Source organism: Argopecten irradians, chromosome 12 (assembly GCF_041381155.1).
Source record: "Argopecten irradians isolate NY chromosome 12, Ai_NY, whole genome shotgun sequence".
Taxonomy (NCBI): Eukaryota; Metazoa; Mollusca; class Bivalvia; order Pectinida; family Pectinidae; genus Argopecten; species Argopecten irradians.
In genome coordinates this window covers 18,452,502-18,691,115 of record NC_091145.1, presented here as the reverse complement: position 1 = coordinate 18,691,115, position 238,614 = coordinate 18,452,502, and the positions used below count along the sequence as shown (strand labels likewise).

Genomic DNA, 238,614 nt, shown 5'->3' with positions numbered 1-238,614 from the left:
CAACTTTGTCACAATTATTTAAAGATGCTCCACCGCTGACAAATGGTATTTTTTCACTATCAAAAACAGGAGCAGACGATTTAGTATTTTTATTCAGTTACAAAAGTTACTTACTTTACACCATTACCACCACCATTGGAAAGTTTAAGCTTCTAATTTTACTTCAAGTTAAAATTACAAAAAATAATTAATTGCATCCCGAAAAAATTCCGTGGCACTATATCCTATATGGAATGAAGTACTGATTTGGCATGCACCAAAGGCAAAATAAATTATTTTATGTAATTTTTTGTGTTAATTAGACATACACTTACACGATTAAACACCAATTATTGTTCAAGTGATGAATATCATTTATGCTCTGTCGGCGGTGGAGCATCTTTAAGTGCCCTGGACACTTATTATGGCCAATACGGTATATATTCTTTACCACTAGGTTAGCATTGAGATTTATCAAAATGTTTAGGCTGCATCGATCTTAGACTGAAAGTATTTCCAAATTGTTGCCCACCAGAGGGAAAAAATCACATAAACCAATATGAAAGGCACATTTTTGCTTCAATGGCCACTTTGTCATTCCCAGGCATATGGAATCAAAAGCTACATGTAGCTAAGTAAAATCCATTGTGAATATCTAATGTATATAATTTAAAAAAAAAATGCCCTCATCAATGTCACCATGAAAGGACAAATTTAAGACAAGACAAATGTTTTGTCTAGTTTATATGAAAATTCTACATGTATGAAAGCCACTTCAGCATATTTTGGCAAATTCGTAATTTTATGACTTGTCAAACATTTCTCTCCTTATAGTATTCTTTTATTATAAGCACTGCCAGTTAGTCCTTAGGATCATTATTTATTGTTGTTAATTTTTCTCACAAATATTATATTATTATTGTTTGTTATTTTCTTATTTATTCATTTTTTTTTAAATCCTAGACTAGAAGTCCATTTATTGTTATTTTCATAATTCATAATTATTCTTATATCATGCATTACATCATTACACACCAAATGTAGATGTATATATATAAAATACAATACATATAAAGATAAGCAGATGTAATTGTTATGTATTACATGGTAGTACACATCCACTCAGATGATTTTATGTTTTGTTTATTTACTCATTCACCCACGAAAACATATTTTAAAGCTCTTCCACCTCAATGGTTGGAACACTTTCTTATCAACATATGAGAAGGTTTTTTTTCCCATTATAACAACATAATAATCACAGGTATCCTGCCATTTTGATTTTTGTTTCGGTTATAAGAAAACCGCGACTGCAAATCAATTTTCCAAACATGAAAATTGTGAGATATTTTCACATAAACCCCACTGTTTCTATCCTTAGTAATACTAGTCTGGTCTCTCAAACAGCATTTTGTTGACACCATGTAATACAGCCCCAGCAATGAGTGTATTGTATGAAATAAACCAGTATTACACCGATAGATATTAAAGAAATGAGTGTATTGAAATGTTTTAAAAAATTTACAACACATGCCAAGATCTGTTTGAACTTGATGAGATAGATCTATTTTAATGTAAACTTGCTAATTATTGTGTTTGACTAATTTTCATGTTTTCTATATCAGATGCACTTTAAGTACTTTCACTGTGAAATAGTTCATTCCAAATGCAAAATTATACAGTGATACTTGTAAAAGATATGTTCTATGTAAATTTTAAAGTTTAATCATGGTAGAAAATCATATTACTTAAGCGATAAATAAGCGATAAAAGTGCCATGAAAAGAATTTTGTATACAGTAAATAATAAAAAGATGCCAGCATTTTATATTGATCAATGAAAATAATGTAGTTTTCTTTTTTTATTTAAAAAAATGATATGTATTGTTTGATGGACATGTTTTGGAACATGTTGCATGCTTGCTTAGAGGTTAATGGTATAAGTTTGAAACTGTGAAGTTGAAAAGGTTTTGTTACTTAGTAAAATTTCAGGGAAAAAATAATTTCAATAATTATATTAATTTTTGCAGTAAAGAAGCTAGTGCACTTGTTTTACAGTACAAGCATTGATGGTACAATATACAATGTATTACTGGTATGTTTCCAATGTACTTTCTGATCTATCAAACATACTTCCCTTCATTTCTATCTGTCAGTACTAACGGACAATCGCAACACCTCGCCCACTTCTGCGAACATAGAAAATGACGAGATGAACCAATTTTGTAACAACGGAGTGAAACAAAGGGAAGTAACCCTGATAGATGAGAATACTGATGTTTTGAGAGTCCTCTTATCTGTAGATTTACTACTCAACCTATGTTAGCGGTATTCCATATTTGCGTATTACAGAATTATCTGTCCTTGTGAGTAAGTATTATGACGTCATGTGTTTGCGAGAATTATGTCAAACTTTTCATAGAAAACGGTGTGAAATTTGCTCACAAAATTATGACGTCACAATGGATATCTACCCGCAAGGGAAGTAACTCTGTAATATGACGGAATAGCATGACAACGCTTTTTATCATTACATTGTGTCAATATTGCCCATCAGAAGTTTCCCAATATTGACATCTAATATTATTGGATAATATGTTTACCAGTATTAAGATTTTTGTCTATTTTTGCTTATTGTGACAATGTAGAGGTTGATAAAGATATGGTATATTGTATACATTTTGTCCAAAGCTGTGTAATATAGCAGAAATCATATTAACAATGTATAAGATTTAAAATGATATACAAAAGATATATTCATTAAAATTAACATGTTAAAAAGCTATTGTTTATAATAATTCAGATTTGGAATAAGAAAAAATGTTGTTTTGTTACACCTGTACCAGTACATTTAATTATAATATGATTCCTCCCATGGAAGTTTATCCATTTTAATACAGTTCCTATATATGCTTGAAGTCTGTTCTTTATTAGTGTTGATATTAAGCATCACTATGTAGATATATGTCACTATATAAAGCAGATATTTTTTGTATCTATGTTTACTGGCAAGTAAATATCAAAGTCTATTCCGTTAACTTCAAAACAGTATATAAAACAGAATATAAAGCTTTGAAATTTCCACTATTAAATAAATATTTTATGTATTTGTTACAAGTGATGATTAAAAACAACTTCAATATGATGTTCGAGGTTTGCGTCTTTTTGGAGTAATAGCAGATTGGTCCATCTGGTACTTCTAGTTAGGGGAGTTAACTCACTGTGAGAGCAGTGAAAAGTAAGTAACATACTGTAAATGTGGATATGTAAGTATCACAAATAACAAATCTGATAAGAACACAAATCAATTTGGCCTCTGGAAATCCTACCATTATCTTTTATCTTATAGTCCAGAGTTATGTCCCTTCCTTCACACTCTTCTCTAAATATGAAATGATTTGAGCAAACGTTTTCATCCTTTAAGTCCAGAGTTATTTCCCTTCCTTCACACTCTTCTCTAAATATGAAATTGTTTGAGCAAACTCTTTTATCCTTTAATTAACTACTGCAAAGATCTTTAATTTACCAACATTCACTGATTTGTCACCAGTTTTAGCCATGAGGGATTTCTTTGTCAACTCCTAGGGTATGACAGACTGTGTGTGGTAACCTTTTGAATCTGAAGACGATAACGTGACTTTATGACTTCATGCGGTGTAACCATGGCATGCATTGTCGATGATGTCATCCATATTGATGTGCAGTCGACAGAACAATTTCGCCGTGAAAATACTTCTTTAAGCCATTACCTCGTCTCCTTTGTCTGTAGGAGATAAAGAATCATTCCCTACCTATGAGCATGTGACAACAAAATCACAACCCTCTGGCCAATTCATGAATGTCCAAGCCTCGGGTTGGAAGTTCATGAATTACCCCTTAGGTCGTGATTTCGTTGTCATACCCTCTCGGTAGGGAAATATTCTGTTAATTAAGACACTGAACTCCTGAATAACAACAGAACGCATGTCACTATAAGTGTACTTTGTCTTTATTCCAGAATAGGGTAACAAAACCATCACCACTTACAACTGAACATTCCATATAGCCATTGACTAGACTGAAGAAAGCCCAGGTACAAACAACAAAAATATCACATTTAGTACTTCATTAAATAGGGTTTGGTATCTCATTACATCAAATAGGGCTTACATATCAGTCTGTCAAATACAAAACTGAGGAGAAACAAATTAAAATCATGCAGTTTAATGGTAACTTCTACTCAAAAGTCAGTTTTCAATTAAATTTTGAAGAATTCTTCTACTCAAAGTCTTGATCAGTTTGAATTAAATTTTGAAAAATTCTTCACGTTTCATTATCTGTCACGGCTACTCATAACATGTACAGTATACATTGTAATCTGTCTTGGTTTTAATTATCACATCAGGATTGAGTACTTTTATATGAAATAATGTAAACTGTTTACACATTCACTTTTCTCTATAGAACTTTCAGAAGAAACACTCAAAATGTCTCGGCTTAAATTAAGTAAAGATTTATATCTCTCACAAATCAGTCATGGTCACGGTCCATATAGACACAACTGCTGAATCTTTTCCACAGATATCCAATAAAGGAAACTGAATTTTGACCTCTGTATTGAGATTTGTTTTTAATAAAGCACATTGTTTTCTTCAGTTATTAAAACATTTTGTAGCTTAAAGAAAAAAGCTATTGTCAAAATCTAAAAAAAAACAACAACACCTATTTGAAACAAGTAGCCTATAAAACTAACCCTACAAAACTTTGTTAATATAGTCTACTCATACAAAAAGATATCGTACAAAAAACAGGGATTGCTATTTAAGAAATCTAGCAAAATATCTACCATTAAAAATCTCTCTTCACTAGTTTGTATCGTGACAACCAATAACACATTTGTCTTATCCAGACTAATTTAACATAAATTTTGATTTTAAAGAAAATATGCATGAAAATCTCAACAAAATTAAATTATCAAAACAAACTGCTAATAATAGTTAATAATATGCAAATAGTCTAAACAACTTCTTATTTTTAGTTTACCATATGTAAATTCTGTGCAAAGGTCAGAACTTTGGGTGACTGAGAATAGTTCTTTTACCATACACTCGCACTGACAAACATCACATACTCAGTAGCATACATGTATATATTTAGTATAAATATGTACATTTTTACCTAGTTCCATTTAATATTATGCACTTGACTTAACAAGCATAAATGATTTTAATCCATATATATATATGTATATTAAGTACAATCATATAAATATTGATGAATAAAAAAATCTTCAGACAATTGTAAAATAAGTATCACAATATACTAATTGCACATATTTACAAAGTGAAATTTTTTTGGACATTTAACATAACTAAAATAATGCTAATGAACGAACTAAACAACTTAGTTCAGGACAATTAGCCTTCAAGATATTAATTTAATTAATTCAAAAATTAACCTCAATGCATTTGCTTTACCACAATCCGTTTTTAAAGTAAAATTGAAAAAAAAATTACATATATATATATATTAGTCAGAAAAAAATCCATAGTGTGATCTGAAGACTTTGAAAAAACAAAATGCAAGATTAAAAAATATTGGTACGGTAAACATTTCTAATACATTGACTTAATTCAGGCATTCTTGTACTAGCTGACTTGAACCTCTGGCACAGACAAAAGGCTAAAATGTTAGGAAAACTCCAACAACTAAGGTCGACATATGGATATGGGAATGTAAGTTACACTCGAGTCACCTCTGGTACATCTAGTACCACTGATAAATTAACAGTTACCACCGCAAAACAAAAATTGATAAAATATTAAACCACAAATCAAGCTTCTTGATGTTTTTTTTTTATAACGACATCACAACGATTATCAAAGGAACTACGTAACATTAACATGTAATGCTCTTATTTTCATGAGCAGTGTGTCTTCGGTAATAAAAGTATGGCACACATCTAATTGAACACTCTTAATGACAGATCTAAATAATGATTGTACATGTCTGATGACAAGCTTCGTAACAACTTAAACAAAATATAAAAAAAAAAATTTGACATGTTTTTAAACATTTTGTCATTCTGACTTGCAGTTCTGAATTCTCTTGCATAAATATTACTTCAAAAGTATAGAAAATTATTTGCTCCATCATTTAATATTTTTTTGTTGTATATATATATATTGCTTAAAAACCTTCAAATCTGGTATTAAAACTTGCATACCATATTTGACTCAGTAAATGTTCCGAGTGCTTTCAAATTACTAATCGTGAAAATTAAGGGACACCATGTACCATGTGAGACCAAAATGAAATCTTTTACAAGATAATTGAACAGATATATATGCCACAAATCAATTTGCATGAAAATTAAAGCGAAGAAATTCTATTGTATTCATATTTTCAGTCTGTATCTAGAAAAGATTTAAATTCACACTTAAGCAAATTTCAGGTCTTGAAAACTTGGTACTTGCTGATTAGGTTAATTACAGTAACTTTTCTTACACTGTCTACCAACCTCAATCATATTGATATTTATATTTCAGTAACATCAAAGAAAGGATAAATATTTTCATCAGCTTACGTATATCTAAATATGTGTCATTTGATAAGTTAAAGCTATGGAAAAATTAATGTAAAAGCATCAAGACATTGAAACATGACTTGTTGAATTATCTTATTTATATTTTATAAGAGTTTGATAAATTAAATCTTGCAATGTTTTGGTCAGAGATACTGGCCTCCTGTAGTAAAAGCCTCATTCAAATAGCAAATAACAAAAACAAATTGTTACTTGGTGTTGTAAAAAAGGTCAATAAAATTTTGTAGAAATGAATAAAGCTCATTTTTCATATTGAGAATGGAACACATACATTTTGAGCATGCTAGAAAAAAAGCATTACATTTTACAAGAGATTCATAACATAATTGGTTATATTCCCTTTCATATTATGCTAGTATTCAAACTCTCGAATAAAAAATGGTGATGATCAATGTTTTAAAGCTATGTTGAAAAATACAAAATATCTAATTGTTTAAAAATAGTTACAAATTTTGCTTTGAAAGAATAGAAAAATAGGACTGAAATAGTCATTCGTTCTTAATGCTTTCAAAAAAAAATTATAGAAAAAGTTCCTACTGTATTTTTCTGTCATATCAACCAGATGAAAATGAGTATATATTCTTTCAACTATAAGTATGTAAAATAAAGCAGACTTTTCTAACTGTATGGAATATGATTGTTAATCGCAAAATCAAATTCCGTTAACAGTTTTTAAGTCACTAGCAAAACCAAGGAACAGGATATATCACAATGACATAAAATTGAGATTAATTTCAAAAGTGAAGAAAAAAGGACAGGAAATGAAAATAAATCTAAATAGCACCAAAACCAAATGTTAAATTTAGGATGAATCATTTGTTTTAAGTGTTTTAACTAGTGGTAAAAAAATTAATGAAATAGATGAAAGAATGTCAACACTAGTTGTTTATTCATAAATGTACACCATTTCCGAAACTGATTATAACATTATTGTGTACAATATGATCGCATCATACAGATGTGTTGGTTAATATGACTGGTATATTAGGTGTTTGGGTAACTTTGGTCCTTGTAAAATTGATCAAATAAAATTAGTTAAAAAATTAGGGGGAAGGGGGATGATGATTGTTGAAATTAAAAAAAGCTACACAGAAATAATGTTATCATGTTCCACTGCTAATTTTACAATGATCCTCTTCTCCATTGTGGAATCTAAAATATGCCAAACATGCAAGAATAATTCAAAAACTTATAATGTAGAATATAAAAAGTCTTTGGACAAAAATCTAAAGAGATCTAAAGCTTGCTGATTTGAAAATAATAATCAACATTGTAAATTTCCAAACATTCTGCAAAAGTACTTCATTTTATATTTATTTTATTCAATAAAAGTTGTTTACTTTATTCTTCATATTTGGGAATCACTGGGAATATACAGCAAAACAAAATCAATTATCTCACATTCAACCCTTAGATTCGTGCATATATATGTATTCATACAATTTACAAATAATCCGGAGAACAACTTTCGGTAATTTGTGGATAGTAGATAAATATGGCTTAATATATTAATTTAAAAAATAATTACAACAACCATGAGAAAAAATGGCAACTTCATTCTTTACAGTAACAAGAGATCCCAGAGGGATCTTGGCGCCCACCAAAGAATGATCTATGTCTGACAATGGAAAGAGGGATCTTTTCTCTGCTTTTCAAACTTTTGCAAACATACTACATATAAAATTTGAGACAGATCGCTTCAGTACTTTCTGAGAAATAGCAGTAACAAACTTCAACTATCAAAATCCAAGATGGCTCCTTGGCGGCCATCTTGTAAATCGATCGGTCCCAAATCGAAATATGCACAACTAGGGCCATAGAGGAACCTATATATGAAATTTGAGACAGATTCATTCAATACTTTCTGAGAAATAGTGATAACAAACTTTAACTATCAAATTCCAAGATGGCAGCCTGGCGGCCATTTTGTTGACCGATCGATCCAAAAACGCATTATGCACAACAAGAGCCCTAGGGAAACCTACATATGAAATATGAGAAAGATCCCTTCAGTACTTTGTGAGAAATAGCGATAACAAACTTTAACTATCAAATTCCAAGATGGCAGCCTGGCGGCCATTTTGTTGACCGATCGATCCAAAAACGCATTATGCACAACAAGAGCCCTAGGGAAACCTACATATGAAATATGAGAAAGATCCCTTCAGTACTTTGTGAAAAATAGCGATATTAATCTTTAACTATCAAAATCCAAGATGGCTGCCTGGTGGCCATTTTGTTGACCGATCGATCCAAAAACGCATTATGCACAACTAGGGCCCTAGGGGAACCTACATATGAAATTTGAGAAAGATCCCTTCAGTACTTTCTGAGAAATAGCGATAACAAACTTTAAGTATTAAAATCCAAGATGGCTGCCTGGCGGCCATCTTGTTAACCGATTGGTCCCAAAATGCAATATGCACAACTAGGGCCCTAGGGGAACCTACATATGAAATTTGAGAAAGATCCCTTTAGTACTTTCTGAGAAATAGCGATAACAAACTTTAAGTATTAAAATCCAAGATGGCTGCCTGGCGGCCATCTTGTTAACCGATTGGTCCCAAAATGCAATATGCACAACTAGGGCCCTAGGGGAACCTACATATGAAATTTGAGAAAGATCCCTTCAGTACTTTCTGAGAAATAGCGATAACAAACTTTAAGTATCAAAATCCAAGATGGCTGCCTGGCGGCCATCTTGTTAACCGATTGGTCCCAAAATGCAATATGCACAACTAGGGCCCTAGGGGAACCTACATATGAAATTTGAGAAAGATCTCTTCAGTACTTTCTGAGAAATAGCGATAACAAACTTTAAGTATCAAAATCCAAGATGGCTGCCTGGCGGCCATCTTGTTAACCGATTGGTCCCAAAATGCAATATGCACAACTAGGGCCCTAGGGGAACCTACATATGAAATTTGAGAAAGATCCCTTCAGTGCTTTCTGAGAAATAGCGATAACAAGAATTGTTAACGGACGGACGGACGGAAGGACGGACGGAAGGACGGACGGACCACGGACAAAAAGCGATTTGAATAGCCCACCATCTGATGATGGTGGGCTAAAAAACAACTTTCACTCAATTACACACATACAGAAATATTTTCAATAACATTTCAAACCAAAAGTATCGCAGCAACACCGTTAACTCATTCAAAACAACAAAATAGTCGTCAACATTTCATAAAATATTATTTGAAAATAAACACCTTCCATTCACTTCTCACTTGCAAATTTCCAAACACAAACAGTTATATTAGCACACTTATGCAACAGCATGTTACAACGGTCATTACTTTTCTTTTTCAACAATGTAGTTTTTGGGGTATGAAAAATGATTATATATACATGCACACATGAAATTCCATTTTTGGTAATTGCTTTCTTTTAGCGGTGAAGCTTGTGAAAGTAAAAAATAAAAAATAAAACAGTTTTGCATCGTTCATGTTTAACCTTCCTACAACAAAGTATTACATACATTGAACTTCACACAGGATTGTCTCCCCTTGGTCACGGAATCCAGACATCTCATGCATTGTCATTTCGGTGTAGCACTAATTAACATTTATTTTCTCCAGTAAATTAGATTTCATGATGCTAACCTACTGTATGATCAAAAATTTGTTCAAGAACAACTACTAAAAGTGCTATTTAGCACGTTTGGCTCTGCTTTCCGGAAATTGGATTATGATGGTTTTGTTCTTGGAATGATGTATTAAAATAATACATGGGAGTATGGCAAGAATAACTTGAATCCCATACACTGTCTTTGGCTTACAGGAACTTGTACGAGGTTCACTGGAATGATAGGAACTCAACTCTTTTAATCCTACAGATGCCACCACACAAACACACCTCACATAAAACACTTACTCCTTATATAAACTTAAGGTTCTTGTCTCTTCTACATGAACTTTGACGTCGACTTACACAAATGTTGTATCTGGCATAAAATGGATTCTATCTAGAAACCATAGACTTCTTGAGTATCATCTTCATGCATTCATGTACAGGTGCACTATTTCCTCTGGAGAGATCCACCACCGCCTTGCTGTATATATACGATCTCCTAGACACCTAGGAACCACGACACAAGTGGTACATATTATGTAAACATGAAATGCTTAACACAAAAAAATGTCGGTAAATTGTTCACATGTCGATGTTGGTCTCTTGGTCTGAATTCATGGACAGGAAATTACTATGATATGCTACATGAAGTAGCTAGGACGCCATCGTTCAGACTCCGTGAGGAAAGCGTAACTATTCATCATACACTGTAACTAGTACAATGTCACTCTTGATAGCTACATATCCATCTTATTGTCTTTTTGAAATAGCGTTTGGAGTCCTTGATTAGATTACAACATTACACCAGCTTCTACAGGCATTATCTGTCTGTCAACATTAATGCGGACACCAGTGATGCGATGGTTGCTATGACGATGACGAAGGTCGACACGGGGCTGGTGTGAGGTCCACCACATTTAGATGTATCCTCCTGTACAATAGAAAAGCAGGTCAATAGATGTATAAGGACACGTTGGAGATAAGTTTAAATAGTTTATGTGAAGAGAACAATAAGGTTTGATTAGTTAATGTCCTATTTATATATTTATAGACGTGCCAGGTTTGCAAGGTGGAAGAAAGTAGCGGAGAAGTACCTGGCAACTGCATTACGTGAGATTCTAACCTAAAACTTAAAGCGATGGACGGCTTGCGGTAGTAACATCTTAACCACTCTGTCCTCATGTAAGAGAACAAAATTGATCTATACAACTGTAATTTCTGCTGTAAGTTATGAAGCAATGCATATATATTGTAGTTTTAATTGAATACTTGTGTTGTAAATCATTTGAATTTTGTATGCAATTTAGCTTCTTATTAATTTGTCAAATAAGAGTATTCCCATCATCATATCTTTAATACATACAATACAATTACATATCATGTAAGTATTAATCAATATTGGTGATATTTGAATTGTCCATTAAAAGAATGAGCATGTGCTAAGTGACAAACCTTTTCATCATAGTCGTAACATTTCTCGGGGTTGTTCCTGTATCGTGGTGTTAGATTACAGTAGTCAGGGCCTTCATCTGAGCAAAATGAACAAAAAATTTAGCCACATCCTAACTTTGATGAAATAAACACCAATGATAGAAATAAAAAATAAAATCATTTTTATTTCTATTAATGCTTCAAATTTCTAGACATATTTCAATTATCAATCTGAAAGTCTCTTATATAAGATCATGAATAAGCCAAGATTTGATTTGACATAATTCATGTCATGGAAAAATACGCTTCCTTTCTGGGAGTACCTGGTCCACTTACCATACAATGTTTTTTTATCTAAAATGGATTTTATTCTTGTAATTACGTTAATCAAAGAATATGACATTGTGATGATATTCCAGTATATAAATGTAACTGATGTTTTTAATATTTATTTTTTCAATTTGTCAAAAGGCTGAAAAACAGTTGCCGAGTCAATAATAACATCAAATCATATTACCCTTCTGTGGCTCTTGTATCAGTTTTTCACTCTCGGCTGACAATACACAGTCCGGACACTCAGGAGTGGCCACCAATAACAACAGGTTAGTATTCTTAAAACGTACCGCGTAGAAGTCCCTACAAAAAACAAACAACACTAAATTGTACAATGAGATTTCAAAATATCAGCAAATTTGTCATGAATTTCTTTCAGCAGACATTTTATAGAAGGTCCTAATAGCTATTTTATAAAAAAAATTTTGAAGATATTGTTCGCCCATTGTCAATTTCTTGCAGGAGATATTGCTCACCCATTGTCAATTTCATGCAGAAGATATTATTTGCCCATTGTCAATTTCTTGCAGGAGATATTGTTCGCCCATTGTCAATTTCTTGCAGGAGATATTATTTGCCCATTGTCAATTTCTTGCAGGAGATATTATTTGCCAATTGCCAATTTCTTGCAGGAGATATTGCTGAACCATTGTCAATTTCTTGCAGGAGATATTGCTCACCCATTGTCAATTTCTTGCAGGAGATATTTTTCGCCCATTGTCAATATTATTTGCCCATTGTCAATTTCTAGCAGGAGAAATTATTTGCCCATTGTCAATTTCTTGCAGGAGATATTATTTGCCCATTGTCAATTTCTTGCAGGAGATATTATTTGCCAATTGCCAATTTCTTGCAGGAGATATTGCTGAACCATTGTCAATTTCTTGCAGGAGATATTGCTCACCAATTGTCAATTTCTTGCAGAAGATATTGTTCGCCCATTGTCAATTTCTTGCAGGAGAGATTATTTGCCCATTGTCAATTTCTAGCAGGAGAAATTATTTGCCCATTGTCAATTTCTTGCAGGAGATATTATTTGCCCATTGTCAATTTCTTGCAGGAGATATTGCTCACCCATTGTCAATTTCTTGCAGGAGATATTATTTGCCCATTGTCAATTTCTTGCAGGAGATATTATTTGCCCATTGCCAATTTGTAACAGAAAGAGATATTATTTGTCAATTGCCAATTTGTAACAGAAGGAGATATTATTTGCCCATTGCCAATTTGTAACAGAAGGAGATATTATTTGTCAATTGCCAATTTGTAACAGAAGGAGATATTATTTGCCCATTGCCAATTTGTAACAGAAGTCATACAGATCATCTTTCTTGTTATTCATTCTATTTGATTCACAGATATATAAGTACACAAAAATACCTTTGATCACAAATGAAGCGATATTTATCCCCAGCCAATAAAATCATCAATTAACAGTACATACCTAGTGCAGTTCTTGTCACAGGGATAGATGGTCTCTTTAAAGGCACCTGTTCCAAGTTTGTCACTAAAATAGTATTGAGCCTGTTTCTTAATACAGTGATCCGTCTCATCCGAGCTCTCCATCATCTCCTCTGGGATTTCAACATAAGCTGTATACCAATAAGTAACAATGTAAGCACTAGCAGGCATAAATCCAAGTGGGGACCCACTTAATGAAATCAGATACTAATAGATATACAGATTGATTTGAAATAGATTATAGTGCCAAGAAACGATCACGTGGCGGCACGTAAAACTCTTCAATTCAAATAGATTATAACGCCTTTACCATGGAATCGGCTGATGATTGCAAGTAATCAGCGGTATTCCAACAGCATATTCCACCCTTGGGAATAAGTATTGATTGTCACGTCATGTACGAATGTTATGTCATATTTTTCAAGAGAAAATGACCTGAATTTCACTCACAAGATATTTACATTACAATTGATACCTCTCAGAAAGGGAGACAACTCTAATATGCAAAAACAGAATAGGTACAATTAATACAGAAAAAATATATAGAGAAGATTAATTATGACAACGATAAAGAAAATGGTCTTACCAGCATTAGTCTCTGGTGTCAGCCAACTGTGGAATAAAATCAATAGATAAAATACGATTTATGTATTCAAGCTATTCAAGTATTACATGTACAGTCTAGTACATTAACAGCATTTTTTTTACTCATAGTTATAATCTCAAGCTAAATTTGAGAATATATTTCCAATATGGTTGTGTAACAAACTTTGCCTTGTATCTTGACTACAACTTTATTTTGCATGAGCTAAAATATTAAATAACTCCTATCTTAAATTCTTTCTCAAAGATGCAAAGATCTAACAGATATAGGATATTTTGAAATAATTTGTAAATAAGTTTTAAAATAAAGTATTTTTACAGTTGTTGTGCATCATCTCGTCCATACTAACCTGAACAGATTGAAGTTGAAGGCAGTCCTGAAAAGTAACAAAACATACAATGGTTAAATGTAATGCAAATTTGTCTAGGTGTTCATTGACTTCAAATATTTTCTTTTACTTCATTTAGAAATAAGATGCTCCACCGCCGACAAATGGTATTGTTTCACTATCAAAAACATTTTTATTTAGTATTTTTCTTCAGTTACAAAAGTTACTTACTTTACACTATTACCACCATTGAAAAGTTTGAGCTTCTAATTTTACTTAAAGTTAAATATACGAAAAATAATTAATTGCATCCCGAAAAAATTCCGTGGCACTATATCTTATATGGAATGAAGTAATGATTGCGCATGCACCAAAGGCGAAATAAATTATTTTATGTTATTTTTTGTGTTAATTAGACATATAAATACACGATTAAACACCAATTATTGTTCAAGTGATGAATATCATTTATGCTCTGTCGGCGGTGGAGCATCTTTAACTTCTTTTAAAAATAACATTATTTACACTCATTTCATTACATCATAAGTTATATTATTTATAGTGTACATGAACTTTTCTAAACCAGCTGAGGCAAATGATGACAAAGTCTCGTTCAACAGAAATCAACAGCCTTTCTTGTAGCTTTCATACTCTAACAATAGTATACATACCATGTCCAAAAGCTACTGAACCAGTTGACAGTCAGAAGGTCAAACAACAAGTTAATGGACGGCTGGAAAATATAGAAATATCAACTCTTATAGATACAAAAGTACTGCATTTCTTCATCTGACATAGTCAACAGAAACAAAAGTCAGTTGTTGTTTTCATAATTTAAATGACTAGTTATAACTCAGGCATCTTGTATTATAAATTGTACATGTATTAATTTATATAAATAGATGTCATTCACAATATGTAAATTTCAAGTACAGGAGAGATATTGAAGAATCTAACGTCACAAATCAAATTACACATACTAATTCTACACTCACAATTCTAAAGGATAAAGACCCAGCACTGTTACTGTCGTCTTCACTCTTGGAACAGGTGGCTTGGTAGTCATACTGCTCTAGTCTGAAACAAGCATCACAAATCTCTATAAGTGGAAACAGTACATTAAATAGCAAACAGTACACCAAATTAACTCATATTATTTTGCATTTCCATGCCAAACATTTTCACATGGATTTAATTTTGCAATTTACAGGTAAAACATTCCACTCTACAGTACTTGTAAAAAGAAATATCTACAATGTACTGACAATTTACAACTTTCCAACTCCCTTTGATACAAGTTTTCTATATTCAAACCCAAACCAGATAATCATTTTCTCTTTTCGTTCTTTTCATACTGAAACAAACCAACTTTCTTTCATGGCAACTAAGTTTCAAGATTTCTGTTTCAAAATATTTTAGCAGAGATTAATTTTTGAGGATTAAAAATTGAATTGAAATACCTCTGTATTAAGATAAATCTTTGAATTCAGTTTTGCAAGAATGGTCAAAGATATTATTTGGTGGAGAATAACTTTCACGAATTTGCCTTGATCTTGTAATTCGCAAAAGACGCGGTAGAAAGTTGCTTTATAGTATAGTATTACTAGATATATTTGAACTATTGTATTCTACAATTCTCAATGAACGATACTGACCTTTGGTATGTAGTGTTGTATAGAGCACTCATCAAGCCAGCATCCACATGTCCAAAGAATCGACCAATCTGTAAGACAATGGCAGATACAAGGTATTCAGGGCAAGGCTTATTATGACAGACCATAGTCAAACCAGTCTATTCCGAATTTGCATATTACTGCACTAGCGAGTAGGTATACATTGTGACGTCATGTGTTTGCGAGCGTAACGTCATACGTTTCGAAAAACAACGTAAATTGTGCTAACAAAATAATGACGAAACAACTGATACCTACCCGCAAGGGAGCTAACTCTGTAATATGCAAAGACGGAATAAAGACTACCCAATGGGCAAAGGAAAAGAGGTCTCTAAATCTGAGTGGTCTTTATACACAGGTCAAATTGTGTTATAAATGGTCATTTGGGACCTTATGAAAGTGGTCGTCATAAGCAGGTGGTCTTTATACAGGGGCAGTAGCTAAGGCTGCTTTTACTGTATTTTGTCTTGCTGGGCCCGGGGATAGACTACTTTTTTTTCTTCTTGTAGGGGATTGAACTAAAAATGTGAATGCTTTTTGATAATGCCATCATCTCATCTTCCGGAAATGTAAATTAAACATGCCGTATAAAATAACGCTATAATTGTGCTTTCACTAATACCTCTTGTAAGACAGAATCTTTTTCGTATCTCTTTCAAAGAGTTAGGATCTTCAAGTGCGGTATGTAAAAAAAGCATTGGTTTCGTTAGATTAGTTTAACATCCTATTAACAGCCAGTTACTTACGGACATTCCAGGTTTATAAATGGAGGAAAGCCAGAGTATCTAGTGAAAAACCATAGACCAGTACCTATAAGTCTTTAAAAAATAATATAAGCTAGTGTAGAAGCCACTCTCACCTCTGTAAGTTTATCATCCTGGTTTGTTGCGATAAGGAACGCCCCATCGTCCAGAAGATAACATAACATTTCAGCGTTGTTGCCACAGTTGAGAGTACCGGCGTCAGTGTGTTTATTTATAGTCTTTATCATCACTTCCATCAAAGTGTCATGGGCGATGAACATGCCAGCAACTAAAACAGTCAAAAACATTAAATTCAAAGTCAACAGCTAGCACTTCATGTTAAATCTGCCTCTGTCCAGTTGGCATTCATATTGACTATAAATGCCAACTGAAAAACATTTAATGCTTATATACATTTAGTAATAATTTAATGATGAAATCCCAACCAAGAGATTTTGCATCTATAATGAGTAAGAAATTCATTATCTCCAAAGACAAATAATTCTTTGAACAGCCATCTTCAGTGATCACTGGCATGGCAATGGCGTCAATTCAATAATGACATCATAATAAGCGAATGGCAGCTCATAGACTGATGAATGCCAACTGCGCTTGCTAAAATAGGGCTAGCTCATGTACATAAATGTATGTTCTTCAAAGTCATTTTTATCTAAAAGAGTAATAAAATTAACTTGGTCAAGTCTTTGACCAGAATTTGACCTGAAATTAATTAACAAAATATTTACATGTCTATTTCAGGAGAAATTATCCTAAAGTTTATACCAAGTTTCATACATACAATGACGCAAAACTTAAATCTGATGAATCATTTTCAAGCATATGTTTGATCAACTTTATGTGAATTTCAGGTTAATTTAACATGAATTTTAAGTCAATTTCACAAGAATTTTATCTGAATTTCAGACCAATTTCACATAAATATGAGGTCAAATTCATGTGAATATCGGGTCAATTTCACACAAATTTCAAGTCCATTTCAAACAAACAAGTCCATTCAAAGTCAAGTCAAATTCATGTGAATTTCTCGTGAATTTCAGATCCATTTCAAGTGAAATTCAGATCAAATTTACCTAGAGACATTGCATGTTACAGTATCACACCTGCTTATCCCAATAAAACAATGAGAGTACTTACCTGCTGGTTTGTACTTGTCACCAGATATATCCATAGTGATTGACTTGGTGATACGGATATGGGGCACACTATCGTTGACACTCCTCTTGGCTGACAAGAAAAAGTTTTTAAATCTTCAAAATACCAAGCAATAAAACCTGATGAATTTCATAGATCCATGAACACAAATACAATTTACAATTATAAAGGTAATATTACTCAAAGTCATAATTATCACATCACATTTGTCCAGGGATTGTATAATATTTACCTAGAGTATAGTCTACACTGAACATGTATTTGTCAGTGTCCAGAGCACGTCTGTAGTAGATAGCTTTCCAGGTGTCTCTGTCATTCTCCAGTAATCCAGCCTCGCTGTCAGTAGAAAGTACATCAGTTGGTAAACATGGACATTATACTACAAGTTGTTCTTTTTAAGTGTTTTTCATAATTTACCCCACTTGTTGTACAAAATAACAGTATTCCAAGGGTTTCTTGATTTTGTGTGATTTGGAATGAAAATCAGTTGCCACAAGGGAATATATTACATAGAATGAAATCTTCAAATTCAATAAAAGAATTAATATAATTCATTATATTAAACTGCAATGAAAGATAAATCCTTGTCTATGCAGCACTTTATAACATAAAATGATCATTGTGTAGAAACGATCATTGTGTCCATGGTTACCATTAAACCATGAATACAGAAACTTTATATTTTGTGTCTATATTAATGTCAATATTGCTCCATCAGCTAATTACCTTGAAGATATCTATCATTGAAATCATATCAAATCTCCAAAGTAAACATGAATATTTCATGTAATACTGTATTCCTCCTTTTCATATTACAGAGTTATCTGCCCTTATGGGTAGTCTGGAAGTATATTTTGGTTTTGGCATACAAAAATGACGTTGATAAAGTACAATTAACCGTCAATTACCCCGTGTTAGTCCTACCTTCTGTTGATTTGTGACATTACAATTGTTGGAAGGCCTAGGTGGGACAAATGGTACATCATTAACTCAAATAGGAAATGTAACTGCAAGCTTTTCTCAGATAGGCAAATATTTCAGTTCGGAAATGTGGTTCTCTTACCTTTTGGGAGAGACGGTGGTGATACCACTTGCTGTTCCCATGAAATGTGCTACCACTCTGTAGTATTAGAATTATATCAATATCAGAATTATAACTCGGGAATCATAGACAATGCACAATCATAAGAATATACTTGTTAATCATAGCAAAAATCAAAGTTCTTTTTATATGTATATATTCTGAAACTTGTTTATAATATCTACTCAAGATTTTTATTACTTTCATAGTTTTAAGAACAAATATTTCAAAATTGAATTATAATTGTATAACTAAAGGATAAAATATGTGCTAATACAGTTGTACTTAAATGGTACACAAAAGAATTATCAAATAAAGCTTAAACAAAAATAGATTAACACATAACTTTATCTTATCTAACATGAAATCTTTTCTCGGTTAAAATTATTAATAATGTTAATTAAATTGGTACATAAAATGAAAAAATGTTGTTTTTTTTTTAATAATATATAAACATGCATCCTACAGTATAAAACAATGCATTTACTGTAGTTATAAAGCTAACAAGTTAACAGCCTCTAGTAGCTAGGCTTTACAAGTTGAAAACTGCTTCTCCCAAGCCAATAAGGAAAACCTTTATTTCTGAATCATGCAATAAAGAACTAATTAATCCTTAATAAAAGGAAGAATATCGGAAAGAAAAAAAAAAGTCCCAAAAACATCCTTTGGGTTAAAATTTCTGTTGAGATAATTTGTAAATTTGGATTAAGAGATGAAATAGTTTTATTAAGATGCAGGCAGAATCATTTACCATAAAATGCATGCAGAAGTATTCTACCAATAATCATATATCAGTGATCATGTGGTCATATTGCGGCAGTGTCAGCTACGTGTCTTAGACATCAGATTCCATTCTGTGCAATCTGCACTGAAATCTTATCTTATACTTAAACCACATGCTTTAAGCCGCAACCAGGATGAAATGTTCAGTTAAAAGTTCACCTTTTATTCACAAGTTACTTTTTAGGATGATGAACAAATGTCCCCATAAACGATTTTCAAACAGAGGACTTTCATTTATTTCTGAGGTTTAACAACAGATAATGACCTGAGATTTATCCTTTCTTCAGCCAGGGTCATATACAAGAATAGAAACTGAATCCTTTTTCTGAGCCAGGGAACACTGACAGGACAAAAAGCCACTATGAGCAGACGTTAAATCATGGGAGGGATCAAAGGCAACTCAGAACCATAGGTAGCAGGTGGAAGGATATCAACCATTTTGACAATTGTTACCTGTGTAAATTACACTGGTGTAAGCTTTATAAGGTTTTTACTGCACATCAAAAGCTACTCCAGTTATGATCACAACAAGACTAAAAGCCAAATTCAGTTTTTATCATATGAAAATATTTATGTCTTAAGGCCTTTAGAAAAAGATTTTTGGCACAAATTGTACAGCATATTTTGTCTTTGCATATTCAGAGATGAAAATGGAAAGTCTTAAAAAAGACTGAAATTAGCTTTTTTGTATGGAATTACATGTACTAGTAGCTATTTTCTGAAAGCCAAAAAGGCTGATATCAGCCAATCGACTGAGGGTTTTCATCTCTCGAGGCTGAAATCAGCCAATGGACTGAGGGTTTTCATCTCTGATATAGAGTTACCTCCCTTGCGGACAGCTTTCAATTGTGACATCAATTCTTTCCATTTTATATTGATTCGCTCGCAAACTCATAAAGTCACAATTTATACATATCTCGCAAAGGCAGATAACTCTGTAGTAAGCAAATACAGAATTGAGCTCGCAGGTACATCCAGCCAGACACTGATATACCAAACGAAATTAGGCCTATCAACTTAAAATATATTTTTTTTTTCCAATTGAAAAAGGATTTGGGTTAAAAGCCAGCACATAGAGAACAGAGAAAGGGATCTTTTGATTAAGCAGGAATTGAGGAAAGCATTATGACCCTGCAGATAGGGATTTGGGAATAATTTAAGCCTTTTTTAACATGATCAGGGGATAAATCAAAAGCCACATTTTACAAGGGAATAAACGGAAAATATAGGCAATTAAAAGTAGGGTTAATTATTTATAGTTAATTACAGCAAGCAACCTTATATCAGAACCAGTTTGATAAAAAGAAATGTTAGTTGAGCTATCTGCGAAGTAATGTTAGTAATGGATTTTTCCTCATCTGTCCTCTGGCTCATCTTAGTATCATCATCAGGTGTTCAGATTTTTTAAATACAATATATTGATTAAATAGATGCACAAATTTCTTTTAAAATATAATGACATCCATCAATTTTTTTCAGCATCTATGTTTTCAAACTGTTACAATATTGCATCCATCTATTCAAATTGTCACAACAATGACGTATCAACCATGCATATTTTTTCTACGAATATCTTCAATTGTTATGAAGTTCTCTGTCTCTACGTGTCTGATCTCCATACTATAATGAGTTGTCACGGCGACGGCCGTATGTAACACTGGTCACCTTACAATAGTGATACCACCAAATACACTACAGAGGGGTAAACAACATTCCTGTTTACTGTTTGGGCATGCTCAGGTTAACGCCAAGTATTGAAACGTAAAAAAATTGGTCAGTATATTTACTCGATATCTCTGCAAGCGTCCAGAATATTTAGAAAACAAGGGAAAAACAATCACTAACACATCATCTTAACTACACTTAACCTCTTAACTTTAGCTAATTCACCCCCGGAGACATATATGAACTGTTCTATTTCAAAGGCTGGAACAGTTCATTATGAATTTACAGGGGTGAATGGATTTACATAATAGTACATTTACCCTTTTTATAGGTTCTCTCTCTGACCTTGTTCTTACTTAAAACACCAATTTAAGAAGTTCTCTAAACTCTCTCATATTTCGAGAACTGATCAAGCTTAGCTCACAGTTCAGGAAGGTTTGCTACATTTCAGAAACAATTCTAACATGTGAACTGAAATGACATAAATCCCATTAAAGTCTACAGGATCCTATACAATTTTATAACTGACAATGAAAGTCAAGGTCATGGAATTTTTGAGAATATGACAGACCTCCACCTCTGCATGCTATTTCTTCAGCTAATAATAAAAGTAGATAGACAGTATTAATGTAGGAAATAAGATTTGAAGGCAAATTAAAACATTCCCAGAAGAGCACAATCAAAATACAATACACTTTCCCAGTAGCAATTCAGAGGGTCTGACTGACAAAATATATATATGCCAGAGTATTAGAAATTAGTATCCATGGCTCGTGTTAAAGTCTTATCATGATAATTAACATATCAAGATATCCCCTGGGCCTGCACCGCTCATCATTATATTTATCATTCACTTATTTGTATACAAGTAGATAATCATTTCCAGGATATTAAAGTCATTTGGAAAATCTATTTTTAATGTATTTATTTGAAAATTGTAACCTTTTGGGATTTTCAAGGTCATTATAATATTGCAAATATAAGAGAGAACTCCAAAAATAAGCTTAAAGGCCCATTACCTTTCCGAGCAAAATATAAAGGTTTCTTAAAAAACATTAATAACATCAGAAAATGCATGCCAATGACCTAAAATAAGGTAACAACACCAAACATATGCAAGATTTCCTGCGTAATATATGAAAACAGTGGAGAATATTCGCTGTTTTGCCGTCTGGCGCAGTGATAGTCAACTATCCGCGTATTTACGACGACGGCGGGAAACATAGACGACCACGTATGAAAATAAACTTTATTTATTTATCAAACGTCAGAAGGATGATAAATGTAGTATTAACGGTAAGTTAATAAGTTTTAAGACTCTACAAAATTATCGATCTTGTTTTACATTCCCATTTTAAAAATTAAAAGCCATTTCGGAAAGGTAGTGGGCCTTTAAGGATAAGATAATATTTTTAAACAAAATTGAATTGATTATTTCAGCAATCAATATTATCAAAAGGAATAGCTATAATAGTAGTTCTCAGGCTTCAAAATCGGTATATGATAGTCTTTTTATTACATACTTAGCCCTGAATGACCTTAAAATGGGTATCAAACTTATTTTTTATTAATCATCATCCGATGATATCTTTAACTCTACCATAGAGATAGACAACGGACAATTGTACCATTGTTACATTAGTATTAGGCTAATAGGTAAGTTAATCAAGCATAACTCCAAAACCAGTTTTAATTAGTCAAGCATAACTCCATAAACCAGTCTTGTTACTATACTAACTCCACATTGGTAGCGTTAACGGATGTGTCATTACTGTCTGAGCTGGAAACGAAACAAATCGGGAAGTTCAAGGAAACAGTATTTACCGAAAGTCTAGGAATAATATATGTTTGTATGCTATAGAAACAAAGAGAAACACCTTTCTAAAAGTTTTCAGCCATCTAAAAACAGAGATATTAATCTCAATTTGATAAATATGTGTGTGTACTTCATGTTGTGGAAATAAAGAAATACTTAACTATACACAGCTATGTGTAAGACTAAATATCTCAAAACAAAAAGGACACGAACATGAAAACATGACTAAATTCAACATCAACTGCATCATTTATGTTTTTTTAAGATTAAATACAATTATAGTAAACACAATTTATTTCTCTCCACACAATGGAATATTCTGGCAGCAAATTAACATTATCAAGATATCAATAAATTTGATGCAGAAAACAGTAAGTATATATATATAAATCATGTCAATGGCCTTTTTTAAAATAAAGTTTAACAAATACTTAATTAGTTTTTTTTTCACAGAAACAGCAATTATGATAAAATATTCACAATAAATAAATAGGAAATAACCTAGTAATTTACGGATTTGGAATGGTGTATCCCTAATAACAAAATATCATCTACAACCAACCTATTCAGCCTAAACAGAGTTACCTCCCTTGTGGATACAGAGTTACCTCCCTTGTGGATACAGAGTTACCTCCCTTGTGGATACAGAGTTACCTCCCTTGTGGATACAGAGTTACCTCCCTTGTGTATACAGAGTTACCTCCCCTGTGGATACAGAGTTACCTCCCTTGTGGATAGGTGTCCATTGTAAAGACTGTATTTTGGGAGTGAAATTTGTGTTATTTTCTCTATAAAGTATGACATCATGCTCACAAACACATGACATCACAATCAACACCTACCCATAAGGGGAGATAATTCTGTAATATGTAAACACAGAATAACTACCTAACATATCTCCAACCTCTAACAGCTTCAATAAATAGGGACTGAATCCAGAAATAAATGAACAAAAATTATAACACTTAACACTTTTAGTTGTCACCTGGTATATTCACGATGATATTATTCTATAATATTGGGCAATGCAGTAATCCAAACCATGTAGACAAATCATTCCTCTATAATTACAGATACACAAAGGCGGATGTAAGAAAGATGTTGTTGGATCTTCCTCCAACTCTCTGTCTACAGCTCAGATAGCTATAGTCAAATACACCTGGGCCCGGTGTCATCAACATTCCTCAACTTAAACAAATTCCTTAATTCTACAATTCTCCATAGGAAAGCATAACAGAAGTTAAAGAAAAGCTAAGAGCTTTCCTTATTAAACTTCTGCAATGTTTTCCTTAAGAGAATTTAATTCAGGGAATTCCTTTGAATTGTTGATGAAACTGATGAGCCTTGTAACCAACATCACATTCTTGTTCTCAAACAGAAAACTAGGATAGGAATCTTAAATCCTGGTACAACCACTAGGACAAATCATCAATATTCATTTATATATAACTGACCTAGAACCTTGTGACCTTGAAACTAATTACCTTTAACGAATATATAGTTTTAAAGACATAATTAGCTAACAGACTAAGGATATTGAACAATGGGGTGCAACACGTTACTGTATATAAATGTAGTGTGCATGTTTCATTCCTGCTCACGGTGTCGACCACATCAGGGTAGCCATTTTGTGTATACCTTTCATTCATGAGGTGGGGAAATGTGGCCATATCCGTCCAGTAGTTGTCGAACAGTTTGGCCATTTGCATGTCCCAGTGTAGGTGCTTCACCTTATCTATGTCGACGACCAATCCAGGAGCAACTGTTGAGGGAAATGATACATAACATGTAAATTATAATGTCAAACCTGTCTATAGAGACTACCTATAGGACCAAGAGATTTGGTCTTTAAATATATGTGGATTCTATACAGAGGTCACAAGGCGAACAAATAGAAAATTTTCACAAGGAGAAATCCTCAAGAACCAACATCATGCTAATTTCATATTATGTGAGTTGTGGTTTATCTTCTAGGTCTACAGGAGGATCCTGGTGGATAGAGAGCCATGTTAAAACATCAAAATAAGAAGGGAAGTAACTAGTCTGATACAGCTGGTTAACAACAGGCCCTATCAAGGCACAGCTTACATGGTATCACGAGGCGTAAAACTTGTAAATTGACTGGCATTACATAACTTACATTGAAGGCTTTCACATGATTTTTTGAGGTTGAGGACATTGTGAAGATCAGCTAGTAAACCGGTGAGATTAGCATTGCTCTGTCCCTCATAGTAATCCCTGTAAAATAAACACATATTCAGTTATCTCAGCTTGCTATTTCACATTCCATCAACAGTTCATCCTCAATAATCTCCTCATTATATCCACCCCTTGAATATATCATAGCAAAACTGAAGACAATAATTCAGAATAGAAAATTAAAAACGGAATCCTGAACTTTTACAGATCTACATTGAATGCAAAAGTAAATCCCACAACATTTTTGTGTAAGGAAGTTAGTTTACATTAACTAGTATAAACTATATTGGAAAACAGAAATTTCACTCACCATGGTGCAACAAGGACTTCAGATTTTGTGAAGTTCATGTCAGCTACAACAAGAATAGTACAGGGATATTATCAGTTACATGACAGAAATAATTGCTACATAACTGATGGAAGCTAAATGATAATTGTAACAAAAATTATTTTGTTGGCTTTATCAATTAGTACTTATATTTGCATGTCCACATCAACATATCAAGACCTATCGAACATACTGGTAAATATTGCCTAGGTACAAAAAGGATAATTAGTAAAAATGGCAAAAAATAATCTCCCTTCAAGACTTAATGTTGTTTTATCTATACAGACACAGAGTTATCTCCCATAAAAGGACTGAGAGTTATCTCTTCTACAAAGACATAGTATCATCTCCCATAAAAATATAGTCTCACATTCCCAAGATCTAGCCACTGAATGAGACCAGTCGAAAAAGAGCCTGGTCTGGATAGTGTTTGAATATTGCAACCAGTAGAGGGTGAGCTAAAATGGTAAATAAACATGGACGGCAGCACATAAAAAGCAAAATACATTTTCTTTGTGCTTAACAACATCCTGAAGAATGGTTATTTTGTAATTTTTTAACTGAAAATCTATTATTCTTTGTTCAGGTGTGGCTGACAGCGCTTTTTCAAAATTGGTTCCATCATATTTGTGGGTGTGTATCTATCAGCCATTGAAAATCTTTACTGATATTTTGGTAAGCCTTAATTTGAAATCAGAAAACTGAAATACGAACCAGACTCTCAATCAGTGGCAAAGGTATGGGGTATACGGGACTAATAGAGTTATCTCCCCTAAAAAGACCAGGAGTTTTGTCCCTTAGATATTACATTACACAGTACTCACTTATATAACAGGCATTTCCAGCTATCTGTGGATATCTCTTCTGGTACAGCGGCAAGCTTACTCCCAAACTGTAAACACCATTAACAACTTTTGTTATGGAGATATAACACAAGAGTCTGAGTGTTCTCTAAATAAACTTTGAAACAGTTTGTGATGAGAGTCCAGCCTTGCATATTAAGTTATACACTGTTTTGTCTAAAACATCACTGTATTTTTCTTATTTCTTATGTCTATAGTTAACTGTATGCAGACTTCCCACGTCATTAAACAAACCTGAAGTTGGTGCCATTGATGACTGTGTAGGAATAGTTCCTCTTCTCCACATCTAAATGACGCTGTTAAATAAAATCAAAATTACTTAAGGAATTTGAATTAGATTTTTGCTAAAGTTAGTCATTAAAACAATCAAAGTTATTTGGTTCAACTGTGGTTCAGAGAAGAAATCATGATTTTGAACATAGTGCATACTTGGGGTGTGGTTTCTAAACCAAACATTAACAATCTGATAGGTTTATTTCATTTTAACTTCAAGCTATCATGTTGCAGATTCTAACTTCAGAATCATTAACTGATAACAATGGAAATTAATTACAAGACATATCAATCAATATCATTTAACATGATTAACGTTAAGTTGTCTTACCTCATCCGGAGATTTTACATAAGTCTCAATCGTCATGGAATCAACTTTGTGGTCAATCATGTCCTTACGCAACTAAAAATAGATTAAAGAATTTGAAAACCATTTAAATTCAAAGAACATGATATTAAGGCCTCGAACAGGAGGATGGGGCACCGTAACGACAAATGGGACACAAATAGGGATGATTTTGGAGGAATACGGTACTTACCACGACGGTCATGTCGTCCTCCACCTCTAAGTCTAAGAAATCCATATTTGGAGGATCTTTCAGGTAATGCTAAAAATACAAACACATGCTTATGAAACAAAAATTTTAAAAGTAATCCGTTCATCGCTAAATACTTGAAGTCAATAGAAGATTTTAAGCCTTTTGGAGTAGTATGTCATACTTACATTGATTTTGAGGAGGGGGTGAAATATCACGTAGCCGTTGGTGTTGATGGCAAAGGTATAGCCGTTTGGACCAAGCTAAAACACAAACAAAAATATTATAAATTACTACAAACCCAAAGCCATATTAATTAAATATTCAATTATAAGATAAGGCAAGCTATTTACCAACCAGTTAGAAATATTACATAAGGAGAAACACCTACATTCCAAACATTTGTGGGTTAAAAGGGGAGTACTATATTCAAGACTGTTTAGAAAAAGATTAAAGATACTCCACTGCCGACAGAGCATAAACGATACTCATTGTTTGAACAATAATATGTGTTCAAAAGTGTATATGTATATATATATGTGTGTCTCTAACTATACTATTTTTGCTTTTGGTACATGCACAATCAGTATTTCATTTCATATGGTACATAGTGCCATGGAATTTTTTCGAGATGCGATTAATTATTTTGATATTTTGATCTTGAAGTAAAATTATAAGTTTAAACTTTTCAATTTTGTTATAGGTGTAATGTAAGCAACATTTATAAGTAAGAAAATTGCTAATTTATCTGATCCTATTTTTGATAGAACAAAAATACCATTTTTCAGCAGTGTAGCATTTTTTAATTATAGCTAAGGGGAGATAATTATGTTATTTTCATTCGTTAAGGGGAGATAGCTACCTTCCAAACAGGGGAAAATTGCTCCATTTGTGCTGTAGTGACGTCGATTCCCATTACTCCAAGTATTGTCTGGTTAGACTGAAAGATTAAAAACAAAAATTAATTACAGTGCATGCGAGTACACTTCCATTCTTTAAATAAAGATTATTTTTTCCATCTCGTAAATTGATTTTTATTTTAAAAATAAAACTAGAACAAATTTGAAATTTAATTCAACCAAACCTGCATAGAAAGGACACTGTAGTGTGTGTAATGGATAGGTGTTATATAAAGGTGTCCGCTATGTAAGGTTTGATAGTATAAGTCACTACCAAGATGTGTCATAACGTATTTAACGTCTTTAATATATGGCATGCTTGCTTCTTTGTTATTCTCTTTTATATAGAGAGAATATCTGACAAAATGAATAGTTCATTTTATTCTCAATATGTGTCACTCGCAAATGATCAACATCCTCTTATAAATTACCAAGATAAATCTTATCTTCAAATTTTCAGTGACCTGAAATTCAACTTACCGATCCGACAGTACGATTATATACAGGCAGTGTGACGGTGGTCATCATACCAAGTCCCTACAATTGTCACATATTCAGGGTCAAATACCTTCACAGGAGCTTGTATCACATATATACAGGATATAGTACAAAATTCTTTATGGCAGTTTAAAAATTTTCATAAGCTTTTGTTTTATTTTATCATTCAAAATAATAACATATCAATGTATCATAGTTTATAGGCATGTAATTTCATGTAAAATAATTTACATATAAAGAAAATAAGATTACTTCTTAGATAAAGAAATTAGAGTATACACAGTATTTCCAAAAACATCAATTAACATGACATTTAAACCCAACTTGTTAATTATTACATTATATACACTTTCAAAAGAATTTAATTATCATTTTAAGATGTTTAAATGGTAAATAATATCACCAATCTACAACATTTATAATCTGTGTACTGGGTTCATCCTTTCAGTTCAATGACTGCAATTTCAGCTATAAATCATTTAAACATTTAAAATGATCATGAAATATCATCCTTTTTAATTAAACACAATGTTATCAATTCATTCTTCAAGTCGAAGAAAATAATAAAATCCACTTTTGAATGATAAGATAGTTATCTTTTATCTTTACAATTACAAATATTGCCTCTGATTGAAATTTTATCAACAAAAAATCCATGCGGAAACGTAAAATTACAACACTAATGATAAATGCATGCAAAGTGAAAGTTGTAAATATTTTGTTAAATTAACTGCAGTTATTTGAAACATTAGTGGAATATAATATTATATCAGTGTATTACATATATTGTACTACAGGCAATATCACATCAATATTGTGTTTATCATAATAAATGATGTTTTTATTACAAATGCTATGATATATACATGATAACGTAGCGAAATGAGGGAAATATTAACCTGCAACTATAATTACGGTACAAGGAATTTTAGACAGATCAAATTCTCAGAACAGAGTAAGAGTTATAGATTACCGTTATATTCTTCATTTTTTTCTGAAATTTCAGAGCTATACCATAATAACGTAGACTGACATACAAAGTCATCGTCGTTGAAAGCAAATCGGGAGGAGGATGGGAAACAGGAAGATATAAATAAACTCAACAGAACATATTGAACAGAACTATCATCAAATCATAGGCCATGAAAACAAAGCGGGAATAGTCTTTTATATGGAAGTGGAACTGAAGTTTGTCTTTAAACGGAAAAGAAATATGTAATATATATGGAGCGTCGACATCAATATTACTGATGACAAAACGATACTGACAGACTGGAGACGACAACAATTTGAGCACTACTATAGATTAACTAATTTGGCACACCTTACAAACATCAAGGTAGACAGACACTTAGATTCAGTGTTTTCTGCAGTTTTTTCTTTTATAAATTGTGGGGGAAAGGATTTCTAATGTAGGCGGTATCTATTTCATTTACCTTAATTTAAGACAAGTGATATATAGTTATTAACAAATGGTGGGTGAGAGATTTCTGATGTAGGCGGTATCTATTTCATTTAACTTAATTTAAGACAAGTGATATATAGTTATTCACAAATGGTGGGTGAGAGATTTCTGATGTAGGCGGTATCTATTTCATTTAACTTAATTTAAGACAAGTGATATATAGTTATTAACAAATGGTGGGTGAGAGATTTCTGATGTAGGCGGTATCTATTTCATTTACCTTAATTTAAGACAAGTGATATATAGTTATTAACAAATGGTGGGTGAGAGATTTCTGATGTAGGCTGTATCTATTTCATTAACCTTAATCTAAGATGAGCGATATATAGTTTTACATCTGTCTACATCCAATTTGTGCAGAGTTTATTTGAGTGTATTTTGCTTTATGAACATCTTATTAACACCTTATGTCATTTAATTATGAGGATATGCCAGGTTTAAGAGACGGATGAAACCCCTAACAGCTGCAGAAACCCCAATGACCTAAGATAGGTACCTCAGCCTGGTAAAACTGTCCCATTTTTAGGTTTGAACCATCCGGCCACTGTAGCCCCAATTGGTTCCTAATGTCTCATATTGACATAGGTTTTTTACATCAGCAACATATCATACAGGAAGGAGAAATGACTAACTAGTATAAGGTAACATATCAACTACATAATTCTTAAGTTCTTAAATATCAAAAAAAAAAGGAGGAATTTCTTTTAATAGACATTGTAGTTACGTATATATATATTAAACATTTGTATCTTAGTCTATAAATCTAACCATTGTGGGGATCTCTGAACTAATGGGAGAGGGTTTTTGTTGATGTCATGACTTGCTTTTTCCTAACCTATATTACGGTAGGTAAAACAAGAGAGAGCTAATAGTTCTTTTAAGAAATCTTGATTTAAATTTAAATGTCTAATTAACACTACTGTAAAATACAAAGGGAGACAACTACTGTACCATCCTTTATTTACATGTAGGAACATTATTACAGAATTCAAGTAGTCATGATACTACAGCAAAAGACTTATATGCTTGATCAGCATCAATTTTAGGTTTGTTCTATATAGCGTTTCTTGTGTCTTGTCAAAAACATTTATCTGACCATAATTAAAGGATAATGATCAACATCAATTTGATGTTTGTTCTCTATAGCTTATTAAATATGTATTGTCAAAAACATTTATCTGATCACTAATTAAAGGATAATTATCAGCATCACTTTGATGTTTGACATCTACACAGATCCTTATATAACAACATAATCATCTATCTGGAGGTAAATCAATATCATGATCTGTGTCATTATGACCCTTTACTATATTAATTATAGCTATATCTCCTTATCAAAATCTATCTGTATACAAATTAATTACACATGACTGGCTTAATAGGGAAATGAACTGACTCTGTAGAAAACACTGGTGGACGAAGAAGGGACAACTAAGGGGACTATAAAAGGCCCATAAAATCCCTCATGTCCCCCTGAAGAAAACACTGTACACAGATGGTACGCTCACTCGACTATATTAACTATACCAGTCTGTCTTGATAGATATTTCCAAATTTGAAGAGTTTTTTGTTCTGCAAAGCTTGTGGGCGACTCAGAACCGGCACATACTCCTTTAAACAAAGTTAGTAACGAAAAAATAAAACAAAAATGTAAGTAATAATGTATACTTGTTCAAGGTAAAAACTAGGAGTTGTCGTGTCAGTGATCCAGTATCATGCTGTGAAGAAAATAAACAAAACAATCTAAAAATTAGCAATCTGTGTTATTGGAAAAATGAAACTCAAAAAATAACTGTATGTACATTCAGAAGCTCAGGAACAAGAATTCGCAGTGAAGTTAATAATGTGAACAAGAGGGCTCTAAAATAATCAACGGTAATGAAGAAGGTCAGCCAATAACAAGATTCAAATATTGAAATTATGAAGAGCAACAGGGGTCTCCAATATTGATGAGCAAAATGGCCTCAGTATAAATGAAGATTATTGATGTTTCCAATATATGAAAAACAAAATGGGTCTCAAATACTTGATGATGAATAGAACGGGCCTCTGATATTTGTAATATCCATGAGCAATTTAAGGGTCTCCAATCTATATGAGGAACTACAGATGCCTCAATATAGGAAAAACATCCGGTATAAGATGTGTACTACATAAGGAACAACAGCTGCCTACAACATTTAAGAGCAAGACCTCAAATATATACAAGGAAAAAAAGGGGTCTCTAACAGGGGCTAGCTCCAATAGTTATGATGAAGATAACAGGGGTTTCTAATATCTAAAAGGAGCAAAAGTAATAAACATGAGGAACAACAGGGGTTTCCAAAATTTAAGAAAAGCAATATAGGCCTCAAGGATTTTTAAGTAGTAGCATGGCATCCAATCCATACAAAGTACACCAGGGGTCTCCAATATTGATCTTAAACAACAGGATCTTATAAGGAGAAGTATTAGAAATAATCAATATAAGTGAGGAGCAACAGAGATCTCAAATATTTACAAGGAACAACAGAAGCATACTAGGAACAGGGGTCTCCAGAATTTAAGAAGAGTAACATGAACATAAGGGGTCTCAAATATTCATCAGAAGCAATAGATCTCTTACCTCTAGATCACAGTGCCAATCAATTCAAACTGGGGCTCTGATATCAAACATTAAATGAACAGTAATGAACAGGAAACTTAAAATACCATAGAATAACTCTTTTATAACTTCCACAAATCAATAAAACCATGTTTAAGGAAACTGAATAAATCAGTAAAGGGAATTAGCAGGCATATTCTACTCTTGTAAGAAACATTCAGGTGTTAAAGCAACACAATTCTAATCTTAGTCTCAACTTTTTCAAAATTTAGTTTATTGTTATGAGCCATCATCTCAACTGGAAATTGAAATTTTTTTTTTTTTTTTTTTTTTTTTAAATTTTTTTTTGGGCTGAGGAGTGAAGTGCATATCAACAGAGTGTAGGATATGGAAAATGTGCATTCAGAACTCATCCATGTTAAACCCTAAGGAAACTTCTAAACTGATCAAAAAGACTTTCTCAGTGAGAGGAGTTATGTTTCAAAAAGTCAAATAATTAATGCAGAAATATTGTTTCTAATTTTTATGAAAAAATATCTAAAAGTCAAGATATCATTGCATCGTGTATACAATCATATTGCTTAATTAACCTTATTTTTATCAATGCATGCACATGTATCTAAAAAATATTATATAAATTAACGAATAATTATCATAAATAAACTCTAACGAGAAGAACAAAGGTTGATTTATTTCAAAATTGAATATGTATGGATCCTGCATGTGAAAAATCAAATTTCAATGAACGAAAAAATTATTAAATTATTTCTTAATGCTATGTTTGGTCCTAACATAAAGCAATTAAACATCTACACTATACAAAAATTAATCTAATTAACCAAGTCTATTAGTATTAATCGTTAATGGGCACTTCAACTGGGTCATTCCAATTACTAAGGGGGATCTCTCCCAACACTAAACACACACAAATGAGGGGGGAGCCAGGATTTACCCTTGGATCAGGGTTCAAACGCCACTGTGTGTCCGAAACATTATAACCTCCCTTTGTCTGTACAAGCAGTGGCATATAGTCCTGTGAAAATAGTGCACAACTTCCTTCAACAAATCAAATCACTCGAGGAATGAAAACATTCTATTTTTAAAACAGTACAAATAGAAACAATAGTATGAAAACATTGTGAGATTAAGCACAGAAGCGAAAACAAGAAATAGGTGAAATAAAAGCGAAAGTAAAAAAGTTCAGCAAATCTGTCGTGATTTTCAAAATGTGTACACTATTGTGTTTGCATTCAAAATGTGTAAGGCTATCAGGATGCATTGGTGTCGAAATCCTCAGTCTGTAAATAAGATACTGTGAAAAAACACTCATGCCTCTGTGCATACCATCCATCACCTCTTTCCCATCACCTCTCCATCAATGCACTAAATTATAAACTAAAAACATTTTGCTATCAAGCTACAAACCCACATAAAGCAGAAAAAATGTCCTCTGCATTTGTGGTCAAGTCACAGCGATATTTAATAATAAATAAGTCAGTAATAGCAAATTCCTAACCAAACACTGGAATCTAATAAAGAATAAATCAATCACAAAGTTGTACATTGTCAGAAATATACCTTAGCCTACAATAAAATACTGAAAATAAATCACCAATCAAAAAAAAAAGCAATTGGCAAAGGATTTATTTTCTTCTCTTTTCCAAATTCAATAACTTTGATAATCCTTACTAAACGCAAACAAATGTCACGACCTATAATTAAAGCGGATCCTAAAAGTCAAGCAAGACATCTGACCTTATCAAAGATTTCCAAACACAAGGTGAGACACATGATGCCATGGCAAGATGGTCTCGTAAATGAATAATAAAAAAGGACTTTTTATGGTTCAATTTGACAAAAAAATAAAATAAAATAAATAAATAAATGCAATGTGACCTTTGACCTTCAGTTTTTAACTGAAAGTATGTGCTAAATCAGGAGCTAACGAATCATGGAGAGATGTTTATTTTGTTTGTTGTTTAATTGAACATTCAGGGTCATTTAAGGAAAGCCAGAGTATCCAGCGAAAAAAAATTTGACCTAAAGTCATTACCTAACAACTGCTCCATTTGCATTCTAGCGGTAGAACTATAGTGAATGGTAATTATTTGGCACACCTTCACTACTATGCCATCGCAGCCCATATAACGAAGAGCATTGTGTGAATTTAAGCAAAATCATTTATGGAGTTAATGAAATATCTTTAGCACAAATTTACCAGTGACTCTTGACCTTTAACCTTGACCATTGATCACAATTACCAGTGACTCTTGACCTTTAACTTTGACCATTGACCACAAACATCTTATAAAGAAGATAGACAGTATGTTTTATGGGGTAATTTAACTGACCAATTTATTAGTCATAAGAGGAAAGCAAATATCAGCTACCTTGTTCACAATAAAAATGAACATGAACACCGAGCTGTATATCAGACAAAGTCATAATACATGTATTCTATCTTTTATCCTCAATGAGACTGGACTGTAATTACAATCCCTGCAATGAGCAATAGAACTAGATTCAAAACAGGTTCCTAAAGTACAATATCTAATGTGCTGTGTAACATTCCTACACCTGCCGGACAGAAGAGAGGATCAATCGGGCCGTAGTGGTGGCCATTCTACAAATCTACGCCGTCACCAGTACGACATCTATATTTTATACCATGTAGTCTGTGTAGGTACTTGTCCACTTAGCCGTTGACGAATTGTATGTCCCAGCGAGTACGCTTGTGTAAACCTAAATTTTAGAAAGTCCACCAACAACTTAATGAATGATTCTGAGCTACAATGGTTACTTCAGTGACAAAGGATAAATAGTTAAGTATATCACAGCTGGATACTGTCAAAGTAATGTCCAAAACAGTCGAACCAATCCACAGATCATAACCCTCAAACACCATTACAATCACTCACATTATACCTTCATTCCTACTCCCAACTAAGGCATATCACTTATCCTTTCTCTCTCTCTCTTGATTTGCTTCTTGAACTCTAACTAACACTTTTGCCCTCATTTCCATCTCTCCTGAGGCTTCCTCTCTTCACCAACAACTTAATGAATTATTAATGAGAGATCTAACACTTTTGATCACCCTCGATCATCTCGCCTCTCCTGACCTCTCTCTTCATCTCTATACTCTTTCATCTTCATTTCCACCTCTTCAATCACTTTCTCTCTATTTTTCTCTTTCATACAGTACACAAAACTTAAATATAGAATGCATGGTCCTGAAAATGAAATGAAAAATTGAATTAGTTCAAAATGAAGTGGGATGTGATGATATTCCTGAACACAGCGGAGAGTGGTGACTGAAAAGAAAGTAACAACCTCAGTTGGAATTATAATATAACAAGGTGGATGCAAGAGTTGAAAGGGAGAAAAGAAACGTGTGAAACCAAACCATGCAAAAGCTTTGAAGAAATTTAAACAAGGCAAACAAAATAAAAAAATTGGTATCCAACCACCTTTTTCTTTCCCATTTAAGTCTTAATTTGAGTAAATAACCTGTTCCTTTCTCTTGATTTGTGTTAAGGCCAATATGAACAAAACTAAGCAGAGACAATGTAGTTGAGGGTTATGGAGTTAAGTTAGCAGGTTTTCATTAACAAAATATCGGTTGTCTGGAAAGCGCCTCGTGGTATTTAACCATTGACCTTTAATCTTCTTCAACTTTGGAACTATAACATAAAGTATGAAGTATGCCTGAGAACCATTATTATATTTACCTATTTTTGGAATGTTTATATCTAATATTTATAAAGAATTGCACTTTGAATTTATGAATGAAAAAAAAAAAAAAAAAAAAAAAATAGGTAGGACTTGGGGTTTTATTTATATTTAATGAATGCAAGTCTGCTCACCTGTTGAATGGGTACCTGTGGAACCCTAGGGGTCCCAAACGTTGGGGGTCTCGATTTTACAAAAGCAACAGCTCACGCTTCTAACGAAGATAACTGTAAGGACAGGAATCATGCCACAACAGTCACACAAATAAAAGAATTCAACTAAAAATGCTGTAACAAAAGGCAAAACTAGGTGATAACAAAAAGTAACAAGATCTACAAAGGCAAACGTAGGTGATAAAAACAGACACATGATATAACTGGGTGAAAGGAAAGCATGCTAAGTATATAAAAACATTGGCCGTGAGAATTAGGGGAGGTTTTCTTAAAATAAACTTGATTCTATATTTGATGGTCAACTATTAAAATGCCTATAACAATATTGAGATTTGATATACAATAATCAACTTATTATCAGGTCAATGCACAAGTTTAATAACCTAATAACACAAAATATTGGCCTATCTGGAAGTGTGACAATTAATTTTTTTATTTTAGGAAAAGTCACTTTAATTTCAAACTTATCTTTTGGCAATGATAGCTAACGTACTGCTTATAGAACGTTTATAGTTACAGGTGCTTGTTGATACAGCATGCATAATATAATCAAAAGGACTGTGAACATTTTCTAAACTTTGAAGTAAACAAGTAAACAATATCTGGTGAAGCAGATTTAAAATTACTTGAGCAAAACCAATTCTATCACTAATTGAAACCTTTTACTTTTTTGTAAAAGGAGAGATGGAATTGACCTATATATTGACCTGTGTATAGTTTAAAAATGTTCTACGCTGTTAGTATGTTATATTAATACACAGTAGTGGTATACTCTGTCTAATGAGGGCCCCAACACCACAGGAGATAATTATATTGATTAGTTAATATTTTTAATCCCATCCACATAGGCCCCATATCATAATTTGATCAGATAAATATCTGAGATGGCCTTTCATTTTTCTTAAAAGCAAACGACTGAATCACTTGACTTGTGAGAATAGTACAGCCAATGGAATGAATTAATCTATTAGATTCAATGCACATACCATTACATGTTTCATTCAAACATTTTGATTGAAGAGAAATTAATATATTTTCAGGTAATTTGCAAAATTCAAGTACTTTAGCAAGTTATGAATTTCAACAGCTTCATCCTTTTTTACCTGTTCAAAATATTTCAACTCAAACAGTAATTACTGACCGTGTAAAACAGATCAAGACTTGTAAATGTGCCCAAACACAAGCTGAATCAAACAGTGATAACAATAACTGTACCTGATGCAAAATCATAACTAGATGCAATTCGCAGCGCAAAAATGTTCAAATCAAAATCAATCATAAAAATGATCATAAAGAAGCTTAAAAAAAACATGTCAAAATCATAGAATGTTGTATACCCTGATATAGATCTGACCAAACAAATGATAAAATAGAACAGCTTTGCTGGCGAATGATTTCAAACATTCTCGGATTTATTGCAATATATTTCATTGGCGAGCATAGCTGTTATAAGGACAGTGATTAAGATGTGCTCGGCTATAGAGTAGAATCAATCACCATGGATCTATACATTCCCATGTAACTACTCGTCCATTTTTCCAGTTCTATATGTTTGAGAGCAAGAGGTCGGGCAATCACATCCACATACTCCTGCAAGGTTATATACAAGTATAGATCTTTACACACTGTCACTACATCAACTGTACAAGGGCAAAAGATGAAATTCTCATAAAAAAAACACCTGTAGATCGAGTTTTACAAATTAATACATATTCTAAAAAAGAAACAATCCGCTTCTTCTAATCAAATACATTTTCAAAGCTTCCAGCATCTTTGCTGACTTCTAATGTACTAAATCCCTATGTTATAAATTTCATTTTTTGACTGTTTAAAAGCTTTTTTCCACAATTCATCTGTATAGACTACTAATCAAATTGATACAAAGTTGACCCACCCTTTCAAATCTATTACAGTTCGTTAATTAATGGATATCTATGATTTAATTCCAAAATCAACAGGAACACTGCAAGCTGATGCGAACACTGCATATATACATGTATATAATATGCAAACAAACAAACAAACAAGCAGATGTGGGACCTGTTTACAGGGATAGGAGAGCTCACATAAGGGGAGGTAAGTAACAATATTATTATACACACTTCTTGGGTGGAGATAAGTAATTATTAGTATTACTTTTCCACACAGGGTTCATATATATATATATATATCCACACTGGGGTCAGTTATTTTAATAGTATACATGCTTAACCCAACAGATAATGTATGAGCAAAATGACATGGCTTCCCATTTTTGTTTGAATGACAGTCATGCATTCTCATTTTTATTTGAATGACATGTATTCCCATTTTTATTAGAATTTTATGGAATCCCATTTTTGTTTGAATGTTATGGATTCCTATTTTTGTTCAAATTACATAGATTCCCATTTTTGTTTGAATGTCATGTATTCACATTTTTGCTTGAATGACATGGATTCCCATTTTTGTTTGAATTACCTGAACTCCCATTTTTGTTCAAATTACATGGATTCCAATTTTTGTTCAAATTACATGGATTCCCATTTTTGTTAGAATGACATGGATTCCCACTTTTTACCAATTCTGTACCTTTTTTGGGAACATCAGAGAAATCACTTACAAGGTATTTATGGTAAATATCTGATTTCCATCTATGAACATTTTTGCTGAACATACAAGAATCCCATTTGGCCTGTATCATCCACCTGTTCTATTGTCCAATGTGTAATTTGTCTAAAACATTACGATCTTGTGTTTGAATTCTGGCCTTTTCAGACTTTTTTCATTAAATATTTGTACAAAACCTCTGACCAAAACTCAAGGTTAATAATTTCCTTTTCATGAAATTTAGTAGTCTTAAAACCCAGTATGCTAGTGTTCATATTTCGAAGTCAAGGTCATTCTTTTCAAAATATCTGTTAAAATCTTAAATCTAATCATACCAGGAAAGGCTAGCAATAATAAAACTATTTTGTGGTGCTTACTTCTAAATTTACTGCACAACAAAAATTTTGCCAGCTAGACGATGGTCACCGGTCCACAACATTATAGATACTGAGGTGTACAGTATGGTAGTGTTTATGATAGGGGTGTACAATACCAGGGATATACAGTGTAAAGTATCAAGAGTATTTATTGTAATATTCACAGCAGGCTTTACACATACAACATACAGAGGACCGAGACCAAAAGTATTGGCCTCAAATATATTTGATACATTTAGCAACATCTGCAAAAGTGGATGATGAGCAATTGTTTTATATCCTTTACACTGTAAAAAATTGGTCAATAATGAAAATCATAGAATTGAATACAAAATAAAACATCAATTGTATGTTATCACCCTCTATATACTGTAATACCTGATAAATCAAGATATAAAGAGGCTAAATATCATTAATACATTATAATAATTACGCTCCGACGAAATCACAATAGACCATATGATGAAACAAAACAGCATTAATCAGAGTGATGTAAGAATTCTCTGTAACAATTAATCTCGTAATAATTATAAATCATCATTAAGTATCAGACATCTAATGATAGTTATCAAACAGAATATCTCTCATCCATCGTGAACTTACCTGTACTTTGGCTCTGATAGCGCCCATGGCAGGGATCTCGGAGAAACGACCTGTAATTACAAACGGTGATGAATTACCTGGCCTAGTTGTAATGGTACATGAAGATATACACCAGCTAAATGTTTCCAAAGTACCGCAAAATAGTCAATTACATAAAGTTATTTCCCTTGCCAATTCCATGGTACACCCACTCGCTCTGCAGATACTTTCTCACACCGTTTACAATTTGAATTTCCATATCAAAACTTTAAAATGGAAAAGATATAGCCAAGGCTTCATACATGATATCACTCATCTGCGTCTTGAAATTTATGTCGAAATAATTTTTTTTAATAATAATTAAATAATCATAATTTAATTAATTTTTTATAATAATTGAATAATTATAATTTAACAAAAAAAATTTTCATTTTCATGTGCCTGGGATCCCTAACTTTCCCACTATGGTATTTTCATTCTTAATTTATGGTAATTAAAACCTGTATATTCTAGAAACTTGGCTATACCGACAAAATATGCTGGTTCCTGAGACATGCCGTTTCGACAATTTACACAGTACACAAAAAATTTAATAACATGTTAGTTATACACATGGGAAACAGTTACAAATATTGCTGAAACAGACCTCGGTTTGCACAGGACATCCATTTAATTTCTTTAACAGAGTTGGCAGTTTGTCCTACAGCGTATGTGAAAACTCGAATCTGAAACAGAAAATCACAAATTTAAAGGCCCACTACCTTTCCGAAACGGCTTATAATTTTTAGAATGGGAATGTAAAAGGAGATTGATAATTTTGTAGAGTCGCAAAAGTTATTAGCTACCTGTTATTATTACACTCATCATCATCTTCTGAACAATTTAATTGAAATAATTAAAATGTTAATTTTCATAACCCGGGTCATCTTATACTTCCCGCTGTCGTCCTAAAACTGCCAGGTAGTTGACTATCACTGCGCCAGACGGCAAAACCGCGAAATGAATCTCCACAGTTATCATACATTATACAGGAAATCGTTTATATGTTTGGTGTTGTTACCTCATCTTATGCCATTGATATGTATTTTGTTATGTTATTAATGTTTTTAAGAAGCCTTTAAATTTTGCTCAGGAGAGGTAGTGGGCCTTTAATGATAACATCATTCACCTAATATATAAATCTATGAATCAGGATAAGATATCCTTGTCCACATAACAGACCCATGTATAATTAATTCTATAAGTCAAGTTAAGGTATTTGTGCGACTCGGTCTGGACAAAACAGACGAATAGGGCAAGGACAGTACCAAAGGGAACACAGCTAGCTAGGCCAATGACCCCTAATCTTATGTAATACCTGGTACATAGCTACTGCTGTGAAAAGGAGTAAAAACCATGTATAATTAAAAAGTTCTAGCAATAAGACATGTACATGTCTGAACAAGAAAAGCCAGTTAGGGAAAAGTTTGAATGGATTAAAGGACCAATGCAAAAATAATGAAGTCACCATCGTATCGCAGCCGCAACAATTAGCTTTAAACACTGACCATACTGTCACAGAACAAAACCCAGCTCCCTTAAATCATGTACCATGTGGTCTCAGTCCTGGTGCCTTATTTACTCATACTCAGTACTCGCACAGTTGCAGCCCCAGTCCAGACTTACACATACCTAATATGGTCAAAGCCCCAGCCCCCCTTTATACACATACCATGTGGTTTTGGTCCCAGCTCCCTATTGACACATACCAAACGTTTGCGGCATCAGCCCTCTCTAAACACATACCATGCAGTTGTGGCCACAACCCTTTCTTAACACATACGATGCAGTCACAGCTCCAGCCCCCTATTTACACATACCATGCAATCGCAACCAAAGTCCCCTTATTTACACCTACCATGTGGTCGTGGCCTCAGCCCCTATTTACACATACCATGCGGTCATGGTCTCAGTCCCTATTTACACCTACCATGTGGTCGCAGCCCCAGTCCCTATTTACACATTCCAAGCAGTTGAAGCTCCAGCCCCCTATATACACATACCATGCAGTCGCGGCCCCAGCCCCTATTTACACCTACCATGTGGTCGCAGCCCCAGCCCCTATTTACACCTACCATGTGGTCACAACCCCAGCCCCTATTTACACATTCCAAGGGGTTGAAGCTCCAGCCCCCTATATACACATACCATGCGGTAGCAACCCAAGCCCCTTATTTACACCTACCATGTGGTCGTGGCCTCAGTCCTCTATTTACACCTACCTTGCGGTCGCGGCCCCAGCCCTCTATTTACACCTACCATGTGGTCACATACCATGTGGTCGCAGCCCCAGCCCCTATTTACACCTACCATGTGGTCACAACCCCAGTCCCTATTTACACATTCCAAGGGGTTGAAGCTCCAGCCCCCTATATACACATACCATGCGGTAGCAACCCAAGCCCCTTATTTACACCTACCATGTGGTCGTGGCCTCAGTCCTCTATTTACACCTACCTTGCGGTCGCGGCCCCAGCCCCTATTTACACCTACCATGTGGTCGCAGCCCCATCCCCTATTTACACCTACCATGTGGTCACAACCCCAGTCCCTATTTACACATTCCAAGCAGTTGAAGCTCCAGCCCCCTATATACACATACCATGCGGTTGCAACCCAAGCCCCTTATTTACACCTACCATGTGGTCGTGGCCCCAGTCCTCTATTTACACATTCCAAGCGGTTGAAGCTCCAGCCCCCTATATACCCATACCATGCAGTCGTGGCCCCAGCCCCTATTTACACCTACCATGTGGTCACAACCCCAGTCCCTATTTACACATTCCAAGCGGTTGAAGCTCCAGCCCCCTATATACACATACAATGCGGTTGCAACCCAAGCCCCTTATTTACACCTACCATGTGGTCGTGGCCTCAGTCCTCTATTTACACCTACCTTGCGGTCGCGGCCCCAGACCTCTATTTTAACCTACCATGCGGTCGCGGCCCCAGCCCTCTATTTACACCTACCATGCAGTCGCGGCCCCAGACCTCTATTTTAACCTACCATGCGGTTGTGCCCCCAGCCCCTTATTTACACCTATCATGCGACTGTGGCCCCAGCCTTCTATTTATATTTGCCATGTGGTCGCAGCCCCAGCCCTCTATTTACACCTACGATGTGATCCCAGCCCCATCCCCCTATTTACACCTACCATGCGGTCGCGGCCCCACCCTCTATCTTAACCTACCATGCGGTCGCGGCCCTAGCTCCCTATATACACTTACCATGCGGTCGCAGCCCAAGCCCTCTTTTTAGACCTATGATGTGATCCCAGCCCCATCCCCCTATATACACCTACCATGCGGTCGCGGCCCCACCCTCTATCTTAACCTACCATGCGGTCGCGGCCCTAGCTCCCTATATACACTTACCGTGCGGTCGCAGCCCAAGCCCTCTTTTTAGACCTATGATGTGGTCCCAGCCCCATCCCCCTATATACATATACCATGTGGTTGCGTCCCCACCCTGTATATACACCTACCATGTGGTCGTGGCCCTAGCTCCCTATATACACCTACCATGCGGTCGTGGCCCTAGCCCCCTATATACACCTACCATGCGGTCGTGGCCCTAGCCCCATATATACACCTACCATGCGGTCGCGGCCCCAGTTGCGTTCCTTGAACACCTCCTCAGCCATGTCACTTCCTCCATCTGTCAGCAGCATGATCATCTTGTTACAGTCGGCACCTTCTCCAGCCGCAGAAGACCGGTTCTGACCCTGGAACTTGGCCTCAAACTGAAAGTCAAGGTCACACAAACTGTACAACAAAAATATTACATGTTTCATAAAACATTGATTAGACATTTCCACTTAATATTCCCTACTATCAAACCACATTCAATAAATTACTTAGATGTTTGAGTACAAATGTTCCACCCCATTGTAGGTCAGGCTTAAAAACCATGCCACATCACTTTAATTTTGGACAAACTCATTGAAGAAAATACACTTCCTCTTTAAATCTTAAAAGTAAGTCGGGCAGAAAAACTATGCCACATCTCTTTCCTCGGAGATAAATTCATTGAAGAAAACACTTCCTCTTTACATGTTGAAATGTAGGTCAGGCTGAAAAGTTTAATTCCCTACGGATTTACAAAGAGAAGCTGGTGATTACTACAAGATCTATGAAGAAGCCCACCAGACCTGTACAGCCCTGTACAAATTGCCTGCATCCCTCCAGTTAATGTGTGAAATCTTTAAGCTAACACATGAACTTTTAGTCTTCCGAAACCCTGAGTTTCCTTGCTTCGTCAAGATGAATCTTAATTACAGAGTGTTAATTATAGATTAAAGCTGGTAAACTGACATCATTTTATTACACGAGCAGCAGGGCGATAATGTGCTAATCGTTCTCTAGTTAATTACGGGATTGGTAACCACACATAACGACACACTTTTGTCCTTCTGCTAGTTGTTGGCATGATTCCAGAACAAATTAATTCCTGCGTTTTTGTCATTGCTCACCACCATTTGAGTCTGGAAACAAGTTACAATTGACTTTTTGTGTCGTTGCCTTCCTCTGTATAGAGGTCTTATTCCCAACAGGATAACACACAATTCCTACACAATTCTATAAGTGTGTTTGTGTTGTTTAAATCCTTATCAAGGTCTACTTAAACAGTATTTTTATTCAACATTGAATCCCTTTGAAATACCTTGTTTATTTATACTTGCTAATCATACATCTTAATCCCATTCTTATAATTTTTGTTACAGAGGTTTCATTTCAATAAAGATTCTCCCAATGTCTTTTGAATATCATGTAACTTTAAAAACCTCTGCTTTCCATACCTCACCTTATGTACAGTCAAGCATCAACTGAGGCACTTTTTATTATTATTTGTGTCTAAAAGCTTTTACCAATTACAACAGCACAGGCCTATATATATTGTATCCCCTGCTAAGCAATTTAGCCTGTATTGTCAAATAATCCCTGTTTTTATAGACACGTAAATATTGGTTTTTAAGTATTCAGGTGTTGTTAAAGATGCTCCGCCGCTGACAAATAGTAGTTTTTCACTATCAAAAACAACAGCAGACGATTTAGTATTTTTCTTCAGTTATAAAAGTTACTTACTTTACACCCTTACCACCATTAAAAAGTTTGAGGGTCTAATTTTACTTGCAGTTAAAAATATAACAAATAATTAATTGCATCCCGAAAAAAATCTGTGGCACTATATCCTATATGGAATGAAGTACTGATTGCGCATGCACCAAAGGCAAAATAAATTGTTTTATATTATCTTTTGTGTTAATTAGACATAAATATACACGATTAAACACCAACTATTGTTCAAATGATGAATATCATTTACTCTCTGTCGGCGGTGGAGCATCTTTAAGATACAGGGAATAATCAAAGTACTGTAAGTACTGAACTGAAAAAGCATTGATGTAACAAAATTTTAGTTCAAAGAAGACAAATATGTCATTAGTAACATTTTAGGGTGTGTATTTTCTTGCAAGTCCCATGTCATTATCAAGTTGGGTTATTTATCTTCCAAGTATTCATTTAATTAATTTTGGATAAATTATAGAGATTGCAGACAACCATCCCTCCTCATATCAAAAGATGAATCTAAAAATTATGAGAAGATTTTAAGAAAATGCTAGAAAATTTCCTTTAGATTTGAACTTTGAACCTATCTTGAATTCAACAAATATTTACAGTCAGTGTCATGTGACAGACCTACAGCTAATAACAATCTGCAGTAAAATGACAACAAGGGAAACATTAAGACTCCATTAAGAAGAAAGTATAATCTGACACATGGATATCCCTTGATGGCATTTTTACAAAGTTCATGGCTTATGCTGCAAATGTTGTTTACAGACCTCATTTATAAGGAACTATGTGCAATGCATATAATATACAAGTATTTTTTTCCGATGAACTATGTGGTACAGATCTATTACAGGAGGAAAGGGCAAAAGGCAATTAATTAGATAATTTTCAAGAGAAGAAATGAAATGACAAAAACTAAGGTTCAAATATTCATTTAAATAATTGGTTACTGCATCAAAATCAAAACTGAATTGTTTTGAATTATGTTTATTCAAAAATACTTTAATACAAACATGAAATAACATCACAATACATTATTTTTTCTAGTTCTCTTCTGTGATACACACAATGTATTCAGGCATAGTAGTAAGTAAAGAGCAGTTCTTGATACTTTGCTGCAATATTGAAGAAAAGTCATATCAAAGTTAGATTCAGTATGATACTGTCTCTATATAATGCATAAAATGGACACTGAGAATTCTTAACAGCATATTAAAACAACCATTCTCAAAATCAGTGTGTTATTTGTATACATTGACATGTACATTGGACCCTCGATAATCTGGACACCTTCGTTCCCAGCCTAAACCGCCCAGATTACAAATTTTCCGGACTGCCGAATTTCGTGTACCCTAGTCAATTTTGAAATTGTCATGTACAAGTTACTCCCCTTGACCTTGTAAATCAATGATCGGTTTTTATGTTTATGTACTAAAATAAATACTTTTTTTTGTTATGTTTTAAAGGTTTTTTCCCATTTAATTATGTTAAGAATATGAAATTAACGTACATGTAATCACACATTATTTGCAACTTGTTGTTAATGTCACATTACTTACAACTGTTTATACATGTATTGGTAACAAGATCAGAAACAGTTGTAAAAACATTTGATAGAGGCATCAACTAATGGGAACAACCAATGGGCTATGTCACCAGAAGCGTTAAAATTTGTGTCATTTTGGTGAACACACTGCACAAAGTCAACAAGTAAAACTGTTTAATACGTTTCTGTTGTAGCAAATAAATGAATGTCATTCCATATACAATGTACTTATATGGCCGTGTCACAGATGTGAATCATTGAAATATACATTGTAGTAATGATAATTCAGGCGTGATGATGGGTAAATAAATTATCAGTTTATATTATAAATGTAGGATATAATCTATATATATCTAAATGCAAAGTTACTCGACACTCGCTAATTGTCATCACTTGATGTTTTGCAACATTACAGTCAATGGGACAGAATTGTAGTTCTGATAATGACCGTCTGTCAGAACATATATAGTGTGTTTCATTCAAGCCAAGAAAACTCTTTTTGTTTGTATGAATTTTACAACAAAACAGAAAGACTAACATGTGAGTCAGTCTGTGAAGTTAAAAGTTTAAACACCTTCTATCTCTCCACAGATTGATAACAATCGGCAGTATGTCAAATGGTGACAACTCTTTGCAAAAGTTGCAAATATACTGGATTTACTTTTTTGTATTTTTGTGTTTTAATTGGCATTACGAAACAATGCGAATGAGAAGCGCCAATCCATATGCTTGTTGTCCAGAGCTACATGTATGTTGTCGCAGCTAGTTTAATATATGCCTGGTAGTCATCCTTAGAATCATTTCACTGCTTCCAAAGTAATCCTGATAATCTCCAGTCTTCAACAATTATGAATCTGCTTCAGATGACTAGCCAATGAGTCCTGTAATTATAAAATTTAACATATATATCAATATTCTTAATTTGTAATAAAAAAGTTACAGAAATCATCTTACAATGACAAAAGGAAGAAATTGGACTCGTGTACACAAGTACTTTGAGTTAAAGATGCTCCACCGCCGACAGAGTATAAATGATATTCATCATTTGAACAATAATTAGTGTTTAATCGTGTATGCATAAGTCTAATTAACACAAAAAATAATATAAAATAATTAATTTTGCCTTTGGGTCAAGCGCAATCAGTACTTCATTCCATATAGGATATAGTGCTACAGAATTTTTTCGGGATGCAATTAATTATTTTATTTATATTTTTAACTTTAAGTGAAATTGGAGCTCAAACGTTTCAACGGCGGTAATGGTGTAAAGTAAGTAACTTTTGTAACTGAAGAAAACTACTAAATTGTCTGCTGCCGTTTTTGATAGTGAAAAAATACCATTTGTCAGCGGTGAAGCATCTTTAATATATTAGCATCATAATTAATTTGTCTCCTATACCTGATACACATTGATAAAATACAATGTTTTTTTCTGCTAGCAAAACTTACTTTAAACCAAATACTGTAATATTGAGCAAGTGTAAATTTACCATGTATGATATATTACAGTGCACAGGTTATTGTTTATTTTGGTAAGTGTTATTATAAATTCTCTGAATCCATGAAGTTATATATGTAGTGACTGTTTTAATCGATGTTTTAAGTTCATACCGCCAATTTCGAAATCCCAGATATTAATTGTCTTAAATAAATCTAGCATTACTATTCTTCTATTTATCTAAATAAATTCTGTATTCACATGTGTATTACACACATATGTACGTATTGTGTATGGATCTATATCATGCATTGTTTTGCCTACAAATAAACACATGCTTTGTGATGTTTATAGACATATTGACAATCTGGTAAATTGACTCTATGCATTAATATTAAATTTGATGTCATCGCATTAGAAAATAATACCAAAAATGAATCTGGTCAACTGCTAATTATATACTGTAACAACAAACTACTTCAAATAAAGTGATATTCAATTTTGTTGCGTAGTAATAAAGTAAAACGTCGATTATATGGATGTTAGCAGGAATTCACACATACTCATGATGTTGTAAGTTCACTTCATGTGCCGATGTCTGTCAAATAGTTCATATAATAATATACCGACCCATTATAAGGCATGATAGGCAAAGAAGCAAAACGAAATGAAACTTACGATTTTCACTGCTTCTGTCTCCAAATACGAAAAGAATTCCGTAGTTTACTAGCAAAGTGGCTTGCAACATGCATTGCAACATGCAGTGTTCAAATATTCTTCGGTGTTTTTCAGATATGAGAATGCACTTATTACGCTCGATAATTAAATGGAAAATATTTCTTGACTTGCAAGTTTACATCACAGGTCCGCTTTGCGTGATGACGTCTTTGCTTACATTCGGCCGTTTACACTATTGCTGAGTGTCACGATATTTCATTGTATCTGTATCCGTGTATTAAATATTCCCTCGTTAATGAAAGGATGCGTTAGTTGACAATCCGTGCGAAATGATAAGGAACCAGCGTAACTCAGAATTTATCGTGTTTGTTAGCTTCTGCATAGATCACCCAGACGCTTGACGCGTACGTAGTTAACAAGCGTCTGTTTGAGTGAGACTTGGTTAAATTCAGTGGGCCATCGTAATGACATGATCACAATACGAACGTACCTGTTCTCCAAAATGACTATCAATATAATACATGTAAAAACAAACAACTTTTGTATCTTTCTTACGTCGGGATGAATTAAAAAATTGTCATTATATAATAGATTATGAATGTACACATCAAACTACAATTAGATACTTACATACCAAAATCCTGACAATTCCTTTATTTAGTGTTACCCAAACCGGATGTTTACATAAATATATGCAAATGCTGGCGAGAATTAGGCCACCGATCGCTACCACTGATGCAAATTATCCTTACTATTTTTCAATTATAGACGTTCATGCTATAGTTTTTGTAGACATGTTTGAAACTATTCTATTTAATGAAATACCATAGAAGTTGTTTAACTGCACTATGGCAGCATATTTGTTCTAGAAAGAGGAAAATAGAAAAAATCGCATGCAAATGAGAGGTCAATCGCATTTAAATTAGTGGGTCATCCGGGCCGTAGCAATACTGGAAAAGCAAGCTTTTTCAGTAAAAAATGCATAAAAAATTATGTAAAATACCAAGGCTTCATACCTGGCAGATGTTATAACATATGATTATGATATTTTTGTGTTCATTTTTATAAGACAATGGCTGAGAGGCTGTCTGGTCATATCATCATAAGACCTCCCTCTTTTGGTCACAAGTTTGAATCCCATGTGGGTCAGTTGCCAGGTACTGACCAGTGGTCAATGGTTTTTCTGTGGGTACTCCAGCTTTTTCCTCCACCTTCTAAACCCGGTACATCCTTAAATGGCTGTTAATAGGACGTTAAACTTATCAAACCAAACCAATAATTACAACACATTTTGATAATACAAAATATCAAATTGAAAAAAATGTTTATTACCTTTTCAAACTGCTCAAATGCAAAGTTAAGGCCCACTTTGAAATTAGCCATGCCCCGGGCAGTGAGATCATCCACAGCTTTTCCCAGGAGCTAGAAACAAGATGAGATAGCGTTACAATCAAGACAAGAAAAATACCATCCTCTTATATAACCTTAAGAGAGCCACATAATCAAATGAACCATGGAAGATGAAATCTCCTTGTATTAATTTGATGCCTATCATATGCAAATGAGTTAAGGTAATTAAACTTTCCCTTATTAAATGATACTTTAAACGCTTATCCATTTTCATTTTTTTCTAAAGATTCAACAAGTTGGAGACAAGCCCATTTTTCTGGAGACATTTGAACTTGCTACCACCATTTTACTGCTATGCTCGACAATAAAATCTTGATCATTAAATTAACGAGGATAAATTAATTGTCTAATGATGATTCACCTTCTTGTTCCTATAATTAGCTTGTACAAATGTCTTAAAACAGCTCACATAGTCAGCTTCCGTGGAAAACTGCAAAACATCAGCATTTAAATTAAATAAACTAAAAGCATTTTTTAATCTTGCTTTTTTTAAAACAAAATTATTAGTTCGTGATTGTGGTTTTAAAATGTCTTTATCACTTGCAAAACAGATAAAACATTTCCATGCACTTGAAGAATATTTCACATTCAAACAATTTAAGCTTACAATGCTTGTACACAACCTATAAAACAGTGACAGTTAATAATCAGTAAAATTAAGCTAATTAAGTACATGCCATATGTCCTATTGGAACAATAAAAAAAATGCAACAATTACTAAACATTACTTAAACTCATTCATCCCTGAAGATACATTTAGACTCTTCTAAATCAAAGATTAAACCAGTCCATCATAAAATTTCTGGGGCAAATAAATTATTTTCTTGACAAGAGTATATTAGCAATGTGTGTTGATTTTCAGAGATTATTTCATATTGGTGTGAGAGACTCAAACACACAATGTAAGATTTGTGACCGAATTTCACCCCTGAAGCCACCTTTATATTTGTCTAAAACAAAGGCTAGACCAGTCCATTATGAAATTTCAGGGGTGAATGTGATGTAATATGTAGGTAGAAGCATAACAAACCATAATGATCTGAACAAAGTCATTCTCTCCGAGAGTATCCAGAATTGATTTGACAGCAACCTTCACCAGCTGAAGTGTTTTACCATGGACACTTCCACTCCTAAAATTATATGTTATACATTATATTCGAATTATCTTAAGATGTTTTTATTTTTGGCGTGAAGTTAAATCAAAATCTTTACGCAAGATTCATGAAATCTCAAATTTAAAATCAGCACAAATTTAAAGTATACATTTTATCAGATCACTCCAAAAATCTACATTTAAAGTATTCTTAAGCCACATCCAGTGTACTTTAACATAAACCATGAAATGAGACATTGGTAAATTGTTATAAATTAAAAGATAATAGGGAGACAAATAACAGTTGAAATTAATCAAAGATGCAGGATTTATATGGTTTCAAAATTATAATCTTTTTACATTTTTTCAGGGCCACTGTGGCCAAATGGTTAAGACATTCCAACACTAACTCTCCACTTCTGGGTGCCATTTTTAAACATATGTGGGGCAATTTCCAAATATGGACCCAAGGTCTGTGGTTTTCTCTGAGGCACTCTGGCTTTCTTTCACCTATTACACCTGGCACATTTTGAAATTACCCTGACTGTCAATGGATATTTATAATAACTCCACAACCCGTAACCCATTTTTCTGTAAGTGAGAGAGAACCAACCTGTCAATAAGGATAAGCATGTCCTTGGGAGAACTAGACCCTTGGGTATACCTGTGGATACGAATCATACACATTTTACAGAAACCATAACAATTCATCTGTAAAATCAAAACATCTGATTAGATATGGGACTTATTAATGTACCATGTGATAACCGATAACATTTCAACGGTTTATGTGGGACTAGTATCTCCAGTGGTGAAAGAACATAACTTCTTGTAATCTTCCCAGTGAAATGACGTTAGCGCGTTCGGGATATTCTCTTTTAGCGTCATTCCATCTCCAATAGAAACAATAGTCCCACACAAACCTTCTCAGGTGGTACATGAATAAGCCCCATTGGTGAAATATTGGACCCATTTAAGGTCATAAAAAATGAAGGATAAGCAATGATAAAACAGTAAGTCAAAATCTCTTGGAATTGTCTGTTAGGCATGAAGATGCAAGATGCGATGGGACACAACAGACATAGGTGACACAATACAAGGAACATAAAATTTTGTACAGAATCCTTGGTTTTGATGCTTCATCCCATTTCCAGTCACATAGGTGACACTATACAAGGAACAGTTAACTTTTTTAAGAAATAACATTTGAAGAGTTGTTACAGAGAATTAGTCACACAATAAACGTACCAGGGTCTGCGGCGGACATCATATAGGTCTACTTGATCATCGGGAGTTGTCCATAGACTTCCTAGAAACAGATAAAGATATAGATAACTAATTTTCACCTGACTATATGAAGTAACAATTAGTTGATAAAGTTCATATTCAGGTAATCTTTGACTTGTAGTTGAATACTATCTCCTAATTTTTCCAAGTTTTATCAAGTTTGATTTGAAACAGTTAATGTTGGTTGCTGAAAGGTAGATTATATCTATTGTTCGGCTTGTAAACACAATTCACAATCTGTCTCCTCATAGTTATACCGACTATGGTACTCAGTCTGATAAGAATAATGATCCTTATTCTCACTTAATATCATCATAGGGGAGCTGACAGCATCCCATTAGGGGTCAGGTTCGGATGACCTTTCAGATTGGCCATCAAACTGATATTACCGGTAACTGGAAAACCAGTGTACCCTTTAAGATTTCGAAATATGGTCACATGTGTAAAGGCAATGTTGCCTGTGTATCTGCTCAAACTAATGGTAATGCTTCGAAGTTTTAACTATACAGTAATTTTTAATATACCATTAATTTTGTGTATTATCAGTCATTATTCTAAATCAAATATTGTAATTATCCAATATCCTTCTCTGAAATCAATAGCCTGTAAAATAGTGTGAAGAAAATAAAAACAAATTTTAAGTTTCTATATTTATTTAAGCCTGGCACAGCATTGATTCAGCGTTGTGGAGACGTTAAAAAGTCTGAATTATGGATGGGTTATATGTTTGGAGCTAGCAGACAGGATTTTCTCTCTATATATGTATAATTAAGGGTACAGGCCACAGCCATTTTAGTACCATACATCTTATGGCAGGTGAATTATTCAGAACCCTTTTATCACCATGGTTACCAGAAAAGCAGCACTGCTGTGTGGGACAGTAAAGCAGATCTCCGCACTACAAGAAATTGCACTTATTGAAATAGTTCATACAGTGTGTTGTGTAAATGAATTTAACACCTTCATTCACCCCTGAAATTTTCTAATGAACTGATCCATATTCTGTGAATTGGAAGAGTTCAAATGTGTATTCAGGGGTGAATGAGATAAGTTAACACATTCACCCCTGAAATTTCAAAATGAACCGTTCCAATCTAGAGTTTTAGAAGAGTTCAAATGTGTCTTTAGGGGTGTATGGGTTAAATACAGCTATCCATTCCTATATGAATTACTAGGTTAATTGGGTGCACTTAACAATAGTGAATAATTTGTTTGCATTCCAAGAACACAAAATATTACGAGATAACAACTTTACCTGGGAATGTCCTCATGAAACCTGTTTGACTGCCAAAGTACTGCCATAGGATGTCGTCATCTCGCAGGTAGTTCTCCTCAAACACAGTGTCCAGTTGATCAGACCACATCAAGCCATTGAGGATGTGAATATCTGACAGAAAAAATGTCATTCAATTTACTCTACTTTTCAAATATTGCAATCAAAGTTAAAATCACTAAAGAAATTATTTCTACCACATAACAAATTGAGCGATCGCCAAATGTCAATCAAACTCTCCAGACACTGCATGTGACTATGTGTTTTCTAATTGTGTATGCAACAACATTTGCTACAACATTCAATAGGTACACATGCGTTTGAGGGGACGAGTCATGGCTACGTATTACTTGGCAATCGGTCAATTAATTTTTATAAATCAACAAGAAACGTGAGGTGAAAAATAACATACAGATACCAACACTGGAATCACTTTTACAAAGACGCTTGAATATTTGACAAATGACATTCTGACCTCTGACTTTTGTTCTAATTATGGACATGCATTAAACACCATACTATATTATATTCTAAGCTGGTGGCATGTATGCTTCACTACTGTCTTCTCTATCTCTAAAAAGTCTTGAATAGTTTCAAAGTTGTCTCAGACAAGGGTATGTTTTTTCACAATAATGAATAGCTGAAGATTGTTTTAATAATTACTTAATATACCAATGACAACACTGACCTCCCTCGTATATTTCTACAGGAATATGGACACTGGAGCGAGTGGCGTTGATCTTCTGTTTGAACCTTTCGCTGTATTCCAAGTGATCCAACAGCTGTCCAGGCTCCTTGGAGTTCCAATAGTCCACATTACCCAGCTACAGACACAGAAATAAATCTTAACGAGTTACAGAAACAGTCTTACCTGAGTTGCCTGAGTTTTTATCTTAAAGAATTAAACAAACAAGTCCGATTTTATCTCTTTAATAACAGCAATGATGCCCACCATTAAGTTCCAGTGGCTATCGGGATTTGTTTTCGATTTTTAGATTATTTGCCCCGTACTGGTAATTAATCAATTTGTCCCCATGTCGTTGGCCTGTCAGTCTGCTTTACTTTGTATGTAGCAGTTTCTTTTTTTTTGACGGATTTTCATCATAAAAACACATTTGTAAAGGAACTAAAATGTCTGTCATACTTCACACGGGCATCCCGCATGTTTGCTAAGGAAATGATTGCTCTTTTAATGGAGAAAGGAAATGACAGCTCATCAAATTTTGACACTTACTTAACACCTTCCTGTTCGGGTGTTTTTGATCTGCTAAATAGGTGAGATTAGCACTTTTTTGTATATCTTATATTCCAAACGTTGGCTGCATAGAACCATAAAGTGTTATACATCATTGATTAGTATATCACCTGGATTTCATTTTCCTACATATAGTTTTCACCTTTGACCTTTATGGTAGTAAAGGTCAAAGGTCAAAGATCACCAAAATCACCTTTTTATTGAAAAAAAATCACCATTTTGCTTTTCTGGATCATTTAACGGGCGGAACAACAAAACAAACTGTAAATTTGAAGATTCAATGTAAACTACAGATAATTCTGAAGATAATCCTATGAGATAGCCCATTAATTACGATCAACAAAATTTTGGCAAAGAGATTATCTGTGTGACCTTTGAAGAAAATAGCAGCTAAAATGACAATTTCGGGAGCAAAATCATGTGTTGATTAAGTAAGTAGTTACACATAACTTAGTAAAACATTGAATTGATAAAGATATGAGTTACCTACGATAATTGAAAAATCAAAGTAGTATAAAGATTTAAATACATGTATATAATATTAATATTATATATATATGTACATCGGCAAGACACAAGGGAGGTAATTCATATTCTTACACACTACTCATTGTTTTGGAGGAAACGTTTGCATTTACTCCCAATTTGACTTGAACTCGGAACATGAAAGATGGTGTAACATCTTCGTCTTAAGACTTTGTTTCCATTCATATTACAGAGATGGCATGTTTATTTTTACAAATCGATATAAAATGTATACAGTATGTACATGTATATATTAAAACGGGAGATTACTTTTGGTATTAATTGAGAAGAAGAAGCAATAAAAGTTTTGTTGTTAGAACATTTTAATCCCATGGGAACGTTGGAGATCTATGGTTACGATCAATTGTTATGTATATGTTTGCATGAGTATACACTTCAACATATATCACAAATAAGCATTGTCAAAGCATTGCTGAATAGTATGTAGGCTTAACTCATACATGCTACTAGAGTGGATCCAGGAATTACGGTATTTACTGGTTTTTTTAGCCCACATCTGATGATATTGAAATCGCCTTTCGTCCGTGGTCCGCCCGTCCTTCCTTCCGTCCGTCCGTCAGTTAACAATTCTTGTTACCGCTATTTCTCAGAAAGATCTAAGGGATCTTCTTTTCAAATTTCATATGTAGGTTCCCCTAGGACCCTAGCTGTGCATATTGCATTTTGGGACCGAACGGTCAACAAGATGGCCGACCGGCCGCCATCTTGGATTTTGATATTGAAAAGCAGCGAAAAGATCCCTCTAAGATCTCTTGTTTCTTTGTGGGAAAGGAAAACACGTGATTAATCAGTACCAACATTCTGATAACCAGTACCTACATATGTATATCGTTAGTTGACATCTTTGTGACCGACAGGTTTCTTATTATTGTGGTAAGAGCGAGATAATGCACGACCAGAACGGTTTCAAACCCGGGACCATCCGAACTCTTGCCGGATGCTCTACCAATTGCTTGGTTGTCGGCTATCGATCCGATCCAGAACCGTTACATTAGTATTATCCCCTTACCTTTCACTCATCGCCCCTCAAAGATTCAACACACTAACCGGGTTTTTTTATATTCGCCTTTTTAGATTCCGAGACACTCCAAACACTATCCTGATGCTCTACCAATTCAATTGAGCTATATATATATATATATATATATTTCAAACAGATGAGCCAAACTGCAGGATAATAGAAACCCGGAGCAAAAGAGGGAAAAAAATTACTCTTGTGTGTTATAGATTAAGAGGGAAACATTCTTTTTTATGCCATAATATATATATGATAAGCAACTACATGTAAGTCAGGTTCTGATTTCCTGTACATGTATGAATTTGACTCAAATTCAATTCAAATCACTACATTTACGAATTAATATCAATCAAGTGTTGTATTTATCTAGATCCTAGAGAAAACCGTATGTTTTAGAAAATAGCCGCTGCCGTTTGGCCAGTTCCTTAGACCTGTGTAACCATTTATAATTACATGTACACATTAAACATTAAATCGTTTTATTTACTGTTAACCGTTTTCATAAGGATGTTGTCTATCAATTGTGAGGATTGTTGTAAATTATATTTATAAATATAAACCAAATTCTTGATATGTTTCATTACAGGCTGTTATTACAAAAATGATTTGTAATCTGTTTTCTTTTTTTAAAAAAAGACTATGTAGCAGAGTCATCCATGATATCTCTTCCTCCGACATCCCTTCAGTTTTCATTTGGTTGTGTAAAATAGTGGAAATGACAGATCTGACTTGTAATCAGTATGACTTAATTATATGTTTATGGAGTTATGAACCACAAGACTTCAAGTATATAATCTATATTTTACATATGAACCACAAGACCACAGGGACCTGGCACGAACATTTTTAACCAACAGTATACATATATATATTATAGATACTATAATATGTATGTACTGTTGGTTAAACATTTTCGTGCCAGGTCCCTGTGCACAAGACTACTAGTATATATAATCTATATAACTACATTTTTTTCAAATCCAATAACTTTCAATTTTCCAATAATATTACAATATAAATAATATCTAATTTATCTCGAAAACAGTTTATATGTCATAATGGGATTATAGGCTCTGATTCTGATACTAGAGTCAACATTTTAATGCAAACAAATTAAGAGAGCATTATAAGGTATATGTAATGTACAATGTATATACACATAATTATAATGCACCGGTCGTCACTCACAAAAAAAGGCGATTTGATTTTACCGACCAAAACGTGTATTACAAATAGTTCGTATGTCAATCTATTACGAATAGTTCTATAATCTATATTCATCCTATCCTAAGTCTATTTCAAAACGGATCCAGAGCCCCTGTTAATTTGTGCACGAGATCTACATGTACATGTACATGTACACGTACGTACAATAGAACTATGCCTATCACTATGCCTACTTACACGTATTACCTACGTGTGCTGCACATGTACCTGCTACTAGTCCCGCTATTTCACACATTTAAGTAAACAAGTTAAAATTTATCCGTTTCATAAAATGTTTGATGATTGAACTGGTTTCAACGACGTCTAAACCTAACATTAATTGCTAATGCTTCAAAAATTGATGAGAGTTTATAATGCATCGTTTCTATGGACGCTCAAGGGACAATACTCTATATTAATTTTTTCTATACATGTACAAAATTTGAAGTACTTTCACAGATGCTTTAGCTTAAGGATTTTTTTCAGTGGTAATAATTACCTATGATTCCATCAAAGAGGAGTTTCCGAGGCCGCAACGTTGATCGTCCGAGGTCAGAATCACCGTAATCTCGCATTTAGCATCCCATAATATGAAGGCGATGATATTTTCAGATCACACACTAGCAAATTACATAGAGTATTTTGAGTAGTTTCGTTAAATTCTATATCTGTAATCTTCAGCAGCTTTATATATATATTTATTTGATTTAAATAAACAATCACCCAATGTGCTTCTCCAGGATCATGATCATAACGTAACGATAAACGTAAATGAAACGAAGCGTCATAATGTTACACATTTGTAAGTAACGTCGCGAATTTTCGTTTGAGTAGGGTAAAGTAAAATCGCGATAATTTTGTTTTAAGAAAACCAATTTTCAAATCTAAAGCAGATTTGTAAAGGATTTTATCTGTGGCATTAACACACTGTATTTTCATTAAGTTATAATCTTAACTGATATATATTTTCCAGCTCTGAATACATAAAAACGCTAATTTTTAACGAAAAACATCGCATATGTTTTTCATTTGAGAAAATTTTCTTTAAAATATTAAAATAAAGACATATGAATAACACATTTTTCTTGCTTGCAATCTAAGCTTTTCAGTTATATATGTCATTTCAACACTGCAATATTTCATATTTACTTTCCGAGCGGTTTATTCACGAATAACGTTGGCAAATTTAACGGCATTTTCGGCACTTTTTAACGGACGTTTTTTTGACGGAAACTTACAACGGACTCATTCATTCTAGCAAACCAACTTGTGAAATTTATATGAACAAAAAATAGAGAAATCACTGATTCCGTTGATATAAACATTTCGTTTCTACGAGGAATATAAAGGTTAATCTGACGCCTTCGAACTTGGTAGATGACGTTATCAAAGTCATATCGGTACAAATGTACCGATGCGAACGGGAAGGTGTTAAGGATCTGTGACTGTTGTTTGTTGAAAATTCTACTAATTCAACATTGATAGTTTACTTGGGGTTTTTTTCCAGTATGTGACTGTCATCTCTCTTAAAATATTTTGGCTGGTAAACACTCTGCAAACCTCATGCTGCCTGACAAAATCTGTCACTTAATGGGTAGAGATATCCTTATCTTCTTGAATGACCCGGGCGAGATTCTATTTTTGATCAGAAAATACTTTGGCGGAAGATTTCAATCTATTTTTCATATCGTATATATAGATTTGTTTATGTGTTGTCGTACATGACCGAAGTAAATCCAAGTTCATGGACATGCAATGTTGTTTACATTTAATTTACACCGTATATGCTGTGATAGCAGTTTTACAACCATACAAGCACTGATGACATACTGTGCTCCAAGTGACGGTCACACGATCATGCAGGCATAACCTCCACCAGGGCCTTAAAAAGTCATCTCGCCAGGACACTTTGTGACGTAGCAGAGATTTTAGATTTGGTGTGAGCGGGTTGATAGTGAATGTGATTTGTGTTTTATGTAAATACAGAAGGCCGATGGGCCTCAACGGTCACCTGATATTTGATACAAATTTGTTATGTCATTTACTAGCCAACTGATGTCTTTTGTTCATTTTGACAAAAATTTATGAAATAGGCTATCGAAAGATTATCGCAATAGGTCACCGTGACCTATGGTTTGGTGACCTAAAAAGGTCATTGTTTGTAGATTCATATAACATTTAACTACTCAACACTCATCCCATGTAACACTACTTATGGATTAATTAATTAATTAATACAACCTAATCATCAAATTTATTATTTAATTTTTTTCATAATCAATTTTTGGAGAAGTATTATCAAATAAAAGTAATGCATTCTATCATACGAGGCACTAGATTCAACACTGCTAATTAATCTACAAGAATTTTCAATTATGCAATTTGCTAAACTATCATGATCACTGCTCAAATTAAAATATATCTGTAGTAATTTTTCGTTTGGTGATATTATGATGACAAATTATGCTTATTGCTATGTATTCATTTTGCTATGAAAGAGAAATTCCAAGCTTTAGTCTTCTATCAGCTATCAATAACATGCTTCGAAATTTCCTTTTCTTTTTATTGAATTTATATGCATATAATTCTTAAGAAAACTTTAAAATGAGTAATAGTTTTTCATTTGAAATTAATTTCAATATTCTGAGACTTTTTGGCTGTCTAGCTAGGTATTATCACTGTTCAGCCCAATACTTTAAAAGATGATTTGCTTTCAAATCAAATTGATGTCTTCAATGCTCTCCAGAAAGAACTTCTTTATCTCAACCAATATATATGACATGTATACTTAATGAGCTTTGGTGGTATTGATTTTGAAAAACAATTCAACGCCCGAATCTAAAATCAAATCCCTACGAGATAGAACAGATTGGAGATATAAGAGTACAAAGAGTATACGTAACAAACGTTGAGAGTAAAGTACAAAAAAGTACACTAAAAAAAGCATGCTTTTTTTGACTCAATTTGGAACCGAACTTACCTCCCGGTTCCAAAATGAGTCAAAAAAAGTACAAAAAGTACTAAAACAGGCTCATAAAAGCATGCTTTTAGTACACTCTATTGTTTTACACCATACAGAAAAAGTACAAAAAAAGTACTCTGTGGGGGGAAAAAAGTACAAAAAAAGCACACATGACCGTGGCATGTGTACTTTTTTTGTACTTTTTTTCATCCAGAAAAAGTACTATAAAAGTACAGTACTTTAATAGTACTTTTGAAGGTAGGCCAAAAAGTACTAAAATAGTACAAAAAGTACAAAAAAAGCACACTGTGTACTTTTTTTGACCTTTTTTTCATCTAGAAAAAGTACTAAAAAAGTACAGTACTTTTTTTGACCTTTTTTATCCAGAAAAAGTACTAAAAAAGTACAGTACTTTTATAGTACTTTTATAGGTAGGCCAAAAAGTACTAAAACAGTACAAAAAGTACAAAAAAAGCACACAGTGTACTTTTTTTGACCTTTTCTTTTGTCTAGAAAAAGTACAAAAAAAGTACAGTACTTTTTTTAGTACTTTTCTATGTAGACCAAAAAGTACTAAAACAGTACAAAAAAAGTACAGTACTTTTTTAGTACTTTTTAACAAGCTCAAAACAAATTATAAACTGTATGAAAAATTTACTACTGATGTTGGTGGAAAAGTACCAAAATAATTAAGAATACAATATGAAAACCCAGGTGTACTCTTTCACTAATTTCAAATACTATGATAGAAATCTTATTTATTGATGGTTATAGGTGCCTCAGCTCACCTAGATGGACCTATTAGTATCTCTTATAACATAGAAAAAGATTAGCAATGTTTTTCTTAAATAAAGATGCAATTCAAGGTTGTTTTTTTTGTTCAAATAGACTTGTCTTAGTTATTGCAGTGTTTTTTATGTGACACACAATCCAACCAAGATGGACCCACACATCAAGTTTAAAGATAGTACCTGGACATGGTAATGCCACAGAAGAAACAAATAAATTAAAGGCCACACTCTGTTCAATATTTACAACACAGCATTGTATTCAGAGATAAAACATGTGTAAATTGTTGAACATTGGCATCAGGTTTTGTCACAATGTTGTCTACAATATAAATTTCAATATGTCAATGCAATGAAATCCTGTCCAAATCTTTTCCCCTTGATCACTGTCCAGTGCAAGTCCATTACATGCTGTTTTTCATTCCATTTTCCTGGCAGTGAAAGCCTGAAAAAAGACAAAGACTTGTGCCGGAACAATAATGTTTGTGGATATATTAAAATGTCTTATTTTTTTGTTTGGCTCAAATAAATCTTTGCTTTAATTTTATACCATGCCATGTGTATGTATGTAACAACGTAAATTCCTCCATTTATTTTTCGAAGCACCCGCCTATATGAACGTACAATGAAGCCAGATACACTCCACACAGGATTACTGAGTTTTAGTGTCTAAAATGGCATCCATATTTTTACATAATTGCTAGTAATAGCAATCTGAAACCAGGATAGATTGAAATATTTACCTGCAAAAGTGGCTTGATGACAGCTGTGGATTTTCAGTCTCTTTGATGAGGTGCATTCATTTTCAGTCATCAGCTATTCATTTGTTTTTGTTGACTGTTTCTTCTTCATAATTACTGTATTCTGAAAAGAAAGAAAAAAAATAGGATGTGCAATATGGATACAGTGTGAATGCATATGGTACAATAGTATACTCATAAAAAGTTCACACATGGCTAGATTAATTAATCAAAAATAAATTTACAGAACTAAATTATTTTAGTGTTTTTATGTACGCATGGCGCACGCCGTGCCCTTTTTACCTGACGCCATGCCTCGATCTATAACCCAGCCCTGTTTGTCCCCAGTACAGTTTTACTAAACTACCAAAATACCAGGCAGTCGCTTGATAATTATGTAAACAAAAGAGGTGTGACCACTCCCTGACCCCTGATCAACACCCCAGTGACCCTACTGCCATTCTGATAAATGACATTTTTCTCAGAGTGTTAATTCAAGTCTCAATGAAATATTACTTAACAAAAAAGGAATGCAAAGGTTATGTTTAGATGGTAAAATAACTCTTTTTATAATGTTCATACATTGTGTATATCAGTCATCTTAAAATATTTAAATATTCACATGTTACCACCATCCTTTTATTAATATTTACCTGTTTAAATTATATTAATGTTATGTCTTTAACCAGTCTGCCCTCGATCATTATCACACACTGATCTGCAATTTGCCTGAAAGGAAAAATATGAGGTTATATATACATGACCTGATTGTATGGAAACACATGTATGAATGTGTATACACATTTAGATTTAATTGCAGGACTTAATTGACTGATGGACAGCAAAATGTAAATATGATAGGATTACATCATTGAAACATCATACCTTCTTGTCAAAAATGTCGTGAAAACAACGATATAATTGAATATGAGCATCCAAATCACACTCACATATTTAAGTTAATAATGTTATTTCATTACCCATGTTTTCAAGAAAACAAATATTATTTCCCAATCTAATTAATCACGATGAATAAAGTAAAGTTTAAAAAAAAAAACATAAAATAAATTATGTACCACAAAACGAAATTGTGGGCGATAATGAAGTGAAAATGATATGGAAAGTTCCATAGTTTTTTTAATAAAACTTGTGTCCAGATACAATTTGTTGGATGTTGAATTGATTTATAACATTTAAACCCCCCTGCCGTGTAAATTTTCTTGTGATTTGAAATTGGAAATGATGTTGAAATTTACAACTGAACGGCAATGAAATAATTGCCAAGCCCATTCAAAAAGAAAGCACAGCTATGTAAACAAAAAATGATGTCTAACTTATTTCATAAACTGGGTGTTTTAATTGCATCCAAATGCTTTCAGAACGAAGTAAACAAGTAAGAGAAATGAACTTACCGTAACTCCATCCTCCATCGGTACTGTGTTCACCAGCTAGAGTTTGAGGAGATCGATGGTATTGTAACAATAAACAAAAAATAAATAACCTCGTGTCTCTGTGCAAACATCCTACCTTCTTTAGATGTTGGCCCAGCAGCCAGTTATATTTGTTTGTTTACATTCTGCAATCAGCTGACAGACGTAAACAAATATGGCCGCCAGCCAGCTGTTTCACATTCTGTGTTTCCCGCTCAAATAATCACGTGACAAACACATGTGGGCCGCTTACGTCTTTCACAAAGGAATGCTGTACTATAATATTTCTAAACAAAATCTCTCAATTCCTCACGTTTTATTATTAACTTAGGACAAGGAATAAAAAACGCAAACAAATGAACTGGTGTGGTGATAAATCCACATTTAGTTGCTGTTTGCAAACAGACACCTGTAGGCCTCTTACGTGATTCAAAAGAATGTTGTACGATCCTATCGTCTAAACCAAACCTCTTAACTCCTAAATTTTTGTTGAGAGTTTGTGATAATATATCAAAACAGAAAATATACGAACTATTATATTAATAAATCCACCTTTTGACGCGAGGTGTGTAAACCAATTTATAATCACGACAACAGAGTATTTGTAATAAGAACCATTTCCGGCATGTCGTGAAAAGATCGAGATTTTTATATAAAAAAAGATAAACAAAACCCTTGTTTTGGCATGGTTTGGAGGAACTTTTTAAAGTATCAATTTCATCGTTGTGATGCTGGAAAGATTATATAGTCACAAGCTATTTATCATCGTATAAGACCATGTGTCTGACCAGAAACATCCAGGCCTACGTAAACATGAGCCGTGAGTGTTTTGTTGGTTAGCCTACTATGATGTCCGAGTCGGTGTAAACAAATGAGTTGATAAAATTCCATTGACAAATTCATCTATGATAGCTTGTATTTCCTTTTACATATAAATCAGACCGATAGCATATTTACGTCAACAGTGTGTGCAACGGAGTATCCCCGGCATGTCTATTTGTTTTGGTTAGTTTGTTGAGATTTTATACTGAAACCATTTAATCATTATATGAGGATGGAAATACTTTCACAAACTATTTATTATCGTATGGGACCATGAGTCTGACCCAGGGGAGAGTTTTGTTAGGTCCGTGCAGAACGACTAATGTACATGTGTTGGCTTGTTTACCTGGTTGTAAATCGTTATTGTGTGTGAAACCACTGGTCAGAGACAGGCGATTTGTGTGTCAGTGTGCACGTGACTGTCGATAATTAAGACTCTAATTATGCTGATCACATAGGCATTGGTTTTATGTAACATATATGTACATGGGCCTAGTGTATACTACTACATTTTAACTCATTTAGAGAGAAAGGGAATTGGAAACACATTTCAATAATATTTTAAGGTGAACACTTATATAAACACATTTCAACAATATTTTAAGGTGAACACTTAAGTGATTAGAAATAATTTAAACATTTATGGTAAAGAAATGAAAATAAAAACTTAGCATTAAGAATGTAAAATTATTCAAAACATCATCTGCAACATTCACTTATTAAATAAACATCTTAATTACCGGTAGTTGAATTATATTTCTTTCTAATGTTCAGTTGTAAACAATTTTTAATTAAATATATAATTTTGTTAAAAAAACTCCCCCTAAAAAAAATTGGAGTAGAAAAAAAAAATCAAAATAAAAGTACACTGAAATGGTGATGCCTTATGAAAAATTCTAAGTCCCAAAAAAGTACAAAAAAAGTACACAACATTTTTCATACTCTGTGAAAAATTCTAAGTCCAAAAAAAGTACAAAAAAAGTACTCTGAACATTTCCCATTCATCCTGTGAAAAATTCTAAGTCCAAAAAAAGTACAAAAAAAGTACTCTGAACATTTCTCATACCATGTGAATAATTCTAAGTCCAAGAAAAGTACAAAAAAAGTACTCTGCAAAATGACTAAGTCCCAGAAAAGTACAAAAAAAGTACTCTGCAAAATGACTAAGTCCCAGAAAAGTACAAAAAAAGTACTCTGCAGAATGTTTAAGTCCAGAAAAGTACAAAAAAAGTACTCTGCAAAATTTCAGAGTCCAAAAAAAGTACAAAAAAAGTACTCTGCAAAATTTCAGAGTCCAAAAAAAGTACAAAAAAAGTACTCTGCCCTGATGGTGTGTCCGGAAAAAGTACTAAAAGAGCATGCTTTTTTTGTACTTTTTAGAAAAAGTACTAAAATATGTCACTAAAAGCATCATAAAAGCATGCTTTATACGTAACAAACGTTGAGAGTAGGAGAACAGATCGGGGGGACATGTAAATACTGTATTGGCAGTAAGTAGAGTTTTGGGGGTATATATCAATACTGTATATACCCTAATTAGAGTTAAACGTATTTAAATAATTGTAACAAACAGGGTGTATATATAAATATTGGGGAACCAAAATGTAAGTTGAAGATGAAAAATATCATCATATTTAAACTCTTTCCATACTCATGGCACATTAATCTGTCACAGTAAACATACATAATATATACTTTTTCCTTGGAAACATATTATTACGTTGTGATTCGCATGTTACAATAACATGAATTTCACATGATACAGAACACAATACCAATATTATATATACATCACACAATTGTAACACACTGTTTATAATCCATGGCATTGGGGCATTTCATAACTTCAATTCCTTCTCCAGTAGAGGGGAAAGGCACTTACAGGGGTGCTAATTACGGCGTATACAGTAAGCCTATGAATGCAATACACACCTTGAGGGTAGAATCCCATGTATGGTTTGCTGCAGCTTTCTCGGCCAACACCACAGATCTCTGAAAAGATAAAAGGTTCAATAAGTTACCCAACTAATTAAAGAAATTTATAGGAGCCAAGATAATGCTGACAGAAAAGAAATATAAATTTTCTCCTTTAGATCGTTTCTATCGATCAATGCATAATGTAACCATCAACAAGCTCGGGGCTCCAAAGATGTAAACCATCAGTAATTGTCTAAAAACATGTACTACAATACAGTATTTTTATTGCATGGAATGAAACTTTTTTTTTTCTGTACAAAAATTAACCATTGTACTTGCAGACAAATTACAGTTATTATCAGATCATCTGCCTATATTAATATTCAAATCATTATCCCTCATAATATTTTGGCATACATGTCTTGTGTATACGCTCAATGACATTGGATAATTATATAATCAAGCAATGCTGCAGCAAAACCCATAAAAATACTAATTTTTCAACAGATTTCTTTGTTTGAAGTGTCAAACAGAAGACATGAATCAAAGCTTCAAAAATAGCACAAAGCCCGCTGATATAAGCATGTTTGTAGTATTATAACAAGAAGAGTGAAAAATAATACATGGATAAATTGTACATGTATTCTTGTTGACTTAACAAGCCATCACCGTCCACAACCTATTGTTTGTTATCCCGACAAGTGCCTGTTTGAAACCGATATCCAAGATTCTCAGGAGCACTAATTATGAAAAATATGGCATGTTAAGTACAATCATGTGAACGATTACTGCAGACAGAAGCCAAAAAAGCACAAAATTGACATCTACAAATCTCATTTACGCTGAATACATAAAGTCTGCTCTCTCCGATTCCCTGGTGCATTCTGGGTCGAGCTTGAAGAAGTCGTTTTTAATGTGTGTAACGTGATTTACCGCTTGTCTTGGGAATCACACAGACATCACATATGATAGTAGACAAAATGACAAACGAGGAAATGGGAAATGATTATATTACTTATTTCTAGCTGGACACTGTACGGCTTTGGATATGTCTTGTAGATGTCCAAGGAGGATAACCATTATAGATTATAAACTAAATCCTATTCATACAGAGAGAATTATTGGTTGTTTAATTCTGAATATGAATAGCTATAACATATTTGATCCAATAAGCGCCCCATCCTTATAAGTCGCCCCTTCCTCCTCCTCCCCCCTTCCACAATTTAACTGACCTTGAATTAAAAGCATGCAGACTAAAAATATTTGATTTCTTTTTGCAAATTGATTTATGGCTTTGTGCAATAATCTTATGAAAGGTTAGTGTAAAGGTTCTATTAGGCATCTCTTTTTTTTTTTTTATTTCTTAAGCGCAAAGGGTGCTTATTTGGTCAAATACGGTATCTGGCGTGTGTTTAAAATGACAAATTCATCTCAAAAGTATGAAATGAAGAAGATAAAATATTGTCTGTATAAGCCCGACCCAATTCAAACCTAAAAAACCATTTTGGCTATATACACTGTAGCATTTATTTCAAATTAGTTTATATTAGTTTGTCATATTATAAGTGAACATAATTACCCAAATCTGACACTTTTTAAAAAAAAAAATAATTTTTACCTTTTGTGAAAATTACACATGCAGACTGTATAAAATTCAAAGCGCTATCCAACCTTTTGGACGAGCTTGAAACCACAAAGTAGATTCAGTTCCTACACATATCTTCTATAATACTATATTTTAAATCTTTCTATATGCATGGTACATTAATCTGTTACAATAAACATACATATGCCTTTTATCGTTTAAGACACTTCACTATTTTGTGATTAACATGTAAAGAATTCGCAAATATATGTATTATGCTGTATTGATGTTAGAGGCATCACAAAAACCTATGGAATTGGGGCATTTATACAACTTCAACTTTCCTCCAAAAAAGGGGAGGGGGGCTTAAGGGGGGAGGGACGCTTATTATGGCGAATATGGTATAGGTGTGCAAACAAATATTTCGTAAATTGGTACCTAAATGAATGATTATTCAAATCACTTGGAGTCAGACCCCTCTTCCTCCCATGATCACTCCTCTGGGAGCGAGAGGTGAAAATGGAACCTCATTTCACTTGTATACATCAATACATTGCTGATAAAGGTAAGACGTAACAGAGCCTTCAGAACAAAGTGAAGCTTTCCTAATAGGTTTTACATCAATCATTCATTATGGAGCAGAAATATATTCACACATTTGTTTCATGAAGGATTTTTTGCAATGTGAACAAATAATTAAATTCCAAAATGTAAATTTGGAATTTATAAAAGAAAAAAAGAACATAGAACAAATTCAAATAAACTAATGTTGACATCATCCATTTTTGTGTATTGTCTGCCGTCGTAAAACCACCATTAACAAGTTGTATGAGGGCTGATCTTAAATGTGGAAAAATTTGCATGGTAAATAGTTATTTCACAAGCACATGATTTGAAAAGAAAATGAACATGTTCAGATGAAATAGAAGATGATCATGAGGAAAGACATTAAATAGCTAACAGGGTTTTACTGATGAGATTGAGAAACGTCCATCATGGTTTACTAGTGTGAAATTGTGCTGTTGTGATTATAAGCATTGTGAAGAGTGATGTTCATGGCTTTTCTACGAGGCAATGATCTCTGGCATACCAACTGTTCCCATCCCAGTAGCAGACGGTCGGCGCTTTGACAATGACTATGTCTCCTATAACTGCCGTTGTTCTAGTGTGAAAATGTTGAAACACATTATTTACGGAAATGCTTCTTTGAAATGTCTGAAATCGACAGTAATAACCAATGCCAATACTAAAGTCATTGAAAAATGATCACAGGCTTTAAAATCGCCTCACACAATGACAAAAACAAATTCAGATGGCCGAAACAACAGACTTTCATAGAAAGCTGACTGAGAAAAGGAGAGCTTTCCCTGACAAATTCTACTTTTAGTTTCAATATTCCGATACTGGTATGAGAAAATAAGAAATATACGACTCAATCTGACCATCATTACCATCCTGGAACATTTCTATAATACATACAAGACTTGCCTATTGCATGACCCAAATTGGTTTTCAGAGATTCATATCCATCTTTTCGACTCAACAATGTACAGCAATCATGTGCCAAAAGCCCCCCGGGGCCCACGGGAATTGGTAACGATGAATATTGCCCATGATTGGTTCATGGCTGGGTAGAACTGGACGGGGAGCGCCCCGAAGACTGAAGAGTTCGTGACCACACTAACAGACTCGGGACATCAATTTCCTATCATAATTTGGCTGGTCGGTGCCATTTTTAGGAGGAAATTAAAGCCACCCTTTATCACCAGTATATTGCCTTATTTATCAAATCTGGTAATACATATGTATCATCATTCCTACCAGCCCCAATTTTATGTCACAATACATTTTACTTTCATACAGTTCTACTTTTATTATCATTTTGTGTGTCTTTTTCATATCACTCATAACTTTCCATCCCATATCTCTTCTGGCAAACATTTGCATGTGTAAAGGTGCCGCTTTTAGGCACAGTGAATGTTGCAACATTGAAGAAATTATTCCTCATCCCCTCAAATAATCTTTTATTGTACTGATAGAACTATTGACTATTGTAACCTTATATTGTATGAGAGAATATGTATGTTAACCCTCACCACTCTTATTTCCCCTGTGTGTGCATTTTATTGACAGGTAATAATCAAAGAATGTGTCGTTAGACTTACATATTACTGTGGTGGAATAACAGAATCTTACATCGATCTGTCAGGTGGACAGCGCTACCTCAACTAGATTAAGAAATTATGGCTAGTCAACCCCAAGTTTGCCGAACGATATCTCTGAGCAGAATGGGAGAAATATTATTGTTGGGCTATGTTAAAATGTCAGACACTTCAACTAACGCTGCTGTCCCTCTTTGACAAAATAACACCGATAGAAATTGTCACTTCTGTTGTTAAGGTGGGAGAAGGGAGGTTACATGTGTTTACATCTGAAACCAGATTCTGTGCCAAATCTGGATATCAATCAATGATCTTACTATTATGGTATTATTGGAAACTTGGCAACACTTATTGCTATCTTTTTGACAATTCATTTTGACACATAAGTTCAGTAGGAGGTTCATCCCAAGTTTTGAAATAATGGATGAAGCATTCCCTCTAACTGTCTACAGACAACTCATTCAAAACAATATCCCCAGCTTGTACCAGGGTTGCTCAAGTAGCACTTGTATAAAACTATGTGCTTCAGATGGCCATTAATTCATTTATTCATTTACCTCAACCTTCAACATTTTTTTCTAACTTCGTGTTTTTTCGTCACCATGAAGGACATAAGAAAAATGCCCTCCACTTCATGGTCTATGACTAAAGCAAAATAAAATCTACTGATAATTGATCGTAAACATCTTCAAAAGCGATTATTTGCTCATCAACAGATGATTGGTGACTCTTTATCTATAAATAAAGGAGTATATTTATCTTCAGTGGCCACGACAGATGAGTGGTTAAGATGCACATCCCAACACATTACCACAACCCCCTTCACCTCTGGGTGGCGAGTTTGAATCCCATGTGAGGCAGTTGCCCGGTACTGACCCCTGGTCAGTAGTTTTTCTCCCTTTTCTCCAGTTTTCCTCCACCATAAAACTGGCACTTCCTTAGATGACCCTAACTGTTAATAGGATGTAAAGCTAAACAAACCAAATATTCAAGTTGACAAAGTGAACCTACCTATACACAAAACTCAGAAACAGACAGAATAACACTTAGTATTCTGTTATTTTGAGATGCTTTCATTATTGTTCAGCTAAGAAATCATACATTATTGTCAAGCTTAATTGATATCATAACTTATACAATATAAATGAGGCTACATTTTGGTGTTATAAGTACTCCGTAGTCTCATAAATGTCCCATGTATTTATGTGGACTAAGCTGACCCATTTACATTAAGATGTGGTTTATTTTATAACCCAAATAAATGTTGTATACCCTTAAATGTTCTGTTAAATGTGCTGCCTACAGAGAAATGACATCAATCTATATATAATCACAAAAGTATAACATTGACCTGAAAAAGACAAATGTAGCCTATAAATACTCATGGCTTGATCTGGATTACGTCCATCTGAATAACCCATGACACTAAAATTCAATTAACTGATTATGGGATAAGCCAGGGTTCTATTCCAAAAACTTCCAACATGACTAGCCCTATTCTACACATCATCACTAGTGGTTACAGCAGGCCCCGAATTCAATCAGGCTTGATTTGAAATCTAATATTTGTGAATTTGATTATTCACAGCCTTATGATTACAGTACAGGGACTATAAATTCACCAGGGTAATAATACAATTAGATCCACAACACCAAATCCATAAAGTTTCCTGAGCTACCAAATCTACCTATCACCCTCTTTCTCTTCATTAATTATTGACAACACCATGTACCATTTTCCACCTTACCAGAAAATAAAGCCACTAATATGATGATGAGGGGAGCAGGCATGGAAATATGAAGTGAATTAACGGTAATATGCTATATATAGGAGATTTCAGAAAAGATGGCGTGACGTCACAGAAAGTTTACATCCGGGTCCTCAAAGGTACAAACACAATATGGCGACTTATAAAAACAATAACAGATACGTACATCACTGCTACAAAATCGATACTGTGACAAAAGTATACACTTTCATACTTGCAAATTCTGGCATTAAAATAGTTTCTTATTGTTTCAGAGGTTACAGACATTTATATTTACAATTTCTTATTGCTAAATATATTTGTGTAGATTTATATATAGTGTTGAGGCCAGCTTGCGAAGCGGTGCCGGGCCGTCACATGTACCCGCTTTTTGTTCACACGTAGAAATCCATGTTGTGAAAAAGTTATGAATAAATAATTGATTTCAATGTATCATATTTCTGTAATACACGGAAAATCTGTTCATAACACTATTTAATATAAATATAACGAAATGTGAACCACCTGGTCAGACTACGGCCGCTCGTGCATGGCTTCGCCGGTAGATCACCTCGGTCGACAGCCAATAGTTGGGAAATTAATAATATTTATACGTAATTACCAACGTATATCTCAACAAGTACTTGTAAAAGATATATATTTCGTTATTTCCTATGTATATCTGGTTTTAAATAAATGGTATAAACCACTGTTACACATAAAAGAAGATGTATGTGTACGTACACGTACAGTATTGCTGCCGATATCTCGAAAAATAAAATAGTGAAATCGTTCAATTTCATGAGTTTATTTTTTAATTTTTAGTCACCCTTATTCCATGTGCCGTTATGTGAAATGCCAAATTGAGGTGATATTACTTTTAAGTAATTTGAATGCATGTTAGATAGACTTCATTTAGATTTATGAATTACAACATAGCTAGATCGTAATACTATAAATGCCGACCAGGACACATTGCGCACGGCTTCGAGAATCCTAAAATACTCGAAGTTTTGTTTTAAAATATGATAAAAAGAAACTATAAAATGACTCATTTGAATGTCATAAACTAAATTCCAAAATTTCTGACGAAAAAGTTAACCAGAATATATAATTTTGTGACTCTTAAAAATGACGAAATTCGGGATCTCGGCAGTACTGTACGTAATGGCTGCCGTGCGCTTGGGGTAATCTACGAAGGCAAATTTTAATTTGGTCATAATCACACATCGTAAGATGTTTTACCAAGTTAAACTTAGAAAACAGTAGTCGCTTATTAAAATGTCATTATATTATTTGGGGAAACTTGGAATTTAATATGTAGTTTCTGTTAATTTTGTAACTTCTGTCAATGTTTATACGTATGTCTAATGTCGACCGTGTTTTTACTCGTGGCGGTCGAAAATGGAGTATAAACAGAGTAAAATATATGAATACCAGATGTTTATATCTAAATATTTTTGTTAAATATATTTATTTACCCTTTTTATAATTAAAATAACGCAATAGTTCTCGGATTGTCGCACTATTTATTACAATAAAATGTAAACAAACATCGCAAGCGGCTGTGTTCCCACTATGTTTATGTGTAGATATACAGAGTTGTACCTTTGAGCGCCCGGATGTACCTTTGTGTGACGTCATCGCCATCTTTTCTGAAATCTCCTATATATGTACTCTTCAGAAATCAATCGTTATGTAATGCTGGTATTTATGATAACCGATGATGATCCTTGATCAGCTGATAAAGTCGTCTGCCGATACGTACATACCCAGTAAAACATATTTCATACATTTTTTTTTATTTCCAATGTGATAATCATAATGAACAAATGTTATATAATTATTAGCAAATTTGTCTGCCTTCTTCGGGGATTTCTGCATAAAAAAATCGAAATGATTTTTCAATTGTAATTTAACATTATGGTGTCAATTTCAAGAATCTGATACTCCATCTGCAAGGAATTCCAAAATCATGCAGGTATTTTCATTTTTTTATATTTCAGAGACATGCATGCTCTGATCATGATCGAGATGAGAACAATATAGCACAAACATGACACACAAGGGCCTAGAAAAGATTGCCAATCTATACCGAGGCCTTGAACACTTTAATTTACACATCATGCCACATGTAATGCTAATCGTCATACTTCTTCTCATCTAGGGCTTTTGAACAAATTAAAGCATATTGAAACACTAAACCACCAAAGTTTACATCCTCTTTCTGAGTTTCAAACCTAATAAAAAACCTTCTTTCTGAGTAAATCAATTATTTACTTTCAAATGCAATGCAGGAAATATGAAATGGTTTTTTTTCTTCTAAATTTCAAATTTCAATTCTCTAATATTTCGAGGGAAATACCGGTATGTTGCAGATACAAATGTCTGTCAATTTTCTTACGACACCGTTTTAATTTTGTAATAATTGCAATAAACAAATCAATAGGTTTTCTAATTACACAAATGCATCGATTCAGTATATCAAAATTGAATAAATGGAAATTTATCAAACCAAAATATCAAATTACTGGTATCTTTCTAGTGTTTAACTGCTCTGAACGTATTTGTTGAATTGACTGTATGAAGTAATAAGACATGCATCCTCAATAGTCCAGGGATTACTATCACTGTCATAATATGCACATGGAACCACATACCCAGACTATATGGGCAAAACTGAAGGCTCTGTGTGTGGCAACAGATAAGCAGATATAGTTTGGTCCTTTGATGTACATTTAAAGAACCGCTCTCTACATAATCTTAATAGAAAGATTTTACTGGCCTGTGAATTGGTCATTTTTTATTCTCCTGAATTGCCTACAATTCATAATTGTCTTCAGTTTTGCTATAACATATTCCAGGGATAGATATAACGACAGTGATAGTAACACCTGGAATATCTAGGATGTAAGATAGGATGTGGAAACAGTCTGAGGTTATTTATATATTATAAGCTAACATGTTCTGAAGTTGTGAATCGGTATTGACACAGACGGACTGCAATGCATGCTGGGCTTGAAGGTCACGACCCCAGTCCAGTCCTATCACCTAAGATCTGAAAAATTTAAACTGGAAGTATCAGCCACATCCAGTTTTTAAAAGGAAGGTAAAAGTCAATTGAGGAAGACCAAATCTGTGTTTCAAGGTTAGCATCTGAGGTGGGGTCCGTCTGTTAAAATTAATATCATGTAGGCAACTCAGATATAAGCATCAATCTTTTATTTGTACATTTTTTAACTCATACACCCCTCAAGGCACATTGGAACTCTTTCTAAAACTAAAGCTGGAACAGTTCAATATAGAAATTTTGGAAAAAATTAGTGAAAGAGCAGTATTTTTACTACTCAGAATTATTAGTACACACCTAATCATCATTGTAAAAAACTTAGTGAGAACCCTGATTTATCATTATTTAGTTTTGCAATATTATGTAATTCATACATAAAGACAACAGTCATGTTATTTTTACATGAATTTTTCTCCATATACGTGGTAAGGTTGTAATTGGTTCAATACAGGTTGATATGCCTTAGTATTGCTTGGCTGATCTGTCTATGACAGTTGTTGTCGGCAACTTAAGTGAAGATCATTATCAACTCATTTGGAACTATGAATCTCGAAATTCACCTCTGTTTCTTAAGATAAATCCTTATTATTAGGGGTTCAGAAAAACAATGGGGACATTTATAAACAGCCTCCCATGTATCTGATGTGTTTACACTTGTATGACACTTAATATATATGTAATTCAAAATTGTCACTATATATCAGCAAATTAAAAAGACTTAATCTGCATGAAGTAGAAAAATAACAATATGTTTTTCTCCAACTATATAACATATTGCTTAATACAATGGTGGCCATGACCACACATTCGTTATGTGCATAAAAGCCAAAATGAATGTTTCACACAAGCATATCCATGATAGTTGAGATACAATTTGATGCTGGGAGTTACACATAAAACATCTAATTCAGATAATATAAGTATTCCAGCATTGTAACATCTATGTATAATACATGGAATGTTTTAACCCAAAGTATGCTAATTATCTGAGCATTCTTCAATATCAACTCTGAATATTGTTTTTATCTTGAATTTTCTGAATATATATTCATCCATTGAACAATATAATCTTTCCGAACAATTCCGAGATACAATTGGAATTCCAGTGGTTTGGTATAAATTTTTGTACAAGATGCTTGTCTCCAGTTAAAGTGCATGATCATTAATTTATCTGTGCAATACCTTGTACAATTTCCTGTTCTTGATGTAAAAAAATCAGAGTTGTAACTTCAATACAGAGGAATTCGTTTTTTAAAACTCCAACATTGTGCAATAGGTGAAAACAAATCTAGAATCAGCAAATGGAAAAACAAACCAAAACATGAAACAAATACACCTTGATTAAAGCAAGAAAATGTTGTAGAAAGCAATTCTTAACTCAATATACACAGGACAACAGAATATTTAAATATACACCATACAATTCAACCATTGATTCACTTAATTTCCATTTGCAGACTGTACATGTCTGTTAGCTGCTTCCCTGGGAAAAGTTAATCTTATAAAAGACTAGTAGTGAATTGTCTGTAGGCCTCCTTTTAGGAGATCTAGAATTTAATTTCAGATAAAACATATTTAATTGATGGTTGGCAGAAACCAATAAACTTAAAATCATCAACATACATATTGGTTATAACTAATTAGGTTTAATTTCATAATGATTTGTTTTAGCATTGCAATACAGGAACTTATATAATTAGTTGTGCACATGTCTATAAGACGTATAAATCTACATCACATTTCACGACATGCAAAGTTATGCCAAGAAATATAGATTATAACCATGATGTTCCTAATTGTTTACGGTAACTAAGTTTTATGGGATGATATCCCCTACCAGGGGCCATTAGCCTGAGGAACAAAAGCTTATACGACACGCATAGCCCCTTTAAATGACTAATTAAATTTGTTATTTGTTTTGAAAAGGCATGTGCACAGGTAGTACAAGGAAGTGGGAGGGGGGATCCAAAAAATAAAATTGTTTGTCAATGTTGAACATCTTCCGATATTTATTGACAGACCTTTGACACAGCAAATCAACCAAATTGCCCCCAGTGAGATGTGGAACATCATAGATACTCGTGTACAGATTCACTGTTTTGACTGTGTCTTTTTAATCACATTGCAAACGCAATCACAAACAAATTACTGTTAAACAATTCTGTTACCGCAGTTTGTCAACACGACACCGAATCTCAGAGGCCTCGCCTTAAACACCTATCATAAGCATGATATTCTGATCACATCCAAGTATATGTTATTAGACAAAATCGATAGGACCTTGTCCCAGCTTATTTACTCCTCAAACTTTATCATCGCAGTTCGATTTCCTCCTCCATAGAAAAATGGCTCAACCCCCGCAATGATCATCCTAATGTGCTTAGACAAAATGACAAGACTTCTATGATCTTATTATCAACAAATAATCTTGTCAGACCAACAAGTCAGGTTCATTTCAGACAAAATTCTACAAAATGTTACCAATAACTTGCATATTTTCAAAGCAATTACAAAAGATTTACTCATTGTTTGTCCATAACAAATTCTGTAGCAAGCAGATTTAGGGTCATGGTAATTCAACATGGTAATTCAAGTTTTTTTGGTAATTTCAAGTTTTTTTGGTTTTGGGTTTCAGTTTTTTTGGTTTGGGTTTGCTTTTGTTTTGTTTGTTAGGTTTTTTTTTTGTTTTTTTGTTTTTTTTTTGCTTTGGTTGTTTTTGTTTTGTTTGTTTGGGTTTCTCTTTGTTTTATTTGTTTGGGTTTGTTTTGTTTAAGGTTTTTTCTCTCTTTTTTTTGCTCTGGTTATTTTTGTTTGACATCACATCAATAATCAGGGTCAAAGACAAGCAAGACATGGAAAGACAACACTACCTAGTTAGAGCCTACAACTTGAAACCCAAAGGTGGAGGTCATATGGTAATATTCGCATCATCTTAACCTTTTGGCCACCACTGCTCCTACACTGTTCGACTGTGTAACTTTAGTACTGATACAGTAGAGTCTCCATAGACATTGCCAAAACTTGGCTAAAACACACCCAACCAATTCAGAAGCACAGTTATAACATGCAAACTTTGCCCTCGGTAATTACAAATGGCATTTTGATCAAGAAGTAAGTTTGACCAACATAACAATTATTTCAACTTTTCCAAATTAATATCATCATTTATATTATTCAAATAAAATCCTCTGGAAGCACATCTTGAATTATTTGTACTAAAACTTTTAACATGGAAGTTTGAAAAACTCTACAGCTTAAAGAATCTTAAGTTAACATAATAGGTTGGGTTTTTTTAATTTGAAAAGGATTATAAGACATAAAGATAAGAGAATGCTCACAAATTGCTGAATGTTTACAACATCGTAACATATCAACATCACTGTTAAAGTGTGGTGAAATGAACAGCCCCTCTTTCTGTGTATTTTATGAAGGAATAAATTAGGAAATAAAAACCTAAACCTCCTCCGGCGTATTTCATGAAGAAATAAATAAGGAAATAAAAACGAATCAATGGATTAATACACCAGTAACACAGTCGTTACATGTGTTGGCACACTAATGGAGAGGCTTATTTACAACTTCAATATTTGAACATCATCTTAATGTTTCATCAATGGTTTTAAAGATGATGGCAACGTATTTCAGAGAGTGGGTCTCACACGGATAGTAATGCCTGGAATCATATTACTTGTAGAAAAGGCCTTTTGGTTATAGCGAGAATTCTTATGGTCGGTATCTCAATCGGAGATATGGTTTGACACGTCTCTACACACCCCGGGAGCCTCTCCTCACCTTTTAACATGTTATAATCGTGGCGATATCTCCAAGACAGTCGTAAACTATCACCAGTATCCATCAGCCAATGACACATTAATGTAACTCTAATTGCCGACTTCGTAACTAACAGGCAGCAACGAAATCCACCGATGATGAAGCCGTGCTAGGCAGTGGAAATCAGGTCCTAATAATATCGTCAGGCATTAAATGAGCCAGAATGGTAAGATACACTTGTTTTACTTGTCGTCGGGCACATCTCCATGGTTTGTTCACGGATTCATGCAATCTTTACGAGACATGAATCATTCGTTAATCATACGTGAATCAGCCCTTACCTGAACCTAACTTAATCTCCAGTAAAATCTGGATTTATATATATTGACCTGTCCTTGGAAATCTGAAGACCTCTGATCAATCAACTTATACCTGCATGAGTAAACACAATCAATTCCTTACATTGAATGAGCATTGCTTGTTAACCTGTTAAGTTATTTGTTTGATTTAATCATTAGGCTAATAAGTCATGATTAATGTGCAAGTCGGTTTTGGTAGTAAAGGCAAACTTGAGTTTTGTTCTAGTTATTTTCTGTCAACAGTCAGAGTCATTTTCAGATGAAGGTTTAGGAATTGAAGGATTGCCCTCAAGAAAAACCACCAACCTAATGGAGGTCAGTTCCTCTGGCAACTGCCCCAAATGGATTTTAAACTTGCCATCTCCCCTTCCCCCCCCCCCCCCCCAAAGGTGTATTAGGGTTAGGGTTATAGTATCAAAACAAGTAGGAACCTTTCAGCCAGCCCACTACAGCCAAAGTTGTTCAGAAGTGGTCAGGAAAGGGACAGCTGATATATAAAGAAGTTTTAAAGTCACATTATATGATCAAGACTTGGAAGGCTTAGGTGGATACAGACCAGTCACCTAACAAGATCTTACAGTAAAAGAAACCTTCAGTATCCTTAATTAATGTAACTGCTAAGCACCAATTAATTTGATCTTCGATCAAGTAGCTACAGTACAGCTTATAATTCTATTCTGTAAACATAGACCAAAACCTAAGGAATCAAAGAGGTAAGTGAATATAGCAATAGATTTAAGCTTCTTATACTGAATCGCCTTCCTTACAATATCTTAATTAACTAGCCAGCTAGCAATAAAGTGAGATTCTCATGATCATATGTAACTTGGTAACATGCAGGTAGCCAGCATCCAACATACAGTAATGTTTCTCAACAACAAAAACATCACCAAAAAGTTTACAGCTGTGAAAATTCAGCTTGAAATGGTTTGAGATTTTAGGCTATAAAATTTTCATCAGGATGAAAAAACACATGGCATTTATATGAATTTGTTTATACCTATGGAGAGCACGAGGAGTAATATTTATATCAAATTCAGTATTTCCCTGGTGTACACAAATCATAGCATGGCATAGAACATCTACTAAAACCAAGGTTAAAGCACAGAAGTAAATGTCAATCAAAATGTCATCTGAGTAAGAGAGTTATACGTAATAGTCACAGAAAATTATTGCAATACAGCTTACCAAGAGAAAGCTTGCATCCTAGCTTGATACCATTTCATATCACAGTGAAATGTTTTATAATTCTAAAGGATAATACAATTCATTGGGCAGTTGTGACTGAGTAAATGATCTAACATAATTGCCCTTAATTCATCCCTGAGGTGCATGTGTATGTTTGAAACCCAAGTGGGGCTGTAATTATAATGTCAGGTAATGACTGTAGGTCGGTGGTTTTTCTCGGAGTACTCCCTCTTCACTTCTATGTCTAAACTTATCCTGACTGTATAATAGCTAGGACGCACGGCAAATATGCAGTACTTTATACCATGACAACAATAGAGGATCTTAAATGAGTGACTATGTAATATAAAATTTATCAAACGATTTCGATAATTTGATATGCCATGAGCCTTTATGCGACTGGCATATCAAATTATTTAACGAGTTCGATAAATTTTCATATCACATAGTCTGAAGTGTAGGATTCTATTTATCACACAACTTTTATTTATAGAAGTATAAGTAAAACTTTAAATTTTGTCTCAATATAACAGTAGAAATCCGGCTCGGATGTGACGTTTTCATCTACTGAGACAATCATGTGATATCATATGTAGATTATGACAATTTGTTCACCCCCTCCTTGATATTAAACATGCACATAAACCTATGGTAAGTCTCAGATAGAAGGTTATTAACCCTAGTGGTATCAGCAGGTCTACATCTTTTTATTCTATGACCTACAGCAGACAGCCTGCCTACATGTGAATATTCTGTGACAGGCCAATAAAGTGCTTGTTGTCTAATTGGGTTGGTGCCCTAATCAATATAATTACAGTAGTTATAGCCTGTCCTTAGGTCCTTAAACAGATTACCGAGGCAGGCAACCTCTGACAGGATATGCAGACTGTATATATAAATGTGTGTCAACTCTCCTATAATTTGCATTAATTACAACCATCTTACATTTAATATATTCAGCATAGATTGGTTCCGAATTATACAGGTTTTAACTAGAAATGTCATACAGGAGGCCAATTTATACCCTAAGTCTTACAATATAAAGGGTGCATTGTACAGTGATTTTAGTTTCTTCGATAAAGCTCAGTCCAGACAAAAAAAGTTTGGTGCTAAATAACTTGACACTGGAGATCATGCAATAGTTGTATGTATCATGTAGATTAGTAGCAGACATCATCAGATACAGCAGACCTACTAATCACTACCCTATGTAGGACTGGTACACATGTGATCCTCACAATGACTGGTACACAGATATATGCATGTGGTCCTTGTGTACCTCATCACACACTAGTCCCCATTACTACACCCATGTCTACAGGCTGATCTGCCATCATCACTGAAAAACCAGGCACCTAATCATCTATTGTCCACAGCTCTTTTATCTATTGTGGCCACCTCCAGGATATTGGGGCTCCTATATATTGTGGCCACCTCCAGGATATTGGGGCTCCTATATATTGTGGCCACCTACAGGATATTGGGGCTCCTATATATTGTGGCCACCTCCAGGATATTGGGGCTCCTATATATTGTGGCCACCTACAGGATATTGGGGCTCCTATATATTGTAGCCAGCTTCCTATATATTGTTGCCAACTCCTTTATGGGGCGTCCTATAGCTATATCTGCGACATGTTTCTCCTTGGGTCTAACATCAATTGTGGCAAGCTCCTTTATGGGCCTCCTATATCTTGTGGTCAGCCCATTCCTTGGGCCTCTTGTATATTTTGGCTCCAGCCCTTTCAAAGGGTCTATAATATAATGACACTTGTGGCAAATGCCATTATAGATACCTATATTTGTGTCCAGCTCCCACAAGTCTGTCTGTTGTGAAGTTATCTCCTTTATGGGATCTCATCTTTCAAGGCCAACTTCTTATTAAGAACCTCCTAGCTATATCAATTCTGTCCTATAGATCCTTGTTGAGATGGTCTGTCTTAAAACGGGGGTTTTGAGATCCCAAAACGACGTGGGTAAAGTACAATTTACCGTCAGATTAGCCCCACCTTCCGGTGATTATGGCGTCACAAAAATCACGTCAAATGACGACTACATAATCACCAGAAGGTGCGACTAATCGACAGTAAATAGTACTTTACCCACGTCGTTTTGGGATCTTGAAACCCCCGTATTGCTATTACTTTTTAATGCAAATGTACATTTAGAAGCCCCCCTTTCAAAACATGCAGAGATGTTATGAACATTCTATGCAAATGACATACATCCATTTAACCAAAAAAATAATTGTTTGATGCTTTTAGCCTAATGTTAACTATATATCATCCTGTCTGAAGAGCCTTGATCAGTTTATACTTCCCTTCAGCAATTGAAACTGTAAGCATATCTATTTTATAATTAGCTATATATACTTCTTATATCTTACCCTGCCTCCAATTAATAGACACAACTCTAGTCTTATACATTTGCTCCATCTATTCAGCCATGTTATACAACGATTACCCTTCTATAAGTAAAGATACAGGAAATCCCACAAAAAAAAACCTTTTCAATTATCCCAATGACAAACTTCTTCCTTAACCAATAACAATCCATGTATCAAACGATCAGATATGTTCGTTTTGAAGCCAGAGCAGAATTTGCCAATTTCTGGCAGGAATAATGACCGCTTTTTCTCATAGCAAGATCTGCTAGACCACATGCTCTGAAATCAGGAAATCTCCGAGCGCCTCCTTTTAGCCTAGGAAGCCACTTTTTACTGTCTTTATGGCTACAACATAGTCAATCTTCCTAAATTAAGAAAACGACCATAACACCAGACATGAAATCGTACTCTTTACAACTTTTTCATAGCCATTGCTTCAGATTATAAAAAGGTACAGACCCACGTAGGAAGTTGTAAAATTAAAAGATTCTCTGTAAAGAAATCTTCAAGGTTATCTGCTAATGCCCTACATATAGCAATACTTAAAAGCGTTTATGCCAGATTCAGTTTTCTTTAAGAGATACTTTAAATTTGACAATGACAATACATGAACACAAAAGCATTAAAATATATGTAGCATTTTTAATGCGAGTCCAGAAGACTTATTTTCAAATTCTGATGAGTCCCAATACAAAGACATATAGCGGGTTCTCAAAATTTTGGTGAGTTCCATAGGAAAATCATGAGTCCAGGACTCTGCGAGTTCCGTAAATCACTGAAAAAGCTACCTGGTATATACACACAAATGGTATATTGGTCAATGGCGGAACTAGTCCATTTTGAATTTTGTTAAGATTTGTTACATAGATTTAGCTTGTCAGAGTTATTTTGTTATCATTTGAAAGGTACTGGTTAACACCAATGTAGAACAATTTTAGATGTGTTCTGTGAGAGTAAAATGCATTGCAAATATCGTTTATAATCTTCTCCGTGTATTCTCATCCTTTACGGAATGTTACTGTCAATTTGAAGACAATAAAAGCTCAATATTGAAGCTTAAATTTGACAATGTGATTACGACATCATCAATTCTGGGCAGAAATTATCAGCACAGAAAGATTTTTATGGCATTTCTATCGATTGGTTTTTATCTCTCAAGATAGTACATCTAAGACCACTGCCACCTTTTAATGTTTGGTAAAGCAACCTCAAGGCAGAGCCCAGGACCTTAAATTTCTACTTGATTTGCAGGTCTAACAGATAATGGATGCAAGAAGTGCAGGTTCAGCTTGTTCTTTCAGATCAGCCAACATGAAACGGACCGTTTGTGTAGAGTTTAGTGTTTGAAGCGGCCTTAATTAGCCTCACACAAGTTGTTTATATGTTTCTGTTTCTGATCAATAATTCACCATAATCTTGCACCTTGGTTTAACAATACAGACAGGTTTTAATCAAGTCTGCTAAACTGTAAATAACGTTCACCAAAACACAAACCCAGTGTCTTTATAAGTGTACATTGGGTTGCTAACAAACTTCTGCCTGTAGTTGACATGCAGCAGCCAAGTGTAAAGAATATCTCCGTGTATTAATTGCAATGATTGTGTTCATGTTGCATGCTGATTACTGATAACTTGTACATGTATATAGTTAACGAGGGTAAATTAAAGCACACCTGAAAAGGTGAATTAAGCTAATCAATCAACATAGGTTCACGAGGTACTATATCAATTAAGTCAAAACAGGCTTCTTTTCAGTTGTCGTTGGCAAAATAATCCAATAGATTTTCTAACTTATCATAAAATAACATATGAACCAAGACCAAGATTTAAGCATTAATATACACTGTACTGATAACTTTAATCATTAGAAAGGTGGAATTCAGATAATATAGTTTTAGATGTGAAGCTGTATAAATCAGAAAATACAATGTATATATCTAATAAACAGCACTGTAAAACAGATAATTTTTGTGTAAGCTTAATTCAGCATCTCATGCATATTAATTAATGGCCTTTTGCATAGAGATTTTATTTAATGATTTAGATTTCTACATTTACCTGTATTTAGAACATTTTTGTGATTGATTTAATTTTATATCTCCCATGAAATTCACCACCTTTAATTGCAAGCAAAAATGAGTTGCTTTACTCCATAGACTGTTGTTTTATCCTACTTATGTTTTCCATTCTATCCTGAAATCCACAATGCACTGATAGAAAAGATGAGAAACTACATAAATTCTCTGAGAGTTAAGCTTAAAAGCAATGTTGACAGTTATGTCTTAATATGTTTCTGGCTTCCAATAAGCTATTAGACAAGGTTCAGGGGACTTTTTTAAAGCTTACTTTACTGTTTCATAAAGGTCAACAAGATGATATAACGTTAGTTATCAAAACAGAAGGTATAACCATTACTGAGATACAATAGTGAAATTGCATGTGTATTTCTATAGATAGTGTCCTTTCAACAATATTTGAAAATAGCTGACCTTTAGGCTTGATCTTGTGTATATCTTTAGATAATTGTAGCGTTCTGTCAAACATGATGTCTGTGAGTGTATCAATGCCTGCTGGCTGATCTCAAAAGACCAGAGGCTATTGATTTGAAAGATGGGTTTTTCACATGAGTTGAGATTTGCTGGTGGTCGATGGTGTTCCAATGACCTTTGGTGAAATGTAACCTTGAAATTTCCCCCAACATGTCAGTCATGCATGCATGTTCATCACTGTGACCTGCCATCATGGTATGATGTTGCCGTGGCTACAGAAGATGGGGGTTCTGTATCCCAGGGGACCTAGCTAAGATTGAAGTCAACACAGTGTCTGCCAGGCTATATAAACTCTGTGAATAGGTTATCTATGTTCTGTCCCCTATGGAGATCTATATCTGTGTTAGGAGGATCTACAGGGAGACACAGCATTGTAACTCTGGTACAGCAGCTGGAATCTCAACTTCTGGTACAGCAGCTGTAGTCTCAACTTCTTCAAAAGGCATTGAAATATCTAACCTGTTGTAGTTGGTACCATGAGTTTCTATGGGGTACACGATTGGCAACTATGATAAGTTGGAATAAATGGAAGCTTCAAAAGTTATGACAATGATAAACAAGAATTCCACAGAAGTGGATGTGTCGCCTGCACAGCATCACTTAACAAGAGGCCCAAAGGGCCTTAACGGTCATCTGACTACCTTGGCAATAGTTAAATTAATTATTATATGGTGTCACTTTGTCAGGGACCATGTCAGGATCATTTTCAATTTCTTTCAACAAATTTTATTTCAAACAAGAGGCCAAGGGCCTTAACATATAGGAAATTAATTAGATATAGTGTCATTGTAGCCATCTTCGATTTTGGATTGACCCAAAAAAATAACAACACTTTGTCGCGAACATGTCGGGATCATTTCATGCAAGTTTCAGCCAAATCGCATCAGTAGAACTTGAGAAGTTCAAAATGTGTTTTCAAGATGGCGGCTGCAGCGGCCATCTTGGATTTCAGATCAACCTAAAAAATAACACTTTGTCGGGACCATGTCAGGATCATTTCATGCAAGTTTCAGTCAAATCGCACTGGTAGAACTTGAGAAGAAGTTCAAAATGTGTTTTCAAGATGGCGGCTGTGGCGGCCATCTTGGATTTCGAATCGACCCGAAAAATAACAACACTTTGTCGAGACCATGTCAGGATCATTTCATGCAAGTTTCAGCCAAATCGCACTGGTAGAACTTGAGAAAAAGTTCAAAATGTGTTTTCAAGATGGCGGCTGTGGCGGCCATCTTGGATTTCGGATCGACCCGAAAAATAACAACACTTTGTCAGGACCATGTCAGGATCATTTCATGCAAGTTTCAGCCAAATCGCACTGGTAGAACTTGAGAAGAAGTTCAAAATGTGTTTTCAAGATGGCGGCTGTGGCGGCCATCCTGGATTTCGGATCGACCCAAAAAATAACAACAACACTTTGTCGGGACCATGTCAGGATCATTTCATGCAAGTTTCAGCCAAATCGCACTGGTAGAACTTAAGAAGAAGTTCAAAATGTGTTTTCAAGATGGCGGCTGTGGCGGCCATCTTGGATTTCGGATCGACCCGAAAAATAACAACACTTTGTCGGGACCATGTCAGGATCATTTCATGTAAGTTTCAGCTAAATGGCACTGGTAGAACTTGAGAAGAAGTTGAAAATGTGAAAAGTTAACGCACGGCGGACGGCGCACGGCGGACGGCGGACGGCGGACGGCGGACGACGACGGACGAAACATGATGACTATAGGTCATCCTGACCCTTCGGGTCAGATGACCTAAAAATAGTTATTTTACAGTTGAAAATATTGTTGATAATAAGGTGAAGTTATCAAGTCCCATAACTCTTGAAAATATTGATGGATTTTGACTAGTATCAATCCCATATAAGATCTCATTGATAAAAAGCAATATTCCAAATTTGGTTGAAATCAGACTATAAATACTAAAGCAACCGAGTGGAAACCATGGATTTATTTGTTTTGACGATTTGAAAGTCTCGTAACCCTTGCAAATATTGACGGATTTTGACCATTATCAAACTCATTCGAGATCTCATTAACACAAATTTGGTTGAAACCCGACGCCAACACCGAAGCCGACACCAACGTCGACATAGTGATACCAAAGTGTTGCCCTTGCGTTGCAAGTGACACAAAAAGACTTAGGTGATAAATATTCCAATTGCTGCAATGCTTGAACAATGCAAATTTCTATATGTTAATTAATTACATCAAATATTTTATTTAAATTTTTCATTTCTCAAAAAGTCTGTTAAAGGTGTTATAATGCTAAAATACAGGTCTTACACAGCCTAGTAAAATTACTCAGCTTAAAAACCAAACCATATAGCACAAATGTCAAAATGAACTAATCAATTGTGACCTACACTAACTTGGTGTTTTCATGACATCACAGTTGCAATGACATGAGTGAAGTAAGCACATGTATTCAAAAGTGTTAGAAAATACTGATTTTGCTTAGTTCTTTACAGGCTGATACAAACATGAGTGAAATAACCAGGTATTTCCCAAAATAGCATCGGCTGTGCATGTAAACATCCGGTTTCAAAGGCTTTAAACCTATCAATTATCAGATATTAAATTGCGTATCAGGTCTTATTTATGATTCCAGTCATATTTCACATTAGTTAATCATTTATTGGTCAGAATAATCAGTAATAGGATATTGCTACTTATTTACATGAGTGTGGGTATCCTATGAGATCAATCTCGTACACATAACAATTAAACTTCTTGTCTACCACATAATTATTATGTAAACCCCATTAAAATAAACAAATATAAGTAAAATGAGATGATATTTCCTATCCTCAATTTGAATATTAATGATCCAGGATCAGGATTCTGCAGTTCAACAAAACAAATATTGATTAAAACTGGTTTTGTTGAGATGTAAGGCCATGTATATAATATCACTTCCGTTACAGAGGGTGTTGTACATGACAACTCACTAAAGTACAATTACTCTGCCCAACTCTGCTGGAGCAAAGTTGTGTTTGTCAATTGATAGTGTTTCAAATCAATTATATAGCTTATGTTCATATAAATTGTACACCACAATCCATTTAGATAACAGAATAATTGATTTGTGTTATCGAACTCAAAGTTAAGGTCCAAACTGAAATACATAGTGCCTCCCAAAGACACAAGACTTTGTCAATAGCTAGCATATATACAAGCCAGAGTATACAATGATTGTGTACAGTTCTGAAAATAATTTCAAACACAGTCAAACCTGCCTCAAAGTATGGTCTGTTACTTTTTGTATTTTTGACATAGAAATTTATTTAAAGTGTATTTTAAAATTTTTGATATTTACCGACTTTTGTAAAGTTTGTATTCAAAGTTATTAAACAATTAAAACAAAATATTGATTTTTAGCGTGTACACATTTAAAATAGCTCGGAAGTATCTGAACTGTCCGATCTATTCCCATCTGTACGCGTAATGTCGATGTTGACCAAGTGATATGGCTCAGGAGGTTCCAATCTATATGGGTATCGCCGATGTCGATCATGTGATGCAACTCGGTTTTCCGATATTTTTGAAACATGGCGTTGACTGTGGCGGTTCTTTCAAAACGTGTGATATTTCATACGACATTTACCGCTTTATGTCAATAGTATATTGGTGCTTTCATGGATCTGAACCATCATATATATGCATCCATATTCACACATTGTATGTTTTATGAGAGTTTGTGATGATGAAAATACAAGAAATACAACTTTAAGACCTTCCTTTTGGAAACAAACACCTGCCTTATAATTAAAGGACAACAATATAGACTGAACTTCAGTTATATAATAGTCACCTATCTATTATTATAAGACAAATACAGTCACCTGTCTGTTATTATAAGACAAAAACAGTCACCTGTCTTTTATTATAAGACAAAAACAGTCACTTGTCTTTTATTATAAGACAAAAACAGTCACCTGTCTTTTATTATAAGACAAAAACAGTCACCTGTCTGTTATTATAAGACAAAAACAGTCACCTGTCTTTTATTATAAGACAAAAACAGTCACCTGTCTTTTATTATAAGACAAAAACAGTCACCTGTCTATTATTATAAGACAAAAACAGTCACCTGTCTTTTATTATAAGACAAAAAAAACAGTCACCTGTCTTTTATTATAAGACAAAAACAGTCACCTGTCTGTTATTATAAGACAAAAACAGTCACCTATCTTTTATTATAAGACAAAACACAAGAGAACTTAAAAGGGCTTAACGGTCATCTGACTACCTTGGCAATAGTAAAATTAATTATATATGGTGTCACTTTGTCAGGACCATGTCAGGATCATTTTTCAATTTCTTTCAACAAATTTTATTTTCAAACAAGAGGCACAAGGGCCTTAACATATAGGAAATTAATTAGATATAGTGTCATGGTAGCCATCTTCGATTTGTGATCAACCAGAGATGTAACAATACTTTGTCGGGCCCATGTCAGGATCATTTCATGCAAGTTTTAGCCAAATCGCACCGGTAGAACTTGAGAAGAAGTTCGAAATATGTTTTCAAGATGGCGGCTGTGGCTGCCATCTTGGGTTTTGTATCAACCTAAAAAATAACAACACTTTGTCAGGACCATGTCAGGATCATTTCATGCAAGTTTCAGTCAAACCGCACCGGTAGAACTTGAGAAGAAGTTCAAAATGTGTTTTCAAGATGGCGGCTGTGGCGGCCATCTTGGATTTCGGATCGACTCGAAAAATAAAAGCCGCCACTACGGAGTTGTCAAAAACGCGTGTGATCATTCATGTCACCTATAGAAAATTCTTTTTTATTATAAAGACAAAAACACACAGCGTCAGGACCTATCTTTTAAGTTAGCTCAAAAAGACAAAAAAAACAGTCACCTCGAGTCTTTTATTATAAATATTTCGACAAAAAACAGTCACCTGTCTTTTATTATAAGACAAACCATATGTACGGAACTGATTTTGGATCTATTTGTCATTATTTGAGAAAAGTTCACAAGTCTGGTGGCGGCCATCTGATTTCGAATGAAAAATCATTTCATGCAATTTTCCAGCCAAATTCAGTTTCTGTGTTTTCACTGATGGCGACTGTGGCGGCCATTTGGATTCCATAACACACTTTGTCATTCAGGATTCATCTACATGCATTTCAAATTCGCACAGAGTTAAAATCTGGCGGCAAGAGGCGGCCATGCCCTTGCGGGTCTTATTGATTGTGTCAAGATCATGTCTTTGCAAAAAATAACAACACTTTGTGTAGACCATGTCAAATTTTCTAAGAAAACACGATCAAGTGGGCGAACTGCATCTTAGGATTTCTTATAATAGATCATTTCATGTAACAAATTGAACTAAAAAAGTTCAAAATGTCATCTTAATTGGATTTCGAACAAATTAAAAAGTTCAGTCATCGCTTTGCACTAGTTCAACTTATAATAACGTAACAAGCTGATACGTATTGATTGTGAGTAGTCATCTTAAAAACAAATATAAAACAGCATCTTGACTATAGAGTTACAAGAAGACGTCAAAACACCTATGTTCAATAGTTATCTTTGATCAATAAAAATTTCATCCTATTAGAATATTCAATAGTGCCTAGCTCATGCCATACCAAAAGTCTGTGACAACTTCTATATTGGACAAAATCAAAACAGAATTTTTGATAATTTTAATCAAATATTGAATTGATGAATATAAATTGTGTGTTGAAAGATTGTGATGAGGAAAATTAATCTTTCGATCCAACATCAAATCCTCACATAATTCACGGACAGTATCCTTCAATTTTATGGCAGACACTGAAATTGGGGTCATGACCTCCAAACAGCACACATGCAGACAATTCAGCATTATATCAGTTTTATTGATCAAGACGAATAATGGGTTTTGCCGAGAAAATTAACTGGACAATTTCTCGATTGGGATGAAATCTTTAAAATTCACATTTTACTATATCAATGAAAGGAAAGAAATGTAAAGCTAATCAATCAGCAAAGTTAACGATGATTTAGAAATTGACATATTATCGTCACCTTTTTTTGTTTCCATCAATGAAAATATGATCTTAATGTCACACTCAATGTAGATTAATCAACATACAATTTTTTTCGATTCGGGTAATTGTCATAATGGCTATTATAAATGATAAACAGAAAATACAATGAGAGCAATCATGTTTTAGCAAGATTTCCGACGTGAAAAGTACTAATTATATATGCCATTTACAGTACGTTACGTTGAATTCAATCTACCGGTATTTTTAGTGAAAAATATTTTAAGCACTTTACTACATATTGATGGAGAACACTGAAGTTTTATGATTATTAGCAGACATTATATCTATAATTTTTATGTACAAAATATGTCCGCATAATCGAATATGGACATTATTCATGTTTAATGGTGTGATGTTGTTATGTAGGAACTACGATCAAGTTGGTGAATTACTTAAAACCAATGACAGCAGCATTAAAATTCCGTAATGTAGCACAAATAGTATTATAATTAACGTATTTGACCCAATCAGTGCCCATTTAAAAAATTTAAAAAATTAAAAGGTGCTTACAAAAATAAGAGGAAATTATTGCAAACCTATACAATTTCGATAGTTTTGATCTTATGTCCAGAGAATTGTAATGAGGCCTCAAAAAGGGGAGGGGCACTAATAGGGACATGGGTGCTTATTGAGTCAAATACGGTACATAAGTTGGTGGTTTTATGTTACCCTGAAAAGTGCCCAGGCTCTGTGATAAAGTACCTTGTAATACCTAACTGTGCTGTAATGAGGCCTCAAAAAGGGGAGGGGCACTAATAGGGACATGGGTGCTTATTGAGTCAAATACAGTACATAAGTTGGTGGTTTTATGTTACCCTGAAAAGTGCCCAGGCTCTGTGATAAAGTACCTTGTAATACCTAACTGCGCTGTAACATCACTGTTGCCTTGAGGTAGACTGTAATTAGATCCCAGAGGACTTAAGGACGTCCCAGACAAATTACTACGCCACAATTACATCCATAAAGTTGCAAACAATCATTCACATTATCCATTTAGTGCTCTTAGCTATAGAACAGGTATGGCATAATATTTTAATTGGTGAACTTTTTGGCTTTGTCACCTTATTTCTTTTTTTCACTCTTTCCATGGCATGGGGATAAAAAAGAACTATTAATATTTATTTTGAGTTTGAACACATCACGCTTGTTTTTACTATACCCTAAATTCACAGACCATCTTCTTCAAGCATTGCTATATTTATGTTTCGGAACAGCATTTCAGTGAAAATAAATTAAGTTATTCAAGACAAGTAGCATTTATCAGGTAAAACCTGTCATAGTGACCACCTCTGTATAATGACCACCTGCTTGGTAAAACCTTTCATAGTTACCACCTCTGTATATAATGACCACCTGCTTGATAAGACCACTTTCTTCAGGGTAGTCCTTATTGGTCAATTTTAAAACAATTTGCAGTGCATATAAAGACCACTTGGCTACAACGACCCTTTTATTCTTTGTCCATTGAGTGGTGTTTATAGACAGGTTGGCTGTGGTTCTTGCGATATGTCACCACTCTCAGTAACTGATGGCTTTATTTTCTAAACCACTTCTATAACTTGAATGCCCATTCTTGAGAATTGGTTAAGATTGAAACCTCATATAACTCACAATTTTAAGTTGTGTTCAAATAATGAGTGTTAGTCATGATCAGGAAATTCCATCTCATAATCACGGTGCATGGCAATTTATGAATGGATGACATGATGAAGACAATATGACATTCACTTGGTGAGAAAAGGTCGGATGGAGCCAATAAATTTGATTAGTCTCCCAATGCTTATGAATGAGCTTGGCTGCAACTGCAGAAAGTTATAGACAAGAAAATAAGATTACCTCTTGGTTATAGTCCTGGTTATGGAAAACATTTGGATGAACGACTTCCATTTGGACGCATGAAGCATGTACTCAAAACTGGTTATGTCACAAATATGTACCCTTACAGGTTTAACAAAACTATAATAACCCATTCACCCCTGAAACTTCATAATGGACTGGTCTAGACTTTGATTTAGAAGAGTCTAAATGTGTATTCAAGGGGAAAGTGAGTTAAAAGTTTCACTTTAGAGTGCCATAACTAGGTGTTTGATCAACATTGTCATGTCTTGCACATGTACTTTAAGACATATTGCATCGTGATGGCAAAAAATTATTTCCCAAAGGTCATCACATATCTGGCAACAAAACATCTTTTACAACATTGTCATGGTAAAAAAATATTTGTTTCCTAAACATAAAACCAGAAACTTTGACTATGTAAGAAGGTACTTACTCTGAGGGCCTCCATTTTCCCTCCCAGCATGGTCGTCAACTTCTCTGCCATTTCCTTTACCAGCGTCATACTGTTTACATGGTCAAACTTAATGATCTTGTCATCGTAGAATCTTTGATAGTTCTGTACAAAAACACAAGGTTCTTATATTAGTTAAGATCAAGATTAAATCAATCAGGATTGAAGTGATAATTTATCAAACATCTCTTGCACAAATGTTGTAGCTGGTTATAATACTTACTATTACCGTATTCGATCCAATAAGCCCCTATGTCCGTATTAGTGCCCCTCTCCCTTTTGATTCCTCAATTTCAAATGCCCGGACGTAAATAAAGACTAAAACTATCAAAACTGTGTAGGTTTGCACTTTAATTTGCTTTGCTATAGTTTTTTCTTACTAAGCATCTTTTCATTTTTTAATTTTTCTTTTTAAATGCCCTGGGCGCTTATTGGGTCGAATACAGTATGTACCTTATCACAGGTTTTACACATCAATGAGCACTATCTTAGTTTTGACTATGTACAATAAGGATGGCCTAATTAATTATTATTACACTGAGATATTGATAATCAACAATAAGTTAAACTTTTAAAGGCCTATTAACTTCTCTGAAAACGAAAAATGAAAGTTTTTTAAAACAATAATAACATAAAATAACTTACATTGATGGCCTAAGATGAGATTACAACATCAAACAAATGCAAGATTCCCTGCATAATCCATATTAACAGTGAAAATTAATTTTGCTGTTTTGCTGTCTGGTGCAGTTATAGTCAACTACCATATATCATGCAATTTTCATGTATGGAGAACTGATTTGCAGTCTCGGTTTTCTTTGAACTGGCAGGATATATATCATAATTGTAAAACTGTAATAAAAATATTGAGGTGTGATAAGAAAAATCCCCTTTTATATGTAGATACGAAATCAAAGGATAAGATTATCCTAGGTCTAAGTATCACAAAATGAAGCCGTAAGTTTTTCTTCATTTTGTTACCCTTGGATAGAATATTCCTTTATCCTTCCTATCCTCCACAAATGAGGAGGTCACGATCAGGTAAGATCAGGCCCCGATTTCTCGAAACTTAAGTGCAGACTTAAGTCAAAACTTAAGTTTTTCTCCTTATGTAACTTATATAATAATTTATGACTTAAAGCAGTTTTTGACTTAAGTTTGTTTCGAGAAATCGGAGCCAGGTGAGACAAATTTCCATCTCGCCCCTGACTATAGTTTACCGGGCCTATAGATGATATTTTCTTACATATATAAGGAGGGGTGGGTGGGGGTGTATTAAATAAACACGTACTATATATATATTCCCTATACATGTATAAACAGCTATAATATGATAACTGGAGATTTGACTGGTGTATATTCTGTATCACAGCTTTATATCTATAACCATGTGTACTCCCAAATACAATCTGATATTCATGAGAAGGATATAGGCAGTAAAACTGTAACAGAATAACCGAGTTTCATTCGTCCAACACCAAGATTGAATCTGTAGTAATGATATCGATGCAAATCAAAGAAAACCTAAGTAAAATTCAATTAGAATCCTCGTGAAAATCAATACACTATTAGGACGAGAAAAACTTTACCATATCACAGGGAGACGACAAGGATATGAGGCCAGCTATGTAACGATCACTTAGTGCTGGTCATACGGGTGCAGGATTCATCAATATCGGTACCAGGATGGACTATACAGGCCGTTTAATTCCATAAAACTAATTACCCACGACCATATATATATATATACCATTGTCTACATCGTAGTAATTTTAATCAATCTCACTATGGGGTGATCATGACCTTCAAAAGTCTCCGTCACAAAGAAAATTCTATTAAAGGGACAATTCAGTCTACGAGAACATTAAAATGTGTACATATATCGGAATAAACCAGTTCTAATGGAAATTAGATCAGTCGTTTTTACTGTGACATGCCAGAAACACCCATGTTGGTGAAATACGTGTTAAATGTTCAAACTCGCTCACTGTCCGCCATTACACATTGTGGTCGAACATATTGTATGCCGAACCCTGTCCCTTGCTCGTAGAGTAATGCAACTTTAGTCCAGAACTGCTCAAATTGCTCTGACAGTAGTGTGTTTACCTTATTAGGTGAATTATCTTGCCTTAAAATAATTTTATCACCTCCTCAGTGGTTATGTAGTTCATTTGTTTAACGTGCGTGACTTTGACTCGGGTATGGGTACAGCGTACAAGTTGTACCTGCTTTATCGTATTGATCAACGATTTGTAATTACAACGGTCTCAATTAAAATAATAAACAATGACGTGGGATTTGTCAATATTTTATGTTATATGTTTCATAAGAAATGTAGAACAATACATTTATGCCATATTTTGTTTCTTGGTTATGTAAAAGAGTTAGCCTGAGTGAATTGTCTCTTTAACTGATACATAAGGCTAAGTTACTGTGGTATTCAAATACATCCTGAGATCTGATTCAGAACATATACTATGCTAGTGTCTGGACACAAGGAAATTAGCCAAAGACTGGAAATTTGCTTTAAATTTTGAACAAAACAGCAAGATTGTCATGTCAGTCAGAGCATGATACAGGTCAAGGACGTAGATGAGAAGGATAAGTCAGTCGGGGTTTTGCACGAATACGTCATAGGCACTTTGACAACTGATTTTACTTATATATCTGCTGGCTCAACCTTTGATTCAGCTTAAAGCTTGTGCTGGTGCACAGGTTACCATCTAACTTTCTGAAGTGCCCTGTCATCTCATGAGGTGTCATATTTTTTTTTTAGGTAATTTACGACATTTCTTCAAAATCTTCTGTCCTTAAAACAAGGAGTTATTAAGCTTTACATTGGTGTTTCATTTGACTCGATCAGACAAGTATTTGTTGAGAAAAATGGTTTTTATTCCCGGTTTATACCCGGCATCTTGCATGGTATTTAGTTGTGTAAAGAAAGTCCTAGTACAGGTCAAAGGGTTGAAAAGGGAGGCTGACAGCACAATTTTATATTTTTGATTACTAATGAACTGTATACATGTACAACAGCCTATAGCCTCTTTTTGACATTATCACTGATGATTGGTCCGATATCCAGTGATTTCACTCATTTTTTTCCTACTTGAAACTTAGAGCACTAATTCTCATTTGCTGGAAATCAACTGTGATGTCATTGCTTGCATTGAGTAAACAAAGCTGTACCAGCAGGATTCAAGGATGTTGTAATTAAATGGCCGCCTCCACTGGATTTTTGTAACACATTTTGATGTTAAATTATTCAAAATGTACATTGTTGTAGTAATGTGATAAAAAGTATGTTAAATCAAATTTGTGTTCATTTCATTTGAAATTTTATGAAACTTGTCTTTAAGTTTTGATAAATTTCTGCTCGCCATTTAAGTACCTAGCGTTTATATGTATATAATGCATTTCATTTTTTATGTACATCGTAATCATGTCGTTCATATAAAGCCTCAAAAATTATGCTAGTGTATATATATTTGTACACAGAATGAGTTAAAGCTTAAGAAATTTTTTTTACAATATAGGCTTTGTAACTTTAATATAAACAACGCTTTCATTGTCTGCTTGTCCATTTTGATCATCCAACCACATATATAGCATTGACTGCATTAGTGCAGTAAATTTCATCTGAATAACAATTTGCTGAAAACATTTATATACATCATAAGTATATCTTCGCATTATTTTTTTCTGTTTTTTTGCTGCTCATGATTTATAGTGTGATCTGTACATTTAACCACTTTAATTTTCAGTAATGATGTATGCATTTGAATGTGTTACACAACAAATGATTCTGTGAATATTTCTTGCGTGTCGATGTTTCTGATGGCTACCTGCAGGTAGCACTTACAATGTGTACACTGTCACGGTCATGTTTTTTTTTTTGTCTGATGAAGGTATACCTTGACAGTTGTATCTTAACCATTTTCTTTCAAATGATGATCATATTAAGTTACATAACAATAGGTTGTATATACAGTCCATGGCCAATTGACACATCTACTTCATCGAATTAGCCATATTCAGATCTTTACCTCAAAATGTCTACACACAGACTATATTATGATTACATTACTTCTGCTAAACATTTGGTATCTCAATTGCAAGTTTAAAGTTAATCATCAAATCTTTTGAACTGTGGAAGTTTAAACAAGAATAAAATTGCTGATAATCAGGAAGCATCACACATGATTGAGTCAAACCATCAGATAAGTCTGTAACAGGATCCGGAGAGGAGAAAATGTAATGGCCAGACCAATCTCCCTACAAAGTCAAATATTTTGCCAGGTCCTGTCCACTTCGACCTTTCCATGTTTTACTGTATATACACATTATGTATGCTGTGTTTGTTGTGCAACTTAAGTCGTCAACAAAACTGTCTGTGTGTTAACAATTGTGTTTGTGCACAAGTAAGCTCCAAGTTTCTAACTACAAAACAAGAATGCATCCTTCTTCATTTTCAGTTTTTAAAACAATACAGGCTACAAACTCAGTTTAACAATCACAAGCTCGCTTTAAGCCTTATCCATCAGAAAACTAAAGGATATTCAATTTTGTTGTTTAACAACAAATGAGTTAATAGTTGTGCTACCTAAGGACTTTCATTTCAGAAAACAAAATTCGCAACACCTCATGAAATTAAGTTAATTACTGTGCTAGTGTACACCAGGCTGGAAGCCTTGATGGATTTCCGGGAATTGATGGCGGACAGGAGAACTTCTAATTCTCAGTGGGTAGTACAGATAGTCGAGCTTGTGTGTTCATTTCGAAACAGACAAATGACAATTTGTAACAAATTATGTCTGTATTCTGGCCTGTGAAGTAAATCTGTTCTAGGTTGGTAATTGATTGTAGACCATCTATTTTGTTTAGCCTCTGTCAGACTATATGTAAGATGTACCTAAATGTAGTCGTGACTGATTACCCAGTCATTCTCTACATAAACTCCTAGTTTGTGAAGCCATATAGGGATACAGACAGCACTGCCAATTAGACACGCGAATGTATCAGCAGGGTACGTATGGTGACACACAACTTTTTCTCCACGTCACTGTCCTTTAACTTCCTTTTGGCAGAATTCCCAACCCTCCACCCAAAGACCCACAATACCCACTTACAATTAGTGGTACCCTAAATTCTCAACCCTCCACCCAAAGACCCACAATACCCACTTACAATTAGTGGTACCCTAAATTCTCAACCCTCCACCCAAAGACCCACAATACCCACTTACAATTAGTGGTACCCTAAATTCTCAACCCTCCACCCAAAGACCCACAATACCCACTTACAATTAGTGGTACCCTAAATTCTCAACCCTCCACCCAAAGACCCACAATACCCACTTACAATTAGCGGTACCCTAAATTCTCAACCCTCCACCCAAAGACCTACACAATACCCACTCACAATTAGTGGTACCCTAAATTCTCAACCCTCCACCCAAAGACCCACAATATCCACTTACAATTAGTGGTACCCTAAATTCTCAACCCTCCACCCAAAGACCCACAATACCCACTTACAATTAGTGGTACCCTAAATTCTCAACCCTCCACCCAAAGACCCACAATACCCACTTACAATTAGAGGTACCCTAAATTCTGAACCCTCCATCCAAAGACCCACAATACCCACTTACAATTAGTGGTACCCTAAATTCTCAACCCTCCACCCAAAGACCCACAATACCCCCTTACAATTAATGGTACCCTAAATTCTCAACCCTTCACCCAACGACCTACACAATACCCACTTACAATTAGTAGTACCTTAAATTCTCAACCCTCCACCCAACGACCTACACAATACCCACTTACAATTAATGGTACCCTAAATTCTCAACCCTTCACCCAACGACCTACACAATACCCACTTACAATTAGTGGTATCCTAAATTCTCAACCCTTCACCCAACGACCTACACAATACCCATTTACAATTAGTGGTACCCTAAATTCTCAACCCTCCACCCAACGACCTACACAATACCCACTTACAATTAGTGGTACCCTAAATTCTCAACCCTCTACCTAAAGACCCACAATACCCACTAACAATTAGTGGTACCCTAAATTCTCAACCCTCCACCCAAAGACCCACAATACCCACTCACAATTAGTGGTACCGTAAATTCTCAACCCTTCACCCAAAGACCTACACAATACCCACTCACAATTTGTGGTACCCTAAATTCCCAACCCTTCACCCAAAGATCCACAATACCCACTCACAATTAGTGGTACCCCAAATTCCCAACCCTCCACCCAAAGATCCACAATACCCACTCTCAATAAGTGGTACCCCAAATTCCCAACCCTCCACTCAAAGACCTACACAATACCCACACTCAATTAGTGGTACCCCAAATTCCCAACCCTCTACCTAAAGACCTACACAATACACGCTTACAATTAGTGTTAGAACTGCATACAAATATCAATTTTTTTTGTTCTTTGAGAAAGTAAAATTGTTTATGATCACTATTGCAAAAGATAGGATATGTATATAATACTTGTGTATTTCCCTTGGATCTCGGCAGGATTTTGTCTAAGGATCCCAGTCATATCCTGCTGGGATCTCAGTCTTTTCCTGCCAGGATAAGACCAGGATCCCCCCAGGATATGACCGGCATCCCAGGAAAATATCTCGGTTGATCCTATTGCGTTCCCATGTCATATTTTCTCTTGGGTTATCTATATTTTCATAAATACTATAATATATACTAAAATACTAAAATAGAATCTTATCTGTAGCTTCATAATATGAAATTTAAAGGCTTGTGGCATATTATTGAACTTTTCTTTAAAATTAATTTCATATATTACATAGCCACTCATATGATCCTCTCTCTATCCGTTGTTTGTCCGTTTGATATACATATGGTAATATGTTTGTCATCCTTAGCTTCTGTCACACTTTCTGTCTGTCTCGCTGTATGTTGACTACAACCCCTTTATCATCATATACCTTATAGTGTCTCTAGCTACCATCAGTATTGTTAGTCTGTATTCTTTGTTACATTTCTACTTTCTACTCATTTATCTCCAGATCAGCTGCCTACTTCAATTCTTACATTGTCTATAAAGTTACTAGTACTCAGATTCAGTGATAACTCAATGCTCACCAAAGTGGGCTTAAATTAAATGTTCTATTTCATTGTATTCAAACAAAGGAAGGCAACAATAGAATTGTATCATTGGAGGCATTATCGGATAAGAAAGACACTGGTGTGGAATGCCGCGACCCCAGGGTACCGTGTGTGGCTGTCACACATGCTCCTGATCATTCCTTACTCAGCCCCAGGGTAATGTGTGTGCCCGTCACACATGCTCCTGATCATTCCTTACCCGTGTCAGAACCGCACTGCCTGTACCATCTTCGGCAATATCTTCAAAGTCATATTCCAACTTCTCAGCCCATCGTTGCACACTGAAATACAATAAAAGAGTTAGAGAGTGCACGTACAGCTCTAATTAGATTGTAAACCTATTAAAGATTCACATTACCTATGGAACTTTCCTGATCCTTATAATATATATAGGTTTGTTTCCATTGGAAATTTGATTACTCGCTGTAGATGTGTTTTTGCAGTTGTAATTACATTTGTATAAATGTGATGCCACACACTTGTATATATATGCAAACATGAACAATCATGCAATGCATATACATGCGCATGTACAATGTATCATATATGCATGTAACAATGGAGACAAACAAATTACTTAATGTAATTACTTTCAACAACAAACCAATAACAACTATACATTAATTATCATTAGTTAATAATAATTTGGTGTTGAATGGTCTTAGGGTCATGTTTATTTACAGGGGGGATATTTATTTATATATTGTCTTATGTTTTGTCTGTTTGAATTAAGAATTTTTCAATTATACAGCTTAGTGATTGTCTGTGTTACAAATTTTCAAAATTTGAAATTATATTTGTTGAACATGTCAATATAACAGATATGGTAAACTGTATTTTATCAGAAACCATATCATTATGTATAATCCAGCATTCAATTTATACAGCAATAATCCATAATAAATGTGCATTTTAGAAACAGAATCCTTTTAGTCATTCTTCAAGTCTGTGTGAGAAAAAAAGAAAACAAGCTGAAAACTCAGAACAGGAATAAGTGAATGGGAGTATAAAATTTTGTATCAATCCCTTGTATTCTTCATGAAAAACTTGGTATTGTAATGATCATACAACAAATTTGGTTTGATTTATTTTTTGGTTAATTAAAGTAAGCAATTCCTACAAACAGCCAGCTGGTCATTCAAGAATATCAATTTGACAAGGTATGAGATGAAGAAGAAAAACAGAGTACCTGGGGGAAAAAACCAACAGGCAGAACCTATATATAGCTACTGGCACCCCAGCCCATATAGGTTTTGAACTTACAATTACTAATCAAAGGTGGAGGGGTGCAGTGTTAGTTGAATAGTGAAGTTGATCGCCTACATAACTCTGCCTAGCTAGTATTTATAGGCTTTTTTTCAGAAGTTAAATTCAAGTGAAATGAGGATGTGAGGGTTTAACCCGTGGATAAGACTGTCTGTGTCTGTACATGTATTATGGTATACTGTACACATACTTCATATAGTGTACTAGTTGATCTAACGTCACCACCACCCCACACCATGATGGATATATCTAAACAACAACTTCTAATGTCCGTTTTTTGTTTGTTTTTTTTTCTCCATAGATGTGTTTCTTATAAGATTAAATGGCTTCATGTTGTCGATACCATATATGTACAGCCATGATAACTCAATCAGTTATAATTGCAGGTACGATATATTTATCTCTAAACTCTTGTTAGTTAATTTTCAAATTTTTAAAAGACACTCGCTTTGAAAATTAACTAACTCAAGTTTGATAAAACATGATAAACAACAGTCCCTTGTTGGGGAACCTCTATATGTAACATATGTGGAAGTGTTCTCACTACATCATAGTGATATAACAAGCAGATATACAGCTAGTGTTATATACCTATAAATATATATATATCTGGTACTATACTGTATATTAAACTTTAAACACAGGTACATATTGATTACTGCGCCATGTACTTCACAAGTCCTACCTAATGAGAAGTTAAACATATGACACACAAGCTAATACAGGAATTTCGAAATATGGCTATAATATATTTGCCATTATTACATTCGCATAAGAATTCCTTGTGCAGAAAGGTATTCTGGTCTCAACGTTATTAAACTCAATGTCACCTTTCAATTCTGCAATTTCTGTAGAAGCGGAAGAAAATAACAGAATTTGATCAACCAATACAAGAGACACAATTAAATGTCTCCAAAGAGTTAAATTCAATAATACGCAGCTGCTGCTACAAAACAACATCCAAATTCTTACAGAAAATTGATGTTAAAATGTAACAGAACTGAACTGAAGATTAATGCTAATGCTGCCCGTACAGCTGCAGACTTACAAATGGGTAATTTGGGAATAATTTGGCATAATTAAAAATATTATTGTATACCAGTATGTGACGTTAGTAATCCAGATATGATAATATAATAAAATAAACTAATATTGCATTCATTTGATGTACTTTATTTCTGTGGATTTAATTGAACTCAGTACATCCAGTGGCCAACACATGGCTATTTCAGATTTGAGGCAGTTATCGTAAACATATATATCCGTATACATACTCGACCCAATAAGTCTCCCCATCCCTATAAGCACCCCCCTATTCCCATTTTTGGGGCCTCAATTTCACTTTGTACCTTGAAATATCTATATTTTGCCAGAGACTCATCTCTCGTTCAAAGTTAAATAACCATAGAACCAAGAAACAAAATAGAAAGAATAACTTGAAATCTCCGTAAGGTCAAGTTTATTCATGTTTGGTTATAACAATCGAACACAATAATGAATTCATGGCTATAATAATGAAACGTGTCTTTTTTCTTGTCAAGTGTTCTATTTTTTAGTAGTTGTTTGTAATAATATATACTAATATGCATATAAGCTCATGTACAATGTTTAATTTTCCTATTAACAGCCAGAATCTTTTAAGGACGTGCCAGGTGTATTAATTGGTGTAAGAAAACCGGATTACCCAGAGAAAAACCAGCAACAAGCAGTCAGTACCTGGTAAATGCCCCATGGGGCCACATGGGATTCAAATTCAAAACCCAGAGGTGGAATGTGGATTGTGACATTAATTAATTCTTATAGTACTAGTTTATATACTACAGTTCATTTTAAACTAGTTGAAGAATACTAGTTACCGCAATTTGTGTAGACTGGCCAACACCAGTCTCTAGAATATTGAAAAAATTCACGTAAAATTGGCTTAAATATTTTTGTCTCTACTTCGATCATTCACTATGTAGATTTACATGTCTCGTTTTAAGTTTCAAAATAGGGGAAATAATCTATAACTCTGCTATGAAAGTCTTTCCAACAACTGAGGGTCTGGTAGCAGCCATATTCTATAATACTTCTTGTGAAGCTCGATCACTCAGATTACATATTAAAAGATATTTAATAATTTTATAATAAGCTTTCTGTGTCTTACCCAGATTACATATCAAAAGATATTTAATTATTTTATAATAAGCTTTCTGTGTCTTACCCAGATTACATATTAAAAGATATTTAATAATTTTATAATAAGCTTTCTGTGTCTTACCCAGATTACATATTAAAAGATATTTAATAATTTTATAATAAGCTTACTGTGTCTGTCTGACAGTTTCATAAATATATCAATTTCAACTAAGTCAATATTTGACTCAGCAGCATATATCGGTCAATTAATAAATGGATTCTATATATACGAGGAAACAATTCTAAATATATAAACATCAGTGAAAACAATGTAAATTATTTATAGAAACTACCCTTGAGGTGATCATGAGATGTAAATAATTGAGTAATATTATCCTCGCATGATATATAATAATGGATGCCTGGTGCGTGTGATTTTGTGTATATTAATATCAAGAGTGTCTACATTTAAGCCCATAGTTTTCATCATATCCTCAAACTCTTTACCATTAAACGGTTATAACAAACCTACGAGGACCAACAAAATCACTTACTAGTTACATGGTTTGTGATACACCAGGGCTTTTTTCCAGCATGATTTGGGGCTGAAAATCGGCCCCATTCCCCATGGCAAAACCTCTAAAATTTTCCCAATTCAACCCTAAAATTTCCCAAAATCAAAGTTTCTTGAAAACTATCCAAAAATATTGCATGAACTGAAATGGTTAAGGCTTTAAGTATTTGTGAATTGACTTCAAAAAAGTAAACTACACTGGAAATAAAAAAAAATCTTAATTGTTATGCTTTATTTCATATTTCATAATTTTCCCAAATCTTGGTTTTGGTGCTCCATTTTCCCAAATTCAAAGCCACAGGCCCCATTCCCAAAGCAGTGAGAAAAAGCCCTGTACACAGTCATATCACAGACATCTTATTACTATGTTATACAGTGAAACATGTTTATAACGAACATGCTTACAACAAATCCATTATGTAATAACACTGTCATTTTCATTCACGCCAAGGCTCCTATTATATGCATGTTTGAAATACATGTATAACAAATTATGCTCATTATGATGAAATTTCGTAGGTCCCCACAGGTTTGTTATAGCTATGTTTTACTGTAACCATGAATTCGTTCTAAGTTTGTGTTTGTTATAAACATGTTTTCCTATATATATATATCGTTCAAAATTGATTACGTGCGTGTCGAAAGTTTTATCAATTGTTTTTGTTAAATATGAAGTGATCATGATCATGATTATTAGGGATGGGTATCGCGAAAAATTTTGTATCGCGATATATCATGATACATCATAAGTGTATTATGATACGTATCATGATATTTTGGTATCATTTTTGTAGAATAAGAATTGCATGTTTTTTTCTGTCAATCACCTAAAAAGAGTATGAAATAAATGTTTTGTCAATATATCACTTTTATTCTTGTTTTTATCTAAAAAATGCGAGATAATGTCTGTGTTACTTCCGCTCGATGTTTTGCAAACACTTACTACTGGACGGGACTCAGTAGCTGGGTGATGGCGACGCAAGCGAGTCGTCAGGTTCCTTGTTCCGCCACTACATTTAACGATTGCCGTACACAATCGACATCAAGCGATGCTTTACTCGCTATTTATTTCCCCTTTATGTACTATAAGGCCAAAATGCTGCCATACAACCTTTTGCTTGGGATTTTTTACGAGGTTATCATTCGTGCCTATGAAGGTCGCCATTTTGAAACGTTACTAAGCACAAGATCAATCATAATCTACGTATAATAACATCCCAAAAATCCATCTTAACCTATACATTTGTCTGAAATGTTGTTAAAATATATATTTCAGTTTTAATTTTTATACAAATTCTCATTTTAAAAATATTTCCCGTCAAAAACGAAATTTTCACGGAAATATACGGAAAATCCCCGAATGATTCCGAGTGAACTGATACGACTAAATCGTACCGCGATACGTATCGTTTTCAAATTGAACCTGGATATATCGGTATACCGATAATACCGCGCACCACTAATGATTATCAGCCATCAACAGGCCATATGAAGTCAGTGAGATAATATATACTGGTTTATTAATAGATCATATAACTTTTTAAACCAGTTTATAGATTTGAAATCTTAATATCATCTTATAATATTATACCATAATTATGTAAATAAATTATACATAATAAAAACATTGGAAATATTTAGAATACAAACATGGCCTTGATCATCAGCAGCAATTTAATTTAATCATGTACAAGCTTGAAAACCTGGCCTTGATGTCATTTTCAATATGACATCACAATATATAGTCATGCATAATATATGCATGTGGGAAATGGCTGTTCCATCCTTAATGATAACAACATGGTTTTTTTTTTAATATTTGCAAAATCAACTAGAAAGACAATGTACAGCGAATTAATCATAAAGCACTATCAAATTGTGCATGATACACATCCTCAATTCAACGGTATACATGGGTTTCATTATCTTTCAAGAGAGATGGTACAATTGCAATTCCAGGGGGCTACTTTTATCCACCCGTATCTGTATGTTACCTAATGTAATTTAGCCCAAATCATGCGGTACCACAGCCATGCATGTTTAATCTACAAAAAGTGCCAGGATTCACCCAATAATTTTGAAACCCCTGTACATATATATAATGCCTTCTCCCACTGCCTAGCTACTGAAAACAAAGCCAGCTATATATCATAATTAAGCTACATATGCAAGCATCCTGAGAAAATTAACCCAATGACATATTGTTAGTACCTAGCAATGCAATCGCCCCATATGATATGGGTGTGGAACTAGAAATGAACTGATCAGAGAAGGAAGATATTAAGGGCTAGTAATTAGGTAGTTTGGATAAGTATTGATAAAGAGTTAACATCATTCATCTGTAGGCAGCAGAAAAATTCACAGCCAGACCAAAATTTGAATCTGGGACCCTCCAACTATTGTCCATAGTGCTCTACCAATTGAGCTACATAGGGTCATGGGTGATAGACCTATCCAAAAACATTACACACCAGCTGACTAGCAACAATTATAAGGGGGAAATATTTAAGTTAGAGGGGGAGGGGGAATTAAGCAAGGGGACGTAAAAAGGCAGAAGAAATAGCCTGCAATATAAAATTAAGTTAACAGTCCCTTCAACAGAACTTTGACATCAAAATCTCATTTGAAAACAGTTTATGTACATGTAGGGTACGTATAACAGTATTTCACTAGTAATACATGTTGTACCTTGATCAGGGCCTTATGGTCATAGGTGCTACATATACTTATAAATTAAGCCTTATATATATAGCTATAGGTCTTTATTTGACATATATAATACACAGTGTCAACTTGGTTATCGTGATATTATTACAGTAGCAGATTCAAAGATGTTTGCCTTATATATATCAATATATACTTAGACTATTGAGAGATTATCATAAGTATATGATCTACCTTTAAAGTTTTCTTTGAATATAAGATCTACCAAGGAAATGTTTATTATTGCCTATTCACTCCCACCACCCTTTTTCGCCACCACCATCATGTCTGTCTTATCAATAACTTGGCAAGTTAGATTACTTATAACCTGATCAGAATCAGTTTCACTCTTCTCGTGTATTAAAAAACATAATTGTTATATATATATATATATATATATATATATTATATATAGACATTGGATAACGATTTTATAGGCCTGCGTATCAAGAATCAAGTCTTTTCGTCACCGTCATCACTGTACTGCTAAATATTACTGACATTGGGACGAGATGTCCATTACACATTTGGGACAAATTACTTATGATAGAAAATGATCGTTGATCGTGAACAAGACACATCGGAAACATTATTTATATTTCCATCCAAACTATGGATATTTTTGTAACGGGTTGGAACACTTATGCAAAAGCAAGCAACACAATACGATTCATAAAACAAACTGGGGCTAGGGTGACTGTGTTGTTTACAACGAGAATCTCCAATCGAGGGATCACGTATCGAAGTTGGCTGCAGCGGCTGGCCAGGTCATGTTTAGACGAAGAGAGAGGGATATGGCGCTTACAAAGTGACAAATAGATTTTACTTACACACTTAATTCAGGTAGAGTCTCAAAATGTCCAGGTTGTAATACACAGGCGGCGAAAACAAGTAAAAATAGCTCCAAGCACGGTTGTCTGTGTGTCCTAGTCGCCATGTTGAATACCTACAGCCTCGTTCTCACTCTTATTTCCCCTTTCGGCAATAATCAGCCCAGAGAAAGTGATGTGAGTGTGAGCGAGGTATCGTAGTGTCTGTGTGCCGCGGAATATGATCTTACCGAAATATACCCCAGTGTATAGTATTATTGACAGAACGTTCACACGATCACCACATCGCTAGCTGTCAATAACTGCTCGCTGATTTAGTTTCATGTTTTATAATATATCTGCCAATACATCTTGTTAGTTTAGCCCGCCCATTCAAGAATCTATAAGTCGCGTCTTTTGTACGACTGCTTCTAGGAAGAAACACTTATGGTTCTGGACCAAGGATTGAAGTAGAAAGGCTATCAAGAGATCTTATTTGACTTGTGTATTTTTGCAGTAGACTTCAAAGGCGTGATACATAATTTTATTAATAATCAAGATGAGGTATTGACAAAGTATGTATCTGAAATAATTCATATTCCTTACACTTAGTCAAGGACGTATATGAGACACTTATAAATCATTGCACTTAATCTATATCACATGCACACAATTTAAAGTAGAATCGAAATGACAGATGACAACTCTAACTAGAGCACCAGTAGGAATACTAGAAGCAATGGTCAGCGACTAATTATATACCAGACTCTTGACTTACGATTTCAAAGTAAATATGAAGGCCTACATCTATTACATTTGACTATATTGAGTGTTTGATTCATCAGAGATTCTTATAACAAAATATATCTATTTTATTAAAATCTCTGTTGTTTAAAATCACTTACGGAAGTCGATTTCTTTCTTCTTTTTCAGCTCTGGTTGCAAAAGGATTAATAGGCCTATATATATATATATATATATACGTCCTAGCTCTGCTCTAATTTTATAACAGACTAAAATCTTAAATGTTCGATCAAGGACGTATATGAGATACTTATAAATCCTTGGTTCGATAAACGGATCAAAATCAAGAAATGGGTCTCTATCGATCAACTAGTCTACATGTAGGCCTACTTTTCATGTATGTTTCTTATATCATATTGTTAAAATTTTGATGCCCCCCCCCCCCCCCCCCCCCCCCCGAAGTTATTACGTTTTGGCAACTTTGATCTGGTAACACATGGACATGCGGTTCACACACGTTAGTTTGGCAATCTGGGAGTTATGCAAGGGTCTATTTTTTGCTCATACCTTTCAATGACACATAATTGATACGTTACGGGCGATCAAAGACGTTTGTTTGGCTTTCTAGTTTTGAGGCACTTCATAATCAATGAGCAAAATATTTATTTTTTTGCAACATTTTTTGGCTATTTTTGTAAACTGATATGAAATCTGTAACAATAGTATAGTTTATAATTGAAAACTTGACGTGAGGTCGTCTTTTTTCGTCTTCGGTCTTTTTTCCAATTCAAATATTTTGTGTGAGGGTATGTGGTTTCATGAAAAATCCTATTGTTATTTTCAATGAGAAATAAAGAGAAAATAAATGAAATATACAAAACATATTGTAAAAGTATATTAACTGGTGATTTGTCATTAATGTTCATGTGAATTTGGTAAATAGTTGCAATATGTATTTGAACTACATGTATATTGAGCTGTCTTACAATTGAAACGAATTAAAAATAAAAATGAATACTTATCGCTTTGAAATTATCGAAATGCATGTGCATTGATGTATCAATACCTATTAATGGAACAGAACATACTTTCATCAGAAATGGTATGTCGTAATCTTCATTGATAGTGATATTGACTATATTTTAGTATGTTTTTAAATAAATTTTTATCTTAGAAAAAACTGAGTTTTTCTTTTCTTTTTTTATTAAATTTTCATTCTTTTCGATGCATACACGATGACAATATAACCTGAAAGGTAGTAGCTGCGATATACTGTAATTTTCCTCATTTCAACCAAGGATGAAATGCTCTCAATAAAATTGTAAAAACCAGGTATATGCCTACAATTCGGAAGGACAAAGCCTTGAAAGACAGGTGAACTGTGACGGATAAGGCTAATAAACGCACTAATTCTGTCTCCATTCATTACACACTCGTGATATGTGTATGCTCCAAGACGAATCGATATTGTATAAATCTGCGACTATATGTTTACTAATACCACATGCAGCAAATGAGATGCTGTCGATAGTCCGTTCTCTGGTTGGTCAAGCGGACTTGTTCATTCTGTTGACACAGTTTATAACAATGACCATAATTACAATAAATATATTCATCATTGTTAGTTGCATCATAATTCATATCTGTATGGACAGAGTTGTCCTATGGCCACTGGGACCTCAAGTTCTCAACCCCCAACCCCTCCTCCTCACAGCCAACTAACATCACCAGTGGAGTTCCACCTGCTTGTCTCATAATTCCATAGGTAGATAACTACCTGGATAATTGCAATTGGTGTTCCAGCGTGACCGACGGGCGATCCCTCCATTTCCGCCTCCGGCAGTCACAGGTCGATATGTACAAGTAACAGACATATTGTTACAGTTTACCTGTTTGTTCACAGACATGTCCGTAATCAGGGTCATCCGTCATCCGGACCAATCGATTATAAAAAAAAAAAAAATAGGTTGCGTAGTAGGTTTTTCTGTGACATAATTCAGTGAAACTGGCACATACAATGAAGTTTAATTACGATATGGGAATGTGGGAAAGTATTTCATACAGCTTTATACATGTACCTGCATTTTTCAGCCATCAAAATAACAGGGATGTGTGATCAAAATGTTCTACAAGTTATGTATGCTAAAATAGGACCAAACCGACGTGTATACTATAACTATTTTCCAGGTCTCCGTGGGTAAATGATATTTTCCAATAATAAGACAAAAATTATAGTTAATCGTAAACTAATTATAATAAACCGCAGCTTCCCAAAATAGTGAACGAACCCACGAGAAACTGTCTCGGGACACAATGTTACCCCACTGACCTTGGATAAGTGAATCTGAATCATATAGTTTCCTCAGGGAATATGACAAGTTTGGTCAAAAATTACAAATTCCCACAAAAAATATTAAGCAGTATCTGAAAATTGTATGCTCTGCAGTTTTTATTCAACTAATCATATATCGAATTTGTCACGAAGTACAAAATTACGCCTGTCTGCTCATAACGATAAAGACTGGCAGACATGCTGACTTACCAAGGGAACAAGGAGTTTGTACAAAATGTAATCTATATATAAAAGGATGCATATTAACTTATATTAATCCCATAAAATTCCATAATCTAAGAAGGAAGTATATTAAACTATATTACAGACGGAAACAACCAGTGTTTTACTTATCTAATTACCATGTGTTGATAATTTTAATGAAATAAAATAATTGTCTAGATTTATATAAATCTAGTCAAATTACAGGGTAAGTTATATACATACATGTATACGATTTAGTCTAACGAAGTAAGTCATATCATGATAATATTAATAATTTTGTTATTTGCTTTTAGGGAACATTGAATGTATGGCTTTTAATTAATTAATATGATTACTACAAAGGTATTTGGATATTGTAATATGTAAGTTATATACTAAGTATTTCTGTCTGGTTGTCTTAGCTTATATTTGATGTACCTCATTTGTTTATTATATGTACGTAACTGTAAAGCCAAAAGTCATTAAGAATTTGACTTTGTGTAGCGCTTGGCAAATAGCTTACGGTCAACCTAAAGGCCGGTACACACGGGAAACTTAAAATAAAATAAATATGTTTTTTTAAAACTGAAATTTTCAAAAATTAAGTGAAAGATTTAAATACTTTCACTCTGTCACAAATCAACGTATGGACCCACCGAGTGCCCATAGAACATTTTTAGACGTCATATGATAAATCCTATTCTACATAGTACTATACACTTAAACAAATGTTATAGTACTATGCTTTTTACGGATTTTTGATCTAGACCCCTAATACGTCTAAAATGGTCCATGGGCACTCTGGTGGGTCTATATTGATATCTCAGATCCCTGTGGTATAACCATGTCAAGAATTCAGGAAAACCAAATGAACGAAAATTCTATCAATGAAAAACGCACATAAAATATGCAGCTGATATATCGAATTTGTCTAAAGACTTTTGTCCTTGTTCCGAAATGTGTATAGGTGTGAAATTTCACGGATGTCTCTATTATGATATAAGCATTAATAATTTACAGTAGGCCTAGTTTCAGTTCAATGAACATCAAAGCATACAAATAATAAAAAAAGATAGTTTCAAGGCCATTTGAAAATGCTTGTTTTATTAAATAGTGTATTATATTAATAAATTGGCCCTGCAGGTAGGGCGTTAGAATTGTACCTGCTGCCCCTATTGCATGATCGTAAAAGGCGACTAAATTTAGGATCTTATCTTTTCTCTTCTTCCTAACTGACTTTATCTTTCCTAATGCCTCCCTTGGCACCGCCTCACTTTTGGCCTGGCCTCACTGGCCTTGTGGAGCGTCACTCACTTTTGGCCTTGTGTTGGCGTTGAGCGTTCGCCCCTGTGAGGAAGGCACTGGGTTCTGTCACCTGGCCGAGACACACCAAAGTCTATAAAAATGGTAGTTTCTGCTGTTGCTTAGCGCTCAGCATACAGTGAGTAGGACGACTGGTTCGCCCGTTGTCAGTATAATGTGACCGGGTGGGGTGTGTTGCTCGGTGTCTTCGGCGACATGCTTCAGTGATATAGCACTATAAAAAGGGCAACAGTTCCACTATACAAGAAGACACAACATGAATATACCGCAGCCTCCCAAAACACGCACCTCGCACAACATACACGCAACATACCGCACAAAGGGAGGCCGTCCTTACATAACCATAGCTGTTAATAGGACGGTAATTAACCAAACAAATAAACAAACATAAATAAATGGTAGTGAAAATGATTCCCTCGTTAATATTACAAACTGGAGGATATGATTTACAGACGGTCCTCCTTTATTTGAACACAGCTAGTCAGTTTTCAGTAATCACTCTAGTCTTCTGTCATATTTTTGCAACTTTCGGAAAGGTATTCCAGTTCTATTCTCCTTGTTACCAATGAAATGCCTTCTTTCTTTTCAGGTTCTTCTACCAGATTTGCACATCATTCCTCATATTTGGACATGTTGCCCTCATATAAGGCTTTGATGAGTAATTCCCACAGGAGTATTCAACCCTACCATATATCATTTTAGTATGCAATTAATCCACATGCTGTGAAGTATAAAACTTCTATTTCACACCGACTTTTAATTAAGATTCCTTTTTATCACTTTTTAGATATAGGAGATGGATGTATTGCTACTTCGCCATTATAACGTGTGAAATATTTCTAACGATTTCGAATTGAAGAAAAATCACTCTGATCTATCAGAGTTACTTCCCTTTGTTTGTTTGCTTAGTTTTACATCCTCAGGCAGGGTCACACATAGGATTCGAACTCGCGACCCAGAGGTGAAGGACTTTTCGATTACCGCCGCCAGTACTGATGGGTTTAAACGAAGGGAAGTAAGTCTGGTTGATCAGCATCAACAATTTATAATTTTGTTAAAATTGATAACATGAGGTTTTTAATTACATGCAATTGTAAATCAAATAACGGTAAATAGTACTGCAAACAAAAATGCATGTAATTATAACATTTTCTTACAAAAAGGTACACGTTCCATTTAGCATTGTCTTATGACAACCTGATATAAAAAAAATCATTTTGTCTATGGAAAGCTTTTCACGATAATACAATGCGTATTCTTTCCATACATATGAAAAAAAGAATGATCAAATCGGCCTTGTCTCAAAAGAAACGCGTATTATATCTCACTTCATTTACTGAACACTTTAACCTCCTCGTGAATGGCAGAAGTGTAGTAGGATTCAATGATTTAACAGCATATAGGTATTATATTCGTCTGTAAATACATATTAACAAAGAATACAATACCAATTATCTGTATCGATCAACATCGCTAGTCAAGGGTATACGTATTTAGTGCAATTCTCTTCCTCGAATCAGACTAAATACCCTTGCCGCTAGCGCAGTTGTGTATCGATACATGCAACATTGGAAGTATCATTTCAGTCCCTTCGAAGTTATTTTGGAGAGGAAAACGCTTCAAACTGATCATGAAATATTTCATATTATTTGCTTGTGTTAGTTTAAAGTTGTATGATCTATAACTTTCGCTCTTTTTGTCATAGTGAAAACTGTTTAAATGTTATACATATTTTTCTCCGTCTGTCTGATGTTTAAACTTTCTAATTTTACCACTTTTTATAAAGTTGCAGCACTGGAAGTATCTTTAATCATAAAAGTAAAAAATCTTTTTAACTTGTACACGTGAAAAATAGGCTCGAAAGATGCCGAATCATTCCGAACTCTTCCGAACATCGTCGCGACAATCTCGAAGTAAAACGAGAGTTGTGAAACAAAGAGAAAATATGTGGTCGACCTCATCAGACTCTATCTACAAAGAAAATAATGCTCGCACATTACAATATTTGATACACACAACATTTTACGGTAATGTGTAAATTGGATGTTTCAAATACTCAATCTGGGGACATATACTAGCATAAAACGTAAACAAACACATATGTGCTTACGCTAGTTACCTGGCTCACCACGTGCAGGTCGTGTCGAACGTCAGTCACGTGATACGATTATGTTTGGTTAGAACAACAAGTTGGAAACGAAAAGGTATTTTTAGAGTTATTACAAACTAGAGTTAAAGATATTTTTATACAAAACTGGCATAGTGAGCTGGTAGATTCGCCAAGGGCAAGATGTAATTTATTGTTTACAAATGAATTTGGATATAAGAGTTATCTCGATACTGTAAATATTGAAAAATATAGAAAAGCTCTAACGAAGATTAGAACATCATCACATAGATTGTACATAGAAACAGGTCGGTGGCACAAGCCTAATCCAATTCCAGTCGATTTGAGATATTGTTTTAATTGTGCAAAAATTGAAGATGAATATCATTTTATCTTGGAATGTCCTATTTATGTAGATATTAGATCAAAACTGTTAAAAAAGAAATTTTGGTTGAGGCCTAACATGACTAAATTTAAAGATCTCTTGACTTCAGAAAATAGTAGCATTGTTAAAAATTTAGCTATCTTTGTTCACAAGGCTAATGAAGTTAGAAATTCAATATTATTTGATAATTGATATATTTGTTATGTGCATCCTTTCGCTGATTTTTTTTTTTTTTTTTTTTGATTTATATATATATATATATATATATATATATATATATATAGTGTACATCCTTTTTCCAGAAAAGTCTGTTTACCATTGTCATGTCTGTATTTGTTTTGCACAAAGGCTTTTTAGCCTATTTGCTAAATGAAATAAAGATTCGTGATACGATTACGAATCCGACAAAACCCGAAGTCACTGAACATGACAGTGATTGAAGGCGCTTTATTCAAAACCAGGAATATATGATTCATAGATTTCGGCTCTCTTATAGGCCGACATATGCTTTTGGGGAGCTAAATCATCAAGTTACTTGTCAATGTTTAAATATCAAATGTTTAAGTTACATATCGTTACAGTGAAATTAGCAGCAATACAACTTTAACTTACACATGTTATGCACATGCATGTGACTCACTCATCGATTGAAGCCCTTATCTATCAAAGAGCGGTATCATAATCATTTGCAGCTAGGACTTTATTATAATACGCTCTTAACTTTTTATGAATAAAATTAATTATATTAATTCTTTGCCCCCTATATTCAGATTACACGATCCCAGTCTATGTCGTTTCTTACAGCATGATATTTCCCAAAATTGCTGAGTAAGCTGGGGTTGTCTCCCTTGTAACGTTTGTCAAACGTAGTACGTGTATATGCATTCTTGGGAAATTCCAGACATGATTATAACAATATTTCGGTTGACGATTGTTGAAAAAATGTATATCAGACTTTATCTATATTTTGCAAAAATAAACAAAACGAAGTTTGATATTGTACCAAAAATTTTACACAACTTCCTATCGTTGGAACATTTGACTGAATATTCAAATCGTTTATAATCTACTTGCTAATTTTATGTCTTATCATCCTGTAGATCATAATTATGTTATACATGTGAATTATATGAAAATGCTGAACGCAAGAAGCTAAAGTCTATGTATTTGCAGATCGATTGTTCTCAAATAGAGAATAGGTTTAGCATTATCAGCAATGTCAGTTTCTGGCAATATGTACTCCTTGATAAAAAAAAAAAAAAAAAAAAAAAACAAAACAAACAAACAAATAAACAAAATAAAAAAAGCAAAACGGACAAACTGCTGTTGGCCCGCACCACTCAGACTTTGATGAAGAGTTTTAATGTCGGTTAAGTGACAACGGTAAGTCGCTCTTTAAATGCCTATTTTGCTCAAGGTATGTTTATATACAATCTTGGGTCGAACCTGGTCACCTAATATGTCCCTGATCTAATTAGTGAATAATTAATAAAGCATTAATTACCCGACAATGTCACACAGGGTGTATCATTATGTAACATAGGTATGTAATAATTTCCCGACAGTTTTATTTACCAATAAAATATTAATTCCCCAAATAGTGTTTACAAATAGCCAACATGCCGTAACGTGTCCCACAGAAGGCGAGTCGGTATACGGTCACTAATCTGCTTTAGTTACTAAAGTATAAGTTTAGATGTTGTTAAGGGCGACTACTGTGTGGTCAGTACTGGACAATCGTTTGGTCATTCTGAGACAGTCACCCGATAGACACACACGGAGCAAAGCACCATGTCTGACGACGCCGTTGATTTAGTTGCTAGGGATCCCAACTCCCTCAACAGCCATTTAGGGGTAAGTTTTTGTTTTTTATTTCACTTTTTACTTCCGTTATTACAAACATACATTATTAAAGTACATTTTTATATTGAAATACGACTTTTAACACTTGTATAACTAGTTCCATTTTTTTTCGTGTAACAGATTAGTACATGTATATCATATTGAAAATCCGCTAAGCTTTTCTTTAAAGAACATTTTAATTTCTCTATAAATTGGAATCTAAATGCTTTATTCAAAATACATTTTGCTCCGACAGCGTAAAAGAGTGTAAAATTGATAATTCATGGGATAATCCGATAAATATTTCAAAGAAAATTTCCTGTTTGTTCTTTCAAATCAGAATCTGACTTTGTTTTAAAAATTTTATATTTTCTATGACTTGTGAAATATAGTCTAGTCTGGAGACTTATCAATAGGGGTTTCAGTTGGGATTCTGTGGAAATCTTTTTTGATAAAGCTAAAAGCTTACCAACATTTTCAGTAGGTTAATCTAAAAAATATGTTCTCATTTATTTTGATCCTCTGTATAGTTCAGAAACCCTAAAACTGAAGTCGATGTTATTAATATATCATTAGTACAACTGTCTTCTGTCGATAAAATTAATTAACAGAACTGAGAAGCCTCGAACCATAAATGATCTCAGAAAACGATCGTTTGAATACCAGTTGAAACTATAGTAATAACCGCCAACATCAGACAATGTCAAGTCCGAATGGCTAAATAATGAACATGTGGACAACTGGACATCAATGACACAGTGGTCGATAACTTATAGTATCATCGTATTAGTTTACAAAGAAATCTACCAATTTGATTAAATTATTTAAACATACGTAATACTATAAAGTATAACATCTCTCATCAAAATGCCACGACAAAGTAAACCACTTAGAAATCATCGAAAACCTCCCATGATGATACAGATGGTTTTCTGTTCAGTCCCACATGACCTCAACCTTATGTTTCCATTGGTTACGATGATTTCTAATTGACCCCTCATGAACCCACTGGTTACTTAGCATACCAATAGTCCATTCATGAACCCCCCCCCCCCCTCCAATCTATAGAGATTCCATTGGTTACACTTATGCTTTCAGCTAAGTGTACCTGAGCGGCATCCCAACCAACAGGGACCAGGCACAAATTTATATTATATATGTGCTGTTGGTTAGAAGTTCTCGCCAGGTTCCTGTGTCCCATTCCCGATGCCAAATGGCCTCAAACGGAAGTTCCATTTGGTTAAGGTGATGATTTTCATGATATCGGTAGGTGATCCCTCTTAGTCCCCTATGACCTCTAGCTTGCAATTCTTTTGGTATATCATCCTGGTATATAATAATGTTTTTATCTTTTTTTTATTTTACAGACACTCCTTTTCAACGATGTCCTTGGTGAGCCCGATGGTACCCACAGTATCGACTGTGTCTGGAAGCTGTCCTACACATGCTTCGAGTGCTGGAAGGGGCTCTGCTACAAGCTCCTCACTCTCTTCTGTGGACTCTGTATTGCAGCGGAATGGGGCTGTGAGTTCGCCTACATTGCTTTCTACCACATCTGGTTCATCACCCCATGCATGAAGGTTTGCGAGATCAACTGCGGACTCTGCCAGAAGTTGTACACTCTTGTCATCAACTGCTGTATACAACCTTGTACGGAGGCGTGTGGAGGACTGTTCATCCATTTCAAGCGATAGTCGTCCCCCTAAAATCACAACAGGAGGCGGTTGATTTTACGATGACCAGTAATAAGTTCACGCTGGACATTATAAACAGCACGTGAACGTTTGTAGAGATTTTTTAATGACTGATTTTAAAAACAAATTGTGCACGCAATTGCAATGACGTCATAAAATCAAAACCAACATTGAACGCTTCCTATTACCAACCGACGTGCCAAACACATATTTATTGTACAGAAAGTCAGATATGTGTAAATAAATAATTTTATAAAAAAAATCATTTGTCAGACAATATTCTTTAAGCTAAATAATAAATGAATGGATCACCAACGAAAGATTATCGAGATAACAATGATATTGTATGTGATTGGATGTATTGCAAAATGGACACCAACTTCTAGAAGACTCAATGTTATTATTGTTGGAAATGAAGTTTAAAACAAAGGGGGATAATCTAGTATTAGAACAATAAAAGCTGAGAAACTATTACATTTAAATCTGGTGATATTACAAGTTGCATGTATATATATATATAACAAACAATGCTATTTTCAATACAGTACGTATTTGGAAAGAGGCGGTCTTACGAACTAAACAAAATTATCTCCCCTTTTTGTAAACTTTTATTGCACATGAGCCCGGTTGTTCACCAGGTGATTACTTAATCACATGATTATTGAAAATTTCTCCTCGTTTGCTAGAAAACTTGTGCTTATATCTTTTCTAATGTTGACATGTAGTTAAGAACAGAAAACTACAGAAAAATGGACTTTTGTCAAAAAAGCTTTAACAGAGGTCATTTTATCTTGATTTGGAAATTGTTGTTAAACTGTGATTAGCCTAATCATCTTTTGAATACCTTGGCCCATTCCAATCATATAGGCTATATAACATGCGATATGCATTCCAAATATTCTCCAAATCGAATTCGATTTACCGAAGTTACATTGTATTTAAAACATTTAAATGAATATCGATGAGTTAACTTTTTTGTCCTAATGACAGTGTAATCTTATAGACTGAACACAGGGACCTCAGAATTATAAGAGGTAAATATCAGATCTAAGTCCTAAAACGTTTTTAAATGTTGTGTCTACACTATGGTCTATATCTAATTCTCAGGTCCATGCGAGACCGACAACCAGAATTCTAATATAAATTCAGTAGTATGATCCATGAATTCCACGATAGGTTCAAACATATTGAAACGGGTAACTTCAGATCCCTTTGTATACGCCGATGCCTGATCATCATACTGTATCAAAACCTTTCCGAGGGTAGAAATATTAGTGGTGGCATCACTACATCTATCATTAATTGTAATGACGGATAAACCTAGGGTCGCTGTTTTATATTCGTAATAACAACAACATTTTTTGTCATAACAACTATAAAACATTTAAGTTTTATCCTCAACGAATAATTCCTGTTGTAAAATATGCTCATACAAACAATAGTAGGACCACATGTTTTTATTATACTTATATTATACAGACACCCTTTGTAACTTCTGGTTCGTCTGACCTTAGCTAGAATTCTACGTGTGTCTTTATTAAAATATCCTAGAGTTATCTACCCTTGCGATGATGGTTACATACCTTACAGTGAACTTCTTTAATATACGTGTTTAACTAAGATACTCAGAATTATATGTTTTAAATGTTTCTCTCTATTACATATTTCTGAATAAACATGCTATTTTTTATTTGAACCCAAAGTTAGAGGTTGAAAAAATCTACATTGTATTTGAACATTTAAAGGAATGCGCCAAAGTGACGTCATTAGTCATTCAGTTTTCCATTTTTAGGGGTCAAGATAAAAAATGGCAAACACACTCTATATATTATGGAATTAACCTATTTATCCTTAAAACATCTAGAAATTGTGTATGAGCACTCTGATGGGTCTAAATATATAAACTACCTGTACCTAATTCTCAGATCCACCAAGCGATATCGACATACGTCATTATGGAGTCTAATGATGCAGATCCATGTGTTATGTGTGTTGCGGCAAACGAGTACCTACAGTTAATACACACAATACAGACTATTTGAATCAGTCATTTGCCTTCTAAGTCTCAAACCCGATATGAACCCTTTGAAATACACACATCCGGCCATCAACTTGGTCACAATAATTAGTTACAAAAGACCATTGATTTCCTAGAAGACATGTATTAATATTTTGAACAAAAAAATCAAAAGATGCAATGTGATATCGGTATGCTATAGTTATCACAAAAAATATAGGTGAGGGGTGAGGGAAGAATGAGGCCGGATTTGAGATGTATAGCACCTTGTAACAATCTTCTGGAAAATTGGGTTGTACTAAGCATTAAAGACAGGAAATAGCACTATGCTAGGAAATATGTGAATACAAAATGTAAACAGATAGTATTCCTATTCCCCATAACGACCTTATTGGGTAATAGTCCACCCCATTACAGTGTCATATGAGGTATGTCTTTGTTTGTTCGATCTAAAATAAATGAAGTCTACTTATTTTTGATAGTATATGGAGGCAATGCAGACGTTATTTACCAGTGAAGGAGGAGGTTATTTTATTTTTGAGAGAGATACCGTTTATATTTTTATTATTTTTTAATGTTTAAAGGTAGTTTTAAACGCATAAAAAAGTCGATCAATGATCACATGTTGTCAAGATTTTAAAGATAACGGTGTTTTTTTTGTAAACGACTTTTAACATTCATAGTATGATACAAAGGGAGTTAACTCTAAATAAATAAATAAATAAATAAATAAATAAATAAATAAATAAATAAATAAATAAATAAATAAATAAATAATAATGTTTTCTGATATATACTTGCATGAAGATACCGATGGAGATATACATATTTGCGTGTGAAATAACCACACAGAGACATTTCTTCAGTTCATATTTATTTTTGATAAAAACGTGTTCATGTGTAATCGTATAAATAGGATATTATAATATAAAGATAACAAGGCTATAAATTAATTACTATTTGACGAAGAATTGGTGAGATTGTGAAGAATGACTACATGGATTAATTCAGGTTCCTGATTGGTTTTGGATAGACTCGGCGCCGGAAGTCGGACTTTCAACCGATCATCTTTTAAAATGAATGAAACAGCCACCAAGTGCCTCGAAGCATGGCAAAATACAACAGTTCACAATAGTAGCGTAGATTTTCTGACAGAGTCCGCAATTGAGTTCAAAAACTTTCATGCAGGGTGTGATGAACCAGACGTGGTAGAAAGCAATGTAGGCGAACTCACAGCCCCATTCCGCTGCAATACAGATTCCACAGAAGAGAGTGAGGAGCTTGTAGCAGAGTCCCTTCCAGCACTCGAAGCATGTGTAGGACAGCTTCCAGACACAGTCGATACTGTGGGTACCATCGGGCTCACCAAGGACATCGTTGAACAGGAGTGTCTGCAAAAATAAAGGAAACCAATCATAAAAAAAATCCTTCAAAAGTAGAAATTATATATAATACAACATTGATACTTGAAGCAACTTTTCTATGTTCAGATAAATCACTTCCAAAAGTAGTCCGATTTTTATAAAGCTACTTCTTTTTAAAAGAAAAATTGTCCCCCTTTTTGACGATATAAAGGTTAAAGTCTGTTTGGATCACCTTGGCCTACACCTTTGAAGATTTGAAAAATCAGGATGTTTAGTATTTCTTTCCTATGGGTAATTTAAAATTTAAAAATTTGGTTTTCTAAAAGCACATACTTTTTGTGAAACAGCCCCTCTACATATATACATTATTAAGTCTTGTAGACCACTGATAAGTAAATTGTTACAGAATCATTGATGACCTACGATGCCTGTGATTATTTGCATAGTTTTTTTACGATATCAATCACCGCTACACACGTTTTCATCAAATCATTAACATTGCGGAATGCTGCTATCTATAAATGGAAAGTTCAGAATAAGACAAATGTGGTTATTTTGCATTTACATATATCACAAATTAGGTAACGGTCTTGATCACAGGTCTTGATGGATTTTCTTATAAACGCAGTCTTAAAAACATAGTCAGTAATACACGTAGCATAATAATTACATGTTGGTAAGATGGAGAAAGTTGTATGTCAAAAGACGTGAAGTGTTCACAATCGAATTACAATCCGACTCCTAATTTCTGGTTAGGCTTACATTTCGCATCTCTATGATACATCCAATAAAAAAAAATACTACAAAGGAGTCGAATTATTGCAACAACTGACAAAGAACTGATTTTGAATAATATGAATATCAAATCTATACCATAGAGGGTGAACTTTTGAAAGATTTAAGTAATGTAATATAAAGCTCATACGAAATATTTGAAAAATACATGTATATTCCAGGGGTGGTTTTGACGACAATGAAAGTAACCCATGGAATATAAAGGATGATAGTATCTGATTTAAAGGGCCACTACCTTTCCGAAACGGCTTTTAATTTTTAAAATAGGAATGTGAAACGAGATCAATAATTTTGTAGAGTCGCTGAAGTTATTAACTATACGTTTACTAGCACACTTATCACCACCTTCAGAACTGTTTAATTAGAATAAATAAAATGTTAATTTTCATAACGCGGGTCGTTTTATGTTTCCCGCCGTCGTCCTAAATGCCGCGCGGTAGTTGACTATCACTGCGCCAGACGGCAAAACAGCGAAATGAATTTTCACTGTTATCGTACATTAGACAGGAAATCTTGCATATGTTTGGTGTTGTAACCTCATCTTACGCCATCGATATATATCTTCTTTTGTTATTAATGTTTTTAAGAAACCTATAAATTTTGCTCCGGAAAGGTAGTGGCCCTTTAAAGGGCCACTACCTTTCCGAAACGGCTTTTAATTTTTAAAATAGGAATGTGAAACGAGATCAATAATTTTGTAGAGTCGCTGAAGTTATTAACTATACGTTTACTAGCACACTTATCACCACCTTCAGAACTGTTTAATTAGAATAAATAAAATGTTAATTTTCATAACGCGGGTCGTTTTATGTTTCCCGCCGTCGTCCTAAATGCCGCGCGGTAGTTGACTATCACTGCGCCAGACGGCAAAACAGCGAAATGAATTTTCACTGTTATCGTACATTAGACAGGAAATCTTGCATATGTTTGGTGTTGTAACCTCATCTTACGCCATCGATATATATCTTCTTTTGTTATTAATGTTTTTAAGAAACCTATAAATTTTGCTCCGGAAAGGTAGTGGCCCTTTAAAAACAATATTACTATGAGTTGAATTTTTATTTTAGGAATATCATCTGGTAACAAACTAAGTGAGAAGTTACAAACCCGAAGAACTTGTAATTTAATTACATGCACATTCGATTTTTTTTAAGTTTTCAAAAAAGAAGAAAGTAAACCTACCCCAAGATGTGCATTTACTCCGTTAGGGTCTCGGGATACCAAGTCTAGTCCATCCGCCATATTTACACAAATTTCTCCCGGGTTACGAGCTCTGCTCTAGAAACACTTCCGATGACCACTAACGCCGTCCTCTCGTAATGGCACACTCAATCATAGACTGGTAATATAGGTATTGATATACTTATCTACTTGTGCGAGAGACAATGGATTCTTGGTAACAATTGAAATGTGTATCAGACATTTAACCATCGATCTGGGCCAGTGTTGTCCAGTGTATACCCTGGGGTCTAGCAGAGACGACAGTCACTTAAGCTCCTTATGTGTGCTTATCATGTTTCCTATTGTATAAATAAATTTGATGTTTCATTGCAATGGATTCCAGCTTACTTACCGTTACCTGTATTGTAAATTGGCCTTAAACCAAATAAGAGTGGTAGCTATAGGCCTACATCGTACACAATCGACGGTGGCTTTTGGTTTCGTCTTTTAAAAAAGAATCTTATTCTTAACGTTAATATATGTATAAAATAATTCCGTTAAAACAAATGAATTATTTATTTTAGTACATAAAAACCTATTATCGATTACACGAACGAGGGGAGTCACTCGTATAGGACAATTTAACTTACTAAGAACAGTCCGGAAAATCCGTAATCCGAACAGCTGAGGCTGGGAACGAAGGTGTCCGGATTATCGAGGGTCCACTGTATGTTGTTATGGACATGTATGGTAAGTGTTGCTATTTTCCTCATATGATCATTATTCCGGTTATTTTAACTCCTCTGCTTTGTGGTCTTTAGTCACCACGACATTAAGGGAAATGCACAGTATCATACGGCGGTACAGAGATGACACAAAAAAATGTATGTAGGACAAAAAATATTTCATTTTATGTACAATGTAGTTTATTTTTTCTTTCTTTTACATGCTCACGTAAAACATTTTGTGTTATATAAGAATTTTTGTGTAGGGTGAAAATTCAATATAACAAAAGATATTGAAACTCTATATAATTATCGAGGAGGCCAAGGGTTATATCATTTTCGAGGGTTGATAACTCACCGTATCCACCTGAAAATAGGTTGATAACTGTTTTATTATATGACATTTACATGATGTTAACCTGGTTCTTCAAAAAGACTTTTCTACAATAAACAGGATGATATTTTCAGTTGAAGTTTGCAGTTGATCACCGTTGATCGCAGTAAACTTGCTGCCTTCCGCCATATTATAATGACGTCACAATAGATTAATCCGACACTATTGAATTAGGAAACTCCCGTTACGCTATATTTGGGTACGAATCGACGTCAAAAGTGATTATGACGTCACATCTAAAGGGCGTTTCCTTCGATCTATTTTTGACACAGCTGGTCACTGGACTCGCGAGAGGTATCTGGACTGAGTCCAGTAATCTTGCGTGCTTTTCGCCGCCGATTCCGGGGTTGATATCGCAGTTGATGAATACCTCTGAGAAACGTGTCGGCCAATCAAAATCCAGCAATAACACCAGTCATATACTTACCCACAATAGCAGGACAAGTTTCACAAAAATTCCATAACTTTCAGTAATTTTTTAACTTTTAAGGAATTTCGTAAAGTTTAGGAATGCTCGTGAAATTGGTCCTAAATAACTGTTATATGCAAAGATGGACGGACTTTTGAAGTAAACCTCAGAGTCATGCGATTTTGTTTGAAAAGGGAGATTTCAAACGGCCATATATCGCTAAACCAACGAAAAAACCCAAAAAAACTCCTTAATTAAAAATTAATTAACAATAATATTTTATTGAATATTATGGTTTGGTTTGCACTATTCGGCCGGGCCATGGTTTTATCAACGACGTACCAGGCGAAGGAGGAGGAGGAGGAAAGCCGGAGTACCCAGAGGAATATCACCGAAAAGCGGTCGACATCTTCAACTGCTCTACATGAGTTTGGACTCGCGCCCTGTGCAGAAGCAGAGAGTCGGGGCCTCTTTTATTTATGAATTCAACTCACACACTCGCAATGTATCAAGAATGCAATATTAATACCGTCACATGTTGACCGTAACTGTTCTGATATTCAATGATAATCCGTGTGTGTGTTTATGTAAATGGTCCAATAAATCAATGATGATCATTTCATCAATTATGCAAAGTATTTCCAGTGCTTAACGACAAGCTATACTCCAGTCATGTTAATATTACCTGGTACTATTGTAGCATTATTATTTTTAAATACATTTTAGTCCCAATGTTTTTCCGTATTATGTCACTAACAGACTGTGTAACTAATATAAGCCATCTTGTATGCTCTATGAAATACCAAATTCATTGCCATAACGACCTTTAATCCGAGCTTTATGTATTTAGTGCATGTAATTCTAATTTTCGACCCTGCAACCTTTATAAACTTATTTCATTTATCATGCTTGCAGATCTTTTCGTTCGGGGCCGCGGTGGCCGAATGAGATGTCTCGACATATTACCATAAGTCCACCTTGGATCCCGAGTTCGAATACCATGTGGTTTTCTCCTGGTACTCTGGCTTTCCTCCATCAACAAACCTGGCACATGACCCTGTCTGTTAAAGGGACGTTAAACTATTAAAACCCAAACCCTTTTCATTCAACTCGACATATTGACAGTTGCAAATTATTAGTGCCTTTCAATGTACATGTGTCTGTATTCAGAAAGTCATGTCTATACTCAGGCATGAAATTTGTGCTGCGTCAAACTTCTTTAAAACGAAAAGTAGTATTTTAAAAATGCTAATTACAAAATTGCTCCACCGCCGACAGAGCATAAACGGTACTCATTATTAGGTGCATGCGCAATCAGTACTTCATTCCATATAGGACATAGTGCCTCGGAATTTTTTCGGGATGGAATTAATTGTTTTTAATATTTTTATGTTGAAGTAAAATTAGAAGCTTAAACTTTTCAAACGTGGTAATTATGTAAAGTAAGTAACTTTTGTAACTGAAGAAAAATACTAAATCGTCTGTTCCTGTTTTTGATAGAGAAAAAAATACCATTTGTCAGCGGTGGAGCATCTTTAAACATAATTTTGCCACGATTCTAAATGACATACGAAATCTATTCGAACGGTTTCATGGATAAGGTCTATAAACAACCATAGTATTACATTTCATGCACTGTCCAGATCATTCAATGAAATCAACAAAGTGTGTTTTTGTAAATTTTAGAATTTCAATGGCATTATATCATGATACATATCGGTATTCCATATGCTGTTTTGCACTGAAATAAACTCATTATAATATGACCGTGATTTTCAATTTGTTTTGTGTTTAAATCTGGACCTGTAAAACATGACGGACCCTGCTTGTGTAATGAAACAATTTTGTTTACCACATATATACGGTTAAACCTGCATTAGCGGTCACCTCTGTAAAATGACCACCTGCTTAATAGGATCATTTTTCTAGGGCCCCAAACGACCTATCGCAACACAATTCAACCTGTGTATTACGTGTTTTCCTCTGTCTATCGGATGGTCTTTATAGACAGGTTTGACTTGTGTAATTTTTCCTGGGTTGTACAAGCTACGAGCTTCACGTTAATACCGAATTCGTAAAACAGTTAAAAATGCAGTGTATGTAATTTAATGAAATAAATAAATAATAATGAAATGACTGATTAATATGTATTCGTTGTGGATTGAAATATTTAAAAATGTATATCTTTTATAAACCTTATACAACTTGATTTAATATAAATAAATTTGAAATCAACGCAGGCTCATAGAATAGATAATACAATCCAGGGAATAAAAGATATCTTAGAGAATAATTGTATCGAGTAGAGTTGCGACAGATTTATTGTGGTCGAGTTATCTCCCCTTTTGTTATCGTCCTTTGTTTCAAATTGACTGAATGGAACGAAGGGAAGTAACTCTGAGATACAAAATTACAAAAGGAAACACAGATAATAAGTTGATAACATATTTTAATATCAATATAAATATCATATTATGACACAGACATTTTAATAAATATATAAACTTAATTTGACAGAAAAATAAAGTGTAAAAATAATTAGACACTGAACGCGTACCGGAAAAAGTCAAATGGTATTGCGCGTTACAGGAGAAGCATTCAATGAAATCACTTCTAATATTAGAGATCGGAGTGTATGCGTTACCGGGTATAGTTGTCCGATTCTATTTTGTTTGTCCTGGAAAGTATTTATGCTTGGTGGTCAGACGATGATTTTCATATCCAAGGCGTTCACATTTTAGACTCAGCGTTAGTATTATAAAAGTTGTTCGAAAGTGGCCTTGTTGTGATTTTAGGAGGACTATCGCTTGAAGTGGATGAAGAGTCCACCAAGCGCCTCCGTACACGGTACTATGCAGCAGTTGATGACTGTGGCATAGAGCTTCTGGCAGAGTCCGCAGTTGATCTCGCAGACCTTCATGCATGGGGTGATGAACCAGATGTGGTAGAAAGCAATGTAGGCGAACTCACAGCCCCATTCCGCTGCAATACAGATTCCACAGAAGAGAGTGAGAAGCTTGTAGCAGAGTCCCTTCCAGCACTCGAAGCATGTGTAGGACAGCTTCCAGACACAGTCGATACTGTGGGTACCATCGGGCTCACCAAGGACATCGTTGAACAGGAGTGTCTGTAAAAATTAAAATACACCAATAAATAATAACAAATTGGTAAATTGATACAGTTATTAAGATAACTTTGTGTATTTGTTTTTCACCCCCCCCCCCCCCCCACACACACACACACTTCACCTTATTATAAACAACTTTATCATAAGCCGCCGTTTCCAAGGACAAGTTTCGTCAAACACAGAGGTGAATTGTTGTTTTTATATCATTATAGGAATTCATAATATAGTCATTTATATATGTTCAGTGATTTAGAATTATTCGAAGATACATTAAACTCTGGCTAATCAACTCAGAGAAGGATTTGCAAAGTTTGTAAAGGTTTTGTAAATGTCGAGTCAGTTTTTCTAGAAAACTTGGTCAAGCGCCTAATTGATTTAGATCTGTCAGATTTGTTTACACTCTCTATGGTAACATCGATTTATCAAACATTTTAATCATCAACGCCATTCTACAGATTCTAATGCTGCTTGAACTAAACGACATTTGAAACTTTGAATACTAATTATGTAATTTAATTAAGAAGCATTGAAAATGTTTTTAAAAACTGTCATTTTTTACCATCGGAAAAATAAAAAAAAAAAATCGTTTGACCAAATAACAAGTCTTAACATGTTACTTTATGAATATTCTTAAAGAATTGATTAAATGTTGAAAATGAACAATGTTCTCAATATCTTTATCTAAGTGCATTAAAAACAAAAAAAAATATATTGTCATCTTTGTTGAAGTATTTCTCGCTATGTGTTAAAGTCACTCGAAATCATTCAAAAATACTCAAAAGGTTTACAACTTAATTTTAAACATTAAATCATTAATATACAAACTAAAAAAAAAACACAAAAATACAGAAAAAAGCAAACTTACCCCCAAATGGCTGTTGAGGGAGTTGGGATCCCTAGCAACTAAATCAACGGCGTCGTCAGACATGGCTGTAGTTTATAAGTTTTTACGGCGATGTTAATCCTAGGAGAGCCGACTGCAAACTGACACTACACGAGCGAAACTACTTTTAGTTTATACTAGTACTAGCGCCAATTGTTAGTAACTGTTGTCAACGACAACCTAAAATTGACTAACGGCAGTTACGGTAAATGTCACGGGTGAATGGTCTAATTATAGCTGTACAACCTGTATTGACCACTGTCCACTACATACACTGACCACTGATTTATCAGCATTGTTCGCTTTAACTCAATAAATAAACCTTAATTGGCTCCGTTCTGACCATTTTTTGTCGTGTCTAGTTCGAACATGGTATTATAATTGTTTTTAAAAAGTGAGTGTTTTTGTAAAACGCTTTTCGAAAGGATGTAATTTGACAAATTCTTTGTTAATTACCATGTAAGCTATGCCATTAAATCTATTGTATAGACATTCAAGCACTTATTTACCGATTAAAAACTAATCCTACACATGCTAACTGAGGCCTTGGACAAAGTGTAAATGTGAAGCGTTGTCAATGTTACGTTATAAATCGCATGTATGATATATATATAACATAAACAAAAAAGTACTAACTATAAAAAATGAAAATATTTCAATGTATAATTAAATAATAATTAAATGACTTCATCTCATATCACAAATACATGTTCTTAAAACGCGCCATTTCATTATTTTGCTCAAGCGAATTATTTACGTTTTAGTGATGTGTGAAAATAAACCATATATATACTGTATGTATTTTCGCATTCGTTACTTCAGTTGTTCACTTTTGTACTTTGTACTACGCTCTGGTGAAAATGCTGTCTGTTCAGCTGTTTATTGTACTCAAAACGTATATCTACGTGAAGAAAACCCAAAGTGTTCGTATTCCATTCAGCTCAGAAATATCAGATATATATAGTATATATATGTTGCCACTGTTCTCATTGAATATCACATGACCACATTGGTGTTAATATTTTTCCATATCGTCACATTATTTCTTTTATATAGAAACACCTAGTGATTTTTTACTTTGATTTATACATCACAACCAGGTTAATATTGCGCATGTGACATTGACATTGCCTAAGTTCTGAGTTCCTCAGGGTGGTGTCCTAAGACCATTTTTCTTCTTGTAATCAACATGTTTATCGAATAATTCTATTTATATTTTAAATCGGACTCCATAATTCGCTAATATCATCATAAAAAACCTTGAGTCGGTTAATATGGTGTTAAATTGCCCTCTGTTATAATCTACCAAGACAGTATAACACCTTGTTAATCTCAACAGACTTCCAATTGATAAATAAAGACCAGAAAGCGAAATTGCGCAAACTCAAAACAGCACATATCCGTTTCGGGATTATCGTTTATTTTACCCTCTTCTCATATCTCCGTTCCACTTGTTGTGGCAATTTGTTTGTACTCAATTCTGTCTATCCGTCCGTTTGGTGCTTGATTATGATTTGACAGGCACCTTCTCACGTCTCCGATCCACTTGTGACAATTTGTTTGTACTCACATCTGTCCATCCGTCCGTTTGGTTGGTTGCTTGATTATGGCTGACACACAATCATCCGTCCATTTCTTTTGTTAAATAAGCTTTTTTATCCGTCTGCACGTCTGTGTGTTTAAAAATGCAACATTTGTCTGTCTTTTTCCACTACATAAATTAGAAGAACCCTTGGTCTTTTCTATCATATACTACGCGTAATGGTTTAAAGTCGCCTTTGTTTATGAGTTTGAAGTTCATTCACCTGAAATTACCATCAAAATTTCGTTAAGCTGTCAAAGAATGTAAACGGTGCTATGTGCTACCTATCACAGGTAAACAATTCTATCTAAATAAAAACAAACATCTGATAAGCTAATAGTTCATAAGTGTAATAAACAAAGTTATTCAAGATATACCGAGAGATGGGTATATCAGTCTTGAATTCGGAACATCCTGACTAGATTTGAAAGTGATTTGAATAACGAACTATTGTTTTGGTCTTTGTTTCAGGGATTTTTGACACGATGCAACAACCTTCTGACTTCGGTCATATTAAACTGTATAAATGATTACTTCCATAACTAAAGTTTTAGCATGTCATTGATAAACAAATAATAACACACTTTCCTTTGGCTTGTGCATTATGACTAATAGATGTAAAAAAAAATGTCGAAGTATGGAGTCAATGTCAGAGGAAACTTAGACTAAACGGAACCGACAATTTGTAAGGAAAACACTACATATTCTAAATGCTATATATGTCTTAAATATTTTGGGGATATATTGTAGTCCATAAAAGTTATGGGTTTTGAACAAAGATTTTGTTTTGTGAATTATTAGTTTTCGGTCTTCGAAATCACCTTTGAGGAAAATCGGTATCATGGAGGACTGTATTCTTGAAATTGTAAAATGAAATTGTGTTTGGACTGTATATTGAATTGGCGCAGATGTCTGACAAAAACTTGCTGCTATCTAGTTTACTCCAAGAGTATTTTTGCTGCTCATGCTTGGTAGACCGAAAGCTCTCTTAAAATGACATGTCAATCTGATTTTTTGAAACTTGATGTTCTAAGTAAGAAAATAAGTTTAATGACGCAATAAACCAGACTAAAACATGTTGGTCAAGTAACACATAAGACATGAATTGGGTTTGTGTATTTTATCCGAGTACTCCGGCCTTCTCCCCCAACCGAAATCCTGACCAAGAACATAAACAAAATCAAAACCCAATTATTCTCAACACTGACGTCCTCAAAGAAGTAACCATACAAGTCAAATTATTTCAATGATATTAGGAAAATTGTAAAATTATGGTTTAGATTTTTTTTCTGTGAAGCTGACCGCGATATAGGAAATCGTATAGTAACCATGATTGGTATGTTGTCTACTCGACCTTGTATCTCGACTCCTTGGTAAGAATGTACATTGTATAATAAACGTTTATGTGTTAAGAAAGGCTTATGGTCGAAGGCCTCTGGACGTAATATGTAAAGAAAAGCACTATAAACATTGGCTGGGTTGCCACAACAGTATGGCGCAAAACTGACCAGTCCGAAATCAAACTATGAGGGTGTTCTACCGAGAGAAGAGGCAACGAATATTGAATAAATGTACAAATAGTTATATTCTTAAAATACAATAGGTGGATGTGAAACATTTATAATACATGTAGAATAATTACATTAATTAATGATATGTTGGTAAATGTACGAAGGTTAAAACAAACGTGGTTACCCCGTATGTGCCTAACGCATATACCCGGTCCAAGTTTTCATTCACAAAACAAAACACAGAAATGTTTGTCTAAAGCCAGTGAGAGCCGGACGAGAACCTGTACATATCACCAATATCACTACTATTAATCAGCTTAAATTCTGTTGTGAGAAAGTTTAAATCTGGGCCGTTAAATACGTAAATCTACGATACATTACAGACAAAGTGATCGATTTATACACAGTGTGTTATATACTTCTCAGATTCAATAATTTGACATTGTTCATTACAAGACAAGACAAGACAAAGAACAAGGAACAAGACATACAAATAAAAAAATAACACTAGAAATTGACATTGAACAATTTGACGGGCTTTTCACCAACAATTAACAAACTTGGTAGCCCTTTACCTCAGCATGCTACCGGTCCAATGTCTGATCTCTAGGCTTTCCAAAACTTGACGAGAAGTTGTTTAAGGTGTTTTAGGCCCTGGTACCTTGAATGAAGGTCAAAGTCATACATACTAACAAACTTGGTAGCCTTTTATGTCAACATGGTACAGGTCCAATATCAGGTCTCTAGACCGGCCAGAACTTCACAAGCCGTTTCACCACTTTAGGTTTTTTTTCAAACCTCTGTGACCTTGAATGAATATTAAGGTCATTCATATTAACATGCTTGTTAGCCATTTATTTCAATAAGATACAAATACAAGCCCAACAACAAGTCTATAGGTCTTCCAGATTTTTTTCATGATTTATTTTACAGAAAAGTGTTACATGAGCTGTTCGTTATTTTTTTTAAAATTCTGCATAGCTATATAAAAATGAAATTCGTCAAATTAGGATAATACTAAATCATATTAACTGTAACTGAAGTTATATGTATACTAAATCTTGTTAACTCTAGAGTCTATGTAATATGATGTTTTTATGCTAGTCTTAGATATAGACTTTTAATACGTATATATTTGTTATTACAAACCGCATGTATCATTTATAATGGCTCATCTATATATGTTTGTAATTAATTGTTATAAGCATTGTCCATCATGTGTGTTTGCCACTACTAGAAAATGGCGAAATGTAGTTGAATATATTCCTTTCTATGTTTTCTTGTATTGATATGTATATGTTGAGTAACGTGTGTATGTTAAAATGTTTCCTCATTTATCAACTTATTGTTTTCTGTAAACCCTTCCATATTGGAGGAAATAAAGGAAATAATAATGGTATCACTTCAAAACGATTCATGTTTAAGACGAACATTATTTGTTATACATTACTACTCTTCGCGTTTGACAACGACTGACGTTGTAGTCAACATTGGAATACCAACATGGACCAATCTGGACACGTGTGTCAACAGACCCAATATTTAGGTTATAGGTTAACTGACCACCGGAAAATAATTGACCAAGGGAGTGTAGGTTACCACAGCACAGCAGTGAAACCATATTCAGGTTAAGTGGTTAACGATGTCTCGTAGAGATCGATTTCTGGCATTGTCAAAGACTATATCGAAAGTAAAAAATCAAAGAATAGAAGAGAGACCGACAGGAAGTACTGGTGTATAGTCTAACGCAACAGCTAGGCCAAATTATGTTTTGAGCATATGCTGTCAATCTTAAATAACGTCAGGAAAAAAAAAGAAAAAAAAGAAGACGATTAATTTTTCGGTATTTTTTAATAAAAATATAATGGACTAAGAATTGAACCTTGTAGTAATCCAAAATTAAAAAGATAAATTAATTTAAAAAAAAACAACAACCACGTAGCCTTTAGAAAATGATCTAAATTCAAAACCAATAAACTTTCCCATATGCATTTTATTTGAAGTTATAGACACTAGTTACAAATTATAATTCGGCTTCAAAATTCTTTTCCATCCCCTTATAGAATTAGACACAGTTTAAGCTTAAATGCTTATAATTCACCAAATGTTTAAAATGTGCGTTAAATATCATACAACAAGTCTAATGTTACCGAATCCGTGAAATATCCCAATAAATTGGTCAATCCCTATCTATCTGGCTATATATAGGGAGATATTTTACCACCTTAGTATTGCATTATAACTCTGAAAGATTTACAATATACCCATTCATGTAAACAATGTTCTTTAGCCATAATACAATGTTCATTCAAAGGTTTGTGTTAAGAAAGGATTAGGGCCGAAGGCCTTTGGACGTAATAAGGTAATATGTAAAGAAAAGCGCTATAAACATTGGCTGGGTTGCCACAACAGTATATGGCACCAACGTTGACCACACCAGAATCAAGGACATTGGTTTTTATTCTAGGGGTGTGGGTTATTCTAAATATCTCAAAAATATGTGAGGAAAATAGATTTATACAAACTTTCATCATTGTATTGTCAAAACATTTAAGATTATGATTTTGTTTTCATTGTACACGGGTCTATTTATAAAATAAGATGGCGAAAAATCATAAGTTTTATAATTGTCATTGTACTGTCAATATGACATAAGATAAACATTTAAGATGATGATTTTGGGTTTTTCTTGTACACGGGTCTATTTATAAAATAAGATGGCGAAACATCATTTAGTTTTATAATTGTCATTGTACTGTCAAAACATTTAAGAATATGATTGGGTTTCTATTGTACACGGGGCTATCTATAAGATAAGATGGCGAAAAATCATTAGTTTTATAATATTCAATGTTTGTAATGTCAAAACATTAAAGATGATTATTTTTTGTACACGGGTCTATCTATAAGATAAGATGGCGAAAAATCATTAGTTTTATAATTATCAATGTTTGTAATGTCAAAACATTTAAGATGACGATTTTGTTTTATGTATATATACAGAGTAAATAAAAAATTAAAAGGGAAGGGGAAGGGCGGGAGGCGCTAAGAAATAACAGTGATGGTTAAACTTTAATGGTCAAACTTTATGCGAAACTAGATGTTTCACAAGAAATTATATAAATTTTGGAAATCTCTTTATTGAAAAAAAAACAACCCATTATATTCATTGGGTAGGCTAATGTGTTCATCGTAAAACATTTTCGTGATAGTGTTGGCCATTACAAGACATAACATCTTATTGAATTACCATCAATAACCAAGGGAATTTTATGTGTGTGTTACGCTATAAATGATAACAGATATGTCGTATATCATGATATGAACTAAATATAATGCTGCTATTGCTGGATCAAATAAATGCTGAAATGTGTAATTGAGTTACAAACAATAAACACCGCCCGGTAAAAAGTACATACCAAATGAGCCAGAAAATGAAGACGACGCATTATTCATCTTAAAGTTATACTAAAAGTCTGATATATCAGCTTTTGTTAAAACACTTTGTTGAAAATAACCTGCTTTAAACACCAACAAGTCTGAACGGATTTATATCCTAGTAGGTCTATAGAACCAGGATGGCACACTGGCATGATCGATTAACAAACTGGTATAAAATTGTACCTGTGATGTGTTTGGACGTGTAATACAGTCATTAGCACATTGTATTCCGAATTATTGACACCAAATCTTAATTTGCCGTTTCTCACCTATAGTACTCTGTGTGCAGTCAGACCAGGACATCTTATGTATTTACGTCATGCAGGGTTCATAGTTCTGTGAATCCTGTAACATTCCACGATCCTAAAAAAGAAACGTAATTTTGCGCCTACCTATTCAAGAACGAATACAGATACTGTCTAAAATATTAATGTCTTCGATTCTTGTGTACTTCTTTTCTCCTTTTGGTACTAATTGTAAATTTAGGGCTTTGTTTTAATTTCATTATACACTTTTTCGAATTTTTAGCTTATTGTAAGAGAGACACCGTGTGGTAATGCTCTAATGAGGGTGACAGAGTATCATCTAACACTAATGCATCACCATATTATTTATCATAAACTATTTTTATTTTGATTAAAATTTGTAATAAATAACACAAAACAATTTATGTTTTAACATTATCTAATTCATATCTGTTGAGATTTCCCATCTGACTTTGATTTATTAAACACATATAATTTATTTTGATTTTTGTTACTTTCTACAATATGATAAGTATATTAACCTTTTAGTTCTTGAAATCAAACATAACCATATCAATCAAATATATTTCCAATGTGTGTTTCATTCATCTTGAATTAGATCATCTACCTTACGGTATATTATCTCGGATTTCATTGTCTGTATGAGACGATATTAAGATTTTTTGAACTGTCTTTCTTCTACTTAGCCACGGCTCTTGTGTAATCTTAATCTGATTAGTTCGGTAACGAGAAAGAACTCGTATAATCTTGTTACTGGAGAACCGAGCACCCTAAATCGGTATTACTGTTACAACCTGTAACAATACCACAAACAAAGGCTAATCCACAGTGGCATATAGTGATACAAACACCCTTGTAACGTATGGCACGATACTACAAGATAAAACATAGTATTGCTCTGGAGACCAAAAGTCAGAACCAATGATCTGTTTCACACCAAACGCAATTTACAAACGGATATCCATGTTTAATATAATTTCATCGTCGTCATAATCATCACCATTATCATATAATCATCATCATCTTCATCATCCTCGTGGCATATGTTTAGTTATAATTAGTGACTTGTTGGTTTCAATAGTTTTAACAGTTAATGTACAAAATGAGGTTGTAAATTACATTTTAAAATTAAATGACAACAAAAAAGTGAGATAGTGGACTTACAACGCTAAAGATAAGTTAGTATTAATCAGAGGTATAACGTTTTCTTAAACGCCGACAGAAACTGACTTAAATAGCCGGTGACATAGATCGTAGTAATAGGCTGAGTCAAGTAGGCGATTAACCAGTATCTACATAACATTTTTTTTATCACATACGGTATTGAAAAATAAATAAAATTAGTCAATTGTGATATGTTCAGTTAAAATCCATTATTATATTAATGATAATGACTTGTCTTCAGTTTGTAACGAGAGATAAATATCATCAATTCGCAGTTATAAGATTATATCATATACTTATAAGTTTATCGTTTTGCTATTTATCATTTGATAATGTTGTAAATGATGTTCCTGTTTCTCCGTCACCGTCATGATTAACGGTCACGATTTTGTTTATCCACTAACAATTGACCATTTTTTTTCCATGAATAGTGATATAATTTATTGACGTGTCAAATATTTTACACATCATATACAATTAAAAATATTAGTAGTAAAAATGCCAGGCTTACGAGACACGAATATACTAAAATTATGGACACTATATGTGAATATAACAACCTTTTCAGTTATAATAACAATAGGTTATCATTACCATAATAGAGATCGCCTTCTCCTCATCGCTAAGAAGATATATTTAACAAGACTAACTTGTAAACATCACAATTCATTAAAGAGATAACCTGGTTATCTGAAGACATACTTTCAAAATGTTCACATAAAACATTGCACAATACCCAATATATTTAAAAATAAAATACACTTTTGACGCAATAATATCTTCACAAAATGGTAAAGTTCTCTCGTCTTCTAACCTGTTTTATACATACATGTGATGTTACAGTATTGTTTTCACAAGTAAATGATGGTTATATTCTAAGGTTTGTTGATAAATAAACGACCATAATCATGGTATCAATATAAATGAGTAGCCTACATCTTATGTGTATTCTGAGGCAAGACTCGATTCGTGTAGACAACACGAGCATACCGCAGTCTCCCAAATCCACATCGCACATGAAAGGCCGTCCTTACATGACCCTGGCTGTTAATAGGACGTTAAAATAATCAAACAAACAAACAAACAAGATTAGATGGTAAATAGTTAGCAAACGAAACATGATTACAGTACGTAGTAAATCGTTTTAACTTTGTTATATTGCAAATAAGATTATAATCATGATATCGTCATCGCTGTCTGATACTAGAAGCTGGAATTACTGAGTCTGTATACTTGTAATTCGTATATATTCGTTTATACTATTTCTTAAAATTTATATTGCAACGACATGACTTGTTTGTGCATGGTAACTTGTTCCGATCACAGGCATTTGGCTCTATAAACATTTTCTCTATATATAATTATATTACTGAGCATTACATATATATATAGAGAGAAAATGTCCACAGAGCCAAACGCCTGTGGTTCCGATCATATGGTCTTTTTGTTTTGTTGTGAACGAACAGACGGTAGGCATACATACCGAAATAACGCAAATAATAATAAAAAAAGCGATAAGACCAAATGTCCGAAACAAACAACTACTTGTATACATGTGCGCGGTTTGGCTAAAGCTCTGCTCTTAAACTGAATTCAAATTATATGTCATGTGTTCACCAGTCAAGTTGTCTTTATCAGTATCAGACTTTCGATTTATATTATCTTCCGTCGACCTTTATTGAGTATCGTATAAGTAAAGTTAGTGTTAAAACTTAGAAGTAATTTTAGTACATGTAAGTGTTGAGGATCCTTAACCCTTTTAATATAAGTTATATTGACAGAAATAGAAAATGTTTAGACGAGATAAAATTGGATCATTATAAGTCGATAGTTTGGTCAAGTTTTCCAGGTCAAGAGTGTCGGAGTGGTTTGTTTATGTTATCAGAAGTCAAAGTTTCGGTTGATTTGGTGTAATATGTCGAAGGAGACCCAATACGTGCTCACGAAACAAGAATTCAAAAGTGTAGAAATGGAACTATGAAAAATAAGTGGATACAATATAAACATTATTGTCATTGTTATGACTCGTCTGAAATAAACATGTCCATATATTCATCTATTCAATATTCCTTGACTAGACTTTTCCGATTTATAAACAAAAATATAGATTCAGAATAAACTACTTCTCATATTATACAGTGTTTATAGCTTCCATTTGGCTAGGTGTTATATTTGGATCTCGTTTCCATACAACACCACAAAACATTATGGTATATTCAAACTATTCCTCGGACAATCAATGCAATGGTCAATAGCACATATTGACAATGTCCTTCTAATGTCCAGCCCTTAAGCAATGTAAATTGATTTAAATGTTGATCCTAATATTTACCGTATATCAATGAACAGTTAACTAAGGGGTCAGTCTGATATCTGATTGGTCGAAATTGTATCGTGTCCCTACGCAACCAGAAGACCGGTAGGTATTATAGACCGACGTTGACCACTGTGGGTCAGTCCTAATCCACTTTCCACAGACCACTGTTGCTTGTAGGAGGTAGCTCATCCAAACACAATGGCTGATGAAGCAGTTGATTTAGTTGCCAGGGATCCCAATGGACTCAACAGCCATTTGGGGGTAAGTTACTTTTTATTTCAAATTTCCTTGTATTATTTTAAATTTGAAAATTAGAACACACATGATTTCATTTTGATATATGAAATGGCTTTATGATTGCTTTAAGAACTAATATCAATATTACACTGGTCATGCACGTTTTATACAAAATAAAGTATGTTAAAAATATAAATAATACCTTACAAGATGTGACCGTCGACATACAAGCAAATAAAGACATCGAGCATTTAAGTTGGTTAAGTTTATATAAAAAAAAATATTGAGCTAAAAAATTGAAGTGATTTAATTATTTGTGTAAAATAACAAACGAAAACAAAAACAAACAAACAAACAAAAAACAAGTTTTCGTTTGCTTTTGTTATATATATATATATAAACAATTGTAATTTGTAATTCTGTGTGCGGTCGCTGTTCATTATGAGCTATGTCAAAATTGGTTTTTTAATAGCCGTTTATCTATTTTGAATTACTCAAAAATAAAAGGTTTTAAAGAAGAAATTCGCCAGATTTATCGGCGTATATCATGCTCATGTGAATCTTGTTGCTATGTTACCATTCAGGAAATTTCAATAAACCTGGCAATGACGTTTTGATTAATTAGATAAATAAATAGATAAAATGTAAGATATAACTGATTTATATTGTTTTGATTCTAAAGTATATCTCTTTCTAATTTTTACAGACACTCCTGTTCAACGATGTTCTTGGTGAGCCCGATGGTACCCACAGTATCGACTGTGTCTGGAAGCTGTCCTACACATGCTTCGAGTGCTGGAAGGGACTCTGCTACAAGCTCCTCACTCTCTTCTGTGGAATCTGTATTGCAGCGGAATGGGGCTGTGAGTTCGCCTACATTGCTTTCTACCACATCTGGTTCATCACCCCATGCATGAAAGTTTTCGAGATCAACTGCGGACTCTGCCAGAAGGTCTACGCTCTTATTATCAACTGTTGCATACAACCTTGTACGGAGGCGTGTGGAGGACTCTTCATCCATTTCAAGAGATGAGCAGGACAAAGATTGTAGGGCTATTCTAATAATAAATTTGACATTTAGTTCCGTAACAAACATTCAGACGATCTCCCCAATCAATTTCGGGGTTAGATACGGAAAACTGGAATCCTCCATGTGCGTAACAATTTTATCTGTGATATTATTTATTTTTCGCAATATATAGACGCATAATAATGATGGTTTTTCGACCGAAACTACGGACATTTCGAAGACAGGATAGAACTCTTTTGTTTATCTGTTTCCATAGTGATGTACACTATGGCGCTTGTATGTAAACATTTGTTTTGTCCTTTCGCAATATCATCCAATGAAATAAATTTGTACATATTGAATTACAGTATTTGTTGTCATCATTCGTTCAATGAAAACATTAAGGGCTGACTAATTATGATTATGCTTTGTGTTACCAAACCTCCATTACCTAGCTTTGCGACGATCGAGTGACAGCCTCGTTTTCATAATTGTGCTCATTCTTTCTAAAATGTTTCTGAACTTCATTCCTTAAATTCGGTAGTTTTTTGGTGGAATTTATCATAAGGGAGCCTTTGCTCTGAATGATAGACTAAAAATCGTTACACTAGAAAGCCGTCCAAAAATTGTTTTGAAACGTAATATTGCATTTAAATCTAAATAAAGCAATGGAATTGATACAAATTTTAAAGTAGAATTGTCGAAGGGTTTGGTAACACAAAGAGTGGGTCTTTTCCGTTTCAAAATAGTGAGGCGTAGTGTTGTGAGTATTCATACAGTATCCGAAATCTATACCAGTTTTTATCGTTTTTGCTTTTCCAAAGTGGAATGCATGGACATTTGTGTGTTGACGGTAAAATAAGATAAATTCGCATAAAGAAATATAGTGAATAGTAAAAACATGGTTAAGAATCGACTGTATTTAATGTACCAACAATTTCCTTTATTCTAAAAAGTGGTCAATAGGAGAATACACCAAAAATAAGTGGACATATTATTTTGTTGAAAGTTTCAGAGTAATTTTAAAAAGATACTGGACAGGTCAGTACTTGTCCGTGGAATGGTCACTCCCAGGAGTCCAAGCTGTAAAGTAAACACTACAATAGACATACCGTTATATTCCGGCATTCAATGTTAAGTGATTTCCAGCCAAAGTATTCAGCACTTAACAGAAGTGACCGGTTTGTCAACAATGACCACCGGCGCGTGTATATAGTAACCCTAATTAGGATTAATGTTGACCCCTTAGCAACTTGACCAGTCGTCAACAACAGTTCCAGTTTGTTTATAGTGACCAGACGTGATATAATGGATTCTCATAACATTGTGAAATTTAAATAATTACAATTGATTTTTATTCTACTCAAATTTAAGTTTCAATTCACAATATAAAGTTAGAAACCTTTAGCTAAATACACACAACTATTGATAATAAATCTTATTATTAAAATGTATTATTAAATCCAATTACGGTATGAAAATACATGTGAACCGAAACATCGCAATGATACATAGATACCGCTATGCCATGTTTCTGAATATTGATTTGCATTGTTATATTCGGCTTTGTTTTTGTTTGTTTCGCGGATGTTTTGTATTGTTAACGATCTGATAATCACATATCATTTTTCAATATTTTTTAGTATTATACAGACAAAATGACTTTGTGAAAATGGGCAACTGAAACCAAATGTATTACGAGAATGCAATCATCGTTAAACAGTCGAGCCACATACACGTGTAATAACACTATGGTTTGCACCAAACCATCCTAATTCGGAACAAAGATATAAATATCAAACTATTATTCCAGCATTACCTGTCAAGAATTAAAACACCCTACATTATCTAATCCAGAGGTTCCGATCACTTACGATGTGTAGAGATCTTAAGTGATTGGAATCCCTGGAGTATCGAGGGTGCATGGAGATAGGGCGCGTGTCAATGGAAACTATAGTATAGTATAATTTACATATAAATGGCGTGTTTTCACGGCCAATGAGACTTGACAATTAAAGTTTTATTCTCAATGAATACCGGATGTAATTTATAGTCTTTTTGTGTCTCTTTTGATTGTTTATCATTTATTGCTGAAACCAAGCATTCTGAAATCGAAATCATGTAAAGGAATTTTTTCTTACTAATCACGTTTTGGTAATTAAAAATAAGATAACAATCACCACTACTTGGTCTTGATTAAGCTTAAAATCTTTATTATTGATTATTGTAGTATTATTTTCAATATCTTTTGGGTTTATGAAGTCATAGACAACAAAACGGAAGGACATTCTTCATAGACGCGGATTTTGCACTTATTCTTTGTTACGTTAGTCATGTTGTCAAATGTCACTGGAAACTTTTCACCAGAGTGCTGACTGAGTAAACAATGACTTTGTAAACATACAGAGGTTAACTTCACAACTGGTCAAATACCATATTATTTACTCTATTACATGAAATACAGGTAATTACAACTACATTACATACACGACAAGTCGAAACGTAACCGGACGGGGCATCAAAAAGTTGATATAAGGGAGGTAACTCGTATATAATAAATTTTCCTAACCAAAGTCTTGACAGATTAATTATCGTTTCCGCTGGATCCGATTAAAGGATTTAGGACACGATTTTTGTTTATTGTAAAAATACAAACAAAACTTGTTGCAAAATCATGTAAAAAGAAAATTGGGTCTTCCACGACATTCTTATACAAGTCCAGTAATGAAAGGGTGGTATCCCAAAATAATTGCAACAGAATTTTTTCTTTGTTTTTCATACAGATCTGACTTTGTTTTATACAAGGAAAAAGTCGCCACAAATAAGAATTGGCGAAAGTGTTTTTCTTGACTCCCAAAACTCAGAAAACTAGGGATATTTGCATAATTTGCCAACTTTGAAGCCAAATATAAACTTAAATGGTTATCATTTGATACTAGAAAATTACTGTATAGCAAGAACGTTATAAGGACAACACAGATTGGCAAAAACATAAGTTGAGATAAACACAGGGTCAAAGTTTGACAGCATCAAAATTGTATATATATGTCCTTGTAACAGCCAAATATACTTTTGTTGGATTGTTAAGATAAAAAATTGTTATTATCAACAATACTATTGATACTCGTTTTGGTGGAATCTTTTAAATCAAACTTGTTGTTTAAAGACTATAAAAGTAAAACATTTTACTTTCACTACCTGAGATAACACGGTTGCTCAAAGTTGGTCTTTTGGCCTTTTCCAAGGATATTTTGAAGTCCAAATTTAATAATATGTCTTTTTTATTCAAAAATTATTCAGTAAGTACAGTCTCAAGTGTTTAGGTAGTCAGATTCTATGTAGGCTATTCTCACCTAGAAGAGACAACTATATCAAGATATCCCCCAAATATAAAAGACGTGAGGTCAATCAAATCCTCATTTAGTGCCGATTTGACTAAACTTCTCTAATTAGTTAGGTCCTTATCTATTTTGTGACTAATCAGATTGCAAAATCTTTTGGCAGATATTACCACCATAATGGAGCGTTCTGTATAAAACGAGATTGAAGTTTCTTTTTGATCAAATATTTGAATTGGTCAGTTTTTCAATATTCCATAATGGAACTGGATGGGGGTTACATAATTTTCAATGAGATAAAGGAATAAAATAAAAATTCAATTTCAATTGTACAGCTGAAAATCAGCACAGTTCTGATTTATTTACTGGCAAAATTTTATGACAAACGAATAAAGCATATTCGAAAAATTAAGATTTTTGTATTAAAGATTTATGGACTTAGACATATTTTGGTATTCAGCCAAATTAACGTGATAGGAAGTTTTTACTACTAAATAACATATTTGGAAGCATTTGCTTTTTGATTTTCCGAAATATTAACTACCAAAATGGATGTTTTGCCAAAAATCTAAGTATAAAAACATTTCAAATTGGCACAATCAGTCAACTTGACAGGTTAATATTTAGGTTTTTTTCTAGCTTATGTATTATCGATCATGCTTTAATTTCAAAGAAAAAGTAATCCTTTAAGATATAAAACATAAACTGATATTGTTCAGGGTAAGATTTTATAAATGTTTGCGTCTAAAAAAAAACCCAAAAAACACCAAAAAAAAAACGGTAATGCTAGCTAAATTCAAAAGGTTTTGAGCCGTTTTCATCCTTCTTTATTTCTTGGATTGACTGAAATTATTGTATCATTTTAACTTAGTTATACTAATCTAAAGTTTGTCTTACTATAACCCGATTTCATATTTCAATTATTGCAAAAATAGCAGATATTGTACGTTAAAGGAACAATTCACTCAGGCTAATTCTTTTACATAACCAAGAAGCAAACTATAGCATAAATGTATTGTTCTACATTTCTTATGAATCATATAACGTAAAACATTGACCAATTCCATGACATTGTTAAGTATTTTAATTAATATCGTTGAAATATCAAATCGTTGATCAATACGATTCAGCAGATACAATATGGACGCTGTACCCATACCCGAGCCTAAGTCACGCACGTTAAACAAAAAAACTACATAACCACTGTGAAGGTGATAAAATGATTTTTAGACAAGACAATCTACCTAATAAGGTAAACATACTACTGTCAGAGCAATTTGAGAAGTTCTCGACAACAGTTGCATTACTCTGCGAGCAAGGGACAGGGTTCGACCTGAAGTTCGACCACAATGTGTAATGGCGGACTGCGAGCGAGTAAACATCTACACACATGTCACCACCATGGGCTTTTCAGGCATATCACAGTAAAACTGACTGATCTAATTTCCATTAGAATTGTTTCTTTTCCGATATATGTACAAATTTTAATGTTCTCTTAGACTGAATTGTCCCTTTAAAAGTGGTCAAAAGTGTGATTTCTTTATATTTTCTTATTTTTCTGGTGTTGAAAAAACGACTTTCCGAACATATGATTTTTGGCGAATTTTTTCATGGTAAAATACTAAGATCCTCCAACACCAAAAGCAGAAAACAAATACTGTTGCGATTATTTGGAGGTTAGGCCTCTATTTTTCATATTTTTACTGGACTATACGCGCTTTCCGCTATTTCAAGCATAGGTTTACGACGAGCGCAAAAAAAAAAACCAAAAAAAAAACCACTAAAAATACTGAAAGGTTGTTTACTTACATTAGACCTGTATACATCCCATTTCCAGAAAATAGGGTAATTAATTTCAATATGCTCTAAACACCACAAAAAACATCCGATCTGGATATTTTTTAGCTTACATTGAAGACAATTCCTTACTGGTCACTACGGTATGTGATATGATAGGTTTATGGGCGAATTTTATTTCATATCGAAAGTTGAATTACGAGGATTTGTGTAAAAAAAAAGTACACGCTACATCCCCAGGTCACGATTTTCTAATGAGCACAGACCGAATAAAATAGCAATCCATTAAACGAATGCACTTACTTATAACAATTGCACTTTGGTATCCCTTAGCGATCCCCACGCTCCATTTTATATCATGCAGAACAGATTATCACCGATCTCGCCCATTTTTTGTCAGTCGTCTCCGATTTGATACAAGCTCTCTGATTGACTCCGAGAAGCGAGTGGACCAATCGGAGAGCTTGTATCAAATCGGAGACGATTAACAAAAAATGGCCGAGATCGGTGGTAGTTTGATTTGTATGACAATAAATGAATCGTTGGGATCGCTAAGGGATACCAATGTGCAATTTTTATAAGTAACTGATTTTATATTGAGGATCTGTACTTCAGGGATGCATTCGTTTAATGGATTGCGATTTTATTCGGTCTGTGCTCATTAGGGAATCGTGACCTGGGGATGTAGCGTGTACATTCCGACTATCGACTTTTACACGAATTTTACCGGTTATGCCTATTTCCGCGGGTCAAAATCTTCGCAAATTCATTTTCAAAGGAATCAGAATTTTCTATTTGCCTTCAAGGGTATCTATCACTCAACCCATTCTGAATATTTTACGGATCAATATTTCGCGTGGATGACCCACTAAATCGCGAAATATCACGCCACGAAAATAACTGATGCTGCCATGATTAGATTTACAGCACATTGTTTGTTATCTAGTAGTAGTTACACATGTATCTAGATGGATGCACAGTGATATGATAATTAGGTAGAGTTTATGTATGGACCCACCAGAGTCTGCAATCTGATTAAAATATATTATATATTATTCTCACTGTGTCATAGATAATCTGAAAACATCTCATATGGGGTCACGTCCTGATGACCTTTCTTATAGACCAATCAAATTGCTGCTTCCAAATTTCTTGACGGGGACGATTTACATTTGTGTGTATGTAGTCATTTCTCACATTGAATACAATATAGAAATATGAATAGGTATGCTATGTCGAAATGTCATTTTCAATAAATGTAGCAAGGTGCAGAAAATATATTTGAGATGATGTACATGGAATATAAAGTTTACCAGAACGTGACCACAAATAGGATGTTGTCAGAAGCATGCACATTAAGTGAACAGAGAACTCGAATGTCGTGTTATTTTTAATCACTAAAATACCAGAAAAAATCTTTATAAACATGCACGATTAAATGTTTAAAAAAAGATCAAACAAATTGTGTGACGTATCTATACAACCATCCTCGACACTCAAGGGGTTACTATCACTGTCGTGGATATAACGACGTATAACGACAGTGATAGTAACCCCTGGAGTATCGAGGATGATATACAAGTCTTTTCACTCTTTCTTTACAGTGATAATTATTCCACTAAATATCTTTCCACATGCTTCGAATATGGGACTTATGATGGCCTCTATAAATATTCTCCAAATCTTAGCACAGGGAATTATTTCTATGGCGTAACGCCTTATCAATGGTCGAACGTTCCATACAAAGCCGCACGTGAGGCACGCGAAGCTGACACCCCAACAGAAGGCACATGGGATCGCAAAAATGGCTGTGAGAATCCTGTAGCACCAGTATTTAGTCTTTGTGAACACTACTGCACTATTTAGCCAGACACAGTCGATACTGTGGGCCCCATCAGGCTCCGCGAAAAGATCATCGAACTCCACCTATGTAATAAAATAAATAAATGTTAATTATATAAACCAGATAAAGTTCATTTACATAGTCAGCAATGTCAGAAAATTATACTTTTATCTCATTTCTATTCACAATAACGCCCTGTTGACGTTAGGTCGACAACACGGCATCGCGAAAATGCTAAGACAACAGAGCGGCAATACGACGTTGACAATACCGTCGCTTTGTCGCGATTTCGCGTTGTCCACCCAAAGTTGACAGAGTGAGATGGCGATATTGCAAGATGGCCCTATACCGCCACCATGCATTTCTGCTTATCGCTCAATTTTACTTGATTATGAATTGAATTTATTAGAATATTTAATATTGTTGACGAAAACCATTCCAAACGTCTCGTGTTCGGTTGCATCAGCCGTACTCTGCTTTCATTAAAATGCGGATCTATACATCCTTGGACTATTTCATAGTAAAACTGAAGGCAACTCAGGGGAACAAATCTGAACCAATCACAGGTCTGCAAAAAATGTCTTTGAAGACTAGAGAGAGCGACGCCATACTTCGAAGCCATACAGTTAACCACAGTGTACCGTTATACGGCTCTTTTGATGTACATCAAACGACTAAATTACCTGTTCTCTTACCTCCAGCTTTACTATAAGATAATCCAGGGGTGTAGAAATCGTAAGTGATTGTAACCCCTGCTGAACACTATACTTTGATCACTCACCTTGACATCATCATTCATGTGTGTCGGGTCCCTGTCAGACAAGTCCATATGAGGGACGACAGGTTCCTTGCTGTACTGGACACTGACTCGAGGTGTGTGGACATGGGTTTGAGTCTCCAATGTCGGAGTGACGGAGACACGCGCAGGTGGGAAGGGTTGCTGCTGCTCCTGTCGATGTTCGCCTTCGCTGATGGGTATGTCGTCATATGTGTTATCATACTGTAAAAAATAATACTCTTTTACCAGAGTTGCCAATTCATAAAGATGACAAGGGGGAGGGAGATTCCCAAACAGGAGTTAAAAAGTGGTAACAAATGTGCGATGCCATTTTCGCGAAGTAAAACACGTCTTGTTACACGCGTGAACGTACCAAGGGGTAATATCAAAAGTACAAATAGATGTGTTTGTGACATTCATTAATTCTCGTAATATCTGACTAGCGACAGGCAAAATATAGTTGGGTTATGTTATTTCATATGTTATGTCTTAAATCTATTCCCGCATTCCCACGCAAAGATATTGTCTTTGCGTGAGAATGCGGGAAATGTTTTTCAAATGTCGTGAGAATTTGTCTCATGTTGCATGAGACACGTCTTCGTGGGAGATAGACGATGAAAATCGTGAGTCTGTCGCTTAAAGCGCGAGGGTTGGAAACAATGTTGATTTTTGCGGTAGATGTCTGTTGTTTTACCTATGATATAATAAAAAATTTTGAATTTAATAAGTTTTTTGTCTTTATATTTTGAAATTTATGATGAACCGACGCCATTATGAAAATCACGGTTATCGTAAACTACGTGTACGCCCATGCCATGCAATTCCCCGCTGTGCAATTATGAAATTGCAATGCATGTTCCTCGACTAGAGATCCACTGAATTACTTTGATAATCAAAGATATAAAAAAGAACAAAGCAAAAATGAGGCTTTGTCCTTGAAATTGAGTGACAATAATAGTAATTTTTATCAGTCTACGAACCACTGAAAAGTATAATCGCGAAAACAACAATAGGCCTACTAAACCATACCTTTGATGTCCTAACGGAAATCGGCCTTGGTGGCGAAACCGGCACTGGTGGCGCTGCTCTGTGTACTTCCGGTTTTGTTTCCTTACGGAAGGAGGATTTTGAAGCATTGGATCCCGCCGATGTCATGGACGGCGACCTTGATGACGGTTTTGTTGGTGACCCCTGCTCCTGACCTCGACCTCCACCTTCTTCGTCGCCAGGATTCCTGACCCCGTCATCACTTCTTTGTGAAATATTATCCGCCATATTTGAACTTTATGAAAAAAAATCTAGAAAAATATATTTAAGTTTTGGTCACTATATTACGAACCCATACGACACAGAGTTCTAAGCTTGTGTAACACTGTATGTATCCATTGGATATGAAAGGCGGCCGTGTGTTTTGTGTTGTTTTATCCGAGAGCGCTTAGACTACGACGTGTAGTATTGAGATGGACTTCCATCCTCCGTCAGAGATACACTGTACGCCTACATGATATCCTATGTATACACAGACGTGCCCCCTGATTAACATGTACCTTAACCATCTATGTACAATGGGACTGTACCTGCTTGAGAGATCTCGTGCGATTAACTTACTCCTTTACATACATTCTATGTAGATAGTGGCGATAATCGTCCACTCAGCGTCCAGCGCCTGGCCTCGCACGCCCTACATAATTATTCAGTGACGGATATTTCAGTTTCGACCTCAGTTGCATGTCACGATATTTTAGAGGGTAGAGCCTTCTCTGGACATACGACCGTCTATTTACTGTTTGACAAGAGGGCTTCAAAATCAATATTGGGAGAGGGAAGTTAGAGATGTATGTAGCAATATTTAAGGTCTAGCTTAACGTCTTATTGACGGGCAGGACCTACTGTACTATGTTTAGGAGGTAGGGAAAGCCGAAGTATCCACAGAGAAACCACCGACTTTCAGCCAGTCCCATACAACTGTCCCACGTCCAAGAGATTGAAACATTCTTTTATTATGTCGGGCCACTGCAGCCCACAATATTGAAGGAGAGAGATGGAAATATAAATTTAAGCAACATTTCGATTGCAATAATGTTAAATAACAGGCAATCTATCACTTTAGTACGCTTCTGCGCTTTTGATTAGTCTGCACAGACTAAGAGCAGGAATTGGCATATGTAATTAATTAAATTGCAATTACGTTCAGATTTGCTCAATTAAATTATAATTGCAACTCAAAGGACCTTTGACTTAGTAATTTAATTACTTTACCAACGCAATTAATTTAATTACGTATAGCATTTGAAGTGGACAACTTTAATGAAATGCACGGACGACGTGTGTGTAACTCCATCTGACCTGGTGTTTGAGTACATTTTACAAAGGTTTTTATAATTTATCTTCTTCGGCAAAAAAAAAACCCACAAAAAAAAAAAAAAAAACGACAAAAAAAAACCCAACAATTACTTGATCTTCATGTATTCGATGAGAATGAAGTTAAAAACATAGCGAATCACACAATCCAGTTTTGTTTATACACAGAAAATAAATAAGGTCTGCATACCCTAGCCATGTACATAACTTAGATATATTCCTGATGTTATTCACCTGCTATGATTAGTTTATCTAATGAATGTTTAAACGTGTCTGATATAATGCTATCAGTCAATAAGGGCTAGGTGATATTATCAGTGATATCAGAACTAGAGCTGTGAAAATTTGGGATAACGTAAGGCCAATGTAACACAATACAGCATAGTTTTAAGATAATGATGACGACGGATGGAATTGGAAACTAGGACCGCATACATGTTGACACGTTATCTAAGACTCATATTTTGTTTACCATATTGGTATATATACACGATAGGTTTTATTTAAAACCATCAATAGAATATCCGGAATTTGTTGTTTTGTACTTAGTTGTAAACTTCCGGTTTCCGGGAGAATAAATGGAAAGTTGAAGAGTGAAATTGTTTCAATTCGTCATTAATTTATATTCTCTCACATCGCCAAGCCAGAACAATGCAATTTTATGCCCATAGGCACCTGCTGTGTAAGTACAATTGATAGATCTTCCCAAAGACGTGTCTCTTTTCCATCGACATACTTTATGTTTGGCCTTAAGGTTCATGTAAAGGCTTTCAACAGTGATATTTTGCAAGCCTAAAACTCATTACTGTGCTGCAATTGAACAGAACTAATTTCATTAATTGTTGGTATATACCCTAGCTAACTGTCAGTCTTACTCTTGATATGTAATTTGTGAAGCTGCTTGTAAAATTCAGTGAAATATGAGAAAAAGTATATTTCTGGAGAAGACATAGAACTCGTGTGAATTGTATTGATGGAACCAAATAATCATGCCATCGTGTTCAGTTGAGAATATGCCAGGTACTTGTTCAGTTGAGAATATGCCAGGTACTCCAACAGTTTGTTTGGCAAAATCGGACCAGCAAATAGCGCATGACATACGGAGTATACAGTGTTAAACCATACGTATTGTAAATGTGTGTTTTTACTTTTATATATCGTATCTATTTTTGCAATAATACGTATTCGGTATTGTGTGAAATGTAAAGTTTGTCTTTGAAAGTTATTCGCGTGATTAGATGTTGAACGAATGAGGTATGTTGTGAGAGTTGAATGTTCTAATTGTGTTTTTATTATATTTACAGAATATCTTTTAAAAATGGAATAAACATGAAAGAATCTGAACCCAGCGGGTTTGTCATTTTCTAAACATATCGCACCCGCTACACATAATTTAATATTAAGAATTATGTTGTAATGCATACATCCAAGACATGATAACACAAAGTATTTATGTAAACAAGAATCTATGTTCCAGAATACCGAATAGAATCATATTCATATTAAAAACTTTGTCCAAGAAACACTAATATTTACATTTTGCATTCACAATTTTCATCAATAGTGAAATCGATTCAATGATGATTTTTAATGAAAACGTTGGATTTTATCGTTAATGTTTTTCAAATATGCACTTTAACATAGCGTCCTACATGGTCCGGCGTCTCTAACCTATATTTTACTGATAATCATCTCTCTCCTATCATTATGTTCTTTACTACCACAATCTTTCAATACACAATCCGTAAAGTTAAGAAAGATATGACAGCGATAGACAGTTTCATCTTCATGTAATCTCAGATTATAATCCACACTGTCAGATAAAGTTATCAGATAGAGATATAAACACATTCAGCCAAGCAACACGTATTATACGTAGACGTCTGTGTACCATCTTCGTGTTCTGGCGGATTAATATGGATAAATGTGCCGTTGAGTCAGGACTACTTTTTCTCTGGTACTGGCATCGGTGGAGCTCCATGATGCGCTACGGCTATGTTACTAAAAAATAATCCACAGGATTCACACACGGGTGCCAGAAAACAGTTTATAACCGTCCCAAAACATTTCTGACACTGATTACACTGGATGATGAACATGCGCATGCCTGGTGTGCAGCACCACACGTGCGTATACGTCAACATCGCGAACTCCATACCCCAGTAGAAAGCCACAAATATACCGGTAAAGATGGCGCATAAATTGTAACAGCAGGTTTTTGTACACCTGTAGCAGACGAACGTCACCTTCCAGATACACTCGACACTGTGTGTACCATATGGCTCGGCAAACACATCCTCAAACTCAACCTGAAACAAAAAAAGAGCAATTTTCATACTAATGTTTTGTAACTAACTTTGATTCTCGTGAATTCGAAACTCATGTAACTCGAATACACTGTTTAATTCGAAGTCTTTTGTTTTCCCGACTACAAGTCTGGTATCAGAAATATCGAATGTTACTATGGTTCAATTGACCTCTTGGCATTTATTTAGAAACGTGTGATTGTTTCATTATGTAACTAACTTCTTACTGTACTAAGTGGAACCACATATTGGATTGCCTAGTTGTTTACCAATCATGTATAACAATATTCTTGCTTGCATAATATAATGATGGATTACGTGTATCGAATTTCTTTGCTTATATTTTTTGTGACACGAATTTTTGCTGTCCTCATGGCGGGATCGTTAAAGGCGACTAAATTTAAGACATTATCTTTTCTATCATTTCTAACCGACTTTCTTCTTGATACAATCTCCATTGACACCGCCTCTATTTTGACCTTCATCTGAGCGCTCGCCCCTTAGAGTAATGCTCTGTGTTTTCTCCCCTGAGCAAACAATAGTCTATAAAAGTGGTAGTTTAAGAAAGTGGTACGGCTGGTTTGTCTCTTCAGTCTACCAAAATACGTACACGTTTCACAAACTGAGGATGTATATCCCAAGCAAAACGGGAAATAAATTTAAATTCCCACCATCTTTAAAATATTTTTCAAACTGATTTCATGACGACAACCCAAAAGCTTTATGAGTAAGTTGATAGTGTCATGTAGTGTCCCACTGGCGAATAAACCGTAATCAAACGAGAAAAAACAAACAAACAAACAAGTAAACAACACCAACAAAAGCTTAGACATTAAGCATACTGCGTTGATTTTTGTGTTTGATCTGTAAAACTCTCAAAGAATATCAACTTTTGCCATCAATGTTTGTTTCGGGATATAAAAAGGTATAATTATTTTTCCCGGTAGAAATGTCGAATTTCCCTATAACTTAGTATTGTTGCCAACTCAGATTTGACCAACATTTGTGGAGGTAGTGCCATTGATAAAGTGAGTTGAAAATATAAGATTTGTTAATATATATAGTTTACTTTTAACCTAATTTACATGCTTTGTGGAGTGTAAGACTCATTGGGTCACGAGGTTTAGGTTTGGATTTTTATATGTTATACATTTGAGGTTTGTGACTTTAAAGCATAAATATTCTGAAAACATGCATTGAGACACTTTTTAACTAATTGCATCTGAAGCAGAGATAAGTTGAAATAAATTAAATCAATATTTATGCAAAATTTAGATATGCATTATTGATTTTTTTTCAGTAGTACATACAGTGAAATTAACAGTGGTCTGATTTGCGCATAATTAATAGGTTATTACGGCTTCATTATACCTATTATACATATCCCCTGTCTATACTGTGCACGATAGAAAAGACCGACGTTCGTGAAAATGGAAAGCTGTTTGAAATCGCGAAATAGAATATCTATCATTGGTATTAAACAATTGTGATATTGGAAGTCAATCCTTTGCTTATCTCTTGACACTATCCAATCTTCACATCAATATTTCAAATCAATTCTGTTAGAAGGTATACTGATTTCAATATTGTCTCTATTAATTAATCTCTTCAGAAATCAAAATGCTGTCAGTATCTAGAGCTTTGAAGTAATACAACTTTTGGCATTATGGTATGGTAATTACTTACAATCTGTATAATTGAATAAATATATATTTACATATTTACGTTGCTTACTTTAAATGCACTTGATGATAGGCTTTCTTTAGCCTTTTTGACTGAAGTTGTTATGTTATGAACTCAATACCTGTAATTTAATAATAAACTGTTCCAGCGATCAAATGTGAATAGTTCATTTGAATATTCAGGGTTGAATGAGTTATTTGACGTAGTTATTATTAATTGCAAAGTCAACCGTAGGACAATATATTAAGTGTATGCAAATTTTCAATTTTATATGCTTATTATAAAAAAAGTTTCTAAATATGTTCATAAAGTGTAAAAATCGTCAAAGAATATTCAGGATATCGGTTTCGGCCATATTTTTGTAAATGTATTGGTACACGGAACGACTGAAGAAATGGCTGTACAAACCTGAAGATGGGTGTTGATTTCATTTGCGTCTCTTATCTCTAAGTCCACATTGGCCTTTCCCGTATCATCGTCATCCATTTTACTGTATTAAGTTTTTTTAGCGTTTTTCGTTAAGTTTCGTTGTTCCTACCAGGTGAAATCCTGACTATCAATATTCTACCAGTGTCGTGACCCAGATGTAATTACTACCTATTGTTTTTAATACCTTTATGGCCCCCTTTGTTTAGCCTGTAGCTAGGTTTGTGTCTATTTAACTGTACAGGTATGCTTTGGCAAGCATTGATAACAAATACCTTTATAAAAATACAATAGTATACCTGTAATTACAGCCGAGTTACCACTGTAGAGCCTAGCAGTCACGTCTTTTAACAGTATGGCGTTTTAATAGTGTTATTTTTAGCATTTATCATGTCACTTTGTTTTTGTTATATATCATAGCAAGCTTATGGTTTGTTAATTAAACTGAGTTGGATATCATGTTTTGTATAATACATGTGTTTAATACGAAAAAATGTCGATTCAGAGATTTTTTTTCCCTTGTAAATAGATCAATGATAACGGCTAATGACGAAGTAAAACAGAAATAAATGTTAGGGAGGTTCTTTAAATGTTTAGAGTAGAACCAGATGTTCTACAAGAGAAAGCGTGAAATATGATTTAGTGTGACGTCACCTGCAATAAATCTGGTCAAATCTAGGTACTTTAGTCCTAATCTAAAATTAGAATAAGTCGATGACAATAGAACAATAGGCACAAGTCTGACTTCATATTGAAAAAAGAAAAAGAGAAAATCTGTCCTTCGATATTACTTGTTATAATATTTCGTTGACGTTGCATAATATCTTTTTTCAGATGTAAAATTTGTTTAATCAGACTGTACTAAACAATTATAAAGGTTTTCGACCACGTGTCTATTACATTATAATCATTCAATTAAAAAAAAAAAAAAAAATAGCAGTGATTACTCTAACCGTTGATATAAATATATTCTTGCTGAATATTGTATTGCCAATCTAGAAATTAAAAAAAAGAGAAACAAACCAAAAAACAATAGCGTTGTTTATTTATATTTTTTATGATCATTTTTGTACATATTTGATGATTGGTTGTTTATAATAAGGATGTCATTGTCTGTTTATTTCTCGGTATGATTCTTTATATCATTTTATATTGCATGTAACTGACAAGTACTATACTTATTCTCGTGTTATCTCCCTTCCAACGTACAATAGCGCTATATTAGTAACAACGACTATTACTGTATTTTCATTTTCAAATTTTCGGTTTTAGTATATCGCATTGGTAGACTTTCTTTTCAAAATGTGTAATTGACTTTTAGTGATCTTTCATGACAGACATTTTTTTGTCAATGACAACTGATTTTCAAATGCTTCTCTTTCATTCAAAATATTTAACACAAGTTATTTATCAGACCCACTCAGATTAGCAAAGGGTGGAACAGTTCATTATAAATTTTCAGGGGTGAATGAGTTAATTTACATAATTATGATAATTCATTGGCTACTGATAATTTGATCGCTAACGTAAATTGGGTGGTAAAATATTTCTACATTAAACAACAAGGCAATAGGAGTTAGTGAACTTTTTGCTTCCTAATATATTGAACAAGTTTGGTTATATGAGCATTAAAAAAACAATCCATTGTATACTACAAACTCCCTAACCTATATAAAGACAATAGTTCATAACAGGTCACCCTAGGCCTACCATTGCTGGGGATCTAAATCAATTTTTTACTCTTCCATAGTGTAGTTCAGGAAACATGTTTTATTTTCTAGATGGTTGTTGATGATTTTGAAAAAAAATAGATCAATTTTTGTTATTGTACTGTATACCAACAACGAGACATTTTCCTTCTCCCTTTGTAATTAGATGCTAAATGTTCTAAATATATTTTTTTTGTGGAAAATATTTTTAAGAGTATGCTATAATAATCTGTATAGCGTGTTGCTATGCGAACATTTCTCTCCGCAAATAATTATCGAGGAGGGGATCGCGAAATTAAATCCAAACGAAATTCAACAACTGTGCAGTGCCAGAAAGGGGTTGTTATGATAATCTGGACCCCACTTACCTGGAGATGAGCGTTGATATCATTTGCATCCCTTTGAACTAGGTCAACATTGACACCGGCAATGTCATCATTCATGTTTAATTATTGACGTGAATATTTCCTCTAGAGTTATGTTAAAACACACAAAAGATCACTTGATTTTAGCATTTGTCGCACGTAGGATTAACAAAGAAAAATGGCTGTGTCCATTTGAACGATGTAAATTTTCACCTTATTGAAAAATAAATCCTCGATAATACACAAAATGGCCGGAGCTATGGATACCTCTCAGACAAACTGAGACCTGTTTTTGCATACTAGGATATATAGCTTATCTTAATTGAACTACATACGGATACACTTAGACCTACCTGCAAAAAAACAATGCAGACATTTTATTCCATTGTTTAACTGTCAGTCCCCATCCTGGGTTTAAAGATCGACCCGGCATTAGTGCTTACCTATTGGCGTATGTGATTCGGTAGATTAACGATAGGATCTTGACTTTTGTTTTACCGAGTTGAAGGACACTCCTGATATTGTAAGACACCGCTGAACTTTAATGAGGTGTAAGGTAAAACAAACACTACCAGATTTTAAATACCACTGAGGATCTGAATTCAAATTTCAGTATATTGCTTGAAATGGGTATATCTTTGGTATTAATTGTTGTACAAAAATACTTATTTCTATATTGTCCTTGTGTAAGACATTTGACGATTTTCTTAGGTATGTTTTTGTGGCTTTTAGATGATTTGGAATCTCGATAGTAAGTATTTCAATGTGTTGTTAATTATAATATATATGTAGAAATATATGCCTATTTGTTAAATATTAAAATCACAGGAGCTTGACGTTCTGTGAATAATGTACATGTGTATAGCATAAATATATATAAATGCCCCTATAAAAATATATAAATATCCCCATATACTAAGGTATTTATATATATTTATGCTATATATTATTGACAGAACGTCAAGCTTCTGTGATAATACCATCATATGGAAGTCTTTGCTGTGATTACAGTGACCAGTAACAAAGAGCTACAGAAAGGGGAGTAACTCAAACAAGTCTATAGATTCCCATTGCTTGGTATACTACGAAATTTAACTTATTATATTGTAACAGTAAACTATACGGTTTTATTGTGAAAAAATATGTGGTATTCACTCAGTATTGACTGTCAGAGCACAGCATTTACAGTGAAATTATAGTTTTGGCGGGAATACCTGTTTTGAAATATCAAACCAAAATGTAACATTACGTGCATCTTTCTAATGTATTTTAATGTTTGCTTGTTGGAGCATCTATGTATTGGATTTGTTTATTTCATGTTATTGTTATTGAAATTTGCGGCGCATGTGTATAACTAAATTAATAAACGATAAATAAATAAAAGGGGAATACATAGGTATCACCGCAGATCGGAAGTCATGTACTAGTATTAGTAGGCCTAGCCTAGATCTAAGATAGAGACATAAAGACGTAATAAACAAAATGTTATTTGTTTCGTGATGAACAAGAGTTATAACTACTCATCTCACGTGGTGGAAACTTTTATATTTTTTTTCCACTGGTGCTTCTCAAAATTTTCATCCTACTCGATAGAATATAAGTATTATTCATCATAAACAAGGAATATACAAATATCAATTTCATTCCCATTAGGCGTTGAATGGCGTATTACCGTAACACCCTGTTACTAAGTAAACTTAAACCTGTTTACCATATGGATGTAGTCGACTGTAGTGAAATGTTTGGTCGAGATCGACAAATTACATGTAGATATTGCGGTTTGCATAAATCATCAATTCCTATAATTAAACAAGCTTTCTGCTTTAAAGTGAATAGTCGGGCAAAGAAAACAAGTCTAAATGCGTTCATTGGCCTTCCAAAAGTTCTCACATATTAATACGACGGTCAAGTTCTGCTTACATTTCCCAGTTCTGACCATTGAAATAAATAAAAGTTGAAGCATTGAAAGCGAGGCTGCGTGGAAATGTAACCACCGATATAGTCAGCCGGGAGGACGTTTTAGGATTCCTATACTTAAAATTAATTTCTTCGTACGCAGACAGATTTTGACGAGAGATATTCTATTTCTATTTCATAAGAAATTATACTGGATACATTCACACCATTTTTACCGACTTTAGCCATCCTTGCCCGACTGTTCACTTTAGTCGTATGGCGTAATGAAATACATATTGTTTATTTGATATTATTATATATCTCAATAAATGCTTAAAGCCTTTCAATGTTTTTGAAATTTCGGTTCTCTTTTTAGGTCACCTGAGACGAAGTCTCAAGTGACCTATTCTAATAGCCTTTTGTCCGTCGTCGTGCGTCGTGCGTCTTCCGTTGGGCGTCGTCCGTCGTATGTCCGTAAACAATTTACATTTTCGACTTCTTCTCCAAAACTGCTGAAGCAATTTCAATGAAATTTTGCACAAACCTTCTAGGGCATAAGGCCAATCAAAAATGTTAATAATATGGTCCCCACCCCCGAGGGTGGGGGAGGAGCCAAAAGGGGTAAAATTGACTAAAATTTCAAAAATCTTCTCCACTCACAGATGTGGTAGAACCAAATACTTTTCATAGATAGAAAGATTTTAAGGCCCTTTACAGAAATTGTGAATTATATGATTCTGGGTCTCTCGTTTCCCCCTGGGGAGGGGTTAAGTTTACTATAGTTTATATAGGGAAAACATATTTTTGAGCATTATTTGGCCATTCGTTAAAAGAAATTAGTCAAATTTTGTCAGAATTACCAGTATAAGATGGCCATTGAATCTTTTTAACAAATTTTCCATGACTGACCCCCAGGGGCCTTAGGGACGGGGTCAAAAAGGGTCAAATAGGCTAAAATCTTCTTCTGAAATTATGGAAATGGTAGAATCGAATACTCTTTATAGATGGAAAGGTCTTAAGGTCCTTAACAAAAATTGTGAATTAAATGACCTTGGGGTCTCACATTTCCCCCTGGGGAGGGGGTAAAGTTTACCATAGTTTATACAGGGAAAACACATTTATGAGATTTTTTTGCTCAATTTTCATAGGAAATTAGTCAAACTTAGTTATAATTATTAGCCTGAGATAACATTTTAATATCATATCCATATTGGTCCTGACCGACCCCTGGGGAAAGAGGGGTGGGGATGAAAGAGATCAAATAGGCTAAAACTTCAAAAACCTTTTTCTAAAATTCTGGCAATGGTAGAATCAAATACTTTACAAAGATGGAAAGGTCTTTGTGAATTATATGACTCTGGGGTCTCACGTTTCCCCCTGGGGAGGGGGTCAAGTTTACTATAGTTAATATTGGGAAATTACATTTATGAGCATTTTTTGCTCAATTTTCATAGGAAATGTGTCAAACTTGTTTAGAATTATAAGCCTGAATAGCATTTTAATATCATATCCATATTGGTCCTGGCCGACCCCCTTGGGATAGAGGGAAGGGGCCAAAAGGGGCAAAAAGGCTAAAACTTGAAAAATCTTCTTAAATTTTGGAAATAATAGAATCAAATACTCTTTATAGATGGAAAGGTCTTCAGGTTTTTTTTTTATAAAAATTGTAAATTATATACCCTGGGGTCTCACATTTCCCCTTGGGGAAGGGGTCAAGTTTACTTTAGTTTATATATGAAAAACACATTTATGAATATTTTTTGCTCAATTTTCATAGGAAATGAGTCAAACTTGATAAGAATTTTAAGCCTGAGATAAAGTTTTATAACATCCATGTCAGTCCTCGCTGACCCCCTGGGACCACAGGGGCGGGGCCAAACAGGGTCAAAATGACTTAAAATTTCAAAAAATCTTCTGAGTTCATAGGTTTGATGGAAGCAAATACTCTTGATAGATTAAAAAGTGAAATTTATAAAATCACTGACCGACGTCAAGGGTCAGTATATTAGTGTTTATATCTCATTCTAAACAAACTCAGGTGACCGTTAAGGCCCATGGGCCTCTTGTTTATTAAGATTTCAAAACTCTGTTTTATGTAAACTCCATACTGCAGCCATGTCAAAGGTCATGTTCAAAAGTAGAATATTTTAATGTCAATAAGCTATTTATATCTCTAGCTGAAACCAGTTATTCAATGGATTATTAATATTTTTCTCTGTATTAGTGAAAACAGAGTATTAACAATTAAAAAAAAATAAATATGATGAATAAAAATTAAAAGAAAAAATATTATACAAGCTATATAGAGTCCATACGTTTGATGTCCCCGTTTTAAGACAGAAAAGGTTGGGGCGTTACTAATACATATATATGACAATATTACCCTCGGTAAGTAAAACAAACAATACAGCGAAACAAGAGAAACCTCACCTGCACGTGGGTATTGATATCATTGGCGTCCCTGTTGATTAAATCTACATTAACAGTGCCTCCGACTTTGTCATCATCCATGTTTTTGAACTAATACTTACAAACACATATGTAAATATTCTAAATCTGCATTTTGTCTATATAGACGACGGATTAGGTTTTAATATATCTTATCTGAACTTATAAAGAGGAGGGGACACTGACGTCTCCAAGCAATAATATAACAATTGATATAAAGTACATAGATGAAAAAGATTGTTTAACATATTAATGCATGGTATTGAGCTGAAGACAATGGGTGCATGTCTAGGGTAGGTATCTGGGACGGTCGGTTCGCACGCTTTTTTCCCTCGTGTGTCGTAAGCATGTTGTCTCAATGATTGTTGTGTATTCAAAACCACTCGTGTGTGACATGCTAATTGAATAGTGTTAACACTTTGAGTTTATTTTATCTGTGGTCTAATGTAGCATGGCTGACGTAAAGGCACAGTAATGATTGTTATGTAGATAAACCGTGTTATTTTACAGAGGAACAATTTATGATTAGTTAAATACAAGAGGAATGACTATCATTCAACAATGGATTAAATATTGATTAATAAACCATAAAATGATGGACACACAATTATAATATTTTACCATTTTCCATCTCAGTTTGAAAAATACACAATATCATAATTGGGGAATGTTTTTTTCGAAACAAAACTATTTTTTTCAAAAAATGTAACATGGATTGCGCAACAGACGAGGCCTACATACGCTCTCTTCATATTATAGCATATACAGTGTATTTTTATTTTCTAAAAATGATATATTAGACATATTGTAAAAGCATAATTTCTTATATTGGATCTTCAAATTAGCATTTGACACTTATTTTTTATATTGCATGTAAATATCATATTAGAATTCTGTTTAAATTTCCCTTTTGACTAGTAAATCTAATATATCCTTTATTTCTTGCTCGTAGTTTTCTTCAAGAGAAATGACCTGTTTTCGATTATTTAGATGTATTAAGGTGAAAACTTACCGTTTTTGTCATATTTAAAAATATATCCTAAATTTATAAGATATTTGAGGTTTTAATGTTTAAAGATTGTGCAAAGTGCGCGGAATAACAGTGAAGATATTTGACAGACCAGCTGAATGACAGCCATAATTTTTATCAACGTAATGATCTAGGACGTAACCATTGCTTTCTAAAATACTTTTTAAAACGATGAACATTTAGTTTGATACTTTAATATCCATTTATGGTATGGAAGTTGACTTCAATATCCATGTATGTATGGAAGATGGGCTTCGCTCCCTGTAAATCTTCAAAGGAAATCTTTGCAAATCTGTGATTGGAATCCGTTTTGCTATGACATATTCCAGAGGTGTAAAGATCGTAGTGATCGGAACCCGTAGAAATCGAGGAGGATAGGAATAGCTCAATGGTTCATAAATTCGTTGGTTCACCAATAAACTACTTAAGCCCTACTACGATACGTCATCATTGTGCATTCTACCTGAAAGACAGGTAATCACAATATGTGGATAACATATCAGTGCTCGACTTGTTGATAATCGTGATAACATGTCCATTGACGAAAATATTCTAGAGATCAAAGTAAAACAGGTGACCATTTAACACTTGAAATCGAAAAAAAATCAATTGAAAAAACCCACCTTTTTCATATATTAATTCATTTATTGACCAATAGTCAACGTCGTTTTGAGAAATAATAAATAAAAAAGTAGGGTATGTAGTTATATATGTAAAATTATAGAAATATTTCTATGTGTTGAAATGTAATTATATAGAATATTATATAATAGCAGCTACTCAATAGTTCAAATAGTTCTCTTGATTTATCGGAAAGATACAATATTCTCGGTGTATTGTTTATAGAGTGTAATGCAAAAAATGCCAAGCTTGTAATTGAAAATACAATTTGATAACGTAAAGTCATTAAATCTCGCGATTAACTATTTGGATTTTTTTTTGCGGGGGTTTATTTTTGCAACTCATATTGATAGCATTTGGAATCGCCATTCACATTCAAAGATAGTATGCGAGATATTAATTTTCGCAAAATTTGATAAATCCGCGAATTTATTTAACGAAATAAAACCCCTGCGAATATTAGCAACTATATAGCAAAACCATATGATATAATATAATATATTCTAACACTCGTCATTCCAATGATGAACTAATGCTAAATAATTACTTACACTATATTAATATACTGCTAAGCATGCGATGTTGGTAAACTACAACTTCATTTAAGTTAAAAAATAATTGTACACATTGTGTCATATAAGTTTCATATCTTATGAAGCTTATCAATGATCAAGTGTAATCATTAATATTGTGTAAATTCGATATCACTGCCTTTCAGATATGTTCGTATTATGCTTGTGTTTCATTTAGTGTTATCCTTTGCTGCCAGAATGTTGAATAGAGATATTAGAAAACAGCAGACCACAAGTCTCGCATAATGGCGCAAGTACACATCCGACAAGATTCCCTACACATTTCTGCATGGCGCTACAGTTGATGACGAATAGCTTGATGGCAGGAGTTAGGCACCACACGTGCTCAAATGCAATGCAGGCGAACTGGAATCCCCAGAAAAGAGCCAGACAGAGACCACATTGGATGGCCATGAAGTTGTAACAACAATTCCTGCTACAGGCGAAACATGCTTGGGATGTTTCCCACACACAGTCGACACTTCGGGTACCATCACTCTCCGCGAATACGTCCTCAAAGTTAGCCTTCAAGAAAGACAATAACAAAACAATCAGGTTATATCCAGATCGTTTGTTTGTTACATTTAATTAGCGTCCTATTAACAGCCAGGTTTATGTAAGGACGGGCTCCCATGTATGTGGTGTGTAACGTGTATATAGTCTGAGGTGTGTATTTTGAGAGACTGCAGTATTTTCGTGTTGTGTCTTTTTGTACAGTTAAACTCTTGGATTTTATATTGCTATATCACTGAAGTATGCTGACGAATCGAAGACACCAAACAACACACTCGTGCGCTTATACGGTATATGCATAGAGCAAGCGTATTGATGATATGATCATATTGTAAGTATAGTGTAGATCAGGCCAAGGGTCATGAAACAGTCTCTGACTGAAGTGTTTGCTTAGCCAATCAAAAAAGACGTAACCTTTTTTAATGTCGTCTGCTGTGGTTGGCTTAGGTCAATTTACTCTTTTTAGATTGTTTCCTAATCCCGGGACCTGGTTTCAGTCACATTGGATAACAAAAGCGTGATATTACCGATATTCAACAATAGGGTCGCAGAATTTGAAATTCTATTTCAATTGCTTCTACATTAGATGTTAAAGCATGTTGATGGTTGGCAAAAGGTATGTAAGTCTGGTAATTACTTTAAGATAAAGGACGCTAAAGAGATATTTACCGCAAAATGATATTCAGCCGTTAATGATTAACATTATATTACATTTTGCTTCATGTCTCTCTCCTATAATTACCAATAGATTGACAATTCTCCTGTGTATCAAATGAGGTTTATGATTCTGTTAAATCGATAAATCATACGGAAAACTTGATATTCGAAAACTTGGTAAAGCGATACTTCTTATAATTAGTAGATTTTACTAGGTAAAGGTTGATGAAAGCATTAAAGTCAATGTTCATTGTGGTAAACATATAGACCGATAGTGAGCATAGTCCAAAACCTTTCTCTAGACCATTTTGATCCTTTGTTTTACTCCGACAGTACTGAGACGGGGACAAAGAAGGGAGGTAACTATAGTAATTGCATATCAGAAAGCGGAAAGTCAAATACGACAATACCGTGGGCCCATTTGTGATTCTTGTTTTTAAACGTTGTCGTTTAATTACGATTAGCCTTATAGCCCTTTGAACACCTGAGCCCTTGTGACTTATTATGTACTCAGCCGAATTAATAATTATTTATTTTAGTACAAACAGGAAGAAAAAAAACCCATTAGGAACATTGTAAGTTATTTCTTGAAAACAGGAAGTTAGCGTATACCAACAAACTATTGGCCAATATGTACATTTCCTTTGAAATTGAACATACAGGAATAGTTATCCGGTTGATGAGCATCATTATTTAGTAATATCAATTAACACTCACCTGTAATTAACAGTTACCTATAATTATTCTCACCTGTATATGTTCGTTGATACCGTTCGGATCCCTGTCTTGTTTCGGAGAAGCCATGGTTTAAATGTGACGTATTCCCTCCTCCTGTATTTACTTAGTGGGCATATTTGTAATATACACAAATATCGGTACATGATATATACGAACAAGGGTTGTAAATGTCTTATCTTATTTACCAACTCGTAAAACATGCCATAAAGAATTAAGGTCTTAATGCATTGCGATAGACAAAAAATATAGTCTTAACTTCACAAGATTTATATATTTAAAAGCCCGTTTATGTATTAGAACAGGCCATTCTGTTCTATCAGAGTTGCTTCCCTTCTTTTTACGCCGTCAGTACTGACGCAGTGAAACGAATGAAAGTAACTCTGATATATTAAAATGATGCAAAATGACTACAGAAATGACCCATGAAATGTGAATCAAAGAATTTTTTAAAGTTAGTATTTACATCTTTAAAAACATAATATTGTAGCTTAAAACCCTGACAATGATGGATCTATAATGGCACTACTACCACTTCAGCCGATAGCGTATGGTATTGAAGTTTTCATAAATGGTTGCATCGAGGCTTGTAGATAGTGTGCGAGCCGAGTGTTTGCCTAACTTTACAATGTAACTGTGTTGCTGCATCCAGGTAGCATCGACGGAACCACAAGGGAGCGGCTGGTACTGTAGCCAGACCGTGGATTACAGACCATGAAAACTCCAGTGATCGTATCCTTTTAGAGACTCTAGGGATGTACCATAAGTATTATCTGACATGTAATTAGCTTTTATAAGTACTTCTGTATAATATTGTAACATATTGGTAATTTGTGCGATAAGTGCATCTTGTTTTACTTAAGGAAACCCCAAAAACATTCATGTATATTCTGTAAACTAAATCTTGTATATAGTGTATATAGTGTATAACGGTCTTGGTATCGTTCGTTACCACTCTTGCATTGCCGAGCTCGTCCATATTTACTATTTTCAGTTGGCCAACTGGTGTTAAATTTGTAGTTTCTTACTCAAAGAGAATAACATTTTGTAAATACCACATAAATTGAGGCTTTTGGTGATAACAACCACGCCGTATTATATTTGATTTACATCAAAAGAAATGCTACTTAAAACAATGTGCTAAAATAAAGTAACCACAGTAACCAAATAAGTTGTAATATTACGGCGACATAATTTCGCGTTTTCTTGATCAATTTTTCACAGCGATTTTATTAATCGAATGACAGTTAAACGGTGCATTAAAGTTGTAGTTAATTTTCCTGGGAAATTATCTTTGCGGATTTTTATCGTCCGCAAAATATACGAAATGTAGTCGTACGCGATAAGAAGTTAGTTTAAAATCTATTATATGACAATTATGAGTGTCAGTCCCAATTGAATAAACATACAAACTACTTACCTCATGTTTTATATGGATTCCCCAGATCGATGAAAGAGGAGGCAATCTAGTTTATCCTCTTCTAAAGTCATTAAATCCACTAGTTTCTGCCCTTAAACAAGCTTCTTGCACGGCGACTCTATTTTGCGTGTTTATGTCTAACGATTCCAAGTCATAAAAAACCTCTCCCCTCTACAATCCCATCCCATCACAATATTTTTGCCTAAGTTTATAATATGCAAATATATTGCTCAAAGCAATGCAATATAACATATATAACATTTTTTCTGGTATATTATGGCACCAGATTGACTTTATTCGTACATAATTGACATTTTACAAAATTAGGTCACTGTGACCAATATTTTGACAATAAGTTATATTTTCCAAAATGTTTTATTAAGATATATCATTTGGTTCCAACAAAATTGGACAAACCAGAAAATTGACCCTCATGTTTAACCCCAGATAACTCACAAGGGACTCCGAATTGACCTTAATCATATGTAATATCATGATGTCCTAAATCCCGGGTATCTGTAAACAAAAAATAATGCTTATCGGTCAAGGCCACCGGAGGGCCCAAATTGACACTCCTCCTTTTCTTCATGGGGACTAATTTGCACGATTTCTGGATGATCTGTACACGTTCAATAAAAAATAGTTCGTAAGAAAGCAGTATACTAATTGCTAACCGCATATTAGGTTATTTTCACTGGCTGATATTTTCGTGATTTGCTGCACATTGCTTTGATCGCAAAAAATGATTGTCGAAATATCGATGAATCGCAAACAATCATTAAACCGATAAAATGTTATTTGCTCATTTGTAGTTAAAACCGCAAAATGTTTGACCCGCGTGAACAACCGCGTGTACAGAAGCATTACTACTCTCTTCAATTTTAGTCACTCTATCTGTAATTTACACATATTACACTCCATCTTAGTGACAAAGCATTAACTAGCATATATCTTCAATCAATTAAAATTTGTTGTACATGCATATCATATTAGGCAAAATTGGACTGTGGAAGATTAGCAAAGACACCTCGACTGCAATAAACTTCCTTTCTTCAAACAGGTTCGAATCTTCTATTCCAACTACAGTTTCTCCAAAAAGTAAGATTTAAAGTTAAACATTCTATGAAATCAGCAATTTACCATCTTTAATTTGTTATCTCAGAGATAAATTTTATGATGCAGTCTCTATATGGTAGTTTAATTTTGATATCATTTTTCCAATTATAACTTACGGACACCTGACGAGAATCGAACGAGACACATAGCAGGGCATCGCTTTCGCTCAGATTATTCTGACAAAGGGCAAACTCAGTGGTAATACTTTTTAATGTTATAGAAGCTACATTTGTTTGGCTCTGGTGTGTTTCATCCACAGTAATTTCTAATAGTGAAGCTGTGACTGTGGAGAGATTATCCACGTTTTTGTCGTCTTTCGCGATCATCACAATGTTAAACAATACCTCATTCACCCCTGAAAATTTATAATGGACTGATCTAGTCTTTAATTAAGATGAGCCTATATGTGTTTTCAGGGGTGAATAAGTTATTTAAAGTAAAATGTGCATGGACGTCCAGGTATTTAAATAGTTACACTTCGTGTTCATCCCTGGCGACTTTCATTTCGAACGTGCATGGATATCACTAAGAAGTGTTTAAGATATGATCATGAGTCGTGCAAGCGTTTTTTATGTTTTTTATTCAAATTATTGAAAAAAACGTCGCATGTGGCATATCCTTGTGAAGATAAAACCTCTTCTGTGTCAAATAACATCTCATGTCAAAAACAAATTGTGTTCTAAAGTCGTTCAAAAGCACTTGAAACTGGATCATGTGGCATTATAAATAGTTCGGGACTGTTCACATTTGTAAGTAACATATATAAAAATTCTGAAGAACATGTGTTTGCTCTTTTATTAATAGGCGTTTCCAGAACCGAAATCAAAGCTACAGAACTATGCTGTACGTGTACTTAAATTAAATCCAATTGTAGCACTATAAGGGAGTCGGCGCAATCTTGAATTTGACAATCATTATTTACATACTAAGTATTCGATGTATTGTATATACAGAATGACAGCTCGGACACATTTAAGGGCTGTTTTTGAGTAAGTGTAACGACGAAAAACGTCAAAATTAGAATTAACGGAACACAAATTACTTTAAAGTAAACAAAGTATAATCAATTATAAACATACATCATACCTACAATTTTAGGATACTTTTGATTTAGAAATACTTATTTTCAATGTTCCGAGGATAAAAAGCATGCCGCAATTTCAATAGTTCTGACGTCTTGTAATTAATTTAAAAGTTTAATTCAGAAGGTGATATTAGATCTAAATGGAAAATTCAGATGCATGTATGTACAATATTCAATCTTGCTTTTAACGAGTATTTCCATTGGCTTGCAAATTCACCATATCCGTTCATAAAGTGAAAAATGACGTCGATGTTTGTAACCTCGCTTCTGATTGACCGATACACTGGCGTAATGATTTAATAGAAAAAGACGTCCCAAAATATATTAAGAATTTTGAAGAGATTATCTATAAGGTATTGAATTGAAATTGAAAAGATTTGTATGTGATGGAGATGTACTCTTAATATATCTCCAATTATGTATAATGTTCATAAAGTCTACCACAAAAAGTCAAATGATATAAATGATACTTTTAATAGTGTATATCATTCTTGCTTGACGCAAGAGGTTGACAGACACATTGCAATTATACCAGTATGCATAAAATGGGTATCTCGGTTTCAATTGACAACGTCATTGATACAAAAAGAATTAGTCCTGAGCTAGGATTCAGTTGAGGACAAAGACTATGTATAAATGTTTGTATATTTAGTATTTCCAATATATCACACTGGTAATAATCAGTCAACAGATAAAGGTGGTGCTTTGAGATTAAGCGATATAAAACTTTATCCCTTTGTTCCGGAATGCTGAATAGAGATGTTAGAAAACATTAGACCACATGTCTCACATAGCGGTGCGAGAATGCACCCGATGATATTCCCAGCACATTTCTGCAGGGCACTGCAGTTGATGACGAAGATCTTGATGGCCGGAGTTAGACACCACACGTGCTCAAACGCCACACATGCAAACTGGAACCCCCAGAGAAAGGCCGCGCAGAGACCACAGAAGACAGCCAGGAAGTTGTAACAACAGTTCTTGCTACAAGAGTAACACTGTTCGGATGTCTGCCAAACACAATCGAAGCTTTGGGTTCCGTCGCTCTCTGCAAACACGTCTTCAAAGTCAGCCTGCAAGAAAGATGGTAAGTAAGATTTACTGTTCCGTTGGTTGGTTTTCAGAAAAATTATTTGCAATTTTATTCACATGTACTAGTATTCTGGTACGCAGAGAAAAATGTGAATGACTAAGTTTTGTTTGGGTCCTTTTTGGCCCCCCAAATCCGTCAAATTTTCAAAACTGTTATTTAGTATTTAAACTGTTGGAACTGACAAATAAAGTACATCCCTAATCTAATCGTAAAGATAGTTTTCTAATTTTGCAGCTTCAGTTGTCATGGTAAACACCCGGAATATGCATGAATTTTGGGAAACTTGGAAATTTTGACAAATTTGGTCATTTTTTACGAAATTTTTGTCTAAGAAACCATAGAGCGTATCCTTGAAAAAAGATTATATTTCTTTTGAATACGTATTGGAAGTGCATACATATTCTCAGTAAATAACAAGTTTTTTCAAGGATGCCATCTATAGTTTCATGGGGAAAAGGATTGCCAAAATTTCCACATTTTTATAATTTATGCATATTTTGAATGGTTACCAGTGCAACTGCAACTGCAAACTTAGAAAACAGTCATTATAGTTGAATCAGGGATGCACTAAAGATTTAAAATGCAACAAATTAATCACTGATTTGAGGGCCAAAAAGGGCCAAAACCATACAGTCCTTTCTAACCATAACAAGCAAATACAGGACCCAGTTTCACGAACATTCCTTAATCTTTAGGGATTAATTAGCTTAACATTTCCAATAGTAAAGTATTACAGGAAAACATCTTAAGTTATTGCACCTTCTGTAATCTGAATAATTTTTTAGTTAACATTAAGGAATTCTGGTGAAACTGGACTAATCTGTCATTCGTTCAACTTTTAACGACAATGACAATATTAATTTTTTTAACCAGACTTTCAAAAAGTTCATAGGGTCATATGTTTGAACTTTTCAGATAGAAAGCAATGGAACTATGATGCAATAATGCAAATGTGGAGTAACCATACCATTGCGACAGGAAATCATTCTTTATAAATACATGGTAACACATTTTTCTACGCAGAACCCGACGTATATATCGTTCCTCTCACACCTGAAATCATTGCTTTAGTTTAACATAAAGTGGGTTATTTTTTTCAGAAAATAACTAGTTTTATCAAACTATATAGAACGTCTCCAGTATAATTATTATATTCTTACCTGAAAATAGTAGAACTTTTTTTGCCAGTATCCAGTTTGATTAATATATTCTTACCTGAATATGGTAGTTGATACCGTTAGGGTCTCTGTCCTGTTTTTGAGAGGTCATGGCTGCTACCGTAAAATGAGCTCTTCTATTCCACAAATCAGTAAAGAACGACTACTTCCAGATATCTAGTATTTGTATTTATCTATAAGTAGACAAATTTTCTTGCTTTATCAAAATCTCGGAGTGTGTTGAAAATAACGTGTTCTTCTTCCGCTCATTACTTAATATCACAGAAGTCTCTTTTGTTGTGACGTTTCTCATGTGTTGACTCTCTAAGGTGTCTTAGTTTATCTAGCTTTCTACAAAAACAAAGTTCTTTCTGCCAAACTGCTTTTGTTTACAGAAAAAAAGTTCTTCAGTGTTTGCCCATTTAACTACCTTTTTATTGGAATTCCTGTCCTTCGTTTCTAACAGTATTATTTTTGCCGAAACTCCTTCTTTTCTAACAATTTGTAGCGGTACACCAGTTTCCGTATCCAATTAATGGATTTTTTCTCATAACACAAAAGTGCCTATATCTGTTAAATAAAATTAATGTCTCGCGTCTTCATCTTAGCCGTGGCTGCATCAACAAAAACAGTTCTCCAAGTTGTTTATCGCACAACTGTTGCTATAAAACAAAAATAACAAATATTCATAGGTTACAATCTTGTGACGTATGTATGATGTAACAAGCCTCTATGAGTCTTCCTGCGTTCCCTTCACAAAAATTTCCATGAATGAAGTGAGCCTTCACAAAAATTTCCATGAATGAAGTGAGCGTGACGATCCTCAAAGGACACACTGGGGCACACTGTCTTTATGGCGAGTTATACCTATATAAACAATCTATAAATCTCAGGTAGGCTTAAAGGATCTACTCTATGTCCGTTATCTTTATAGCTCTTGCTGAGTCAATGTTGAATTATAGTAACCATCAACTTGTCAGTTTACACTATAATCATTCGAAGTACCAAGTACTTGAAATGTAACTAGAGAAAGAGCAGCAAGATAAAAACATTAATCGGTGCAACTTCGGTCGTCAGCATCGGCAGTAATTGCTCCAGAAATTAAGAAACTATGTATATATAGTATAAATCAAATACATTTCACCCTCTCATTATAATTCTATAGGGAGAGGTCTTTAAAGAAGTTGGAAAACATGTGCACGAATCCTATTGTATATAAAACTATTACAATAAAATATGTCTAAAGCATAAAATTGAATTCAAATGCAATACATCTGTAGTTAAATTGTATATTTAAAATTTGATGACTGTTTTGATATAAAGAAATGAGTTACGTGTTCTGTCTATACTACTGACCCATTCCAGGTGTATATTGATAACGCATCTGATATCTAGACATACCTGTATACAGGTATTGGCCTTTTACGTGAAATGTTCCTTTATCCGCGATTAGTGCCATGCTTATGTTGGATTTTCTGATGTATTGTAGAAAATCAATATATCAATACCACTGTTTAATATAGGTCTATCCTCACCGCCATTCGGGCTCCTTCTTACCATCGGTTTATGGTTTAATTAAAAGCACAACAGACGCTGCTACTGTAAACCAATATTCTTTTGTGTGCGATTTATTTTCGTGAATTTCGCGATAAAGGTTAATTCTCAAAAGTTTATTCCCGCTGATTAATATCTTGAACAGTTAGATTTGTAAGAAGGGAAAGAACTCTTGGTGGATCTTTAATGTGAGTGGTCAATATATGTGTGTATTATGTTATGTTAATAAAATACTAGTAAGTAAAACGAAATATGTGATTTAAAATAGTTTAAAAGTTCAAGTGTATTTTCATTCAATTTGAAATCCGCAAAAACTCAATGCTTTGAAACGGAAATCGCGAAATTTAGTAGCCGAGAAAGAAAGTTGGTTTATAGTAGTTTAGTGCTAATCATACTATTAGCGCATAAGCTAAAATTGCATTAATTAAAAATCTGTAGGTCTTTCATTAAAAAATTGTGTAGAATGGATTTTGCATTAATTAATTTCGGGCGCTAAGTTTTTGTTTCGCCAAAATAAGAACGATTGCAGTAAATTTCATTGAAAAAAGCGTAAGAAACAGAAATGACATTTTCAGAACGAGCCGACACAAAATAATGTACGACTGGTTTGCCAGTTGTCAATTTAATGTAATAGTTCTGTGTCTCTGTCGGCATGCTTCTTCAGTGAGATAGCACTATGAATAGAGCCTAAGTTCCACAATTACAAATATAAAGCGTCACAACACCAAAATACTACAGTCTCACAAAACTCGCACTCAATTTACAAACGCAACACATCATACACAGGAGGCATTCCTAAAATGACCCCGGCTGTTAATAGGACATTACTAGTAATCTAATCACCACACCAACCAACCAATGATTCTGACAATATTGATCGTTTTAGTAAGAAGGATGACCATTACTATAAATATGTGTCATGATGAATTGACATGGAAAACTATGAAACATTAATGCAATGGAATAGATATTTGTAAAATTATAAATCTGGTAATACTATTTCTTATTCAATGAGAAATATTGGATTTTATTTTCTATGAGAAGGTATCCCATGACGTGATATATCCTCATAATAGAATTATTTACTGTTTGATCATCGTCAACAGAGACATGTATCCGTTAGGGGAAGCAGAACTGCCATTAGGTGTCTGGTTCATTTGTATCGGTACAGGAAAATAAGGTATCACTGCATCCTCCGAATCTTCAGAAAGTTCTATCTATTTTATATCTCAAATGTTATATTTCCATGTTTTATGCTGTCTGTTACTCGTTACGTAAGTCACACGATTAAGGAACAGAATAATTTTCAATAATAAGTGATATCATTCTGAAAACATGTTGACAATCTTTTCCAATCGAGTTCAATCGTGTTAACTACCAAATGGTAGGTCCCCGGTCCGGTTGTTTAGACATGTATTAAATGTATTGACCGGCCCGGTAATAAATCAAAAGGATTTCCAAATGGATAACAGGTGACAGAGAAGGTTCATGTATTGAAGTTTAAAATCAATAAATTCAGTTAAATATTTCATTGAGAAATAAATCGTATGTTCTACACAGACGTGACCTCTCTTGACCTTAATGACAGAATCAACAAATTCCCTCTTAACATACAATCAGTACCTAAGTGCGTCAGAAAACCTGTACCTACTTTCACAGCAGGAATAGGCTCAATATATGTCATCATTAATCACACATTTGGAGAACCATTTGTTTAAAAAGTACATGCATGACTCAATGGCTGATAAAGACACATCACGTGGCAATCCAAGTATACTGCATAGTTGTTAATATTCGCGGGGGCTTTAATTTCGCTAATTTCGTGGATTCATCCAAATTCGTGAAAGATAATACCTCGGAAAATTTATCAAAACATGGTTTGACATACTTTAGCCTGTCGTATGAAGGACTCTTTCAAATGCTTCAAAGATAATTCGCAAAAATAAACCACCGCGAGTATGTTCCAAACAGTAATCCGCGAACTTTTACACCCGCGAAAACTAATAACTATACAATAGTTCAAAGATGTTAGTGGGTAAAACTATTGTTGGATGTTTTCGTCCTTAGGGTTTAACCATACCAGGCCCCGGGATCAGGAAACAGTCTTAGACTTGGGTTTTTGCTTAGCCAATAAATAATGAAGTAACTTTTAGTAACTTCATCTGTGATTGGCTCAGCAAAAAGTTAAGAATGTTTTAGACTTAAGATTGTTTCGTGATCCTGGGGCCTGGTTGTAAAACTTAGTTTTGATTTACCAACGACCTTTATAAATAGAAAAATAAACTTGATAAGGATGCCAAATTAACATTAACTAAACCTCATAGCAAACATTAGTTGAACAGTTCTAAGATGCGAGCACTGGTGACCAGTGCGGTAACCAATGTCCATACCTTTGAATGGTTGTGTGTCTGTGTGCTCAAAATCACGGTTGTCTGAATTACAGAATTAAAGCATTTATTTGTATCATCTATACGGCCACAAACGTTGTATCGGCGGATTTATGAATATAATGACGTAATATTGTACCCTCTATGATGAACTACAAGGGTGTTGGTAGCTTGTTAGACACACGGTTGTCGGTGCCGAACACAACATTTTACGTTTGTTTAACTACCATTCTGTATTCTATCTAAGTTTACCTAATTTGTATTATGGATACTGATAGGTTTATTTTGTTTTATGTGTTATTAACCATCAAGGTCATTCAAAGACGTACCAGGTTTATGTGGTGGAGGAAAACCGGAATATCTGGGGGAAAATACCGATCAGTGGTCAGTACCAAGGAAATGGCCAACATGGAACTAGCGACCCAGAGGTGGAAGGCAGACTTCTGGTAATACCGGTATGTGCGGATATCTTGGCACCCTGAGCCACCGCGACCCCCTCCCGATTTGGGCCCTTTTTACGAACATTCCATAATTTCAAGGAATTCCTTAACATAAAACTCTTCACAGGAAAGCATTACAGAAGTTAAGAAAAATATTAAGCTAAATATCTTATATTTGCATTCTGTAATGCTTTCCTATGAAGAACTTTAATTTAATGATTTCCTTAAAGTTAGGGATTGTTCGTGAAACTGGGCCCAGTTGTAATGTTGAAATGTTCTAACATCTATATTTACGATAAGATTTTCTTTATTTGGTCATACAGTGTGTCGGTTATGCTTAAAACCGTTTTACGAAGTTTTTATGGCGGTTAATATTTGGAAGCAGGCTCAAAGTTCAATGTTGCGATTAGTAGGTCTTATTGTCCGTTTTATCTGTGAAAAATATCTTTTTTTTTTAAAAACAATAATTATATGAAACTGTGACAATGATAGCAAGGGTAGACCATTTTGTCCAATGAACACTAATTTCAAGCTCTATATACCATACAAATTTTATTTTCATTATATTACGACTATGCAAATGAAATTTTTATATATATCACCGAATCAAATAATTGGGAAACCAAATGATATAATGATAAAAGAAAATATAACCATAAAAATGGAAATAAAGCATTAGTAACAAAAAATAATATGAATAATATATTAATAGTTTCAAATTAAAGATTGATAAAACAATGTCATATATTTATTACATCAAATCATATAAAGATAACATGCTATACAATAAAGAAAACATAAATACATATAGTATACTTGAGTGATACGTGACAGCTATTGCGTTCCATAAAGTTACAACGTAACTTATTTTATCACAATGATGTTAATGGAATAAATTATTTACCATAACATATTATTAGTAACATATTAGTAAATAATAAAATATTTCAGTTATCTGTCGGATCCAACAATGACGTGATACACATGTAAATTATATGCAGTGATATTTATTTATTATGATGTTTATTTGCCGTTGAATCAATACTGTGTGTATTTAGTTGACTCGTATAAATATTGACCCGATGTCATGTTCGAGATGGCTAATTTTGACTGGAAGTAGTGTTTTAATACATAATTTTAGAACGATGACCGATACTATCTATGTTTACTCAATGATTGTGGAATCTATCTATTTGTCATGTTGTGTGTCCGCCTACCTTTTTGATGTGATAGCCTGTCCATAAACCTCACTACTGCCCAATATAAACTATACGGTATCTTCGATGTCTATATCACTACAAATGGTATATATATAAAAAATGACTGTTTATGAGAGTTTAAATCTATGAAATTAATGTCGTTGACTTGAATAGAAGTTACTTATTTAGGGGTCGAATATTTACCGACATTATACTATTAGCCCTACAATTCTTGGTAGCAAGTTGAGCAGTTGTTAGGAAACATCTGCTTCCCTCTCCATCAAACAAACGATCTATATTCATATCTATCCTAGATACTCATTTCAATCCGTCCTTTTATTAATTTAACATTAACCCCTAAGAATTACTTTTATCGCGTTTTCATACCTAACGAACTTTTTCATGGTGATTTAGTTTCGCGATCAAGACTTTTAATGTTCTATTTTACATGTATTTGAAATATTTTGCGTTGATTTATTTTTTGCGTTTTGTTATCGGTCCCAAAATGAGAAAAGAACGCGAAAATATGTTGGTCTACAGTATATTAGAGAGCCAACATTATACATTCTCAGTATGATATTCAACCATACGCTTGATACTACTACTTACTCAGCTGTCTGGCGTAGCAAGCAAAGCCAACAAGAATCCGGTTGAACGAGACTTATGATAACAATGCCCTGGTTGTTAATATGACACAATCGGAACTCCTCGGATGTAAAACATAACCTCGGATGTGATAGGTGTAAGAATATGTACGAAAATCAAACATTTTCTTCGCCGGAAAACCTGATTACGCCATAACTGTGCATAAGAAAAATAACAGTTTTTGAAATGTTGAACTTCTATGGTCGTATTTTAAGAAATTTAGTGTAACATTTTTTTTTTCCTTTGAGACGGATAACATACTGATTCGAGGAACTGACACTTTTCGAGAGGTTGTGTCCTCGGTAGTGACCAGCTGTTATGAAAATAGTCCCCTACTTTCAATATGACATGAACTTAACTCATTCCAATCCAACACCGTAAAGCGTTCTCAAAAAATGGTGTTTCTGCAACAATTTGCCCCAGTGATCAATGAAGCCGTAGCATGGTCATTGATTGAATGCAACATTTGATTGAGACGCAAACAAAAGAAACGTATTGTTAGAATTACTTATTGTTAAAATAAACTTTTTAACGAAAACCTGACAAGACTGGGGAAATAGTTTGCGCTTAATATTGAACATAAAATGAATCGTAACAATAAAATACTGATAAACAACATTTATTACAATGCAAGTAATACAATATGAAGGATGTGATCATATCCAAAATGGTTGTAACATTTTGAGTTAATATAAACAATCATATGCAAGTCACAGAAATTTATCACAGTTTTCATCTTATGTCTTCTTATATGTAGGTATCTTCGTATATATGTATATATATTCTGTATCTTGATTGATTCTTTAGATATTCTCTTAGACAAAAATAAAATATTTGAAAATAAAGTCTATTAGTAATGTTTTGTTTATTCAATTTCTGGTTTTTTATTTTATAGAGAAGAACATTGGCATATTATTTTACACAGTCTTTTTGCGACACTGGTAATAATGTCTTCAGGAAAAGTCTTAATATTATATATTGCTTCGTCTGTCATATTTATTAACGGAATAGGACGGAGCTGTTCACAAAAAAATTGTTGAAGCCCGAAATTGGTATTTTCTGAGAGTTGTATTGCTCGGATCAAAAATTGGCTGGAAGTAGTATTGCTCGGATGAAATTTTGGCTGGAAGTAGTATTGCTCGAGATATTGCGTCAAAGGTTGAGGTATGGCTTTCCACGTCAATCATTGTCATTTTAGCGTTTGAATGGGCTGAAGATGAGGCTTATTGCTTCACACAGCGGATCTAGGCAGCAATGAATGCACATGCCATAGAGTTTTTGCAAGCATGCGCAGTTGATCTCGAGCATTTTGAACAAGGGAGTAACGTACCAGATATGAACGAATGCTATGTATCCAAACTCACATCCCCATTCCGCCGCGATACAGATCCCAAAGAGTGTTGTTAGAATGTAATAGCAAAGGTCCTTCCAGAAATTGAAACATAGGTATGAACCTTTCCAAACGCAGTCAAAACTCTTAGCTCCCTCTGGTTCCGCCAAAATATCCTCGAATGACACCTGAAAACAATTAAACCAGAATGAGCTAGGGTAGGATTAAACCAAGATATACAATCAATTATTTCTTGTTATTTAGATAATTACATCTGTAATATAATACGAAGTTATGTTTGATAGGAAGGTAGTGGTGAAAAAGAGTTTAATTAATTAGACAATTGAATTATTTGGTCTCGATAACATTATAAAAAAATTAAACTTATTTCTGAAAATCGTTGAATTTTATGGGAAGAACGGTCACTTAATATTCAAAGTATTCTTTGCTTCTTATTAGACATTGGCTTTAATTGCTGATCATATCTGTGTATTGTCGAAATTTAGCACGGCCTCGTCGCATAAGTGAATGAAAAATAAATGTTTTAAAATTGATTATTCAATGAATGAGAATGTTTGACAGTGGGTGGACTGTACTATTTATGACTAATACAAACGTTGTTTATCACCTGTACCTAGTACCACTAACTCCTATTGACTTATTTGTATTCATGTTTCAGTAAATAAATTGTCATGTTAGGAATGCGTCTCATCATAGAATTGGCTCATCTATACATTGGCGTGACATCAGGTACATATGTATTAGATGGCCTCAACTAAAAAACGGACATTTTTGTGGAAAATGGCATTGCAATATAGTATCAGGGAAAAGAACTATCCTTTAACATTGTCAATGGAATTGCTTGTATTGACAAAAATGTAATACTTTTTTTAAATGTATTAAATCGCATTCTTGGATACTATAAAGTTGGATGTGAAAATAGAGTTGGGGGTGAAAAAAATTTCGTCATTGAACATTTTGAGGTGGAATTACATAATAATACTTCATTTTAAGCTTATCAATATTTGTTCACGAATAGGTCGAACAAATACCACATGGGAACGAAAGATTGCGTGAGAAAGAAATGCAATCGACATAGCTTTGATGTTGAAGTAACTTATATGTTTAATCATTTGGAAAATTTCTTTTACATGTCATATATTGAATTCCTTAGAAGGATGTTAATTAAACAAGGTTCAGGTTGGTAGCCAGGTATTAGATTTAGGTGACCGCGTTGCCGATCGCGGTTTCATTGCGTATATCTAGGACTTTTCCAGAAGTGTCATTAATGTTTCATGCACAAATCAAACGATATGGCTTTTGTTTACTCTCACGCATTTCCAGGTTGTCTTACCGACCAAATAAACAGGTGATGTGAAAGGTGGTAATAGACCATTCATTAATTATGTAAAAAGACGGCCGACTCTTCCAAACCCCTGAAGGACCACAAGGAGCAAGGGACCATAGCAACTATGTAATATTTGTTTATAAGATCTTGGCAAGTACTGCATCTTACAATGAAAATCAAATAAGTCCGTACAACGGCGAGTAATCTATTTAGCGAAATGGAAAAATGGATTGCAGCGCTGCAAAAAATCAGCATGCAAACCCTGGTAGTGGAGTCTTTTTAGGAACATTCCTGCTGTTGCTGTTAATCTAATATGAGGAATGTAATAAAAATTCATAACAATAGCATAACACTCTGCTAAAAGTCACGCCAAAAGACCACTAAGGAAATTGTTTTACTTAAAGATTCATCATTTGAACAATAATTGGTGTTAATTCATGCATTCCATGTAGGATATAGTGCAACGGATTTTTTTTCGGGATGCAATTAATTGATTTTTTATATTTTTAATTTGAAGTAAAATTAAAAGCTCAAACTTTTCACTGGTGGTAATGGTGTAAAGTAAGTAACTTTTTTAACTGAAGATAATCCTTTGCCCCCGTTTTTGATAGCGAAAAAATACCAATTGCCAGCGGTGGAGCATCTTTAAGTTATTAGCTTGTTACCAAACTATTATTCACTGAAGTATCGTATTGTAATTGCACTCACTCCCATTCATTGTATAAAAGATGTTGTTAAAATTAGCAATAAATGAATATTATAAAATGTTCGTTACATATTTATTATAAAGTTTGTAAGTGTGACTTACAGAACCATTACCAAATAGTGAGGAAAATGGGAGTAAAATAAACGACATTTTTTATTCATTTTCCCCCTCATTTTTCGGTAGTTATACATGTAAAACCTTGGATAAATTGATGATTTTAGAACTTAAAACTAAAATAACGATTTTGATCTATACTTTTCAGTATTCGGGAAATGTGCATACACCTTAAACGCTAAAAATCTCAACCTATAGCATTTGAATCATGTGCTATTTTCAGTTACCGGGTAAACTTACGAAAAACTTTTTTGATAATGGCACAATGTATCTCTTTTTATTTGTATTCTGGTTTTAATTAGAGTAAGATGTGCGTCGATACATATTGACTTTATTTACATGTTTTTATCATAATTGTAAACACAAAGTTTAGGGTTATGTATGTGTTGAAAACATTCGCTGAATGAAGAAAGTGTTATTTGCACTAATACCACAGAAACAATTTACAGAGCTTATTTCTTAAAATGGCGATTTGATCATTCTCTACAACACACTATTCATGATGATGAATATTCACTTTTGATGAATCCAATTACCTATTTCAGTCAGATTTTATGTATTTCAATCTTATAATGTTCCTTGCACTTGCAAGTTTTCTTGAAATAAAAAAAAATATTGATTATCAATTTCATCCAGATTCAAAGGCCATAACTCGCTCCACGAAAAAATACACTAATAAAAAGTGATATGTTGTAAAAAAAAATACCATATCAATATTTGAAGCTTACCTTTAAATGGTCATTGATGTTGTTAGGGTCTCGATTGACCATGTCAAGTTCTTCCGACATTTTTTCTTCTTTATGATGAAACACAAAATAAACGTGATATAAGCCGGGATATGTTCCGGAATGAAGTGGACGCTTACCTTTCCCAGTCGGCTTTTATAGCATCTCTGGCTTGCGATGCTGGACATTAAATATTTACGACGAGAAAGGGTAACAGCACAGCCCAATACACGAAACAGGTGCGAAATTAGCTTATTAGTCCAAGTGGGTTGGGCCTGGCATTGTTTACCTGTGAATAGTCACCCGAGTTACACACAAAACCAAACATTGTACCACTACCAAATATGCTAAATGTAGAACTAAGGAATTTAGTATTCTATGAGAATGCAGTGTTTATTACTTTAAGTCAATATAAACATTTTGTCTCGACAAACCATTCGTGTTACCATGGAGACAAAGAGAAACGCATTTATGTCGAAAAGGATAAGCAGCAATCGGAACCCATCACTAACTTATGCGAAAGAAAAAGACGAGGTCATCCGATTAGGATAGCACGTGGACCTTTTCCGCCTTTGAAAGATGAAAATATCTGATGAAAATTAACCCCTTTTCAGTTTCATCGGTTCCGCGACTTTGTCTAGTAATAGTCGTGGGATTGGCGTGGCTTTGCAATCACTAGCTCTAAAACTTTTATTGGAAAAGGGAGCTTTTAGAGTTAGCTAGGTATTAGCGATTTCTTAAGACGGTTAGGTCCCTGTATTTGTTAGTGAAGTCTTGGGTGCTAATCAATGGCAAACGCTCATTAATTAATGGCAAACGCTCACTTTAATTCATAAACAATATCGGCTTGATGCAAGGAGACATGTTGTCTCCTTTCCCCTTTTCATTGTTTGTTAAGGATTAAAAAACAGTTTCGACGAAAATGGTGCCACCAATTATGATGTGGTGACCACACTTTACTTCTTCTCTTGTATACAGAAGACCTAGTTTAATTTTGTGAACCAGCTGAAGGTCTTCAAAATCTTCTAGATATTTATATGGGTATTCAAACAAACGGAAGTTAGTGTTTAATACAGAAGAAAACAAAGACCATAGTTTTTAGAAGAAATAAAGTGCTGGAAATATAACGACAATGATATTGAAATTTTGGACACTTATTTATATAATTATATTAAGTTTACTAGCAGGTTAGAAAAAAACACATTTTGCTTTACGTACTAAATGTAATATTTTGCATTTGAATATTAAGCATGTTAAACCTTTATTTATTTTAAATCGATTACGAAACAAATTATATAACTTATACAATTCACTGTCGATGTAAGCGTGAGAGGGGAGGAAACCGGAGTGCAGGTAATACCTGAAATTTTCACGTCCGTGCCAGGGATAGAATACCCACGGGAGCGCAGCTAGGGTTGGAGCAATGTGGATGCAAATCGAATTTCCTGGCTGTCGAACCCAGCACCCTCTCCCCAGCAAATTATGAATATATGTACGTATTATTCCTCTCTCTAGCGATTCTCCGGTATTCTGAGAGCGAAGTTACTTATTTTCGCTTTCATTACTTGACATTTTTAATTTACATTCTAGATACTTGTACCATATGGTTGATTGGTAATCATATATTTTGCCTATATATGTAGAAATGTGATATTTAATGTGACAATACCAACTATTGCAAAAACAATAGCATATGGATGATGGATATCTGTATCCATTTCAATACAGTTGGATTGACAACAATAGAATGTCATAATAACGCTAACGTATTCCATGCATTTTGGCTTATATCTATAATGAAGTCAAGAATTGAACCTACAAATGTAGCTACCCATGGAGACATTTTGACGATCGGCGTTTAGCAATTACCGTCTGCATCATATTCGTTCTTCACTACTGCCTTTGATTTGATGAATTCTCAATGGCACCTATTTTGATTCGGGGAGAAAGATTAGTTCTCATAAATTTTGTTCATATATTTTTTTTTTAATTATCAGTATTATCAGAAACATATGTTTCTGGTATTACAGCAACTAGATTTATGTGTATTAATATTCAAATTAAATTATGTGGATGCACGGCAATTGATCTATGGTAGCTACGCACCTGCCCAATACATTTATTAGATTTACTTAGAATTTTGTAAATATATAATTATATCTAATGGGGCATTAAAAATCTACTTGTAATGCGATAGTTTATTTTGATTTGGGGCGATTGTCTTTAGTTAATTAAAATATTTAAAGTTTAAGTGAAAATGTTGGCTTTTTTTAGAATTAGAATGCTGTATCAACAACATACAGTATTACCTTGGCGCACACCTTTGAACATAAAAAAAAACCAGAATATTATTGACTGAAAAAAACCCAATAACAAAACATAGCATTGTTATTTACTTGAGTAGTCACTCAAAAAAACTGTTTAAATACGTGTAAATAAACAGTTTAGTTTGATTGATATTGGTGCGAAGGATGATGAGGATGAAAAATGGTTTGGGTGATTAGGATGATGAGGACGAACAATTAAAATATCTTTGTCTTTATATATTAATACTGCTGCTATTGAAGAAATAAAACAATAACAAAAACTCGACAATTTCTTACTACAAGTTTACTGATCATGTCCAGGGGTTACTATCACTGACGTTATTGCGGATATAACGTACGTGATAGTAGTTACTGGAGTATCGAGGATGTCTACACATTGAACACGCCTCCATCGCACTCTAGATCTGTTTTGTCTGAGTCGGTTTTCATGCCTACTCGTTTTCGTACGAAGTGTTTTGTCTCAAGCTGTTTCGTGACAGGTCGCATATGAAACAGATTTAGATAGACGAAGGGAAACAACTCCTACGTATTTCGGTCATTTTGTAGTTTATTGATTCTCTATTTTATTTATCTTATCTTTTATTTTTTATGTATTTTATTTAGTTTGTTTTCGACAGTAATAAGATAGTTATGTAGTTGAGCACTAGTTAATGACATAAGAATGTTGGGAAAATCAACGCACTCCTGCTGTACGAACAATGCTACAAATGTACATGTATGCATCTTTAACTTCAGCGAGTCAAACGTAAGAAAGAATAATTCCGGACTACAAAAATGTTCATCAATTAATTAGTATTTACTTCTACAGTAATTACTATTTTATTTTAAAAGAGTTTTCTATGGGTCTGATAATACTTTGAAACGCTTAACTCAATATATTGCCTAAACTGTAACACTATACATTGATCTGTGTAATTCTAATCTGATAGTGTTAAATGTTTGAGTCCTGATTTTGTTTATGATTTTTTTTACAAAAATACTGCAAAGCTTTATTTTAGTCTTAGTTTATATGTATATCATTTTGATTAATTCCCGATATTTCAATGATTAAAACTAGACAAAACGAGCATGGCTTGACCATTGTAATGCTATGACACATATAGCTTTATACATGTAGATGTACATACAGTGTAACTCATTTATTGTGATTTCCTTTCCCGAATTGTCACAGCTTTTAAAATATTTATTTCTCTCTATTTGTATTTGTTTTTTACCATTATATACTTTTTGGGATGATTTTCTTTATTTTAATTCTTGATTTTCATGAGTACTCGATCAACCTTTTTTTTGTATCGTTCTTGTTTTTAGAAACAACACATTGTATCATAATCATTTTTGAAATTACATACATATTAAAACTTTCATATCATTCTTTCAACACCTATTTAAATCTCTCAGGTTTGTATATAGGTTTGTGCTACTAATAATCATTTATATCGCCCATTCATCTTCAATTTCACTTTCGCCTCTATCACAAGCATTACTAGGATATTTCCAAAAAAAAATGTCATCGTAATTACACGCTTTCATTCAAATATTCATAATCATGCGATCGACTCGTACATATACATACTTGTAAATTCTTTCATACTCAGTCACATTTACAATATAAACCTTACATGCATTATATAACTGTTATATGTTATTTTTAGATGATAGATCTACATCATACTTATACTGTGTTGTTGTTTATCTAAAGATGAGGAAAAAGAAGAGAGAAAGCGAGAGAAAAGGTTTGTATTGTGGATAGATAAAGGAGGCAGAGAAAAGAGAGACAGAGTTATGGTAAGAATGATCTCAGAAGATACAGTTAATGCAGATGCAGTATTCGATCAACTTATAACTACAGCAAACAAATAATAATTGTCAACTTATTGTACATGTAACTCATTCTATTACAATCTTAACAGTTTATATGCATAAACATACCACGTCTGTGAAAATTATCATATGTCAATATTGCATGGTTTGTGCGTAAGATCGTAAACATATCTTAAAGCTACATACAGTAACAGTTAAGCTAACCATACAGAGCAAAACTTGTGCAGCTCGTGGGCTGGTAAATGATACATGTAGGCCCAGTACAGCTTTAATATTCAACGATAGCTTTAGTTCATCGAATCAAATTTGTATCGTATTCATTTTCTTTCAGTTCAATAGAGATGTCCAGACTTCTCTATCTAACTATTTCCACATCTTTGTTCACTGTAGTACAAAATCGATCATAACATGCGACCGTGTCCCTTTCCGTATCGTTGTCAACTGTTGTAGCAACAGACCGCGTCACCAACCGGTATATCCATGCGCGTAATAAAATCGTAAAGTTTTCAACTTAAAGTGCAGAGTTTGATGCTGTTACAATTTATACCAAACAAAAGTGTATATTTGTATTTTAACAAGGATATCACATTGAAGAAGATTTGAGTTCAATTGTTTCAAACGCATTTTATTAGAGACGTATACTTTTAGTATGCGGATGTGTCAACATCCGGTTTATGTGTTGTTCGGCACCAAAACAGACGGGACAAGAGACAATATGAAGTTTTTGGAGAAAAGTTAAAGTTGGTTAGTAAAAGTAGTTTACGTGACATTTTATCGCGATATTCAACATTTTAATAACAAATTGGTTTTCTGAGGTATTCAAGACAACGAAATTTAATACAAATTAACATCATATCAAAACACCACATCAATTTCAGTAACGTTTGGGTCCTCTTTTTGACCACTGGAGTCTTGACATTACATTTATGGCCAAATGAATGTTATATCACAAACACAAAACACGAAAACACTTTGTCTGATGTGTTTTTGATATATGAAACTTTTATATCACTGCCCTATTTTTCATCGCCCAGCACCTACTGTATTTATATTTCGTATCGTGGTCGAGCACCTGGCCGATTTTTTAATAGCAAAAACTTCCTTTGAATCAGTGTCTGAGTTTCACTGCCATTGCATTTTGATGACATCAGTATTATATATATATATATGAGTACTGTACATAAATATGCACTGTGTAGTGTATATGCACATACTATATATGCATACAGTTAATTTGATGGCATCCACAATCCCCACCCTGATCATTTAAATGGTCAAAACCAAAATACTGCCACTATTTAAAACATTTTTCCAGATATGTAGTATTCTATTTGTTTGCTTCACTACTAAATATGTGTACAATAGTAAATGCAATGTTTTACTACTAAGAGGAACATGTATAAATACAGACTGTGATTTGATCCCTGAACCTCCAAACATTAGGGACATCTGAATACTAGCCAGATGCTTTACAGATTGAGTTGCATGTTCTTGTTCACCGATGATCAGACAGCTTAGCCCATTATCTCGCTACAATCCTCTGTTTTCTCTCTCTAAGATATACATTGTATGACCACCATGGATATTTTTGTCGTGGGGCCAAAGAGACAGGAGAGGAGAAAATGTAGCGATGGATCAGAATTCGAACCCAACCCAGGACCTCCAATCGCTAGCCAGATGCTCTATCGATTGAGTTACATGCAGTAATCTGGTTAACGATGATCAATCCAGTCCAATTCTGCTACAATCCAATTCAAATTGCACAAGTAAATTATTCAGCTTTGAGGACATATTTTTCAATTTGAAGCCATGTTTGAGAATTTAAAAAGGCTTTCTATTGCTAGTTTTAGGTATTCATTAAGACAGTTCACAGTTTCCACCCTTGTTATCAATAGAATTTGGCCACATACTTTAAAAAGAATGAGCTACATTTCCTTTGCTTTCTTTGATTGTTTTATAAATAGTCTTCCTTTTTTGTTTCAGTTGAAAGACCATATACTCATATATGGCAGCAGTAGAACAGGAGCCACAAGTGGTGGCTGATCCACCTGTGGCGACAAACTCTCCTGTTGTAGCAGACCCACCACAAGTGGTTCCAGAAGGTGGTGCAGGATCTCCGAGGGAGGACAATGAACAGAAGATAAAACAGGATGAGACAGCCGGTGAAAAAAGAAACAATGAAAACCCACCAGAAATGACAGAATCTTCTGACACTGTCCCAGATGGAATGCCAAATAAATCGTCTGACACAGAACCAAAAAGCTCAGAAAGGCCAAAAAGCGGCGGCTCAAGTGGGGTGTTTGTGTCGGCAAAGGGAAAGAGGAGAAAGAAAACGATAGTTGATCCTAATGCTCATATTGTCACCATTACTGTGACAATATCGATGGCTGTCCCAACAGGTAGGCTCTATAACTCACGACTTATATCAGGCAGCTCATAACCTTCCCGGTTCTAATTCACAAAAGTGTCATGAAATTAAATTTAAAAAAAATTTAATTCTAAATTATATGGAATCTCCTGGTACTGGTAATATAACATCCTATATGTTTTGGTAAATATTATAACTTTATGCATGCATTTTAATGAACCTGTTTGTGAATTGTTTTAAACTAAAAGCATGATTTATCAAAAATGGTTTGTTGATAACCTAAAATAGCATTCCAATTATGTCTCCATGGCAACTGGTCACCAATTTTCTTAATCTAACATAAATATCTGTTTTCCCTATAACATATACCTGTCATTAAAACTAGTGCAGTGTTTATAACTTATATCACATGTATTGTTCACTCTTTGTCTTATAAGAGTGTTGTGGATTTTCAGTTTTTAACATTTTCCATTTTTCCACCTTCAATTTCAGCCATTCATGCCCATGGTAGGTGATTCATCATTTAAATTTGTTTATTTATTTGTTTTATTGTTTCTATATATATGAATCCTGGTGCTATTTCCGATTATGACATATTAGTCAAATACCGGGTAGAGATGTTTCTTACTTGTTTTTTAGTTTTAGATTATAACAGCTGTATTCACAACTAATTCTAAAAGAATCTTAAAAAGATATATTAAATCAAGAGATATATTTGTTATAAGGTCTGTGTCAGATATCTCATTAACAGTACAGAAAAACAATTTACCAAATTTTAAGGCTGGATCCGCCCCTTTATCAGGATACAAAAAAATAGGAAACAAAATAAAATGTTACGAAAGTGTTACATTTTTTTTTTGCATACAATGTATTACCTGGTATGCACATTTACTTACTTAGAAATTCTTTGTCATATTATGTTTTTTTTTATGAAATTATATATTTATTTGCAATAATTTTGTAAAGATTGTAAATGGTATTAAAAAAATAGCTTCTGTTTTTTTTAAAAAAATGATTTTATACTACCTACTAACAGTAGATTCATCACAATTTAGAATGCTGAATTTTCTTTGTTATAATATTATGATTTTGAATTTTTCCTGTATTTTAAAATTATTTTAAAATTTAAAATTTCATAAAATCTTATAGCAATACAAGTAATTGTTTTCATTTTGGTGTCATAGAGAATTGAATTCTTTCTAAGTTTGATGAAAATGAAATTTTTCAGTTTTATGAACATTTTGCTGATCTATACTAAAATTTATAAATTAAAACTAAATCCTTTATACCACATGGTAACTATATATTGTATGCATGTATCTTTCATTAAACACCCTATAGAACCCTATAGACATCTTTTATATGTATGCTTGTAAACCAATAAGATACATTCCTTATAGTTCCCTACATCAGTTAAGTTATATGTGTCATAATTTTCATATTCATACAGCAGGATGAGCTTTTGATACATGTGTGTTATCTAAAACCAAAGTTTACGAATATTTTGAGAATGGCAACACTTACAATGCATAGGTTTTCATTTTACAAAGTTATATAAGTGCTCAAAGTGAATTTTGGCAGTACAACGACCAAAAATTACTATATTTATGTCTATAATGCAGTAAAATGAAAACCTATGCATTGTAAGTGTTGTAACAATCACTATTGATGTCATGGGGGAATACTTTTTTGATAGGGGGGATACTTTTTTGATGGGCAAAAAAGTATCCGGATACTTTTTTGATAGGGGATACAAATTTGATATGACAGGGGGTACACATTAATTTAACATTTTTACAGCAATATTAGTAATTATTCGGTGAATTACACATGAAACATTAAAAGATCAGAATTATTGCAGTAAGTATATTCTTTGGTGATGCAAATGCTTATAAAACATCATACATATTTGTCAGCACCATTGAAGGATTTTAAGCTTAATTCATTGAAACTTATGTCTTTCAGTAGATTACTGAAGAAAAAATAACTTGTCAAAATTTTCTCCCATATACAGTTATGGCACATATAACTTTAAACATAAAATGTCTCCTGTAGTTTCACTAGCTCCTCTAACCCACTCATCTTTTTTTTTTGACAATTTTTATAACCTTGAAACCCCTATCATACAATGTATCTTGTTTATGCCATCTACATATCATTTTCAACAAAGAAAATGATAAAGACGCCACTTTTTTCTGAGGGTCCATAAAATTATACCAGGGAACCCATTTTATTTGAGAAGGATCCCATTTATGGTACACCCAACACAAATCCTATAATGTCTCTGTACTAGACATGTTATTTGCTGACATATGAAGTGTATTACGTGTGTTAGTATCTACAGTTGATATCCCCATTGTATATCTACATCATTGTTTTCCGTGTGATGTGGTAATTGCCATACACATCCAATACACATCCCTTATTGACTGAACTTGTAGTACCACTAAGGAAGCCTTGCATGTTGGCAGCTCGTTAAGTCGGCCTGGGATAGCTGTGACTAGGTGATTGGGAATACAAGTAGCTGCTGTTATCTATAATTGCCGTCATTAGTTTGCATGTCAGTATCCATTGTCTTCTCATTAATCATTGACTGCAGTAACTAGTTCAATCATTTCCTATTAAATGGCCATCAAATTTGTGTCAATAGTCTGGTAGGGGTCTCTATAGGTGATGCCAGCATGTACAGGTGATGTCAACATGTACAGGTGATGTTAACATGTACAGGTTATGTTAACATGTACATGTGATGTCAACATATACAGGTGTGCAGGTGATGTCAACATGTACAGGTGATGTTAACATGTACAGGTGATGTTAACATGTACATTGGTGTCATACAGGTGTGCAGGTGATGTCAACATGTACAGGTGATGTCAACATATACAGGTGATGTTAACATGTACAGTGATGTGAGTGATGTAACATGTACAGGTGTGTAACTGTCAACATGTACAGGTGTCAGTGTGTCAACATGTACAGGTGATGTTAACATGTACAGGTGGTGTCAACATATACAGGTGTGCAGGTGATGTCATCATGTACAGGTGGTGTCAACATATACAGGTGTGCAGGTGATGTCAACATGTACAGGTGATGTCAACATGTACAGGTGATGTAAACATGTACATGTGATGTCAACATGTACAGGTGATGTCAACATGTTCAGGTGATGTCAACATGTACAGGTGATGTCAACATGTACAGGTGATGTCAACATGTACAGGTGATGTCAACATGTACAGGTGATGTCAACATGTACAGGTGATGTCAACATGTACAGGTGATGTCAACATGTACATTGATGTCAACATTGTACAGGTGATGTCAACATGTACAGGTGATGTCAACATGTATAGGTGATGTCAACATGTACAGGTGATGTCAACATGTACAGGTGATGTCAACATGTACAGGTGATGTCAACATGTACAGGTGATGTCAACATGTACAGGTGATGTCAACATGTACAAGTGATGTCAACATGTACAGGTGATGTCAACATGTACAGGGTATGTCAACATGTACAGGTGATGTCAACATGTACAGGGATGTCAACATGTACAGGTGATGTCAACATGTACAGGTGATGTCAACATGTACAGGTGATGTCAACATGTACAGGTGATGTCAACATGTACAGGTGATGAATGTCAACATGTACAGGTGATGTCAACATGTACAGGTGATGTCAACAGTCAGATGTCACACATGTACAGGTGATGTCAACATGTACATAAGCTGTTATCAATTTATCATAGGTCATTTTGTTCTCTGATCATGACTGGTGATGGAATACAAGTACGCTGTTATCTAAATTGACATGTCAGACATGTCCATAATCATGTACAGTAATGTCATCATTCCATAAAGATGTGTCAATGTCAATGTACAGGTGATGTCAACATGTACAGGTGATGTCAACATGTACAGTTAGTAACAGTACAGTGATGTCAACATATACAGGTGATGTCAACATGTACAGGTGATGTTAACATGTACAGGGTGTCAACAGGGGGATGATGTCAACATGTACAGGTGTGTCAACATTACAGGTGGCAGTGTCAACATGTACAGGGGATGTCAACATGTACAGGTGATGTCAACATGTACAGTGATGTAACCAGACATGTAGGTGATGTCAACATGTACAGGTGATGTCAACATGTACAGGGGATGTCAACATGTACAGGTGTACAGGTGATGTCAACATGTACAGGTGTACAGGTGATGTCAACATGTACAGGTGTACAGGTGATGTCAACATGTACAGGTGATGTCAACATTTACGGGAGATGTCAACATATACAGGTGTACAGGTGATGTCAACATGTACAGGTGATGTCAACATGTACATGTGATGTCAACATGTACAGGTGATGTCAACATGTTCAGGTGATGTCAACATGTACATGTGATGTCAACATGTACAGGTGATGTCAACATGTTACAGGTGATGTCAACATGTACAGGTGATGTCAACATGTACAGGTGATGTCAACATATACATGTGATGTCAACATGTACAGGTGATGTCAACATGTACAGGTGATGTCAACATGTACAGGTGATGTCAACATGTACAGGTGATGTCAACATGTACATCTGATGTCAACATGTACAGGTGATGTCAACATTTACGGGGGATGTTAACATGTACAGGTGTACAGGGGATGTCAACATGTACAGGTGATGTCAACATAGACAGGTGATGTCAACATTTACGGGGGATGTCAACATGTACAGGTGATGTCAACATGTACAGAGGATGTCAACATGTACAGAGGATGTCAACATGTACAGGTGTACAGGTGATGTCAACATGTACATTTACAGAAACTCTATGGGTTAATTCCATAGTCTTTATCCTTTATCTTTATATGGGTTAAAGCCATTTTCTTTATCTCCCATTTTTGTACACTGTTCCAACATGTCTGTATACTCCACCGCTCTTCTGATCCCCTTTACACTTTGTACCAGCTCCATTTTTGCCATTTTCTGTAACACAGTAAATAGTATTAGATTGTCATTAAAAAGAGGGGCTGACTTTCAATGGAGGAATAGCGTGGCATCTTGTGGGTAACGAGAGGGATGTTATGACAGTGAAATTAAATAAAAGGATACAGTAGTTTGTCATTAAAATGGAAATATATTTCTCAGTAAATAGCAGGTAATTTGTCAGTAAATAAAGGGAAATTTTGTCAATAGCAATAGGACTATTTTGAAATTAAATAGAGAGAGAGATTTTCATCTGTTTCATTGAAATATCTTGTTAAAACGATATGGAAAATGATGTACTTAGCTACACTTAGCTATAATTGTGATCAGAATATCATGTCAAAAAATAAAGGGGCAAAATATGTCTGTATTTAAAAAAAAAAAGAAAAAAAAAATCATTATATTAACAGAAAATTCAGAAATAGTTTTAATCAGGGAACAGAAAGATTATCAGAAAAGAGAAAGATGGTTTATCGGAATCAATGGAAATTGTCTTTAACTAAATTGATAAGAAGCTACGGCAAAGAAATCGATGTGATGGGTGCATTCGAAAGCTGTGAGGATGATGGCCTGAATCAGCAACATGTGTTAGAATAGGACATCGGAAAACACTTCAACAGTTTGTTGGAACCCCCAACATTATTCACAAATCAATACAATAATTGCATAGGCGGCTTATTTGTATTCATATGGTGATCGTGAACATTGATTTTTCTACAAGAACATTTTCTCATCGTTACATGCCATGCATATTGATTCTGTGGAATAGTGTAGCCCCCTCACTTGTCTGAATGGTATCCTGCCTCCTCGGACATGTATCAGAGATCGTATATTGGAATAGAGATTTGCTGATGATTTCAATTTCAGAAGAATCATCTTAATCAATATTTATTAAGAATCAAGATAAGGGATTAAGAAAGCTGTGGAAAAAATGTCCCCTTTTTCAGATGGGAGGACGGGTAAGGTGATTAAATCTACATTGATTTCATGCTACTTTAATTTTTTGATAATTTTCATGATACAGTCATCATTTTTCAATGAATTTGTTTTTATCAAGACAAAAGAACAATTATGGAGATAGATAAATATATAATCGCCTTTTTCCTGCTATTAAACTGTATAATTACTGTACCTACTTAAGATAAAATAAGGGTGTTTTTTTATTATTTTTGTAGTTAGTCTGAAATTTGACATTAACCTTATAATTGTAACATTAATGCTCTCGTACATACCGATGTCTTAATAGGGAATGTTGGTTGTAATAAGTACAGGTCAGAGGTCAATTGGTCTTTTTACCTCCAACCCTAATTATTGAAATGTTTGAAGATATTGATAGTACCTGATATACTGCAAATATCTACCATCTACATATTCTGATCAATCAGACTTACTTCCCTTTGTTTCACTCCGTTGATACTGACAGAGTGAAACTAAGGGAAGTAACTCTTGATATATCAGAATGCCATCAACAATATATGCTAAAAACTTCATTATGGTGTCTTGCATACTGTTAATCAATCAATTGTTATATAAGATTTTTTTTTTTTTTTGCATATTTTGGGGGCAACTAGAGACATTTCAATTACAAGAACAATAAGTTTTGAAGAACAATAAGTTTTGAAACTATAAAGCGCAAAATTAAATCGTTATCAAAAAATCACTAGGTCTGAAAACGCGAAATGAAATTGTCATGCAAATCAGTTGGTTTATACTAATGCGATTTTACCTACATTTGAAAATCTGTTGCAAGGAAAATGTTTTGTTGACTTTTTTTGTAGTGTTTAGGGGCTGTGCAAGTGTGTTTGATAACTAACGGTAACAAGACAGAGAACACCATAATACAGGGGTACTGAAACTCCAAAACAATGTGGGTAAAGTACGACTTACTGTAGAACTGAAAGTAGTCCCGCCTTCCAGTGATTGTGACATCACAAAAATCACAAATATCATCAATTATCAAAATATGACATCACAATCACTGGAAGGTGGGATTGCTCATCAGTAAATCCTACTTTACCCATGTCATTTTGATATCTCAAATCTGATTTTTTAAGGTCATTTTTGTTCATCCATCAAATCAATGCATCATTCCTTACTGTTAAGTTGGACGGTTATAATTACAAATTAATCCACAAATGTGTGTGCTGTACATGTTTCAGACATTGATATGTCACGGTGCTCCAGTATAGGTATAAATACAACACCAAGCACTGTTACAGGACCATATAGTCGACTATTAGCACTGGCTAATTCTCAAAACACCATCGGTAGGCTGTCGCACCTACTATCTATTACCAATGTGTCCTCGATGTGTCACTAATGTGTCCTCAATCTTCACCAGCGTGTCCTAAACGTGTAACTAGCATGTTGTCAGCGACATTTGCCAGCATGTTGCCAGCATGTCTCATGTTTGCATGTTATTTCAGCGTGATTGCATATCATATTTGTTAGTTTAGTTTTCTTGTGAAGTAAACTTCGACACATCAAAAGTTTGATTCTTGTTTTTAGAATATCTGTGGTTGATTGATTCTGATTTGTCATCTTCAGTAGAAGTGTGTATGTACATGTGTATTAGATAATTATACATTGCATTATTTGTTTATTAATTCACATAAATTTCAAGATCACTTGAAATTAAAAGGCTGTTAGACATCATTTTCCATGCTTTTTAACATATTTTAGTGATGCAGCTTTCTTCATATATTTTTAGCGGATTTGCATCTTTGGTTGTTTTTTGAGTATTTTGTTTTGGTTTTTTTTTTTACTTCAATTTATTATCATTTAAGCATTTTAGTCATTTGACCTGGTTTAGAAAAAAGATATTTAGAAATACTTTATTTTATATCAATAATTATTTGTCATAATGAAATTCGAAAATTTTTGATGTGCTTTACAAAAAATATATATGATCTTTAAAATGTAGTCATCTAATATACCCTGGGAAACGTTTTTTTATAAACATTCAACGTTATTGATGTTTTCAAGTTAAAGTAACATATGATTTACCTAATAATAATAATTGTAAATAAGTATATCAATATTTTTTTTTCTTTTGCAAATTGATGAATACAATGTGTCATAGAGTATTTACCCCTGATTAATAGATACACTTACATTTCGTTATTATATCACATTTCATTACCACTTTTGAAGCTCATATTGCTGTAAATGTAAATCATGTAATTTCTTTCATTCATTACATCTAATTTTCATATTTGTGTAACATTTGAATGACCATTTACAACTGTTACTTGTTAACTATATTTTACATGAAATTATCTCCCTTGAAGTACTAAAGTATCTCCCCTGAATAAATTTGATTAATTATCTCCCCTTATTCAGATGAGGACCAGCCAGACATTAAGGACATGGTTAAGAAGGAAAAGAGGATGATAGAGAAGCCGCGGCCTCAGAGATGGTACCATATCGAATATTATCTCCTCCCTGACGAGGAAGAGCTCATAAAATCTGACGTGGTTTCATATGGCCCTGCTGTCAAGATCTTCACCGAGCATGATTCCAGAGTGCTGAGAACGTGGCAGGAAGGGGATCTTACATGGATTAGCTGGATTGAAAAGTATGTACTAGCCAATCAAATTACTGTATTCTCCATACTTTACTATCGCCCAGGTCGCTTAAAACATTGTAACATAGGTCCTGGTCACTTATAAGGGAGCAAAATACATACAAGCTGTAGACGAAAAAACTCTATGCCATATTATAACTCTTTCCACACTCATGGCACATAATCTGTCATAGTGAACATACAGATATATGCCTTTTATCATTTGAAACACATTATTACTATTTCAGTAACACAGTGAATGTGTCCAGAGCCTATACAATGTTACTATATTACCGTTTCAGTAACACAGTGAATGTGTCCAGAGAACTATACAATGTTACTATATTACCGTTTCAGTAACACGGTGAATGTGTCCAGAGACTATATAATGTTACTATATTACCGTTTCAGTAACACAGTGAATGTGTCCAGAGACTATATAATGTTACTATATTACCGTTTCAGTAACACAGTGAATGTGTCCAGAGACTATATAATGTTACTATATTACCGTTTCAGTAACACAGTGAATGTGTCCAGAGACTATACAATGTTACTATATTACCGTTTCAGTAACACAGTGAATGTGTCCAGAGACTATATAATGTTACTATATTACCGTTTCAGTAACACAGTGAATGTGTCCAGAGACTATATAATGTTACTATATTACCGTTTCAGTAACACAGTGAATGTGTCCAGAGACTATACAATGTTACTATATTACCGTTTCAGTAACACAGTGAATGTGTCCAGAGACTATATAATGTTACTATATTACCGTTTCAGTAACACAGTGAATGTGTCCAGAGACTATATAATGTTACTATATTACCGTTTCAGTAACACAGTGAATGTGTCCAGAGACTATACAATGTTACTATATTACCGTTTCAGTAACACAGTGAATGTGTCCAGAGACTATACAATGTTACTATATTACCGTTTCAGTAACACAGTGAATGTGTCCAGAGACTATACAATGTTACTATATTACCGTTTCAGTAACACAGTGAATGTGTCCAGAGACTATACAATGTTACTATATTACCGTTTCAGTAACACAGTGAATGTGTCCAGAGACTATACAATGTTACTATATTACCGTTTCAGTAACACAGTGAATGTGTCCAGAGACTATACAATGTTACTATATTACCATTTCAGTAACACAGTGAATGTGTCCAGAGACTATACAATGTTACTATATTACCATTTCAGTAACACAGTGAATGTGTCCAGAGACTATACAATGTTACTATATTACCCTTTCAGTAACACGGTGAATGTGTCCAGAGACTATAATGTTACTATATTACCGTTTTAGTAACACGGTGAATGTGTCCAGAGACTATACAATGTTAATATATTACCGTTTCAGTAACACGGTGAATGTGTCCAGAGACTATACAATGTTACTATATTACCGTTTCAGTAACACGGTGAATGTGTCCAGAGACTATACAATGTTACTATATTACCGTTTCAGTAACACAGTGAATGTGTCCAGAGACTATATAATGTTACTATATTACCGTTTCAGTAACACAGTGAATGTGTCCAGAGACTATACAATGTTACTATATTACCGTTTCAGTAACACAGTGAATGTGTCCAGAGACTATACAATGTTACTATATTACCGTTTCAGTAACACAGTGAATGTGTCCAGAGACTATACAATGTTACTATATTACCGTTTCAGTAACACAGTGAATGTGTCCAGAGACTATACAATGTTACTATATTACCGTTTCAGTAACACGGTGAATGTGTCCAGAGACTATATAATGTTACTATATTACCGTTTTAGTAACACGGTGAATGTGTCCAGAGACTATACAATGTTACTATATTACCGTTTCAGTAACACAGTGAATGTGTCCAGAGACTATACAATGTTACTATATTACCATTTCAGTAACACAGTGAATGTGTCCAGAGACTATACAATGTTACTATATTACCGTTTCAGTAACACAGTGAATGTGTCCAGAGACTATACAATGTTACTATATTACCGTTTCAGTAACACAGTGAATGTGTCCAGAGACTATACAATGTTACTATATTACCGTTTCAGTAACACAGTGAATGTGTCCAGAGACTATACAATGTTACTATATTACCGTTTCAGTAACACGGTGAATGTGTCCAGAGACTATACAATGTTACTATATTACCGTTTCAGTAACACAGTGAATGTGTCCAGAGACTATACAATGTTACTATATTACCGTTTCAGTAACACAGTGAATGTGTCCAGAGACTATACAATGTTACTATATTACCGTTTCAGTAACACAGTGAATGTGTCCAGAGACTATATAATGTTACTATATTACCGTTTCAGTAAAACGGTGAATGTGTCCAGAGACTATACAATGTTACTATATTACCGTTTCAGTAACACGTTGAATGTGTCCAGAGACTATATAATGTTACTATATTACCGTTTCAGTAACACGGTGAATGTGTCCAGAGACTGTATAATGTTAATATATTACCATTTTCAGTAACACAGTGAATGTGTCCAGAGACTATACAATGTTACTATATTACCGTTTCAGTAACACAGTGAATGTGTCCAGAGACTATACAATGTTACTATATTACCATTTCAGTAACACAGTGAATGTGTCCAGAGACTATACAATGTTACTATATTACCGTTTCAGTAACACAGTGAATGTGTCCAGAGACTATACAATGTTACTATATTACCGTTTCAGTAACACAGTGAATGTGTCCAGAGACTATACAATGTTACTATATTACCGTTTCAGTAACACGGTGAATGTGTCCAGAGACTATACAATGTTACTATATTACCGTTTCAGTAACACGGTGAATGTGTCCAGAGACTATACAATGTTACTATATTACCGTTTCAGTAACACAGTGAATGTGTCCAGAGACTATACAATGTTACTATATTACCGTTTCAGTAACACAGTGAATGTGTCCAGAGACTATACAATGTTACTATATTACCGTTTCAGTAACACGGTGAATGTGTCCAGAGACTATGTAATGTTACTATATTACCGTTTCAGTAACACGGTGAATGTGTCCAGAGACCTCCTGATGAAGCTGTTTAACCACACAGTAGAACTGCGGATTTGGGACGAAACTGACAAGATGAAGACAAACAGTAAAGTTAACACTAAACTCAGCACGAGTGCCCGGTGGGATCGGCCTCTTAACTTCAAACTACCTTCCACAAAACCAGGTAAATATTCCTCTACAATTATCAAATCAATTAATTAATTAACTTGCCAATTTCAAGTGTAATCTAACCAGTGTGATATACTAACAGTAAAAATGTATAACAGTTTTATTATTGGTATAAAGAATGTAGTTAAACTCGCGTGTAACAGTTTACTATTAATGGCATAAGACTATAGGACTAACTATAGTTTTGGGCCCAATTTCATGAACATATTTCTTAACTTTAACGAATTTCTTGACATCAATTTTTCTTCTGTAATGAATTTTTATGGAGAATTTGAAGTTAAGAATCTCCTTAAAGGGACAATTCAGTGAGGCTAATTCTGTTACATAACCATGAAGCAAAATATGACATAAATGTATCGTTCGGCTTTTCCAGCATATCACAGTAAAACAAACTAATTTAATTTCTATTAGAACTGGTTTGTTTCCGAAATATGTGCCAATTTTAATGTACTCTTAGACTGAATTGTCCGTTGAAAAATGAGGGTTGTTGATGAAACTTGGGCATGCAGAGATTACAATAAATAGTAACAATCTAATATTGATAATTTATCAACATCTTAACGTTTCTAACATCTCTAAATCTATGTATACATATCGATATTTTTTTTTGTTGATTTTGATTTTTTTTACACAACACTCATTCTTTTGTCATCAACACAATTTTATTTCAGAACAAGCAATGAGTAATGACGAAAAAGAAAATTTCATGAAAATGAGTATGTTGCATTGTTTGTTAAGTTTGTGGTTTGTACATGTTGATACACCTAGGGGATGAGAATGATCACATGGCTACATGTTTTGTCACTATCTTAGCTGTAGTAGTGAAAGTTTGCATGTTGTTTTTTAAATGTTTTACTTTGCATGATTGCCCAGGTGTTACTTTGAAGCACAGGTTAATTGTTGATTCAAACTTAGAAATAAATCTTAAGCTTTCCCATGTAATGTGATTCAATCCATTGTTCCATTTCTGATCATGTGATCTAGTTTATGTTCCATTTCTGATCATGTGATCTAGTTTATGTTCCATTTCTGATCATGTGATCTTGTTCATTGTTCCATTTCTGATCAGGTGATCTTCATTGTTCCATTTCTGACCTTATGATCTTTTCAGGTCATGTATGTGTGTATGCGTGAATGTATGTGTGAAAAAGTGAACACAGAAAAAAAACCGTATTGAATTACATTACATTGAATAATAATAATAGAGTATGATGATCAATTGTAATATCAATATGATTTAAAGATAAAAGAATTATAAAAAAAAATGATCTTGTTCATAGTTCCATTTCTGATCAAGTGAACTTGTTCATTGTTCTATTTCTGATCACATGATCTTGTTCATTGTTACATTTCTAATCACATATCTTGTTCATTGTTCCATTTCTAATCACATGATCTTGTTCATTGTTCTATTTCTGATCACACGATCTTGTTCATTGTTACATTTCTAATCACATGATCTTGTTCATTGTTCTATTTCTGATCACATGATCTTGTTCATTGTTACATTTCTAATCACATGATCTTGTTCATTGTTCTATTTCTAATCACATGATTTGTTCATTGTTCTATTTCTGATCACATGATCTTGTTCATTGTTCTATTTTGATCACATGATCTTGTTCATTGTCCTATTTCTAATCACATGATCTTGTTCATTGTTACATTTCTAATCACATGATCTTGTTCATTGTTCTATTTCTGATCACATGATCTTGTTCATTGTTCTATTTCTATCACATGATCTTGTTCATTGTTCTATTTCTAATCACATGATCTTGTTCATTGTTACATTTCTAATCACATAATCTTGTTCATTGTTCCATTTCTAATCACATGATCTTGTTCTGTTTCTAATAATGAATTGTTCTATTTCTGATCATGTCCATTTCTCATCATGTGATTTGTTCCTTGTTCCATTTTTGATCATGTGATCTTAACTTGTTCATTTCTGATCATGTGACCAACCTCATATGGGTATAATTTAGATATGGTAACCAAATGATCTTTTGTTTATCTAATTTTTTTTATTCCAATTTGATGTCATGCTATGTTATGCATGGCATCCTAGAATGTACCTTCTCAGATGAATTTTTAGACCTATCATCATTACTTGACACATATAGATGAACATGAAGAAAAATTTGAGTAAATGGTGTCTGTAATGTGGATTGATCATGTTTGATGATGTGTGGGATTTGTGGGGTACACTTGGTGTATAAGTCACCGTAGTTATATGTTTGTTAGTTGTAGTACAGGTTTCTTATACACATCCATGTCTGATGATTTTTAAAATGTTCACATGTAATTACACATATTACAATTTCATTGTTAGACATTTATTATTTAGTAATATGATTGATTTTAAACATGTCTATGTCTGATGATTTTTAAATGTTGATATATAATTACACATAGAAATTCCTGCCTTTTGAGACTAGCGGAATAATTTGATTATAGTAACTTAGACATTATTACTGATCAGGATCACATGTTTATTATTGTGAATCAATAGTCCTCATGAGACTCACACCTGTAGTAGTACTACGTGTGTTTACAATAATTTAAGTCTCATGACAAAATATATATATTGATATATTTATTCATATATGTTGAAACCTTTTGGTTAAAGTATCTAAATAGCTTATTTCAGTGTTGGAAAACTCTCATTTATATATTTAGCTTATAAACAGCTAATTTGCATAGTTTAATTTACATAATCTATCTATTAATCAAATCCATAATATTAGCACTAATATATTGTCAGATTTCTACATCCTCCTATATTTATTGTTACAGTATTAATAAAAAATTACTTGTAATTTACTTCCATTCTATTAAATAATTTATCCATACTATTGGAGCTGTGCCCACCATAGTAATATTTCCACTCCCTTTACCAGGTAAACACTTCCTACTAGCTAGTCAGATATAAATTAATTCCACTTTCTTATAATAGTTATCTCCCCTTCTTACAGGTGAGGAGGAGAAGAAGGGTGTGAAGGGCATTGTTTTACGTCAGTCCAAGAGCTACACGAAAATGCAGCCGAAAAAATGCCAAGATACCCGTTCCATTCCAACACAAGTTACATTTTCTACCAAAAAGAAAGAAGGTTGGTTTTACTTTGTTTTATTTTTGAGGCAGATGAGTAATTAATGCCACTTAAATCTTATCCTAGTATCCTTGTGCGATTAAAATTTATGAGTGTAATCAGATTTAGAAACTGCAAAAGTATATCTCTGCAATAATATTCTGAGCAATATAGACCCTGACTTTCCCCAATGGGTCTAAGTAGCCTCCTGGATGACAGTTCTAGTTATTGCTCTTATTCATTTTACAATCAGCCATGTATCACATGAAATATGCAACATTGTAGCTATCAAGCATTACCTTTATTGTGCAGTCAAACTTAAAATATATGGTAACCTGTTCAAATATACAATTTCTGACTTAAGATGTAAAAGACTTTGAGATGAAAATTTTGGTTGTATGCTTGCCAAAAGAAACAACTTTGAATGTAGAATAACACTGTTGAATTTCTTGTATTTATAGTTAAGAATGAACCAGAGAAGCCACCATCTCCCACCGGCAGAACTGAATCACCCACCCCCAAAACTTTAGTGGGCGTGTCCAACAAGAAACTGGATTCCCAGGATGGCAGGTAGGGTAGTCACAGACATAAAATGTTCCTGGAATTCCAGGATGGCAGGTAGGGTAGTTACAAGCATTACATGTTCCTGGATTCCCAGGATGACAGGTAGGGTAGTCACAGACATTACATGTTCCTGGAATCCCAGGATGGCAGGTAGGGTAGTTACAGACATTACATGTTCCTGGAATCCCAGGATGGCAGGTAGGGTAGTTACAGGCATTACATGTTCCTGGAATCCCAGGATGGCAGGTAGGGTAGTTACAGGCATTACATGTTCCTGGAATCCCAGGATGACAGGTAGGGTAGTCACAGACATTACATGTTCCTGGAATCCCAGGATGACAGGTAGGGTAGTCACAGACATTACATGTTCCTGGATTCCCAGGATGGCAGGTAGGGTAGTTACAGGCATTACATGTTCCTGGATTCCCAGGATGGCAGGTAGGGTAGTTACAGGCATTGCATGTTCCTGGATTCCCAGGATGACAGGTAGGGTAGTTACAGGCATTACATGTTCCTGGAATCCCAGGATGGCAGGTAGGGTAGTCACAGACATTACATGTTCCTGGAATCCCAGGATGGCAGGTAGGGTAGTTACAGGCATTACATGTTCCTGGAATCCCAGGATGACAGGTAGGGTAGTCACAGGCATTACATGTTCCTGGAATCCCAGGATGACAGGTAGGGTAGTCACAGACATTACATGTTCCTGGAATCCCAGGATGGCAGGTAGGGTAGTCACAGACATTACATGTTCCTGGAATCCCAGGATGGCAGGTAGGGTAGTTACAGGCATTACATGTTCCTGGAATCCCAGGATGACAGGTAGGGTAGTCACAGGCATTACATGTTCCTGGATTCCCAGGATGGCAGGTAGGGTAGTTACAGGCATTACATGTTCCTGGAATCCCAGGATGGCAGGTAGGGTAGTTACAGGCATTACATGTTCCTGGATTCCCAGGATGACAGGTAGGGTAGTTACAGGCATTGCATGTCCCTGGAATCCCAGGATGACAGGTAGGGTAGTTACAGGCATTACATGTTCCTGGAATCCCAGGATGGCAGGTAGGGTAGTCACAGACATTACATGTTCCTGGATTCCCAGGATGGCAGGTAGGGTAGTTACAGACATTACATGTTCCTGGATTCCCAGGATGGCAGGTAGGGTAGTTACAGGCATTACATGTTCCTGGATTCCCAGGATGGCAGGTAGGGTAGTTACAGGCATTACATGTTCCTGGATTCCCAGGATGGCAGGTAGGGTAGTTACAGGCATTACATGTTCCTGGAATCCCAGGATGGCAGGTAGGGTAGTTACAGACATTACATGTTCCTGGATTCCCAGGATGACAGGTAGGGTAGTTACAGGCATTGCATGTTCCTGGAATCCCAGGATGACAGGTAGGGTAGTTACAGGCATTACATGTTCCTGGATTCCCAGGATGGCAGGTAGGGTAGTTACAGGCATTACATGTTCCTGGATTCCCAGGATGGCAGGTAGGGTAGTCACAGGCATTACATGTTCCTGGAATCCCAGGATGGCAGGTAGGGTAGTTACAGGCATTACATGTTCCTGGATTCCCAGGATGGCAGGTAGGGTAGTCACAGGCATTACATGTTCCTGGATTCCCAGGATGGCAGGTAGGGTAGTTACAGGCATTACATGTTCCTGGATTCCCAGGATGACAGGTAGGGTAGTTACAGGCATTGCATGTCCCTGGAATCCCAGGATGACAGGTAGGGTAGTTACAGGCATTACATGTTCCTGGAATCCCAGGATGGCAGGTAGGGTAGTTACAGGCATTACATGTTCCTGGATTCCCAGGATGGCAGGTAGGGTAGTTACAGGCATTACATGTTCCTGGATTCCCAGGATGGCAGGTAGGGTAGTTACAGGCATTACATGTTCCTGGAATCCCAGGATGGCAGGTAGGGTAGTTACAGACATTACATGTTCCTGGATTCCCAGGATGACAGGTAGGGTAGTTACAGGCATTACATGTTCCTGGAATCCCAGGATGGCAGGTAGGGTAGTTACAGGCATTACATGTTCCTGGATTCCCAGGATGGCAGGTAGGGTAGTTACAGGCATTACATGTTCCTGGAATCCCAGGATGGCAGGTAGGGTAGTTACAGACATTACATGTTCCTGGATTCCCAGGATGGCAGGTAGGGTAGTTACAGGCATTACATGTTCCTGGATTCCCAGGATGACAGGTAGGGTAGTCACAGGCATTACATGTTCCTGGAATCCCAGGATGGCAGGTAGGGTAGTTACAGGCATTACATGTTCCTGGAATCCCAGGATGGCAGGTAGGGTAGTCACAGGCATTACATGTTCCTGGATTCCCAGGATGACAGGTAGGGTAGTCACAGGCATTACATGTTCCTGGATTCCCAGGATGGCAGGTAGGGTAGTTACAGGCATTACATGTTCCTGGATTCCCAGGATGGCAGGTAGGGTAGTCACAGGCATTACATGTTCCTGGATTCCCAGGATGGCAGGTAGGGTAGTTACAGGCATTACATGTTCCTGGATTCCCAGGATGACAGGTAGGGTAGTCACAGACATTACATGTTCCTGGAATCCCAGGATGACAGGTAGGGTAGTCACAGACATTACATGTTCCTGGATTCCCAGGATGGCAGGTAGGGTAGTCACAGGCATTACATGTTCCTGGATTCCCAGGATGGCAGGTAGGGTATAGTCACAGGCATTACATGTCCCTGGAATCCCAGGATGGCAGGTAGGGTAGTTACAGGCATTACATGTTCCTGGAATCCCAGGATGGCAGGTAGGGTAGTTACAGGCATTACATGTTCCTGGATTCCCAGGATGGCAGGTAGGGTAGTCACAGACATTACATGTTCCTGGATTCCCAGGATGTCAGGTAGGGTAGTCACAGGCATTACATGTTCCTGGATTCCCAGGATGGCAGGTAGGGTATAGTCACAGGCATAACATGTTCATGGAATCCCAGGATGGCAGGTAGGGTAGTTACATGCATTACATATTCCTGGATTCCCAGAATGACAGGTAGGGTAGTCACAGACATTACATGTTCCTGGATTCCCAGGATGGCAGGTAGGGTAGTTACAGGCATTACATGTTCCTGGATTCCCAGGATGGCAGGTAGGGTAGTTACATGCATTACATGTTCCTGGATTCCCAGGATGACAGGTAGGGTAGTTACAGGCATTACATGTTCCTGGATTCCCAGGATGGCAGGTAGGGTAGTTACAGGCATTACATGTTCCTGGATTCCCAGGATGGCAGGTAGGGTAGTTACAGGCATTACATGTTCCTGGATTCCCAGGATGGCAGGTAGGGTAGTCACAGGCATTACATGTTCCTGGATTCCCAGGATGGCAGGTAGGGTAGTCACAGGCATTACATATTCCTGGATTCCCAGGATGACAGGTAGGGTAGTCACAGACATTACATGTTCCTGGATTCCCAGGATGACAGGTAGGGTAGTTACAGACATTACATGTTCCTGGATTCCCAGGATGACAGGTAGGGTAGTCACAGGCATTACATGTTCCTGGATTCCCAGGATGGCAGGTAGGGTATAGTCACAGGCATAACATGTTCATGGAATCCCAGGATGGCAGGTAGGGTAGTTACATGCATTACATATTCCTGGATTCCCAGGATGGCAGGTAGGGTAGTTACAGGCATTACATGTTCCTGGATTCCCAGGATGGCAGGTAGGGTAGTCACAGACATTACATGTTCCTGGATTCCCAGGATGTCAGGTAGGGTAGTCACAGGCATTACATGTTCCTGGATTCCCAGGATGGCAGGTAGGGTATAGTCACAGGCATAACATGTTCATGGAATCCCAGGATGGCAGGTAGGGTAGTTACATGCATTACATATTCCTGGATTCCCAGAATGACAGGTAGGGTAGTCACAGACATTACATGTTCCTGGATTCCCAGGATGGCAGGTAGGGTAGTTACAGGCATTACATGTTCCTGGATTCCCAGGATGGCAGGTAGGGTAGTTACATGCATTACATGTTCCTGGATTCCCAGGATGACAGGTAGGGTAGTTACAGGCATTACATGTTCCTGGATTCCCAGGATGGCAGGTAGGGTAGTTACAGGCATTACATGTTCCTGGATTCCCAGGATGGCAGGTAGGGTAGTTACAGGCATTACATGTTCCTGGATTCCCAGGATGGCAGGTAGGGTAGTCACAGGCATTACATGTTCCTGGATTCCCAGGATGGCAGGTAGGGTAGTCACAGGCATTACATGTTCCTGGATTCCCAGGATGACAGGTAGGGTAGTTACATGCATTACATATTCCTGGATTCCCAGGATGGCAGGTAGGGTAGTTACAGGCATTACATGTTCCTGGATTCCCAGGATGGCAGGTAGGGTAGTCACAGACATTACATGTTCCTGGATTCCCAGGATGACAGGTAGGGTAGTCACAGGCATTACATGTTCCTGGATTCCCAGGATGGCAGGTAGGGTATAGTCACAGGCATAACATGTTCATGGAATCCCAGGATGGCAGGTAGGGTAGTTACATGCATTACATATTCCTGGATTCCCAGGATGTCAGGTAGGGTAGTCACAGACATTACATGTTCCTGGATTCCCAGGATGGCAGGTAGGGTAGTTACAGGCATTACATGTTCCTGGATTCCCAGGATGGCAGGTAGGGTAGTTACATGCATTACATGTTCCTGGATTCCCAGGATGACAGGTAGGGTAGTTACAGGCATTACATGTTCCTGGATTCCCAGGATGGCAGGTAGGGTAGTCACAGACATTACATGTTCCTGGATTCCCAGGATGGCAGGTAGGGTAGTTACATGCATTACATGTTCCTGGATTCCCAGGATGGCAGGTAGGGTAGTTACAGGCATTACATGTTCCTGGATTCCCAGGATGGCAGGTAGGGTAGTCACAGACATTACATGTTCCTGGATTCCCAGGATGGCAGGTAGGGTAGTTACAGACATTACGTGTTGCTGGATTCCCAGGATGGCAGGTAGGGTAGTCACAGACATTACATGTTCCTGGATTCCCAGGATGGCAGGTAGGGTAGTTACAGACATAACATGTTCCTGGATTCCCAGGATGGCAGGTAGGGTAGTCACAGGCATTACATGTTCCTGGATTCCCAGGATGACAGGTAGGGTAGTTACAGACATAACATGTTCCTGGATTCCCAGGATGACAGGTAGGGTAGTTACAGGCATTGCATGTTTCTTATTTACTTCAAATACCTATTTGCTAAAAATTCAATTCTGTCAGATATTTTTTACCATAAATTTTCTAACATGTTTACTATTAAAATACATATTTCAAATTTTTGATGCATCATGTAAAAGAAAGCTAGCAGCGTGTTTCAACATTTAAAGGTAGGTTTCGCCCAGTGAAATATAAAAGACTAAGAAATTGAAATTTATCCTATACATAGATATAATCTTCAGATTATTTTCAATGCATACAGCGAAAAATATGGGTGGTCAGTTGCCTAGCTTGACCAGGAAAAATACTCCTCTAAAAATAGAGCAAAGTCAAGCTTTACATAGAACATGACGTATTTTTCCAAAGCGAGGCCGCAGCAACAAACGGAAGCTTGCAACAAAATGTCTGAAAGAAGTGACAGTCTTGCCACGGCATGTTTAGTTAAAAAACAACATCAACAAATCGAAGTGCGAGGGACAGTTTTATATACATATCATATAATCTTAAATACTTCATGTTACTTACATACGCTCGCTAACTTTGTACACCAAATATACATGTAGTTAGTCAGCGGCTGTTTGTGCGCTGGCATATGTGTTGAAATTATAACTCACCACGTGCAATGCCGTTACACGAGTCCCAACAGATCCCGAATTATATAGGTCAATGTTTGGTGGGGGCAGAAATGTTATATAGGTTCAATGTTTGGTGGGGGCAGAAATCTTATATAGGTTGTTTGATGGGGGCAGAAATTGTTATATAGGTCCATGTTTGGTGGGGGCAGAAATCGTTATATAGGTCAATGTTTGGTGGGGGCAGAAATTTATATAGGTCAATGTTTGGTGGGGGCAGAAATCGTTATATAGGTCAATGTTTGGTGGGGGCAGAAATCGTTATATAGGTAAATGTTTGATGGGGGCAGAAATAATTATTATATAGGTCAATGTTTGGTGGGGGCAGAAATCGTGATATAGGTAAATGTTTGATGGGGGCAGAAATTGTGATATAGATCCATGTTTGGTGGGGGCAGAATGTTAAATCGTTATATAGGTCAATGTTTGGTGGGGGCAGAAATCGTTATATATAGGTATAATGTTTGATGGGGGCAGAAATAATTATATAGGTCAATGTTTGGTGGGGGCAGAAATTGTTATATAGGTCAATGTTTGGTGGGGGCAGAAATCGTGATATAGGTCAATGTTTGGTGGGGGCAGAAATCGTTATATAGGTCAATGTTTGGTGGGGGCAGAAATTGTTATATAGGTCAAATTTGGTGGGGGCAGAAATCGTAATATAGGTCAATGTTTGATGGGGGCAGAAATCGTTCAATGTTTGGTGGGGGGAAATCGTTATATAGGTCAATGTTTGGTGGGGGCAGAAATAATTATATAGGTCAATGTTTGGTGGGGGCAGAAATCGTTATATAGGTCAATGTTTGGTGGGGGCAGAAATCGTTATATAGGTCAATGTTTGGTGGGGGCAGAAATTGTTATATAGGTCAATGTTTGGTGGGGGCAGAAATCAATATGTAGGTCAATGTTTGGTGGGGGCAGAAATTGTTATATAGGTCAATGTTTGGTGGGCGAAGAAATCGTGTATAGGTCAAAGTTTAGTTGGCGCAGAAATCGTGATATAGGTCAAAGTTTGATGTGAGCCTAAATTTTAATGTAGTTTAAAGTTTGACATGGGCGGAAACATTATGTAGCACAAGGTTTGGTGTGGGGTGAAATCGATATGTAGGTCAATGTTTGGTTTTGGCCGGAATCATGAATGTGCTTTCTTGTCTTAAGATTTATGGAAAACAAAACAATAATATGATATGTAATATGTCAACGTCTGTTTCACAGGGTCTAGAATTGAGGCTTTAAAGGAAGCTCAAAGAATAAAGAGACAGAAGAAATCTGATGCTGCTCAATTAGCTGCCCAGCAAGCTGCAGACCAGATTTTCAAGTTTGGGACCTGTATGATCCCAGTTAGAATGGCCAACTTCTTTACAGGTATTGGAATGCTTAAAACACTTTTACAGGCATCAAAAGTCCTGACTTATTACCATAAACCCTGATTTTGAATCCCATATGTGGGGCAGTTTTCAGTCACTGACCACTTGTTGGTGGATCTTTCTCTGGGTAACTCTTGTCTTTCCTCTACCTCCTAAATGTTAACCTAGCTTGTCCTCAAACTGCTTAAAAGTACTTAATGCATATTGCTATGATTTTAAGGTTACTGTGGATTAAAGCGTTAAGGAGGTAGATATTCTTCTACTAGCTGAGCACTTTAGGGTCACAGTGGCTTAGTGGCTAAGGTGTGTGATATTTTACCTCTGATTACCTGGCATCCACATTCGGGTCTGAATGGATAATTGATTCAAGATGTCTGTCATTCTACTACTAAGCTGTGATGTACCTGTGGTCTTATGTTCAAACCATTATGTAGTAGTAAATCACAGGTAGATATATCAAGGAGACAGGCTTAAAAATGATTGGTTTGGTTATATTACTTTAACGCCATATTAACAGCAAGAGTCATTTAAGGACATGCCAGGTTTGTTGGTGGAGGAAAGCCAGAGTACTTAGAAAAAACCACCAAGCAGAGGTCAGTATCTGGCAACTGCCCCACATGGGATTAAACTAACAGCAGAAGTGGAGAGCTTGTAGTGGTAAATATGTTGGGACATCTGAACCACTCGGCCACCATGATCACTGCAATGATCGTTAGTTGTTGTAAATGAAGTGTAAAACACAAGGAAATGAAATACCTGATTGTAAAAACAGCAATTTTATCAATATCCAATATACCAAGCATAATGTTTTTCTTAAAGCTATGAAAACAAAATCAACATGCAAAATCAAATTTAACTAATACAATATTTTTCTTCAGGAATGAAGAGTGTGACCAGCCGCCTGGCTGAGCCTGTGATGGGCGTAGAGGATTGTTTTATCAGCCTCAAGGTAGACGGACCAATCATGTCAGAGAAACAGAAACTGGAACTTAATCCAATGATCATAAAGGTTCATTCCTGTACGAATCTACCTGACTCTCCTATCAGCTACCCAGAACTGAAAATGAGGTACGCACGTCTGATATGGAACCAGCTATTGTTGGGCGAGTTGGCTTATATGTGATCAATGTATATCAGGGGTTTGAGATCCCAAAATGACGTGGGTAAATTAAAATTTACCATCAATAAGTCCCGACGTCCAGTGATTATAAAATCATCATTTGATTTGATTCTTGTGATATAATCATCAGAAGGTGGGACTTATCAATGGTAAATTGTATTTTACCCATGTCATTTTGGGATCGCAGAACTCCAGAATTAGACGCATAAATTATTCTATTTATTGATATGTATATAGAGAATACATGGTTAGTATCTTAAAGTACAAGGTTTTTTTTGGTGCGAGACTTAGGAAAGCCGAGATGCCTTGTCATCTCGGCTTTCTGTGTCGAGTACCAAAATAAAACTTGTATTGTAAGATACTAACCATGTATTCTGTTTATCCTACAACCATTATGGCATTCAAAACGAAAGCAAATTGACAGTTATTTATGAGACGCTTCTTTGATGTGGAGGTAAATATTCATTTACTGCTGTGGGAAATAAATAAGCGCATTCACAAACAGCATCCGTAATTCTCTTCAGTGTGATATATCACTGAAACAATATGAATACTCAAAAGCAATAAATACCCATTAAAAAATTACTTTACAATACATACCTTTGCCATTAGCCAAGAAAAATACGACACCGCCACACGAGATTTTCGATATCGTAAAAAAGGCGTCATTCCAGTGAATGTGACGTCACGTTTTAGCGGGAATGAATGACATTTCATTCACTTGAAGGTTTGAGTTCTGGGTCAAGATAGAAAAAGTTCCGTCAGATATGGAACAAATTCATGTGATTGTATTAACGGATAAAGCACAAGTTTATGTGTATTGACAGATAAAGCACAAGTTTATCTGGCAGTAGAACTTTATGGGTCAGTATGTGGGACAGTTGCAGGATAAAAATCTTTATATTTTGTTGTACTATGTTTTTTTCTGGTATTGAAACTTTAAATAAGTTTGAGGAATTTTTTTCAATATTTTTCCTTTGTGTTCTTGAAACTCATTTTATATGTTGTAATTACATTTACAGGTATCCACATATACATTAAATGCAATCTGGTATATGATAGTTTCCTTTAATTTTACATTATCTATATTTTTCCAGGTGTAAACCAGTGTATTGTAAGTATGAGTTCTTCAAACAGCCTGTACACACCAGTGCCGGTCGAGACCACGCCCGGAATATCTACTGGGACGATGTCAATGTGGTACTAACAGGTACGTTCATATACACTACTGTAAAAATTTGGCACAATCATTTTGAACAAGTTTGCAAAATGATGATATTGTACATTCACATTATTTTGACATAATCATTACATACATGAAATGCAATATGACACTATTATTATTTAGCACATTCTTGTCTTAACACGAAAAGCGCTAAATAATATCACCGCCAACAGTAAGAAGTGATGACAACATGGAACTAACTGTTGGCTAGACTTTATAAGTAGTTCGACTGGGAAAAAATTCAGTTGTATCTAGGGCTTTGTGGCTCAATGGTAAAACGCTTGTTTTTAATGTTTTCTGCACAACATCGTTTTTTGCACTATATGTTGGCTTTTTTCACCAAATACTTTTTTCTTCTTTCAAAAAAAAAAGAATGCTTATATGTTAACATCTGTGCAAACAAGATGATTGATATATTTACTGTTACATATTTTATAATCATTGTCAAATAGAATCCAGTTGATAACCTGGGGAGGGTAAATGACTCAGACGCTCAAGTATTGTCTCGATGAAAAAAAACACCAAATGGAATATTGTGAACTCTCAAAAAGTTAACTTGTTTCACTGTTAACACATGATTACTTTACAGGTACGTTAGATCCATCCGAACTTCGTCAGTATTTGAACGGTCCTCCGCTGGAGATTGAAGTTCATGACCGAGATCGTCGTGAGGAGGATGTCCGACTCAAACCAACTCTGTTTGGAGATGACTTGGAAGATGAAAAGATCAGCAATGTTGGCACCATCACAAGTAAGTCAGGGGAAGTTACTCTGGTGTCAGTAGGTTCATCATTTAGTTAGGGGAGATAATTCTGGTATTAACAGGGACTACTCCGTAAATATGGCAAGGGAGGTTACTCTCTCCTCAAAAAGATGCCACTTCATCTACACATCAACTGTAGTTTGTTTCATTTCCCTTCAAATTAGCCTTTACCCACCATTACAAGGTACTTTAGTTAACTGCCTTCAATGGGATATACCTCCTGAAATTGAGCTCCCTGTATCACCCATTTGTATGACCCATTTATAAAAGGAGGTGGCTTATAGTTTTATTCCATGTCTGTCTTGTCCCAATCTGTCCTCTCTCCCCCCGCCTATCCTGTCACGTCCTGCATTGATAAAGATGGAGGCAGTTATATCTTGCTGATATTTCCAATCTCTTCCAAAAAAGAAATTGGACAACAACAAAGATTTTTTTCACTTTTCATAACATAATTAAGTTAAAATTTCTTTATCACGCTTGTTTCCTTTGTCATTGTTATATATGTGACCTTGACCTTATTTTGATTGACAGGTCGGAGAACCCTACATAACCCATTCACAGGGAGGAATAAACCATGGGATCCATATGGTACCACCAAAGTGGATCTGTCGGAGCTCCTTCTTGGCCACAAGTACCTACACATCAAGGTGCCTATCCATAACTGTGGTATTCCTGATGTTCTTGGTTCCAAGGACGGCGGGGATGGAAAACTGGTTGGCTTCCCAGGGGCTGTGGATGGACCAGGTATGGTTATATATGTTTGGAGATAGTCAAATGTCTAGGTGAATCTGACCAGAAAAGATTTATACCAGTCAAATGTCTAGGTGAGTCTGACCTGGAAAGATCTATACCGGTCAAATGTCTAGGTGAATCTGACCAGAAATGATCTATACCTATCAAATGTCTAAGTGAATCTGACCAGAAAATATCTATACCAGTCAAATGTTTAGGTGAATCTGACCAGAAAATATCTATACCAGTCAAATGTCTAGGTGAATCTGACCAGAAAATATCTATACCAGTCAAATGTCTAGGTGAATCTGACCAGAAAAGATCTATACCAGTCAAATGTTTAGGTGAATCTGACCAGAAAATATCTATACCAGTCAAATGTCTTGGTGAATCTGACCAGAAAAGATCTATACCTGTCAAATGTCTAGGTGAATCTGACCTGAAAAGATCTGAACCAGAAATTCACCTGAAATTTTCTGATGAATTTGACCTGAAAATGTATTTGTTTGACTTTGCTATTCTATTCAAAGTCACTTGCACACACATAACGTCACAATCAGTACCTACACGCAAGGGCAGATATAACTATAATATGCAAAAACAGAATACATATTGGTCACGCTTGAGTAGGTTGCTTTTTTTTATTTCATTTTTATAATGTATATTGTTTTTTAATTCAAAACTTTTAAAATATAAAATAAAGTTAAAATATATATCAGCTGGTCACTACGTTAGTTCTAACATGTAATATTGTGTATTGTTACAGTGGACAGACCTATATCAGCTGGTCACTACGTTAGTTCTAACATGTAATATTGTGTATTGTTACAGTGGACAGACCTATATCAGCTGGTCACTACGTTAGTTCTAACATGTAATATTGTGTATTGTTACAGTGGACAGACCTATATCAGCCGGGTCACTACGTTAGTTCTAACATGTAATATTGTGTATTGTTACAGTGGACAGACCTATATCAGCTGGTCACTACGTTAGTTCTAACATGTAATATTGTGTATTGTTACAGTGGACAGACCTATATCAGCTGGTCACTACGTTAGTTCTAACATGTAATATTGTGTATTGTTACAGTGGACAGACCTATATCAGCTGGTCACTACGTTAGTTCTAACATGTAATATTGTGTATTGTTACAGTGGACAGACCTATATCAGCTGGTCACTATGTTAGTTCTAACATGTAATATTGTGTATTGTTACAGTGGACAGACCTATATCAGCTGGTCACTACGTTAGTTCTAACATGTAATATTGTGTATTGTTACAGTGGACAGACCTATATCAGCTGGTCACTACGTTAGTTCTAACATGTAATATTGTGTATTGTTACAGTGGACAGACCTATATCAGCTGGTCACTACGTTAGTTCTAACATGTAATATTGTGTATTGTTACAGTGGACAGACCTATATCAGCTGGTCACTACGTTAGTTCTAACATGTAATATTGTGTATTGTTACAGTGGACAGACCTATATCAGCCGGTCACTACGTTAGTTCTAACATGTAATATTGTGTATTGTTACAGTGGACAGACCTATATCAGCTGGTCACTACGTTAGTTCTAACATGTAATATTGTGTATTGTTACAGTGGACAGACCTATATCAGCTGGTCACTACGTTAGTTCTAACATGTAATATTGTGTATTGTTACAGTGGACAGGCCTATATCAGCCGGTCACTACGTTAGTTCTAACATGTAATATTGTGTATTGTTACAGTGGACAGGCCTATATCAGCTGGTCACTACGTTAGTTCTAACATGTAATATTGTGTATTGTTACAGTGGACAGGCCTATATCAGCTGGTCACTACGTTAGTTCTAACATGTAATATTGTGTATTGTTACAGTAGACAGACCTATATCAGCCAGTAACTTGTTAGTTCTAACATGTAATATTCGTGTATTGTTACAGTGGACAGACCTATATCAGCTGGTCACTACGTTAGTTCTAACATGTAATATTGTGTATTGTTACAGTAGACAGACCTATATCAGCTGGTCACTATGTTAGTTCTAACATGTAATATTGTGTATTGTTACAGTGGACAGGCCTATATCAGCTGGTCACTACGTTAGTTCTAACATGTAATATTGTGTATTGTTACAGTGGACAGACCTATATCAGCTGGTCACTACGTTAGTTCTAACATGTAATATTGTGTATTGTTACAGTGGACAGACCTATATCAGCCGGTCACTACGTTAGTTCTAACATGTAATATTGTGTATTGTTACAGTGGACAGACCTATATCAGCCGGTCACTACGTTAGTTCTAACATGTAATATTGTGTATTGTTACAGTGGACAGACCTATATCAGCTGGTCACTACGTTAGTTCTAACATGTAATATTGTGTATTGTTACAGTGGACAGACCTATATCAGCTGGTCACTACGTTAGTTCTAACATGTAATATTGTGTATTGTTACAGTGGACAGACCTATATCAGCTGGTCACTACGTTAGTTCTAACATGTAATATTGTGTATTGTTACAGTGGACAGACCTATATCAGCTGGTCACTACGTTAGTTCTAACATGTAATATTGTGTATTGTTACAGTGGACAGACCTATATCAGCTGGTCACTACGTTAGTTCTAACATGTAATATTGTGTATTGTTACAGTGGACAGACCTATATCAGCTGGTCACTACGTTAGTTCTAACATGTAATATTGTGTATTGTTACAGTGGACAGACCTATATCAGCTGGTCACTACGTTAGTTCTAACATGTAATATTGTGTATTGTTACAGTGGACAGACCTATATCAGCTGGTCACTACGTTAGTTCTAACATGTAATATTGTGTATTGTTACAGTGGACAGGCCTATATCAGCCAGTCACTACGTTAGTTCTAACATATAATATTGTGTATTGTTACAGTGGACAGACCTATATCAGCTGGTCACTACGTTAGTTCTAACATGTAATATTGTGTATTGTTACAGTGGACAGACCTATATCAGCTGGTCACTACGTTAGTTCTAACAAATATTGTGTATTGTTACAGTGGACAGACCTATATCAGCTGGTCACTACGTTAGTTCTAACATATAATATTGTGTATTGTTACAGTGGATAGACCTATATCAGCTGGTCACTACGTTAGTTCTAACATGTAATATTGTGTATTGTTACAGTGGACAGACCTATATCAGCTGGTCACTACGTTAGTTCTAACATGTAATATTGTGTATTGTTACAGTGGACAGACCTATATCAGCCGGTCACTACGTTAGTTCTAACATGTAATATTGTGTATTGTTACAGTGGACAGACCTATATCAGCTGGTCACTACGTTAGTTCTAACATGTAATATTGTGTATTGTTACAGTGGACAGACCTATATCAGCTGGTCACTACGTTAGTTCTAACATGTAATATTGTGTATTGTTACAGTGGACAGACCTATATCAGCTGGTCACTACGTTAGTTCTAACATGTGATATTGTGTATTGTTACAGTGGACAGACCTATATCAGCCAGTCACTACGTTAGTTCTAACATGTAATATTGTGTATTGTTACAGTAGACAGACCTATATCAGCTGGTCACTACGTTAGTTCTAACATGTAATATTGTGTATTGTTACAGTGGACAGACCTATATCAGCCGGTCACTACGTTATTTCTAACATGTAATATTGTGTATTGTTACAGTGGACAGACCTATATCAGCCAGTCACTACGTTAGTTCTAACATGTAATATTGTGTATTGTTACAGTGGACAGACCTATATCAGCTGGTCACTACGTTAGTTCTAACATGTAATATTGTGTATTGTTACAGTGGACAGACCTATATCAGCTGGTCACTACGTTAGTTCTAACATGTTCTAACATATAATATTGTGTATTGTTACAGTGGACAGGCCTATATCAGCTGGTCATTAGTCACTACGTTAGTTCTAACATGTAATATTGTGTATTGTTACAGTGGACAGACCTATATCAGCCGGTCACTACGTTAGTTCTAACATGTAATATTGTGTATTGTTACAGTGGACAGACCTATATCAGCTGGTCACTACGTTAGTTCTAACATGTAATATTGTGTATTGTTACAGTGGACAGACCTATATCAGCCGGTCACTACGTTAGTTCTAACACTATGATGAAGATTAAGATAGAGCTGGCCCATCCCCTTACTACACCAGAAAAAGTGGCGATTCACCAGCCTTTAGGATCTACCAGGGAGGTAATTATGTTAGATAACATAAAAAAAACTTGATATATATGTCCCATTGAAATTTATACAATCATCTCAAAAAAATTATCTCTCAATGCCCATATTCAAAATGATGGAATGCTAATGTTCTTGCTGAGGTAATTTCAAAGTGAGAAATTGTGGAAGGTTCTCGGTCGATACAAACATCACATAATTGTATGTCGGGCCAATAATACAATACAGTACATATAGATTTACTGAAGTTTGTTGATCTGAGTTTTTTATACACCAGTGGTACATTTTTTATTTGTCAACCTGGGTTCTAGGTAGTTAGTCTTATTTGCTTATCTGATGTGTATTTACCTGTTCTCATGATTATCTGTCTTTAAGGATATTATCTGTACTCATAGTTAACTGAATTTACCTGGAGTATAATATTTACCTGTTCTCATGGCTACCTGATTTTACCTGCAGTGTAATATTTACTTGTTCTCATGGCTACCTGATTTTACCTGCAGTGCCCTTTTGGAAGGATTGTCTTCATATTCGACTACAAGAACACCGCCCTGCTCCATCAGCTACAAAACTTGGTAACAGACGTCAATGCTCAGGCCCTGGAATTGGACGACATGCCGCAACATGTGATCAACGCGGCGCTGTCCACCTACAAACTATCTCTGTAGGTATAATACATCCACGAGTCATCGCTTTAGAAACGGTAAAGCAATGACTCATATGGGTTTCCAACGATAGGTATTATAATAATGGAAGACATATTCAAATTAGGTAAACAGACGTCATCATTCATAATACAAATTCACTCTTGAATCTTTATTTAACAATGAATAAATAAAGATTTGACTGTGAAAGAAGGTATTAACAGCTCAGATTGGCCTAGAGTAAAACTATAAAAAGGAGTATCCTTTTAGGTACAGAAAAAAAATAAGGGTCGAGGGGTAAAAAACTAGGGTCGGTCGGGTAACCCTAAACAGACACATTTTTTTCTTTTTGGCCTAATGACAAGCAGATCAGTTCAACTGCAGACAAAATATTTCTGATTAATAGCTAGGTTTATTACCGCTTTGAATATTCATAAACGTATTTGATTTTTTTTAGTTACATGTACTATAAACCAACTAATTTGTGTGTGATAAATTTTAGTGTATTGTACGTGCAATAGAAAACTATGAAAATGAATCGCTGCGAAGTTGTTTCAAACACAATAATTATTGTAGAATCATAAGAGTCTAGACTATGAAATTAAGGTGTAGGGCAGAAAAACAAGAAATTAAGTTGACAAAGAAATTAAGGTGGATTCCCTTTTCCAGAAGAGGGGAGGGGTTAATTGGGGAAGGGGCACTTATTACGACAAATATTGTACATGTGAATATTGTTATCTAATTAATGTAACTGAAAGATTTGTGTTGTCAAAATAAATCCTGCTAATATTTGATCTTACTGAACTCCAAGTTTTACCACGTACAGTCCTACCACAGTCCTACCACAGGCCTGCTGTCTTCTTTATATATTATTATATAGGAAATAAAAACAATAACGACTGACTAGTGAGCGCTTTCACTCCATTGTTTTTATTGTTTTTATATCTTATAGAATTCGTCCGTAAGGATTTTTATTCAAATTTATTATATTATTATATTATATATAATGATTTGTGGCTGTATTTTCCATTGCTAGAGAGCAACAAAAGAGCCGAACTCTGAACATTGTGACAGGATTTCAAGTGATGGACGGTGTAATGCATTTATTTTTGTTGGAAGGTCTTCATGAACAGGCCATCAAAACCCTGTGGAACTCTTTACCAAAGCCGGAGAAGTCAGGTAAGAGTTTAGGGTCAAGTTAGGTCATGACCTTTGTAAGGTCATGTAATTGTAAGGTCATGTTAATATAGGTGAGATTAGATGTAGAGACGTCAATAACAGGGACGTGTGAGGGTCAAAAAAATGTAATTATATTTAATGTTGATCTAGAATAACATTTTATAACTCAAATCAACAAGTTTATTCCTGTTATTGATGGATCTGATATCAAAAACTGAGAAAAGATCTATATTAATCATTTTGTTGTAATTTCCATGCATTGTTTGTACAGACGTGAAAGTGCTATACAATTCGGATATGAGCTTCAGTGAACGTCTGTACGGACCCCTCGATGTTGATCTGTGTCGAGTGAAGCTTCACGAGTCACTGACCCAGATTATCCAGCAACCCCTTCTGTACGTGAGGGACATGGTCCCAAAGGCCTGTTTCGAAGCACTTATTAGGATCTATGAGGTATGGTGTTTACAAAATCACAAATTTTTATGATTGTTAAAGACTTTGTCGTTTTAGGCAAAACTGTTTTTGATTGGTAATTGAATACAGAATAGGAAATATTTTTGTTTGAACTTTTTCATTTTGAGATTCTAAGCAATTTTTTCCTTTTTTTATTTTGATTATATTTTCTCTAAATTGATTTGATGATTTTATTATATCCCGACAATATTGTGTGTATAAAGCAGTTTAGACAAATAAAATGATTATATAAACAATTTCCATTGATTGTTTTATAGTTGACAAAGTTGGACCAAATGAGGAGTGTTGTGAGAAATGATCTCTTCCCTAATGCCGACATGATAATTTCTATGAGTAAAGAGTTTGGGGTTCCTCTCACGCAGGCAGATTTTGAAGGTAAGAAAAGTAGTACTGTTTTGGTTGACATGTAATTTACTGTTTTATGTATTATGCCTATTTTATATGACCGCCTGACCCAGCTGCCATTTGAAAGTCCCATTTTAAACTTCTTCTGTTTCATTGGCATTGTAGTGCTGATGTAAAGGAAGGACAGCCGATTGAATTTTATTTATTTTTTGGCTTTAAAAAAAATTGTTACCATTGTTACGATGCACATTTCACAACATTGTTGTAAAATAACAGTTTCATTACAAAACATATTTCTTACTTCTCTTTGGGTCACGCTGAAAATCCAAGCTGAATGCCAACTTGAAAAACATTAAAATATAAATGTCTTCAGTTTTACCATACTTAGCTCAGATTTAAATAAAAATATTTGAACTTTCTGCTCTTCAAAATTTTCCAAAAGGTCCTATATGGACTACATGTTATTTTATTACCACTAAGAGTTGTATGTCAAGACCTAATCAAATGTTTGTTTTGAAACCTGGTTACTAAAATGTTTTCTTGTGTTCAGAACTTCAACCAGAGGAGGAGAAGCTCCGAGAACCAGATGTACAGGTCACTCACTACGACTCCTTTATAAGGGAGACAAGTCGACTGTGGACGCCAATAGATCACTATAACAAAGAATATGTGGAGCGTCTGGGTAACCGTGAACAACAACACAACTTTATACACGAAAACAAGGTAAATAACAAAACAGGAATAATACAAAGTACAGTATGTGCTCTAAAATAAAGTAAACAGCACTACTTGAAATGGGGAAAAATAAATTGGCTATAAATATAACAAATTAACAGATCAGTAGCAGGAAAATTAAAGAATTTTCTACATAAAAATAAAGTTATGTATAATTAACAGTGAAGTATTTCATTTTTAGATTTAAAAAAAATGGAAAAATATGTAAAGATATGGAAACAAAGCAACAGAAGTTCAAACCTGGTTACAGGATAAATGTAAATCAGATGTCATCATTGATGTAGTTCAAAACCCTTATGAGGCGGTTGCCGGGAACTGACTGCCGGTCAATGGGTTTTCTCAGAGTAGTCCAGCTTTCTTCCATCAACTAACCTGAGAAGTCCTTTAATAGAGGAAAGATTTTTAGAGGTCATGATTGATAATATTTTGTATTGTATTAATTAAGAAATTCAAGCAAGTAATTGCAGAGATTTACTTTATTATATTTTTGCTTAAACAGCAAGATTAATTTTCTTCCATCAACTAACCTGAGAAGTCCTTTAATAGAGGAAAGATTTTTAGAGGTCATGATTGATAATATTTTGTATTGTATTAATAAGAAATTTAAGCAAGTAATTGCAGATATTTACTTTACTATATTTTTGCTTAAACAGCAAGATATAAAAAATGCCAGTGAGATAAACAAAAAAGAGAGGGAAATGAACAAGGTACCGACGATCCATGCTGACGTCAAAGTGGCACACAACTACAGTTCCCAGACACTTAACTCAACAGAGCTTGCCAAGGAGAAACTACGACAGATGTTGGCAGAGGTAAGACTAGAGTTTAGTGGATCACCCCTGAAGACACATTTAGGCTCTTCTAAATCATAGACTAGACCATTTCATTATGAAATTTCAGGGGTGAATGAGTTAAAAAAAACACCATTTAGGTTCCAGGTTCAAAGAGTGCATTTGGAGTAAAAAGTCCTATTTAATAATTTTCGAAACTCTTTATTAAGTCTCTAGATTTGACATCATAGTAGTATAGCCTGCTAAGGTTGGTAGCCTACAGTACCTTATCACAATTTTGCCTTAGTGAATATCTCGGTATGAAAACCACCTACTCAATTAGACCACTTTCTTTGGATATCATATGACCAAATTGAACAAAATTTGACCTGTGTGTAAAGACCACCTGGCTAAGAAGGCCATTTTGTTCGCATTCCTAGAATGAAGACAGACTAAACTGAACAGTGAATTAATATCTGCAGAATTGATATTGATAGGAAGGTCCAGTCAATTTTTAAATCTGTGAATGTTAATTTCTGCAAACATTTTTTTTGAAATGGAAATTACGAACATAAGTAGCAACCAAAGACAATTACAAAACATGATATTAAACTTTATCTACACATTACAGCACCCAGACACCCGATATACCTACTGCCAAGACTACCACCATTCCATGACGGTTGTCCCTGTAAATGTAGAAGCTCTGAAGAAACAGGCTCAGAAGGAAACCAAGGAACGCTGGAAAACAGAGACAGGGTGGATCTACCCGGGCATGAAGACCATGCAGGAATGTAACGTACACCCAGGCCGTCCCGATACGGCCAGAGCTGAGGAACTGACAGAGGTATGTTAGAGACTAAAGTGTTCCTTGTGGATGTGGGCAATATCATGGTGGCTTCGGTAAAAATCAAATTTAATACTGTCAGATAATTATAGGCTATTGTAGGGTTTTAGCTGCTACATAGCCGACAGACAAAATTCAAAAGTTATTATTTGTGCAGTAAATGGTATTACTTCAGAATATTACATGCTTGCACAGTCAGTAATTTCATACATTATAGAAATTAGTTGAACAGAATTTTTTCGTAGTGCAACAAATTGTTTTCTTTTAACCTTGCTTTTAAAGTTGAATTTGATACTCAATCTTTTCAAGGACTGTAAATATGCATATGTCACTTTTGTAACTAAAGAAATATACAAAGTTGCCTATTCTTGTTTTGAATTGATAAAATATACTTTTGGCAGCGGTGTAGCACCTTTTTAATGTGACAATCATTAAATTGTGGAAAGATGCAGACATTCTGTATGTTACTTTCCATATAAATATCATTTCCATAGAAATGTGTGTTGGTTCTTGGATAGCTACCCTACCTAGCTACATTGTACCTTAATATGGCACGCCCTAATATGTATCATATTGGTGGAGGAAGCATACAACTTGCCCTATTGACCTATCTGTATTCATCTTTACTGTAATTCATGTTTTGTAATCGTTTATGAATGTAAATGTTATGTATGAATTTGTTCTATAAATGTTAACATGCTTTCTATTTTTCTGTTGTTGACTGGATTATTAAATATTGACCTCTTTGTGATGACCATTGTTTAATTTGTTGACATGGTGATGACCTTGCTGTGATTACCTTCCTTCAAATTGTTGACATCATGGTGACCTTGCTGTGATGACCTTTGTACAAATTGTTGACATGATGGTGACCTTGCTGTGATGACCTTTGTACAAATTGTTGACATGATGGTGACCTTGCTGTGATGACCTTTGTACAAATTGTTGACATGTTGCTGACCTTGCTGCGATGACCTTTGTAAAATGTTTTGACATCGTTTATGAATGTAAATGTTATGTACCTGAATTTGTTCTATAAATGTTAACATGCTTTCTATTTTTTTGTTGTTGACTGGATTATTAAATATTGACCTCTATGTGATGACCATTGTTTAATTTGTTGACATGGTGATGACTGTTGTGATTACCTTGTACAAATTGATGACATGATTGTGACCTTGCTGTGATGACCTTTGTACAAATTGTTGACATGATGGTGACCTTGCTGTGATGACCTTTGTACAAATTGTTGACATGTTGCTGACCTTGCTGCGATGACCTTTGTACAAATTGTTGACATGGTTGCCCTATTGACCTATCTGTATTCATCTTTACTGTAATTCATGTTTTGTAATCGTTTATGAATGTAAATGTTATGTATGAATTTGTTCTATAAATGTTAACATGCTTTCTATTTTTCTGTTGTTGACTGGATTATTAAATATTGACCTCTATGTGATGACCATTGTTTAATTTGTTGACATGGTGATGACCTTGCTGTGATTACCTTTGTACAAATTGTTGACATGATGGTGACCTTGCTGTGATGACCTTTGTACAAATTGTTGACATGAAGGTGACCTTGCTGTGATGACCTTTGTACAAATTGTTGACATGTTGCTGACCTTGCTGCGATGACCTTTGTACAAATTGTTGACATGGTGATGACCTTGCTTTGAAGACCTTTGTACAAATATTGACATGGTGATGACCTTTGTACAAATTAATGACATACTGATGACCTTGCAGTGATGACCTTTGTACAAATTGTTGACATGGTGATGACCTTGCTTTGAAGACCTTTGTACAAATTTTGACATGATGGTGACTTGTGATGACCTTTGTACAAATTGTTGACATGATGGTGACCTTGCTGTGATGACCTTTGTACAAATTGTTGACATGATGGTGACTTTGTTGTGATGACTTTGTACAAATTGTTGATATAATGGTGACCTTGCTGTGATGACCTTTTTACAAATTGTTGATATGGTGATGGCCTTGCTGTGATGAATTTTGTACAAATTGTTGATATCATGGTGACCTTGCTGTGATGACTGTACAAATCGTTGACATGATGGTTACCTTGCTGTGATGACCTTTGTACAAATTGTAGACATGATGGTGACCTTACTGTGATTACCTTTGTACAAATTGTTGACATGATGGTGACCTTGCTGTGATGACCTTTGTACAAATTGTTGACATGAAGGTGACCTTGCTGTGATGACCTTTGTACAAATTGTTGACATGTTGCTGACCTTGCTGCGATGACCTTTGTACAAATTGTTGACATGGTGATGACCTTGCTTTGAAGACCTTTGTACAAATATTGACATGGTGATGACCTTTGTACAAATTAATGACATACTGATGACCTTGCAGTGATGACCTTTGTACAAATTATTGACATTATAGTGACCTTGCTGTGATGACCTTTGTACAAATTGTTGACATGATGTGACCTTGTTGTGATGACTTTGTACAAATTGTTGATATAATGGTGACCTTGCTGTGATGACCTTTTTACAAATTGTTGATATGGTGATGGCCTTGCTGTGATGACTTTTGTACAAATTGTTGATATCATGGTGACCTTGCTGTGATGACTGTTTACAAATCGTTGACATGGTGATGGCCTTGCTGTGATGAACTTTGTACAAATTGTTGATATCATGGCGACCTTGCTGTGATGACTGTATAAATTGTAGACATGATGGTTACCTTGCTGTGATGACCTTTGTACAAATTGTAGACATGATGGTTACCTTGCTGTGATGACCATTGTACAAATTGTTGACATGATGGTGACCTTGCTGTGATTACCTTTGTACAAATTGTTGACATGATGGTGACCTTGCTGCGATGATCTTTGTATAAATTACGAACTGTACAAGGTATTGACCTTGCAGCTGTGCTTGGCTGAAATATTTTGTATAAATTGTCGACATAAGCGTTGACCTTGCTACGATGACCTATGTATAAGTTGTGTTGACATGGTGACCTTTACATAAATTGTCGACATGGTGTTGACCTTGTGCGGTGACCTTTGTTTAAATTGTTGACCTGGTGATGAACTTTGTACAAATTGATGTCATAATGATGACCTTGCTACGATGACCTTTGTACATATGTTGAGGTGTTGACCTTGCTGCAATGACCTTTGCATAAATTGTGAACTGTGCAAGGTATTGACCTTGCAGCTGTGATTGCTGAAATCTTATTATATAAGTTGTGGACACGGTGTTGACCTTTTGAATAAGTTGTGGACACGGTTTGACCCTTTGTATAAGTTGTGGACACGATGCTGACCTTGCCGAGATGACATTTGTATAAATTGTTGACATGATGGTGACCTTACTGTGATTACCTTTGTACAAATTGTTGACATGAGTGATGGCCTTGCTGTGATGAGTTTTGTACAAATTGTTGATATCATGGTGACCTTGCTGTGATGACTGTTCAAATCGTTGACATGGTGATGGCCTTGCTGTGATGAACTTTGTACAAATTGTTGATATCATGGCGACCTTGCTGTGATGACTGTACAAATTGTAGACATGATGGTTACCTTGCTGTGATGACCTTTGTACAAATTGTAGACATGATGGTTACCTTGCTGTGATGACCATTGTACAAATTGTTGACATGATGGTGACCTTGCTGTGATTACCTTTGTACAAATTGTTGACATGATGGTGACCTTGCTGCGATGATCTTTGTATAAATTACGAACTGTACAAGGTATTGACCTTGCAGCTGTGCTTGGCTGAAATATTTTGTATAAATTGTCGACATAGCGTTGACCTTGCTACGATGACCTTTGTATAAGTTGTGTTGACATGGTGACCTTTACATAAATTGTCGACATGGTGTTGACCTCGGTGCGGTGACCTTTGTTTAAATTGTTGACCTGGTGATGAACTTTGTACAAATTGATGTCATAATGATGACCTTGCTACGATGACCTTTGTACATATTGTTGAGGTGTTGACCTTGCTGTAATGACCTTTGCATAAATTGTGAACTGTACAAGGTATTGACCTTGCAGCTGTGATTGGCTGAAATCTTATTATATAAGTTGTGGACACGGTGTTGACCCTTTTGTATAAGTTGTAGACACGGTGTTGACCCCTTTGTATAAGTTGTGGACACGGTGTTGACCCCTTTGTATAAGTTGTGGACACGATGTTGACCTTGCCGAGATGACATTTGTATAAGTTGTTGACATAGTGATGAACTTTTTATAAATTATTGATTCGATGTTAACATTCCTGTGATGACTTTTATATAAAGTTTTCACATGGGTGTTGATCTTGCTGATATTGGTTTTGTACAAATGGTTGACATGGTGTTGACCTTGCTGAGATGTTAAATTTGTAGACATTGAGACATTGTAATGACCTAAATTACCGACAGTGGTGACTTTGCTGTCCGTGATGACTTTGTATAAGTTGTTGACATGGTGATGACCTTTATATAAGTTGTTGATATGGTGATGGTCTTTGTTGAAGTTGTTGACATGGTGATGACTTTGCTGCGATGACCATTATATAATTTGTTGACATGGTGATGACCTTTGTTGAAGTTGTTGACATGGTGTTGGTCTTTGTTTAAGTTGTTGACATGGTGATGACCATTATATAAGTTGTTGACATGGTGATGGTCTTTGTTGAAGTTGTTGACATGGTGATGACCTTGCTGTGATGACCTTTTTATAAGTTGTTGACATGGTGATGGCCTTTGTATAAATTGTTGACATGGTGATGACCTTGCTGTGATGACCTTTGTATAAGTTGTTGACATGGTGATGACCTTTGTATAAATTCCTGATATGATGTTGACATAGTGATGACCTTTGTATGTTTGATGTATATTGTTTATTACAGAGAACACAAATTCATGTTATTTGGGTAAATAACGTAATTAGTTGATCATCATTATATACTAGAGATGTGGTAGTTACACCACACGTTATCCTGCTTCTAATTTTTTTAATTATATTGTATTTTAAAATTAAAACCAACATAATGCCTTACGTTGCAATGTTTACCAGAGTTGACCCAATATAGTCACGAGGATGTACACTGTAAACATATGGCTTTAACATTGACTGACCATTGAGTATATACATATATAGATAGCAAGTACATATATTTCAGATCTGATGTAAGATCCATCACTACTGATGTAATTACATTACATGGTGTACTGACCATAATTTACATGCAATTAGTAATTACTCACTGTACTAAGAGGGCTTTTATAGACGTGACCTGTTGTTATATTTCTGTTTATCATAACATCAGACAATAAACTATTCTGAAATGAAATAAACATGTAATGTTAAAACAGGTATGCTTATGGTGTACAATCAAAATGTAAAAATATCTCAGCATGGTAATCGGCTGGTCAATCCTCTATAGTCCAGGGGTTACTATCGCTGTCGTGAATGAAAGCAGCTCAGCAGGCAAAAAAAACCTCACTAAGCACAGTCCTGTATTAGTAGAGACTTCCTTAAAGAATATATAGAGCTTCAAATCCATGCAGTTACCATTATTGAATTCTTTTGGTGTACATAAAAGGAACAAACTTCCGTTACATTTGTTGTCACACAAAGAGCCTTCAGTTTTACTATGACATATCACAGGGGTTGATATGATGACAGTGATAGTAACCCATGGAATATCAAGGATGGTCTTACCTTATATGTTAACAAAGGTCATGTTATTGTAAACATTGTCATTAAATATGAACAAACACTTCTGGTTTTAAGAAACGGTATTAACATTTAGTACTGGATACGTTACGATAGAAAATTAAGTTGAAATTTAAATTACATCAATGTAATAGAAAATCAGTATGAAAATCCTCCGTTACCAAACTCTAATTGTTTTATGATGTCCTGAAGTAACCATTACTACAGAAATAATCGGCCTGAAAACAATATTAATTTGGAAATAATTTTAATTGAATACTGCATTTTGATTTGTTTGATACTCATCAACCTTAAGTTTAATATCAATATCGTGCATGTATAATGAAGTAAGATTTAAGTAGTCCCCATGAAAGAAGGACTGGTCTACCAATACAGCTAGTTAACAGTTTGAAGTTTTATTTATACGTGTACCATATTCGACCCAGTTAACGCCCCATTCCCCTTTTTTGAGGCCTCAGTTTTACTTACTTTCGATTATACAGACTATAAATATGAAAGCCTAATGTGTTTATGGCCTACTTTGTGCTATACACTTGTATTTTTATGAAAGGCTAGTCCAAACATTTTTCGTTCTATTAAACACCCCCTATTTTTCTTCAATATTTTTAATCACCCTGGACGCTTATTGGGTCGAATACGGTGTGTGCATTTATAGAAATATCTACAACTACATTAAGGAACAAAATAACGTACATTTAGAGACATTCTATATTTCTTACTAAGATTGTATAAAGACTCGGTAGATACAAACGGTATCTATGGCCTGTTTGATTTTTATACGGTTTAATTATTTATTGTCTTAAACATACACGATTTTGAAACGTTTTGAGTTTCAGAGGATATATGTTAGAGTTGGCAATGCTTGTATTGGTGGACTTTTGGTACAAGATTATTTTTAGTAAAACTTTACATATTCACCCCTCTGCATGTTCCCAACTTACAGTCAGTTACTATACCAAAAATAGAAAGAAATCAAGATTATTTTTCCTATTTTGCATTTCTCGGCAAAGCAAACATCTTAATAATATTTACTTTGAAGAAAGTTCTTTCTCAATAAATCTGAAAATTGATTTAACAATATTTTGAGCGGTTTGCTTTGCCTTGATATATTTATGTATTTACCTAGATATTCATACGGTATAACGATGTACAGAAAATATAATTAGCACATCACAATTATATTTTAGTGCATCGACATGTCTATTTACAGTCAGGAGTACTGATTGTTAATATTAAGTATTATATATATATAAGCTTATTACTTCGAATCTAAGAAACATAATAGATTTAACTACAGATATTTTTGGAAAACCTATAATTCTATGGATAAAATCAGCACTTGGTTATATTGAATGCTAAGTAGAATGTTTGTTGAATGCTATTTTTGTAAGTTTATATGCAGTATACTTTGTATTTTAGACGATATTAGGAATTATTTTTATGTCTGTTTGATTCTATAGTTAATGTAATTATCCCTTACCCCTTTATCACATTCCCAGTAGTGACAGTTATAGAGACCAGAGATCACCAGTTATCTATATCTACAGAAGATCATTCCTTTATAATCGGATACTTGTATACCGGATTCTACTCAGTCTATATCATTCTGTATACTGTAAACGGGAAGATATACGCGAGTGGAATTTACGCTCATTACGCGAAGATCAATTGATCCCGAAAATTCCCCAGCGCAATATTTGTACGTGTATGAACTTTGTTGTTAAAAGTCTAAACGTGCATATATCCCCAAAATAACAACACAGTGAAAGGCTAATGCATGCAAACTGCGAAATTAAACACTCGCAAAAATATCCACGTTTACAGTATATGGCAACCGATTCAACCATATCTCAGATGGCGAGTTATTTTATTTTAGTTGCATTGGTGATAAAATTATCAAGGTCCAAGATACTGAATTGGATTGATGACGTTAGAATGTTCTTTTTTTTGTCTTCAAGTAAAGCTCATTGATCTTTGTTTTAACAAATAATAGCTTTTTTTTTTGTCTTCAAGTAAAGCTCATTGATCTTTGTTTTAACAAATAATAGTCTTTTTTGTTTGTTTTTCTTTATGCGAGTTTTATCTTAATTACCTTTTGAAGAAAAATTAAATTGTTTGTATATCTCTTAAAATTATGGGCATATCTGTATGATTTTATCCTTTCCTTACACATTTAATATGGGAGACAAAATGAAGATGAAGATGATGGTGATGATGATGTAATATGACTATGGTTGTGTTATGATTTCAGCCATGGAGAGAGAATATCCTACATGTTGGGATGCTACAGCCTCCACTGGACCGTGACTGCTTTCCCTGGGATGTCCGACACCTGGACATGGAGTTGTACCGCCGCCCTAGATCTCTGTTTGGTGAAGAGCCTGTCACGATACATTTAGCAGGCGAAAAACTAAAGAAGGAGCGTCTGGACGCATTGCGGAAAGATTTTGAGAAGTGGCGGTCAAAACAGGTGGTAGACGATACAAGACAGTACTTTCACCGTTGTCTGATGGAGACCGAACTCGACGACAAGGGTCAGAACCAGGTCGATAAACTACGAGGACTGCTGAAGGACAATCCAAATAAATTGTCCCTCCGTAAACCGGGTCTTCACCTGAAGGACATCCCACCACTGAATGTGGTGCTCAACCCTAGTGTAGACACTGATGCCCGACTGGCAGGGCTTCCCACTCATCCCGCGGTAGAGGGAGAGGGCTATGAGAAAATTAAAGGCTTCAAACCTGGTCCCTTCGAGACACACGGCTGGAACCTGGAGAGGAATAAGATACCAGCGTATGACTATGAACATAACCTATTCGCCGATAAGAAAGGATTTGACTTCAAGTGAGTATTATTTTTTTACTGAATAGTTTTGGAATTCTCGATTTAATGATAAATAATGTTCATGTCTAATGTATATAGATTGTTAATGTATATGATATTTTACTTGCTACTCTTGTAAGTAGGTTGCTCATTTGTCCGCTCTTCTTCATTTAAAAAAAACCCCACTGTTGATAACTTATGTTACTGCTTACCATGTCAATTACTTTTCCTAAAGCTACTAAAATTTGAATGAATATAAGAGTGCTTACCTTATTACTATAGAATTAGAAAATGATAGAAAACATTTGATAAAAACTGAAGACATTTTCACATATTTTCTAGTCCCCGATACAAGGAGAGAGGCACGCTATGGAAGAGGACGATAAATCCCTTGAAGGACGAGGAGCGCGACAACCATTTGTTTCGTATCCCTGATGACTACCAGAGATTCGGGAAACCACGTCCTGTGTTCGATGTTGATCCTACACCTCCAACTGAGAACAAAGTCATCTCTCCGATTCTAAAATCTCCCGCCAGAAACACCAACCAGAGTGGTGTCACTATGTCTGCTGATCCTCTATATAACCGATCGGTTAACCAGGCATCATCAGCAATGATCAACTCTAACTCTCCTTTACCGAAAGTGGTCCAACAATCAAAACAAATGGAGATATTGGTCAACTAATTGTAAATGTTTGGTAAACGTTCAAGATCTAAGGTTTAAGTCGGATTAATAAATTTGTATGTTTGCAAATTCAGGTCTAGGAATAGCCATTAACAGCTGTGCTGAAATAGGTCATTATTTGCTAAAACATTTCTCGGTATTATATTTTACAACCATATCCCTTTTCAGTAAAGAGATCAACGTGTTTGACCGGTTTGTCATTAGTTGAACCTGATTGCCTGATGAGAAATTAGATGGATCAATTCTGCTAATGATAAAAGTTGTTCCTTTCCTTCCTTTCATGCTGTTGGTTAAAACTATTCTATGTTACCAATGGCTGAACCTGTTCTGCTTCGAATTTGCTAAACTGTTGGCTGGATAAGTTCTGATAATAATAAATGTTGGGCTTATCCTGCATTGTGATTGGCTAGAACTGTCCTGGTTTACAATGGCTGAATTTGCTGTGTTATACAATTGGCTGGACCTGTCCTGTTATATAACAGCATTAAATAATTTATACTGAGATGAACTTTTGCTGTTTCCAGATAAAGTTAAGTTATTAGGTATTCTTTATGAAATTAATACCCTGGGTACTTTCTTAAATTTGATTTTTTAACCTTACTTCTTTTTTAATATCACAATATATTTATAAGTTATTTCGTTCCTAAAACAAACCTGATATTTTAAGTGGATGGCAGTTTTAAGTCGTCTTCTGATAATTTCAAGACAAGTTGAACTAATTTGAATTTTTGCTCAGTCTTTCATTCAATGTTAATTCAATGTTTTTTGTAAATCACAATATATTGAGTTTTACCATAGGGTTCTGTGATATTTGTACCTCCATGATTGTCTTAAAATAAACAAGGAAAAGTGCATTATGTATATACATATATAATATAAACATCTATTTTGTAATTATGTATAAAGTGTACATATTTGAAGATTTTTTAGAAAAAGTTTTTTTTCGCGTCTCAGTATTATACAGACATATGATTGACTGCTGAAATCTTTGTTATATGATACAATGTCACATCTAAAGTATTAATTCATTGCTGGAGATCTACTAAAAGAAATTCTTATGAAGTGATATATGTATACCACTCAGCATTCTTTTTATAAACATTACATATTTAGAGACTTAAATAACTAAGTCCGTCCATGCAACATGGCGCGAGATTTGCCGAACTCTCGAATCTCTGGTTATTTCTTTCTCTTACAGAATTAATCTTTTATTCATTATTTTTTTTGTAAACATATTCGTTCTGCTGAAAGAAAGGTATTCAAATCTGAAAAAGTATACAGAAAAAAACTCTGTTTTATTGTATTATAATTAGAGATGTTTTGCATACTCCAAATCGGTGGGGAAAACTGCTGTCTGTATAAAAATGTATTTTTTAATTAACCGTGTGCGCTGTCTTTACAGTTTGTGTTTAGAGGAGTTAACCAATTAGCAAGGTCATACACACTGCTGATGCAAATTAGTGGGATCAAACTGCTGACTGTATATAAACATGCCTTTATTATATATCAAATTTAATGAAAATATACTTTTTTCAAATTAGTGGTTCAAACTGCTGTTTTGTACATACAAATAAGGAGATGAAGTGTCTCTATATATAAATATTTATATCTATGTAGATCAGTATTGAGAGTTCATGTATATATTTATGAGTTGGTTTCTTCTTGTCGAAGGAATTTTATTCACTTTTTTAAATCATTATCATATCACGGTTTGGTATTTACTTAAAGATGCTCCACCGCCGACGAATGGTGATTTTTTAGAAATTCTTTTCTCTATCAAAAACAGGAGCATACGAGTTAGTATTTTTTTCAGTTACAAAAGTTACTTACTTTACACCATTATCATTATTGAAAAGTTTAATTTTACATAAAAAATACGGAAAATTAATAATTGTCACTATGGCCTATATGGAGTGAAGTACTGATTTCACATGTATCAAAAGCAAAATAAATTATATTTTTTATACATTTTTGTGTTACTTAGACACATAAATATGTTATACACCAATTATTGTTCAAATTATGGGTAAGGTTTATGTTATGTCGGCGGTGGAGTATCTTTAATACCCAATTTCACCACATTAACTGCCTTTTCGTTCTTCCCAAAAGCACCTGGCATTGGAACTATTTTAATTGATAAGAAATTGCTATATGCGCGTTGTTTCATCAATTTTGTTTTGACAATGGTTTAGCTGAGCTGTTGCGATGTGTATTTGTTTTGAGCAAATGTTTGTTTGGCTAGCGTGTTGTGTTTTGGAGACTTTGTAGCCTATCTACTGCTCCTCTGAACAGTGGACCAGCCGTTTGTACCGAATCGTCCTGGAACTGGTTAGGATCTAGGTATTGTGATTTCTTCGAAGTATTCATGCATAAGGGAATAAAAATATGGTCAATGTTTGTTATACCATTGGAAAGTAAGGAGATAGGAGGTTTGTATTGCAAGGAAAATTTCCTAAAAATCTTGGGAATGGAAAGGGTAGATTCATGAAGCTAAAGGAGATTGAAGTTAGGGGATAGCACAGCAAGGATCGCAATATTCAGTTAAAGAAAAGCACAGTCTGATTAAAATACAGATCCTTATTATCACTACGTTTGATATGAGGATCTGACGACATCCCATTAGGGGTCACGTCAGGATGACCTTTGGAAATGACCAATCAAATTGGCACTGCCAGAATCTTGACTGGGGTCGAACTAGTTTCAAAAAGCTGTCTGAACTATTTTCGTGTATGTAGTCATCTCGCCCAAAGTGCACAACAATGCTAAATGTGTATGCTTACTGGGACGAAATGGCGTTAACAATTGACGTAGAACTGTGTAGAAAATGTATTTGATCTGGAGTACACGTGGCAAAAGGTCATCCGAACGTGACTCCATATGGGATATTGTCAGATCCTATATTGAACGGAGTGGTTATAAGGATCTGTATTTCAATCAGATTGAGAAAAACAAGAAGTTACATATAATGGAGAGGGACAATTAGATCCAGGTTCTGAATCGTTCAAAAATTGGGTATGATGGAAAATTTAATGTAGGGTCTGTTGATCAGAGAAACAGGGGTGCAGAGTTTGGGGTATGGGGGTTTAGGATACAGGGTTTGGGGTATGGGGGTTGGGAAATGAGGGTTTGGGGTATGAGGGTTGGGATATGAGGGTTTTTGGTATGAGGTGGGTTTTTTTGGATACAGGGTTTTGGGTATGAGGGTTTGGTTGTCAAAGAGTTTGAGCTAATTAGAAGCTCTGGAATTACCAATTCCATTGGTAATGGAATTAAAGAAAATGATGTCTGAATCAGAGCTGCTTAGGGTAAGTGGTTCTGTGATTAAGGGAAAGAAGTAAAGAGGGGATGTAGATGTTAGAACCAAGCGGTTAGACCAGATAATGTCTAGTGGATGATCTGAAGTCTGTAAATGGTGAATGGCGATGGATTGTGGTTAGGGTCGTGGGTAGGGAAAGGGGGGTAGGTTAATAAAATTAGAAACATTGAATTATAAATATCTATACCAATACAGTTTCAAGGTGTGGAATTTGGGAGCAAGATTTCAATACATGATAACTTGATAACAAACAAAGTTTGTCTCAGTAAATCTTTACTGGTTAACAAAACTATCTGTGATACGTATTTATGCCTTGTTTTGTTCAGAGATGTCTAAAATCATTTGTTATATTTCTTTGGTTAATGCTAAATAAATGAATGCATTTACCTTTATACTCGTCGTCTGTCTTTCTTTTGTTACAGTTAGGATTATATATGTACATATCTAGTTTATATTGAAGCCGTCAAATACTCGACTGTATTTCTACAGTAAAACACGGTTATAACGAACCTCTTGGGACCAACAAAATGATCGTTATAAGCATAGTTCGTTAAACAGATAATGCAGCTATATCATGGGAACCTTAACTGGAAATGAAAATTAACAGTTTATAACCCAAGAGAATTCGTTGTTTTAAAGCGTGTTCTTTATAAACGTGGTTTACTATATAAAGCTTTATTGCACAAAATTCTTTTAAAACAGAAAAAAACTACGATAGATAAGGAAAACGTTATTTAAAACAATACAGGAAATAAGATATCTCAAGAATTAACAT

General features: G+C 34.6%; 10 protein-coding genes and 2 long non-coding RNA genes across 20 annotated transcripts; 3 read left to right on the top strand and 9 right to left on the bottom strand.

The window, feature by feature from the left end:
* Positions 1 to 3,948: 3,948 nt before the first annotated feature.
* Positions 3,949 to 108,820, bottom strand: LOC138305158 (voltage-dependent calcium channel subunit alpha-2/delta-1-like). Of its 6 annotated transcripts, none has more exons than XM_069245572.1 (39): positions 108,661 to 108,820; positions 101,369 to 101,450; positions 93,993 to 94,115; positions 66,869 to 66,928; positions 54,858 to 54,993; positions 54,152 to 54,283; positions 52,858 to 52,918; positions 52,223 to 52,273; positions 51,547 to 51,646; positions 50,878 to 50,946; positions 50,439 to 50,528; positions 43,965 to 44,111; positions 40,976 to 41,054; positions 40,351 to 40,400; positions 38,279 to 38,371; positions 28,807 to 28,863; positions 28,290 to 28,367; positions 27,616 to 27,690; positions 27,431 to 27,499; positions 27,223 to 27,294; positions 26,853 to 26,914; positions 26,580 to 26,647; positions 25,738 to 25,780; positions 25,369 to 25,466; positions 24,867 to 24,990; positions 23,151 to 23,192; positions 18,947 to 19,003; positions 18,116 to 18,219; positions 17,866 to 17,955; positions 16,827 to 16,999; positions 15,950 to 16,017; positions 15,290 to 15,371; positions 14,966 to 15,027; positions 14,316 to 14,342; positions 13,949 to 13,974; positions 13,346 to 13,493; positions 12,086 to 12,204; positions 11,590 to 11,666; positions 3,949 to 11,068 (listed from the first exon to the last, which is right to left on the bottom strand). In XM_069245572.1, exons 1-39 carry the CDS (start codon positions 108,765 to 108,767, stop codon positions 10,958 to 10,960), a joined length of 3,312 nt encoding a protein of 1,103 aa, XP_069101673.1. In that variant the 5' UTR covers positions 108,768 to 108,820; the 3' UTR covers positions 3,949 to 10,957. The 6 variants fall into 6 exon arrangements, with proteins under 6 accessions (XP_069101673.1, XP_069101676.1, XP_069101675.1 ...); XM_069245575.1 differs by lacking the exon at positions 38,279 to 38,371 and adding an exon at positions 35,544 to 35,618; XM_069245574.1 differs by lacking the exon at positions 38,279 to 38,371 and adding an exon at positions 33,829 to 33,909.
* On the bottom strand, positions 46,996 to 50,087 carry LOC138305159 (uncharacterized). Its single transcript, XR_011205666.1, has 2 exons — positions 49,107 to 50,087; positions 46,996 to 47,871 (listed from the first exon to the last, which is right to left on the bottom strand). It is a non-coding gene; the product is annotated as an uncharacterized lncRNA (long non-coding RNA).
* Positions 62,180 to 64,327, bottom strand: LOC138336339 (uncharacterized). 2 transcript variants are annotated; one of them, XR_011210412.1, is made up of 4 exons: positions 64,097 to 64,327; positions 63,338 to 63,413; positions 62,688 to 62,808; positions 62,180 to 62,389 (listed from the first exon to the last, which is right to left on the bottom strand). It is a non-coding gene; the product is annotated as an uncharacterized lncRNA (long non-coding RNA). The 2 variants fall into 2 exon arrangements; XR_011210413.1 differs by lacking the exons at positions 63,338 to 63,413; positions 64,097 to 64,327 and adding an exon at positions 62,988 to 63,006.
* Positions 108,821 to 117,437: 8,617 nt separating the features above from the next.
* LOC138336825 (caveolin-1-like) lies at positions 117,438 to 119,741 on the top strand. The gene is made up of 2 exons (XM_069286415.1): positions 117,438 to 117,588; positions 118,944 to 119,741. Exons 1-2 carry the CDS (start codon positions 117,526 to 117,528, stop codon positions 119,268 to 119,270), a joined length of 390 nt encoding a protein of 129 aa, XP_069142516.1. The 5' UTR covers positions 117,438 to 117,525; the 3' UTR covers positions 119,271 to 119,741.
* A 2,413-nt stretch (positions 119,742 to 122,154) lies between these two features.
* Positions 122,155 to 124,762, bottom strand: LOC138336269 (caveolin-1-like). The gene is made up of 2 exons (XM_069285684.1): positions 124,629 to 124,762; positions 122,155 to 122,678 (listed from the first exon to the last, which is right to left on the bottom strand). Exons 1-2 carry the CDS (start codon positions 124,686 to 124,688, stop codon positions 122,352 to 122,354), a joined length of 387 nt encoding a protein of 128 aa, XP_069141785.1. The 5' UTR covers positions 124,689 to 124,762; the 3' UTR covers positions 122,155 to 122,351.
* A 3,804-nt stretch (positions 124,763 to 128,566) lies between these two features.
* On the bottom strand, positions 128,567 to 130,268 carry LOC138336272 (caveolin-1-like). The gene is made up of 2 exons (XM_069285687.1): positions 130,128 to 130,268; positions 128,567 to 129,262 (listed from the first exon to the last, which is right to left on the bottom strand). The coding sequence occupies exons 1-2, from the start codon at positions 130,188 to 130,190 to the stop codon at positions 128,936 to 128,938; spliced, it is 390 nt and encodes a 129-aa protein (XP_069141788.1). The 5' UTR covers positions 130,191 to 130,268; the 3' UTR covers positions 128,567 to 128,935.
* A 10,265-nt stretch (positions 130,269 to 140,533) lies between these two features.
* Positions 140,534 to 142,034, top strand: LOC138336296 (caveolin-1-like). The gene is made up of 2 exons (XM_069285728.1): positions 140,534 to 140,687; positions 141,370 to 142,034. The coding sequence occupies exons 1-2, from the start codon at positions 140,625 to 140,627 to the stop codon at positions 141,694 to 141,696; spliced, it is 390 nt and encodes a 129-aa protein (XP_069141829.1). The 5' UTR covers positions 140,534 to 140,624; the 3' UTR covers positions 141,697 to 142,034.
* Positions 142,035 to 148,184: 6,150 nt separating this feature from the next.
* On the bottom strand, positions 148,185 to 151,196 carry LOC138336143 (caveolin-1-like). Its single transcript, XM_069285467.1, has 3 exons — positions 150,458 to 151,196; positions 149,432 to 149,650; positions 148,185 to 148,733 (listed from the first exon to the last, which is right to left on the bottom strand). Exons 1-3 carry the CDS (start codon positions 150,701 to 150,703, stop codon positions 148,395 to 148,397), a joined length of 804 nt encoding a protein of 267 aa, XP_069141568.1. The 5' UTR covers positions 150,704 to 151,196; the 3' UTR covers positions 148,185 to 148,394.
* A 1,928-nt stretch (positions 151,197 to 153,124) lies between these two features.
* Positions 153,125 to 162,791, bottom strand: LOC138336144 (caveolin-1-like). Of its 3 annotated transcripts, none has more exons than XM_069285468.1 (2): positions 162,605 to 162,791; positions 153,125 to 154,098 (listed from the first exon to the last, which is right to left on the bottom strand). In XM_069285468.1, exons 1-2 carry the CDS (start codon positions 162,683 to 162,685, stop codon positions 153,733 to 153,735), a joined length of 447 nt encoding a protein of 148 aa, XP_069141569.1. In that variant the 5' UTR covers positions 162,686 to 162,791; the 3' UTR covers positions 153,125 to 153,732. The 3 variants fall into 3 exon arrangements, with proteins under 3 accessions (XP_069141569.1, XP_069141571.1, XP_069141570.1); XM_069285470.1 differs by lacking the exon at positions 162,605 to 162,791 and adding an exon at positions 158,282 to 158,593; XM_069285469.1 differs by lacking the exon at positions 162,605 to 162,791 and adding an exon at positions 156,187 to 156,407.
* Positions 162,792 to 165,025: 2,234 nt separating this feature from the next.
* On the bottom strand, positions 165,026 to 166,819 carry LOC138304979 (caveolin-3-like). Its single transcript, XM_069245398.1, has 2 exons — positions 166,766 to 166,819; positions 165,026 to 165,370 (listed from the first exon to the last, which is right to left on the bottom strand). The coding sequence occupies exons 1-2, from the start codon at positions 166,817 to 166,819 to the stop codon at positions 165,026 to 165,028; spliced, it is 399 nt and encodes a 132-aa protein (XP_069101499.1).
* A 4,279-nt stretch (positions 166,820 to 171,098) lies between these two features.
* Positions 171,099 to 172,732, bottom strand: LOC138304978 (caveolin-3-like). Its single transcript, XM_069245397.1, has 2 exons — positions 172,679 to 172,732; positions 171,099 to 171,443 (listed from the first exon to the last, which is right to left on the bottom strand). The coding sequence occupies exons 1-2, from the start codon at positions 172,730 to 172,732 to the stop codon at positions 171,099 to 171,101; spliced, it is 399 nt and encodes a 132-aa protein (XP_069101498.1).
* A 15,097-nt stretch (positions 172,733 to 187,829) lies between these two features.
* Positions 187,830 to 238,231, top strand: LOC138304977 (uncharacterized). The gene is made up of 24 exons (XM_069245395.1): positions 187,830 to 187,960; positions 189,200 to 189,615; positions 190,077 to 190,091; positions 197,925 to 198,159; positions 201,204 to 201,379; positions 202,056 to 202,100; positions 204,363 to 204,497; positions 204,938 to 205,042; positions 212,099 to 212,248; positions 213,129 to 213,318; positions 214,468 to 214,580; positions 215,185 to 215,346; positions 215,890 to 216,102; positions 220,187 to 220,317; positions 220,806 to 220,966; positions 221,983 to 222,125; positions 222,397 to 222,578; positions 222,857 to 222,974; positions 223,495 to 223,667; positions 224,333 to 224,491; positions 225,081 to 225,296; positions 230,186 to 230,209; positions 233,267 to 233,859; positions 234,181 to 238,231. The coding sequence occupies exons 2-24, from the start codon at positions 189,222 to 189,224 to the stop codon at positions 234,521 to 234,523; spliced, it is 4,176 nt and encodes a 1,391-aa protein (XP_069101496.1). The 5' UTR covers positions 187,830 to 187,960; positions 189,200 to 189,221; the 3' UTR covers positions 234,524 to 238,231.
* The last annotated feature ends 383 nt before the right edge of the window (positions 238,232 to 238,614 follow it).

Excerpts from the sequence above, each read along its gene's own strand:
- LOC138304977 (XM_069245395.1), top strand. The coding sequence starts at position 189,222 with ATGGCAGCAGTAGAACAGGAGCCACAAGTGGTGGCTGATCCACCTGTG. Across the intron at positions 213,319-214,467 it reads TACCCAGAACTGAAAATGAG|GTGTAAACCAGTGTATTGTA; the intron begins GTACGCACGTCT and ends ATATTTTTCCAG. Across the intron at positions 233,860-234,180 it reads AAGAAAGGATTTGACTTCAA|TCCCCGATACAAGGAGAGAG; the intron begins GTGAGTATTATT and ends CATATTTTCTAG.
- LOC138305158 (XM_069245572.1), bottom strand. The coding sequence starts at position 108,767 with ATGGCGACTAGGACACACAGACAACCGTGCTTGGAGCTATTTTTACTT. Across the intron at positions 24,991-25,368 it reads ATCATGTGAAAGCCTTCAAT|TTGCTCCTGGATTGGTCGTC; the intron begins GTAAGTTATGTA and ends TTCCCTCAACAG. Across the intron at positions 11,069-11,589 it reads GTTACGACTATGATGAAAAG|GAGGATACATCTAAATGTGG; the intron begins GTTTGTCACTTA and ends TCTATTGTACAG.
- LOC138336825 (XM_069286415.1), top strand. The coding sequence starts at position 117,526 with ATGTCTGACGACGCCGTTGATTTAGTTGCTAGGGATCCCAACTCCCTC. Across the intron at positions 117,589-118,943 it reads CCCTCAACAGCCATTTAGGG|ACACTCCTTTTCAACGATGT; the intron begins GTAAGTTTTTGT and ends TTTATTTTACAG.
- LOC138336269 (XM_069285684.1), bottom strand. The coding sequence starts at position 124,688 with ATGGCGGATGGACTAGACTTGGTATCCCGAGACCCTAACGGAGTAAAT. Across the intron at positions 122,679-124,628 it reads GAGTAAATGCACATCTTGGG|ACACTCCTGTTCAACGATGT; the intron begins GTAGGTTTACTT and ends TTATTTTTGCAG.
- LOC138336296 (XM_069285728.1), top strand. The coding sequence starts at position 140,625 with ATGGCTGATGAAGCAGTTGATTTAGTTGCCAGGGATCCCAATGGACTC. Across the intron at positions 140,688-141,369 it reads GACTCAACAGCCATTTGGGG|ACACTCCTGTTCAACGATGT; the intron begins GTAAGTTACTTT and ends TAATTTTTACAG.
- LOC138336143 (XM_069285467.1), bottom strand. The coding sequence starts at position 150,703 with ATGGCGGATAATATTTCACAAAGAAGTGATGACGGGGTCAGGAATCCT. Across the intron at positions 149,651-150,457 it reads TTTCCGTTAGGACATCAAAG|TATGATAACACATATGACGA; the intron begins GTATGGTTTAGT and ends TATTTTTTACAG. Across the intron at positions 148,734-149,431 it reads ACATGAATGATGATGTCAAG|GTGGAGTTCGATGATCTTTT; the intron begins GTGAGTGATCAA and ends TTTATTACATAG.
- LOC138304978 (XM_069245397.1), bottom strand. The coding sequence starts at position 172,732 with ATGACCTCTCAAAAACAGGACAGAGACCCTAACGGTATCAACTACCAT. Across the intron at positions 171,444-172,678 it reads GTATCAACTACCATATTCAG|GCTGACTTTGAAGACGTGTT; the intron begins GTAAGAATATAT and ends TCTTTCTTGCAG.
- LOC138336272 (XM_069285687.1), bottom strand. The coding sequence starts at position 130,190 with ATGTCTGACGACGCCGTTGATTTAGTTGCTAGGGATCCCAACTCCCTC. Across the intron at positions 129,263-130,127 it reads CCCTCAACAGCCATTTGGGG|ACACTCCTGTTCAACGATGT; the intron begins GTAAGTTTGCTT and ends TAATTTTTACAG.
- LOC138336144 (XM_069285468.1), bottom strand. The coding sequence starts at position 162,685 with ATGGATGATGACAAAGTCGGAGGCACTGTTAATGTAGATTTAATCAAC. Across the intron at positions 154,099-162,604 it reads ATATCAATACCCACGTGCAG|GTTGAGTTTGAGGATGTGTT; the intron begins GTGAGGTTTCTC and ends TTTTTGTTTCAG.
- LOC138304979 (XM_069245398.1), bottom strand. The coding sequence starts at position 166,819 with ATGGCTTCTCCGAAACAAGACAGGGATCCGAACGGTATCAACGAACAT. Across the intron at positions 165,371-166,765 it reads GTATCAACGAACATATACAG|GCTAACTTTGAGGACGTATT; the intron begins GTGAGAATAATT and ends TCTTTCTTGAAG.